Source organism: Leptodactylus fuscus, chromosome 5, assembly GCF_031893055.1.
Source record: "Leptodactylus fuscus isolate aLepFus1 chromosome 5, aLepFus1.hap2, whole genome shotgun sequence".
Taxonomy (NCBI): Eukaryota; Metazoa; Chordata; class Amphibia; order Anura; family Leptodactylidae; genus Leptodactylus; species Leptodactylus fuscus.
The window spans coordinates 20,433,956-20,686,715 of record NC_134269.1 but is presented as its reverse complement, the minus strand read 5'-3'; the positions used below and the strand labels follow the sequence as shown (position 1 = coordinate 20,686,715).

At 43.0% G+C, this 252,760-nt stretch overlaps 5 protein-coding genes across 8 annotated transcripts; all 5 read right to left on the bottom strand.

The window, feature by feature from the left end:
• Positions 1–662: 662 nt before the first annotated feature.
• LOC142204753 (beta-1,3-galactosyltransferase 2-like) lies at positions 663–1,682 on the bottom strand. Its single transcript, XM_075276072.1, has one exon. The coding sequence runs from the start codon at positions 1,680–1,682 to the stop codon at positions 663–665; it is 1,020 nt and encodes a 339-aa protein (XP_075132173.1).
• Positions 1,683–15,450: 13,768 nt separating this feature from the next.
• LOC142204752 (beta-1,3-galactosyltransferase 1-like) lies at positions 15,451–16,470 on the bottom strand. Its single transcript, XM_075276071.1, has one exon. It carries the CDS (start codon positions 16,468–16,470, stop codon positions 15,451–15,453), a length of 1,020 nt encoding a protein of 339 aa, XP_075132172.1.
• A 43,058-nt stretch (positions 16,471–59,528) lies between these two features.
• LOC142204751 (beta-1,3-galactosyltransferase 2-like) lies at positions 59,529–60,545 on the bottom strand. Its single transcript, XM_075276070.1, has one exon. It carries the CDS (start codon positions 60,543–60,545, stop codon positions 59,529–59,531), a length of 1,017 nt encoding a protein of 338 aa, XP_075132171.1.
• A 26,058-nt stretch (positions 60,546–86,603) lies between these two features.
• Positions 86,604–219,444, bottom strand: LOC142202474 (potassium channel subfamily T member 2-like). Of its 4 annotated transcripts, XM_075272604.1 has the most exons (31): positions 219,348–219,444; positions 210,912–211,061; positions 162,148–162,227; positions 161,175–161,277; positions 159,385–159,432; positions 158,668–158,716; positions 156,853–156,912; positions 153,917–153,991; positions 149,689–149,772; positions 142,740–142,834; positions 138,819–138,999; positions 134,361–134,525; positions 133,337–133,473; positions 132,069–132,132; positions 122,496–122,604; positions 120,842–120,950; positions 119,083–119,139; positions 118,660–118,809; positions 112,965–113,200; positions 112,666–112,882; positions 109,776–109,881; positions 105,754–105,926; positions 103,054–103,125; positions 101,802–101,936; positions 100,873–100,984; positions 100,655–100,756; positions 97,629–97,712; positions 95,974–96,102; positions 92,691–93,000; positions 91,079–91,163; positions 86,604–87,477 (listed from the first exon to the last, which is right to left on the bottom strand). In XM_075272604.1, the coding sequence occupies exons 2-31, from the start codon at positions 210,998–211,000 to the stop codon at positions 87,366–87,368; spliced, it is 3,528 nt and encodes a 1,175-aa protein (XP_075128705.1). In that variant the 5' UTR covers positions 211,001–211,061; positions 219,348–219,444; the 3' UTR covers positions 86,604–87,365. The 4 variants fall into 4 exon arrangements, 3 of the variants coding, with proteins under 3 accessions (XP_075128705.1, XP_075128704.1, XP_075128706.1); XM_075272603.1 differs by lacking the exon at positions 219,348–219,444 and having other exon boundaries at positions 210,912–211,181; XM_075272605.1 differs by lacking the exons at positions 210,912–211,061; positions 219,348–219,444 and adding an exon at positions 182,509–182,559.
• Positions 218,996–234,911, bottom strand: QTRT1 (queuine tRNA-ribosyltransferase catalytic subunit 1). The gene is made up of 10 exons (XM_075272606.1): positions 234,687–234,911; positions 232,667–232,735; positions 230,802–230,940; positions 228,641–228,719; positions 228,434–228,549; positions 225,812–225,950; positions 223,176–223,251; positions 220,943–221,052; positions 220,734–220,818; positions 218,996–219,655 (listed from the first exon to the last, which is right to left on the bottom strand). The coding sequence occupies exons 1-10, from the start codon at positions 234,909–234,911 to the stop codon at positions 219,503–219,505; spliced, it is 1,191 nt and encodes a 396-aa protein (XP_075128707.1). The 3' UTR covers positions 218,996–219,502.
• Positions 234,912–252,760: the final 17,849 nt, after the last annotated feature.

Below are 252,760 nucleotides of genomic sequence, written 5' to 3'. Positions count from 1 at the left end.
GTCGAAATAACCATGCATAGAATGGACCATGGTGGGACCCTATTTGGTTTTTCCAAAACAGTATATGTTAGCCCCAAAATCTACCTATAAATTAAATAAATATAAAAATATAAATTTTTCATCGTCCTTAAGAACTAAGTTAAGTGTGTAGTTAATATAGTAGGACCTCAATCAGGAGAATCTCTTCATCAGCTTCGTACACCCTAAGGGTAAATTCACACGGGTTTTTTTGGACTGAAGGCCGCCTCAGGTTCCGGTCCAAAATACGGGTAGCCGCAACTGGATGCCGGTGATGTGCACTGGCATCCAGTCACGCACTCCGCTCCGGATTAGGCCCAAATGAATGGGCCTAGTCGGGAGGGAGTGTCTTCAGACGGATGTCGCAAGGTCAAAAAGAACTGACCGGCTCCCATTGATTTCAATGGGAGCCGTCTTTTTGGTCAGGATTTTGAGGCGGATACGGCCTCAAAATCCTGACCAAAAAACTCTGGGTGAACTTACCCTAAAAGGTAAAAGGAATAAAAGTTCTCAAAAGCAGACTGCCCCTTATGGGCGATTGTTGCATCATGTTCCTTAAAAAAGTTTCTTCTTCATCTTGGCTTTTCAATCCTTCTTCATGTAAATTCGAAATTTGTTTTACTTCTTCTGTCCATTTTAGGTTCTTAGCACTTCTGGGATTTCTTAGCCCAAAAATCTGCCCAAACATTTCGTAACTCTTGTCCAGAATAATGGTGCACGGTGGCAAGCTTCTTAAATCTGCAAACGTCATAGTTAATCCTGAAGCCGTTAAATATACCTCCGAGGGGTTTAGTAGGTGCGAGATGAAGCTCATACAGGCAAATGCCCATAAAAGCATCTTCCATGGGGATGACCCTAATTTCTTGAGCCACATCATAGATTTTTTTTGCCATGTCGACCGAAAGGACATATCCAGGACCGGCACAGTAGGGTGGGTAGGTCTTGTTTGGATAGATTTCCTCAGGCACGTACCACTTATAAGCCTTGCTCCTCAGTGGTCCAGTGTTGGCAACTATCACTCCTGTGAAGTAATTTTCACGTACCGGTAAGTCTGGTTGAAGAAACTGATGGACCAAGTAGTCTACATTAAGAAACATGTCATTGTCTATTTTTATGACGTAGCTGGCTGAAGAACAGAATTTGACCACCCATTCCATACCCATCAAGGTTTTCAAAGTCAAGTTGTAATAGGTGTCCATGAAGTCTTGTTGGATGATGTCCCCGAAAGCCTCACTTTCTTCCTTCAACAACAACTGGGTTCGGTCAGGGGCAACCCGAGGTAGACCCACCAGAAATATCCTGACCACATCCACATCATAAATACTTTCGTTACCCCATGTGTCCCGAATCGTATTTCTAGACTCTATATCATGACACTCTCCGAGCACCATTATAACAAGGAAAGGCTTCCGGTTCTTGCATTTGTCTGGTTGGTTAATGAGGAACTTGTATGGATATGGGTACGGAGGAGCCAGGGGGTGCCGGAAAGCCGGGTAAGTCTTATTATTTACAGGCTTTTCTCTCTCCTGTATTTTTAAAGAATCTTGAATCCAATTGTTGATACGTTCTAATTGTTCATGTTGGTAGAATATGTACCCAGAAAAAAACATGAAGGTCGTCAGAAGTAAAGCAAACAATTTTGCTGAGCAAATTCTGCAGCCCATGTTGTCCTCGAAAGACCAGGTCCTTGCCAAGATTCCTGTAAAGGCTATGAGAGAGAGAGTGGTTAGAAGAGAAAAAATCAAGAAAAAACTTTTCATCCTGACATGTCTACAGTAAGATCCACCAATCTACATTATATCAAGTCTTAACATAGGCATAGTAATTAGAGATGAGCGAATAGCGTCCTATCGAGTAGATATTCGATTGAATATTACAGTATTCGACATATTCGATTCCAATCAAATACCACGCGGTAAACGCAGTAAAAATTTGTATCCCCTCCCACCTTACCTGGCACTTGCATCGTACTGTCACCTGTACACATCTGACAATGCGTCAGGGTAGCATAAAGGGACGGGGACGTGGAAATCCAGATGGGAATCCAGGCTACAGTCGAGCTACTGTGGATCCAATGGCTACTGGAGAGGGGCAGCCAGCAGTGCCCTTCGTCATTAGCACAAAGGGACAGGGACGTGGAAATCCAGCTGGGGATCCAGGCTGCAGTAGCTCGACTGCGGATCCAATTAGCTACTGGAGAGGAGCAGCCAGCAGTGCCACAACGTCAAGCAGGGGGCAAGGTACCCCGCTGACGAGGCCCGAGCACCAGGAACCAATGTTACAGTGGATAGCAGATATTGTGGACCCGCAACCAGCATGTCCCGTCAACAGTAAATGTAAAGCACCATGGAATTAATGGTGCTATATAAATAAATAATAATAATAACAGTACTGACGAGACACAGTTCCATGTGTCTGTGCCAGCACACAAGTTCCTCGTCCTCCTCCTCGTCCTCCACCACCACCACCACCATCACTGTTAAAAAATAAGTAAAATAACCCCATTAATATTTTAGGGCAAATAATATTTTAGGACTCATCCCAAGGGACTGAAAATTAATGTTTTAGGGCTCACCCCAAGGGCCAAAAACTAAAACTCTGCTGGTTAAAGGCTCAACTCACCCCAAGGGCCAAAAACTAAAACACTGCTGGTGTAAGGCTCAACTCACCCCAAGGGCTAAAAACATTGCTGGCACAAGGCTCAACTCACCCCAAGGGCCAAAAACTAAAACACTGCTGGTACAAGGCTCAACTCACCCTAAGGGCCAAAAACTGAAACACTGCTGGTGCAAGGCTCAACTCACCCCAAGGGCTAAAAACATTGCTGGCACAAGGCTCAACTCACCCCAAGGGCCAAAAACTAAAACATTGCTGGTACAAGGCTCAACTCACCCCAAGGGCCAAAAACATTGCTGGCACAAGGCTCAACTCACCCCAAGGGCCAAAAACTAAAACACTGCTGGTGCAAGGCTCAACTCACCCCAAGGGCCAAAAACATTGCTGGTACAAGGCTCAACTCACCCCAAGGGCCAAAAACTAAAACGCTGCTGGTACAAGGCTCATTTCACCCAAAGGACCAAAATCTAAAACTCTGTTTCTACAAGGCTCAATTCACCCAAAGGGTCAAAAACACTGCTGGTGCAAGGCTCTACTCACTCTAAGGGCCAAAATCTAAAACTCTGCTGCTACAAGGCTCAACTCACCTCAAGGGCCTAAAACTCTGCTACTACAAGGCTCAACTCACATCAAGGGCTTAATACTCTGCTGCTACAAGGCTCAACTCACTTCAAGGGCCTAAAACTCTGCTACTACAAGGCTCAACTCACATCAAGGGCTTAATACTCTGCTGCTACAAGGCTCAACTCACTTCAAGGGCCTAAAACTCTGCTGCTACAAGGCTCAACTCACATCAAGGGCTTAATACTCTGCTGCTACAAGGCTCAACTCACATCAAGGGCTTAATACTCTGCTACTACAAGGCTCAACTCACATCAAGGGCTTAATACTCTGCTGCTACAAGGCTCAACTCACTTCAAGGGCCTAAAACTCTGCTACTACAAGGCTCAACTCATCTCAAGGGCCTAAAACTCTGCTACTACAAGGCTCAACTCACTTCAAGGGCCTAATACTCTGCTGCTACAAGGCTCAACTCACATCAAGGGCTTAATACTCTGCTGGTACAAGGCTCAACTCACTTCAAGGGCCTAAAACTCTGCTGCTACAAGGCTCAACTCACCTCAAAGGCCTAATTCTCTGCTGGTGCAAGGTTCAACTGACTTCAAGGGCCTAACACTGTGCTTGTACAAGGCTCAACTCACCCCAAGGGCCTGAAGATAAGTTTGGGAGGGCTCACCCCAAGGGCCTGAGAAAGTAAAATTTTGTATGCCTCAGCTTAAGGGCCTCTAACTTAATTTGGAATGGCTCACGTGAAGGGCCAGAAAAGTAATTTTTGGAGGTCTCACCACATCACACACATCCACAATGACAGTTAAGGGTGGGTACTGTTGGATTTCCCATTGCCTATGCCATCTGTGGTTGTCATGGGCAACCTGATTTAAAGGGGTTCATGCTAATGTTTCTTTAGTTTAAAATTTGTGTTTCTGTCCATACTAATGTAGAGGAAAGAAGGTTTCCAAGTATTTTTCCACTTTCCATATTGAGTTTGGAGTGTGTAGTTGATAGGCTGTGATAGTGGGGTAATCCTGGGACTTGGGCGTGTTAGATGCCCCCAGACATAGAGGTGTTGGCATAATTTCCTGGGGTGTCATTGTGGACTTGGTGACCCTCCTTAGTCGAATTGTGGTTTCCCCTGAAACAAACATTTTTTCCCCATAGACTATAATGGGGTTCGACATTCGGTTGAATAGTCGAATATTGAGGGGCTACTCAAAACGAATATTGAATATTTCACTACTCGCTCATCTCTAATAACAATGAGTAGTAGCCAGAGGCGTACCTTGAAGTTCCTGAGCCCTAATGCAAAATCTGTAATAGGGCTCCAAACTATGACATGTCAGGTATAGCAGTGGTCTACTCTAGTGGCAGAGGGACCCGGGTCATCTGCTGCTATCACAATATCTAGAGTATTCTGCAACCTCACTCTTGGACTTGCCTCGATATCTTTCTTTCTTTCTAACAGTACATATCCTATACAACTAGTAACATAGGAATACCCACTGTTGAGTGGTGGTGGGCCTCTATGGTCACAGATCAGTAAATCTGACACTGATGATGAGTAAATTTACTGAACACAATAAGCTAAAAACTAGACAATGGTTGGTTTCTTTGGGCACCTTTATGTCAAACACTTGATAAATGAGATCAATTATGTTTCTATTGTCAATTTCTAGAGTCATTAAAATGTTCTCTTCTTTAGGCCATCCCTTTTCGTTAGAGAAGTTAGCAGAGTACTCAATGATAAGAAGATCCTGCGGCTGGGACCTCCAAAATCAATAATCTGTGAAGGAATACAGAAGTGTTAAGTTTTTGCATAGCACGCCATATAGGTGAAAGCATTACATATATTTTTCATTGAAATAATTTGCTGTCCATGAATTATATTGACATGCAGGTCACAACTAAAGATGGGCGAACCTCTCAAGATTTGTTTCATGTTCTGGTTCTATAAAACATAGTGTAGAACACTGTCAGGACTCCTAGGAACCTATCTATAAAACATAATGTAGAATACTGTCAGGACTCCTAGGAACCTATCTATAAAACATAGTGTAGAACACTGTCAGGACTCCTAGGAACCTATCTATAAAACATAGTGTAGAACACTGTCAGGGCTCCTAGGAACCTATCTATAAAACATAGTGTAGAACACTGTCAAGACTACTAGGAACCTATCTATAAAACATAGTATATAACACTGTCAGGACTCCTAGGAACCTATCTATAACACATAGTGTAGAACACTGTCAGTGCTCCTAGGAACCTATCTATAAAACATAGTATATAACACTGTCAGGACTCCTAGGAACCTATCTATAAAACATAGTGTAGAACACTAGCAGGGCTCCTAGGAACCTATCTATAAAACATAGTGTAGAACACTGGCAGGGCTCCTAGGAGACTATCTATAAAACATAGTGTAGAATACTGTCAGGGCTCCTAGGAACCTATCTATAAAACATAGTGTAGAACACTGTCAGGGCTACTAGGAACCTATGTATAAAACATAGTGTATAACACTGTCAGGGCTCTTAGGAACCTATCTATATAACATAGTGTAGAACACTGTCAGGGCTCCTAGGAACCTATCTATAAAACATAGTGTAGAACACTGTCAGGGCTCCTAGGAACCTATCTATAAAACATAGTGTAGAACACTGGCAGAGCTACTAGGAACTTATCTATAAAACATAGTATATAACACTGTCAGGACTCCTAGGAACCTATCTATAAAACATAGTATATAACACTGTCAGTGCTCCTAGGAACCTATCTATAAAACATAGTGTAGAATACTGTCAGGGCTCCTAGGAGACTATCTATAAAACATAGTGTAGAATACTGTCAGGGCTCTTAGGAACTTATCTATAAAACATAGTGTAGAACACTGTCAGGGCTCCTAGGAGTCTATCTATAAAACATAGTGTAGAATACTGTCAGGGCTCCTAGGAACCTATCTATAAAACATAGTGTAGAACACTGTCAGGGCTACTAGGAACCTATGTATAAAACATAGTGTATAACACTGTCAGGGCTCTTAGGAACCTATCTATAAAACATAGTGTAGAACACTGTCAGGACTCCTAGGAACCTATCTATAAAACATAGTGTATAACACTGACAGGGCTCCTAGGAACCTATCTATAAAACATAGTGTAGAATACTGTCAGGGCTCTTAGGAACCTATCTATAAAACATAGTGTATAACACTGTCAGGGCTCCTAGGAACCTATCTATAAAACATAGTATATAACACTGTCAGGACTCCTAGGAACAAATCTATAAAACATTGTGTATAACACTGTCAGTGCTCCTAGGAACCTATCTATAATACATAGTGTATAACACTGTCAGTGCTCCTAGGAACCTATCTATAAAACATAGTGTAGAATACTGTCAGGGCTCCTAGGAGACTATCTATAAAACATAGTGTAGAATACTGTCAGGGCTCTTAAGAATACTGTCAGGGCCCCATAAGAATTGTCCAATTTTGCACTGATGTATTTTGTATGCTGTTTCTGTGTATGTCCATAAGCGTCATGTGATTATGTGTATCTCATTTTGAATGTCAGTGAAAAACCTGTGATCAGTTGTTATGGATACCTGGAGTAAAGCTGTATCTAATCCTTCCCCGTGTAGTACTGTGTTTAGATGCAAGTATCCAATCCTTGTTGGTGTGGTACTTTGTGCAGATGCACATATCTAATCCTCCCCGTGTGGTATTGTGTGAAGAGGCGCGTCTCTAATCCTCCAGTAAGTGAAATTGTGTGCAGATGCGCGTATCTAATGACTCTGGCGTGTGGTACTGTGTGCAGATGCGCGTATCTAATACTCTGGCGTGTGGTACTGTGTGCAGATGCACGTATCTAATCCTCCCCCATGTGGAACTGTGTGCTGAGACGCATATCTAATTCTCTGGAATGTGGTACTGTGTGCAGAGGCCTGTATCTAATCCTCCAAAGTGTGGTACTGTGTGCACACACACATATCTAATCCTCCCCTGTGTGGTATTGTGTGAAGAGGCACGTATCTAATCCTACAGCATGTGGTACTGTATGCAGACGTGTGTATCTAATCCTATGGCATGTACAACTGTGTGAAGATGCGTGTATTTATTCCTCTGGCGTGTGGATCTGTAAGCAGACTCACGTATCTAATCCTACGGCATGTGGTACTGTGTGCAGACGCATGTATCCAATCGCCTGGCGTATGGTACTGTGTGCAGATGCGCGTATCTAATGCTCCGGCATGTGAAACTGTGTGCAGACGCACGTATCTAATACTACGGCATGTGGTACAGTGTGCAGACGTGCGTTTCTAATCCTCCGGCATGGAACTGTGTGCAGATGTGCATATCCAATCCTCTGGCGTGTGGTACTGTGTGCAGATGCGCATATCTAATCCTTCCCAGTGTGATATTGTGTGTAGAAATGCGTATCTAATCCTCTGGCGGTGGTACTATGTGAAGACATGCGTATCTAATCCTCCAGCGTGTTGAACTGTGCGCAGATGTGCGTATCTAATCCTCCCCCGTGTGGTACTTAGAGCAGACACACGTATCTAATCCTTCAGCATGTGTAACTGTGTGCAGACATGCACATCTAACCCTCGGTCGTGTGGTACTGTGTGCAGATGCACATATCTAATCCTCCCCTGTGTGGTATTGTGTGAAGAGGCGCCTATCTAATCCTACGGCATGTGGAACTGTGTGTAGACGTGGGTATCGAATCCTACGGCATGTGGTACTGTGTACAGACGCGCGTATCTAATCCTACGGAATTTGGTACTGTGTGCAGACGCGCTTATCTAATACTCTGGCTTGTGATACTGTGTGCAGACGCACGTATTTAATCCTCCCCTGTGTGGTATTGTGTGAAGAGGCACGTATCTAATCCTACGGTGTGTGGAACTGTGTGTAGACGCACGTATCTAATCCTACGGCATGTGGTACTGTGTGCAGACTTGCGTATCTAATCCTACGGCATGTGGTACTGTGTGTAGACGCACGTATCTAATCCTACGGCATGTGGTACTGTGTGCAGACGCGTGTATCTAATCCTATGGCGTGTACAACTGTGTGAAGACACGTGTATCTAATCCTCCCCTGTGTGGTATTGTGTGAAAAGGCGCGTATTCAATCCCCCGGCATGTGGTACTGTGTGTAGACGCACGTATCTAATCCTACGGCATGTGGTACTGTGTGCAGACTTGCGTATCTAATCCTATGGCATGTGGTACTGTGTGTAGACGCGCGTATCTAATCCTCCCCATGTGGTACTGTGTGCAGACGCGCGTATCTAATCCTCCCCCGTGTGATACTGTGTGTGGAGACGCGTATCTAATTCTCTGGCTTGTGGTACTGTGTGCAGAGGCATGTATCTAATCCTCCAAAGTGTAGTACTGTGTGCACACACACGTATCTAATCCTCCCCTGTGTGGAATTGTGTGAAGAGGCGCGTATCTAATCCTTCGGCGTGTGGAACTATGTGTAGACGCGCATATCTAATCCTACTGCATGTGGTACTGTGTGCAGACACGTGTATCTAATTTTATGGCGTGTACAACTGTGTGCAGACGCGCGTATCTAATCCTCTGGAGTGTGGAACTGTGTGTAGACGCGTGTATCTAATCCTAAGGCATGTGCAGACGCGTGTATCTAATCCTATGGCGTGTACAAATGTGTGCAGACGCGCGTATCTAATCCTCTGGAGTGTGGAACTGTGTGTAGACGCCTGTATCTAATCCTTCGGCATATGGAACCGTGTGCAGACGCACGTATCAAATCCTTCAGTGTGTGGAACTGTGTGCAGAAGTGCGTATTTAATCCTCTGGTGTGTGGGACTGTGTGCAGACCCGTGTATCTAATTCTACGGCATGTGGTACTGTGTGTAGACGCGCGTATCTAATCCTACAGCATGTGGTACTGTGTGTTGACGCGAATATCTAATCCTATGGCGTGTACAACTGTGTGAAGACACATGTATCTAATCCTCCCCTGTGTGGTATTGTGTGAAGAGACGCGTATCTAATCCTACGGCGTGTGGAACTGTGTGTAGACGCGTGTATCCAATCCCCCGGCATGTGGTACTGTGTGCAGACGCGCGTATCTAATCCTATGTCATGTGGTAATGTGTGTAGACGTGCGTATCTAATCCTCCCCCGTGTGGTACTGTGTGCAGACGCGCGTATCTAATCCTCCCCGTGTGATACTGTGTGCTGAGACGCGTATCTAATTCTCTGGCTTGTGGTACTGTGTGCAGAGGCATGTATCTAATCCTCCAAAGTGTGGTACTGTGTGCACACACACGTATCTAATCCTCCCCTGTGTGATATTGTGTGAAGAGGCGCGTATCTAATCCTTTAGCGTGTGGAACTATGTGTAGATGCGCGTATCTAATCCTACTGCATGTGGTACTGTGTGCAGACATGTGTATCTAATCCTATGGCGTGTACAACTGTGTGCAGACACGCGTATCTAATCCTCTGGAGTGTGGAACTGTGTGTAGATGCATGTATCTAATCCTAAGGCATGTGGTACTCTGTGCAGATGCGTGTATCTAATCCTATGGCGTGTACAAATGTGTGCAGACGCGCGTATCTAATCCTCTGGAGTGTGGAACTGTGTGTAGATGCCTGTATCTAATCCTTCGGCATGTGGAACCGTGTGCAGACGCACGTATCAAATCCTTCAGTGTGTGGAACTGTGTGCAGAAGTACGTATTTAATCCTCTGGTGTGTGGGACTGTGTGCAAACCCGTGTATCTAATCCTGTGGCGTGTGATACTGTGTGCTGATCTGTGTATCTAATCCTCTGATGCGTGTATCTCAGTTTGGATATCAGTGTTGTATTGTGCATGTGGAGTGACCGTGTGTATTGCAGTTGGAATATGAGTGAAAGTCTTGCAGGTTTGTATAGGCTAAGGGAGGGGGCACTGTGTTTGGAATGCTGTATCTCAGCAACGGTACGTCCGAGTGAGATGGAGTCTCGTCTTAAACCTTCCCGGATATCTGAAGTATCTCTGTACCAAATTTGGTGAAGATCGGTCCAGTCATTTGGTTCGCATTAGAGAACAGACAGACAGACACAGACAGACAAGAATTCATTTTTATAATATAGAGAGTGTAGAACACTGTCAGGGCTCCTAGGAACCGATCTATAAAACATAGTGTAAAACACTGTCAGGGCTCCTAGGAACCTATCTATAAAACATAGTGTAGAACACTGTCAGCGCTCCTAGGAACCTATCTATAAAACATAGTGTAGAACACTGTCAGGGCTCCTAGGAACCGATCTATAAAACATAGTGTAGAACACTGTCAGGGCTCCTAGGAACCTATCTATAAAACATAGTGTATAACACTGGCAGGGCTCCTAGGAACCTATCTATAAAACATAGTGTATAACACTGGCAGGGCTCCTAGGAACCTATCTATAAAACATAGTGTATAACACTGACAGGGCTCCTAGGAACCTATCTATAAAACATAGTGTATAACACTGGCAGGGCTCCTAGGAACCTATCTATAAAACATAGTGAAGAACACTGTCAGGGCTCCTAGGAACCTATCTATAATACATAGTGTAGAACACTGTCAGGGCTCATAGAAACCTATCTATAAAACATAGTGTATAATACTGTCAGGGCTCCTAGGAACCTATCTATAAAACATAGTGTAGAATACTGTCAGGGCTCCTAGGAACCTATCTATAATACATAGTGTAGAACACTGTCAGGGCTCCTAGGAACCTATCTATAAAACATAGTGTAGAACACTGTCAGGGCCCCTAGGAACCTATCTATAATACATAGTGTAGAACACTGTCAGGGCTCCTAGGAACCTATCTATAAAACATAGTGTAGAACACTGTCAGCGCTCCTAGGAACCTATCTATAAAACAGTGTAGAATACTGTCAGGGCTCCTAGGAACCTATCTATAAAACATAGTGTAGAATACTGTCAGGGCTCCTAGGAACCTATCTATAAAACATAGTGTAGAATACTGTCAGGGCTCCTAGGAACCTATCTATAAAACATAGTGTAGAACACTGTCAGGGCTCCTAGGAACCTATCTATAAAACATAGTGTAGAACACTGTCAGGGCTCCTAGGAACCTATCTATAAAACATAGTGTATAACACTGGCAGGGCTCCTAGGAACCTATCTATAAAACATAGTGTATAACACTGGCAGGGCTCCTAGGAACCTATCTATAATACATAGTGTAGAACACTGTCAGGGCTCATAGAAACCTATCTATAAAACATAGTGTATAATACTGTCAGGGCTCCTAGGAACCTATCTATAATACATAGTGTAGAACACTGTCAGAGCTCCTAGGGACCCATCTATAAAACATAGTGTAGAACACTGTCAGGGCTCCTAGGAACCTATCTATAAAACATAGTGTAGAACACTGTCAGGGCTCCTAGGAACCTATCTATAATACATGGTGTAGAACACTGTCAGGGCTCCTAGGAACCTATCTATAAAACATAGTGTAGAACACTGTCAGGGCTCCTAGGAACCTATCTATAAAACATAGTGTAGAACACTGTCAGGACTCCTAGGAACTTATCTTTTTTTTTTTTTAATGTAGATGGTGAGCCCCACATAGAGTTCACAATGTACATTTTTTCCCTATCAGTATGTCTTTGGAATATGGGTTGCAAATCCATGCAAACACGGGGAGAACATACAAACTCCTTGCAGATGGTTTTTTGCCCTTGACAGGATATGAACACCAGGACTCCAGTACTGCAAGGCTGCAGTGCTAACCACTGAGCCACCGTGTGGCCCCTGCCTAGGAACTTATGTATAAAACATAGTGTAGAACACTGTTACGACTTGAAGAAACCTGCTCTGAGGAACCTATCTATACAATTTCTAGCTCTCTAAGGCAAACACAGATGAGGTTATGTCAAAGTGAAAAATGACATTATTATGCTCTGGGGGTCTCTTCAGACTTCACAGTTTATGATAGACAGAGTGAAGACAAAAAAACAAAAAACATTCATACTTTCCTTCCCTTACTTCTCTTGGGCCTCCTTACAGTGTCTAGCACTTTCCTTGTGACATCCAGCACTCTTCTGTGATATCATTGACCCAGGGGTCACGACTGAGATCTGTGATTGGGCTACTAGTGATCACATGGGCAAGCCGAGCATAGAGACGTTCGATGTGCCCAATCACAGGCCTTAGTGCTGAGCCCAGGCCAATGAAAAGCACATGACGCCACATGTAGGCCTAAAAGAGGTAACAAATAGTGAATGAGTATTTTTTTATTTTTTTCACCTCTTCTGGGTCTCCACTTTTTATACTTTGGAGTGTGAAGAGACCCCAGAGGAAAATAAAGTGGTCATTTTAGCTTGCCCAAGACGAATTTCCATTTATTCGGTTTCTAAAAAAAAAAAAAAAAAAAAACTATTTGGAATATTTGGGATGAACCCAGCTTATTGACATCTGTTTTCCCCTTCTATAGTCACAACCAATATTTCCTTCCCAGGTCCCAAACAGTCGGGTATGTGACCCATAAGTATTTGTCAGTCCAAAAGCTGTTAGACGTTTCCCAAAACGGTATATCTAAATCTACATATACCTACATATACCTATGTAGATTTACATATACCTATAGATATATCTACAGTGTATCTATATCTACACGTGGCCCAGCAAAATAGATGGCCTATGCATCTACGTACACAGAAATATAAGAAAGGTACGGGTGTCAGAATACAGAGATTTTAAGAAAAAACTTTTTTTGCAAAATTTTGGATTTTTCTTAAGGGGTTAAAATGCAAATAAAATGATATAACTTTGGTATCCCTGGAATCTAACTGAAACATAGAATACAGGTGATAGCTCACTTTGGATGCACAGTGAACGCTGTAAAAATGAAGCCTATAAGAAAGTCACACTGTTGTTCTTTTTATCCAATTCCACCCAGTTCTGAATTTTTTTCCAGCTTCCCAATACATTCTACAGAATAATAAACAGTGCCATTATGAAAAGCAGGCATTCAATACAATGCGTAGGAAATGTATAGAATGCCTGGCGTTTTTAGGCAATGTATGAAATGGGAGAACCGTTACGTACTTTGCCTATACATTCTATAGAATGCCAAATGCTATTTAGGCAAAGTATGAAAAAGCCAGACGAGCTCCGTGAAGACGTAAAAGAAATAACTTGGAGTCCGTGACGTAATTGTAACATCTCTGCCTGTTCGGGTCTCTGCGCCACCCTCTGCTTGCATGCTGTGGTGCAGGAGGCGGGTGCAGTTTGATAATTTGCTTAGAGTTTTTAGTTGCACTGTGTGAACACGGCTCTAGTTCTGTAATTGAATTTGCACCACACCCGTCTTCTGCCCTTGTTGCCTCTGTCCATTCAGTGGTTTGATTTTGTCTTGCCTGTGATTGACAGCCTGCCTTCCTGTCTGGTCCAGGGCGGGTTCATCTCCCCTAATTAGTCTTGGCTCACATTCACACTGGTGCCTGTTATTGCCTCGTGCTTGCTGGCTTCTCTTGCTGTTATAACTTGTACTCTTATCCTTGACCTCTGGTTTCCCTACTGACTATTCTTTTGGACTTCGATTTGGCACTGCCTTGCTCGACTGTTACCGAACCCTGGCTAGCTGACCTCCCTTTGTTGTTGTTCATCTTGTCTGCGTTTTGTGTATCACCTATATAGGAAGGGATCGTCTTTGAGTTGCCGCCTATTACGTAGGATAGGGCCTGGCAATAGGAAGGGACAGTGGGGGGCTTCAGCTTAGGCCTCACTGTCCCTTGTGCCCCTTCCTCCAGGGTTCTCCAGCAGCTTCTGGGGAATTGTCATCTAGCAATTCCCTAACAGTAATACTAGATAGTATGACGCCTTCTTTAACAGGATAAATGAGTTTACTTTTGATTCCTACAATCATCACATCGTAGCGATTCAGTAACTAATAGTCCCTGGGTTCCTTCTTAGTAGTCCTTTTGGCTTTTTGGACATCATTGATTAACTTTTGGTAAGTAGTTTGGCTTAAGCAAATATTGTTTTTGGCAGCGTTCCCTCGAATTTCGGACAGTTCCTCGTGGAATCGTTGTTTCATGTCCTTCTCCCACACTCCAGCTTGCTCCTCCTCGTCCCCTCCTCACATTTTCATGGACATTCATTCACGAACAAAACCGAACTAAGTCTAATTTCAAACGCCTGAGGCAACAGCAGAGCAGAGAAGATCGTCAGGTTCCTGCTAGAAGCGAAGCGCGCGATCAGAGATGCTGAACTAAGTGCAAGCCTGAAGCAACGGCAGAGACCGTCGTATCGCGAATGCGCAGCAGTGGCATCATGCTAGAACCAAAGCGCGTGATCGTAGATGATGATGCTGATGCTGCTGCTAGTGCCTTGCCGAGGAGCCGAAGCGAAGCGAAAATAATAATATTTCATGCTAGAAGTGAAGCGCGCATGCGCGATCGGAAATGCTGCAGCTACTAGTGCCGAGCCAAAGAAGCGAAGTGAGAAGGTCACCTATTATTTCATACTTTGACGATTTTTCAAAAATTCCTGTTGCTCTGTCCCTTATATTCCATGTTCACATGTTTAACTATGACTGTGATCCAAGGCTGAGATTATAACTTTACCGTCCCCGATCAGCGCCCATGTAGTCAATATACTGTAATAGTTGTCAGTTGATCGTCTCAGCACTCCAGCCCTCTATGCAGGTCATCAACTGGTTAATGTCTTTTTACGATAAAAAGCGTTAAAGAAAAATTGAAGTAATTACTGTAATTTAAAAAACACACAATGTTATATTGTAAAAATTTTTAATAAATTTGGTTTAATAAATAAATATAATCTTACAAAAAAATTTAAAGCAATTTTTTGATTACAAAAACAAACAATTCTTTGATGTCATAAAACTGAATTTTATAATATTGTCATATAAATTAAATAAATAATTAATATACAAAATTTCGTAAAAATACATAACACAAGGTTGTTGTTTTGTTTTTTTTAGTTTAGACAACCAACCAACTTTAATCATATAGTGGGTGCCTTGTACTCTGTTGATCTGTTGATCATAGTCGGTCGTGATTTGAGCAAATTCAAGGGACTGAAAAATTTGATTTGCTGTAACTAATCAATAAGGCATTGGAAACCGATTGTGAATGTTGTAGAAAAAGTCTCCGAGGTCTTCATATAAGCCTCATTGTCTCTTGTCACAGTTTCTATAAAATAGTCTTTTACAGTACATTGATGATCTACTGAATTTGTCTTAAGTCAACAGTGAGATTTCTTAGCCCAAAAGTCTTTCCAAACAGTTCTCAGCTCCCTCTTGGAATAATGGTGAGCTGTGACAAGTTCCCTAAAAACACAAGGGTCATAATCAATTTTTTGGATATTAAACAAACCTTCAGGGGACCTAGTGAGATTGATATGGAGCTCATACAGGCAAATTCCCATAAAGGCATCTTCCATGGGGATGACCCTAATTTCTTGAGCCACGTCATAGATTTGTTTTGCCAGATCAGCTGAGAAGACATATCCAGGACCTGTGCAGTAGGGTGGGTAGGTGTCATTTGGATAGATCTCCTTAGGAACGTACCACTTATAATAAGCCTTATCCCTCATCGGTCCAGTATTGTTCTTTATGTCTCCTGTGAAATAATTTTTGCGCACTGGTAAGTCTGGATGAAGTAGCCGATGGACCAAGTAGTCTACATTATTAAAGATGTCTATGTCGGCCTTCATGACATAGCTGGCAGAAGAACAGAATTTGGTCACCCATTCCATACCCATCAAGGTTTTCAGTGTCAAGTTGTAATAGGTGTCCATGAAGTCTTGTTGGATGATGTCCCCAAAGACCACACTTTCCTCCTCCAACAAAGTTTGAATTAGTTTAGGAGCAAGCTGTGGTAGACCCACCAAAAATATGGTGACCACATCGACATCATAAATACTTTCGTTACCCCAGGTTTCCCGGATCGTATGTCTAGACTCCACGTCATGACTCTCTACAAGTACCATTAGAACAAGGAAAGGCTTCCGGTTCTTACACTTGTCTGGTTGGTTAATGAGGAACTTGTATGGATATGGGTACGGAGGAGCCAGGGGGTGCCGGAAAGCCGGGTAAGTCTTATGATTTACAGGTTTTTTTCTTCCTGGCAGTTTGACAGACTCGAGAATCCACTTGTTGATAAGTTGAGTGCTTCTCTCATTGTACAGTAAATATACAGAAAAAAACATAAGAATAAGCAAAGGTAAGATGGAATATTTCCCCAAGCAGATTCGGCCACTCATGTTTCCTTCAGGAAATGAAGATCCAAGATTCCTGCAGAGAGATCAAAGGTTATGTGAAAGAAAATAGTTAGGAATGATAGGAAAAGCTTGAGCCGACCTCGATAAATGAGAGGGGGTATTTTAAGGGGTTCAGAGTGCTAGGAGCCTTAGGGCAACTATAAGGTGTCTCTTCCCTATAAGACGAGACCAGTACTTTACATTATAGTTGAGGGGCCTGGTAAAGATTTAGCATTTGGGCACAGGAGCTTCATCTTACACATCTGAACAGAGAGTGGGATTGTATTTTGTCTTAATTTTACATAATCTATGTATAATTTTGACTCGAAGAACAAATCTGTGAAAAGTATGATTAGTAGAAACCTTTGTCCTCAGCTCTAATGTTCTTTAATGTTGGCCCATAAACCAACTCTTCGGACAGTTTCTAATGCATTGCTTCGCATGGTCGAACAGGACACTCACCGAACCACTATACACATTGCTCAGTCTTGTCTGGAGTATTGGAAGAAAATCCCAATTGGACTCTGTGGTCCTCTGGAAGAATGAACCACACTTGACTATCCTACGGTCTAGTAGAGTAAGCAAAGTTTGATAGATACCAACCAAAAATCATGGTGGCTGACAAATATTTTTCTATGAACTTTCAACATTCAAAAGCAGTTTCAAGATGGCAGTTCCTAAGCAAGCAAGGCCCATATAAATGATTGACCATATCTAAAAGAGTTCAAGTGCCTGCAGAGAACCATGATCTCTCTTAATCTCTTTGAAGTAGCCAACAATTTTCAAAGACAAGTTCAATTGTGAAAGTATGAAGACATGGCAGACGTGGGAAACATCGTGGGATTTCCAAAACAAAGTACATCTACAGAGCTTCAGTTCTGTGGTTCCCAAACGGAAGAAGTATTGGTTAAAGTGGATGAAGCCAACTCAAAAATGGTGATAAAAGTCAACACCTCAAACATTGTATTGCAGTAGGAGACCATGCTAAGCTCCTCTTCTATCAGCTAAGTACATGAAATTAGGACCACAACTCAAAACCGAATAACTAGGGACTAGAAGAAATTTTCAGGTCCGATGAATCTTGATTTCTTTTGGTTCATGCAATTGGCAGAAACAGAATTTGATGTAAATGCAAAAATCAATGGATCCTTCCCGCCATGTGTTACAATTGCTTTGTTGCATCCATGTTCTTCCTTTTATGGCCATAGTCTTCAATTCACCATGAGCTTCCAAGTTTCAACAACAACACACACCCTTATTTCAAGTGTTCTTCATGCACATTACATGAAAGACTTTTGACGGCACCATCAGATGTCACTTAGTCCTTCCGAGGAATCCACACTGGATGTCTTTGGTAAGCTGGCCGCCACATATGTCTATTAAGTCTGTGCTTTTGCATATGTGGTGATGTTGGTGAATAGATAGATGGTCAAAGACGCAGATACATCTTTAAAGAGTCACAGTAAAGTTAGCTGATGCTTGAACAGTTGTAGTTTTATTACGACTTTGAGTATAGAACTTCTCCAGAAGACCAGACGAAGTGACCACAAAGTACCTCTGAGCATCAGAATATGGAATCCAGGTTTCTCACTGATCTTACATTGCTTTTTGGTATCTCCATCTGGCGTACTGAATGCTAAATTGGCCGCATGAGTCATGAACTTGGTAAAAACACGTAGCCGTGCGTACCGTCCCTTTACATGTGACCACTCATATGTTCTGCCCATCATACTTAGGGAAGTTATCCTTGGCTGGTCCCAAATGCATAACTATAGATGTTGAGGGCTTGAGGTTAGTAGGCACTTCTAGTTGGGGTATCATTCAGTCATGACCTTGAGATGGTGTTCTGTGATCTTTCCAACTATGCCAAGTATAAGAGGAGTTCCCCAAGAGGACAATCATAGATTTATTTGTAGACTTGTAATTCAAGCAGTCCACCATTTGAGGTCAGGTATCTCAATCTTCACAGAAGCTCCCAAGTCGGTCTGCCAGTGACTGCCAGGTTGCTATTGGTCCCTGAGAAGCTACTATCTCTCACGGTATACCTCATCAACGTGCCTGCCATGAGGAAGATCAGTTTGTGACTCGGTGGGTCTCGATGGCTACTACCACATTACTTTTCACAGGCCTCAATTTCCCTCAGCAGTAAGCACGCATGTTGTATAATTCACTGCGCAATGCAAGGAAATGCCCAAGCAAAATAGTGGTGAATATAGTCCACTCCAAATCCTACAATACAATAGAACTGGAGCAACAATGGGTTCCAAATAGAAGGTTGCTTGACATGATTAGATGTCCAAATGCTCCACACATGAGAAGAGGGAATGGTTCTGGGAGTTGACTCCATTGCCTCACCAGCCCTCAGGAGAATATACCTTATTGTCTATTCCTTCCAGGACAGATCCTCTACCTGTCCCCACATCATGCTCCCAAAACTCTCTTGACACTGGATATCAGCACACAGCAGATCCCATTGTATGTTGTATGGTCTCTGTTGCACACAGTCCTCTTCTTATTTACCAGTGCAATGGACCATCAGAACACTGTTGCAAAAAAATATGTTAGGGTTGATACATTTTTGGAATCGCATGAGGAATCTCTGGATATTAGTGTTGAGCTGATCTTGAGATTTCAGGATCGATTTTAACATCCGATTTCCGATCATTTTCCAGCCAATCGTGATCATGAAATTTGCTCGATCGCCGATCGGGATCCGATCTTTCCCGATCCCGATCGCTCAACCCTAATTGTATATTATATATACAGTAGGATTGAGCCGATCTTGAGATTTCAAAATCCGATTTTCGATCATTTTCCAGCCGATCACGATCATGAAATTTGCTCCATCACCGATCGGGATCCGATCTTTCCCAATCCTGATCACTCAACCCTAATTGTATATTATATGTACAGTAGGATTGAGCCGATCTTTAGATTTCAAAATCCGATTTTCGATTATTTTCCAGCCGATCGTGATCGTGACATTTGCTCGATCGCCGATCAGGATCCAATCTTTCCCGATCCCGATCGCTCAACCCCAATTGTATATTATATATACAGTAGGATTGAGCCAATCTTGAGATTTCAAAATCCGATTTCCGATCATTTTCCAGCCAATCGCGATCATGAAATTTGCTCGATCGCCGATTGGGATCCGATCTTTCCCGATCCCGATCGCTCAACTCTAATTGTATATTATATATACAGTGGAATTGAGCCGATCTTGAGATTTCAAAATCCGATTTTCGATCATTTTCCAGCCGATCACGATCGTGATATTTGCTCGATCGCCGATCGGGATCCGATCTTTTCCGATCGCTCAACCCTATTGGATATGTTTTATTTCTCAGGCATAGAGAAAATATGCAAAGCAATATGTGGATGAGATTGGTGGTAGTGTGTCTTGAATCGTGAGGACCTTTGTAAATCCAGATATTTACATGACATGAATTATAGGAGCGATCTATTGGTCTTTATGGTTTTTGCAATTGTGTAACAGGTGTATCTGTGTTACGTTGCGACCAGGAGCCATAAGCACTGAAACTTCTAAGTGTGTAGATATATGTAGTTGTGGACCTGGTATGGAATGTTTTACTGTATAAAGGAAGAAACCACATGTTCTTTGATCAATTTTGTATTGTTTTCCTCTTTTTGACTTTCTCTTAAAGAGGTTTCCCAAGTCCTTTTTATAAAAGTTCACAGGTGCTGCAAATGGTGCCTCCCCGGTCCTCCATTTCCAGTGATGGCTGCCCCATAAAGGTCCCATTTGTGTGATGTGACCTCTGTAGCCAATCATAGGTCTTAGAGATCACTTTGCAAATGGAAGATGACTGCTGAGACCAGTCAGTCATGTGCCATTTGGGAGGAGACCACCCAGATAATTTTAGACAAGGGCAAAAACTATACAGGAGCCGCTGGAAACATAGGACCGGGGAGAAGTGAATATTAGAGATAAGCGAACACTGTTCAGATCAGCCGATCCAAACAGCACACTCCCATAGAAATGAATGGAAGCTCCTGTGACGCCGGCCGTCCGCCGGCAAAGTCAGCGTCACAGGAGCTTCCATTCATTTCTATGGGAGCGTGCTGTTCGGATCGGCTGATCTGAACAGTGTTCGCTCATCTCTAGTGAATATATTTTACTGGCCCCATTTGCAGCACCAATAAACTTCAAGAAAGGACATGGACAACACCTTTATATGACCCTCCCTCATTCCTTCCATTGACATCTCTTTTGTGCACCAGCTGGCAACACAATGATGTTTGGAGATCAATGTTTTGTTCTGCATGGGTGGACTCCTCAGTCTGGACTTGTGTGGTGGGTTGGCTTCATAAGAAGAACCATCTCCAATGTTCCTATAAGCATGATGGCATCTGATGATGTGATCTGTTTGTATTCATGTGCTACATACAATGGAACTTCATGGTTTATATACTTATACCCCATGGGGAGTGCAGTGTGGAGTGGAAGGATTTATGTCAACATGGCAGCCTTTGTCTAGGGTCACTCTTCTAAGATATTGTAATGGTCTGGTCCTCGTGATGGTTGTGTCTTTCCCAACAAGCCTCCAATATGTCCTGTTGTGGTGCAGTGATGTGGTATGTACTGGTGTAGATGATGATGGTGATGATGTCTCTGGTGACAGAATCTGGGCTGGTGGTTAGTGTTAGATGTTGGGTGCCCTTGATGTTGTGTGCATATAAATAACTTCCACGAGGTCTCTTGGTTGACCAGGTAGTCTTTACTCTTTACAAAGCAATAATGGTCACACATGGATGTTCAATGTCTTTGGTTACAGAATCACTTACATGGTGTGGGTTCAGGAGAGACATTTTCTTCTCACTTTCGTGGTCCTTCCCGGTGGCTGAACTGAAGTAGACCACCAGGCTGGTATCCCGAGCAGCAAGCATGACCTCAGCTCTCTCGTTGAGGGCACCATAGCCGTTGATAGAAGTCTTGGCTGTCAGCAGTGGAGGTCAAAGGACAAATTCTGGAAGATTCTTGAAGCCCAATGGTGTGGGGCAGCCTGTCTCACTCCTGTCTGCTTTTACTGACACAAACTTATGAGGATGACATCAAGATGTTTATCATTCAAGTGGAAGAAAAGTGTAAAATGATTTCCCCTTGTTAAAGCGTCAGGAAACCAACCTGCCTCCCGGTATCCGGCTTTCATCTCACCCCAATATCAAACACAGTTATTTTAATGTGGTCACACCCACCTCGGCAGCAAAAGTCTATATACAGCGGTATCTCCTCATATCTACCAGTCTATATACAGCGGTATCTCCTCATATCTACCAGTCTATATACAGCGGTATCTAATCATGTCTATAGTCTATCATATCTATCAGTCTATATACAGCAGTATCTCGTCATATCTATCAGTCTATATACAGCAGTATCTCATCATGTCTATCAGTCTATATACAGCAGTATCTCATCATATCTATCAGTCTATATACAGCAGTATCTCATCATGTCTATAGTCTATATACAGCAGTATCTCATCATGTCTATAGTCTATATACAGCAGTATCTCGTCATATCTATCAGTCTATATACAGCAGTATCTCATCATATCTATCAGTCTATATACAGCAGTATCTCGTCATATCTATCAGTCTATATACAGCAGTATCTCGTCATATCTATCAGTCTATATACAGCAGTATCTCGTCATATCTATCAGTCTATATACAGCAATATCTCATCATGTCTATAGTCTATATACAGCGGTATCTCATCATATCAGTCTATATACAGCAGTATCTCATCATATCTATCAGTCTATATACAGCAATATCTCATCGTGTCTGTCAGTCTATATACAGCAGTATCTCATCATGTCTATCAGTCTATATACAGCAGTATCTCATCATGTCTATCAGTCTATATACAGCAGTATCTCGTCATATCTATAGTCTATATACAGCAGTATCTCGTCATATCTATCAGTCTATATACAGCAGTATCTCATCATGTCTATCAGTCTATATACAGCAGTATCTCATCATATCTATCAGTCTATATACAGCAGTATCTCATCATGTCTATAGTCTATATACAGCAGTATCTCATCATGTCTATAGTCTATATACAGCAGTATCTCGTCATATCTATCAGTCTATATACAGCAGTATCTCATCATATCTATCAGTCTATATACAGCAGTATCTTGTCATATCTATCAGTCTATATACAGCAGTATCTCATCATATCTATCAGTCTATATACAGCAGTATCTCATCATGTCTATCAGTCTATATACAGCAGTATCTCGTCATATCTATAGTCTATATACAGCAGTATCTCGTCATATCTATCAGTCTATATACAGCAGTATCTCATCATGTCTATCAGTCTATATACAGCAGTATCTCATCATATCTATCAGTCTATATACAGCAGTATCTCATCATGTCTATAGTCTATATACAGCAGTATCTCATCATGTCTATAGTCTATATACAGCAGTATCTCGTCATATCTATCAGTCTATATACAGCAGTATCTCATCATATCTATCAGTCTATATACAGCAGTATCTTGTCATATCTATCAGTCTATATACAGCAGTATCTCGTCATATCTATCAGTCTATATACAGCAATATCTCATCATGTCTATAGTCTATATACAGCGGTATCTCATCATATCAGTCTATATACAGCAGTATCTCATCATATCTATCAGTCTATATACAGCAATATCTCATCGTGTCTGTCAGTCTATATACAGCAGTATCTCGTCATATCTATCAGTCTATATACAGCAGTATCTCATCATGTCTATCAGTCTATATACAGCAGTATCTCATCATATCTATCAGTCTATATACAGCAGTATCTCGTCATATCTATCAGTCTATATACAGCAATAGTTCATCATGTCTATCAGTCTATATATAGCAGTATCTCATCATATCTATCAGTCTATATACAGCAATATCTCATATCTATCAGTCTATATACAGCAGTATCTCATCATGTCTATCAGTCTATATACAGCAGTATCTCATCATGTCTATCAGTCTATATATAGCAGTATCTCATCATATCTATCAGTCTATATACAGCAATAGTTCATCATGTCTATCAGTCTATATATAGCAGTATCTCATCATATCTATCAGTCTATATACAGCAGTATCTCATCATGTCTATCAGTTTATATACAGCAGTATCTCATCATGTCTATCAGTCTATATACAGCAGTATCTCATCATATCTATCAGTCTATATACAGCAGTATCTCATCATGTCTATCAGTCTATATACAGCAGTATCTCATCATATCTATCAGTCTATATACAGCAGTATCTCATCATGTCTATCAGTCTATATACAGCAGTATCTCATCATATCTATCAGTCTATATACAGCAGTATCTCATCATATCTATCAGTCTATATACAGCAGTATCTCATCATGTCTATCAGTCTATATACAGCAGTATCTCATCATATCTATCAGTCTATATACAGCAGTATCTCATCATGTCTATCAGTCTATATACAGCAGTATCTCATCATATCTATCAGTCTATATACAGCAGTATCTCATCATGTCTATAGTCTATATACAGCAGTATCTCATCATATCTATCAGTCTATATACAGCAATATCTCATCATGTATATCAGTCTATATACAGCAGTATCTCATCATGTCTATCAGTCTATATACAGCAATATCTCATCATGTCTATCAGTCTATATACAGCAGTATCTCATCATGTCTATCAGTCTATATACAGCAGTATCTCATCATGTCTATCAGTCTATATATAGCAGTATCTCATCATATCTATCAGTCTATATACAGCAGTATCTCATCATGTCTATCAGTTTATATACAGCAGTATCTCATCATGTCTATCAGTCTATATACAGCAGTATCTCATCATATCTATCAGTCTATATACAGCAGTATCTCATCATGTCTATAGTCTATATACAGCAGTATCTCATCATGTCTATAGTCTATATACAGCAGTATCTCATCATATCTATCAGTCTATATACAGCAGTATCTCATCATGTATATCAGTCTATATACAGCAATATCTCATCGTATCTGTCAGTCTACAGTCCTATGAAAAAGTTTGGGCACCCCTATTAATCTTAATCATTTTTAGTTCTAAATATTTTGGTGTTTGCAGCAGCCATTTCAGTTTGATATATCTAATAACTGATGGACACAGTAATATTTCAGGATTGAAATGAGGTTTATTGTACTAACAGAAAATGCGCAATATGCATTAAACCAAAATTTGACCAGTGCAAAAGTATGGGCACCTCAACAGAAAAGTGACATTAATATTTAGTACATCCTCCTTTTGCAGAGATAACAGCCTCTAGTCGCTTCCTGTAGCTTTTAATCAGTTCCTGGATCCTGGATGAAGGTATTTTGGACCATTTCTTTCTACAAAACAATTCAAGTTCAGTTAAGTTTGATGGTCGCCGAACATGGACAGCCCGCTCTCAAATGATCTGAAAACAAAGATTGTTCAACATAGTTGTTCAGGGGAAGGATACAAAACGTTGTCTCAGAGATTTAACCTGTCAGTTTCCACTGTGAGGAACATAGTAAGGAAATGGAAGACCACAGGGACAGTTCTTGTTAAGCCCAGAAGTGGCAGGCCAAGAAAAATATCAGAAAGGCAGAGAAGAAGAATGGTGAGAACAGTCAAGGACAATCCACAGACCACCTCCAAAGAGCTGCAGCATCATCTTGCTGCAGATGGTGTCACTGTGCATCGGTCAACTATACAGCGCACTTTGCACAAATAGAAGCTGTATGGGAGAGTGATGAGAAAGAAGCCGTTTCTGCACGTACGCCACAAATAGAGTTGCCTGAGGTATGAAAAAGCACATTTGGACAAGGCAGCTTCATTTTGGAAACAAAAATTGAGTTGTTTGGTTATAAAAAAAGGCGTTATGCATGGCGTCCAAAAAGAAACAGCATTCCAAGAAAAACACATGCTACCCACTGTAATATTTGGTGGAGGTTCCATCATGCTTTGGGGCTGTGTGGCCAATGCCGGCACCGGGAATCTTGTTAAAGTTGAGGGTCGCATGGATTCCACTCAGTATCAGCAGATTCTTGAGAATAATGTTCAAGAATCAGTGACGAAGTTGAAGTTACGCCGGGGATGGATATTTCAGCAAGACAATGATCCAAAACACCGCTCCAAATCCTCAGGCATTCATGCAGAGGAACAATTACAATGTTCTGGAATGGCCATCCCAGTCCCCAGACCTGAATATCATTGAACATCTGTGGGATGATTTGAAGTGGGCTGTCCATGCTCGGCGACCATCTAACTTAACTGAACTTGAATTGTTTGTCCAAAATACCTTCATCCAGGATCCAGGAACTGATTAAAAGCTACAGGAAGCGACTAGAGGCTGTTATCTTTGCAAAAGGAGGATCTACTAAATATTAATGTCACTTTTCTGTTGAGGTGCCCATATTTTTGCACCGGTGAAATTTTGGTTTAATGCATATTGCGCATTTTCTGTTAGTACAATAAACCTCATTTCAATCCTGAAATATTACTGTGTCCATCAGTTATTAGATATATCAAACTGAAATGGCTGTTGCAAATACCAAAATATTTAGAACTAAAAATGATTAAGATTAATAGGGGTGCCCAAACTTTTTCATAGGACTGTATATACAGCAGTATCTAATCATGTCTATCAGTCTATATACAGCAATATCTCATCATATCTGTCAGTCTATATACAGCAGTATCTTGTCATATCTATCAGTCTATATATAGCAGTATCTCATCATATCTATCAGTCTATATTAGAGATGAGCGAACACTAAAATGTTCGAGGTTCGAAATTCGATTCGAACAGCCGCTCACTGTTCGAGTGTTCGAATGGGTTTCGAACCCCATTATAGTCTATGGGGAACATAAACTCGTTAAGGGGGAAACCCAAATTCGTGTCTGGAGGGTCACCAAGTCCACTATGACACCCCAGGAAATGATACCAACACCCTGGAATGACACTGGGACAGCAGGGGAAGCATGTCTGGGGGCATAAAAGTCACTTTATTTCATGGAAATCCCTGTCAGTTTGCGATTTTCGCAAGCTAACTTTTCCCCATAGAAATGCATTGGCCAGTGCTGATTGGCCAGAGTACGGAACTCGACCAATCAGCGCTGGCTCTGCTGGAGGAGGCGGAGTCTAAGATCGCTCCACACCAGTCTCCATTCAGGTCCGACCTTAGACTCCGCCTCCTCCCGCAGAGCCAGCGCTGATTGGCCGAAGGCTGGCCTATGCATTCCTATGCGAATGCAGAGACTTAGCAGTGCTGAGTCAGTTTTGCTCAACTACACATCTGATGCACACTCGGCACTGCTACATCAGATGTAGCAATCTGATGTAGCAGAGCCGAGGGTGCACTAGAACCCCTGTGCAAACTCAGTTCACGCTAATAGAATGCATTGGCCAGCGCTGATTGGCCAATGCATTCTATTAGCCCGATGAAGTAGAGCTGAATGTGTGTGCTAAGCACACACATTCAGCACTGCTTCATCACGCCAATACAATGCATTAGCCAGTGCTGATTGGCCAGAGTACGGAATTCGGCCAATCAGCGCTGGCTCTGCTGGAGGAGGCGGAGTCTAAGGTCGGACCTGAATGGAGACTGGTGTGGAGCGATCTTAGACTCCGCCTCCTCCAGCAGAGCCAGCGCTGATTGGCCGAATTCCGTACTCTGGCCAATCAGCGCTGGCCAATGCATTCTATTAGCCCGATGAAGTAGAGCTGAATGTGTGTGCTTAGCACACACATTCAGCTCTACTTCATCGGGCTAATAGAATGCATTGGCCAATCAGCGCTGGCCAATGCACTCTATTAGCTTGATGAAGCAGAGTGTGCACAAGGGTTCAAGCGCACCCTCGGCTCTGATGTAGCAGAGCCGAGGGTGCACAAGGGTTCAAGTGCACCCTCGGCTCTCCTACATCAGAGCCGAGGGTGCGCTTGAACCCTTGTGCAGCCTCGGCTCTGCTACATCAGAGCCGAGGGTGCGCTTGAACCCTTGTGCACACTCTGCTTCATCAAGCTAATAGAGTGCATTGGCCAGCGCTGATTGGCCAGAGTACGGAATTCGGCCAATCAGCGCTGGCCAATGCATCCCTATGGGAAAAAGTTTATCTCACAAAAATCACAATTACACACCCGATAGAGCCCCAAAAAGTTATTTTTAATAACATTCCCCCCTAAATAAAGGTTATCCCTAGCTATCCCTGCCTGTACAGCTATCCCTGTCTCATAGTCACAAAGTTCACATTCTCATATGACCCGGATTTGAAATCCACTATTCGTCTAAAATGGAGGTCACCTGATTTCGGCAGCCAATGACTTTTTCCAATTTTTTTCAATGCCCCCGGTGTCGTAGTTCCTGTCCCACCTCCCCTGCGCTGTTATTGGTGCAAAAAAGGCGCCAGGGAAGGTGGGAGGGGAATCGAATTTTGGCGCACTTTACCACGCGGTGTTCGATTTGATTCGAACATAGCGAACACCCTGATATCCGATCGAACATGTGTTCGATAGAACACTGTTCGCTCATCTCTAGTCTATATACAGCAGTATCTCATCATGTCTGTCAGCAGTATACAGCAGTATCTCAACATACCTATAGTCCATATACAGCAGTATTTCATCATCTCAGTCTATATACAGCAGTATCTCATCATATCTATCAGTCTATATACAGCAGTATCTCATCATGTCTATAGTCTATATACAGCAGTATCTCAACTTGCCTATAGTCCATATACAGCAGTATCTCATCATATCTGCCAGTCTATATGCAGCAGAATGGCATCATTTCTATCAGTCTATATACAGCAGTATCTAATCAGGTCTATTGTCTATATACAGCAGTATCTCATCATATCTATCAGTCTATATACAGCAATATCTCATCGTATCTGTCAGTCTATATACAGCAGTATCTAATCATGTCTATCAGTCTATATATAGCAGTATCTCATCATATCTATCAGTCTATATACAGCAATAGTTCATCATGTCTATCAGTCTATATATAGCAGTATCTCATCATATCTATCAGTCTATATACAGCAATATCTCATCATATCTATCAGTCTATATACAGCAGTATCTCATCATGTCTATCAGTTTATATACAGCAGTATCTCATCATGTCTATCAGTCTATATACAGCAGTATCTCATCATATCTATCAGTCTATATACAGCAGTATCTCATCATGTCTATCAGTCTATATACAGCAGTATCTCATCATATCTATCAGTCTATATACAGCAGTATCTCATCATGTCTATCAGTCTATATACAGCAGTATCTCATCATATCTATCAGTCTATATACAGCAATATCTCATCGTATCTGTCAGTCTATATACAGCAGTATCTTGTCATATCTATCAGTCTATATATAGCAGTATCTCATCATGTCTATAGACTATATACAGCAGTATGTCATCATGTCTATAGTCTATATACAGCAGTATCTCATCATATCTATCAGTCTATATACAGCAGTATCTCATCATGTCTGTCAGCAGTATACAGCAGTATCTCAACATACCTATAGTCCATATACAGCAGTATTTCATTATCTCAGTCTATATACAGCAGTATCTCATCATGTCTATAGTCTATATACAGCAGTATCTCAACTTGCCTATAGTCCATATACAGGAGTATCTCATCATATCAGTCTATATGCAGCAGAATGGCATCATATCTATCAGTCTATATACAGCAGTATCTAATCAGGTCTATTGTCTATATACAGCAGTATCTCATCATATCTATCAGTCTATATATAGCAGTATCTCATCATATCTATCAGTCTATATATAGCAATATCTAATTATGTCTATAATCAATATACAGCAGTATCTCATCATGTCTGTAAGTCTGTCATGGTTGGGGTCTCAGAGCTATTAGACATTCGCTATTGTGACATATCACTATGATGTACCAGAAACGTTCCCATTTTTTAGGTTCACTTTAACTGTGAACAAAAGACAATGAAACCTGCCCGGGAGATATAGAAGTGCCCAAGAGTTAACCGGAGATGTCACCGAACCATGACCGCGGCGCAGCTTCTTCTATAAACCGCACAGTAAGTGTAAAAAAAGACTAAGGCGGGGTTCACACTACCAATGGATTCCGTTATAAAGGTGTCCGCTTTAAGAAAGCAAAAAACGGACACTTATCATAAGGCACACAAACAGACAGTATCTGATGGCTCTCAGTTACTGTCCATTATAAGTCCGTTGCCCATAGACTTCAATGTTAAAAAAAATAGAAGAATAGAATAGAAGAATGATCAGAATACACATTAGATCTCATCTATGTCAGTAGGAAAGAAATGAACTGGTAGATACTTTAGTATTAACCCCTTTCCCAGGCAGCCATTTTTTATTTTTGTTTTTTTACTTCCCTCCTTCCAAAAGCAATAACTTTTTGTTTTTCTGTTCATAGCTCCCTATGAGGGCTTAGTTTTTAAGGAACACATTGTACATTGTAATGGTACCATTTATTAATCCACAGAATTTACTGAGAAGCTGAAATAAAATTCAGAATGGGGTGGAATTAAAAAAAAACTGCAGATGTGCCCCTTTCTAATGGGCTTTGTTTTTACTGCGTTTGCGGTGATGCTAAAGTGACACGTCACCTGTATTCTGCTGGTTGGTACAATTTTGAGGATACCACATTTAGATAGTTTTTGTTATCTTGTAACCACTTTAGAAGAAATTCAAAATTTTGAAAAAAAAATTAATTTCTTGGAGTCGCCATAGTCTGACACTAGGAACTTTTTAATGCTTCCGTATAGAGGGCTTCACAAGGTGTGTTTTTGGAGGGGCCAGAACAATGGGCAGGGGCTATTATGGGAAATTATGTCACAGAACAAAGTATAGAGTGGGAAAAACCACACTAGGGCGGTAGAGGATGCTTATCTAATGGCAAATGATGATGTTGGTAAAGGCATAATGGGGGCAAAAAAAAGGCAATTTTATCCCCTTCCCGACATCTGCCATACTATTACGAAGGATGTTTGATATTAGGCCCCGTTCCCACGGAGTAACACGCCGCTCATTCTGACACGTAAACACGTATCAGAGTGAGCGCTTCAAAACAGAATCCCATTGACTTCAATGGGTTCTGTCTTACACGCGCTACACTTTGAAATCAATGGGAGGCTTTTTAACCCATTGATTTCAATGTGTTACGAGCGTTAAACGGATCCCATTGACGTCAATGGGATTCTGTTTTGAAGCGCTCGCTCAGACACGTGTTTACATGTCAGAATGAGTGGTGCGTTACTCCGTGGGAACGGGATCTTATACATCTAACCCAGAGCTAATGCCTATGATCTGTGCCTGTACTGATCATGGGCATTAAGGCCATAGGTACCTAGGTGAAAGCTGACCGAGGCACCATTTCAAGGAATGTCATTTTGGGGAGGATCGTTAGCACCTGTAATGAGAACTATAGCCAGTGATCCATTACCATGACCTGATGAAGGCTCCCTGACCTTTTTGATATACGCTTCTATTACAGGCTGTTCTATTCAGCCTGTAATAGAAGTGCTGGTATTTTCCAATGCATTGCATTAGTGAAAAGAACCCCTAGGGTGTGTAATAAATATAATGTAAAAAGGAAAAAAATAAATAAAAAGAATTAGAAATTTAAATCACCCCATGTTAAAATTTAAAGTGCAAATTAGCAGTTTTTTCACTATTTCTCAAAAAAAAAATTGAATAAAAAGTGATCAAAGCAATAGAAATTTCCCAAAATAATATAGCTAAATAGTCAAACTGGCCCTGAAAGAAGACACCCTATGTATCCCTTTACACGAAAATATAAAAAAAAGTGCCAGAATATGGCAATTTTTAAGAAAAAAAAATTATCTGTAAAGTTTTGTAAAAATTTTTTTAAGGGGTTAAGATATAAATAAAACTATATATAGATTTTGTGTCCCCAGAATCGTACTGAAACATAAGATACAGGTGACATGTCAATTTTGGCTACAGAGTGAACGTCATAAAAACAAAGCCCTAAAAATATCACACGAATGCAGTTTTTCTCCAATTCCACCCCATTCTGATTTTTTTTTCCAGCTTCCCAGTACATTGTACAGAATAATAAATGGTACCAGTATGAAGAACAATCTGTCATATGGCTCTATGAACGGAAAAAATAATAAAAAGTTATGGGGCTTGGTAGACAGGGAGTGAAAAACGAAAATCGAAAATTTCAGGAAGGAAGGGGTTAAATAAGTACTGAGAGTTCTGAACCTTTTGCTACATGGGGCCCTGAAATTCATGTTGGTAGCCATGATGCTCTTTGTATGCCAATAATTGCTATAAAGCCCCTTGAATTCTAATTAAGTCAGTAAACCCTGACAATCCTCAGGTGCTAGTTCCCGTATTGACCACCAACATCTGCAGGAAAATTCAACGCACCATCTTTTTCTGTTCTGGAGAAATAAAAGGGAGCGGACGTAATGTGGTCAGCACCCAAATGGTTAAACGCAGAGCCGTTGCTAGGTTTTCCATCACCCAGTGCAAAGGTTCAGATTACTGCTCTTAATTTGCATGCAAACCCAATAAAGTGGCTCCTAAGCTCCCTGGTTCTCGGGAAATCCAACACTCAGGGCACACGGGAAAGCCAGAACTCAGGGCACACGGGAAAGCCAGCACTCAGGGCACATGGAAAAGCCAGCACTCAGGGCACACGGGAAAGCCAGCACTCAGGGCAGATGGGAAAGCCAGCACTCAGGGCAGATGGGAAAGCCAGCACTCAGGGCACACGGGAAAGCCAGCACTCAGGGCACACAGGAAAGCCAGCACTCAGGGCACACGGGAAAGTCTGCACTCAGGGCACACGGGAAAGTCAGCACTCAGGGCACACGGGAAAGCCAGTACTCAGAACACACGGGAAAGCCAGCACTCAGGGCACATGGGAAAGTCAGCACTCAGGGCACACAGGAAAGCCAGCATTCAGGGCACACGGGAAAACCAGCACTCAGGACACACGGGAAAGCCAGCACTAAGGACACACGGAAAAGCCAGCACTCAGGGCACACGGGAAAGTCAGCATTCAGGGCACACGGGAAAGCCAGCACTCAGGGCACATGGGAAAGTCGGCACTCAGGGCACACAGGAAAGCCAGCACTCAGGACACACGGGAAAACCAGCACTCAGGACACACGGAAAAGCCAGCATTCAGGGCACACAGGAAAGCCAGCACTCAGGGCACACGGGAAAGCCAGCATTCAGGACACATGGGAAAGCCAGCACTCAGGACACACGGAAAAGCCAGCACTCAGGGCACACGGGAAAGTCAGCACTCAGGGCACACGGGAAAGCCAGCACTCAGGGCACACGGGAAAGCCAGCACTCAGGGCACATGGGAAAGTCAGCACTCAGGGCACACAGGAAAGCCAGCACTCAGGACACACGGGAAAGCCAGCACTCAGGACACACGGAAAAGCCAGCACTCAGAGCACACGGGAAAGTCAGCACTCAAGGCACACGGGAAAGCCAGCACTCAGGGCACATGGTAAAGTCAGCACTCAGGGCACACAGGAAAGCCAGAACTCAGGACACACGGATTGACCACCAACATCTGCAGGAAAATTCAACGCACCATCTTTTTCTGTTCTGGAGAAATAAAAGGGAGCGGACGTAATGTGGTCAGCACCCAAATGGTTAAACGCAGAGCAGTTGCTAGGTTTTCCATCACCCAGTGCAAAGGTTCAGATTACTGCTCTTAATTTGCATGCAAATCCAATAAAGTGGCTCCTAAGCTCCCTGGTTCTTGGGAAATCCAACACTCAGGGCACACGGGAAAGCCAGAACTCAGGGCACACGGGAAAGCCAGCACTCAGGGCACACGGAAAAGCCAGCACTCAGGGGACACGAGAAAGTCAGCACTCAGGGCACACGGGAAAGCCAGCACTCAGAACACACGGGAAAGCCAGCACTCAGGGCACATGGGAAAGTCAGCACTCAGGGCACACAGGAAAGCCAGCACTCAGGGCACATGGGAAAGTCAGCACTCAGGGCACACAGGAAAGCCAGCACTCAGGACACACGGGAAAGCCAGCACTCAGGGCACACGGGAAACTCTGCACTCAGGGCACACGGGAAAGTCAGCACTCAGGACACACGGGAAAGCCAGCACTCAGGACACACGGGAAAGCCAGCACTCAGGGCACATGGGAAAGTCAGCACTCAGGGCACACAGGAAAGCCAGCACTCAGGACACACGGAAAAGTCAGCACTCAGGGCACACAGGAAAGCCAGCATTCAGGGCACACGGATAAGCCAGCATTCAGGGCACACGGGAAATCCAGGACTCAGGGCACACGGGAAAGTCAGCACTCAGGGCACATGGGAAAGCCAGCACTCAGGGCACACGGGAAAGCCAGCACTCAGAACACACGGGAAAGCCTGCACTCAGGGCACACGGGAAAGCCTGCACTCAGGGCACACGGGAAAGCCAGCACTCAGGGCACACGGGAAAGCCAGCACTCAGGGCACACGGGAAAGCCAGCACTCAGGGCACACGGGAAAGCCAGCACTCAGGGCACACGTCCCATTTTTCCAAACTATGACAGCTGGTTAGAAAGCTTGTAAAGGTTCTTTCACACTTACAAACAGCAATAAAATGATTGCATCAGATAAAACCCTTTCTGGAATCAGCCGAACATTGCCTAACTGAAGGTTTACTTTTAGTCCGGATTCTTCCAGGATATCACCTCTGACACCACAGAAACCAGACGATAAGGCTGAATAAATCGCACCCAATTCAATGCATTCATGTGTTAAATTACATCTCGGAGGCCTGCTTAATTCTGGGATCACTGAATCTGAATTGTTAACTTTGTAGAGAAAGTTTTCACAACAGGATCCTTACTTTGTATGCGAGATGATAAGCCACGCCTATAGCCCTGTCTAACATGGTGCACCCACAAAGTATTTGTGCCCTTTTACTTACAACATGCAGTAATTCAACCAAAAGTGCCCCTCCGCATGTTCATAGTACCTTCTTTGTGTGACATGTTACGTTTGCCCATATAGTGATGATGCCTTCATAGTGCTCCTGCACATTAATGATCCCCCTGAACCTCCCAAACTGTGTCATGCCCCTATAGTGCCTACACCAGTATGATACACCCTTACTGCGTCCCATACAACATGATATCCTTTTAATGCCCCAGCCTAGTATAATGAGTCTTAGTCCACTCACACATATAATGCCTCCTTAATGCGGTGTCTATCAAGGCATAAGTGGCGAGGATTACTTGGGGAATAATGGTGCAGGGAGTTGAGTCCCTTTTCTACAATGCAGATACAGTTGATGTGCTACTTCTCTTCAGTTCTCAAACCGCTATCTATTCTAAAAATTGGCCTAAAAGAAGTGTGGAGAAGTGTCTGGATACCACTCCTCCTTGGGGATCAGAAGGAAGAGGTTCTTTAAGGTTGATTTAATATCTGGATCCTGGAGAAGGGTGACATTTGTAATGTATCTATTTGGAATCCTTTAAAACTTTTTATCCTGTCCATGTCCTTGTGCTAGACAAGTCGTTCTCCTGCTGTATACACCTTTCACATCTAATTCTAGATGGACTATTACACTAAATCCTTCAGCACTATTTAAAGCCATCAGGTTTCCCAATTATATTTGTCCTGAATTTTTATCACTGTCACTAGACAGATATATAATTTTATCGATTAAGATAATCGGTTTAGAACTGTGCACTCTTTACGTCAAAGGTTTGTAGGCAAATATATCAGGAGGTTACATAATGGGTTAACAATAAAGAAGAAGACCGGTGATATTTCTGGTAACGCTGCTTCGATTGTACTGGGTAAATCATCTTACATACAACTACGAGGTACCGCAATGGGGTCATCTCTGACCCCTAGTTTTGTAAACTGCCATAGAATCCTTCAGAATAGTAAGATTTGGTATTTGGATGATATCTGTATACCATGGTGAGGTTCTGAATGTTATTTAAAGGAAATTTAGATAAAAGGATCCGCCACATTGCAGGTACACAATGTATAGAACTGTGTAGCTGTAATGTAAGTGGTATGAATAAAAGCTTATTTCCCTACCACCTATTTAGTTGGGGAGGGAGGTGGTGAACGATTCTAATATCCTTTTAACTCTCTAGGTACACCGGCAATTTGGAAGTAAGTATCAGAAATTTGCAACTTCTATTAATATGTTATAAAATTACTACACACAGAATATAGAACATTTTTTGATGAACAATAGCAAAAATATAGATTCTCTTAAAAAAAAAGTGGAAATGAGGGTCGATAGAAAAAGAAATCAATATTATTAATATTAATTTAAGAGATAAATCGAGTGGAGGACACATTGTAGTAGGAGGTAACAACGGTGCAGACCTTCAGTAATGAATGATGAGTTATAATACCTGTAGCAGCAGCCGCAGCAGATGTGACTCTACAGAAGAGAGCAGCTACACCTGATGAAGCACGGCCGACGGGGAGTGTTATAAAGGGGCGGACGCAGAGACATCCTATACCTCACTCACCTTTTGTAATCATTATACACATTCAGGACCTGACAGACGTAGATCAAAGAAGGATTGTGTTCAGAGACTTAGCCATAAATCCCATAATCTTCAACCAACTTTCACTCAGATCCAAGAAGCCAAATATTAGCAGGAGTCTAACATAATAATAAAGCAATAAAGCAGCTAGATGAGAGGTGTAAATAAACTATGCCTATAACATACTGAAGATGACAACAAGGTCTTAATATTCAGCAGAAGTAGGGGAACTTGTATGAGGTGCTTCTCCTTAAAAAACGGTCGCAGATAGAGATGAGTAGAGATGAGCGAACAGTAAAATGTTCGAGATTCGATATTAGTTTCGAGTAGCCCCTCAATATTCGACTACTCGAATCGAATATTGAACCCTATTATAGTCTATGGGGGGGAAATACTCGTTTCAGGGGTAGGCAACATTTGATCAAATTATACTTACCAAGTCCACGAGTGAGGGTCAGGCTGGATCCTCCGAGAAGTCTTCTCCGTGCAGCTTCCCCGCGGCGTCTTCCGGCTCTGAATTCACTCTGCCAGGCATCGGGCCTGGGTAGAGCCGACTGCGCATGCCCGCACTACAAGCACTAAAAGCGGACATGCGCAGTCGGCTCTGCCCAGGCCCGATGCCTGGCAGAGTGAATTCAGAGCCGGAAGACGCTGCGGGGAAGCTGCACGGAGAAGACTTCAAAAGGTAGGAGAAGAACCAGCGTTGATTGGCCAGCTGTATAGCATTCGGCCAATCAACGCTGGTTCTGCATCAAACTTTTACATTCGAATAGCGAGTGGTACTCGATCGAGTACGAGTATTTCGAATACCGTAATATTCGATCGAATACCTACTCAATCGAATACTACTCGCCCATCTCTAGAGATGAGCAAATCGGTCCACAATAAGCCAAGATTTTCTGGATTTGCCATCCACAAATCGTTGTTAGACACAGGGTCTTCTTTAGATCGTAGCGCAGGAGTATTCAACTACTTTTAGTAAGGGTCTGTTGTCCGAGATCCGCCATCAAGTGCAAGTCGGAGGTGACCAGCAGCTGAACCTGTCCAGTATTTATGGTATTTGACTATAAGACGAACAAAAAAAATTAGGAAAAAATATTTCCTAATGTGGCATTATACTGTGGGGAGGGCTCTAAGGGGCATTGTACTGTGCGGGAAGCACTAAAGGCCATTTTACTGTGGGTAGGGGCACTAATGATAATAGCACTTCCGGTTTGGACAGTACAGTGGACTTGGTTACAGAACAATCGAGGTCAAGAACTTCACATCTTCCACTAATCCACAGAAGGTTGAGTCACAATGGCGTACCAGTTGACATTCAGCCATACTACTGTACATTGCCACGGTATGTTCTCAGGTATGATTCTTCTATCATCAATTTACCACCATTCCATATTGTTCTGCTCAGCATGTCTAGAAGTTCTTCTGACCCCAAAGTCAGAACCTACCATAAAATCACCCCCAACCTCCTTCGATAGTAAGTGTGCAAGCAAGTACCTCACCCATTCTCAGATCACAATGTGGTCACACCAGCATGTTAGTATAACGGTATCAGCATTTCACACATTTGTCTCTTCACAAAGGTCAATATTGACCGACCACTCCATCTTGTTGAAGGTTAACCTTACCTTGATCATTTAGCACACCTGTCGTATTCTCACGGCGCACATAAGGAGGGGTTCTTTTCCTAATATGTCTGCAGCATAGGTTGATGGTGTCTTCCTTCACATGGCTTCTCTTTGCAAATACAGTCCAATGGCACAAGAGGAACAATAACGTTGGTGGTCTCACTACACATTAGGTGATGACGTATCTTTAACAAAGAAAACAAATGAATTCTAGAACTTAGAACAGTAGAACATAAAAAGTATAGTTCTCAGGTCTGTGTTCATCTCACATATAGTATGCTTAGACCATATTACGCCACACTATGCTCTTTTTGTGCCGAGAGATGAGCACCTTTACTAGGTTTCTTCTGGTTACAGTTCCCTGTGTCTCAAGGGTTCCATTCAGTCTATTAGTCTCATATAAGTCCCTATACTGTAGTTTGGTGTTCCACGTCTATCTCAACAGTCTACTTCCAGTCAGCAGTCTCACTACAGGACAGTAAGACCTTACATCAGATCCACTTCGCACTCTTCACTTAGTAGAGTTGCTGTCACAACAGGGCTCTGGCTTCCACATAGGCTCCCATTAACCCACTTCAAATCAAATCAAATCAAACAGGCTTTATTGGCACATCTGAATAGATAATTGGCATTGCCAAAGCTAGTAAAGTGGGGTGGGGGGAGTCGGGGGTATGGGGGGTGGGGTGGGTGGTTTGGGGTATAACAGTTTGTGGAGTCTCGTCTTTCTCTTAGTTGGTGACCGCTATATGGGGAGGTGGGGCGGGTGTATTGGGATAAATATTACAGTCCGTGGAGTCTCATCTTCCTCTTGTTTGGTGACAGCTGGACACGTATTGGGCAGCGATCTCCACAGTGGCCTCTTCTTCTCCCAGTAGGATGTAGAGTTTCCTCTTCTCGTCTGCAGATATGAAGTCTGGGATGTGGGCAGAGAGTCTTTGGTAGTAGACGACCCTCACAGCTGAGTATTTGCTGCAGTGTAGCTGGAAGTGGGTCTCGTCTTCTAGGGTCCCCTGGTCACAGTGCTGGCACAGTCTGTTCTCCCGTGGCTTGTACGTCTGCCTGTGTCGCCCCGTCTCCATCTCCAGGTTGTGGGCGCTCAGTCTGTACCTGCTCAGGGTCTGTCTGTGTTTGGGGTGGCGTATTCTCTCCAGGTAGGTGGCCATGGTGTAGTCTCTTTGCAATGACTGGTACATGGTGAGTTTCTTGGAGTTACTTCTTCCCCTGTCTACTCTACACAGTCCAGTCTAGTCTCGGAGTGTCACAACAGGTCACATCTCAGGCCGGAAGAACACCTTGGTAAATGTCCCATCAGCCCACTTGACAGTCATCCTTCCGCATCCCACATCCAGACCAAACTGGATTAAGCAGAGTACTGCTTGTTGCAAACACTGGCGCCAGCACCCAGCTGACTTTTCCCAGAGCCTTAGCAGACCTCCATGAGATATTCAAATGAGCTGACCATATGCCGTAACCATTGCCATCTAAGCAGTAATGGGGATAATATCACTCCTTAAGGAGAGAGCACCTTCACAGGTGTACGGAGTCTTACAAAGCCATTTTTGCCCCGCTGGGGGATTATGGGAAAAGTATGCAAATCTGTTTTCCAAGATGTAAATAGGAAAACAGTGCCTCTGTTTGCTGCCCTCTAGGGGTAGCCCTCTTAAATATCATGCATGACTTTTTTCAACAAGTCTATTGCTATGATGCGAGGATATACTGTACCTAACCAATTTATTCTATTCCAAAAGCAACAGAATCCCAGCTATGGACAGCACTGTTTTGATCTGGTTGGATTTCTTCAGCACAGCATAGGGAAAACTGGGCACGATGATGTGTTACGAGCTGCATTCAATCTAAATATTTAAAATTGTTGGGTTTTTAACGAATCTGAAACCTACAGAACTTGTCTCAGACGAACTAATATGGCCGCCGCAACATGCTTTGCACAGTAAAAATAAAGAGGAATCATGTCTATGACGTTGGCTGTGTTTCTAGCATCACCTGATAAATAGTTGCAAGTTAAATTTAGGTATAAGATAGCCAAGATGATCATCTATAAAATGATGGTAGTCTCATGTTCCAAGCTGTAGTGGATGGTGAAATATAGAGCCTGAAATTCACATTGATAACCTTTTGGTCAGCAGTGTATATTTAGTACCAATCACTGTAATGAAGCAGTGTAGGCAAAAGGAGAATCTGGAGAAAACACTTGTGCACATACTAACAAGAAGAATGTGGGTGGCAGCAGCAACACTACTTCTGGTTTTGGTGGCAAAACGTATAACTGTAGGATTGTTGTACTTCCTGAGAACAAAGATGAAGTGTTTGATTAGTTAGCTCGCTCATCTCAGTAACAAGGGGATACTGTATCCCAGAGTGATGTGATCTTGAGTCAGGCTTATGTCTGTTCCTCCTCTTTCTCTAATGTTGTAACACATAATTTACTGCTTGGCTTTTCTAGACTGTCAATCTCCTTCATCTTCTTCACTGACACTGACCCCTAGTAGTGCTGTGGCACCTGCTGAGAAAGCTACTGGTACAGTCACTGCCATACCACTTAGTATATTCCACTGCATTTTGTCAACTAATTGAATACGTTCAACCTTAATGGATGATACCTAGCCATGATTATCTAGCAAAGCTGTTCCATTTTTATATCACCTTGTGTCAGAGAATGTCGGCCTATCCTTGGATATGTCAATGTGGGGAAAGGTACATGCCACCATTGATACATGGAGCAGCAATGATGGACAAGTACAATAAATGGACTTCAAGGTCTACTAGGTCAATATGTTGCGCAGCAGTGGCCACAGTCCAGAAATGCATCAAGGCCAGGTGAACCTGATATAGTTCATAGTGGGTTTCACCTCGGCCTGCACATGAGGCCTCAGTGAGTGAGTTTGGAGAGTTTCAGGGAATCTATAGTTAGGAAGCTAGGTTGTAGGAAACCATCTTCAACTTTCCAGGTTAGTTAGTGGTAGTTAGGGCTGCAACAGGCATCCTATGTCACTGGATCCTATGCTCGCAAAGCCCTCTTGTAGCTACTTCTAAGAAAACATCTCCACTGTTGAGCCGATGAGGAAACTTTGTTGTTCATGGTCAATATGTGCCTTGTTTTTCCCCAAAGGTGGTTAGGCATAACTCATCCAGCTGTTACTTACAGAAGTACTCCGATGACTCTGCTATAGTAGGTCTTATCACTGATGGCGACAATAGGGAATACAGAGACTTAAACCGGGATTTTGTTGAATGGTGCCAGCAGAACCAGCTCAGGATTAATGCTGGGAAGACCAAGGAGATGGTGGTGGACTTTAGTAAACGGAGAGGTGCTCCGACCCCAGTGGAGATCCAAGGGACATGCATTGAGATAGTCAGGACCTATAAGTACCTGGGCGTGATGCTCAATAATAAACTAGACTGGGCTGATCACCTGGAGGCGCTGCACAGAAAGGGCCACAGCAGACTCTACCTGCTCAGGAGGGTGAGGACCTTTGGAGTCCAGGGGACACTTCTTAGGGCCTTCTTCAACTCGGTGGTTGCCTCAGCCATCTTTTTCAGTGTGGCCTGCTGGGGGAGCAGTATATCAACCAGGGACAGAAATAGACTTGACAGGCTGATCAGGAGGGCCAGCTCTGTCCTGGGGAGCCCCCTGGACCCAGTACAGGTGGTGGGTGACAGAAGGATACTGTCTGTGGTGACCTCCATGCGGGAGAACAAATCCCACCCCATGTATGGGACCCTGATGGGACTTGGCAGCACTGTAAGTGACCGTCTGCTTCACGCCAAGTGTGAGAAGGAGCTATCGCAAGTCCTTCCTTCCAACCGCAACCAGGCTGTATAATCTACATCAGACTAAGCGAAGACACTCTGCACAGAGAACTAATGATTATGACGATGACCATGAAGTCTTCCTTCTTTCTCTTCCGTTCCTTAGCTGCTATGCACTCCTAGTATATCTTCTCTTCTCAGCATATGTGTGTCTATGTCTGTAATATATTACTGTGTATTATCCTGTACCTGTATTACTAGGCTGCTGTAACATGCTGAAATTTCCCCAATGTGGGACTATTAAAGGATTATCTTATCTTATCTAGAAAGAAGAAATTGGTCCTAGGGATCTCCCCAGATTGCCACACCGGAAAGTCAGGAAGAGGTGAAAAGATATAGCCACTCATATACATGTATGTAACCTACCAAGCATGTGGAACCTACTGCTGTAAATGAATTGTGCCTCCATGTTACTTTATGACTGGAAGAACCTACCAAGTACGCTACGCTTCGAGCATCGCCTGTTATACTGCCTGTTATATCTCCTATATTTCATTCTCTCCCACAATCAAGGGCATCCTGAAACACCACCACAATGGCGACCTACAGCACAGAGTGCTCTTGGGGCCATTTAACATTACCTGAGTGTGTCCCCTGCAACCCTAGCGCCTATAGGAAAATTTGGCACCATAATCCATCATGACCAGAGTAGTTGCCATTGTAGGCCTCCACAAACTGTTGATCTCCTCACTGCTAGCATCCTGGGCATTGAAAATTTACCCCTAGCCAGTGGCATAGCTATAGCGGGTAGCAGTTGCATATGGGCCCATGCCACATAGTTATATAGTTACATAGTAGATGAGGTTGGTTGAAGACATCAGTCCATCAAGTCCAACCTATAACCCTACAGTCCCTACAGTGTCGATCCAGAAGAAGGCAAAAAACCCCATGAGGCTCATGCCAATTGCCCCATTTCAGGGGAAAAAATTCCTTCCCAACTCCAATCTGGCAGTCAATATAAAACCCTTGATCAACGTGTCCTTAAAATCTACAGTCCATAACCGGTTATATTTTTATTTTCAAGATAGGCATCCAGGCATAAGATGACACCAATGCCAGATATTGCATTTTGCTCCAAGGTATGCTGCTGATCTGCATAGGTAGTTTGCTACCCTAGCCAAGGTAAATACTATGGCCATTCCCTTGGAATGCAGTACCATGTTTTCATTGTCAATAATATGCGAATTATAAAGCAGGCCAGACATAAACATGTATAGGGACACTCCACCAACTGGAGCAGGATCTATTAAAAAGTTAGCGTCTGTAGGGTAGTCAGATCCTCAAACCATGTTAGGTCTATAGGTTGGACTAGCTGGACTTTTGTCTTTCTCCAACCTTGCCTAGTTTCTCTCGAAAGTTTTAGGTTTGTCTTTCGGGGACTCCTAGAAGTATAGGCTTTTCTCCTAGTGTAAGGGGACGTGCTATCAATGTTGGACCAACCATGGTTGATGTCTACGATTAAACGTTGGCTGGTTTTATTACACGTTGCATGGGCTGGGATCTGAAGGTCATTACACTGCGTAAAGAGGACCTTCCACCAACTAAAACTCATACATCCTTCAATAGGTGCATAATCCTACTCTCTATTGTCAAATGGATGGTCCTGGGTCTTAGGTTAAAAAAAAATGGACTCACAGAAATGATAGCTCAGGAGCGGTGAGGGCTAGAGATAAAATAAGAACTGCGGCAAAATTAGTAGAGCGTTGCCTATGGAAGGTTACAGAGTTGGAACTGGTGTAGGTGGTGAAAAGAATAAACTGAATTTATCCTCTTCTACTGTATACGTCCACCCATAAGACACACTGATACTAAGAGAACAAAGTAGAAACCATTGATAGAGGAGGAGAGGCTGGAGAGATATCTCATTGACTTATAAACCAGTCTATCCACCAGCCCTGCACTCGCCCCTATGTCTTATAAACCACATATGTGTGGTGATTCACGAGGGCCATGGAATCTATAATAGTCACGTTAGATTAATATTTTGACATCTTTGTTCTTTATCAGAAATATGCATCAAGAAGATTCCTAATGGAAGGTGCAACGTATACCATTGTATGGAGAAACAGGGGACATGACTGCCAAGTATTGCCCCACATTGGACATATTGGCTTTGGATCTACCATTTCCTGCCCTTGACAAACGGGGTCAGGGCTACCCCAGATGTTAAAGAGGTTATCCAGGTTCTAATATTGATGGTCTATCCTGATACTGACAGCCGAGACCCCCTCCGATCTTGTGTTCGAGACAACACGACATAATGTTTACATGCCCAGAAACGCGCTTCTCACTCGCTGTACAATTTGCAGGGTTTTGGTACTGCAGAGATGTCCCATTGAAGTCTACGGGTCAGTGCCGCAATATGAAACCTGCCGCTTTAGTTTGTATAGCGAGTGAGCAGTGTGATCTAAATAATACCGTCCCCGAACACAAGTTCTGTGGGGTCTCAGCTGTCAAAATCTCAAGATCTAACATTGATGGCCTGTCCTAAAGATATTAGACCCGGATACCTCTTTTAATGGGTCGCAAGCTTGGCATGGCCTGACATCGGCCCAATTTCGCCAAATCTTGCCAACACTTTCAGAATGTCCAAGTGATTCTCTGAAAAAGGGGGATATTGGTAATTTTATATTATGCATGACAGGCTTAGATACATCAGTCCAGTAGACAGTATCACACATGATATGCTTAGATACATGAGTTTAACAATGTAACATCTGAGCAAATTTCCTCCTGATCTAAGAAGTTCAGTAAACCGTCATAAATGAAATCACACCAGGCTGCGCAAATATCCTGAAGATATGGAGCAGTATCCGAGCAGGTCCAGCTGTCCGGGGCCCACGTCATGTCTAGTAAATGTAGCATTGAGGAAATTGTAATGTCTAAAAGCAAATAGGGAAAGTCTGCTACGTGGGCAAAGATTCAGGATCTAGGTAAAATACAGAAAAGGATTGAGGTTAAGTCAACACTGAGTAACTTCACACACCTGCTGGCAGTGCTCGATGAAGATCTGAGCGAAGGAATTGCACAATACATCTACTTACTATTATCAGCTTAGGTCAGGTCAGTCGTAAGCGTGAATGAGGAGATGAAGGCAAACTCTCCCGTATCCTGGTCCTTTACACAATGCTAAAGTACATAAGAATAAGAGCAAGTCTAAGTTACAATGTCTTATGTATGCATTCTAGAAGACCTCTTACTACCGTATCCTTAAGGTGCCAATGTCTGGCTTGGACAGGAGAAGTAGAAGTGGAATCCAGAAACCATAATTACTAAAATCCAATTTTATTTAATCCACATGAAGATAAAACATGAACATTATCTGTTAGATGGCAATGATATTCCCCAGTGAATAGGAAAAGCGTTCTGGCTGACGCGTTTCGGAAGTAGTGTTCTTTAGTCGTAGCCTGTTAACTGAGACACGAGCCCTTTTATAGACCCACTGTAACATCTCTGCCTGTTCGGGTCACTGCACCACCCTCTGCTCGCATGCTGCGGCGCAGGAGGCGGGTGCAGTTTGGTTCTTGGCTTAAAGTTTTTAGTTGCACTGTGTGAACTCGGCTCTAGTTCTGTGATTGCATTTGCACCACACCCGTCTTCTGCCCTTGTTGCCTCTGTCCATTAAGTGGTTAATTTTGTCTTGCCCTGTGATTGACAGCCTGCCTTCCTGTCAACTCCAGGGGCGGGGTCTTCCTCCCCTATTTTATCTTGGCTCCCATGCACACCAGTGCTTGCTATTGCCTTGTGCGTACCTGCTCCTTACTGTCACTATTTTTGCTTGCATTCTTATCCTTGACCTTTGGCTTTCCTCACTGACTATTCTTTGGACTCCGATTTGGCACTGCATCGCTCAACTGTTACTGACCCTTGGCTAGCTGACCTCCCTTTGTTGTTGTCCGTCTTGTCTGCGTTTTGTCTCACATATACAGGAAGGGAACGTCTTCGTGGGTTGCCGCCTATTACGTAGGATAGGGTCTGGCAATAGGAAGGGGCAGTTGGGGGCTTCAGCTTAGGGCTCACTGTCTCTTGTGTCCCGTCCCAGGGTTCAACAGCTACCGGGGAATTGCTGTCCTAGCAATTCCCTAACACCCACTCATTACATTGCCACAGCTGAAACCCAGCGTGAGACTAAACATTAACCCTATACATCCGTGGTAACATAAAAATACATACATGAAACCGTGATATTTTAAAAACTCATGAAACACAAGTTCACAATAACGTATATAGTACAAATAGTATCATGTAAAGTTTTAGATGTAGAGAAGATCTATACGCAATTAAATCTTGCAACCTGGAGAAAAGAAAAGAAAAATAATGAAAACGTGATGTCAAGACTTATTGTTTCATGATTTAAACATGATACCTACATGCGTGTTCACTGACACAATACAACTCATATTTCCATTGTAGAACCACAAAGCATGAAAAATCACCACACTAAAGGGAGTGTCCTCTACAATAGTGACACCTTCTATCTATTACAGACACAGGTTCTGTTTTAAGTTTTATCTGCGTGGAATTAAATTATATTCAAATAAGTCACACTCCCCACTAAATGCATAAATCCAATGACTTACCTCATCTGATCGGCGCAGTTACCCTGAGCATTTTGTTATTTTTTAAATCTGTTCAGCTATTCCAAAGATATAAGCCCTTCTAGTTTTCATGCAAATTACGGTCTATTAGCCAAGTGGGCAATAACACCACAAGATATAAATCTCAAAGTGATCCCACTCCCTAGAGAAACCAGAGTGTTCCCGCCTATTTGGCTAATAGACCCTAATCTGCATCAACACTAACAGGGCTTATATCTGTGGAATGGCGGAATAGAATTTGATGCCGGAACCTACTCACCGATCTATTCTCCATTGTGCGGCTCTACAATCACTTTTAGTAGGGATTACAGATTTTTCAGCAGTTTAGGGGATGATCTATGGCCTATAATATTACAGTAACTTTTTATAAAATTTTACGTACAGTGAACGCTCTAAGAGTGATGTGGCCACCTGCCATAGTTATATTGATGGCGTTTCTTGTCTCATAGCCAACTACTGACACCATAAATACTTGTAATATAATTCTTCTTCTCCCTTCATTTTATGCTCTTTTGAGTTTTGTAGGTCAAAGATTACATCAAAGAGAAGTCTGTACAGCTGATACCATATATATTCATATGTGACCTGTATATATCACAGCACTTGACAATAACACATTGTAAAGATATTAGTGTTGGCACCAGAACTACATAAATCCCTCCTGATCTCACAATGCACCTGTATAGAAGGATTACATGGATTCTTGGGTGTATGCAGACTTTACAATATTATTGTTTATATATATATATATATATATATATATATATATAGCACCATTACTTCCATGGTGCTATACATTATTATATTACTTCCATGGTGCTGTACATTGGGTGGTTTACATACAGTAGACAAAATATACAAACAGATATAATACTCACAATGACCGACTGGCACAGTGGGGTAGAGGGCCCTGCCCACAAGAGCTTACAATCTATGAGCAAAGAGGGATAGAGACAGAAGGTGGGGGGAGATGCTGCACAGATGGTGATGTGGTGACAGTAGTTTTATTGGGGGTTGTAGGCCTCCCTAAATAGGTGAGTCTTCAGGGCCTTCTTGAATCCTGTGATTGTGGGGGTCAGTCTTATGTGTCTTGGTAAGGAGTTCCAGAGTATGGGGGATGCACATGTGGGCAGGTAGCGGGAGATTAGGTCGGAGATACAGTGTTGGCCAAGAGTATTGGCACCCCTGCAATTCTGTATTGGCACTGTTTGAAAAATCATGTGATGCTTCTCTAATTTGTGTAATTAACTGCACCTGTTACTTACTTGACGCACCTAACAGGTGGTGGCAATAACTAAATCACACTTGCAGCCAGTTGAAAAGATGTGGACGGAAAAGAAAAATTGACGAGAGATTTCAATGCAAGATCGTGCAGATGTTGGATAAAGAACCTCGACTAACATCCAAACAAGTTCAAGCTGCCCTGCAGTCCGAGGGTACAACAGTGTCACCCCGTACTATCCGGCGTCAGCGTCTGAATGAGAAGGGACTGTATGGTAGGAGACCCAGGAAGACCCCACTTCTTACCCAGAGACATAAAAAAGCCAGGCTGGAGTTTGCCAAAACTTACCTGAGAAAGCCAAAACCGTTCTGGAAGAATGTTCTCTGGTCAGATGAGACAAAAGTAGGAAAAGGCCTCAACATAGAGTTTACAGGAAAAAAAGAGGCCTTCAAAGAAAAGAACACGGTCCCTACAGTCAGACATGGCGGAGGTTCCCTGATGTTTTGGGGTTGCTTTGCTGCCTCTGGCACTGGACTGCTTGACCGTGTGCATGGCATTATGAAGTCTGAAGACGACCAACACATTGTGCAGCATCATGTAGGGCCCAGTGTGAGAAAGCTGGGTCTCCCTCAGAGGTCATGGGTCTTCCAGCAGGACAATGACCCAAAACACACTTCAGATCAGCACTAGAAAATGGTGGTGAGAGAAAGCACTGGAGACTTGTAAAGTGGCAGCAATGAGTCCAGCCCTGAATCCCATAGAACACCTGTGGGGGAGGGGGAGAGATCTCTTGGTGGCAGTTTGGAGAAGGCCCCCTTCACATCTCAGGGGGGACCGCGAGCAGTTTGCCAAAGAAGAATGGTCTAAGATTCCAGCAGAGCCTTGTAAGAAACTCATTGCTGGTTACCGGAAGCGGTTGTGCGCAGTTATTGTGTCTAAAGGTTGTGCTACCAAGTATTAGGCTGAGGGCGCCAATACTTCTGTCCGGACCAGTTTTGGCGTTTTGTGTAAAATGATCAATGATTTGACTTTTTTTTTCATTCTCTTTTGTGTTTTTTCATTGTAAGCAAAATAAATGAAGATATTACCAAAGAGTTTGTGCTTGGAATCATTTTCTGGAAGACAACGAGTATTATCTGACAGAATTGCAGGGGGGGGGGGGCAATACTTTTGGCCAACACAGTATATGGAGACAGGTTGTGGATGGCTTTGTATGTTAGCGTTAGTAACTTGAACTCAATTCGCTGGGCTATGGGTAACCAGTGGAGGGACTGGCAGAGGGGAGCAGCCGATGAAGAACGGGGGGGGGGGGGGATTAAGAGAGCAGCGCAGTTTAAGCTGGACTGGAGAGGGGCGAGACGGGTATCACAATAGTCTAAACGGGAGATTATGAGGGCATGGACTAGCGTCTTTATGGTTTCAGGAGTGAGGAAGGAGCGGATTTGATGAATGTTCTTGAGCTGGAGGCGGCAGGAGTGTTGAGGGTTTGGATGTGTGACTTGAAGGAAAGGTCGGAGTCCAGGGTTACTCCAAGAAAAAGGACCTGTGAGACAGGGGTAAGTGTGTTTTAATTAACTCTGATAGATGGGTCAGGTAGAGGAGCCGTACGAGGTGAGACGAAGATGATGAACTCTGTTTTCCTCATGCTGAGATTGAGGAATCGGGAGGAGAGGAAGGAGGCTACGGTCGCTAGACAATCTGGAATTCTGGCCAGCAGGGAGGTGATATCTGGTCCAGAGAGATATATTTGGGTGTCATCATCATAGCAATGGTAATGAAAACCATGAGATTCTATGAGTTGGCCCAGGCCAAGGGTCTAGATGGAGAACAGGAGAGGTCCTAGGACGGAGCCCTGGGGGACACCTACAGAGAGAGGGCGTGGTGAGGAGGTGGTGTGCAAGTGGGAGACGCTGAATGTGCGGTCGGTGAGGTATGAGGAGATCCAGGAGAGGACCAGGTTCAGAAGCTTCCCTACTCAAATCCTCAGCACTCACCTTGGAAATATCCAGAAAAACAGAAGGATATATATACCGAGAACTAGGACAGGACAGACAGGTGAACATGTCGCCATATAGTTATGAGGGATGAGCAATTCGATTTGGATGAAACTGGATTTTATGTTATGAGGGATCAGTGTATATCTTCTCAACCTTTGCTACTATATACACTGACAGCTGGGACTGCTTGAGGCTTCACGTTACTACATGTGTACACCGGATATTGGGCAATTCTATTAAATAAGTGTATAAATACTGTATAAACAGTCGTCATAATAAATGTGATTGCAGATACTGAAAAAAGCCTAGCTGATTTTGTCACTGATTTTTCAGCGTCGCTTTTTTTGGACACTGTTTTTTGCATTGGACACTGTTTTTGACACTGTTTTTGACGCTTTTTCAGTCACTGTTTTTTTGAAGCTTTTTTTTTTGCATTACAAAAAATACATGATAAAAAAAACCGCTAGCGGTTTCAGTCGCTGTTTTTGACAAAACAGCTGCAAAAATAAGCGACCAAAAACCGCTAGCGGTTTTTTCAGTGCCCCATAGACTCCTATTCATTTTTTCAGGCGTTAAACGCCTGAAGAAAGGTCATGTTGCTTCTTTTTCTGCTAGCAAAAAAAGCTAGCAATAAAAAAAGCTAGCAGAAAAAAAAAAGCTAGCAATTCACATAGGGCTACATTTTATGGAGGCTGATTTGGCCGCGAAATCAGCTGTCAAAATCAGCGTCCATGTCCCCGTGTGAACTAGCCCTAAAGATTATGACGGAAGCAATTACAAATTTATTTCTGCCTCCCCCTAGTGGTCACTGCGAGAAACCAACACGGAACCTCAAATGCTATAAAATTTAAGAATGAAAGAGGTCATAATATGGGACCCAAAGACCCCAAATATACAGAGCAGAAAACACCTTGACTAGGGCAGTATATAGACACATAGAGGAAGCAGATAATTCTGTCACTAGTGAGTGAGAATATTCTACTCATAGCTAATATACTAACATGGAGGATCTAGGACTAACAAATCCACCAATAATTGTCAGCAAATCATCCAGCAACTTCTTTCCATGCAATCAAGTAGACAATATCATTACATCCTGTATTATACTCCAGAGCTGAGCTCACTATTCTGCTGGTGCAGTCAGGGCTGCCATCAGGAATTTTGCCCCCCCCCCCCCCCCCCGCTGCCGCCATTTTAAAACTACTTTATTTTGCGACATACCAATTCTGTATTACATTTACCTTTATTTAGCAGCTTTACAAGGCTTAATCAGGCCCCAGTTCCCTCTCCGCAGTGCCGCACACCCGATGCCCCAACAATCCCCCTTCCCCCCCCCCCCCGTCCACCTTCTAACATCTTTCCACTGCCCCCTGTACCCATACCTCCCAACTTTTGAAGAACCAAAAGAGGGACAAAATGTGAGGCGCGCTTTGCGCGCCGCGGCAAATTTAGCCCCACCCACCGTTATGTTGACTCCACCCATTCTCATTAATTTTTCATGTGCCCGCACACAGTATAATCCTCCTACAGTCACCCATACATTATATGTCCCCCCTCTATCTCTCCCCCAGCTTCATATACACCCTTCATCTGCCCCCAGTTTCATGTCTCCCACCCAATCTCTGCCCCCAGATTCATGTCTGCCCATCCATTTCTGCCCCCAGTTTCATGTTCCCCCCCTCCATCTCTGCCCCAGTTTCATGTCCCCTCCATCTCTACCCCCAGATTCATGCCCTCCATCTCTGCCCCCATATTCATGTCCCCTCCATCTCTGCCCCCATATTCATGTCCCCTCCATCTCTGCCCCCATATTCATGTCCCCTCCATCTCTGCCCCTGTATTCATGTCCCCTCCATCTCTGCCCCCATATTCATGTCCCCTCCATCTCTGCCCCCATATTCATGTCCCCTCCATCTCTGCCCCCATATTCATGTCCCTCCATCTCTGCCCCCATTGTCATACCGTCCTCCCCATCTCTGCCCCCATATTCATGTCCCCTCCATCTCTGCCCCCATTGTCATGCCGTCCTCTCCATCTCTGCCCCCATATTCATGTCCCCTCCATCTCTGCCCCATATTCATGTCCCTCCATCTCTGCCCCATTGTCATGCCGTCCTCTCCATCTCTGCCCCCATATTCATGTCCCTCCATCTCTGCCCCATTGTCATGCCGTCCTCTCCATCTCTGCCCCCATATTCATGTCCCTCCATCTCTGCCCCCAGTGTCATGCCGTCCTCTCTCTGCCCCCAGTTTCACGTTCCACATTACACTGACTGACTTACCTTCTCCTTCGTTCCCTCGCAGCTCTCTGTGCACCTCTCTCTCACTGGCGCACAGTTATAGACGCGATGTGACATCATCACATCGCGTCTACAAGCCAGTAGCGGAGGCGGCGAAGCGAGGAGCTGACACAGGTCAGCTCCTTCCTTCAGCCGCATATGTGACAGCGAGAGAGGCGCGCAGCGGCGAAGCAAGGAGCTGACCTATGTCAGCTCCTCGCTTCGCCGCCGGATACTGGCTTGTAGACGCGATGGATGAAGCGAGGAGCTGACCTGTGCTTCAGCCGCGTATGTCTTCAACTCAGATCTGCATCCTCTGGATGCAGATCTGAGTTGAAATAGGACATACAATGACTGCTACGGGCGCCAGGGGGCCGGCACACGGTGGCGGGCCAAAACCGGGCCCCCCCCATTTTTCAATTTGGCCGGGCCCCTGACGCCAGTACCAGTAGTACTGGCCTATCGGCGGCCCTGGGTGCAGTCACTGTGTATATCCATTACATTACTTATCCTGTATTATACTCCAGAGCAGCGCTCACTATTCTGCTGGTGCAGTCACTGTGTACATACAATACATTACTTATCCTGTATTATACTCCAGAGCTGCACTCACTATTCTACTGGTGCAGTCACTGTGTACATACATTACATTACTTATCCTGTATTATACTCCAGAGCAGCACTCACTATTCTGCTGGTGCAGTCACTGTGTACATACATTACATTACTTATCCTGTATTATACTCCAGAGCTGCACTCACTATTCTACTGGTGCAGTCACTGTGTACATACATTACATTACTTATCCTGTATTATACTCCAGAGCTGCGCTCACTATTCTGCTGGTGCTGTCACTGTGTACATACATTACATTACTTATCCTGTATTATACTCCAGAGCTGCGCTCACTATTCTGCTGGTGCTGTCACTGTGTACATACATTACATTACTTATCCTGTATTATACTCCAGAGCTGCGCTCACTATTCTGCTGGTACAGTCACTGTGTACATACATTACATTACTTATCCTGTATTATACTCCGAAGCTGTGCTCACTATTCTGCTGGTGCAGTCACTGTGTACATACATTACATTACTTATCCTGTATTATACTCCAGAGCTGCGCTCACTCTTCTGCTGGTGCAGTCACTGTGTACATACATTACATTACTTATCCTGTATTATACTCCAGAGCTGCACTCACTATTCTGCTGGTGCAGTCACTGTGCACATACATTACATTACTTATCCTGTATTATATTCCAGAGCTGCGCTCACTATTCTGCTGGTGCAGTCACTGTGTACATACATTACATTACTTATCCTGTATTATATTCCAGAGCTGCGCTCACTATTCTGCTGGTGCAGTCACTGTGTACATACATTACATTACTTATCCTGTATTATATTCCAGAGCTGCGCTCACTATTCTGGTGGTGCAGTCACTGTGTACATACATTACATTACTTATCCTGTATTATATTCCAGAGCTGCGCTCACTATTCTGCTGGTACAGTCACTGTGTACATACATTACATTACTTATCCTGTATTATACTCCAGAGCTGTGCTCACTATTCTGGTGGTGCAGTCACTGTGTACATACATTACATTACTTATCCTGTATTATACTCCAGAGCTGCGCTCACTATTCTGCTGGTGCAGTCACTGTGCACATACATTACATTACTTATCCTGTATTATATTCCAGAGCTGCGCTCACTATTCTGCTGGTGCAGTCACTGTGTACATACATTACATTACTTATCCTGTATTATACTCCAGAGCTGCGCTCACTATTCTGCTGGTACAGTCACTGTGTACATACATACATTACTTATCCTGTATTATACTCCAGAGCTGCGCTCACTATTCTGCTGGTGCAGTCACTGTGTACATACATTACATTACTTATCCTGTATTATACTCCAGAGCTGCACTCACTATTCTGCTGGTGCAGTCACTGTGTACATACATACATTACTTATCCTGTATTATACTCCAGAGCTGCGCTCACTATTCTGCTGGTGCAGTCACTGTGTACATACATTACATTACTTATCCTGTATTATACTCCAGAGCTGCACTCACTATTCTGCTGGTGCAGTCACTGTGCACATACATTACATTACTTATCCTGTATTATATTCCAGAGCTGCGCTCACTATTCTGCTGCTGCAGTCACTGTGTACATACATTACATTACTTATCCTGTGTTATACTCCAGAGCTGCGCTCACTATTCTGCTGGTACAGTCACTGTGTACATACATTACATTACTTATCCTGTATTATACTCCAGAGCTGCGCTCACTATTCTGCTGGTGCAGTCACTGTGTACATACATTACATTACTTATCCTGTATTATACTCCAGAGCTGCGCTCACTATTCTGCTGGTGCAGTCACTGTGTACATACATACATTACTTATCCTGTATTATACTCCAGAGCTGCACTCACTATTCTGCTGGTGCAGTCACTGTGTACATACATTACATTACTTATCCTGTATTATACTCCAGAGCTGCACTCACTATTCTGCTGGTGCAGTCACTGTGTTGTGTCACAAACTATGAAATTAATTTTTTGTTGGCCACTTCATTAATAAATACCAAGATCCAATCAGTGGGATTCACCATCTCGCCCCCTCTCTTTGATGTAAGAGTCAAACTCTTCATTAAGTCCCTGCTGTCCTGCCCGTGGGAAATCACTATCTATAGGTCTAATCCCTTCCGCGTTCTCAGTAGATTGGTAAATAGATGACGTTTTCCTTATCTAGACTGGAGATGACACCAAGTAGACATTTCTTACATTCCTGAAAAACACGTGCCCTGAGAGAAAATTTACCTTGACCTACTCCAAGTTATCTCTACAGATCTCGGATGGGAAGATGTAAGTAGTGGCTTATAAGCTCATTACTGCCCTCTAGAGGCACAAGACAATATTGTAGGTATCATCATGTTGAAATCTTAGAGCGAGAGAAATTTTTAGGGACTAGAATATGGTAGGTGAACAGACATGAGAGGGGTATAACAAGGGAACAAATATTGGTCCTATACTGTTTCATACTATGTCAGGACCTGTACCACCGTTCAAGCACTTTTCATAAGACCACAGCAGTCTACCATGGTGTATTGGAAAGAGAAGACTAATACAGATAATTGGTAGAAGCAGGTATTAGGTGAGGAATAAGACCAACATACTGTTATGATAGTAAATGTGGAGCAACAATCAGAAATTGCACAAACTGGCTGAGAACAGAGAGCAGCTTAGATCTTACACAGCACAGAGAGATCCTAGGCACCCAAATGTCCCAATTCGGGGTCCATCACCATAGAACCTGCTATAAGAAATAAATTCTCCAAACTTAAGTCTAACCAGAACCCACAATAAACTTACAAAGCAGATCAAACCCCGGAGGATGAATCTGGAGAGTGAACATGTCCGAGAGGTAAAGTCAAAGCCAAAATCAGGAAAGAAGCAGATTTCCAGTAACAAGTCAAAGATCAATATAGAACAATCCAGAATAATCAGATATGGAAGGCACACGCGGTACAACCAAATAGAAGGCACCTGGCTGAGGAAGAAGAGGGATTAACCCCTTCCCACCAGACAGTTGGCGTTACACTCCTGCTTGTTACCTGTAGAGTTCTCTCGGGATATGTAATGTGAAGGGCGGTGACATTCACGATTGGAGAAGCGAAATCTCCCTCAATTGTTCTTATAGATATTTTTCTTGTCCCCCCCCCATTGTTTACAGGGATGGTTGTGACTTTGCTGTAGAGAACACATTTTAGGGTCACCTCCATGGGGTTTGTTTTTTTAATCGTCAGTTACATTTAGTGTTATTGCATTAAGCAGCTGCTAACAGCTTTTATTCTGCTGCCTCCTCTAGGCGGTGTACATTTAGGGCTCGTTCACACAGGGGCAAAGGGGCGGATTTTGACAGCGGATTTCGCTTCAAAATCCGCCCCTTACAATGGTGGCCTATGCAGACCGCCAGGCTTCTTTTTTCCGCTAGCGGCGGGCTGCTGCTAGCGGAAAAAAGAAGCGACCTGCCCTATCTTCAGGCGGCTTCCGCCCCCGGCAGCACTCTCCTATGTCGGCTCATTCATTTGAGCCGACAGCGGAGGGTAAGCCGCGACTGCGATGGTCGCGACAGGCGGGTTTTGACCAGAGAGAGTCGCGACTCGCTGCGTCTCTCTTGGTGTCAAAACCTGTGCGGGCAGTTCACGTGTGAACTAGCCCTTACGTCACAAGGCTGAAGAACGCAAGGATGTTACGTACAATGTCCCGGCGTTCTTCAGCATCGGCTACAGCACAACCTGGAGGCGGCAATAAGGAGTAAACCGAAGACGGACATTAGTAACGGCAGTGTGAACTGCTCCTTAAAGGGATTCTACCATTAAAACCCTTTTTTTGTGGATAAGACGTCAGAATAGCCTTTAGAAAGTCCAAGACCGCAATTGCGCGCATGCGCAGTTGGCTCTACTAGTGTCTCACTGGCAGAGCCAACTGCGCAGGCGTCGGAGGTGACGCCGAAGAAAGACGAGGAAAGAAGGGGAGGATCCAGCAGAAGATAGAGGCGTCGCAGGATCGTGTTCTCGAGCAGCAGTGGGGACGCCCCCATCGCATTTCCAGTGCTGGGGCCCGCCCCCATCGCTGCAAGAGAACCAATTTGCATACCGGTAGAAACCGGTATTTCTAAGGAACGGCGCGGCAGAGATCACATCTAAGGGTAAGAGACGAATAGCCTTTCTAAAGGCTATTCCAACGTCTTATCTACAATAAAAAGGGGTTTAATGGTAGAATCCCTTTAAATCTGATTTTACTTTGTTTCTTGGCCCGTTCTTGCTTGTTCCTTACTGACATTGCTGGCTGGATATCCCACCTGATCAGATACAATAAAAAATGTATAAAATGACATAAAAAATATTAGATAATGGCAATGTGTTTCGGCAAGGAACCGTCGCCTTTCTCAAGCCTAAGTATACTGCAAAAGTGAAGGCTATTTAAGGTGAGACTATAGAAATTACGAGAGTGGCTGCAAGCCCCATATGCAGTAACTCACCCCAGTATTATAATCCTTTACAGAGCAGCGCAGTGTATTGTAAACTTACACAACACCAACAAATACGTAAAAGATTGTTAGCAAATGAGTCTATTTAGTGGGATGGAACCGTTGCTGGGAGGAAAGATCCACCCGGAAGAGGATAGAACAATCAGGGACCAGCCAGGGAAACGGACAGGACTAGGACCTAAAGATGCACAGTAGACATATTACTTGTATGGTGTTACAATCCACGCCATAGTATAGTAATAGCACACCCACTTTGTGCCGAACAAGCTCAGCCCATAACTAAACAGGCGGAGGATCCCACAAATGTTTACGGAAACAAATCTTATGAGGTTCCTTCATATCTAATAAGTTTCCACATTCATTCAACTGCACTGACCTGCACATCAGCCCTGAGCGACTCCGACCTCTACTGGAGGGAAATGGGAACAACCATGAGCAGTAATAGTAAGTGAAAATACTAAGCAAATGTCACCCCCACAACAAGGAGAAACCTATATAATTAATTATATAATTTTCTTCTCTAAATTACCCCTGCTCCACTGATTCCAGCACAGTTGGAATTTTTTTATCTAGCCCCCACCATTCCTGAGCAATCATTAGTTTCAGCATCCAATATGGTAACTAGACTCTCAAATGTCAGGTGGGTGGTCCCAGACTGTTTACTCCAGCTCAGGACTGCCCACCTGACAGAATAGATCCTAATTAGCATATTGGGTGCTGAAACTAATAGCACTGATTGCTCAGGCATGGCTGGGGCTAGAGAAAAAATTCTAGCTATGCCATAATCAGTGGAGCGGGGTCTACAGAACAGTGTAAAGAGCTGGAATTTGTGAAGGTGGTGAAAGGTTCTCTTTAAGAGCATGTGGATTACTGTAATCTGATATACTGTATGTCTTGTAGGAATACGTAGTGGATGTAATACACTCCACCAAATAGATAACAACCTTTGTATTACACTTATTTTATTTTTGGCCTATCCTTAGGACCTAAGGTTTCATTCTGGGGGAGGGATAGATAGCTTGTGTGTGTAATGGGAGGCAAATCCAGAGGAAATTTTGAGCTGATTTTGAGGCAGAACCTGCCTTCTGAGTGATGTACTCACATCTCCCCGCCCGGCGCTCTGCAGGCATGTGAATTATAGAGAAGAGGAGCGAGAACAACAGGGAGCGGCAGCAATTCTGCGCAGGTAAGTAGGGGGGAATAAGTAGCCGGGGGATTTTTTAATCACTACACAGCATGGGGTCCAAAAATTGAAGCGTTCAATTTTTGGACTCCATCTCTTCGATCATTAAAAAATCCCATTGACTTGCATTAGGATCGGAAATGGGATCAGGATCGGGTTCAGATGGAAAATGATCGGAAATCGGATTTTAAAAACGATCCTGAAATCTCAAGATCGGCTCAACCCTAGTGATGGTTCTTATTTGACATCTGTTTTGTCACATTGTTCTGATTATTGTGTGGGTTTTTTGGTTCTTGTTATTTTGTAAAAACTTATAAAATTCAATAAGAGCATACAGGTAGGGAGCTTACAGAGTGTTTAAACATACATTTTATTGATAAAAAAGAAATCTTAAAAATGAAAAATCTTATGTTAGGGTATTTTGTCATTAAATATATACAAATTGATGTTTTAACAGAAAAGTGCTGATTCTGTCTGCGCAAATCTAAAAAAAATCCTTTGGTTAAGTTTTTTGTTGTTGTTGACCCTTTATTGCTTTGCTATTTTTCTTGAAAAAGGTGTCTTTATTTTTTGGAAACAATTAAAAATAAACAGTGTCTGAATTGTTGCCAATTACTATCATAATTAAGCAATGTACAGTAAAATTACTAGAAAAAAACAGGGCAGAGGACAAGAGAAAAGGGGAAAGGAGAAAACACTTGTAAAAGTAATACTACTAACGATAAGAATGTGGATGTCAGCAGCAACACTACCTCTAGTCTTCACAGCACCGACCAGTAGTTGTAGTGTTGTTGTACTTCCTGAGAATAAAAATGGTTTAGAAAACAGTGAACCCCAAATATTGAATCAAGGTTCTCTGTTTCCTTCCTCACCATGCTGTCTTTCTGTACTGTAAACCATGTCTTCTTCACTGACACATACAGTATCTTAGAGAAAGAGATTCCTCATAGTCCTAGACTTCCTCTTCTTCCTCCTTTTGATGAGTTGAATGAGAACTACCAGTGTTTTTTTGGAGATAGAGGAGGTAGAGGCTAAAGACATGAGTTATGGGTGGAGGTATTAGTAGCAGGGAGCGTACTACTGGTAGTCTTGGTAGGGGCAAAATCTGTTTTTTGGAATTGTGAGACAATAGAGGAATCTGATTGCCTTGATGGGTCTCAAAAAAGTAGAAGATAATGATATTATGGAATCCGATGATGATTCTATTACTGATATTATTATTACTATTATTCATTATCATCTCTATCTACTTCTTCTCCTCTTCTTCTATGCCAATGTCAGTTATCTTCCATAAAGTATCTGCAATCGGCCCTGAGTCATCCAGCTGGTCTGAAAGTTTGACTCCAACCTGGCCAAGTTACTGGTGGTGTAGTCATTGCTGTCACTGACATGCCCCTTAGTGGAATTCACTGCTTGTTGCCAGCTGATCATGGGGGTCAAGATGCTGAACGTCTTTTGATTTCAATGAATTTGAAGGCCCAAAAAACTTGTTGATTTACTGTAGCTAAATAATAGAGCATTGGAAACCAATTGTCCAACCCCAGGTGATTGTTCTAGAAAAAGTCCTCATTTTAGCTTCCTTAAATAAAGTCTCTCATTACCGTTTCCATAAAATAGTCTTTTACATTAACGATGTCAACAGTGAGATTTCTTAGCCAAAAAGTCTTTCCAAATAGTCCGCAGCTCATTCATAGAATAATGGTGAGCTGTGATAAGTTCCCTAAAAACACAAGGGTCATAATCGATTTTTTCAATATGAAATAAACCTCCAGGGGACCTAGTGAGATTGATATGGAGCTCATACAGGCAAATTCCCATAAAAGCATCTTCCATGGGGATGACCCTAATTTCTTGGGCCACATCATAGATTTTTTTTGCCATATCCCCTGAAAAGACATATCCAGGACCCGTGCAATAGGGTGGGTAGGTTTTATTTGGATAGATCTCCTTAGGCATGTACCACTTATAAGCCTTGTTCCTCAGAGCTCCAGTCTTGGCCTTTATGTCTCCTGTGAAGTAATTGTTACGCACCGGTAAATCTGGATGAAGTAGCTGATGGACCAAGTAGTCTACATTCAAAAATATGTCTACGTCTGCCTTCACGACATAGCTGGCAGAAGAACAGAATTTGGTCACCCATTCCATACCCATCAAGGTTTTCAATGTCAAGTTGTAATAGGTGTCCATGAAGTCTTGTTGGATGATGTCCCCAAAGGCCTCACTTTCCAACTCCAGAACAGCTTGGATTCGATCAGGAATAAGCAAAGGTAGACCCATCAAAAAAATCCTGACCACATCCACATCATAAATACTTTCGTTACCCCATGTTTCCCGGATCGTATGTCTAGTCTCCACATCATGGCTCTGTACAAGCACCATTATAACAAGGAAAGGCTTCCGGTTCTTGCATTTGTCTGGTTGGTTGATGAGGAACTTGTATGGATATGGGTACGGAGGAGCCAGGGGGTGTCGGAAAGCCGGGTAAGTGTTGTTGTTCACAGGTTTTTTCCTTTCTTGCAATTTCACAGAATTGTGACTACATTTGTTAATAAGTTCTATGCGTCTTTCATTGTTCAGTAAGTATCCAAAAAAAAACATAAGAACCATCAGAGGTAAGATGGAAAATTTCCTCAAGCTGGTACGGCCACTCATGTTGCCCTTAGAAAGTGAAGATCCAAGATACCTGCAGAGAGATCAAAATTCACGTCAAAGAAAATGCTAAGGAATGATAAGAAAAGCTTTACCCGACCTTGATAACTGACCCCCTTTATGGATCCTATTGAGAGACAACACTTTACATGAAGGTGAGTTGACATTTACCTTAATTTTACATAATCCATATATAATTTTGACAAGCACAAAAGGTTTCTAGAAACTGAGGGGTTTGATGTGTAGAAACATTATACCTTAGCTCAAATGCTCTTCAATGGTGGCCCATGGACTGTTTCTTAGGCATGTAATAGTCACATATTACATGCCTTGGACCATCATACACATTGTTCAGTCTTGTCTGAAGTGTTGGAAAGAACATCCCCGTTGGTTTGGTGGTCTTCTAGAATAATGGACCACACTTGACCATCCTACAGTCTGGTAGAGTAAAGACTGTGGTGGTAGACGAATCATTGACCATGAGTTTCCAACTTTTGACAGCAGTTTTGAACTGGGGTACCTTGCTGGATGGATAAGATAAAACTGACCATGTCTGAAAGAGTTGACAGTCTGCACAGAACCATGATCTCTCTTAACATCTTTCAAGTAGACATCAACTTTTAAGGACAAGTCCAGTCGTGAAAGCATGACATTGGAAGTCTGTCCCTTTCACCTTCATGCTTTCACGACTGAACTTGTCCTTGAAAGTTGAGGTCTACTTGAAAGATGTTAAAAAAGTTCATGGTTCTATGTGGGTTGTCAAGCTCTTTCAGACATGGTCAATCCTCTCATATGGACCTTGCTTAGCCATGCCGGATTTATGCTTGCAAACCCAAAGACCCAAGGATACTTCTTGCCTTGTATTCAAACTGGGGGTGATGATATTGTCTCAAAAAATGCAGAAACTGACAGAGAACAGACAGCAGTAGACCAAACGACCGCTACCTAAATGTCACACTGCTCAGGCAAAATAGAGTCTAAGACTACCCAGGAATCTTCACCAAAGCCTACTGTGAGGCTGATTTGTCTTGGCCAGACCTTGCCGCAGATTATATCAGACAGTAGCTAGTGTAATAACATAGGTGCAACTACAGATTAGAATCAAACCAGAAAAATACAGAAGAAACCCATAAGGTAGGTCAAACCAGGACAACAGAGTGTCATCCAAATCAGAACCAAAGGAATAAACATGTCTGAGCTGAGGTCAAGTCCAAGAGTTAACAGTCAAAGCCAAATCACCAAGCAAGCGAATACACCAGTAAACAAGCCAAGGTCAGGTGTACAGCAAACCAACAGAGCACAGGAACCTAGGTAGTAGCAATGAATTAATAGGAGATGTATGGGAAGCTCTGAACAGACTTTAGATATCCCTCCTCAGCTGCTGATTGTTCCAGTATCTAAGAGCTCTGATTAGCTGGAGAGAGAGTGAAAGCTTCACTTGTTGGCAGCCATAAAGCAACAGTAGTGAGAAGTGGTAAAGTAGTAAGAATACATCCTGAGAATCCTGATAGAAGGCAATATTTTCAGACTTTGGTCCCTTAAACACCAACTAAATTTTGTTTTGTCCCTGTTCATCTTTTCATGGTCACAGTCTTCCTGTCTGCAGATGACTATCACAGCGAAGATATCTTCATAGCACATATCCTTATTACAAGTATTACATGAAAGACTCCATTGGCTGCAACACCATGGTACCTACTTCTGTGTTATCAGGTATCCTCACTGGATAGATATCGCTATGAATGATACTGTCAAAGTAGAGTTTTATTCCAGCTTTTAGTCTAGACTTGTTCACAATCTGTACGGCTTGGCTGCCACGGAATCTAGGGTTTCTTTCTAGTTGTCCGAGAGCACCGACACTGCTTTTTGATCTCCCTATAGGATATTGAATGCTAAATTCCTGACAATGAAATTCCTGGTATGATCCGCCCTTCCCTGCAGGCACCAGGTTGTGCAAGAAATGGGGCACAAATACGCAGAGAACAATAAAGTATCCAAGCGGCCATCTGAAGATTTCCCAATCACTATGCTGGAAGTTTATTCCAAATCTCAACTACTCTTTCTGTGAAATAATATTTCCTGACGTTCCTTCCGATCTTTACTATAGGCCAAAGAGTATAAGGAAAATGTTTGTTCTCGTACCGTGTTAGCCAGTGTGTAGGAAATATAAAAAAACAAAAAACTTGATAGTCTTCAGTAGTTGATACCTTTATAATGGCTAACTAATAATGATGACAGATTACAACGTTTCGGAACTCTAGGTTCCTTTCTCAAGTAAATTTAAAACCATTTATGAAGGAGCATATTTATATACAGAGAGGGCACATAGGGATAGAATTCTAGGAGGAAGGGGGGGTAGAGGGTTATTAGTAATTGGTAGAAACAATGCAAACAATTCCAGGTTCTTATCAGTTCTCAGGTCAGTGATTTCTGTAAAATGCCATAAAACCATGTGACAGATTAACCCCTTTTCCAGTGTTTGAAGCAGGGTCATAAATTTACTCATAAATCCGTCATTCTTTCTTTGATTTGAAATTCCCTCTTATAACCAAAATTTTCATGTCATTGGTGATATTATGATCTTCCTGGCAGAAATGTTTTGATACGGGAAGGTCCATTCTTCGTTCTCCAATTGTATGGCGATGTGAATTCATACGCATTCTAAGCTGCTGTCCGGTCTCTCCAACATACAGATTTTCAGGGGACATTTGGTGCACATTATCAAATACACTACATTAGGTGTGTTACAGGTGAACGGACCTGGTATTTGATATTTTCTGTAGAGTTTGGTATCTCTATCCTGTCAGTGGTCAGTATGTGAGGGCAGGTTTTGCACCTTTTCTGTCCGCATGGAAATGTTCCTGTGTTAGTTGGAGGTGACAGTGAGCTGCTAACAACCATATTCCTGAGGTTTGGTGGCTGTCTGTAGCACAGGAGAGGGGGGTCTGGAAGTATGGATTTTAGACGGTGGTCTTTTTGCAGTAGTGGATGTAATTTGCGTGTGATTCCTCTCAGCGTCTCCAGGTGGGGGTTATAGGCCAAACATTCATAGCAAAAGGTTCAAAAGTCACAAGTATCAGAAGCACAAGCATAGCAGAAGTCATATCTGACCACAAAGCCACAGAGAGGCAAACATGGCAGAAGGACATACGCATTCACACATCAATATGTGGCAGAAGGACATAGGCATCCACACAATATCATACATACAGTATATAGTAGAAAGACATACATGTCCATACAGCAATACCAAGCAGACTGTAGTCAGGCAGACAGAAGGACAGCAAGCATCCTAACAGCAGATCACGAAACATACAACTGAGGGATTGACAGAAGGAAGTTTGCAGGTGAGCCCTCTGGTTCTTCAAGAAACTCACACTCACTGAAATAACCAACAGGCTTGGGCTGCTGGAAATGGTAGTACTAAGAATCCCACAAGGGCAGAGTAAGCACAACCTATTACACCCACTCTCTGGCATTAACACCCATCCCCAGCCACTATTCAGTAAAAAAAATATACCAAAAACAATAAACCAAAAAACTAAATTAAACTCTTCAAAATAAATTAGCAGGTGGGGGGGTCATAGCAAAAGAATGCAAATATATATACCCTGACTTACCTTCTCCATGTACTACAAATAACCACACACTTCTGTCGTACTGCACACCACCATAAAGCAAAGGCATGGAAGTAAACCCTGCAGAGGTAGCGCCTTCCTTAAATGCAGGTAAAGCCAGGTATAGCTTATTTAGGCAAATGAACTAGTGCACGCTCTATTCTTATGTTAACGGAAACCCATCCTCTTATGTCCACACCAGGCCTGGATGTAGCACCCACGCCCTGCCCAATCACCAACTATTCAGCAACAATACCAATGACTATGACAATAGAATATACAACCTGACGCTAGGTTCACACCTGCGTTCTGGTCTCCGTTCTGTGCTTTCCGTCTTCCCTTACAAGTATGGACAATCAAATGAAAGAGTTACGATGTTGATGTACCCCATGTAACCAGTGAGAACCGATCACAGGTCTCTGTCGTCACTCCAGTCCATGTGATGTCACCCAGATGGCTGGAAGAAGACCCAAGGGAGCGCCAGACAGAGCGAGGATGCCCAGGACAGGTGAGGGAAGGTAAGTATAACTGTGTATTATGTTTCCGCACCTCTAGAGATGAGCGAGTAGGTATTTGAAATACTCGTACTTGATCGAGTACCACTCGCTATTCGAATGTAAAAGTTCGATGCAGAACCAGCATTGATTGGCAGAATGCTATACAGTTGAACGCAAAACAGAAAGAAAAAATGCAGCCCACTTACTTATTGAATCTTCATCTAGCGTTCTTAGGGTGCATTCACACTGAGTAAACGCTAGCTTATTCTGAACGTAAAACACGTTCAGAATAAGCGGCGTCTAAAGCAGCTCCATTCATTTCTATGGGAGCGGGGATACGAGCGCTCCCCATAGAAATGAATGGGCTGCTTCTTTCACTCCGTGCAGTCCCATTGAAGTGAATGGGGAGTGCCGGCGTATACGGTAAGCTCTGCTCATGCCGGAGCGTACACGCCGGCACTCCCCATTCACTTCAATGGGACTGCACGGAGTGAAAGAAGCAGCCCATTCATTTCTATGGGGAGCGCTCGTATCCCCGCTCCCATAGAAATGAATGGAGCTGCTTTAGACGCCGCTTATTCTGAACGTGTTTTACGTTCAGAATAAGCTAGCGTTTACTCAGTGTGAATGCACCCTTACTGGGAGTTCTGTGTAGTCTCATAGACTTAAGGACGGAGGAAGCCCGGAATTCAACCCCACTGGCTATGGGTCACGTAGCAAAAGAATCCAATGGAAATAAAAGATTCCAGCTTACATCCACGGTCCTTATAAAACGTAGCGTTTATTCCAAAGTTAAAAAACACACATGTTCATGCGCAGTCGGCTCTGCCCAGGCCTGATGCCTGGCAGAGTGAATTCAGAGCCGGAAGACGCCGCGGGGACACTGCGCAGAGAAGACTTCTCGGAGGATCCAGCCCAACCCTCACTCGTGGACTTGGTAAGTATAATTTGATAGAACGTTGCCTACCCCTGAAACGAGCATTTTCCCCCATAGAGTACAATAGGATTCGATATTCGATTAGAATATTGAGGGGCTACTCGAAACGAATATCGAATCTCGAACATTTTACTGTTCGTTCATCTCTACGCACCTCCACTTATGACCATCTATATTCCAAGACCCCCGAGTGTAATAAACGCCCTAATTTGTGACAAACAAGTTTCGCTCAAAACAAATCTGTGGACCAAACCTGAAACAAAACAAATCTTCACCCGTGTCTAGCTTTCACCCAAACATCTCATGGTTTTGGAGGTGCTACTTTCTCCGACTTTCCTCAGCCTCTTCCTAGAGAAGGTACTTAGGGGTTGCATCAGCTTGTCCGTATTCTGCCAACCCCATTTTGAGGTTCTTGTGACCCAAATGTTACTATCTACCGTCAAATTTCCCCCAACCATTCTCAGGAGAGAGCGTGCAAGTGTGCCCATCAACCAGTCTCAGACGCTATGTGGCCAAAGCAGAATATTCATACAACTATATTATTGCTTCACACACAACAGTTTGCAAAGGTTAATATTAGCAGACGGCTCCGACTTGTCCCGGGTTGACCTCATCTTGTAACCTGCTCACCTTGTAGTTTGCTGTATACTCCTTGTGCACATAAGGAGGATTTCTGTTCCTAAACCATTTAACCCTTATATGGTCCTTTTACGTAAGAAGACAGTCACAGACCACAACAAATTTAACAGCTGAACTTTACTAATTATAAATACAATGGCATAGAGACCAAACAAGGTGGCACATTTATTTAACATTGAATACAATGTTGTACAGTATCAGATAATCTCGCATACACCATGCCAAGACTATGTCACCATGCCCTAAGTCTCACACTGAGCTCTCACCCCCCGCCATGTATCTGGCATCAATGTCTCTCCTTCATATAAACCCTGCTATCGAGAGCTCTGTCTTCTGGTCACCATGCCCCAGTTTCTGCCCAGTCTATCACAATTCTCTGAGTCCCAGTTGCCCGGTCTCGCAGACATTCTGCAACGGTCTATATCCAGTCAGCAGTCTTATAATACTTCACTGTCACGGCAGCGATCACACCAGGACACCAGGGCCCTGACTTCCTCATAGATTCCTATTAGACCAGCCATGTTAGTGTTTACTCCACACAGTCCAGTTTAATCCTGCACAAGGCCACCAGGTATCTAAGCCTAGCATCATCGTGGCCTATCAGAGCATGTTGCCCCCGGGCTAGGTTGCCGTTCTAACAGTCCCTGTATAACTCAAGTGTCACTCTCAGTAAGTTGGCGTGGTAATGGTACCAGTAAAGCCAGGAGAATATCTTGGTACACGATCCCCTCCCAGGTGGTGAGATGCTCCAGTTGTTGTCACAACTTCTTTACCCCCCAAGAATAGAGCCTCTTGCTGCTCATGCATGGGGAACTAGCTTGCCACTGTAGTGATCTGAGGGTCTCATGCCTGCTGAGCATACGTCCTTACTGGTCTTCACCATGTGTGGACCTTCCCCCAGCACTGCTTCCCAAATCGGAGCATGCCTCTTCCATAAGGAGGCCTACATAAGGTTTGTGCTCCCATCACTCTACTCTGTTATCGTCCATTGGACCACAAGATTATGGTAGCATTGTTAAACCCTTCTCAGTACTGTGACCTGGAAGAAAGCTTGCTAAGCCAAACCATCCAATGCTGCTCGAGGACCCCCAATTTATCCATATCTAGGTAAACAAATGGGTTATTGTTGGTTATCAGTTGGTCATTGTTGGTCATCTGGGTTATTCTTGCTGTCACATAGAGACTGACTGTCTTACGTGATCACCCTTTATCCTGTATTTGGGTCGGCATTGTCCACAGTCCATCTAGACTTCCATCCATGTGCAGGATGAAGGATATTGTGAATTCTTTATAGGCCAAGATGGGGGCAGCAGCCTCTTCAGATCACCGAAAGTTCAGTCTGATCCACAGTGAGCAAGTTTTTTTTGACCTCCTTGGGGAAGCCCCAGACAGGAGGGCCTACAAAGGAGCATCCACCTTGGCAAAGTCCTTAGTCTCCAGTAATAATCCACCTGCCCCAAGAAGGACTTCAACTAGCTACTGTTCACAGCTGGACCACCTGAATCTTCCAATCCATGGGTTGGACTTCTTCGTTGGTCATCACATATCCCAAGTACGCAAGATTCTCATGGTAACATTTGCAGGGCTTTCAGGATTTGGTTGAGTCACTCTAGGTGTTCATCAAACATGGACGAAAAGATGATGTCAATTAGGTAAATGGGCAAGCTTTTGTGAGCCAGCTCCATCAGATATAACTCCTTGATCCTCTGAAAGGTGGCCAGGGTGTTGTCAGGCCCAGAGTTGATCTGCAAAAACTCAAGTCTTCAGTGCAGGCAACAGTAGTTCACATAAAATTACAGAGAGCGGTCCTACTTCTTCACTAGCATGATAGGAGCAACCCAAAGACTTTCAGTACTGGATTACCTAGTTGTCCTGGTTCTTAGCAGTGTCTTGACCTCTTGGTACCAATTCCCAATTGGAATTTTATGTTCCAATGTTTGTGTCAGCCCTAAAAAAGTCTTGTGCCCTGAGAAGGTGCGGTGGTGTGCTGCTAGGACTTAGATTAGCTGGTCTAACTGGTACACAACATGGCCCCATCTATGCCAACCTTCTACAAGGTGACCCACCAGGAGGTCCGCATACGTCCCCTGCTTCCTCTGCACCATAGCCAGAACCTGTAATCTGTCGGGGAACTGGGCCAAAGTTTCTTGTTCCCTTTGGTCGCGGTCAATCAATTTTAGCACATCTTCTGTTGACAAGTCACCATAAACTTTTTCCACCAAGGCCAGGATCTGGTCTCGTGTGGCTTACTATACAACACACCTCAGCAGACAATATCACACATGATAGATTGAGATCTGGGGAGATTTCTTCATGACCTATGAAGTCGATGAAACTCATTATTAGAAAATTATATCAGACATAGGGATCAGCAAATATTTGGAAAATTCTGTACAATTGAAGGAACAGTCAGAACTCTGCGGTTTCCACGTCACTGCCATTAGCGTAGCATTGAGAAAATTATGATGTCTATTTATCTACTAAAATAGAAGCAAATAGAGAAGTCGTCTACCTAGGCAAAGATTCAGGATCTATGTAAAATAAAAAAACCACAAGGATCGAGCCAAGGTTTGAGGTTAAGTCAACACTGACTGAATTCACACACCTGCTCGATAACATGACCTAAAGAATTGCACAATTGTCCTGTTTACTATGGCCTGTTCTTTTGTCACTGAAGGACGTTCGGTCATAAGAGGACATGAATGAATGAGGTCAAACTCTCCCCATATCCTGGTCCGAAGACCAAAGTCTCACATATGGACTCTATGTTCTAGGCTTGACCAGGTGTTCTGGAGCCCTCTTAAGACTCTATGGATAAAGCAGCAAATTGTAACTTAAAGACAGCACATACTTTATTAATAAGATCAACATATTGTGAGACTGGTCTGAATGCATCCTGGAACAATCCAGAGCTGAGTGCAGACAAGTTGGTTCAGATCCAATCCTGAGCTGAGGCGGGGTATTTAACCTTAGCATGGAGACTTATCCCCTGCTAGACTTATCGAAGGATTATGTAGATAATCTTGTTTCCCTTAGTCCTAACAGCGGCACAATGTGGGGTATTTCGTGCCCCTGTGTGCTGGTAGGACAGGCGGAATTTTAATTAGCCATGTACTAATTTCACATGGCTTGTTCCCTTTAAGAGGGCACAGATACCTCCCCCCTGTGCGTAAATAACAAGTAATAATACATACATTCCAAAATAAACAACAATAGGGGGGGGATCCTTGTGCCGCTGTTAGGACTAAGGGAAACAAGATTATCTACATAATCCTTCGTTCCCTGTCGTCCTTACCAGCGGCACAATGTGGGGAAATAGCAAGTAATCCCCATAAGGGTGGGAGATTAAACACAAGCCGAATGTAATACAGTGCGCCCGAAGGCAGTAGCTTCTGAGCCATACCGATCAAGTCGGTAGTGCTTCACAAAGGTCAACTCTGAAGATCAGGATGCTGCCGCACAAATTTGGTCCAAGGTGAGAGCCTTGACTTCTGCCCAAGAGGTCGAGACTGCCCGCGTCGAGTGGGCCTTTAGGACGGTCGGCGGAGGTAAGTTCTGACTCACAAACGCCAACTTGATTGCTTCCTTTACCCAGCGAGAGATGGTGGCCTTAGAAGCCTTGCGGCCTCTATGGCCACCTACATAATTTATTAACAAGTTCTCAGATCTCCTGAAAGCGCATGTGCGCTGAAGATAAATCTGCAGGTTCCGGACTAAATCTAGGGTATGCCACTTCTCCTCCTCAGGGGAAGTGGGCATGGGAAAAAAGGTTGGCAAGCAAATGAGCTGACTCACGTTCGCCCTAGAAGAAACTTTCGGCCTGAATGCTGGCAGAAATCTCAACTGAACACGGTCTTCAAAGAAGGCAATGTAAGGAGCTTCAGATGAGAGTGCTTGAAGCTCCCCTACTCTTTTTGCCGAGGTGATAGCGAGGAGAAAAGATACCTTATAGGTCAGCCACTTTAGATCCACCTCCTCCAGAGGTTCGAATGGAGCAACACAAAGTGCCGTTAGGACCTTGTTGAGGTCCCATTGGTGGACAGGAGCAGAAACTGCTGGTCTCAGCCTAGTTGCCCCTTTGATAAAGGTGCTCACTAAAGGATCCTGAGACAACCGCCTCCCCAGATAGGCGGACAAAGCGGCTACATGTACCTTCAGGGTAGAAGCTGCAAGCCCTCTGTCTACGCCATCCTGAAGGAAATCCAGGATCGCCCTCACAGGGGGATCGGAGGAGTCCACTTCGTGATCCGTGCACCAGGCCTGGAAAATATTACCGATTCTACGGTAATTCTTATTGGTCGAGGTGGCTCTGGCGCTGGCTAAAGTCCTTAGGACGCCTTGAGACAGTCCTCTATTCCTTAATAGGGACTGGTCAACCTCCAGGCTGTCAGATTGAATCTCCTCAGATCGTGGTGTCTCAGCTCTCCTTGTGTCACCAGATCTGGGAGGGGGGGAAGCCTCCAATACCTGCCTTGACTCATCCACATGAGCTGGGCAAACCAAGTCCTTTTCGGCCAGAACGGGATTATGGCAATTCCCGAGACTTGGTCCTGTCTGATTTTCATCAATACCTTGGGTATGATGGAAACTGGAGGGAAGATGTATATCAGCCTGAACCTCCATGGGATGGACAGGGCATCCACTGCCAAGGCATTGTCCTCCTGGTACAGAGAGCAGAAGGTTTCCACCTTGGCGTTGAGTCGGGTTGCCATGAGGTCGACATCCGGAAGGCCCCATGTTTGGACAATCTGATGGAATAAGTCTTGATTGAGAGACCATTCTCCTGATACAGGGATACCCCGACTCAACTGATCCGCTACTATGTTCAGGGAGCCCTTGATGTGAACAGCGGATAGGTGGGTCAGATTCTTCTCTGCCCACGTAAAGATCAAGTTCGCCTCTCTCAGTAGGGCTGGGACCCTGGTGCCGCCTTGTTTGTTCAAGTATATTACCGTCGTCATATTGTCTGACCGGACCTTGACTGCCTTCCCTTCGAGAAAAGGGGCGAAGTACTTCAGTGCCAGATAAACTGCTTTTAGCTCCTTCAGGTTGGAGGTTCCTACCTCTGGATTCCTCCACAGACCCTGGACAGTCCTGCCGTCCAGGTGGGCTCCCCATCCCGAATGGGACGCATCTGTTGTCAACAGGGTCCAACGAGGTTGAACCGAGGACCTTCCGTCTTTCAGGTGTCTCCACCATCTGAGGGAAAGACGGGTACCGGGAGAAAGGCAGATCTTCCTGTGCAGTCCCCGTGGAGATCCGTTCCAGGCTCTCAACACTTCCATCTGAAGGGGACGCAAGTGCCATAAAGCCCAAGGGACCGCCTTGGCTGAAGAAGACATCAGGCCTAGGACCCGTATGGCGGTGCGAATGGTGATCCATCGGGACCTGAGAAGGCCCCGAACCGAAGCTTCTATTTTTGCTCGCCTTGGATGAGATAGGAAAATCTGCATGCTCTGGGAATCCAGAACAAACCCTAGGAATTTCTTCCGGGTGGATGGCACTATTTCTGACTTCTCCCAATTGATCAGCCAACCTAACTCCTGGAGGAAGGTGATGGCTATCTGGAGGTGGTGATGGAGAATTGAAGTAGACTGAGCTTTTATAAGCCAGACGTCGAGGTAGGGAACCACGAAGAGGCCTTGAAGTCTGAGAGCGGCGGCAACTGGTGCGACCATCTTGGTGAATACATACGGAGCTGACGATATGCCGAATGGCAGAGCAGTGAACTGTAGGTGCTCTCTGTGACCAGCCATAAGAACGGCTATACGTAGATATTTCCTGTGTGGCGGGAAGATGGGGATATGTAAGTAGGCATCCTTCAGGTCCAGGGTGACCATGACCTCGTCGCGCAATAGGAAACTGGTTACTGAGTCTATGGACTCCATCCTGAAAGGTTTTTTCTTTATGAAGAGGTTGAGGAACCGAAGATCTATAATCATCCGCCACCCTCCTGTGGACTTTGGAACCAAGAACACGGGTGAATAAACTCCTTGTCCCACTTCTGAAGGAGGGACCCTTTCCAGGGCCCCCTTTGAGAGATATTCTGCGACGGAAGCCTCCAGGCAGTCTTGTTGTAGGGCTGGTAAAACCCGCGTAGTGATGAAACGATCCACAGGAGGATGGGAGAACTCTATTGCGTATCCTCGCTGAACAACTTGAAGGACCCATGGGTCCAGAATGTGAAGATGCCATGCCACAAGGAAATTTGAAAGGCGCCCTCCTACGGGAGAGCTGGTCACAGAGAGCGGCGTCTCCTCAAAACCCCTTCTTCTTAGGGTCCTCCTTGGGGATCCCCCGACCCGCCCCCTTCGGACGGTATCTGGGGCGTCTCTGGTTACCCTGTTGAGGCCTGTATTGAGACGTGGAGCCTCGACCCCTAGAAGGGGGAGGCCTTCTACCTCTGGTCGCTTGTGGTAGTGATCTGCCTCTACCATCAGCCAGTCCCTCCATCAGGTCGTCCAGCCCCTGGCCGAAAACCTTCCCAGGTTGAAAGGGGAGGGAACACAAAGAAAACTTGGAGGCGACATCAGCCCGCCAAGGTTTGAGCCACAAGGGCCTCCTGGCGGCGGTATTCAGGGCCATGGCCTTGGAAGCCAGCTTCACCTGCTGTCTTGCTGACTCTCTCAGGAAATCCGTAGCGAGACGGATCTCCCCCATGGATGCCAGGATGTCATCCCTGTTGACCCCGGAGTCGATATCCCGTTCCAGGCGGTCCAGCCGGGCTTGAAGCTTATCAGCTACTTCCGTTGAGGCGATGCCCACCGTCACCTGGGCTGAAGCAGACGAATACGCCTTCTTGAGCGTTGAATCCACTCTTCTATCAAGCAAATCCTGAAGGTTTGACCCGTCATCGATGGGCACGACAGTGCGACGGGAAAGCTTAGAGATGGCTAAATCCACCTTGGGCGGAGGACCCCAGCGATCCAGCTGGGAGGGATCAATCGGATACACTGCTTTGAAAGCTCTGGTGGTGACGTAAGCCTTCTCCGGCTGCTTCCACTCTTGTTCCATTAGGCTGGCCATGGAGGCATCCACTTGGAAAACCCTCCGCTTTCCAGAGGTGGACGCAGAGGCTTCCCCCTCGCCAACCTGGTCCCACGACCGGATGGCCTTCAGCAGCCTATTAGTCTTCTCCCGATGGAAAATTGGTCTGCTGGTACAGGAGGACTGATCGTCCGATGATATGGACATATCCTCCACCTGGAGGCGCTCCAGGGAGGGCAGTGAAGCAGAACGCCTCTCCACGCGCTGCTTCTTGGTGAGCTGAGCCAGTGAAGTACGGATATCCTTTAAAGAATCATCCTGCAAAAACACAAGGATACTTAGAAGCCGGAGGGGACCCTTCCCCTCTTTGCGGCAACCGTACTCACCATGTACTCCTTGACCCATGCTACCATATCACTGGTAACGGGTTCCTCCCGCAGAGGTCCCCTGCATTGCTGGCAGCGTGACCAGTCATAGCCTAAAGGCAAAACAATGACATTCAGGATACTCCCACCATTGGGAGAATTAGCAGACGAAAAAGACCGCACCTACTATCAGGTAGTAGAACGTCACATTCAATACAAGCCAGATGTCTCCTTTTAGAAGACTTCTTCCGTCTCACTTGATCCCCGGGAGGGGTAGAAGAGGAAGACATGACAAATAGAAACTAGCTTTCAGCGATACCTAAGCATAGGATACGGAACATAAAGGAGTACATTCAAGGAACCATATAAGGAGACTCACCCAGCTTCTGCAGACCACTTACCAAACTTCAGCAGAGTTTGCAGTAGAATAAATGCAATTGAAGCGGTAACCACAAGCCACAGCGCAGAACCAGCTAGGGATTAAACTAGCAGGCAATGAGGGAAGCAACCTGCCCCCTTTTACAGCCCATACCCGGAAGGGGCGTGGCCTTAGTCAAAAAAACGAGCTCCATTCCTTTTGCCCTAATAACACTCTTAGCCCTTTCAAGGCACGCTCCCCCCCTGAGCCAACTACTTTTGGCACCTACCTTAAGGTTCCTGAGGACCTCTAGTGTCCAACGCTGCTGTTCGCGTGGTCCCGGAGCGGCGAATGCCGAAAACCGGAAGTTGCCTGTGTCACACTACTGAACGACCGGCCGGAACCCTCCTACAGCAGAGGAAAGGTTCCGCGAAACCGGAAGTTCCCCTCATGGAGCCGCGCGTACACGCCGGCTGGCTGCGCGCGGCTCCCGAAGCCCAGCAGGACTGGATGCCGGGGAACAGGAGGTAGGATTGCGGGAGGGACGTGGGTAAATAGGTAACCTTAATCTTACCCATTCTCTTTGCAGGACCGACGCAGAGGCTTCCCCCTCACCGAAGTCCAAAGGGGCAGAGTGCATCATTGAAGACACTTGAACAGGTAAGTACCTGAAACTTCTTCCTTTCTCTTTCTCTTTAGGAGGACACAGAGTCCTCCCCACCTGTCCGATCCTTTACACAGGACAGAAAAAAAACGCACAGGGGGGAGGTATCTGTGCCCTCTTAAAGGGAACAAGCCATGTGAAATTAATACATGGCTAATTAAAATTCCGCCTGTCCTACCAGCACACAGGGGCACGAAATACCCCACATTGTGCCGCTGGTAAGGACGACAGGGAACTTCTGTTATCAGAACTTATCCTGTTTTCTGCTGGTTCCATGTGTACTGATTTTGGATTACCCTCCTGGTTATCTGATCTCTTGCTGATTTGGCTTTATCCCTGACCTTCTGGACTTGACCCTGACTTGGATTCCTCTGTTGTCGTTTTGGATATTCCCACAAGAAACAAAGATTTACTGGCAGGAATAGCAACCTTAAAGCAACAGCCATGTGGGAAATACTGTACAAAATCTTCTGTAATGACAGCTGGGTGGAGAAATAGGGGCTTGGAAATTTAGATTCCTGACAGGAGATGACAGTGTATGCATGATCAGAAAATTGGGTGCCTATATGGATACACATCTTACATTTCCTACACCCAAATAGTCTGAATTAAACATAATAATCCACATTTATGTCTCAAATGTACATTACATATGAACCTTATCCTAGGTGATTTAATTTCTTTTTACATTTACTATATTACTTTATTTCCCATAAATATGCAATATAGCTTCTAACTAGAGATGTATTATAGATAGGTTCCTAGGAGCCCTGACAGTGTTATACACTATGTTTTATAGATAGGTTCCTAGGAGCCCTGACAGTGTTATACACTATGTTTTATAGATACAGTCCTATGAAAAAGTTTGGGCACCCCTATTAATCTTGATCATTTTTAGTTCTAAATATTTTGGTGTTTGCAGCAGCCATTTCAGTTTGATATATCTAATAACTGATGGACACAGTAATATTTCAGGATTGAAATGAGGTTTATTGTACTAGCAGAAAATGCGCAATATGCATTAAACCAAAATTTGACCGGTGCAAAAATATGGGCACCTCAACAGAAAAGTGACATTAATATTTAGTACATCCTCCTTTTGCAGAGATAACAGCCTCTAGTCGCTTCCTGTAGCTTTTAATCAGTTCCTGGATCCTGGATGAAGGTATTTTGGACCATTTCTTTCTACAAAACAATTCAAGTTCAGTTAAGTTTGATGGTCGCCGAGCATGGACAGCCCGCCCTCAAATGATCTGAAAACAAAGATTGTTCAACATAGTTGTTCAGGGGAAGGATACAAAAAGTTGTCTCAGAGATTCAACCTGTCAGTTTCCACTGTGAGGAACATAGTAAGGAAATGGAAGACCACAGGGACAGTTCTTGTTAAGCCCAGAAGTGGCAGGCCAAGAAAAATATCAGAAAGGCAGAGAAGAAGAATGGTGAGAACAGTCAAGGACAATCCACAGACCACCTCCAAAGAGCTGCAGCATCATCTTGCTGCAGATGGTGTCACTGTGCATCAGTCAGCAATACAGCGCACTTTGCACAAGGAGAAGCTGTATGGGAGAGTGATGAGAAAGAAGCCGTTTCTGCACGTACGCCACAAATAGAGTTGCCTGAGGTATGCAAAAGCACATTTGGAGAAGCCAGCTTCATTTTGGAAACAAAGATTGAGTTGTTTGGTTATAAAAAAAGGCGTTATGCATGGCGTCCAAAAAGAAACAGCATTCCAAGAAAAACACATGCTACCCACTGTAAAATTTGGTGGAGGTTCCATCATGCTTTGGGGCTGTGTGGACAATGCCGGCACCGGGAATCTTGTTAAAGTTGAGGGTCGCATGGATTCCACTCAGTATCAGCAGATTCTTGAGAATAATGTTCAAGAATCAGTGACGAAGTTGAAGTTACGCCGGGGATGGATATTTCAGCAAGACAATGATCCAAAACACCGCTCCAAATCCTCAGGCATTCATGCAGAGGAACAATTACAATGTTCTGGAATGGCCATCCCAGTCCCCAGACCTGAATATCATTGAACATCTGTGGGATGATTTGAAGCGGGCTGTCCATGCTCGGCGACCATCTAACTTAACTGAACTTGAATTGTTTGTCCAATTGTTTATCCAGGATCCAGGAACTGATTAAAAGCTACAGGAAGCGACTAGAGGCTGTTATCTTTGCAAAAGGAGGATCTACTAAATATTAATGTCACTTTTCTGTTAAGGTGCCCATACTTTTGCACCGGTCAAATTTTGGTTTAATGCATATTGCACATTTTCTGTTAGTACAATAAACCTCATTTCAATCCTGAAATATTACTGTGTCCATCAGTTATTAGATATATCAAACTGAAATGGCTGTTATAAACACCAAAATATTTAGAACTAAAAATGATTAAGATTAATAGGGGTGCCCAAACTTTTTCATAGGACTGTAGTTTCCTAGGAGCCCTGACAGTGTTCTACACTATGTTTATAGATAGGTTCCTAGGAGCCCTGACAGTGTTCTACACTATGTTTTATAGATAGGTTCCTAGGAGCCCTCACAGCGTTCTACACTATGTTATATAGATAGGTTCCTAGGAGCCCTGACAGTATTCTACACTATGTTTTATAGATAGGTACCTAGGAGCCCTGACAGTGTTATACACTATGTTTTATAGATAGGTTCCTAGGAGTCCTGACAGTGTGATACACTATGTTTTATAGATAGGTTCCTAGGAGCCCTGACAGTGTTATATACTATGTTTTATAGATGGGTTCCTAGGAGCCCTGACAGTGTTCTACACTATGTTATATAGATAGGTTCCTAGGAGCCCTGACAGTGTTCTACACTATGTTTTATAGATAGGTTCCTAGGAGCCCTGACAGTGTTCTACACTATGTTTTATAGATAGTTTCCTAGGAGTCCTGACAATGTTCTACACTATGTTTTATAGATAGGTTCCTAGGAGCCCTCACAGCGTTCTACACTATGTTATATAGATAGGTTCCTAGGAGCCCTGACAGTATTCTACACTATGTTTTATAGATAGGTACCTAGGAGCCCTGACAGTGTTATACACTATGTTTTATAGATAGGTTCCTAGGAGTCCTGACAGTGTGATACACTATGTTTTATAGATAGGTTCCTAGGAGCCCTGACAGTGTTATATACTATGTTTTATAGATGGGTTCCTAGGAGCCCTGACAGTGTTCTACACTATGTTATATAGATAGGTTCCTAGGAGCCCTGACAGTGTTCTACACTATGTTTTATAGATAGGTTCCTAGGAGCCCTGACAGTGTTCTACACTATGTTTTATAGATAGTTTCCTAGGAGTCCTGACAATGTTCTACACTATGTTTTATAGATAGGTTCCTAGGAGCCCTGACAGTGTTCTACACTATGTTTTATAGATAGTTTCCTAGGAGCCCTGACAGTGTTCTACACTATGTTTTATAGATAGGTTCCTAGGAGCCCTGACAGTGTTCTACACTATGTTATATAGATAGGTTCCTAGGAGCCCTGACAGTGTTCTACACTATGTTTTATAGATAGGTTCCTAGGAGCCCTGACAGTGTCATACACTATGTTTTATAGATAGGTTCCTAGGAGCCCTGACAGTGTTCTACACCATTGGTCCCCAACCTTTTTTCCGCCAGGGACCAGTTTCAGCAAGACAATTTTTCTATGGCTTGGTGGGGGTGGGAAGGGGTGTGGCTGTGGGCAGGGTTAAGCATGGTATGTAGATTAGAATCATGTACATATGAAAACACAAGAGATAGTGCAAACTGACAGACACGGCAGGTTATAAAGATGGCTACTGATGACAGATATCACTCCTAATGCTGCTATTAACCTCACTATTAATGTTATGGCTGATCAGTGTATATTTTCTTAAATTACCTTTGCTATATACAGTGCCAGCTGGGACGTTTTGAGGCTTCTCATTACTAAACATTCACATTCTGTATTGGGTAATACTATTAAATAAGTGTATAAATAGTGTGAGAAAGTAACAGGCAGAGTGCTGGAGTCCAGATATATCAGCCCCAGGTCTCTGACACGTGTGGTTCAGGGTGGATCTGGAGTAGGCCTCAGCCCAGGTGTAGATCCTGGGCCAGAAAAAGCTGCAGCTCCTGAATTCCAGTGCAGATCCATGAGGTGAGAGGAGGTGTATGGGTCTGTTCTGTAACCCTTAGTCCAGTGAAACAATATTGCACCTGTTTTGTTCGTGTTGCTGGAAGTAAGCCACACGTATAGTTAGGTTATCAGTTCTGTTTAGTTAGTTGCTCGGACAAGCAGGTATTTTATTTTGTTTTTGCCTGAAGTTAAGGGTGTATTTTGTTCTGTTATTTTGTGCCTAAAGTGAAGGTTTATTTATTTTCTGGGTTTTTTTTCTAAATAAACCAGTTTGCTGCATTTTGTATCCCTGTCTTGACTGTTTGGGTCCGCACCACTGCTGCTACCGAGCTTCCACACACACCCCCCCCCAATAGTCATTATAATTGTCATAATAAATGTGATTGGAAATACTATCTCAGAGAGCAGGTATTGACTGTGTATTGGTTGTGTCAATAAAGGTTAAGACTAAGTCAAATTCCAAATTTATTTCTGCGTCGTTGGTAAATAAATCTTCCCCTTGTGGTCACTGCGGGAAACCAATATGGAATCTCAAATGTTATTAAATATAATAAGGAATGAATGAGATCATAATGTGAGACCTAAAGACAACATAGACATTACAGGTGCAAGTTCCATACAACATGTTATCTCTGGGCTGGGCCAAATATAGACAGTAGAAAGCAAGGTAGCAAAAACTATATATATACACACACACGGACAAAATTGTTGGTCCCCCTCGTTTAATGAAAGAAAAACCCACAATGGTCGCAAAAATAACTTGAATCTCACAAAAGTAATAATAAGTAAAAATTGTTGCCAAGCCAGAAAGCTTCTGGGAGAATGTTCTCTGGACAGATGAAACAAAAATCAAACTTTTTGGCGAGGCACATCCGCTCTATGTTCACGGACGGAAAAATGAAGTCTATCTTGAAATGAACTCTGCCCCTACTATGAGACATGGTGGAGGCTCTGTTATGTTCTGGGGCTGCTTTGCTGCATCTGGCACAGGGTGTCTTGAATCTGTGCAGGGTACAAGGAAATCTCAAGACTATGAAGGGATTCTACAGAGAAATGTGGTGCCCAGTGTCAGAAAGCTTGGTGTCAGTCGCAGGTCAGTGGTCTTGCAATAGGATAATGACCCAAAACACACAGGTAAAGACACCCAAGAATGGCTAAGAGGAGAACATTGGACTATTCTGAAGTGGCCTTCTATGAGCCCTGACCTAAATCCTATTGAGCATCTTCAGAAGGAGCTGAAACCCGTTGTCTGGTATAGACACCATTCAAACCCGAGACAACTAGAGCAGTTTGCTCATGAGGAGGCCAAAATCCCTGCTGAGAGGGGCAGAAGTCTCATTGACAGGTACAGGAATCGTCTGATCGCAGACACTGCCTCAAAAGGTTGTGCAACAAAATATTAAGTTACGGGAATACAAACTTACCTAGTACATCGCCTGGATAGGACGACTCCGGTGTGTGAGCCGCAACAATTACAATAGAATGATTTATAGATAAGATCAATCCCGGACCGGAAATAATTTTAATATTAGAAATTTTAACCCATCCGTTGCGATTTATTACAGTGTCATTGTGGATTGTTGAACGTACACGTGATGACACCGGATCGCTACATACACATGGAGTTGACGTGACGCTCTCGGGATTCTCTCGGGATATGTAATGTGAAGGGGGGTTAAATTCACAATGGCGTAAACGAAATCTCCCACAATTGTTCTTATCCGTAATTTTCTCGGTTTTGTTCCCGTTGTTCCCAGGGATGGTTACGTCTTGAGAACACATTGTAGGGTCACATCAATGGCGTCCATTAACGTCGGTTCTATATTTTTCTTGTTTATCTAGTTTTTCCTTTTCTCTATAGGGTGGGTCATGAAACAGCGTTGACAAGCCGCCCTCGCATTTGCCGCAACGTTCACTTTTCGTTTGGTTTTTCATCTTAAATGTCTCTTAAATCGATGCATCTCCTCAGCAGACGTGAGGAAAACATCCAGATCAAGGTGAGGAAAATGTCACCAGAAATGTCATTGTTTTGTCTTCTAGTCTTTCATATCGATAAGTTGGTAATTTACATAACAATTGAATGTTTCCACTTAAAATAAAATCCCAGGAACTAAACGTCCTCGAGTTCTATCTAGATCTATCTATGATGGCTGCCATATGTCCAGGATATGTCATACGTGTTACATAGATGCAGTCCTGACTCAGATGAGGTGGCCATCTTCCATGAAGTTTGGGAAGAGAATCAAAGAAGAGCTGGCTTGTAGTCTTGCCAATGAATTCTTCTTCTCCTGGATGAGGGTGTAAAGTCCCCCATCCTCAATATAGGCCAAGGTCCCACATCTATCAGGTATTTATGGAATGTCCTGCAGAATATATCTTCCATGTCCTACACAAACCCTTTAAGAAGGGGTTATCCAACCATAAACACCATTTTAGTATAGATATCCTATTAATATTCTAAATGTGAAATGTTTGTGGGTTTGTGACTTTGGATGTTCGGATGTTTGGCGGTCAATCACGCAAAACCCGCTCCACCGATTTGGCTGAAATTTTCCACAAACATAGTTAATACACAGGATTGCACAATAGGCTACTTTTCAACACAATAATCCACATACGTTTTCCACACGAACCCCACAAAAAACAAACTGACATCACCTTCTCTGCATTCTCACACACTTTGGACCATAGCAAGCCCCTAAACTTCACATTACCCCCTACAGCCTCGCCCCTAACCCCACACACTCATATTTACATATACTTTCCCACTTTCACCCTCACCTTCACCATCCTGCAGGAAGCTACCTCTGTCACTCTCCAGACCAGCCATCTTTGCCGACCCCCACCGCTGGGAGGATACGCGGCACCGCCCACCACACTACTCCACTAGCTTCACAGGAGCATGCGCACTTTGCACACATAAACAACGTGTTACTAGCACACCACCATTTAGCGCCTCAACCTTAGGCCGCAGCACACGAAATCCTGCCTCCAACCTGCAACAGTACCCGACGCCGCTATCACCTCCCTGCTGTTTCCTCTGCACGATCCATCCACCAGCTCGACACTGGTAAGTTCACGTACGCCATAGCCCTTCCCTTACACAATCGCGCATACACTGCGCTACCCCCGTTATGTCTCCGGTTCCTGCCAACTTTGCGTCCTCCGCCAACTTCTCTTACCTGTTCCGCGGCTCCCGTCTGTCCCTCGCTGCGCGGAGGCATCCTCCTGCTCATCTCCGCCGCCTACACTGGGCTAGGCTGCTACCACGAAGGTTCCTATAGCAGCCACTAGCTCTCCCACGCCACTCACACAGCTCAGTGTGTCCAGGCTGCTGCAGGCTATGCTACGTAGCCTGCAATAGCACTGGCACGATTATGCAATACATAGCAATACATTACGATTGCAATGCATTGCATTGTTCAGGATACCCCCTGCTGGTGTACAACGGTATTGTTTTGCAAACTGCTGGATGCAGCCTGCAAACCTCATTAGCATTAAAATAAAAATAAAAAAAATAAACAATACTGTGAAACACACACATTACCTATTCCCGCCTCCTAACTGAACTAAACATTACGCCTGCATACACTCACACTATTAGGCAATGCATTGCATTATTCAGCGCACCCCCTGCTCTCCTTCACACCCACTAAGTGCCCATGTATTTGCTACAAATACACGTGTAAGGGTCCATTCACACGGCGTAACACGACGCTCATTTGGTGCTTATTTTTACGCCAAGCGCCGCGTTATGGGAGCGTTTGCGCTGCGCTATTTACAGTGCGCGTTAACGCTGCGTAAACCCGATCGTAAAATTTCACCCGCAACTCGATTTACACACTTCTACAATCACCACAGACGAAGTCGCGGGTAGCAGCTAGTAATCTACATAAAGCGAGAGTAGTCTTAGTACAACCCCTTGTCTACCACCCACCATCTACCATGGTACTTGTTGAACAACCCACCATCTAACTACCTTGCCACTCCATTTCTGATGCTCCTGAGGTGGCCACTGCTCTTCACTTCTTGCTACCTGCTGACTGGAGATACCTACGTAGACAATCACTGGACACAGCAACTACCATCACAGTCAGTCATTGGCTAAGCGGACATCTTTAGTGTCTATTGAGTACCATAATATAAATACGTTTGCTTTCAAGAACCTTCTTAAACACCATTTTAACAGGATCCTGTAACTTTTGGGACAATTGACCACCCACGGGTCCTTTCAGATCAGTAGTTTAGTGTCCCCCTATCCTGAGACTTTCTGTGGTTTCATTAAAAGAAAAATAGCCCTTATACTTACTTAGAGATGCGTACGATGAATGTCTCACTGAAGTCGGAGAAGTAGACCTCAGCTCATCGCGCATGCGCCTAAGGTCTGTTACACGTGTGGTAAATTCAGGGTGTTTCACTCCCACTTCTGTAAAAAGCAGGATTCAGATGAATGTAGACTTGTTTAATTGTGGCCACCAACATCGTTAGGATCGGGATATTTAGGACACTAAAACACTACTGTGGGTGGTTTAGGGTCCCAAATATCTGTGACAAGTTTCCTTTAGGCTGAGACGACACAGATTTTGGCCAAGACATCCGTCACATGACCCAAATATCGCTGTGTCACCTGTCAGTAATATGTAGTGTAAGGCAACGGCAACAGTCTCTATATAGGTAATGACTATGTTGTGTGCGCATGCGCAGTGATGTGATTGACAATGTCACAGTATTGTCCAGACACATGAATATAAAGGCACGTCATATAGAGGTTTTATATCCTCTACACCACTCACACTTGTCTGTGTTATATATAGATACAGTATACTTAGATGAGCTCCTCATCACGTGACCACTGATAATGAATTGACAAATCTCTCCATCAATGGGGAAGCGGCTCCAATGTCCCTAATATATTTTTGGAATAAGTGTGCCATGATGGGGAATTGGAATTTTCAATGGCACTAGTTCAAACATGGCAGAGACAAGAATACCTTACTCCTTCTCAGAACCTTTGGAATGGGAGTTAGCGGAACAACCATCTGCTATTCTGTTTCGACTACTCCTGGCCACTCCTAATTCTTTGGACATAGCACGAATCGACTGTTCCCGTAAGTGCTGCTGTAAGGGGTTGGGTCTCGGGAGTCTTAGGAGCAGTTATTCCCATGATGGCAGAGATTTGCCTCCTCTGGGGATTTTTAGATACGGTATCTAGGGAGTTTAGGTAGGTTCCAACCTTGGAATATGTGATTGGAACAATCATCTGGCCTCCATATTGTCCAATCAGGATTGGGCTCCTCTCTCCAAGGGCCCCATGCCATGTGAACTATTATCAATACACCCTTGAACACCAATGAGCATCCATCATAGGAATAGAAACAGTAGCTTTAATGGGTTCTTGACCAAGACAGTAAACTCATCCACCGCCATCGACACGAAGGTGAATGTGACGAATGAAGAGGAGACCCCGCAGCTTGTTTCCATTATTCTTTATTGTACAGTCCTTTGTCACAGTGTTGTAGACGGGGATATTAATCCCATTACATTTATTAAACACTAGATTTCCAGCCATGTCTAGGACTGTGCAGACCAGTGATCCCCAACCAGCAGCTAATGGTACACCTTCTACGTCCAAGATAACCGGCCTCCTTACGCTATGTGTTGAGTATCGTCATCTTATTATTGTGCCCCTTTGGATAAATGTTTAGGTGCGCTAATAACAATGTACTACTGAGTGACACTTTGCTTACCAAGCAGTCACCTTATATCCAATGCTTACAATGGGTATAGCTTTACTGGGTATGAGTGCCCTCAACTGGTGGCGCACATTGGGGAAATGTTGACTCATAGCATAGAAGGAAGTTGGTTTCCCATTTTGGTACTGGGTTATGCCACCCAAGACAGCGGCTCCTTCAGGTTCTTGCCAAGTAACAGCAAAGATGGAGGAACCAAGGCTCTTCTTTTCATCCATCTGGTGGTAGAGAGTGGCCACATAGGCGGCAAAACAATGGAAAGTTTCACCTTGAACAAAAGGGGCTGGTCTTTGTTTCATCCTCTCAACCCTTTCCATTATCCTTTGGCCAATTCTACTCCCAACTCTCATGATAAAAATTTGGTTCCTCTAGAGATAGATCTGGAACCAGAACCTACAGGTTCTTGCCAAGGGTATGGGGTCACACTTGGCATCTTTTCTAAAGAGGGGCATGATGGGAGCCATGTCCTTCCTCTTAGCTGCTTACTAAACAGAGGGTAGACAAATGGGTGACAAACAATGCCAACGAAGGCAGAACAGTCTGTCGTTTCCCGTTCAACACCATTTCCGGGGCAATTGGGCCGATTCCACACCCCCTTGCTTGCTAACAATGACTCAAGAAAGGTTCTTGCCATATATGAGCCAAGGGCACGAGGCCACCATGGTGTTTCACTATATTTAAATTAGAAGACCTCTTTCTATGAAGCTGGTGATGATACAGCCCTTTAGGACCCCATATTGGCTCTTTAGTGGGGCTTCCTGAAGACAAGACAATATTGTTTTGACTGGAAATGTTGTTTTACCCCTTTGAGTAAGACTCACTCCTAACATCTGACCTACCTTAGAGGGAAAATTATTCATCATGAAGGACCAATCTGGTCCAGAAGTGAAGAGGCCACAAGACCTACCCTCCACCTATTGGCTCAGAAGAAGAACTACAGCAGTTTACTTATCACTTGAACGTAAATAATGTCTTGGTGACCATAAAAGGTTGGGGACCTCTGATCTCTGTTTTGAGAAGACCTAGTTTCTCTACATTGGAAATATGGCATGATACCTCTAGGGCTTTACGAGAAACAAAGTAGACATTCAGAGTCATCACATGGTACCTCGATGACAGAAGGTGCAGATAGACTGGCAACACTTCAACTTGACACAGGGCACCAAGACAAGTGACACAGTCCAGTAGATGTACACGTGGACAAAGAGACAAGTCAACAATTGGCACCGCTAAAGCTGAACACAGACAAACAATTATTTTTCTTCTTTATTCCCCCCCCCTCCCGAATGCTCAGACAAGGACTATCATGTGAACAACTTACGAGTTCATTCTGTGTAAAAACGGGGACAACGAGTTCACCCAGGGTCAGACTGGCCCTTCATGCTTGAAGAAGATCCTCTTGTTGGCCAAGCTCTGACACAACATTGGGCCACAGCAGAAGACAACCCCAGTTGGAGCTATGGGGCCAGTCTGGGGCCTTATGGGTTGATTCACGCACTACAATGTTTACAATGCACACATTCTGTATCGATAGAGGGTGACCCTCAGAATCATGGCCTCTGGTGGGCCCAAGGAACTCAAGGTCTAACACCTGAACCCTCTGCTCCTTAAAGATTCCTAACCACAATCCCATACACCCCATTGAAATATTAGACTATTTTATTGCAGAAGTAATGCAAAAATATATCTATTTATATATCGCTCTGTGTAATAGACAGACTCTCCCTACAAACATAACGAAATTTGCAAATCATATTCTGCTATCTTAGGCCAATAGACAGAAAATGGCTTCTTTTTGTAAATTCCCTTGCAGAACCCTGTCAACCACGTCAGACTCGGGGTCAGGGTACAGAGTCATTGCCATCTCCAACCTCAATATGTGATAGCGGACGTATCCTCTAATTTATGGGATGTTATGGGGCCTACCAAGGGCTGTACAGTATTAGAGCTGCAATACCACACACAACCAGTGCACAAGTATGGCGCTGTTTCTGGTTTTACAAATCCTGTATAACCCCTCTTTGATATCTGGCCCAGCAAGGCTGCCCTAATAGACAATCTAGACCCTTGGAAAAATTTTGTCGTACCGGATATCTAATTTTTTTTCCAGTCTTCGTTCTCAGATACAATGCACACAGGATGATTCACTTGAAATAGCGTTGTCACAGATCTCTAGGCAATAAGTCCATCAGAGCAGGGAGTGTGAGAATTGTAGCTTCTTCTCTGTTTAGTCAGCACAGGAAGTTCTACCTGCTATACAATACACTGCCCCTCTTTAATTCCCAGACATGTTGTTTTAAGCCCCTCCCACTTCAGAAACAGGAAGTATGAGACTACTGCACAGGAAGTGATGTGGCCTCATGATATAAAACAATAATAACAGAGGAGGGGGAATTTACAGGAACTAAATATAGGGATGGGGAGTGGTTTTTCCGTTGGGAAAATGAGGGGAGGGGGCAATTTTTAGCAAATGGAGATCACCTTTAATAGCTCCTGGTGACACCTAAGATTAAAACCCCCAAATCCCTTTGGTTGGGCAACTTTCCACCTGAGCATACAGAATAAATTACTTGGCTTGTCTAAAACCTGACTAGTCAAAATGTACAGCATTGTAACTCCTTCCGCTCCATACTACTCCATCCTTCTCTGCAATACTTGTCCTCCTCAAAGTACCCGAGGTGTAAAGGAAAGGTGTACAGGAGCTGAAGCAAGCCACAGGATATGAGAAGCAAGAGGCCTTGTGCACTAGTTCCCGTGATTTGGCGGTACGTAGCGATGTAGTCAAGGTGGACATGAAGTCTTCAGTTTCCTTGAAGTGTCTCTAATACATATTATCTTCTGATCTCACACTCAGGGTCTCCTCAGCAGTCAATGTGAAGATGTTTCATAGATGAGTGCTGTCCTTTGTATCAAATATCGTACCTTCAGATCGTGTCACGCTGGCTTTCCGAGCATTATTAGGAGCAAGAGTGAGCGGATCGGGACGTATGAGGTAACTGAAAAATATATAATACAGTGTTATTACAGAGGATGAGGAACAAATGTCCTCCCCAGGGGGCCTTATTATACTACCGATTATCTTGTACATAGGAGGTAGTATTATAGTAGTTATATTCTTGTACATAGGAGTAGTATTATAGTAGTTATATTCTTGTACATAGGAGGTAGTATTATAGTAGTTATATTCTTGTATATAGGAGCAGTATTATAGTAGTTATATTCTTGTACATAGGAGTAGTATTATAGTAGTTATATTCTTGTACATGGGAGCAGTATTATAGTAGTTATATTCTTGTACATAGGAGGCAGTATTATAGTAGTTATATTCTTGTACATAGGAGCAGTATTATAGTAGTTATATTCTTGTACATAGGAGTAGTATTATAGTAGTTATATTCTTGTACATAGGAGTAGTATTATAGTAGTTATATTCTTGTACATAGGAGGCAGTATTATAGTAGTTATATTCTTGTACATAGGAGTAGTATTATAGTAGTTATATTCTTGTACATAGGAGCAGTATTATAGTAGTTATATTCTTGTATATAGGAGCAGTATTATAGTAGTTATATTCTTGTACATAGGAGTAGTATTATAGTAGTTATATTCTTGTACATAGGAGCAGTATTATAGTAGTTATATTCTTGTACATAGGGGGCAGTATTATAGTAGTTATATTCTTGTACATAGGGGTAGTATTATAGTAGTTATATTCTTGTACATAGGAGCAGTATTATAGTAGTTATATTCTTGTACATAGGGGGCAGTATTATAGCAGTTATATTCTTGTACATAGGAGTAGTATTATAGTAGTTATATTCTTGTACATAGGAGCAGTATTATAGTAGTTATATTCTTGTACATAGGGGGCAGTATTATAGCAGTTATATTCTTGTACATAGGAGTAGTATTATAGTAGTTATATTCTTGTACATAGCAGTATTATAGTAGTTATATTCTTGTACATAGGAGCAGTATTATAGTAGTTATATTCTTGTACATAGGAGTAGTATTATAGTAGTTATATTCTTGTACATAGGAGCAGTATTATAGTAGTTATATTCTTGTACATAGGGGTAGTATTATAGTAGTTATATTCTTGTACATAGGAGTAGTATTATAGTAGTTATATTCTTGTACATAGCAGTATTATAGTAGTTATATTCTTGTACATAGGAGTAGTATTATAGTAGTTATATTCTTGTACATAGCAGCAGTATTATAGTAGTTATATTCTTGTACATAGGAGCAGTATTATAGTAGTTATATTCTTGTACATAGGAGTAGTATTATAGTAGTTATATTCTTGTACATGGGAGCAGTATTATAGTAGTTATATTCTTGTACATAGGAGCAGTATTATAGTAGTTATATTCTTGTACATAGGAGTAGTATTATAGTAGTTATATTCTTGTACATGGGAGCAGTATTATAGTAGTTATATTCTTGTACATAGGAGCAGTATTATAGTAGTTATATTCTTGTACATAGGAGTAGTATTATAGTAGTTATATTCTTGTACATAGGAGCAGTATTATAGTAGTTATATTCTTGTACATAGGAGTAGTATTATAGTAGTTATATTCTTGTACATGGGAGCAGTATTATAGTAGTTATATTCTTGTACATAGGAGCAGTATTATAGTAGTTATATTCTTGTACATAGGAGTAGTATTATAGTAGTTATATTCTTGTACATAGGAGTAGTATTATAGTAGTTATATTCTTGTACATGGGAGCAGTATTATAGTAGTTATATTCTTGTACATAGGAGCAGTATTATAGTAGTTATATTCTTGTACATGGGAGGCAGCATTGTAGTAATACTCCTATGTTGGATGACAGCTGATATAAGCTGCATTATGCTGCAAGCAATGACAATGAACATAAAAGAAAACTCCATGCAGGGTACAGACAATGCCTCTCTTATAGCACTAATGGGAGTCATATTCAGAATACAGCGCTGTCTCCGTCATATCTCTGAGAGGAGAATAATTCGCCGGAGATGGTAATGTCAGCTGTGAGATTTGCTCTTTAACCACATTCAGTCTTTTCTCTGGTCCTCGGTTCAAGGTAAAGACCTTAAGTGTCAAACCAAGGAAGAAAAAACAGAATAGAGAGAACAAGAATGAGACAGTGACAAGCAGACAATGAAGTCACAGGACAGGGAGACCTTAAGAAGAGTCAGCCTGACACCTGAACATTAGCGAGATGACGGCTCCCCGGAAGATTAAATGAGATGCTGGTAAACCACATGGAGCAGAAGACACAACGTCAGCGCTGAGACAAGAGGGAATATGTAATACAAGAATACAAGAAGAGAAGGTACAGAGCATCAATGGGGAATTATGAATAGCAGGAAGATCTGTGAGCAGCACATCATGTAATGAGACAGGGGAGGGAGATCTGCTGATGGCTGAGCCACACAATACGAGACCATGGGGAGTAACAAGATGAAATCCGGACCCATCAGACCACCACCAGCCCTGAAGATGACAGCTACTGTACATAACTTATCAATTATTGAAACTTCTGAGACACAAATGTCTGTTTTCTAAAGATAGATTGCCACTACCAGTAATGGAAACCCCTTTAAAGAGGATCTCTCTCCACCTCCACCAACTCTAACTCTTTGACCCCTTCAGTAGGCGCCTCTCCACTGATTCCTGCGCTGTTGGAATTTTTTCTCTAGACCTCACCATTCCTGAGCAATTGATGCTGTTAGTTTCACCACTATTATGGTAGCCCTTAAAGCATGTAGCGAAAAGGGCAGAGACTATGGGGGGTATCTTGCTGCTCCTGCTACAATAAATGTGTGAACAGACACCTTTCTTGGTCTCTTTTGCTTATAATGGTACACCTCACCTCCCCATCCCCCTCCCTTGTCGCTTTCCCGCGTCTTTTTCGCGCCTTTTGGGCGCTAAGGGGAGGGGGAGGGGAGGCAGAGTCTGTGGGCGGTGCTAGCATGAGCAGAAATTATTTATGCGGGGTACGTGGGCGGAGCTACACCTTCTGCCCACAGCGTTAGGTGAGAGGAACCCCCTCCCACCCTACCCTTGCGGTTGTCTTAGATGCTTGGTTTTTTGTTCTTTCTTTCTGGCTGTTTCCGGTTTCTTTTCTTGCAGTTGTCACAGCGTGGCGGGAGGCCATGCCCCACGGAAGGGAGGAGTTGCCCACAAGTCTGCTGTTCACCAGTGGGCAACCTCTGGAGGAGTCTTGAAGAAGAAGGCGGGGCATGAGGAGGTTTCCATTTTTGTAAATGTTGTTAATAATTTGTTAATTTATAATTAAACAAGCTGTGGCCAATCCCAGTTTAAACCACACCACGGCCTCTGTGTGTTTTTTTCTATTGTTAGGAGGTGTCTGAAGGGGTAAAGAGGTATCATTTAATTTCATCCCAATAGTCTGCTCTCTGCTGTCAAATGGGCGGTCCCTGACTTTTTGTTCCAGCCCACCTGACAGTAGAGAGCATGAATGTGCTGAAACTAACTGGGATGATTGCTCAGGAATGGTGGGGGCTAGAAAAAAGGTTCCAACTGAACCAGAATTGGAGTTGGTGGAGGTGGTGGAGGGTTCTCTGTCAGGAGATATACTTACACCACATCGTTGAGTTCCAGCTTGGTGTCTGGAGGGGGATTTATAAGGATGTATGATAAGGAGTTATCTGTGTCCATAATGTCCACTGAAGAGAGAAAGAGAGGCAAAGATTATACTGGCAGGACGGGCAGACTGTATAGTATGTAGCTCCTCCCTCCTGCCTATATTACCATGTGGTGGCAGGGGCAATCTTCATGTAACATAGCCCCTCCCTCCTGGCAGTCTCATCCTGTGGTGGGAGGAGCAGAATCTATGACACAGAGCTCCTCCTTCTTGTTTGTGCCTCTCTGTGATGGGAAGGATTGGCAGTCTCCTCTGCATGTCAACTTATGGTGGGAGGAGCAGTCTCCATATCACATAGCTCCTCCCTCCTCTGTATGTCACCCTATGGTGGGAGGGACAGTATTCATGTCACATAGCTCCTTCCTTCTCTACTAGTTACCCTATGGTGGGAGGAGCATCTCCATGTCAAATAGCTCCTCCCTCCTCTGTATGTTACCCTATGGTGGGAGGAGCAGTCTGCATGTCACATAGCTCCTCCTTTCTCTGTATGTTACCCTATGGGAGGGGCAGTCTCCATGTGGCATAGCTCCTCCCTCCTCTGTATGTTACCCTATAGTGGGAGGGGCAGTCTCCATGTCACATAGCTCCTCCCTCCTCTGTATGTTACCCTATAGTGGGAGGGGCAGTCTCCATGTCACATAGCTCCTCCCTCCTCTGTATGTTACCCTATGGTAGGAGGAGCATCTCCATGTGACATAGCTCCTCCCTCCTCTGTACATTACCCTACACTGGGAGGGGCAGTCTCCATGTCACATAGCTCCTCCCTCCTCTGTATGTTACCCTATGGTAGGAGGAGCATCTCCATGTCACATAGCTCCTCCCTCCTCTGTATGTTACCCTAAAGTGGGAGGGGCAGTCTCCATGTGGCATAGCTCCTCCCTCCTCTGTATGTTACCCTATAGTGGGAGGGGCAGTCTCCATGTCACATAGCTCCTCCCTCCTCTGTATGTTACCCTATGGTAGGAGGAGCATCTCCATGTGACATAGCTCCTCCCTCCTCTGTATGTTACCCTATAGTGGGAGGGGCAGTCTCCATATCACATAGCTCCTCCCTCCTCTGTATGTTACCCTATGGTGGGAGGGGCAGTCTCCATGTCACATAGCTCCTCCCTCCTCTGTATGTTACCCTAAAGTGGGAGGGGCAGTCTCCATATCACATAGCTCCTCCCTCCTCTGTATGTTACCCTATGGTAGGAGGAGCATCTCCATGTCACATAGCTCCTCCCTCCTCTGTATGTTACCCTAAAGTGGGAGGGGCAGTCTCCATATCACATAGCTCCTCCCTCCTCTGTATGTTACCCTATAGTGGGAGGGGCAGTCTCCATGTCACAAAGCTCTTCCCTTCTCTGTATGTTACCCTATAGTGGGAGGGGCAGTCTCCATGTCACATAGCTCCTCCCCTCTCTGTATGTTACCCTATAGTGGGAGTGGCAGTCTCTATGTCACATAGCTCCTCCCTCCTTTGTATGTTACCCTATAGTGGGAGGGGCAGTCCCTTTGACCTATAGCCCACTCCTTCCATGAGCCATAGATACTTCAGCTCACGTACTGTACTCTGCAGTGGAGAGGCCTAGGTGTTTCATTCTGGTCTTCACTAAGGCGTTGAGCTCCTGCCGTTCCGAGCGCCTGTACAGACTCATCCTCTGCTGGCTGATCCTTTCAGACGCTGACTTCCCAGGCTGCCTTGCTCCTTTACGAGACAGTCTACGAGCCCACTGCATGCTCTTCCTGCGCAGTAATGGATGCTCGGATTGGTCGCTGGATGTAGAGTTACGATGTGGGCCGCGGCTTTGGATGGTGTCTCCCCAACGGCTCTCTCTTGTGTCTTCATAGTCCTCCACGCTGATAGAGACCTGGGACTAGAAGGACAAGATCATCATTGCATAGAGCGCCACCCTGTTTTATCATTACATCCTCCATCAGCTTCACCAGATTTATCAACCATTTTGATAAACAAGTCACACCATCCGGCAGCGATGAGGTTATGAACCGTGGCATAGCCAGGGCCCCCGACCGTAGGGGGGGCCCGGGGGGCCATGCTGCTTTTATTTCAATAGGCCGTTGCCTGCTTCAGGACCGCAGCAGCTAATGGGCCCTATTTATTTACTGACCCCAATTCCTGCTCACGGCCACCGCCACTTCCCCTTCTGCCCCCAGGGGGCCCTGTGGCCCTGTATCCCAAGCTGACAGAGACTTGATATCAGGCGCACGGGCCCCCTGGTGGGAAGAAGGGGAAGTGGAGGCAGCAATGAGCATGAGTAGGGATCAGATAGTGAAAAAATAGCAAATAGTAATAATAAACATTTGCTCTAGGGTCCAGTATGTGTTAGTTACCCCCCTGGCAGTAATAACACCTTCCGCCATTGATAAATCCTCCGCCATGTACTTTCTTAGCACTGTCTGCCATTATTTATCCACCTCCTTCCCCATTGCCGGTATGATTTCATCTTCAGTTTGGACTCCCCACTATCTAATCTCCGTTACATATTTTTTCCAGTGCAGTTTTCCAGGGGTCTTGGATTGCAAATTCCCGTCATCTGTATTACAGGCGGCATAAAGCCTTAATAGGCTCCCAGCTGTCATGGCAACAGATCACCGGCCCCGGGTCTCATTTTGACCGAGGCATTTTAGAGGTTAATGCCAGTGATGCGTGCGGGCACTGGATACGGGCTGGATCTCCCCTGTATAATATATATACCTGACATCCGCCATACTATTAGGGCAGATGTGGAGAATGAGTTAAGCACTATACGGCACTATTAATTGCTAAACAATGTGGCACTATTTATCTGAGCACTATGTGGCACTATTTATATGGTGGTGATAACGTCCATCCTTAGGGAGAGACCACCTTCTCAGGTGTGTGGAGTCTTATACAGCCATAGTTGCTCCACTGCAAGGGAACATGGGAAGAATATGCAAATCTGTCTCCCAAGATGTAAATAGGGAGACAGTGCCTCTGTTATGCTGCCCTCTATAGCAAGCACCCTGAACAACATGCCCGACTTCCCAGAAGCCTTTGCTGCATGATGCGAGGTTATAACCAAATCAATTTCTCAGCTACGGACGGCACCGTTTCTGTCTCTTTGGACGTCATCAGCGCAGCCTAGAGAGAACTGATTTGGTTTAAGTGAGAGGCTGAAAGACCAGATTGTGGAGATAACGTCTATCCTTAGGGAGAGACCACCTTTTTATATGAGCACTATACTGTATACTATATGGCACTATTTATCGGAGCACTATATACTATATGGCACTATTTATATGAGCACTATATACTATATGGCACTATTTATATGAGCACTATATACTATATGGCACTATTTATATGAGCACTATATACTATATGGCACTATTTATTGGAGCTCTGTATGGTAATATTCAACTGCACATTCTATGGCACTATTTACCTGAGCACTATATGGCACTATTTACTTCAGCACTGTATGGCACTATTTACTTCAGCACTGTATGGCACTATTCATCTGCGCACTGTACGGCACTATTCTTATGCGCACTATACGGCACTACTTACCTGAGCACTATATGGAACTATTCATCTGAGCACTGTACGGCACTATTTATCTGAGCACTATATGGCACTATTTATCTGAGCACTGTATGGCACTATTCATCTGCGCACTGTACGGCACTATTCTTATGCACACTATACGTCACTATTTACCTGAGCACTATATGGCACTATTCATCTGAGCACTGTACAACACTATTTATCTGAGCACTGTATGGTACTATTTATCTGAGCACTATATGGCACTATTTATCTGAGCACTATATGGCACTATTTATCTGAGCACTATATGGCACTATTTAGCTGAGCACTGTACGGCACTATTTATCTGAGCACTGTAATGGCACTATTTATCTGAGCACTATATGGCACTATTTATCTGAGCACTGTAATGGCACTATTTATCTGAGCACTATATGGCACTATTTATCTGAGCACTGTAATGGCACTATTTATCTGAGCACTATATGGCACTATTTATCTGAGCACTATATGGCACTATTTATCTGAGCACTATATGGCACTATTTATCTGAGCACTATATGGCACTATTTATCTGAGCACTATATGGCACTATTTACCTGAGCACTATGGCACTATTCATCTGAGCACTGTACGGCACTATTTATCTGAGCACTGTAATGGCACTATTTATCTGAGCACTATATGGCACTATTTATCTGAGCACTATATGGCACTATTTATCTGAGCACTATATGGCACTATTTATCTGAGCACTGTATGGCACTATTTACCTGAGCACTATGGCACTATTCATCTGAGCACTGTACGGCACTATTTATCTGAGCACTGTAATGGCACTATTTATCTGAGCACTATATGGCACTATTTATCTGAGCACTATATGGCACTATTTATCTGAGCACTATATAGCACTATTTATCTGAGCACTATATAGCACTATTTATCTGAGCACTATGGCACTATTCATCTGAGCACTATATGGCACTATTTATCTGAGCACTATATGGCACTATTTAGCACTATTTATCTGAGCTCTGTACGGCACTATTCTTATGTGCACTATATGGCACTATTTATCTGAGCACTGTATAGCACTATTTATCTGAGCACTGTACGGCACTATTTATCTGAGCACTATACAGCACTATTTATCTGAGCACTATATGGCACTATTTATCTGAGCACTGTATGGCACTATTCGTATGCGCACTGTATGCTACTAATAACTATATGGCCTGTTATATATTTGTTTCCACATTTCTGACCAACAATCAAACAAATACAGACAACCAAAGAGCCATGAGGCGCAGGGTACCTCGGAAGTGGGCAACACGTGCGTCTCTGTGCGGAAGATTCCGATAGGAATGTCCCCGGTAGTGGAGCACAGCTTCTGGTACAGGCGCCCATAGCAGCGGATCCAGAGGTCTTCTTCTGTAACCTGTAGCTGTGGAGGATACAGTAGGTTTTATACCATTGCTCTGTGTAACCACAAGGGGGCACAGTAACACTACATGTGTATAGATACATAGAAGAGAAAGGATCACACAGCAAACTATGTATTAATATTATAGTGATATATTATATGATATTGTACTGTATTATCATATCATTATCTTATTACACTGACATATTGTATTGTTATATTATTACATTGATATTATATTAATAGTATTCTTATTACATTGTCATATTAATGTGAATTATATATTCATATTGTAATGACATTATATTGTATTATATATTATACTATATTATATTCATGTTATATTTCATTGCCATTACATGTTATTATATGTTCTATTATGATACACTATAGAAATATTATGTTATGTTATTATATATTATGAATGACACAATGTATATATATATTTACTACATTCGTATTTTCTGTGACTTGTGATGATAAAGCTCATTTTAATATCTGAGTCGTGATGGCTCGGGGGCGGGGGTGGGGGTTGGGGGGGATCTGAAGAACATGATTCGCCCAGGGCATCGATGATGATGATGAAGTATAAGAAGGATGAAAGAGACCAGAAGGCGGCGGCTGCACAACATCAGCTTATCTTATATCGGGGGGGCCCTGGACCCCAAAATCCTGCCTGATACATGTGTTACAGCGCTTTGTGGTAGTATGTATACAGTATAGGGATACTTTATGACTACACGTACAGAAGGGGCACCTAGGGACAACATCTGGCCCTCAAAGCTCTTCTGATCTAGGACAGCAGTCATGTTGTCTTCTCGCTGCACGGGTCTAGAGTGCCCCCTGCTGGATGTTCATGTTAGTAAGTAGAAGAGTGGCATATAGCGCCATGCAGAGGGTATTACTATGGGGGTAATGTGTGATGGCCACTGTTATAGGCTATAGGCAGGACCCTATAGTGTTATGGCATGTGCAGGCCTCAGATGGGCTGGTGTATGACTGACATTAACCATTTTGTGCACATACAATCTCTGCGCCATACCCTCCCCCTTAGGTCTTTAACTGTGTTGGGGCACTATAGGGGCAATATACTGTATAGAAGCCATAAAGGTGCATTATAGTGTGTGGGTCCACTGTAAAGGCATTATACTGTGTGTAGGGGGCGCTATACTGTATGGAGAGACTACTGTGAGAATTAATACCCTGTAGGGGGCATTATACTGTGTCGGAGCCATAAGAGGAATAATACTCTGTGACCTCATCGCTGTAGGTTACTCCTACAAGGTCACTATTACTGTTTGGGGGCACAATGGGATTAGGCAGGTTTAAGTAAGGGCAATGGGGGCATGGGCGGGACTGGCCGTGGTTAGGGGTGTGGCTTGATTTATGTAAATTCATCTCTTTATGTAGAAGATGGAGAATATTTGCTGATCACTTAATTTAAGATAAAACTAACTACTAAAGTATTCATGGCCTGAACCCTGGTAACATCCAGAGCTGCAAGTAATATGGCAGGGGAGCAGACTGCGGAGAACTAGAGAACTTACTGCACATAAGAATCCAGAGCCGGGCATAGAATCCAGACCAAGTAATAGACGTGTGATAGAGATCATGTAATCCTTCACAAAGGACTGTATACAAGAGAGGAGAGGGGAGACGTTACTGCTATATACAGGTAAGCTACGTATGGGGGAGGATGTATAGAGCAATAGGAGGAGATATAGGGAGGATATATGGAGTAATAGGAGGAGATATAGGGGAGGATATATGGAGTAATAGGAGGAGATATAGGGAGGGGATATATAGTAATAGGAGGAGATATAGGGAGGGGATATATGGAGTAATAGAAGGAGATATAGGGAGAGGATATATGGAGTAATAGGAGGAGATATAGGGAGGGGATATATGGAGTAATAGGAGGAGATATAGGGAGGGGATATATGGAGTAATAGGAGGAGATATAGGAGAGGATATATGGAGTAATAGGAGGAGATATAGGAGAGGATATATGGAGTAATAGGAGGAGATATAGGGAAAGGATATATGGAGTAATAGGAGGAGATATAGGAGAGGATATATGGAGTAATATGAGGATATATAGGAGAGGATATATGGAGTAATAGGAGGAGATATAGGAGAGGATATATGGAGTAATAGGAGGAGATATAGGGGAGGATATATGGAGTAATAGGAGGAGATATAGGAGAGGATATATGGAGTAATAGGAGGAGATATAGAGGAGGATATATGGAGTAATAGGAGGAGATATAGGGGAGGATATATGGAGTAATAGGAGGGGATATAGGGGAGGATATATGGAGTAATAGGAGGAGATATAGGGGAGGATATATGGAGTAATGGGAGGAGATATAGGGGAGGATATACGGAGTAATAGGAGGAGATATAGGAGGATATATGGAGTAATTAGAGGAGATATCGGGAGGATATATATGGAGTAATAGGAGGAGATATAGGGGAGGATATATGGAGTAATAGGAGGAGATATAGGGGAGGATATATGGAGTAATGGGAGGAGATATAGGAGAGGATATATGGAGCAATAGCGGGAGATATAGGGGAGGATATATGGAGTAATAGCGGGAGATATAGGGGAGGATACATGGAGTAATAGGAGGAGATATAGGGGAGGATATACGGAGTAATAGGAGGAGATATCGGGAGGATATATATGGACTAATAGGAGGAGATATAGGGGAGGATATATGGAGTAATAGGAGGAGATATAGGGAAAGGATATATGGAGTAATAGGAGGAGATATACAGAGAGGATATATGGAGTAATAGGAGGAGATATAGGAGAGGATATATGGAGTAATAGGAGGAGATATAGGAGAGGATATATGGAGTAATAGGAGGAGATATAGGAGAGGATATATGGAGTAATAGGAGGAGATATAGGAGAGGATATATGGAGTAATAGGAGGAGATATAGGGAAAGGATATATGGAGTAATAGGAGGAGATACAGGGGGGATATATGGAGTAATAGGAGGAGATATAGGAGAGGATATATGGAGTAATAGGAGGAGATATAGGGAAAGGATATATGGAGTAATAGGAGGAGATATACAGAGAGGATATATGGAGTAATAGGAGGAGATATAGGAGAGGATATATGGAGTAATAGGAGGATATATAGGAGAGGATATATGGAGTAATAGGAGGAGATATAGGAGAGGATATATGGAGTAATAGGAGGAGATATAGGAGAGGATATATGGAGTAATAGGAGGAGATATAGGGGAGGATATATGGAGTAATAGGAGGAGATATAGGGGAGGATATATGGAGTAATAGGAGGAGATATAGAGGAGGATATATGGAGTAATAGGAGGAGATATAGGGGAGGATATATGGAGTAATAGGAGGGGATATAGGGGAGGATATATGGAGTAATAGGAGGAGATATAGGGGAGGATATATGGAGTAATGGGAGGAGATATAGGGAAGGATATACGGAGTAATAGGAGGAGATATAGGAGGATATATGGAGTAATAGGAGGAGATATCGGGAGGATATATATGGAGTAATAGGAGGAGATATAGGGGAGGATATACGGAGTAATAGGAGGAGATATAGGAGGATATATGGAGTAATTAGAGGAGATATCGGGAGGATATATATGGAGTAATAGGAGGAGATATAGGGGAGGATATATGGAGTAATAGGAGGAGATATAGGGGAGGATATATGGAGTAATAGGAGGAGATATAGGGGAGGATATATGGAGTAATAGGAGGAGATATAGGGGAGGATATATGGAGTAATGGGAGGAGATATAGGAGAGGATATATGGAGCAATAGCGGGAGATATAGGGGAGGATATATGGAGTAATAGCGGGAGATATAGGGGAGGATACATGGAGTAATAGGAGGAGATATAGGGGAGGATATACGGAGTAATAGGAGGAGATATAGGAGGATATATGGAGTAATTAGAGGAGATATCGGGAGGATATATATGGACTAATAGGAGGAGATATAGGGGAGGATATATGGAGCAATAGCGGGAGATATAGGGGAGGATATATGGAGTAATGGGAGGAGATATAGGGGAGGATATATGGAGCAATAGCGGGAGATATAGGGGAGGATATATGGAGTAATAGCGGGAGATATAGGGGAGGATATATGGAGTAATAGGAGGAGATATAGGGGAGGATATATGGAGTAATAAGAGATATAGGGGAGGATATATGGAGTAATAGGAGGAGATATAGGGGAGGATATATGGAGTAATAAGAGATATAGGGGAGGATATATGGAGTAATAGGAGGAGATATAGAGAGGGGATATATGGAGTAATAGGAGGAGATATAGGGGAGGATATATGGAGTAATAGGAGGAGATATAGGGGAGGATATATGGAGTAATAGGAGGAGATATAGGGGAGGATATATGGAGTAATAGGAGGAGATATAGGGGAGGATATATGGAGTAATAGGAGGAGATATAGGGGAGGATATATGGAGTAATAGGAGGAGATATAGGAGAGGCTATATGGAGTAATAGGAGGAGAGTATATGGACATACCCGGCTTTATCTCCAGTACCTGGTATAGTAGAGTATCTAACATGCTGACACTGAAGACCTTCCCAGCAGCAAATGGCAGTCTGAACATGAAGACCAGGTTAGAGCCCCGTTCACGTTCCCTCTGTGAGAGGACAGAGCTTTGAGGGAGGGATTAGGAGAAGGAGAAGAAGACATAGGAAGATGACAGACATTAGAGAGACAGTCAGACAGGTATCTGACGAGTGTTACGGCCTTTACCTTCTCCAGCTTAGACAGCACCACTGAGTACTTGTCCTTGGCTTTGAACTGCATGAACCTCATGTTTGCTGGATGTGTTAGTTCTGTGATAATATTGAGCCCTGGAAACAGTCTGTAGAGCGAGGCAGAGGAAACAGTCATCAATATCCTTCTATATAAGCCATACACACATAAGGCCGTGTTCAGACACAGATTGTGTAGCAGATTGCACACTTTATATCAATCTGTTCTCATTTCTTCCTCATTACCAGCAGAGGTCAGTATAAGTCTTCAAGTGGAAATATGAGGTGTATAGCGCCCCTGTGGTGAGGCAACTAATGGCACCATGTGAGCGCTATATGACAATATAATTCTTGGATGGTAGTAAGAGAAGGCAGTTCCAGTAATTTCTAGGTACACTATGAATAGGGTTGAGCCCATCTTGAGATTTCGGGATCGATTTTAAAATCCGATTTCCGATCATTTTCCAGCCGATCTCGATCGTGAAATTTGCTCGATCGCTGATCGGAATCCGATCTTTCCCAATCCCAAACACTCAACCCTATCAATGATACATACATGAATAAGGTTGAGCCGATCTTGAGATAACCTTCGACCTCGATCCCGCCGGAAAAGATCGGGATCGGAATTCCGATCGCGATCGTGAAATTGACTCGATCGCCGATCGGAATCCGATCTTTTCCAATCCCGATTGCTCAACCCTAACTATGAACTATAAGTACCATATGGTCAAAGTTGGTACACTACATGATATAATACCGCACTATTGTACACCTATGTAGGCACTATATGGTACGAACTGGGCGCCCTACATACTACTATCAGGGTAATATACAATAAAGGAGAGCTAGACAGTGCCTGGGAGATTATGGCACCCCAAAGTTTTAGCAGCATCATAGGAACATCAAAGCCTCAAGAGATCGTCTTACCTAAAAAGTGTTTGTACATTGACGATGGTCCGAGCATCGGCCATATAATCCTCTTCAGCAATCATGGAGCTTTCCTCGCCAACCACGACCATGTGAGCCGCGTAACTCACACCGCAACGCAGCAGGTCATCCAGACTGCAGAGACAGAAGCCAGAATAATGATGTGGCATACTACAGGGGAAATTATGGCCACAAGGGGAGCGGGACCCCAAAACATATTACACAGGGGTCATCATTTTTGCTACTGCATATAATATTGCTGACCTAGGCATCGATATTACTTACATCTACATAACAGCTGAGGGTTTGTCACAATTCCATTAAGTCTAGATAATCGTCTTAAAGGGAATGTGCCACGCCCAAGCTCACAGACAGAGTGTCACCAGAAACCAGCATAAGGCCCAAGCTCGCAGATAGATAGGTTAGTGTCACCAGAACCCGGCATATAGCCCAAGTGCACAGATAGATAGGTTAGTGTCACCAGAACCTGGCATATGGCCCAAGCTCACAGATAGATAGGTTAGTGTCACCAGAACCCGGCATATAGCCCAAGCTCACAGATAGATAGGTTAGTGTCACCAGAACCCGGCATATGGCCCAAGTGCACAGATAGATAGGTTAGTGTCACCAGAACCCGGCATATGGCCCAAGCTCACAGATAGATAGGTTAGTGTCACCAGAACCCGGCATATGGCCCAAGCTCACAGATAGATAGGTTAGTGTCACCAGAACCCGGCATATGGCCCAAGTGCACAGATAGATAGGTTAGTGTCACCAGAACCCGGCATATAGCCCAAGTGCACAGATAGATAGGCTAGTGTAACCAGAACCCAGCATAAGGCCCAAGTTTGTAGATAGATAGGTTAGTGTAACCAGAACCAGAATATGGCCGAAGCTCACAGATAGATAGGTTAGTGTCACCAGAACCAGAATATGGCCCATGCTCACAGTTAGATAGGTTAGGTTCTCCTGAATCACACAGTGTTTTCCCCTTGTGAATGGCGGCATCCATGGCCAAAATATCACTGTTTTTGTCAACATGCAAATGAGCTTTTTGGACCAACGCAGACATTGCCACCAGCCTCTTTGGAGCCACAGCCACCCCCTTGTTTCTCCAAAAGGCTCATTTAACTTATTGACAAAAATCAGTTTTGTAATATTGTACAACGCCCTATAATACCACAGATAAGGGGAGGGGGTGCAGTGGTCCCAGACAATACATCACATCAGTCTCATTCTCTTTAGCACTCACTTGTCTATGGAGCCCACCATGTAGTAGACAAGAGGAAACCAGCAGATCGCTTCAAGGAACTGTGGGTCCGGCCTGCAAGAAAACAATGAGGGGATTGTAGAAGTCACAAGGCTCCTTCACTGAGACAGAAACATTGAGATATACACTGAATGGCCGCTTTATTGGAGACCCCTGCCCCATATACACATTTATAGATTCACATATACACTGAATGGCCGCTTTATTGGAGACCCCTGCCCCATATACACATTTATAGATTCACATATACACTGAATGGCCACTTTATTGGAGACCCCTGGCCATATACACATTTATAGATTCACATATACACTGAGTGGCCGCTTTATTAGAGACCCCTGCCCCATATACACATTTATAGATTCACATATACACTGAGTGGCCACTTTATTAGAGACCCCTGCCCATATACATATGTGTAGTATTACCTAGGAATGGCATGACAAGGCTGAGCTTACTTTAGCCATTGATACTCAGGTTTTACTATGTATTGGGGGATCCATCAAATCCCTTATGCCACAAAAATGGCGCAAAGTAGTAAAAATCTGAGATTTTTGTGAATATTTAATGTCACTTGCAACTAAAATAGCTGTACGTTGAGTTTTTGGCACCGGCATTCTGTTATTGAGCAGGACAGGCCGGGGCGTGGGTGGGGATAGCACCGAATTCATGCCACAAATATGGTGTAAATGCATAAACTAAGACACCCCAGTGCAGGTCATCTCATTGTTTTCCAAAGTTCCTACAGGCCAAGCAATGGTTCTTATGAAGAGGAACGGAGTTGCACTTGAGAGTTTAATGGCAGGAGAGGTTGTGAGTTGCTCTCCCACTGCACCGCCCGCTGACATTGGGAGTTGCCCAAGATACCCATTGTAGCCATAATGAGTATTGCCTCGCTGGGCCCTGTGGCCGGCCTGCAGTGTGCAAACCTTATGTAAATTACAAAGGGGACCCCAATCTTTTTAACGTTTCATACTATGTATTTTCTCACTAGGTCTGTCTGGGTCTCGAACCCAGGGCCTTGCACTGTGTAAGCAACCACAAGAAAATGGCCACTTACAACAGGCGGGCATGCGCAGTCGGCTCTGCCCAAGGCCTGATGGCAGCGCCCACTTGCGTATGTGTAAAAGTTTCAAGCCAAGGCCGGAAGAAGACACGTGAAGAGGCCGTTCCAGAAGAAGATGGAGGCGTCGCTGGAGATTTCTATCACAGCATTGGGGACGCCCCCAGTGCTGTTTGAGCACTGGGGACCGCCCCCAGTGCTGCAAGATAACTCATTTGAATAGCGAAGAAAACCGGGATTTCTACGGGACGGCGGCCTGGAGAAGACATCTAAAGGTAGGAGAAGAGTAGACTTTTGTTAGTCACAAAAAAATTGCAGTTTAATGATAGAATCCCTTTAATATTCACAGCACGGAGCTGACCTCACAGTGCATTGAAAACTAAGAAAGTGACCGGTCAAGTGAAATTCAAAATTGATCGAGTTGGGGGGGGGGTCTGAAAACTGGGAGACTCCTGGAAAAAACGGGTGAATTGACACGCAACGATGTCCAGCTAACGTGTCCGAACATATAAGTAGTGGTATCACCATTAGTGTTAAAGGCCGGGTTCACATCTGCCCCCGAGTCTCTGTTGCAGAGTCCACCGAAAATTGGTAGAGGACGTCCTGAAAGTCTGACTTTTCCTCCACCAATTTCAGTTCAAAAAACGATGGACACTCAACAAACCTCATTATAGTCAATGGGGTCCACCGAAATCCATGTGTAACTGCGGTTTTAACGGTCCACGTTGTTTGGGTCTTTCAACGGAGACGGAGACACACTCATACAGAAGAAGTCCGAGGCACAAACCTCTCGGCCGATTCATCGAAGTCAAATCAATGAGTGAAAGCCAGAGGGGCGGAAAGTGAAAAAGATTTTCAAGTGGAAGTCTACCTCAAATTCCTATTTCATTTCTTCCAAGGGAACAGCCCTTTATTGAAATAGAAAAACAAGATTCCAGGGGCAACAGGGCAAAAATTGTATCTCTGAGCAATGGAGGAACATGTCCTGGTCAGACCAATCCAGATTTCTGTGGTGCCATATTGATGGGGGGGAGGAGAAGAATTTGGTGCAAGTATCATGAATCCTCACGGTCAGGTGTGAACAGTTCAGGCTGGCGGAGGTGGAGGAATGGTTTGGGAAGGTTTTCTTGTTGTACCCTGTATCCTCTACCTGTGGATGCCACCATGAACTCCTGAAGGCCCAATGAGGTTTAATGTGCTATAAGATGGGTGTCTCTAATAAAATGGCCACTCTTGAGGCAGAAGCATTGACTGTCTAGGTTACACCGTTACTTTCACTGGTACAAGGTAGATGGATTGGGGAACTGTAGAAGGTGCTGGGACATGGACATTGTGTTTGGTACTGGTTGGAGGATACTATGAATGGCACTGTCTGGGAAGGACACTGTAAAGAGCACCATTTGGTGGGCATCGTCACTTGCAGCATTGTGTAAGGTTGTGTTATAGCGGGGGGGACTATGGATTGTACTGTATGATGGTACACAAAGCATTGTCTAAAATAACTTTGTATCAGAAAGATAAAGTATTAGAGAGAATGCTAAAAAAAAATAACAAAAACAATCCCAATCTGCCCCGTGCCCCTCCATAAATCCCTCTAGACATCATGTGTTGGTCCTCACGGGTTCTCCAGGAGAAGGATGATGGGGCTCAGCTCCTTCTTGGCCCGGTAATACGCTCTCAGAGGGACTATGAAGTTATACAGCCCATTGCCTGCTCGCTCCGCAGACACAATCACCAGGGCGCTCCTGAAGCCGTACGCCCTCGCATCCTCAAATGGGAAATGGTGGCAGCTCTGTGAAGGTTGAGAAGATATAGGTCATATGAGAATAAAGAAAGCAAGGAAGGCAAGGAGGATTACAGAGAGATATCAGAGACAGCAATTCCTATTGAAAATCCAGCAATACCAAGATAGAATTTCCATTGAGCAGTGTAAGAAATCTGAGTGACTGCCTCGGTGTGACACATCAACTGTGTAGTAAAGAAAACATATGAATAGATGCGAGGCTTTTACTGCTTATACTATGCATTGGGCCACTGGGGAACATTATACCGTGTGTTGGGCCACTTAGGTACATTACACAATGTGGGGGGCACTTGTGAGAATTTTACTATGCGGAGGGCACTGGGGAACATTATATTGTGTGTAGGTCCACTTAGGAGCATTATACTATGTGGGGGGGGCTGGGGAACATTATACTGTGTGTTGGGCCACTGGGGAGCATTATACTATGTGGAGGACACTGCGGAACATTATACTGTGTGTTGGGCCACTGGCGAGCATTATACTATGTGGTAGGGACATTAGGATGCATTATACTATGTGGGGGCACTGGGGAACATTATACTGTGTGTTGGGCCACTGGGAAGCATTATACTATGTGGTGGGCACTAGGAAGCATTATACTATGGCGGGCACTGGGGGACATTATGCTGGGTGTTGGGCCACTTGGGAGAATTATACTATGTGGAGGACACTGGGGAACAATATAATGTGCACTGGGCCACTGGCGAGCATTATACTATGTGCTAGGGACATTAGGATGCATTATACTATGTTGGGGTACTGGGGAACATTATACTGTGTGTTGGAACACTGGGGAGCATTATACTATGTGCTAGGGACATTAGAATGCATTATACTGTGGGGGTACTGGGGAACATTATACTGTGTGTTGGAACACTGGGGAGCATTATACTATGTGGTGGGCACTAGGAAGCATTATACTATGGGGGGCACTGGGGAACATTATACTGTGTGTTGGGCCACTTGGGAGAATTATACTATGCGGAGGACACTGGGGAACATTATAATGTGTGTTGGGCCACTGGCGAGCATTATACTATGTGGTAGGGACATTAGGATGCATTATACTATGTGGGGGTACTGGGAAACATTATACTGTGTGTTGGAACACTGGGGAGCATTATACTATGTGCTAGGGACAGAAAACTGTAAAATATCCCTGGGAAGGAGGGGTGCAAATCACCTGTAGGAACCCATCTCCTGATGACAGCCCTGGCAATATGTGGCGGTGTTATGTGTACACTATATGGTAGTATTATTTGGATATTGTCTATTGGCATTATCAGGCCCCTGTGATGTATGATATAGCATTACCTGGCCATAGTCACATATACAGTTATATATGAAGTGTTCCTCTGAGCCCCACCATCTACAAACAGTCTCTGGGACTTATTAGGAGGCGATCTATTGTACTGCTGGAGACTAGACAGGCCGGATTAAGCCACTGATAATCCCAGACCAGGGGCTACCCCTTTAAGACAAGAAGCGTATACCCTGCAAGGTTTGCTGATAAAAATACATTGCAGTGGATGGTACGGACACCAGGCTTTATACATTCCCTGTGCTCATAATGGGATCAGAGCTGGATATGAAAGGCCTATGAGCGGTCCCCGGAGACACATCAGAGGACGCAATATCTTGCCTGAGTAGACAATTTCTCTTTCCGAAACCTGAGAGAGCGACCACACAGCAGCTATCAGAGAAGAAAACGTCTTGAACCTTTCACAAAACGTACCTGGTGCTACTTTACCCCTATACAAATAGTCATGATAAGGTGAACTACAGTAAATACGACTTAAAGACTTAAGAGGGATTACAATGTCACATTAAGAAAATCATGATTCTTTAACTATACATTACACCCGTATTTCTCTCCACCGCTCTCTTGAAGGGAGTCTGTGACCAAAACCCAGCATATCCACCCAGCCTTGCAGATAGATACAGTACAGACCAAACGTTTGGACGCACCTTCTCATTCAAAGAGTTTTCTGTATTTTCATGACTATGACAATTGTAGATTCACACTGAAGGCATCAAAACTATGAATTATCACATGTGGAATTATAGACTTACCAAAAAAGTGTGAGACAACTGAGAATCTGTCTTATATTCTCGGTTCTTCAAAGAAGCCACCTTTTGCTTTGATTCCTGCTTTGCACAATCTTGGCATTCTCTTGATGAGCTTCAAGAGGTAGTCACCTGAAATGGTCTACCAACTGTCTTGAAGGAGTTCCCAGAGATGCTTAGCACTTGTTGGCCCTTTTGCCTTCACTTTGTGGTCCAGCTCACTCCAAACCATCTCGATTGGGTTCGGGTCTGGTGATTGTGGTGGCCAGGTCATCTGGCGTAGCACCCCATCACTCTCCTTCTTGGTCAAATAGCCCTTATAAAGCCTGGAGGTGTTTGGGGTCATTGTCCTGTTGAAAAATGAATGATGGTCCAACTAAATGCAAACTGGATGGAATAGCATGCCACTGCAAGATGCTGTGGTAGCCATGCTGCTCCAGTATGCCTTCAATTTTCAAAAAATCCCCAACAGTGTCACCGGCTTGGCCCCCCACACCATCACACCTCCTCCTCCATGCTTCACAGTGGGAACCAAGCATGTAGAGTCCATCCGTTCACCTTTTCTGCGTCGCACAAAGTCACAGTTATTGGAACCAAAGATCTCAAATTTGGACTCATCAGACCAAAGCACAGATTTCCACTGGTCTAATGCCCATTCCTTGTGTCTCTTCTGCTTGTTGCCTGTCCTTAGCAGTGGTTTTCTAGCAGCTATTTTACCATGAAGGCCGGCTGCTGCACAATGTCTCCTCTTAGCAGTTGTTGTAGAGATGTGTCTGCTGCTAGAACTCTGTGTGGCATTGACCTGCTCTCTGATCTGAGCTGCTGTTATCTGAGACAGATGAACTTATCCTCTGCAGCAGAGGTGACTCTTGGTCTTCCTTTCCTGGGGCGGTCCTCATGTCAGCCAGTTTCTTTGTAGCACTTGATGGTTTTTGCAACAGCAGTTGGTGACACTTTCAAAGTTTTCCCAATTTTTCCGACTGACAGACCTTCATTTCTTAAAGTAATGATGGCCACTCGTTCTTCTTGACTTAGCTGCTTTTTTCTTGCCATAAAACAAATTCTAACAGTCTATTCAGTAGGACTATCAGCTGTGTATCCACCTGACTTCTGCACAACACAACTGATGGTCCCAACCCCATTTATAAGGCAAGAAATCCCACTTATTAAACCTGACAGGGCACACCTGTGAAGTGAAAACCATTTCCAGTGAAGTGAAAACCATTTCAGGTGACTACCTCTTGAAGCTCATCAAGAGAATGCCAAGAGTGTGCAAAGCAGTAATCAAAGCAAAAGGTGGCGACTTTGAAGAACCGAGAATAGAAGACAGATTTTCAGTTGTTTCACACTTTTTTGTTAAGTATATAATTCCACATGTGATAATTCATAATTTTGATGCCTTCAGTGTGAATCTACAATTGTCATAGTCATGAAAATACAGAAAACTCTTTGAATGAGAAGGTGTGTCCAAAGTTTTGGTCCGTACTGTAGGTTATGGTCATCTGAATCCAATAGTATTGTAACCAACTTTCCATAATTATAATGAGGGAGTCAATGGGGAGCATTATAGTGTGTGGGGGGGAAACTGGGGAGCATAATATTGTTTGTGCACAATATTTGTCAAAATTTGTCAATGCACAATATTTTACTATGTAAGATGACTTCACTGACATGTGATATTTAGTCCTAAAGTGGCAGCCATTGTTGTAGTAGCCCACAGCTTTGATAAAGAAAAACATCATGTTATCTGTCTTGTGGAAAGCCTCATACCTTATCAAGCCGCAAGCAGCAATATGGACTTTTCTGCTGGAGGAGATGGCACAGGGTGGGCGAGCTGCCAATGTAGGGAGTGTTGGATGGATAACCCTTCACCCAGCTGAGGAGAGACAGTAGACAATGGCTGAAATATTGTATAAATAAGATGCATTACATAAACTAAGACAACTCAAATACACTGGTCAGAGCTTTATAGTTCCCAGTACAGAGCTCTAAATCCCCTATTAGCCATACATGATAATGTTCAGCATGGAGGTTGTAGCCACTGAGGAGAGTCCAGGATATTACTGAAGACACATTTATCATTGGGTTCAAAATAAAATGTATAACATATTCAGCAAGTAGCCCTATACTACTGCTCCTATGTACAAGAATATAACTACTATAATACTACTGCTATATACAAGAATATAACTACTATAATACTGCTCCTATGTACAAGAATATAACTACTATAATACTACCTCCTATGTACAAGAATATAACTACTATAATACTACTCCTATGTACAAGAATATAACTACTATAATACTACTGCTATATACAAGAATATAACTACTATAATACTACCTCCTATGTACAAGAATATAACTACTATAATACTACCTCCTATGTACAAGAATATAACTACTATAATACTACTCTTATGTACAAGAATATAACTACTATAATACTACTGCTATATACAAGAATATAACTACTATAATACTACTCCTATGTACAAGAATATAACTACTATAATACTGCTCCTATGTACAGGAATATAACTACTATAATACTACTCCTATGTACAAGAATATAACTACTATAATACTGCTCCTATGTACAGGAATATAACTACTATAATACTACTCCTATGTACAAGAATATAACTACTATAATACTGCTCCTATGTACAGGAATATAACTACTATAATACTACTCCTATGTACAAGAATATAACTACTATAATACTGCTCCTATGTACAAGAATATAACTACTATAATACTGCTCCTATGTACAAGAATATAACTACTATAATACTACTGCTATATACAAGAATATAACTACTATAATACTACTCCTATGTACAAGAATATAACTACTATAATACTACCTCCTATGTACAAGAATATAACTACTATAATACTACCTCCTATGTACAAGAATATAACTACTATAATACTACCTCCTATGTACAAGAATATAACTACTATAATACTACTCCTATGTACAAGAATATAACTACTATAATACTACTGCTATATACAAGAATATAACTACTATAATACTACTCCTATGTACAAGAATATAACTACTATAATACTGCTCCTATGTACAGGAATATAACTACTATAATACTACTCCTATGTACAAGAATATAACTACTATAATACTGCTCCTATGTACAGGAATATAACTACTATAATACTACTCCTATGTACAAGAATATAACTACTATAATACTGCTCCTATGTACAGGAATATAACTACTATAATACTACTCCTATGTACAAGAATATAACTACTATAATACTGCTCCTATGTACAAGAATATAACTACTATAATACTGCTCCTATGTACAAGAATATAACTACTATAATACTACTGCTATATACAAGAATATAACTACTATAATACTACTCCTATGTACAAGAATATAACTACTATAATACTACCTCCTATGTACAAGAATATAACTACTATAATACTACTCCTATGTACAAGAATATAACTACTATAATACTACTGCTATATACAAGAATATAACTACTATAATACTGCTCCTATGTACAGGAATATAACTACTATAATACTGCTCCTATGTACAAGAATATAACTACTATAATACTGCTCCTATGTACAAGAATATAACTACTATAATACTACTCCTATGTACAAGAATATAACTACTATAATACTGCTCCTATGTACAAGAATATAACTACTATAATACTACTCCTATGTACAAGAATATAACTACTATAATACTACTCCTATGTACAAGAATATAACTACTATAATACTGCTCCTATGTACAAGAATATAACTACTATAATACTGCTCCTATGTACAAGAATATAACTACTATAATACTACTCCTATGTACAAGAATATAACTACTATAATACTGCTCCTATGTACAAGAATATAACTACTATAATACTGCTCCTATGTACAAGAATATAACTACTATAATACTGCCCCTATGTACAAGAATATAACTACTATAATACTGCTCCTATGTACAAGAATATAACTACTATAATACTGCCCCTATGTACAAGAATATAACTACTATAATACTGCCCCCTATGTACAAGAATATAACTACTATAATACTGCCCCCTATGTACAAGAATATAACTACTATAATACTGCCCCTATGTACAAGAATATAACTACTATAATACTGCCCCCTATGTACAAGAATATACCTACTATAATACTACTCCTATGTACAAGAATATAACTACTATAATACTGCCCCCTATGTACAAGAATATAGTTACTATAATACCGACCTTATGTACAAGAATATAACTACTATAATACTACTCCTATGTACAAGAATATAACTACTATAATACTACCTCCTATGTACAAGGATATAACTACTATAATACTGCTGCTATGTACAAGAATATAACTACTATAATACTGCTCCTGTGTACAAGAATATAACTACTATAATACTGCTCCTATGTACAAGAATATAACTACTATAATACTACCTCCTATGTACAAGAATATAACTACTATAATACTACTCCTATGTACAAGAATATAACTACTATAATACTACTCCTATGTACAAGTATATAACTACTATAATACTACCTCCTGAGTTGATACAGTATATAACATCATCATATCACACAGTAGTCATTTGCATGGCATACTCATTATATGAGCCCAGTTCATCATCTGACTGACTGGTCTCATCCTCGGACTGGTCACTCAGGAGGTCAAAGGTTGTGTTTGTGTCACCATCAATGAGATCAGGCACGGGGTCAATGCTGTGCTTCCTTCTTTGGGTGGGGTCAGCGGGAGGGCTTAGCATATTACTGTCTGTAATCTCTGGACTTCTTGACCCTTGTAGATCAATTGCCACTGTACCTGCACAGAGAAATGTCCAAACATTGGAAACAAGCGGTGCCGCTATCTCTATATCTCCCACCCCACACCTGCACACACTTACCCATGCTGGCTATAATGCTGTGCACTGGGAGTCTGGTCAGGCCATGGTAGGCAGACTTAGGCACCCCAGATCTCTGCATGTTTTCATGTTCCTTAAAATTGAAGGCTGAGTTTTCCTCCTTGGAGATGTTGATGTAGAAACAAGTATCGGATGAAGTCATTATATGGCTGGGTCCAGGATTCAGGAGAATATTGGCCTTATCTTCCCGACAGACTCCGATCAAGCAAACACCATACCTAAAAAATATCAATAAACAGTAAGTCTATATCCCATAGAGCACATTGGCTGGCATCCCATGTCTTAAAGTTCCAAGGTCATGGTACAGTTGGTTCACAACCAAGGCAACAATCTTTCTACATGGGCTCTCTATGTTACGGCCCATTGACCAAAGACATAAAAGGTTAATAGTCAAGGTTGGGCTGTTTCTGGTAGGCCCAATCTCTAACCCTATAAATGGTCCAGCAGAAGACATCCAAATCTCAAGGGTACTGTCGTCTATTTCCTAGGGGTTGTTGAAGTTTGGTGCTCCAAAATCATTTTATCTGGTGGTCTCCAACAAGGTCCAAACAGGTAAAACTTTACTCCATTGTTACAAATTCCACTCCACAGTGAATATTGTGAAGTAACACAGTTAAGTAACCAGAGCCAAGCAGCTGATCGGTCTGGGGACCGGCTGAGGATGGTCCAATAAAGGAGTATTCCCATCTCAAAGATCCTATCTATTCTGGTAGCATATGTAAATTGAAGACTTTTCTGAAATATATTGCTTTAGAAATGCTGCTTTGTTTTCCTGCTATGTGAACTTATTCTTCCCATTGTTTACACACAGCGTTTCCATAGAGCTGGACCTGTGTGATTGGACAAGTGATGTCACTCACTGCACTCTCTGTTATCTACAGCTCTGCAATTGGCTGATAAAGCCCATGTAAATACACAGATAACACTGAGTCCGTTCTCTACAAGCATGTGCATATTATCGGATCTGCATAAGTATTGTGATACTTCATAGTGTCCTGTTCAACAAGAGGGAGGGGAGGGGAGAGAAATACAGGAAGAGAGAAGAAGAGACAGCAGGCAAACTGCGGAAACAGTTAGATGAGAAAACCCCTTTAATAGCTTAGGCCTGGACAACCCCTTTAAGAGTTCTGGGAAACAGCAGGAGGCTGCGTTCCTCTGTAAGTGACCTTCTTTACCAATTTCAGAACCAAAAATACTCATTAGAAGCGACTTTATCATTGTATGAAAATACATCGACTGCCACCTATCGGTGACTACCGTACAAGTCAATGCCCAACCCCTGAAATTCTCTATACACCTTCATAATAACAATTTTAATTGTCGTTGAATAATTCAAAAAGAAAAAAATGAAGCAACTTCGCAATTAGTCTTTATTAAATACTTCCTACCATTGTATGTCTACAGCCATTATGCAGACCTATGCATCTCCATGGTATGGTAACAGACAACAAACTATGTAGTCTGATCCTGCGAGAATTTGCCCTTTTACCTGTCCCCTACTTCCTGCTAAGATACAAAACACCAGCGGCGCAACTAACCTGGTAGCAGTGGTAGCGGCTGAGACAGGGCCCGAGACATTAGGGGGCCCGAGACAGCTGCTACAACTGTGTTTTTTTTTTTGTTTAGGCCATAACCGGCTGAAATAACTTACCGATCCTTGTTCCTGCCTACGGCCGCCTGCGCCTCTCCTTCTGCGGAGGTCACTGTGAGCAGAAATGGGTGGGGATCAGTGAGTAAGGTTGCAGGCCCCACAAACACTATTATTATACTCAGGAGTCTTTTTAAACCCCCAAGTATAGTTATTGGAGGCCCAGGGGAGGTAAGGGAACATAAAAACAGTGTTACTCACCTCTCCGAGCAGGCTTCAGGTCTACTTGAGTGACTTCCCTGATGTCACATGGCCAGGGCCTGCATCCTTGTGCGTCGTGACGCAGGCCCAGGTCACGTGACTTCCTGTACGTCATTGAAGATGGCTGACACCAGCAGGGACTGCAGCGGAGCCAGGGAGAGGTAAATAGCATGTTTTTTATGTTTGTTTCCTCCCCTGGGTCTCCGATCATTGTACTCTGGGGTCTGAAAATACCTCAGAGTATAATAATTGTACATGGGTCTCCACAATGGGGCATAATACTGTGTGCAGGGGCCACTATGGGGTATAATACTGTGTGCAGGGGCCACTATGGGGCATAATACTGTGTGCAGGGGCCACTATGGGGTATAATACTGTGTGCAAGGGCCACTATGGGGCATAATACTGTGTGCAGGGGCCACTATGGGGGATAATACTGTGTGTAGCGGCCACTATGGGGGATAATATTGTGTGCAGGGGCCACTATGGGGCATAATACTGTGTGCAGGGGCCACTATGGGGTGTAATACTGTGTGTAGGGGCCGCTATGGGGTGTAACACTGTGTGTGGGGGCCAGTATGGGGTGTAACAATGTGTGAGTAGGGGCCACTAGAGGAAATAATACTGTGTACAGGACCACAATGGAGCAATAATACTGTATGCAGGGGCCACTATGGGGCATAATAGTCTGTACAGGAATGTGGGGCGGGATCGGAGACCCATGTCAAAAGTTTGCGACGGGGCCCACCATTCCTAATTACGCCACTGCCACACACCTATGAGAAAGAAGCAGGTGTACTGTATTTCAAGGATGCTTAAAGGGAGTGAAAAGAAACCCTATACAGAAGGGAAGTGCCCTCAATAGAACGACTGGGATCAAAATAAGTTCTGTGATTTCCCTGGTACAGTTAAAGTCAGTGAAGAACGTGGACTACATGGAGACGAATTGGACTTGGGTAATGTTTGGTTTTCGCTTTGCGGCACACTGAGGATTTCTCCTACGACTCTATTCTTCTGAACATTATAAAGATCCCCGCCGGCTGGAAATCATAATTAAAACAAAAAGCGGCGGGTGAATAAGTGCACTTTATTTGCATCTTAAAATAAGCAGGAGAAGAAAATGTACCGGGTATTGTATTGTGAAATTATGAGAAGGCCCCCGTAAGGATAGCGCTCGTTTCCGGTGAGTAGGTGGCCCTGCTTTTCATACACTATTATGGCACCTGGTGTCCAACCCTCACTGAGCTTTTGTGGTTACAAAGGAACGACTGCTCGAGTCATTACATATATAAAGACCGAGTTTGTCTCACGTCACCGAAAAACTGCACATTTATATATAGAAACACAAATCTAAGAAAGTGAATGATTTCACGTCTATATAAAGGCGGCGTCTGCCCTGTTTGCTTTTAGAAGGCCCCCAGTATAAAAGGTAATTACAGGTTCTCCCACTGCAGGGACCAGCAGCAGTGAGCTATAATCTGCACAGCGGGTGTTCAGTTTATCTACAGCACTCCCGCAGGGGAAATGGAGTATTACAAGTATCATAATTCGCAAATGAGTTGCGTCCTGATAAGAAGCTTTGCGTAGCAGCTTCCACTCGGCTAAAAGTAAAGGGTGGTCCCAAATTAGGATAGGAGACCACCATTTAACCTCCATTGGTATCAATGTCTTTGTCCTGTGTACATAAAGTGTAATCTTTGCGCGGCGATTTTTTAATATACTTTGTGCCTTGATTTATGTTTGTAATAGATATCACAGAAGGTTTAGATGTGCCCCCGACCCCGAGAAAAGGACAAGAATCTCAAAAAAAAAGGAAGAAATGGAGACATTATACTCGAGTGATTGTCAGCTTAATTTACTTACATCTTGTAAATGTCTTCACGAAATTGTGATAAATTACATGGTGTTACCCCCGACCGTTCTCGCTCGTCTTTGATTAGGATCTGCCAACAGTCTCTTATGTCAAATGTAAATTTTCTGGTTTTTTTTTTTTTATATATATTTTTGTTTAAAAAGTTCAAGTCTTTATAATTTTGCTCGTTTTTTCTAAGAGTACTTTGTTGCCGTGCAATGTCAGGATACGTCGATTCAGAGGCGTAACCTGAAGATACTGGGCCTCATTGTTCTCATGTGCAACAACAGTGACGTCAAGCTATTCTTCTCCTACCTTTCGTTGTCTGCTCCGCACCGCCATTCCGTAGGAATCCCGGTTCTTGTCGGTATGAAAATGAGTTCTCTCGCAGCACTGGGGCAGGTCCCAGTGCTCAAACAGCACCGGGGGCGTCCCCAATGCTGCCAAAGAACTGTCCAGTGCCACCTCCATCTTCGTTAGCAGCGTCCTCTTCATCCTCATCTTCTGGCACAGGTTTCCGACTTCTAGGCCTTGGGCAGAGCAGACTGCGCATGCCCACAGGCCATGAGAAAATGGCCGCTTGCACAGTATTGTAAGTCTGATCACTTGGGGTCAATTGGTGATCAGGTGAAAGAGGTATCTGTAGCTTCCCCTAAGGCCTCCTTGTGAGTTGGTGGTTGTGCCCATGCTGTTATTGGGGTTGCCAAAGAGCATGTTCACTACAGCTCCATTCACATTGAGCACTCAGGGTCCCAGTAATCGGACATATATTCGCTATTTTGTCAGTAGGGGTTAAGTGTCTAAAGTAGGACAACTACATGAAATGGTCACTAACTTTTCAGACTTAGTGTTATTTAATATAGCATATGATTCTGAACTAAAATGTAATGCACTAAATTAATACATGTTGTTGCCACTAGGTGTTTCCCTCCTTCCTAATTTCCAGTTCATTCCCTGTTACTAAGGCAAGTCTGTCTTTAGTAACCAACAAGCTCAAGACGGGAACAGAGTAATTGGAGGAGGGGGGGCAGTTCTTTTTTTCACCGCTTATTCATGTTTCCACACTGCTTTCCTAGCTAGTAAATAGAACAGAGAAGACTTTGTATCTTCTCACAGTTCACAGTGAGATTTCTTCCCACAAACATGTGCATTGTCTGAGTGTTAGCTATGTTTTTCACAGCTAGCACACTGGGCCATTATATTCTAGTACCCCAATACTCACTACTATGTATTATTATACCTGGGGTTTAACTTAGGACAGGTCCTACTCCTGTTCATTTTGTGGCCCGGGCTCACTTAAGAAAGCGCTTGGATCCATGAAGGCACACATCATCTATGTGCCATTCGTGCCATTCAACCATGGGTGTGGCACATGTGCATGGTCGTATGCATGTAGCCTGATTGTAAGGAAAGGCTACCTACTTCTGATTAGCTGCTTGTGTTATTGTTAATGGGGTGTTAGTCACAAACAGTAAGCAGCTTTCCTTACTGTGCTCAGATTTCAATCTTTCTGTATCTGAGTCTTTTTAGCTGCAACATTACCTGGGTTTGCAGTTCAGTGTCCCAGGTTCTCCTATATTATGGGCACTTGGGCTTTTCTCAGTTATTTGTTTGCTATTTTACAGTTAGTCCTGGCAGAATTACATGAAAAAAACAGTAGTAGTAATAATGGATAGGGGAGGGGGCAGGCTGATCTATTTTACACACCTCCAGTCTTCAGGAGCAAAATGTGCTGCAGTCAGAATGGGACTATTAATAGCAGAAAAATTGATAGGACACTTTGTAACACAGCTTATACAGCCAGAGAAGACATCCTCCTCCAATATTACAACTTTTCACAAAAATTCAGGTACCCTTTACATACATATACCACAGGTTAACAGCATAGGCCCTAGACCTTCCAAAAAAGGACATCCCAAGATGGCACCTCACCCTCAAAAACTCACTGAACGAGCCGTGACACAAAACATACTTACTTTTTATGAGCGTGGAAGGAAGAATACGTGAAGCTCTTGCCCTCATATTCTCCAAAAAATTTGCTCTCACTTAGTCGTATGTGGTAGATCTCATTGGCAGAACATCGGCTGTAGTTTCTTTGCCACTGGTCGGGTGAGGTGGGATTATCTCTAGTGGTGAAAAGGAAAAGCTCTTACATCTCTGCTGAAGATCCATGACCTCTTCAGTCAGCCAAGAGTTGGACCCCACCAATCTGATATGAATGGCCTATCCTAAGGCCTGTATTAGTTGTAAGCTCATGGACATACATTAGTGATGCCCCCTTCAGGATGTTTGTCTTTTAAGGACACAGTGAGGCTTGTACTCAGATGAAGGGGGAGATGTCTTTAGAGCCCAATAATGGATCAGAAAATTAGTAATAAAGAAGAGCTCCAACATAGTACCTGGAGATGGCTTGCCAAGGACTTTGACGCTGCAGGAAAGAATCCGTGGTAGTTGCCCTGAAAAACAACGTAAGATAAAATTCAATTGAATGTATAGATTTACCAAGACCTTGCCCCATAGGATGACTCAAACTGGTATAAGAAGTAACCTTAAAGGCAGTCTGTCACCAGAACCCAGCATATCAACCCAGCCCAGCAGATAGATAGGTTAACCTAACCTATCTAACCCTAACCTGAATCAAACAATGTTTTCCCCTTATGAATTGCTGCCTACTAGGGTTGAGTGATTGTGTTCAGAAAAGATTGGATTCCGATTGGCGATTGAGAAAATTTCATGATCGCGATCGGAATTCCGAACACGATCTTTTTAGGTGGGATCGAGATCGGTGATTATTTCCCACAATGCTTTGCTACTGGCCAAGCATTGTGGGAAAAGCTAACAATGTTAGCCTTCACACTGAGTATACGCTCTGCTCATTCTCAGCGGAGTGTATACTCAGTGTGAAGGCACAGCTGTGGTTCCATAGGAATGAATGGAAGCAGCCGGCACACATCCTTAACCCCCTGCGCGCCGGCTGCGTCCATTCATTCTAATGGGAGACTAGCTAACATCTCTAGTAGCTACTTACCTGCAGAGATGGTGGGCCGGTGCCCGATGTTCTCGTTCTTCTTCGCCTCGCTGCCCACGCCTCCCAGGTTAGTGTTTAAAGAGCTAGGAAGAAGGCAGGGCTTATGGCTTAGGAGGGTGTGGGCGGGTACAGGGCGGGGAGACGTGACGTCTCCCCTCCCAATACCCGCTCACACTCTCCTAACCTGGGAGGCAGGAGGCAGCGAGGCAAAGAAGAACGAGAACACCGGGCACCGGAGCAGCCATCTCTGCAGGTAAGTGGACATCAGTGGGGACTAAATAGCCAGAGGATTAAAAAAAATCACTACACAGCATGGATTCTAACAACTAAAGCGTTCAATTGTTAGATTCCATGCTGTGTAGTGAATAAGATTGTTTTTAAAATCCGATCTCCGATTAGTAAAAAAAAATCCCATTGACTTGCATTGGGGTCGGAATTGGGATCGAGATCGAGTTTGAATGAGAAATGATTGGAAATCGGATTTCAAAATTGATCCTGAAAAGTCAAGATCGGCTCAACCCTACTGCCTACCTTGCTGAGACATCCCTGTTTTTGTAAATATGCAAATTATCTTTTTGAAGCAACAAGGACACCACAATGAGGACACCTTATTGCTCCAATTAGCTCATTTGCATATTCACAAAAACAACATATATCGGTGCCTCCATTGCTGAGATATCAAGGGGAAAACACCATTTGATTCAGGTGATCCCAAACTATCTATCTATCTATCTATCTATCTATCTATTTATCTATCTCCTATCTATCTATCTGTCTATCTATTTATCTATCTCCTATCTATCTATCTATCGATGTGGTTAATATCCTGGTTCTGGTGACAGACTCCCTTTAATCCAACCCCTGGCCACATAGTTTGTAATATAACTTGTCAGGATTCAAGCAAGAGCTCTCAAATCTGTCTTTAAGGAACCCAACAGTTCCAATGCATGTGTTAAAAACAATAAGATCTTGTGGCCGGCTTTAGCCTTGTTTGGTCTCCTTTGCAGGCATTACACGGGGGAGGTTTCTGCTGCAGCAAGCTTCCTCTTCAGCAGAAACCAAGTAACATAAGACTCACCACCAAGAATGAATAGAAGGGGAGAGAGAAGGCCGATGTTTACTTTACTTACTGCCCCCTAGAGGTATGGATCAGTAATGTGATGAGGGTGGAGGTTGCTGGGCAAACACAGTTGAGCGCCAACATGGCATACTTAAATTCTTCTTCACAGACCACATGATCTGTTGAGACAAAATATCAAGAACCAAACATAAGTTGATCACAGGGTGTTACTACTCAGAATCACGGTGATCGCCTGCACTATATTGAGGAATCCTGCAGCAAGTTATCAGGTTCCCTGCAGTGCCATCACAGGAGAAAATAAGAATTACACTGATCAAAATTATGTATGCATTATACAAGAATAAAGGGAGTTGAATGGAATATCACAACTTCTGGCTCAGCGATTCCCAACCAGTGGGCTAAGGAGACCACCCAGGGGGCTGCGACAATCCGTTGGGAAAATGGCCGTATGTCTCCTTTTAACTACATTGGCATCCTTGTCGGCATCCTTGTCTGGGGTCCAATGAGGGGACATTATTACTTGTCTGGGGGTCACTGGGAGACATTATGGCTCGTCGGGGGTCACTGGAGAACATTATTATTTGATTGGGGGCCACTGAGGGGACGTTATTATTTGTCTGGGGGTCACTGGGGGACATTATTACTTGTCTGGGGGTCACTGGGGGGCCATTATTACTTGCCTGGGGATTACTGGGGGACATTATTACTTGTCTGGGGGCCACTGAGGGGACATTTTACCTATGTGGAGGACAATATTACTTGTCTTGGGTCACTGGGGGACATTATTATTTGATTGGGGGCCACTGAAGGAACGTTATTATTTGTCTGGTGGTCACTGGGGGGACATTATTACTTGTCTGGGGGTTACTGGGGGACATTATTACCTATGTGGAGGACATTATTACTTGTCTGGGGTCACTGGGGGGACATTATTACTTGTCTGGGGGTTACTGGGGGAACATTATTACCTATGTGGAGGACATTATTACTTGTCTGGGGGTCACTGGCGGGACATTATTACTTGACTGGGGGCCAATGAGGGGACATTATTGCTAGTCTGGGGGTCACTGGAGGACATTATTATTAGTTGTCTGGGGGCCTGTGGGGAGCATTATTAGATTCTGAGGGGTCACTGGGGAGCCTTATTAGTTGTCTGGGGGGCAGTGGGGAGCATTATTAGGTTCTGGGGGGGTCACTGGGGAGCATTATTATGTGTCTGGGGGCTACTAGGGAGCATGTACTGCATAGTGGGCCACAATACTATGTGGGTCCACTAGGGAAGCTTGGTGATAGTAAAAGGTGAATTTTTGTATGCACTGGGAGGACAGTATAGGATGGTGAAGCTTTGAGGGCGCATTCACATGGTGCAGTTCAAAAACTGTGCCAACAATAAGAAAAAAAAACAAACATCAAAACTGTAATTTTTGTCTTTTAGTAAAAAAATATTTGGTAAGGGCGCCCCAAGAAAAATGTCTCTGAGTCTGAGGAGGTTGGGAATCTCTGTTCTGGCTGTTGTTTATCTAGATGAAGAGCTTTTTTAATAACCTTATATTTCCAGTGGAATTAAAGCCTAATATTCAGTGTGACAGATAATGTGCGTATTCCGTATTATCTAATAAACAATATCTCCTATTGTTGCTCATAAAATCATTGAGTGACTACAGCCGAGCCGCGATAATAAAAATCTTCAAATGATCCATTACCTGCAAATTTGATATGAAACTTGTTTTCCGGCTTCAATATCTGGACATAAAGAGGACAATTAGGAGCAAAATCTTTTACAGCCCAGGCCCGGAGAATGGTCTGGTGATCCTAGTGAGCAGAAGAGAACATTACATCCTGTTACTATTACAAATTAACCTCTCCCCAGATCCTAATGAAGAACCATCTATTATTACTAATGATACATTATTATAGTAAAAATACTTGCCCTTACCATCGTGTCTCAGAAAATAGCACAGATCTCATATTCTATCTAATTGTGGAGGTATTTTACCCTAAACTCATTATCGCCCCCTGCTGAGTAATGCACTTTAAATGCAATTACTTTCAGTACTTCACTGATTCTTCAAACTAATTCCAATGGAATAAAAATTGTATCATCAAAAACTATGTAATGCTGCTCCATATGGATAAGAATATAACTACTATAATACTGCCCCCTGTGTACATGAGTATAACTACTATAATACTGCTCCTATGTACAAGAATATAACTACTATAATACTGCTCCTATGTACAAGAATATAACTACTATAATACTGCTCCTATGTACAAGAATATAACTACTATAATACTACCTCCTATGTACAAGAATATAACTACTATAATACTACCTCCTATGTACAAGAGTATAACTACTATAATACTGCTCCTATGTACAAGAATATAACTACTATAATACTACCTCCTATGTACAAGAATATAACTACTATAATACTGCCTCCTATGTACAAGAATATAACTACTATAATACTGCTCCTATGTACAAGAATATAACTACTATAATACTGCTCCTATGTACAAGAATATAACTACTATAATACTACTCCTATGTACAAGAATATAACCACTATAATACTGCTCCTATGTACAAGAATATAACTACTATAATACTACATCCTATGTACAAGAATATAACTACTATAATACTACTCCTATGTACAAGAATATAACTACTATAATACTGCCCCTATGTACAAGAATATAACTACTATAATACTGCCCCTATGTACAAGAATATAACTACTATAATACTGCCCCCTATGTACAAGAATATAACTACTATAATACTGCCCCCTATGTACAAGAATATAATTACTATAATACTACTCCTATGTACGAGAATATAACTACTATAATACTGCTCCTGTGTACAAGAATATAACTACTATAATACTACTCCTATGTACAAGAATATAACTACTATAATACTGCCCCTATGTACAAGAATATAACTACTATAATACTGCCCCTATACACAAGAATATAACTACTATAATACTGCTCCTATGTACAAGAATACAACTACTATACTACTCCTATGTACAAGAATATAACTACTATAATACTGCTCCTGTGTACAAGAATATAACTACTATAATACTGCTCCTGTGTACAAGAATATAACTACTATAATACTGCCCCCTATGTACAAGAATATAACTACTATAATACTGCCCCCTATGTACAATAATATAACTACTATAATACTGCTCCTATGTACAAGAATATAACTACTATAATACTGCTCCTATGTACAAGAATATAACTACTATAATACTACCTCCTATGTACAAGAATATAACTACTATAATACTGCCCCCTATGTACAAGAATATAACTACTATAATACTGCCCCCTATGTACAAGAATATAACTACTATAATACTACCTCCTATGTAAAAGAATATAACTTCTATAATACTACTCCTATGTATAAGAATATAATTACTATAACACTACTCCTATGTACAAGAATATAACTACTATAATACTGCTCCTGTGTACAAGAATATAACTACTGTAATACTGCCCCTATGTACAAGAATTTAACTACTATAATACTGCTCCTGTGTACAAGAATATAACTACTATAATACTGCTCCTATGTGCAAGAATATAACTACTATAATACTGCTCCTGTGTACAAGAATATAACTACTATAATACTGCCCCTATGTACAAGAATATAACTACTATAATACTACCTCCTATGTACAAGAATATAACTACTATAATACTACTCCTATGTACAAGAATATAATTACTATAATACTACTCCTATGTACAAGAATATAACTACTATAATACTACCTCCTATGTACAAGAATATAACTACTATAATACTACTCCTATGTACAAGAATATAATTACTATAATACTACTCCTATGTACAAGAATATAACTACTATAATACTGCCCCTATGTACAAGAATATAACTACTATAATACTGCTCCTATGTACAAGAATATAACTACTATACTACTGCTCCTATGTACAAGAATATAACTACAATAATACTGCTCCTATGTACAAGAATATAACTACTATAATACTACTCCTATGTACAAGAATATAACTACTATAATACGGCTCCTGTGTACAAGAATATAACTACTATAATACTGCCCCTATGTACAAGAATATAACTACTATAATACTACCTCCTATCTACAAGAATATAACTACTATAATACTGCTCCTGTGTACAAGATTATAACTACTATAATACTGCCCCTTGTGTACAAGAATATAACTACTATAATACTGCTCCTGTGTACAAGAATATAACTACTATAATACTGCTTCCTATGTACAAGAATATAACTACTATAATACTACTCCTATGTACAAGAATATAACTACTATAATACTGCTCCTGTGTACAAGAATATAACTACTATAATACTGCTCCTGTGTACAAGAATATAACTACTATAATACTGCTCCTATGTACAAGAATATAACTACTATAATACTACTCCTATGTACAAGAATATAACCTGCTATAATACTACCTCCTATGTACAAGAATATAACTACTATAATACTACCTCCTATGTACAAGAATATAACTACTATAATACTACCTCCTATGTACAAGAATATAACTACTATAATACTGCTCCTGTGTACAAGAATATAACTACTATAATACTACTCCTATGTACAAGAATATAACTACTATAATACTACCTCCTATGTACAAGAATATAACTACTATAATACTACTCCTATGTACAAGAATATAATTACTATAATACTACTCCTATGTACAAGAATATAACTACTATAATACTGCCCCTATGTACAAGAATATAACTACTATAATACTGCTCCTATGTACAAGAATATAACTACTATACTACTGCTCCTATGTACAAGAATATAACTACAATAATACTGCTCCTATGTACAAGAATATAACTACTATAATACTACTCCTATGTACAAGAATATAACTACTATAATACTGCTCCTGTGTACAAGAATATAACTACTATAATACTGCCCCATGTACAAGAATATAACTACTATAATACTACCTCCTATCTACAAGAATATAACTACTATAATACTGCTCCTGTGTACAAGAATATAACTACTATAATACTGCCCCTATGTACAAGAATTTAACTACTATAATACTGCTCCTGTGTACAAGAATATAACTACTATAATACTGCTCCTATGTACAAGAATATAACTACTATAATACTGCTCCTGTGTACAAGAATATAACTACTATAATACTGCCCCTATGTACAAGAATATAACTACTATAATACTACCTCCTATGTACAAGAATATAACTACTATAATACTACTCCTATGTACAAGAATATAATTACTATAATACTACTCCTATGTACAAGAATATAACTACTATAATACTACCTCCTATGTACAAGAATATAACTACTATAATACTACTCCTATGTACAAGAATATAATTACTATAATACTACTCCTATGTACAAGAATATAACTACTATAATACTGCCCCTATGTACAAGAATATAACTACTATAATACTGCTCCTACGTACAAGAATATAACTACTATACTACTGCTCCTATGTACAAGAATATAACTACAATAATACTGCTCCTATGTACAAGAATATAACTACTATAATACTACTCCTATGTACAAGAATATAACTACTATAATACTGCTCCTGTGTACAAGAATATAACTACTATAATACTGCCCCTATGTACAAGAATATAACTACTATAATACTGCTCCTGTGTACAAGAATATAACTACTATAATACTGCCCCTTGTGTACAAGAATATAACTACTATAATACTGCTCCTGTGTACAAGAATATAACTACTATAATACTGCTTCCTATGTACAAGAATATAACTACTATAATACTACTCCTATGTACAAGAATATAACTACTATAATACTGCTCCTGTGTACAAGAATATAACTACTATAATACTGCTCCTGTGTACAAGAATATAACTACTATAATACTGCTCCTATGTACAAGAATATAACTACTATAATACTACTCCTATGTACAAGAATATAACTACTATAATACTACCTCCTATGTACAAGAATATAACTACTATAATACTACTCCTATGTACAAGAATATAACTACTATAATACTACCTCCTATGTAAAAGAATATAACTTCTATAATACTACTCCTATGTATAAGAATATAATTACTATAACACTACTCCTATGTACAAGAATATAACTACTATAATACTGCTCCTGTGTACAAGAATATAACTACTATAATACTGCCCCTATGTACAAGAATTTAACTACTATAATACTGCTCCTGTGTACAAGAATATAACTACTATAATACTGCTCCTATGTGCAAGAATATAACTACTATAATACTGCTCCTGTGTACAAGAATATAACTACTATAATACTGCCCCTATGTACAAGAATATAACTACTATAATACTACCTCCTATGTACAAGAATATAACTACTATAATACTACTCCTATGTACAAGAATATAATTACTATAATACTACTCCTATGTACAAGAATATAACTACTATAATACTGCCCCTATGTACAAGAATATAACTACTATAATACTGCTCCTATGTACAAGAATATAACTACTATACTACTGCTCCTATGTACAAGAATATAACTACAATAATACTGCTCCTATGTACAAGAATATAACTACCATAATACTACTCCTATGTACAAGAATATAACTACTATAATACTGCTCCTGTGTACAAGAATATAACTACTATAATACTGCCCCTATGTACAAGAATATAACTACTATAATACTACCTCCTATCTACAAGAATATAACTACTATAATACTGCTCCTGTGTACAAGATTATAACTACTATAATACTGCCCCTTGTGTACAAGAATATAACTACTATAATACTGCTCCTATGTACAAGAATATAACTACTATAATACTGCTTCCTATGTACAAGAATATAACTACTATAATACTGCTCCTGTGTACAAGAATATAACTACTATAATACTGCTCCTGTGTACAAGAATATAACTACTATAATACTGCTCCTGTGTACAAGAATATAACTACTATAATACTGCTCCTATGTACAAGAATATAACTACTATAATACTACTCCTATGTACAAGAATATAACCTGCTATAATACTACCTCCTATGTACAAGAATATAACTACTATAATACTACCTCCTATGTACAAGAATATAACTACTATAATACTACCTCCTATGTACAAGAATATAACTACTATAATACTGCTCCTGTGTACAAGAATATAACTACTATAATACTACTCCTATGTACAAGAATATAACTACTATAATACTACCTCCTATGTACAAGAATATAACTACTATAATACTACTCCTATGTACAAGAATATAATTACTATAATACTACTCCTATGTACAAGAATATAACTACTATAATACTGCCCCTATGTACAAGAATATAACTACTATAATACTGCTCCTATGTACAAGAATATAACTACTATACTACTGCTCCTATGTACAAGAATATAACTACAATAATACTGCTCCTATGTACAAGAATATAACTACTATAATACTACTCCTATGTACAAGAATATAACTACTATAATACTGCTCCTGTGTACAAGAATATAACTACTATAATACTGCCCCATGTACAAGAATATAACTACTATAATACTACCTCCTATCTACAAGAATATAACTACTATAATACTGCTCCTGTGTACAAGAATATAACTACTATAATACTGCCCCTATGTACAAGAATTTAACTACTATAATACTGCTCCTGTGTACAAGAATATAACTACTATAATACTGCTCCTATGTACAAGAATATAACTACTATAATACTGCTCCTGTGTACAAGAATATAACTACTATAATACTGCCCCTATGTACAAGAATATAACTACTATAATACTACCTCCTATGTACAAGAATATAACTACTATAATACTACTCCTATGTACAAGAATATAACTACTATAATACTACTCCTATGTACAAGAATATAACTACTATAATACTGCTCCTGTGTACAAGAATATAACTACTATAATACTGCCCCATGTACAAGAATATAACTACTATAATACTACCTCCTATCTACAAGAATATAACTACTATAATACTGCTCCTGTGTACAAGAATATAACTACTATAATACTGCCCCTTGTGTACAAGAATATAACTACTATAATACTGCTCCTGTGTACAAGAATATAACTACTATAATACTGCTTCCTATGTACAAGAATATAACTACTATAATACTACTCCTATGTACAAGAATATAACTACTATAATACTGCTCCTATGTACAAGAATATAACTACTATAATACTACTCCTATGTACAAGAATATAACTACTATAATACTACCTCCTATGTACAAGAATATAACTACTATAATACTACCTCCTATGTACAAGAATATAACTACTATAATACTACTCCTATGTACAAGAATATAACTACTATAATACTGCTCCTGTGTACAAGAATATAACTACTATAATACTGCCCCTATGTACAAGAATATAACTACTATAATACTGCTCCTGTGTACAAGAATATAACTACTATAATACTGCTCCTGTGTACAAGAATATAACTACTATAATACTGCTTCCTATGTACAAGAATATAACTACTATAATACTACTCCTATGTACAAGAATATAACTACTATAATACTGCTCCTGTGTACAAGAATATAACTACTATAATACTGCTCCTGTGTACAAGAATATAACTACTATAATACTGCTCCTATGTACAAGAATATAACTACTATAATACTACTCCTATGTACAAGAATATAACTACTATAATACTACCTCCTATGTACAAGAATATAACTACTATAATACTACCTCCTATGTACAAGAATATAACTACTATAATACTGCTCCTATGTACAAGAATATAACTACTATAATACTGCTCCTGTGTACAAGAATATAACTACTATAATACTACCTCCTATGTACAAGAATATAACTACTATAATACTACTCCTATGTACAAGAATATAATTACTATAATACTACTCCTATGTACAAGAATATAACTACTATAATACTGCCCCTATGTACAAGAATATAACTACTATAATACTGCTCCTATGTACAAGAATATAACTACTATACTACTGCTCCTATGTACAAGAATATAACTACAATAATACTGCTCCTATGTACAAGAATATAACTACTATAATACTACTCCTATGTACAAGAATATAACTACTATAATACTGCTCCTGTGTACAAGAATATAACTACTATAATACTGCCCCATGTACAAGAATATAACTACTATAATACTACCTCCTATCTACAAGAATATAACTACTATAATACTGCTACTGTGTACAAGAATATAACTACTATAATACTGCCCCTTGTGTACAAGAATATAACTACTATAATACTGCTCCTGTGTACAAGAATATAACTACTATAATACTACCTCCTATGTACAAGAATATAACTACTATAATACTACTCCTATGTACAAGAATATAACTACTATAATACTGCTCCTATGTACAAGAATATAACTACTATAATACTACTCCTATGTACAAGAATATAACTACTATAATACTACCTCCTATGTACAAGAATATAACTACTATAATACTACTCCTATGTACAAGAATATAACTACTATAATACTGCTCCTATGTACAAGAATATAACTATTATAATACTACTCCTATGTACAAGAATATAACTACTATAATACTGCTCCTATGTACAAGAATATAACTACTATAATACTGCTCCTATGTACAAGAATATAACTACTATAATACTCCTCCTATGTACAAGAATATAACTACTATAATACTGCTCCTATGCACAAGAATATAACTACTATAATATTGCTCCTATGTACAAGAATATAACTACTATAATACTCCTCCTATGTACAAGAATATAACTACTATAATACTACCTCCTATCTACAAGAATATAACTACTATAATACTGCTCCTGTGTACAAGAATATAACTACTATAATACTGCCCCATGTACAAGAATATAACTACTATAATACTACCTCCTATCTACAAGAATATAACTACTATAATACTGCTCCTGTGTACAAGAATATAACTACTATAATACTGCTCCTGTGTACAAGAATATAACTACTATAATACTGCTCCTATGTACAAGAATATAACTACTATAGTACTGCTCCTATGTACAAGAATATAACTACTATAATACTACCTCCTATGTACAAGAATATAACTACTATAATACTGCTCCTATGTACAAGAATATAACTACTATAATACTGCTCCTATGTACAAGAATATAACTACTATAATACTGCTCCTGTGTACAAGAATATAACTACTATAATACTACCTCCTATGTACAAGAATATAACTACTATAATACTGCTCCTGTGTACAAGAATATAACTACTATAATACTGCCCCTATGTACAAGAATATAACTACTATAATACTACCTCCTATGTACAAGAATATAACTACTATAATACTACTCCTATGTACAAGAATATAACTACTATAATACTGCTCCTATGTACAAGAATATAACTATTATAATACTACTCCTATGTACAAGAATATAACTACTATAATACTGCTCCTATGTACAAGAATATAACTACTATAATACTGCTCCTATGTACAAGAATATAACTACTATAATACTCCTCCTATGTACAAGAATATAACTACTATAATACTGCTCCTATGCACAAGAATATAACTACTATAATACTGCTCCTATGTACAAGAATATAACTACTATAATACTCCTCCTATGTACAAGAATATAACTACTATAATACTGCCCCATGTACAAGAATATAACTACTATAATACTCCTCCTATGTACAAGAATATAACTACTATAATACTACCTCCTATGTACAAGAATATAACTACTATAATACTGCCCCATATGTACAAAAATATAATTACTATACTACCTTCTATGTACAAAAAACTAACTACTATAATACTGCTCCCTATGTATAAAAAATATAACTATTCTACTACTGCCCCCTGTGGACAATAATATCAGTGCACCAAAATTCAGTGCAATTATATGCATGCTCCTTATTAGACCCTTTATTTCCTTATAATAGGCACATTACAACTTCCCCGCTCGCAGCGTCTTCTGTGTCACTGGGATGAGTAATAGCGCTATACCCCTATATTATCCACATAGCAGTAATCATCCCCTCCACCCCAGACCCCTTCAGACGTACAGCTGCAATGCGGTCGGTTTCAAAGCGATTGCTGAGAATGAAGCAGGCTTCTGCGTCATCAATTCTATAGAAGTCCGACAGGTAGAGAAAGTAATGGCGGAGACAATAAGAGGAGAAGATGTTAGTAAATTGCTTCTAGGTCACATTGGTTATAAGTACTCAGATCTAGTAAAAAGAGATGGAAAATGGTTAGTCTCTTATCATTACCAGAATGATGAGTCCTGACAAGGGGGGACAGGACTGTACTCAGCCTATACACACTCGCTGACAAAAATAATACCGTACTCAGATACAAATGTCAGATTGCTGTAAAACTGAACATACAGGTCTGTCTTAGGCAGATATGTAACTAGTAACAGGTGTGGTCTGAATAGATCTTGCTACAGGAGGGCATATAGGTCTTCCTCAGTTGCCCTATACCTCCATGTCCTGCTGTATCTCATCTTGTATCCAGGCTAGAGGTGCCCAACAGGGTCCTCGAGCCTCCACCCAACTGTCCAGTTTTCCCCAATAACTTTCTCCTTTGTCATCACTTCCATAGATCATCATGACATCACACTGAGGAAACTTCAGTCCAGGACAACGAGTTCTCGTTGCGGGAGTTTTTTTGTCAATGAGTTCCCTTACATATTCCCTGAATAGGTACAGAGATCACTGCTACCTATAGTCACCAGTAGGAGGAGCCTCTAGGGCTTACTGCAATTTATACATTGAACTTAAAGGGAGTCTACCGGGTCCAAACTGCCCCCTAAACCAATAATTGTGCAGTGTAGGGGCCTTTAATTGGGCCAAAAACATGTCAGATCACAAACAGATTAAGCAATGCAGATGTAATAAGCAAATCAGCCTGCAAGTACAGCGGGGCGGAGCCTGATTTACCTAAGGACAGCCCCTGAGCTCCCTCTAATAGTAACTATAAGCTATTTATCATTTCATTTGATTTCTATGGAGAGGATGTGGAGCTCTAAAGAAGACAAACGGAAAAATGATCTTCACTTATAATTTTTTTCAATGACTTTTAATTTTTTTAATTAAATTAAATATAAAAAAAACATAAATAAATAAAAAATTATATTAAAAAATCAAAATAAATTAGCAGAAAAATTATCCCTATCTTTCAGTGTTCTTGCTATGAGAAATGTGAGCGCCTCCTGCTGGGTATGGAATATTAATTTCCAGAAGTGTTAATGAGGTAACATTGCCAGACGCTTAGGAGTCCTAACAAGGGGGCGACGTGTTCCTTACAGGGGTTTGCTAGCGCAACGTACTTGGCTCTCATGAGATCCTGATCCTTCAGCGCCGAGCCCTGCAGGTAGATGACTCGTTGCGACCACAGGGGGATTTGTAAAACTCTTCTCACCGGCAGATCCATTTCAGTGGGACACAAGAGGACGACATAATGATCCTGTGCAGAGAGAACATTGTGCTATGGAGGATTCATGGATAATCCAGATTATCAGTTACCAACATTCAGAAAGATCCGTCTTAGTATCTGAGTCGTCCAAATGGAATTTTAAAGAGGGTTTCCAGAATTTTAATATTCATGGCGTAAAGAGGAACTGTCACCATGAACAGCGCCCCTCCTGTCCACAGGTTGTTTGTAGTATTGCAGCTCAGCTTCATTCACTTCAGTTGTGTTAAGCTGCAATACCAGATACAACCAATGAACAGGTGTGGCACTGCGCCCATGTCTTAAACCCACAGCAACAACGTAAAGCACCTTCAGGGCCCCTGAGTGGGCAGCAATGCTTCATAACTTATTTAGGCACAATGGACTGTCCCATGTTTCTAAGCTGCAGTACCAGGCACAGCCACAACCATTGGTATGGTGCTATGACTGTGTAAACAGAGAAGGGGCTGTGATGTTCCAAGGGGTGTGCTAGGTGATAATTGGTAGAAGAGGGTTCTATGGTCAGGATAGGCTAAAGGTTTGCCAAAACTGGTCATCAGACCCCTCCTTAGGTCATCAATATAGGATGGCAGCGGCCACCCCTAGCTGATCAGTTGCTTAAAGGGGCCATGATGCTTAGTAAGTAAATGGGACTGAGCTGCAGAAAGACCATGCCAATGGTGGGCCTGACATGACTCAGCCATGGGACTAATTGGTGGGTCGTCAGAAATCAGACCCCACCCAACTGCTATGATGATCACCAAGGATAGACATCAGTATCAAGTCTTGGGAGGATTTGTGTTGGGTCCTAGTAAACTTTGGACCATTGGGTCTTAGATCCAGTCACCCGGTGGATTTGTAGTCCCGCCCTCGCCCTGGCCACAAGATTCCTCATTCCTCACCTGGAGTCGGGGGTGTGCGTAGAATTCATTAAGGAAATCCATGAGCAGATCTATTTTTAGGGAGCTGACACACAACACCACATGTTTCTCCGTCTGTGCGCGGTATCGGCTGTAATTGCCTCCAGTCTTCTGTCTTTCCATCCAGAGGAACACAAGCTGCTCAAACTAAAACACATCAACAGCCATACACAGGACATCAGTGTCAATGGCCAAATGTCATTACGCTTCACTGCCACGAGCTGCATGCTGGTTGTAAACAGGAGACCATATTGCTTCACTGCCCAGACTGAACTTACAGTGTTTGTCTACAGTACCTGTGAAATAGAAGGATTTACCCCCTCCCAGCCCTCTCTCCTGGGGTGGAAACAACTCTGCAAAATCACAGAAAAGCCCATATACTCTGAGACTGGAAAAGGGAATGACAACGGCCTATATCTGCCTAGAACAGGCTACCATAATTATGAGGAAGGCCCTCGGTGGGTCCTAGAGTTGCACTAGGTAGGTACTAGAAGGGTACTAGAGGTGCACTAGGAAGGTACTAGAAGGGTGCTAGAGGTGCACTAGGAAAGTATTAGAAGGGTGCTAGAGGTGCACTAGGAAGGCCCTAGGAGTGTCCTAGAGGTGAACAAGGAAAGTCATAGGAGGGTGCTAGAGGTGCACTAGGAAGGTACTAGAAAGGTACTAGAGGTGCACTAGGAAGGTACTAGAAGGGTGCTAGTGGTGCAGTAGGAGGGCACTAGGAGGGTGCTAGAGGTGCACTAGGAAGGCCCTAGGAGGGTGCTAGAGGTGCACTAACAACGCCCTAGGAGGGTGCTAGAAGTGCACTAGGAAGGCTCTAGAAGGGTGCTAGAGGTGCACTAGGAAGGTACTAGAAGTGAAGCAAGAAGTAAGTAAAGTGAAGTAAAGTACAAGGGCAAGGCTCCAGGATGACAGTAGGGATGCACTAGGAGGGCACTAGACGTGCACTAGAAAGGCAGAAGGAACGCACTAGGAGCGTACTAGAGGTGCAAAATAAAAGCACTAGAATAGACAATAGAAGTTAAGCAAGAGGCACTAGGAGGACACTAGGACGGCATGAGAAGTACACTAGGAAGGCACTAGGAGGGCACTATGAAAACACTAGAAGTGCACAAGTAGGGTGCTAAAAGTGCAGTAGTAAGGCGCTAGAAGTGCACTAAGAAGGCACCTGGATGATACAAGTACACTAGGACAGCACTGGGAGGGCGCTATAAGTGCACTAAGAAGAAGGCACCACAAGAGCACTATAAAAACCAGGAAGGCACTAGGAGGGCACAAGTGAGGAAGCCAACAAAGAGAACTGACAATTCTATATACAGCACAAAGGAAGCAAAGTACATATTAAACCATAGTCAGGAGAATTGAGGGGGTAAATACTTTCTAACTCTATCTATACTTATTTTGTACTAGTCTTGATTGAAATCTTACTCCACACACATCCAGAGCTGCATAAAATCTGCAGACTGCTAGCTGGCACACTGTACATCCTCAGCATTGTTGGAGATGTAGTGTATATCTACCTATCATAAAGTGCCTGGTGTGAACACTGCACAATACTCTGCAGCCTGGCCATGATCTCTGCAGACCGTGACACATCAGAGGACTGCAGGGGCATATGCAAAATTATGAATGCAGCTTTAGGTGTTACTGGAGTATAATAAATATTGAAATTAAAGCAAATTATCAATGCGATGTTGGATATAAATTGTACAAAGCGGAGGGTCTCTTTAATCCTGTTTCCAGGGAGATGCTGCTGCAGAGCGATGCAGCCCTCACGTTGGTTTACAGCAGATGTTGGGTACTATAGTTCTCATCATCACAATAACACAATGGCCTCCTGAATTACAGCGTGAACGCCACGTAAATAGCCGCGAGCCTCAGGGACAAGTACAAAGGACAATTGTGAAGACTGGGAAGAATAGTTGTGTTTATTAATTTCTGCTTTTTTTTTGTGTGTGCTTAGAATAAGTCCTACGTGTACGAGACAATGTGACTGTCCACCAAGGAACGTCATGCTGTCCACAATAATGGGCAGAACATAGAAGGAAAATTGTGCCTGCCTACAGCCACCACTAGGGGGAGCTTACTGTATACAGTGATACATTAATAACAATAATGCACTGTGTAGTGAGCTCCCTCTAGTGGTGGGTGCAGAAAGACAGAATCTCATCACTTAAAGGGGAATTCTCATCTTAGATGTTCTATATATATCATAAATACTGGACAGATTCACCGATCTCCAAAATTGTGATTCCCCCAATCACCACCCTGAAAATGAATATAGAGGGCACCTCTCCCCTCCTTCTCTTCCTGGATACACCTCACCAGGCAGGAGAATTCTGCCAGGCTTGGAAGATTTACCAGTTCCTTTGGGACCCTGGGAGGTTACCACTTATTTCGGGAGAGTTGTAGAGTATGACCAAACTTGGTTCTATTCCGATTGCATTTCGTTGGTAAGAAAATACTGGCTAGCTCTCCCGTAATGTCTGGAAGTCTCCCAAAAAAGGAGTGACTTCTTGGACTGCCATAAGATTGGGTAAATCTTCTGAGCCCAGCGGAATGCTCCTGTGTAGGGTTGAGCGATCGTGTTTGGAAAAGATCAGATTCCGATCAGCGATCGAGAAAATTTCACGATTGCCATCGGAATTCCGAACACGATCTTTTTATGTGGGATCGAGATCGGTGATTTTTCCCACAATGCATTGCTTAGCCTTCACACTGAGTATACAATGTATATTCAGTGTGAAGGCTCTGCTGCAGTTCCATAGGAATGAATGGAAGCAGCCGGCACACAGCCTTAACCCCCTGCGCGCCGGCTGCCTTCATTCATTCGAATGGAAGGCTAAAGTAAATCTCTAGCAGCTACTTACCTCTAGAGATGGCTGGTCCAGTGCCCTCCTTCTTCTTGCCTGGCTGCCCGCCTCCCAGGTTAGTGTTTAAAGCGCTAGGTAGGCGGGGCTTGTGGCTTAGTGTGGGCGGGTACAGGGTGGGGAGATGTGACGTCTCCCCTCCCAGTACCCGCCCACACTCTCCTAACCCGCCCACACTCTCCTAACCTGGCAGGGAGGGGGCAGCGAAGAGAGAATAGCAGCGTGGAGCAGCAGCGAGGCGAAAAATGAAGGCACAGGGCACAGGACCAGCCATCTCTGGAGGTAAGTGGACACCAGGGGGTAGGATTGCTTTTAAAATCCGATCTCCGATTAATAAAAAAATCCCATTGACTTACATTGGGATCGGAATTGGGATCGAGATCGGGTTCAAATGAAAAATGATCGGAAATTGGATTTTAAAATCGATCCTGAAAAGTCAAGATCGGCTCAACCCCACTCCTGTGTCCTTTGGGCTGCCATCAGAGGCGTAACTTGAAGCTCCTGGGCCCAACTGAATAATCTGAGGCCACCTCATACTATGCTATCTATAATACTGGGCTCTTTTTAGGTTATAGAAAGGTGTTTGGGCCCCCCTGAGGCTCCAGGGCCCAGTGTCAATTGTTACCTCTGCACCCGGTACAGCTACGTACCTGGTTCTGTGCAGGTCACATCCAAAAACGAGGAGTAGCCAACATATTTTGCGCCGTTACAAGAAAGAAGGTATGGTGATGTCCAACGGGGGGGGTGGGGTGATGTCCAAAAGGATCATAGGGGTGTGGCCTCACCTGAAAATATCCTCCTGGATATTAATACTCAAATGTTGGCAAGTATGGATAAGAACCAGTGGTGGGCTCTGCCCTCCAACACTGGCTTCGAAAGGCAAGGGTAAGAGTGCGGTTGGAAGAGCGATGCTCTAAGTACTTCTGTTCCAAGTCCTAGATCTTTATTAGGGTCTAGGCCAGAAGAACCATGGAAGGAATTGTTGACCTTGGTGCCCAACCAATGAAGGGGATATATGCTAAGATTCATGCTACATTAGAAGGTTGTACAATATGTAGCTCAATGAACCTAGGCCTGTCTATCCATGGATATACCATACATGGATACTGCGTGTGCCCGCTCTCTATTACACTCCCATAATGCACCATGGAAAGAGTTTAGATTTGAGATGAAAGGGTTCTTATCCTGGTATTGTTACATGGCAGATTACACACTTCATAAAAAAATCCCCCTCGAAACCAGTTAAAGAATTGGTCCCACTGCAGAACAAAGTGACCCAGTGACAATCACAGCAGTTAAAGGGTCGGACGCATCAGGCAGAGCGCTCGACAGTAATTACAGCTCTTCTATGACGCTGACGGGGTTAATTTATGAAAGCGCTGGTGGCGCTCCCTGCCATTCTTACCCGGCACCCACATCTGTCATCTCATCTAATGACAACTGTCATCCTAGGCGGATCAGCCCATCTCTCTGAAGCTCCGAGCGCTCCCCATAGAGAGATGGTGGGAGGGAAAGCGAGAAACATCGGGAACAAAAGCAGAACTGTAGGAAAAGATTATAGATAGGTTACCTGTATCGGGAGCACGATGAGAGCAACGCAGATCATGATAACCACCAGAAGCTGAGACGGCCAGATCTTGGGAGTCACGTCCCCAAAGCCAACCGTGGAGAATGTGACAATACAGAAGTATAAAGAGTCAAAAAGGGTCAGATTATTGCCGGCTCTTTCCAGGTGCTGAATGCCACAAATACTATAAAGAGAAAGAATAAGTCAGTAGATAAGTGTCAACGCAAACATAGTCCAAACGTGGTCCATCGGACACAGGTTAGATGTTTTCGAACCATCTGTCTGAAATTGAGACTGTGTGTAGTGTAATGACTACAGCTTTATTGTGAAGTTATGTGCTCCCCTCTGGAGCGCTGACCTCCTTTCTATGGCTCTGAGGCACACAGTCTGGTATCAAACTATCAAACTCACAATGCAGGTGTACGAAGGTTAGAACCGAGGCTTTAACAGATTTGTATGGTGAGTCTGACCCCCAGTTCATTGGGAAAATAGTGGCCCGGATTTACTAATAGTTAGTGCAAACTTAGGCAGTCAGTAAATCTGCCATATTACTCACAGTGCCTAATACATTCCCCGTGTTTGCCCCAGTTTCTACTCTTAACCAGTAGATATGGGCCACTGTATGCATTAAATGAGTATATAGGATGATAGCGCTCCAGAAGAAAGCACATAACATATAATATGGATTATAATGTACAGGAGGTGTTGAGAGAACAGGAATTTTTGCCCCCACCATACCTGAGTAATTATTGCAGTTAGATTTGGCACCAGATATACTGTTTAGCTCTCTACTGTCAAGTAAACAAGGGGACAGGACTCACTGTCCAATCTGAAGGAAACACACCGCTTGCCTGTTCCAGTCAGAGACAACCCCTAATAGCACCAAACTTAGTGTATTGATTGCTCAGGAATGACGGGGACTAGAGATACAATTGCAGCTGCAGCGATGCCGATTAATTGATGCTAAGAGGTGGTTAAAGCAAGACAAAATCCTGAAATCATTTAACACCATATGCATTACAATAATATAGCTGCAGCATATCACCCACAGTACATTACTAAGCGCCTCGATGACATCGCCTCACTCTCTATGATATGACAGATGACACCTTGACGGTAATTGGCATTATCAATAAATATTGCAGGTGCAAAGCGGCAGATAAATCTCTCCACAAAAATAATGATAGCGTGCAGATGACAATCCAATTATTACTTCTGTTGGTTTTCCATCATCTCTCTTTCGTAAAAGGTTCATTTGTGAGTCTGCACAGATTAGATAGATTAGTGAGCACAGATCTATCTAACAACATGAAAGCCATCAGCAAGCGTCAAGCCCTATTAGATATTCTAAGCATGCATCACATCAGAACCACCCTACTGGTTAATGACCACAGATATGCTAGAATGTCTAAACAGCAGTTGTCCTTCTGAATTACTTTCTAACATGGAGGGTTAAATGAGAATTTATGCATAATATTACTGACTATAGTACTGCTCCTATGTACAAGAATATAATAACTACTATAATACTGCTCCTATGAACAAGAATATAACTACTATAATACTACTCCTATGTACAAGAATATAACTACTATAATACTACTCCTATGTACAAGAATATAACTACCATAATACTGCTCCTATGTACAAGAATATAACTACTATAATACTACTCCTATGTACAAGAATATAACTACCATAATACTATTCCTATGTACAAGAATATAACTACTATAATACTACTCCTATGTACAAGAATATAACTACTATAATACTACCCTCTATGTACAAGAATATAACTACTATAATACTACTCCTATGTACAAGAATATAACTACCATAATACTACTCCTATGTACAAGAATATAACTACTATAATACTACTCCTATGTACAAGAATATAACTACTATAATACTACTCCTATGTACAAGAATATAACTACTATAATACTACCCTCTATGTACAAGAATATAACTACTATAATACTACTCCTATGTACAAGAATATAACTACTATAATACTACTCCTATGTACAAGAATATAACTACTATAATACAGCTCCTATGTACAGGAATATAACTACTATAATACTACCCCTATGTACAAGAATATAACTACTATAATACTGCTCCTATGTACAAGAATATAACTACTATAATACTACTCCTATGTACAAGAATATAACTACTATAATACAGCTCCTATGTACAGGAATATAACTACTATAATACTACCCCTATGTACAAAAATATATCTACAATAATACTGCCCTCTATGCAAAAGAATATAACTACTATAATACTACTCCTATGTACAAGAATATAACTACTATAATACTACCTCCTATGTACAAGAATATAACTACTATAATACTGCTCCTATGTACAAGAATATAACTACTATAATACTACCTCCTATGTACACGAATATAACTACTATAATACTGCTCCTATGTACAAGAATATAACTACTATAATACTACTCCTATGTACAAGAATATAACTACTATAATACTACTCCTATGTACAAGAATATAACTACTATAATACTACCCTCTATGTACAAGAATATAACTACTATAATACTACTCCTATGTACAAGAATATAACTACTATAATACTACTCCTATGTACAAGAATATAACTACTATAATACTACTCCTATGTACAAGAATATAACTACTATAATACTACTCCTATGTACAAGAATATAACTACTATAATACAGCTCCTATGTACAGGAATATAACTACTATAATACTACCCCTATGTACAAGAATATAACTACTATAATACTGCTCCTATGTACAAGAATATAACTACTATAATACTACTCCTATGTACAAGAATATAACTACTATAATACAGCTCCTATGTACAGGAATATAACTACTATAATACTACCCCTATGTACAAAAATATATCTACAATAATACTGCCCTCTATGCAAAAGAATATAACTACTATAATACTACTCCTATGTACAAGAATATAACTACTATAATACTACCTCCTATGTACAAGAATATAACTACTATAATACTGCTCCTATGTACAAGAATATAACTACTATAATACTACCTCCTATGTACACGAATATAACTACTATAATACTGCTCCTATGTACAAGAATATAACTACTATAATACAGCTCCTATGTACAACAATATAACTACTATAATACTGCTCCTATGTACAAGAGTTTAACTACTATAATACTGCTCCTATGTACAAGAATATAACTACTATAATACTACTCCTATATACAAGAATATAACTACTATAATACTGCTCCTATGTACAAGAATATAATTACTATAATACTGCCCCTATGTACAAGAATATAACTACTATAATACTACCTCCTATGTACAAGAATATAACTACTATAATACTACTTCCTATGTACAAGAATATAACTACTATAATACTGCCCCTATGTACAAGAATATAACTACTATAATACTACTTCCTATGTACAAGAATATAACTACTATAATACTGCCCCTATGTACAAGAATATAACTACTATAATACTGCTTCTATGTACAAGAATATAACTACTATAATACTACTCCTATATACAAGAATATAACTACTATAATACTGCCACCTATGTACAAGAATATAACTACTATAATACTACTCCTATGTACAAGAATATAACTACTATAATACTACTCCTATGTACAAGAATATAACTACTATAATACTGCTTCTATGTACAAGAATATAACTACTATAATACTACTCCTATATACAAGAATATAACTACTATAATACTGCCACCTATGTACAAGAATATAACTACTATAATACTATTCCTATGTACAAGAATATAACTACTATAATACTGTCCTCTACGGACAATAACATAGACCAGAAGTGTAATGGAGATTTTTACATAACTTCCGGTGTACATACCAGGTGAACATGAGGCAGACCAGTGTACAAATCAGGATGAAGACTTGATTGAACATGGCGGAGTGCGTCCTCTGTATAGCTCGGTGCAGGTCATTCTGAGAAAAGAAAATGTGTGCAATAATTTATTTGCTGAAAATGGAACACCCCTTTAAATGGAGAGACCTTATAACTATTCATCTTGTTCACAGTCCCACAGTTCCTCTAGGCCTCACCCTCTTTGGCGCTCATCTGCGATTCTCACCCGGTTAGCTATTAGCATACGTGATAAATATAGACAGTGCGGAGTTACAGTACAATTATATATATATATATATATATATATATATATATATATATATATATATATATATGGTACCGCGGACGCTCGCAGTTATTACTCCGCACTGGGAGTATGAGTTCTCCCCGAAGCTGATTTAGATTCATAGATAGAAGCAGGCACTGGTGGAGCGCCAGGCGGGGGCCGGGGTGAAATTCACAGCTTCTGAGGTGATATCCAGCAGCCGCTCATTATTTTGTACGTACATAGCTGGAAGCACAGCAGAGATTTCTGCAGCTCTCATTCATGGATCTTTTCTTTCTTGTGTTGTTGGAGCGGGCCTCCTGAGCTTTATAGACAAGGACGATTTCAGACCCGATAAAACAATAAGCACCATTGTATGATTTTCTGAATTTGTATTTTCATCTTCATGCAAGAGGTTATCAATACGTCCTATTGATTACTGATTTTTTTCTCTCTCTTGTTCTGGAAATATTACATGACCCTACATATTCCCCGCCATAACTACTTACTACCCTATATGAAGATACCTTACATACCTGGGTGCATTCTCATTACGTATATGGACACATATATTCACATGGATGGACATATAAGCAAATGCACTACATGCTCACTAGCTACTATAATACTGCTCCTATGTACAAGAATATAACTACTATAATACTGCTCCTATGTACAAGAATATAACTACTATAATACTGCCCCTATGTACAAGAATATAACTACTGTAATACTACTCCTATGTACAAGAATATAACTACTATAATACTGCTCCTATGTACAAGAATATAACTACTATAATACTACCTCCTATGTACAAGAATATAACTACTATAATACTGCACCCTATGTACAAGAATATAACTACTATAATACTACTCTTATGTACAAGAATATAACTACTATAATACTGCCCCCTATGTACAAGAATATAACTACTATAATACTACTCCTATGTACAAGAATATAACTACTATAATACTGCTCCTATGTACAAGAATATAACTACTATAATACTACTCCTATGTACAAGAATATAACTACTATAATACTGCCCCTATGTACAAGAATATAACTACTATAATACTGCTCCTATGTACAAGAATATAACTACAATAATACTGCTCCTATGTACAAGAATATAACTACTATAATACTACTCCTATGTACAAGAATATAACTACTATAATACTACTCTTATGTACAAGAATATAACTACTATAATACTGCCCCCTATGTACAAGAATATAACTACTATAATACTGCCCCCTATGTACAAGAATATAACTACTATAATACTACTCCTATGTACAAGAATATAACTACTATAATACTGCTCCTATGTACAAGAATATAACTACTATAATACTGCTCCTATGTACAAGAATATAACTACTATAATACTACCTCCTATGTACAAGAATATAACTACTATAATACTGCTCCTATGTACAAGAATATAACTACTATAATACTACTCCTATGTACAAGAATATAACTACTATAATACTGCTCCTATGTACAAGAATATAACTACTATAATACTGCTCCTATGTACAAGAATATAACTACTATAATACTACTCCTATGTACAAGAATATAACTACTATAATACTGCTCCTAAAGTACAAGAATATAACTACTATAATACTGCTCCTATGTACAAGAATATAACTACTATAATACTGCTCCTATGTACAAGAATATAACTACTATAATACTACTCTTATGTACAAGAATATAACTACTATAATACTACCTCCTATGTACAAGAATATAACTACTATAATACTGCTCCTATGTACAAGAATATAACTACTATCAAATCAAATCAAATCAAAAAATGCTTTATTGGCACGTCCGAATAGGTATTTGGCATTGCCAAAGCTAGTAAAGTGGGTGGGGGGGGAGTTGGGTTGGGTGGGTGGTGGGTATGGGGGGGGGGGTTTGGGTTATAACAGTCCATGGAGTCTCATCTTCCTCTTCGTTGGTGACTGCTATATGGGGGGGGTTGGAGGTGGGGTGGGGCAGGGTTGTTGGTTTGGGGTATAACAGTCCGTGGAGTCTCATCTTCCTCTTCGTTGGTGGCTGCTATATGGGGAGGGGGAGGTGGGGGTGGGTGGGGCGGGTGTTTTGGGATAAATATAACAGTCCATGGAGTCTCATCTTCCTCTTGTTTGGTGACAGCTGGACACGTATTGGGCAGCGATCTCCACAGTGGCCTCTTCCTCTACTATAATACTGCTCCTATGTACAGTAATATAACTACTATAATACTGCTCCTATGTACAAGAATATAACTACTATAATACTGCCCCTATGTACAAGAATATAACTACTATAATACTGCTCCTATGTACAAGAATATAACTACTATAATACTACTCCTATGTACAAGAATATAACTACTATAATACTGCTCCTATGTACAAGAATATAACTACTATAATACTGCTCCTATGTACAAGAATATAACTACTATAATACTACCTCCTATGTACAAGAATATAACTACTATAATACTGCTCCTATGTACAAGAATATAACTACTATAATACTGCTCCTATGTACAAGAATATAACTACTATAATACTGCTCCTATGTACAGTAATATAACTACTATAATACTGCTCCTATGTACAAGAATATAATTACTATAATACTGCTCCTATGTACAAGAATATAACTACTATAATACTACTCCTATGTACAAGAATATAACTACTATAATACTGCTCCTATGTACAAGAATATAACTACTATAATACTGCTCCTATGTACAAGAATATAACTACTATAATACTGCTCCTATGTACAGTAATATAACTACTATAATACTGCTCCTATGTACAAGAATATAACTACTATAATACTACTCCTATGTACAAGAATATAACTACTACAATACTGCCCCTATGTACAAGAATATAACTACTATAATACTACCTCCTATGTACAAGAATATAACTACTATAATACTGCTCCTATGTACAAGAATATAACTACTATCAAATCAAATCAAATCAAATCAAAAAATGCTTTATTGGCACGTCCGAATAGGTATTTGGCATTGCCAAAGCTAGTAAAGTGGGTGGGGGGGGAGTTGGGTTGGGTGGGTGGTGGTTATGGGGGGGGGGGGTTTGGGTTATAACAGTCCATGGAGTCTCATCTTCCTCTTCGTTGGTGACTGCTATATGGGGGGGGTTGGAGGTGGGGTGGGGCAGGGTTGTTGGTTTGGGGTATAACAGTCCGTGGAGTCTCATCTTCCTCTTCGTTGGTGGCTGCTATATGGGGAGGGGGAGGTGGGGGTGGGTGGGGCGGGTGTTTTGGGATAAATATAACAGTCCATGGAGTCTCATCTTCCTCTTGTTTGGTGACAGCTGGACACGTATTGGGCAGCGATCTCCACAGTGGCCTCTTCCTCTACTATAATACTGCTCCTATGTACAGTAATATAACTACTATAATACTGCTCCTATGTACAAGAATATAACTACTATAATACTGCTCCTATGTACAGTAATATAACTACTATAATACTGCTCCTATGTACAAGAATATAACTACTATAATACTCCTCCTATGTACAAGAATATAACTACTATAATACTGCACCCTATGTACAAGAATATAACTACTATAATACTACTCTTATGTACAAGAATATAACTACTATAATACTGCCCCCTATGTACAAGAATATAACTACTATAATACTACTCCTATGTACAAGAATATAACTACTATAATACTGCTCCTATGTACAAGAATATAACTACTATAATACTACTCCTATGTACAAGAATATAACTACTATAATACTGCCCCTATGTACAAGAATATAACTACTATAATACTGCTCCTATGTACAAGAATATAACTACTATAATACTGCTCCTATGTACAAGAATATAACTACTATAATACTACTCCTATGTACAAGAATATAACTACTATAATACTACTCTTATGTACAAGAATATAACTACTATAATACTGCCCCCTATGTACAAGAATATAACTACTATAATACTACTCCTATGTACAAGAATATAACTACTATAATACTGCTCCTATGTACAAGAATATAACTACTATAATACTGCTCCTATGTACAAGAATATAACTACTATAATACTACCTCCTATGTACAAGAATATAACTACTATAATACTGCTCCTATGTACAAGAATATAACTACTATAATACTACTCCTATGTACAAGAATATAACTACTATAATACTGCTCCTATGTACAAGAATATAACTACTATAATACTGCTCCTATGTACAAGAATATAACTACTATAATACTACTCCTATGTACAAGAATATAACTACTATAATACTGCTCCTAAAGTACAAGAATATAACTACTATAATACTGCTCCTATGTACAAGAATATAACTACTATAATACTGCTCCTATGTACAAGAATATAACTACTATAATACTACTCTTATGTACAAGAATATAACTACTATAATACTACCTCCTATGTACAAGAATATAACTACTATAATACTGCTCCTATGTACAAGAATATAACTACTATCAAATCAAATCAAATCAAAAAATGCTTTATTGGCACGTCCGAATAGGTATTTGGCATTGCCAAAGCTAGTAAAGTGGGTGGGGGGGGAGTTGGGTTGGGTGGGTGGTGGGTATGGGGGGGGGGTTTGGGTTATAACAGTCCATGGAGTCTCATCTTCCTCTTCGTTGGTGACTGCTATATGGGGGGGGTTGGAGGTGGGGTGGGGCAGGGTTGTTGGTTTGGGGTATAACAGTCCGTGGAGTCTCATCTTCCTCTTCGTTGGTGGCTGCTATATGGGGAGGGGGAGGTGGGGGTGGGTGGGGCGGGTGTTTTGGGATAAATATAACAGTCCATGGAGTCTCATCTTCCTCTTGTTTGGTGACAGCTGGACACGTATTGGGCAGCGATCTCCACAGTGGCCTCTTCCTCTACTATAATACTGCTCCTATGTACAGTAATATAACTACTATAATACTACTCTTATGTACAAGAATATAACTACTATAATACTACCTCCTATGTACAAGAATATAACTACTATAATACTGCTCCTATGTACAAGAATATAACTACTATCAAATCAAATCAAATCAAAAAATGCTTTATTGGCACGTCCGAATAGGTATTTGGCATTGCCAAAGCTAGTAAAGTGGGTGGGGGGGGAGTTGGGTTGGGTGGGTGGTGGGTATGGGGGGGGGGTTTGGGTTATAACAGTCCATGGAGTCTCATCTTCCTCTTCGTTGGTGACTGCTATATGGGGGGGGTTGGAGGTGGGGTGGGGCAGGGTTGTTGGTTTGGGGTATAACAGTCCGTGGAGTCTCATCTTCCTCTTCGTTGGTGGCTGCTATATGGGGAGGGGGAGGTGGGGGTGGGTGGGGCGGGTGTTTTGGGATAAATATAACAGTCCATGGAGTCTCATCTTCCTCTTGTTTGGTGACAGCTGGACACGTATTGGGCAGCGATCTCCACAGTGGCCTCTTCCTCTACTATAATACTGCTCCTATGTACAGTAATATAACTACTATAATACTGCTCCTATGTACAAGAATATAACTACTATAATACTACCCCTATGTACAAGAATATAACTACTATAATACTGCTCCTATGTACAAGAATATAACTACTATAATACTGCTCCTATGTACAAGAATATAACTACTATAATACTGCTCCTATGTACAAGAATATAACTACTATAATACTGCTCCTATGTACATGAATATAACTACTATAATACTACTCCTATGTACAAGAATATAACTACTATAATACTGCTCCTATGTACAAGAATATAACTATTATAATACTGCTCTCTTGTTTATGGAGGAGGACTTGCATAGGATCAGAGTAATGGTCTCTTACCTGAGGCAGTGGTTGGGGGCCAGTTACCAAGGCCCCTACTAAAAGGGGAACTTTTTCCTTCACCGCCAACGCCAGTGCTTTGTATCCTTTAACAGTTGGCGTTCACCTGATTCTTATGTAGTTGGAATTTTTTCTCTAGCCTCCACCATTCTTAAGCAATCGATGCTGTTAGTTTAATCACTCAGGCTTTCTACTGTCAGGTGGGCAGTCTCAGACTATCTGCTTCTTCTTTGGACCGCCCATCTGACAGTATAGAGCCTAATTAACGTATTGGGTGCTGAAACGAAGAGCACCAATAACTCAGGAACGGTGGGGAGTAGAGAAAAAATTCCAACTGTGATGGAATCAGTGGAGAAAGCCCTATTGAAGAATGCTGGAGGAGGCGAAGGGTACACTTTAAAGGGGTATTCTCACTTTAGACATTCATGGCATGTCCATAGGATATTGTGTCACTAGCCCCGCTGGCATCTGCACAGTTGACAAATCAAGTTGTAGGTGCCATGTGCTACTAGCCCAATCTCCACAATATCCCGTGGGTATGACCTGAATGTCTAAGATGGCAATACCCTTTTAAGACTCTGTACACACTCTGTGTCACACTGCACAGATAATGTATACCTTTGTAAAAGTACATTATGCCACCCTGACAAAATTTTGATAACCTGCCAGAACCCTGCCTAAGAAAAATCCTTGCCACCCCCCTCCCACACCACCCCCACACTACTACAGAGTGCAAGAAACAATTTGACATTGACTAGTCGCGTCTTACAATCATGTTCTCTAGAGCGTGCTTCGCCAGCCAGCAGTTCAGGAAGACGGGGATGTAAAGATTTCTCAAAGGCGGACAAAAAACCTGAAAAACACACATCAAAATATCAGCCGTCAAGAGCTGAAGACGGTAGAAGGGTTGTACTCTAGTCACTGCCAAAGCTGCATCCAAAATTCTGCTGCTTGTTATGTTATTTGGCCTGCGTTTCTGGTTTAGTCGTACGCTCCTCCCTGACAGTGCCATGCAACACTTATACAGTGGCTGGCAATATTCTGAGTGCAGCTTTAGCTGTGACTAGAGAACAACACGCAACAATTAAAGGAAATTATACATTTTCTTATTTTATTTATTGATTAAAACCAGGTATTGAAATATGTTTTTATTTTCTGCTTTCAGATTTTCATTCTATGTACAGAAGTACAAGATTATGGTGGCGGCCATTTTCTCCTGTGCTCTGTGAACAGCATTTAGTGATCTGCTTTACAGCATAGTCATAGGCAGCAATAGTCTGGAGCCGACTCATTGAGGTCTATGGGAGATTTCTAGACATGCTCAGTAGAGGTAGGGGGAGGAGTATAATCTGTGACATCATCTATGGTCAGTAGCGGATGTAATGATGGGTCAGTGGTGTTATCTATAGACGTCTTATCTTGTCTATGATGTAAAATGAGTTGATTGCTGCAATTCCAGAATTTACGATGGTCTATTATTAGGCTTAGTGGTCAGAGTGAAAATTGCAGGATATAGTAGTTGTCATTTTAAAAAAAAAATTAAAAATGATAGCAAAAAATTCATTAAAAAAAAAAAAAAAAAAAAAAAAAGTGGTGTAAAGAGAGGCCATTTTCTGGGGGCACTTTGCCTTTAATCGGTGAAAGGCTTCGATATTTTGAGCGTCAGTAGCGTGGCCCCCGGCTCCTAAGTGCATTTGGTGTTTACCATCCATCTACCGGGCGGTAATAACAGCCTTCACCTGATTGCACAGGCCGAGGTGTGCAGAGATCAGAGGAAGGGCAGGACTCATACTCATCAGCCTGATGGATGTGGGATGTGAGTGGCAGCTGTACCCGGGCCCAGCGTCGTTCCGCACACCCCCAGTGGGCAGCAAGAGAATGGGCAAATGACATTACCCGACAGGTGCTACTTAACAGAGGCCAAGAAAAGCAGAGGAGGAGGCAAATGTGCCATAGGGACATATAATCTAATAGCAACTGTATACAAAGGCTATTATATAGATTACATAGGCCGGGGCGCTCCGACCTGTGCGCAACTACAACTCCCAGCAGGCAGCCTTGCCAATCAGTCATTATAGAAGGAAACGTTCTGCAACTTTCTAATATACTTCAAGGGGAATTTATTAAGACTGGCCCTTCCTACACTAGATGTGATAGAAGAGGCTCTGAACTCTTAAAGGGGATGTCCAGGATCTGAAGCTAAGTAATACTGAGGACCTAACCGTAGGAAAGGTCATCGGTATCAGACTGGTCAGGGTCAGACACCTGGACCCTGCACCGATCAGCTGATGTGGTCACCGTAGGTCATATATAAGTTATACCGCCAGAAGCAATGGTGCTCCTATTCAAGTGATTGGGAGCGAGGCTGCAGTTTCAGGCATCACCACTACAATGTACAGAGCTCTGTACACTGTATACAGTATCTGGTCTATATACCCATCCTGTGGATAGGTCATCAGTAGCAGATCAGATTGGGAGCGAGGCTGAATTTCCAAACATCACCGCTATAGTGTACAGAGCTCTGTACATTGTATACAGTATGTGATCCATAAACCTATCCTGTGGAGGGTTCATCAGTATCAGATCAGATTGGGAGCGAGGCTGCATTTCCAGACATCACCGCTATAGTGTACAGAGCTCTGTACACTGTATACAGTATCTGGTCCATACACCCATCCTGTGGAGAGGTCATCAGTATCAGATCAGATTGGGAGCGAGGCTGCATTTCTAGACATCGCCACTATAGTATACAGAGCTCTGTACACTGTATACAGTATCTGATCCTTACACCTATCCTGTGGAGAAGTCCCTGTCACCCTGTCAGTCCTATCACCCCTGACTTACCTGTTTGCCCCATAGACAGTGAATGGAGCACCAGGACACATCTGACCACCGCTCCATTCACCCTCCACCTGACAGTGGTCGTGCAGGGGCTCGGGACCCTGTTCTAGCGATCGGTAGGGGTCACGGCCATCAGACATTTCTTATAATTGAGGCTCCCTTGAGGATTAGGGGCATACTTCGGGCACAGTAGTCTAACTACAGTTACAATAGCCCCATTGTATCTCATTAGTCATAGACAATACAGAGCCCGAGTTGTGTACTCTGCAGTCCGGGCATGGCATGTGCTAGATGCTTCTTCTCCTAATATCAGATAACACATCTATGTCGCTGTTCTCACTTGACAGCTGGTTCTATTATGTTAATATAAAATACATGGGGGGGGGGCATAAACTATTAGAGCGAGGGTTAAAGGAACCAAACAACAACATGAAGGATGATGACATAATATTGGGTGTGAAAAGAGAACATTGAGCGACTATATTGGTTAAAAATTCCCTACCGTATTATGTACACAGCTCCTACGTAAACCTATGTGCCTATGTGTAACATACTGAATACATACGAATCTGATATAAAAATAGTGGCCTGCTCGGACGCCAGATTAGTTATTTCTCTTACTTGTATATCGCCATCATATTCCGCAGCGCTTTACAGACATTGTCATTGTCCCATATAGGACTCACAATCTACATTCCCTATCAGAATGTGTTTGGAGTGTGAGAGGAAACCGGAGTATCCGAAAGAAACCCACGCAAACATGGAGAGAACATACATGTTGTCCTTAGTCGGATTTGAACCCCAGGTATAAGCACTGCATCCAGGTTAAAATATTTCTGTAATGCGATGCAATACTGTGCACCATGTGGCAGCACACAGGGCTTCACAGAACCATGGAGACTTCAAGGGGTTGCGATTTTCAGTACCAACATCATAATACACTGCAACAATAATATGTTGTATGGGGCCGTAACTACAGAGTGCTGAAATAATATTGCCATACAGTGACCAAATAACCGTGCCCCATACTGCAATCTAATAATTATGCTACATAACGTATACATAATACTGCCATACACTGACTATATAACAGCGCCATACAAATTAATCTCATAAATGCTATATACAATGTATAAATATTACCAACATCATACTGAGAACTAATATTAGATATTAATCTGATAACCATGCTATACAATGTATAAATAATACTGCCATATTGTGACCAAATAACAGTGCCATACACATAATCTGATAACTGTGCTATACAATGTATAAATAACACCGCCATCTTGTGACCAAATAACAGTGCCATACACTTTAACCTGATAATCATTCTATACAATACGTATATAAATAATACCGTTATATTGTGACCAAATAACAGTGTCATACACATTAATCTGATAACTGTGCGATACAATGTATAAATAATACCACCATATTGTGACCAAATAACAGTGCCATACACTTTAACTTGATAAACATTCTATACAATATATAAATAATACCGCCATTTTATGACCAAATAACAGTGCCATACACATTCATCCGATAACTGTGTGATATAATGTATAAATGATACCGACATATTGTGACCAAATAAGTGTCATACACTTTAACTCGATAACCATTCTATACAATGTATAAATAATACCGACATACAATTCATAGTAACATCACATGTTTCAGGTTCCAGACCAACAGCGGTAAGTCTCGCCCTTATTGCTTGTCACCCAACTTTTCTGGAACAGATATAATAGTTCAGTACATTTTTAATGACTCCCGTCCGGTTCTCCCTGCGCAGTTTGTTCATTTTGGGTCGGCCATTTTTGCTTGTTTACCCGTCTTTGGCCGGGCGCCTGCAGAATAACCTGTGAGTATAAAAATACGTCGATTCCGCGGCCCGAGAAGGAACAAACAGCATTAAAAGCGCTAAAAATAATGGACTTTCTACAACCCCGCACCTACATTCCCATATAAAAAGCTCTTATTCTGCATGAATGGCTGCCAGGAAAGGTGTATGGCGGATCACTGCGCACAACCTGCCTGCACACTAATAGGGAGAACATGGGGCCTGCGGTCATAGGGGATGTATGGGTCACCGACTACGAGGAACAGGATGAGAAGGCGGGGGGGAGGGGACTGATACTCACAGTGATAAAGAACGGCAGCGTATTGAACATCTCAAGAATAAACGGGAACCTCAGGAGCTGCTCCCAGATGTTACCCTAAAATAGGAAATAAAATATACCGTAGTATATATGGAGAGTGTAACAACACCATACACATAGTCATATACACTCATAGACAAAAAAAATACCGCACCCACAAATGTGTCTCAAGCAGATATGTCAATATGGGGTCTGATTAGATACTGGGTCTAGCCACAAGAGGGCGCAAAAGGCTTCCTATATAAAGGATCTCAGAGGCTACTTTTGGGTAGTGTACCTCTTGGTGAGGGATTGTTGACTATTCCAGACTTTTTGCCTAGTCGAAGCTCTGAATCCCGCCCCCTGCCTGACCCCGCCCTTCTGAGAGACTAAATAGCACATCAGGCACCAAAACTAACTGTGCCTATTGCTTGAAATGGGGAGGGGCTAGAGAGAAAATTCCAACTGTGCTGAAATCAGTGGAGTGGCGCCTGGATTGGTGGAAGCGATGAAAGGGGCTTTTTAAATAAAATAAAAAAAATCCCTTGCCCATTAAAGGGGCTACCCAGCTTCTAGAAATCGATGACCTATCAGGGGTCTTACATCTGTTCCTTAAAATATCCCATTGATATATAAAGGCTGGCCGACCCCTTTAAGTTCACAGTTCGCTGTGTGATCCGGGCCCTAAAACCATATTTGCTTTAGCAGCTGTTGCCTGACATTGAGTGATGCAGATTAGTTTACTCATCTTAACCAGCACTAAAAATAGCTAAATGGGTTGCAAAAAAGTCAATTTCCCATTAAGGTCAGCCTTTGTCATACCTAGCCCTTTGATCCAGATTAATCCAATACATCCTGAATTCATGTTTGCTTTAGCAGCTGCTGCCTGACATTGAGTGTTGGTTTACATACAGCCAGCACTAAAATGTAGTTATATAGTCCGGTCGCAAAAGTACATTTATCTGTTGGGTTCACCCTTTTCCCACCTAGGTGTGTGACCCAAATAATGTAAACTGACAAACTGTTCTCCATAATAGCGCCATTTATTATTCTGTACAATGTACTGGGAAGCTGGAAAAACATTCAAAATGGGGTGGAATTGGAGAAAAACTGCATTTGTCCAACTTTCTTCTGGGCTTCGTTTTTGCAGCGCTCACTGTGCAGCCAAAATGATAGGTCGCCTGTATTCTATGTATTCTATATTCTACCAAATTTATATAGTTTTTCGGAAAGTCACCATATTCTGGCAACAGTAACGTTTTTCTATTTCCATTGTCTTACTTAAAGAGGACCTCTCACCACCTCCACCTTTTTGCATCCCATAATAGGCGCCGTTCCACTGATTCCGACATAGTTGGAATTTTTTCTCTAGACCCTACCATTCCAGAGCAATCATCTCTACTGCTAATTAGACTCTCTACTGTGCAGGTGGGCGGTCCCAGACTACCTGCTCCAGCTGAGGACCGCCCAACTGAGAGTGATGAGCCTAATGAACAGATTGGGTGCTGAAACTTTCTGCATTCATTGCTCTGGAATGGTGGGGACTAGAGAAAAAATGCCAACTACAATGGAATCAGCGGATCAGCGCCTATTGAAAGATACAAAGAGTAGGACTTGATGGAGATCTCCTTTAAAGGGGTTGTCTCATGAACAGGTGAAATATAGTATTACATTGAAAGTACCATTTAAATGGAGTGAATCCCCAAAATATTTGGACGAGCTGTTATTGCATTTAGAGGGTGGTCTCCAGAGGGGGTATATACACTTTTGGGGAAACATGTATCCTTTAATCTCTTTTAGTAGCTGTCAACTTGAAGAAAGTTGAGTACATAGAAAGTTACCTGCTGTACATTTGACAGGCAGGTAAGACGTCTTCTCCCCGTGCATCAATAGTAATTAGAAGAGACTGAACAGCGGGGACAATAAGCCTAAAATGGAATTACCTGTCCCTCATTGTCAAAATCAATGGTGCCGAGTACAGGAGAATGTCTAATCCAAGCTGACAGCGCGTTATCCGCCTGGTGTAAATAAATTGCTGTATATAACATTATCCAACCGCGCAAATGGCCAAATCTCTTCACTGCCCAATCTGCTGTCACTGCCGTCAATATGTACTGTATGGAGAAGACGCTACCCTACTATTACCTGATGAACCCCTCTATCTACTGACACATTGTAACGGAACTAAAGAGGTGACGTGTTCAAAGATATCATTATTAACTCAATAATTTTCCCGTGGCCTGTGCGCCTGCGCAGTCTGCTCTGCTAGAAGTTACGAGCCTGTACCAGAAGAAGACTTTGAACATGACGTGGTGGACGAAGAAGGAGGCGGCACTTGGAGACCCTTCTCTGGCAGCGGTGGGGACGCCCTCATCGCTGTTTGAGTGCTGGGGCCCGCCCCCATCTCTGCGAGAGAACTCATTTGCATACCGGTAAAAACCGGTATTTCTGAGAAACGGCGCGGCTGAGACCACGTCTAAAGGTAAGAGACGAATAGCCTTTCTAAAGGCTATTCCGACGTCTTATCCACACAAAAAAAAATTTAATGGTAGAATCCCTTTAAGGAAAGTAATGGGATGGGTTTAGTTAAAGGGGTATTCCAGGATAAATCACTGATGATCATCAATAGAAGATTATTGAACTCCGACACCCCGGCCCCCAGCCGATCTGCTATTCAGTAAGGCCGCAGCATCAGGTGGGCAGCAGTCTCTTCACTACTTACAAAACACAGCACCGTACATTGTATAGTGGTTGTGCTTGGTATTGCAGCTCAGCCCATTCACTTGATGGTCATCACAGGTGATCAGTGGTGGTCCATGGTGTTGGACCTCTTATGACCTATTCTTAGGATAGGTCATCAGTTAATAAGTCCTGGAAAACCCCTTTAAAGGACGAGTGCAAAGGCTAACATGTACAGGAAGGTGAGGCGGGAGACATACCTTATATCCAAGGTAGGTAAGAAGCATGGTTTCCAAAAAGCTTATTAACGCAACTAGAACCTGATGGAAGAAACAAAATAAGTACAGTTATTATAGGAGGACAAGAAACTGTGGGGGCAACTGGGGGCACAAGAAACTGTGGGGGCAACTGGAGGGGGAATAGAAAATGGTGGCAATTGGGGGCACAACGATGGGGGCAATTGGAGGGGGACAACATATACCGAGAGGGACAAGAAACTGGGGATAACTGGAGAGGGATAAAACACCGGGGGCATCTGGAGGAGGACAAGAAACTGTGGGACAACTAGAGGGGAACAATATGTACTGTCGCGGCAACTGGAGGGGGACAATACATACTGTGGAGGCAACTGGAGGGGATAATACGTGAAACTGTGGGGGCAATCAGAGGGAGATATATAATCATATAAAATATCTGGGAGGGCACATGGGGGAACATGTTAATGTCTGAGGGACCACGGAGGGGACAAGTTAATGTCTAGCTACTAAGGAGGCATTATATTATGTGGGGGTCTCTGAGGGGGCATTATAATGTAGTCAGGTCAGGCATGTCTAAGTGGTGGTGATCGGGGGGCCCACTTATGAAACCTTTGCACTGGGAGTACCAATGGGTTAAAACCGCCCTGGTTGTGCGTGTAGGGTAGCAGCAGTGGCGTAACTAGGAATGGCGGGGCCCCATGGAGAACTTTTGACCCCTTTTGCCCCCCCCCCTTCCTGACCGACACCGAAGACCTCGACCGACCCCCCGCCGCATTCCTGCGCGCTCTATTATGCCCCATAGTGGCCCCTGCACACAGTATTATCCCCCATAGTGGCCCCTGCACACAGTATTATCCCCCATAGTGGCCCCTGCACACAGTATTATGCCCCATAGTGGCCCCTGCACACAGTATTATCCCCCATAGTGGCCCCTGCACACAGTATTATTCCCCATAGTGGCCCCTGCACACAGTATTATGCCCCATAGTGGCCCCTGCACACAGTATTATGCCCCATAGTGGCCCCTGCACACAGTATTATGCCCCATAGTGGCCCCTGCACACAGTATTATGCCCCATAGTGGCCCCTGCACACAGTATTATCCCCCATAGTGGCCCCTGCACACAGTATTATCCCCCATAGTGGCCCCTGCGCACAGTATTATGTCCCATAGTGGCCCCTGCACACAGTATTATGCCCCATAGTGGCCCCTGCACACAGTATTATCCCCCATAGTGGCCCCTGCGCACAGTATTATGTCCCATAGTGGCCCCTGCACACAGTATTATTCCCCATAGTGGCCCCTGCACACAGTATTATGCCCCATAGTGGCCCCTGCACACAGTATTATGCCCCATAGTGGTCCCTGCACACAGTATTATGCCCCATAGTGGCCCCTGCACACAGTATTATGCCCCATAGTGGCCCCTGCACACAGTATTATGCCCCATAGTGGTCCCTGCACACAGTATTATGCCCCATAGTGGCCCCTGCACACAGTATTATGCCCCATAGTGGCCCCTGCACACAGTATTATGTCCCATAGTGACCCCTGCACACAGTATTATTCACCATAGTGGCCCCTGCACAAAGTATTATCCCCCATAGTGACCCCTGCACACAGTATTATGTCCCATAGTGGCCCCTACACACAGTACTATGCCCTTGAGCAATTATTATACTCTGGGGTCTTTTCCCACTTATTAACCCTATTGTCAGCAAAAGTGGGACTTGAGATTCTTTTCGGAGAACAAGTTCAAAATGAGTAATGAGTCATAAGACTACTTAAGTAGTGATTAAAGTTACAGACAAACTTACCTGAAGACCCCACAATGGAAGGGGTCTGTTTACCCAAATAATGGGGGTCCTGGAAAAGAAGTAATGACTGGATTAGTGATGGTCCACACATTTCCAACATCAAAAACATTCTTTGCTGTCAGTACCCCGTGATTCAGGCTGCACGGGACAATCCATTACTCTTAAAGGAGGTTTTTGGCTTTTTTTTGTCTGCAGATCACAGGGTATCTCCTTGGAGGTCAGCTGCGATTGATGAAGGAGGGAACCCAGCAGCAACTGAGCAACTTCCCTGCAGCACTACCGCAGGTGAACGAAGGTATTACACAACGCCTACTGAAATCAAAGGGATTCCATATACATTATTTAGCCCATTCTTCCATTGTATTCACAGGGACATATATTCAGTTCCCCACTGACCACTAGTTGCATCCAGAATGTGAATGGAGATAGCCCAAAAGAGCTGTGACCCCCAAATATTTAATGCCAAGGGGAGTGAAAAAATGAGAGGTTGTTGCTTCCCTTCTACCCTACAACAGTAAGGGGGTGAGGGCCGCACATAGGGATAAGTGCCCTTTAAATTTCTATGCCATAGAGACTAGACGACCTGATTTAAAGGGTTACCCTCCATTATATCTTTTGGCAATATGAAGGAAAAAGATTTATTCCAATAGCCCCCGCCATGTGTTCTGCCATATACCACCATGTCCTATATGTCTCCCGCCATGCCATGAGTCTTACCAATCGAATCTATGTTGAGAAGAGTAGTTCTGTTTGGGACAGTCCAAGCTGTAATGAAAAATATACTAGGATGAGTACCGCCACACCGTAGGCGGAGAAGAGGTGACGCTAAAAATAGGGGGATCAGAGGCTACAGCATAGAGGAACAGCAGGAAGCACCGGGCTGATAGAGCAGTGTTACAGGAGGTGAGAGATTTCGGGGCAGAGCGAAGCAGCTTAAAAAGAGAATCCAAAAATAGTGCGGAAAGACAGTGGCTATAAAATAATGAGCCCGACACTATACGGGTTACACAGGCAGTCTGATACCATATATTATATACCGTACAGGGAGTCTGTCACTGTAACCAGCACATCAACCCAAACCTGCAGATAGATTGATTCAGGTAACCCTAACTTAACGGGGGTATTTTTGTAAATCGTGGCCTCTGTTGCCCAGATATCGCAGTTTTTGTCAATATGCAGATGACTTCTTTGGAGCAATGAGGACATTTCTGTTGCTCCAAATACCTCATTTGCATATTGACAAAAATAGTGATTCTCAGCAATGGAGGCCCCAATTCTCAAGGGCTAAGCTTTGTTTGATTCACGTGACCCTAACCTATATATCGGCAGGGCTTAACCCAGCCCTGCCGATAGATAGGTTAGGGTCATGCGCCGGATTCGGGTAACCCTAACCTATATCGGCGGGGCTGGGTTCTGCTGACCCTAACCTATCTATCTGTGGGATTGGGTTGATGTACTGGGTTCTGGTGACCCTAACCTATCTATCTCTGGGTTAGGTTGATGTGCCAGATTTTGGTGACCCTAACCTATCTATCTGCAGGGCTGGGTTGATGTGCCAGGTTCTGGTGACCCTAACCTATCTATCTGCTGGGTTAGGTTGATGTGCCAGGTTTTGGTGACCCTAACCTATCTATCTGTGGGGCTGGGTTGATGTGCCAGGTTTTGGTGACCCTAACCTATCTATCTGCTGGGTTAGGTTGATGTGCTGGGTTTTGGTGACCCTAACCTATCTATTTGTGGGGTTGGGTTGATGTGCCGGGTTCTGGTGACAGACTCCCTTTAAAGGGGTTGATCAGAATTATGCAAATCATCCTTTATTACTTAGTTTTACAAATTTCAGGATCTCTCCTTCCTGTCATTGAATGGTGAAATTTTTGTTTGTATTTAGAGGTTGAAAATTTTCTTGACCTAGTCCTACTCATAGAGGTTACCACACTAAAGCTGGTCATACAGTTATAGAAAAGTTGTCGGCCCACTGTCTAATTGGACAAATCACTACAAAAAATGTTGCCCTCCATGACTATAATATTGATGACCTGTCTACTCTTGGCTTTGCCAGAAAATCGGCATCAAACAGGGACATAAACTCCAAGTCTCCCAACATCTACTCCACCCAACCTCATGCAGACTGGTCTAGGTCTAGTACATATCTTCTTAATACAGAGGATATAGGCCTCTGTAAGACATCTTTGGCTGGAATTTATCTACTGTGGGGAAAAACCGATTGGGCATATTGACATCTAATATGCCCAATCCTTCAATGTCTTAATATTTGCCAGCAGGGAAGAATGGGTAGACCACCATACACGTTAGATGGTTGGCCAGTCCTGAAATTATTGGGTTTGGCCAAAAGTTTATCAGATGTAGAAGATGATATATTAATGATTTTCTGCCTCCTCAGTCATGTCCCCAAGATCCCGTGACAGCGACTGAAAGCTTGGGACACTGAAACTCCCCTTTAAGTGATGACAGTCCAGAGCAGTGGTAAGAAGGCTTGGTATACTCACCAGTTTGCTTTGCCTTCTCTTGGATCATCCAGTAATACTCGTATAATGTACAGAAGACAACTCAACAACTTCAGAGAGAAGTTAAACAATCTGACCCTTAAACCTGGAAAATACAAAGGCAAAGTGGACAAAACTGGCACAAGAGCTCCCCCTAGCTGCTGTTGTGATCCACAATAGTTCACATATAGAAAGATAGTCTCCATTTCATGGACCCCCTCCCTCCTGTCTAAATCACCCAGTAGTGGGAAGGGCATACACTTTATTTAACACAGCTCCTCCCACCTTTCTGTGTCACCCAGTTGTGGGAGGAGCAGATGCCATGTGACATAGCTCCTCCCTTATGTCCGTGTCACATAGCTCCTCCTATATGCCTGTGTCACATAGCTCCTTCCTTCTGCCTATGTCACCTAGTAGTGGGAAGGACATACACTTCATTTAACATAGCTCCTCCCTCCTGTCTGTGTCACCCAGTTGTGGGAGGAGCAGACTCCATATCCCCTAGATCCTCCCTTCTGTCTGTGTCACATAGCTCCTCCCTCCTGTCTGTGTTACCCAGTTGTGGGAAGAGCAGACTCCATATCCCCTATATCCCCTAGATCCTCCCTTCTGTCTGTGTCACCCAGATGTGGGAGGAGCAGACTCCATATCACATAGCTCCACCCTCCTGTCTGTGTCACCCAGTTGTGGGAGGAGCAGACACTATATCACATAGCTCCTCCCTCCTGTCTGTGTCACCCAGTTGTGGGAGGAGCAGACTCCATATCCCCTAGATCCTCCCTTCTGTCTGTGTCACCCAGAATTGGGAGGAGCAGACTCCATATCACATAGCTCCTCCCTCCTGTCTGAGTCACCCAAATGTGGGAGGAGCAGACTCCATATCACATAGAACCTCCCTTCTGTCTGTGTCATATAGCTCCTCCCATGCATCTGTGTTACATAGCTCATCCTTCCCATCTGTTTACTATATACTTACTTGATCTCTGATTTTTTATAAAGAACAGTTTCAGACGTTCCTTGAAGGAGTTCTCATTCACATAAAATTCTACTTGGACCCTAAAAACAGAATAAAATAGAGAATGTCACCCATGTAATGTTAGAAAATCATATAAAATGCTATTAAAACGTCACTAGGAGATAAAGGACAAAGTAGTCACAACCTTGAAACTAGGTGGAATGGGAGCCCAAGGAAATGTTTGGCACAGGGGCCCTTATCATCAGTAATCCAAGCTAAGCACAAGCCCTTATGATCCCTATTGCGGTAGTAAAGGGTATCAATTGACCCTTTTGCAGTGTCCTCTACAAAACTGCAATTAGGGGTCAGATGCGGTCTACAACATATAGTGATGTGCAAAAGTTTTAGGCAGCTGTGTAAAGGAGGAATGCATTCAGAAATAGAAGACTCTAAATCCCATCAATATTTAGTGTGACCTTTGCCTTTTGGAGGATTAGTCCTGGAAGCGATGCTATGGCCCCCATGATCTCAACATCATCCAGTCTGAAGAGACAGATGGATTGGAGCAAGCCTACATCCACAGAAGATCTGGGCTTAATTCTCCAAGATGGCGAGAACAACCTCCCTGCTGAGTTCCTTCAAAAACTGGCTCCAAGTACCGATAAGAACTGATGGAAGGCAAAAGACAAAGGTCACACCAAATATTGATGGGATTTATAGTTCTCCTTTCTATTAACCCTTCTATTTCTGAAAACATTCTTACATTGCAGTATTTCCCATACCTGCCTAAAACCTGGGAGGTTCCAACCAAATAATTTGCCCAATGTCCTGCACCAATCTTAATCCTTTCACACAACCCTTCGGCGATCCGTGATAATAGAGGGTGTTGGTTACCCCCATTGCGGTCCCCAAGTTTACTTTCCCACACTTCTAATTAAAAGAGTCCCAAAAGTTCCCAAAGCTTCAGGATCTCAGACATGCTGAAGGCAACTCGGGAGATTCAAGAGCCTACAGATAAGATGTCTAGAGCTCCGAGGGCCGAATCTATCATGAGCTGAAGTACAAGAAAGCATTACAATTGGCAAAATCAGTTCTGTGACACCCAAATGGGTACAGCTGGGAAAGTAACAAGCAAGACGTGCGGCTGAATTCGACTCCTTCTTCTACAAGCTCCATTTTCCCAGCCTTTGTTCCCACTTTCTTCCGTGCTCAATTTTTTCCAGCTCCTCTCAGCAGAAATCATCTCTCCCGGCCTTTTAAGCCTTGTTATTCGGCAGGCATTGATTGCCGCCAGCTCGGTGGCATCATCTCTACATCCTTCATCTCCTCTAAATAGCCCTACTTCACAATAAATCTCCCTGAATTATGGCTGCATATTGTGCTTGCATAATCCCGTCTTGCTACAATTCTCTGTAGCCCATTCGAATAGAAAAATAAATCCTCGAAAAGAAGCCAATACTGATCCCCCGGCTGCTAAATCCATTACCGTCATCAGTCTTTGCTATGACTTCTGGATCGATCGATGCCCTCCATGCTGTTGGCCGTCCTCGGTGACCCTTCTTAGGCTAACCTGACATACTCTGGTTAAGTAGACTTCTCGATTGGTAATGTAGACTGTCTGGGTCTCGACAAGGTTGGCACCAGCTACCCCCTGGTCTTCACCCTCCCAGCGAGTCTACATTGGCAGAGACACTTTGCCTAGTGTAATATAGAATACAATTATAAGCGATTCCCTGATATAGGCCTATTACTGGGAACCGAGGGAAGCAGCGGGAAGCAGTAAATCTAATTCTTCGCAACTGTCAGCAGAATACAGACGGTGTAAATGGAACCCTTATTTTATAAAGCAACCGATGTTCATAGGTGAGTGTTGCCCGTCATCCATGGAGAAGTAGAGTTTTTTGATGGAACAGAAAAATGAGTCCATTTTCATGGACCTGACTCTCCTATTGAAAGTCTGTGGGTCCAAATCGGCACAAGGGTACCCTATCGGAAGTGACAAAATAATGTCCATAAATCAGCATGATCATGTAAATATAGGGCAAATCGGAACCTCATGTGGCTAGTTCTTTGTAAATCTGGGGCAAAACCTATTTGGTCCCCTAGCCCTACATTTAATTACCCTAGCCAAGACAGGATGACTTGTTGGCACCATGGCACTCAGAACCTTGGCCAAATGTTCCTCCACCCCTTCCTAATAGATATGACCTTGGTCCCTAAGGACCCGTTCGCACGGGGCTAGGGACTGCGTATTTTGTTCCTGATTTTGACTGGGGAAGCCGCATCAGAATAGGACCAAAATGCGCCTGTCATGGCTTCCGACTATCGCGGCTTCCCACTCCGGAGTAGGCCCAAATGAATGGGCCTAGTCAAGAGGGTGCTGTCGCGAGGTGGACACCACGGCTGAATCAGTCGCGGAATCTGCCTGAAGAAAGGGCAACTCACGGAAAAAAGGACAAAGCGGTCGACATTGTGAGGGGGCGGATTTTGAGGTGGATTCGGCGTCAAAATCCACCCCCTCTTGCCCCGTGTGAATGAGCCCTTATAGTACAGATAGAACCAACACATTATTTCTATTACCCACATGGCTATCATTTGAGGGAGATTTCGGTGACTAGTGCATTTCCCCAATATACATTGATATAGAAAAAATAATAATGCACCCAAACAGAAATGTCAAATTGCTGCAAAACTTGGCATTACAGGTGTGGTCTTGTCACAAAATAACATAAAAGTACTTCCCTCTGCCCTTTAAAAGACTCTCAGAGGTTACTTTTGGGTAGTGTACCTCTCGTTGACAGATTGTTGACTACTAGACATGCCTCTATGAAGACAGTTTGCTCAGTTGACAGACTCTGAGAGGGGGCAGATTATTGGACATTATCTGACCTAGCTGTAATTAGTTGTTGGGTAGTGGTTACACAAGGGCGCACACACATGGCGAAAAGGCTCTGGACAGCCCCGACAAGACAGACCACCAAAAGAGAGGTACATTGTGATCCGCTAAAAAGCACAAACAGCTCCCACAGTTTCTATGTCCACCACCCAGACACAGTAGGTGCCTTCATTCAGGGCCGCCGATAGGCCAGTACTACTGCTACTGGCGTCAGGGGCCCGGCCAAATTTAAAAATGGGGGGGGCCCGGGCCCCCTGGCGCCGGCAGCAGTCATTGTATGTCCTGCTTGTTTCAACTCAGATCTGCGTCCAGAGGACGCAGATCTGAGTTGAACACATACGCGGCTGAAGCGAAAAGCTGACACAGGTCAGCTCCTCGCTTCGCCGCTGCGGCCTCTCTCGCTGACACATATGCGGCTGGCTCAGCGAGACACATATGCGGCTCACATATGTGTCAGCGAGAGAGGCGGCAGCGGCGAAGCGAGGAGCTGACACAGGTCAGCTCCTCGCTTCAGCCGCATATGTGTCAGCGTCAGCGAGAGGGGCGGCAGCGGCGAAGCGAGGAGCTGACACAGGTCAGCTCGCTTCAGCCGCTGAAGCGAGGAGCTGACCTGTGTCAGCTCCTCACTTCGCCGCTGCCGCCGGCTACCCGGCAGTGTGGACACGATGTGATGACGTCACATCGCGTCTACAACTGTGCGCCAGTAAGAGAGAGAGGTGCGCAGAGAGCAGCGGGGGAACGAGGAAAAGGTAAGTGTAATGTGGATTATGTGGAATGTGAAACTGGGGGCAGATGAAGGAGAGGACGGCATGACACTGGGGGCAGAGATGGAGGGACATGAATCTGGGGGCAGAGATGGAGAGGACATGAATCTGGGGGCAGAGATGGAGGGACATGAATCTGGGGGCAGAGATGGAGGGGACATGAATCTGGGGGCAGAGATGGAGGGACATGAATCTGGGGGCAGAGATGGAGAGGACATGAATCTGGGGGCAGAGATGGAGGGGACATGAATCTGGGGGCAGAGATGTGGGGACATGAATCTGGGGGCAGAGATGGAGGGGACATGAATCTGGGGGCAGAGATGGAGGGGACATGAATCTGGGGGCAGAGATGGAGGGACATGAATCTGGGGGCAGAGATGGAGGGGACATGAATCTGGGGGCAGAGATGGAGGGGACATGAATCTGGGGGCAGAGATGTGGGGACATGAATCTGGGGGCAGAGATGGAGGGACATGAATCTGGGGGCAGAGATGGAGGGACATGAATCTGTGGGCAGAAATGGAGGGGACATGAATCTGGGGGCAGAGATGGGGGGACATGAATCTGGGGGCAGAAATGGAGGGGACATGAATCTGGGGGCAGAAATGGAGGAGACATGAATCTGGGGGCAGAGATGGGGGGACATGAATCTGGGGGCAGAGATGGAGGGGACATGAATCTGGGGGCAGATGAAGGGTGTATATGAAGCTGGGGGAGAGACGGAGGGGGGACATATAATTTACGGGCGACTGTAGGAGGATTATACAGTGTGCGGGCACATGAAAAATTAATGAGTGGGCGGAGTCAACATAACAGTGGGTGGGGCTAAATTTCCCGCGGCGCGCAAAGGGCGCCACACATTTTGTCCCTATTTTGGTTCTTCAAAAGTTGGGAGGTATGGGTACAGGGGGCAATGGAAAGATGTTAGAGGGTGGACGGGGGGGGGGATTGTTGGGACATCGGGTGTGCGACACTGCGGAGAGGGAACTGGTGAATAATATATAATATATAAGTTTTTAGCTGGAGAATAATAATGATGTAGGCTGCTATACTACTAGCATAGCAGCCTGTTTGGGGGTGGGACTTTCACTTTAAAGGAGTATTCACGTTGCGTTTTTGGCCTCCCTTGCCGGGATACGTTGGTAACCAGTCACAATCAGCTCCCCACTTATCCCTGCACGGAGAACTGCAGGCCCCCCTTTTTTTAATGCCCAGTTCTTCGTGCAGGGATAAGTTGACAGCTGATTCTGACTGGTTACCAACGTATCCCGGCAAGGGAAGCCAAAAACGCAATGTGAATAAGCCCTGAGGATTTATTAGGAGGGCTCTTATAGATGGTGTTGGCTCGCTATAGGTGCTGTCACACGTAGCAGATTTTACCTGCAAATAGAATCTGATTAAGCCTTGTAATGCTGCTAAATAAAGGGGAATGTAATACAGAATTGGTGTGTCGCAAAATAAGGTCGTTTTAAAATGGCGGGGGGGGGGGGGGCAGACACTTAGGCTGTATGGGGCCCCAAAATTCCTGATGGCGGCCCTGCCTTCATCACACACCCCATCAATGTCTGGAACACTTCCAGATGCTTAGGAGAAAAAATTTGGTGTTACCGCACCCACTTGCCCTTCCATTGACAGCCAGCCACCATCACCTTTGTATGCAGTGGTGTCGTGAGACTGTATTGTAGAACCATATTGTCTTTACCAACAAATCCAGGAGTGTATGAATTCACCCGGTCCTAAAGTTGATGTTGCCCTAAATTTAAGGCCCGGCATTGTCCACTTCACATACAGAATGAGTAGTCTAATAAAGGAAGATGGAACAGTCTGCCTGGGATCGGTGAGCTTACAACTGGTCCAAGACATGGAGAAGACATGGGTGGGCCAATAAGACACCTTATCTACATTTCTCCCGGAGATCTACATTGACCGTTTCTTTTACGTCCCTTTTTGTTGGAAATATAATGAGCCATTTTTGGAATTTGAATGTATCTCTAGGGTAATGATATCAAAGTCTCCATGTTTTATACATGATCATTTATGTGAACCGTCGAGAGTACAAGCTGTTCCCTTGCCAGTCTCCGGTGTTAATATCTTCCTTCAATTTGTAAGTCAGCGTGTTTTAGAAAAAACATCTCGTGTTCCTTCCTCCTACTAACAAGCCCAGACCTGATCTCGCAGTCTTTCAATCAATCCCCAGCCTGGCTACACTTTTTGTGATATCATCCTCTGTCTCGCTGTCATCTTCACGTTCAGTCCCATGTTACAAACTATAAAAGAAAAAAATCTATATTTCCCCTGTCTATCCTTCTCCGGCACTCCTACATGCAACTTAGAAGAAGAGAACTATGTAAGGTTTTTTTCTGGCTAGGAGGCAGCTTGCTGCAAAAGAAAGCTTCTCCCATGTGTCTGAGGAACCTCTTGTAACCACTGAATATGATTCCCAGATGGGATTGTCAGATAATCAGCTGATACCAGGTGAAAAGAATTGTCCTTTAGCAGAACCTCTCATGGTGCCCCCATAACATCGTGCACCATCTTTTACCGTCATCTGATGTCACAGACGAAAAAAATAAGATGATTGATTTTTACTATCTCAATCCAAAGCAATGTAGGTTTCCTTTGTAAAGCTTTGTCTCTATAAGCAAGTGTCCCTGAGAAGAACCTTTCATAGTGCCCCCATATCAGTGTGCACCAACCTCATCCAACATCTGATGTCATAGGTGGAAAAAATTATAAGGTCGATTTTTACGATCCCAATCCTAAACAGTGTAGGATTGCTTCATTTTTGCAACGCCTTGTAAAGCTTCTCTGTAAAACCAGGTGTCCCATACTAGAACCTTTCATAGTGCCCCCATAGCAGTGTGTGCCACCTTCACCTAATCTATGAAGCACTCTGTACGCCGCCCTCTAGAGGGCAGTATCCTTAACATCATGCATGACTCAGTTAAAAAGTCTAATATCATTATGCGGATTTAACCTCCAAATTAGTATTTCTATTCCAAAAGGAACAGATTGCAAGCTATGGACAGCGCTGTTTCCCTAGCGGAGCAGGTATGACTTGTAAGTCTCTGTACTGCCTATGTCCCTATCTCTCTGATGTGTATGGTTATCCCCTGACCCTGGTCTATAGTCTCTCACTCTGCCAAATCAGTATCCCTGCGCTATGCTGAGGAGGCCCAAAAGACCGAAACAGCGCTGTCCATAGCTGGGAATCTGTTCCTTTTGGAATAGAAATACTAATTTGGCAATTAAATCCGCATCATGATATTAAACTTTTTAACTGAGTCATGCATGATGCTAAGGATGCTGCCCTCTAGAGGGCGGCGTACAGAGTGCACTGTTCTCCTAATTACATCCTGGAGAATAGATTTGCATATATTTTTTACCCAGAATCCCTAGCGGAGCAGGAATGACTTGTAAGTCTGCGTACTGCCTATGTAGGCACACGCTCTCCCTAATGTGTACGATTATCCCCTGACCCTAATCTATGATGTCATAGGTGAAAAAATGATCAGACAAGATTGATTTTTTCCGAAACCACTCCAAGACACTGTATGACTTCTCCATTTTTTGCAAGTCCTTGTAAAGCTTCTCTGTAAAAGAAGGTGTCCCTTAGCAGAACCTTTCATAGTGCCCCCATAATGGTATGTACCACCTTAATCTATGATGTCATAACTGAAAAAAATGATCAGGGAAGATTTAATTTTTCCTATACCGCTTCAAGACAGTGTATGCCTTCTTCATTTTCAAAGGTCCTTGTAAAGCTTCTCGGTAAAACTAGGAATCCCGTAGCAGAACCTTTCATAGTGCCCCCATAATGGTATGAACCACCTTAATATATGATGTCATAGGTGAAAGAAATGAATCAGATAGGTTCAATGTTTCTTCAGTTTTGTAGGTTTTCGAACGATTACCAATTTCTAGATCTTCTCTCTGTGACCCCCAAAGCCCCCCATTCCTGTAGGATCTAGAGATGGCCGTCAGATTAGATAGTCTCCCTCTCAGAGAGTCTTTTTGAAAAGGTCAACCAAAGTACGGAGATGTTATTTCACACGTTCCTACCCATCTCACCCTTCTGCTATCTCCTCAATTACCGCCATCCCTCATGTTCACGGATTATCGGCGGGCAGGCTATTTGTCATGTCTCGGCCAATCAGATGTCCCCGTTCCACATTCCACTTGTTAAACCGTCAAATGGATTGAACGCAGTTAATTGTTGATTGTTTGCTCTGGATTACCTACAGTCATAGCGCCAACAAGCAATTTCCCAGAAAGCGATGCTCAATGTAATTCTCACACCTTCCTGCCCTTTGCGAAATTGCAAAATCGAATGTACTGAACATTTCATTGCTCTAACTGAACGCAACGTTTGTGAGGTGTCAATAGTTTTAATACGGCTGAACGCAGATGGGGAAATTTGTCCCCCAATACGACCACTACTGGCGCCATTTACGTGGTTTAGGGCTACACACATGTGCATGTACGGGATAAAGTGGTATGATATCCATGTACCATCTATATCCTTCACAGACCCATTCATTTCATTCAAGAGAGCCGGATGCAAAACAGATCGGAACATGATCTGTCCTGAGTTTTACCCCGGGCCCCTGTGATAATATACGGCGTGTGTATGGGGCCCCTGGATGTTCTGAGATCTAGAAAAACTGATTCTGCCCTAGTGTAGGGTCTGAGAAAGGGGTGACTGTCTCCAGTGCCCCGTGAACCCCTGCGTCTTGCCCCTTGCATGTTACCGGTATGGAGGTATCAGGACCCTATTGTAACATCTGCCCCATCATCTGGCGAACCAGTAGACGGGCGCCTGACAGGCTCGCTGTAATTGGCGCTGTCACTTGGCTTGTTACACGGCTTTCGGTTGTGACCTGTGGCATGAGAACACGCTGCCCAATGTTCCTCTCAGCAGGAAGCCACCTTTCCTGGTCTCAATTACATAAGCCGCCAGCTGCTGCCCTGCCATGGCGGAGGAAGTGTTGTTCTGGTGCCGCAGTTTTTACCTCAACTCTAATTTCGCCCAGCTGCAGGCGCATTGTCTGCATTAACCCCTGAACTGCCAGGAGAGCTGGTAAGACAGCAAAGCGCTCTGTAGAAGCAGAAGGAGATGCAGTCATCTAGCGTGACCATATTAGACGGAGAATTAAGACAACGACTCTCCATAACATCGCGTAACGGTACTGTAAAAAGTGGTAGCATCTAGGCCATATCATGATCACATCCCAGACTTCATATCTGCAGACGAGAAGAGGAAACTCTACATCCTACTGGGAGAAGAAGAAGCCACTGTGGAGATCGCTGCCCAATACGTGTCCAGCTGTCACCAACTAAGAGGAAGATGAGACTCCACGGACTGTTATACCCCAAACCACCTGCCCCACCCCCCCATATAGCGGTCACCAACTAAGAGGAAGATGAGACTCCACAGACTGTTATACCCCAAATCACCCACCCCACCTGCCCATATAGCGGTCACCAACTAAGAGGAAGATGAGACTCCACAGACTGTTATACCCCAAACCACCAACCCCACCCCACCTTCCCATATAGCGGTCACCAACTAAGAGGAAGATGAGACTCCACGGACTGTTATACCCCAAACCACCCACCCCACCTCCCCATATAGCGGTCACCAACTAAGAGGAAGATGAGACTCCCCATACCCACCACTCCCCCCCCCTCCCCGACTCCAAACCCCCCCCCAACTCCAACTCCCCCCCACACTTTACAAGCTTTGGCAATGCCAAATACAGTCCTATGAAAAAGTTTGGGCACCCCTATTAATCTTAATCATTTTTAGTTCTAAATATTTTGGTGTTTATAACAGCCATTTCAGTTTGATATATCTAATAACTGATGGACACAGTAATATTTCAGGATTGAAATGAGGTTTATTGTACTAACAGAAAATGTGCAATATGCATTAAACCAAAATTTGACCGGTGCAAAAGTATGGGCACCTCAACAGAAAAGTGACATTAATATTTAGTAGATCCTCCTTTTGCAAAGATAACAGCCTCTAGTCGCTTCCTGTAGCTTTTAATCAGTTCCTGGATCCTGGATAAAGGTATTTTGGACAAACAATTCAAGTTCAGTTAAGTTAGATGGTCGCCGAGCATGGACAGCCCGCTTCAAATCATCCCACAGATGTTCAATGATATTCAGGTCTGGGGACTGGGATGGCCATTCCAGAACATTGTAATTGTTCCTCTGCATGAATGCCTGAGTCGATTTGGAGCAGTGTTTTGGATCATTGTCTTGCTGAAATATCCATCCCCGGCGTAACTTCAACTTCGTCACTGATTCTTGAACATTATTCTCAAGAATCTGCTGATACTGAGTGGAATCCATGCGACCCTCAACTTTAACAAGATTCCCGATGCCGGCATTGGCCACACAGCCCCAAAGCATGATGGAACCTCCACCAAATTTTACAGTGGGTAGCATGTGTTTTTCTTGGAATGCTGTTTCTTTTTGGACGCCATGCATAACGCCTTTTTTTATATCCAAACAACTCAATTTTTGTTTCCAAAATGAAGCTGCCTTGTCCAAATGTGCTTTTTCATACCTCAGGCAACTCTATTTGTGGCGTACGTGCAGAAACGGCTTCTTTCTCATCACTCTCCCATACAGCTTCTCCTTGTGCAAAGTGCGCTGTATTGCTGACTGATGCACAGTGACACCATCTGCAGCAAGATGATGCTGCAGCTCTTTGGAGGTGTCTGTGGATTGTGCTTGACTGTTCTCACCATTCTTCTTCTCTGCCTTTCTGATATTTTTCTTGGCCTGCCACTTCTGGGCTTAACAAGAACTGTCCCTGTGGTCTTCCATTTCCTTACTATGTTCCTCACAGTGGAAACTGACAGGTTAAATCTCTGAGACAACGTTTTGTATCCTTCCCCTGAACAACTATGTTGAACAATCTTTGTTTTCAGATCATTTGAGAGTTGTTTTGAGTAGCCCATGATGCCACTCTTCAGAGGAGATTCAAATAGGAGATCAACTTGCAATTGGCCACCTTAAATACCTTTTCTTATGATTGGATACATCTGGCTATGAAGTTCAAAGCTCACTGAGGTTACAAAACCAATTTTGTGCTTCAGTAAGTCAGTAAAAAGTAGTTAGGGGAATTCAAATCAATAAAATGATAAGGGTGCCCATACTTTTGCACCGGTCAAATTTTGGTTTAATGCATATTGCACATTTTCTGTTAGTACAATAAACCTCATTTCAATCCTGAAATATTACTGTGTCCATCAGTTATTAGATATATCAAACTGAAATGGCTGTTGCAAACACCAAAATATTTAGAACAAAAAATGATTAAGATTAATAGGGGTGCCCAAACTTTTTCATAGGACTGTATCTATTCAGACGTGCCAATAAAGCCTGATTGATTTGATTTGATAGTGTTCAAGTGATTTTATTTCTGGGATGATATGCCATCACTGCCATGTCACCCAGGGGCCATAGTGTCACCCAGGGGTGTAGCTATAGGAGGTGCAGAGGTAGCGGTCACTACCAGGCCCTAGACGCAGAGGGGGTCATAAAGGTCCCTCTGCTACATAAAATATACCACTATTCTAAATGTTACAAGCCCCATTGTAGGCTTTGCATTGGGGCTTCAAGTTACGCCTATAGTGCCATCGTCAGTATAAGACCCACTTACCCCCTCGGTGACAGCTCTTGTGTCCACTTCAAGACCAGCCCAAATGCCCCCATGAGTAGCAGTCACCGTATACCCATCGTGGCCAATCAAAATGCCCTATATATACTTGCCACAGATCCCACTTGCCTAGTTCTTCCAGCTCCAGTTACCCCATGCAGATGGGTAACTTAGAGCTCCTAGGCCCTAGTGTAAAATTTTTAACAAGGCTTCTGATATTTATAATACTGGTGTCCACTTGCATGGCAGAAGGACCTTTGGGCCCCCCTTAGTCTAGACACCGGGGCCTCTAGCTACACACCTGACTCCATAAGTAGCAGCTTTAGGACCCCAACAGTTTCGCCAGTGTCCATAAGTCCCAAAGAAAAAAAGGTATGAATTCAGCATTCAGTCCAGTGTAATATTTAAAAACTGTAGTACTTTAATTAGGCCATCTTAAAAAATTTTTTGAACATATACAGAAACCAGTGAAAAAATAGAAAAACTGACACAGCACTTACATGACAATGGTTACACGAAAAAACAAAAGCCGCGGCTTTTGTTTTTTCGTGTAACCATTGTCATGTAAGTGCTGTGTCAGTTTTTCTATTTTTTCACTGGTTTCTGTATATGTTCAAAAAAAAAATTTTTTAAGATGGCCTAATTAAAGTACTACAGTTTTTAAATATTACACTGGACTGAATGCTGAATTCATACCTTTTTTTTTTCTTTGGGACTGTTGGATAAATACCTGCACCGGCAGGGTTTTAGGTTGTTCGTGCAACAGTGCCAGTATATGGAATAATTTTTCCTGCTTACACATTGGGTCCACGTAAAACAAACACCTAGGGCTGTGAAGCATTTTTCTAGTAGCTAGTGTCCATAAGTAACCACCTTGGTGCCCCACGAGTGCCAATCACAGTGTCCCCCTGGGAAATTTGGGATAACTATGGGTCTGAAAAAAGTCAGGGTCACCTTTCTACAGTATGACATCCATATGCTCAAATAGATGACCAATAGGGTATCCGTATTTTGGGGTCAATAAAAACAAGGTTGTTGAGATTTGTTTTGTGGGGTGCAATGGGGTAGAGAGGTGAGCTACCCCACAGACTTGATGGGATCATTCGATGGGACCGCTCATTTTTGGACAGGGATTTCTAAACAATGGCTAATTTCCGGTCCAGAAAACACCAAATTTCCAGAGAGTTGGCAACTATAGGTTCATAGAAAGTTGGTGTCCTTTTAATAGGCCCTTAGGGGGGCAGACTTTGCCCTACTCTTGAGAAGTAAGACCATCCAATCTTGGGCAGGATTTTCTAAGTCACACTTCTTTTTAGGTCAAGAGGTACCCGAATTGGCCTAAATTCGGGACTGTCCCAGAAAATTTGGGGCAGTTGTCAACTATGGCTTCATGAGAAGTTGGCACCATCTATGACGTTCCCAAATTTCCCAGGACAGTGCAGAATTTTTGTAAACCATTCTGGCCTATGCCGTAATACGTGACGTGCTTAGAGGGACAGTCTGCGGCCTACTTTTGGGAATTTCGGGGGTCAATAAAAAAGGGTTTTTACAGATTGGTTTTACAAGGTGCAAAGTGGAGGTAGAATGATGAAGCTAATCTGGTTTTCGAGGTGTTAAAGGGTACGCCATCACAGTATTGAAAGCTAACCAGGACTAAGGGCCTTGTCTTGCCTGAGCAGTCACCATACAGAGGGCCAAGTGTTTTTGAGCGCGGGTCTGACAATGCTTTCTACAATCTGTTCGCTCTGGCAGGTTACGCGGCGATTTCATGCTTGACAGGAATATGAAAACACAGTTTATCAGCCCAAAGAGCGGGACGGCGGCGAAGATTAAATGCGTGAGGGGGAAGCCGGCGCGGTAGAAAGGAAAATGGAAGTTTATCTATCCAGAAATAGTGAGAGGGAGGAAGGGGGGAAAGAGCCGGGAAATACATTTACATGGATGACAGTAAAATGAGTGTCCTGTGAAGCGTGCGGCGAGGAGGATGATGATGATGCAGGCTGCGGAGTTGTCATGGAAACGGGAGAACAACATGGAAGGGATGTAACATGAAAAGCAGGTTATATGTCTGCGAGGGGACAACACGGAGCGACGCTCCCCAGTAAAGCCTTCAGTTCTTGCTGTTTTATTGAGTTGTTCTTCTAGGAAACTGGTTCATCATTAAAATGGCCACCCAGGGGTGGATTAAAGGCACCATGGGCCCCGGGCTGCTCAGAAACCATGTGAGCCCCAGTTCACGCCAAAGATCCCTGAGACAGGAAAGTGTCTCACAGCCGCCCCTCCAGACAGTATAATGTTCTATAATGGATCCTCAAGACAGTATAATATCCCTATAGTGGCCCCTGCACACAGTATTATCCCCCATAGTGGCCCCTCCACACAGTATTATGCCCCATAGTGGCCCCTCCACACAGTATTATGCCCCATAGTGGCCCCTGCACACAGTATTATCCCCCATAGTGGCCCCTGCACACAGTATTATCCCCCATAGTGGCCCCTGCACACAGTATTATCCCCCATAGTGGCCCCTGCACACAGTATTATCCCCCATAGTGGCCCCTGCACACAGTATTATCCCCCATAGTGGCCCCTGCACACAGTATTATGTCCCATAGTGGCCCCTGCACACAGTATTATTTCCCATAGTGGCCCCTGCACACAGTATTATCCCCCATAGTGGCCCCTGCACACAGTATTATACCCCATAGTGGGCCCTCCACACAGTATTATGCCCCATAGTGGCCCCTGCACACAGTATTATCCCCCATAGTGGCCCCTGCACACAGTATTATCCCCCATAGTGGCCCCTGCACACAGTATTATCCCCCATAGTGGCCCCTGCACACAGTATTATGCCCCATAGTGGCCCCTGCACACAGTATTATCCCCCATAGTGGCCCCTGCACACAGTATTATCCCCCATAGTGACCCCTGCACACAGTATTATGTCCCATAGTGGCCTCTTCACACAGTATTATCCCCCATAGTGGCCCCTGCACACAGTATTATGTCCCATAGTGGCCCCTGCACACAGTATTATGTCCCATAGTGGCCTCTTCACACAGTATTATCCCCCATAGTGGCACCTGCACACAGTATTATGCTCCATAGCAGCTCCTGCACACAGTATTATGCCCCATAGTGTCCCTTGCACACAGTATTATCTCCTATAGTGGCCCCTGCACACAGTATTATGCCCCACAGTGGCCCCTGCACACAGTATTATGCCCCATAGTGGCCCCTGCACACAGTATTATCCCCCATAGTGGCCCCTCCACACAGTATTATGTCCCATAGTGGCCCCTGCACACAGTATTATGCCCCATAGTGGCCCCTGCACACAGTATTATGTCCCATAGTGGCCCCTGCACACAGTATTATGCCCCATAGTGGCCCCTGCACACAGTATAATTTCCCATAGTGGTCACTGCACACAGTATTATGCCCCATAGTGGCCCCTGCACACAGTATTATGCCCCATAGTGGCCCCTGCACACAGTATTATGTCCCATAGTGGCCCCTGCACACAGTATTATGTCCCATATGTGCCTTCATCATTATAATGTTCCATACTGACTGTCCACACAGTATAATGTGCCACAGGGGCCACCATTCAGTATAATGTCCCATAGCGGCATAATCATGACACTGAATGACCCACTTGACCTCTGAGGCCCAATCACAGGTCTATGGAAGTTATATTGGAGGCCAGAAGAGGATGGACACCTGCGCCAGAGCCTAGGGGAGGTGAGTAACACTGATTGTTATGCTTACCTCCATCTCCTGGACTTCTGCTTATTATATTCTGAGGGTCTGAAGGGATTATAATGGGCAATTGCAACTTATACAACTTCCTTAAAGGATTCCTCATTCTTTGGACTGGTGGAGTTCCTACAAATCTAACCCACAACAATCACTGCTTGGAAGTTGGGTGATCACCAAAATGACCCTCTGTATAGCTTCCATAAAGAAGGACTCCTCATACCCTGCACATGGGACACCCGTTTTCACTCATACATTTAAGTATATTGAGGGATGTGTGAAAAGGGGGAAAAATGGGACATGGGGCCATTTTTTCACAGTCAAACTATACCATCAAAAACTGAGTCATGTCTATAGCCCTCATTCACATACATGTAATATAAATACTTAAACATGGCCGATTGTCACTTACCAGATGCCCATTAGAAAAACTTGCACACTTAAATGGTCACTAACTTTTCACAAATGAATAGTATTGTCCTTGTAAGAAGCGCTGTAATGTATCCTTTAGAGAAAAATGCTTCTTTCTCCTCTTACCAGGCTATTTCACCACTTTCTCTTCTTCTGGTAAACTGACTCTCACTCTGTTACTGAAAATCCGGTTACATCCGTCCCCAGGCAGACTGCAGGTTACATTACTCAGATTACACATATCTATAGAAGTCTATGGAGATGGGGGGGGGGGTAAGTGAGCAGCAGGTGAGGGAGATTGAAGATGAAACACAAACTCAGTATGATGCTGGAGTGCTTAATTCACACCAGGATCAGTCAGTACTTCTCTATATATGTTCTGAATGATCTTGGAGTTGCGTCTAGTCTCCTCACAACAGCTCAGAGAGAACTGCAAACTACTGATACAGCCTGCAGAGAGGAGAGCTGCAAAAATTGCAGAATCCAAACCACATAATGGCCCGAAACTGTACTAGAGATATAGGCAAGGTCTGTTTTCAGGTTAGGTGCACTTTATTACACATGTGTGACGAACGTATGGGTTTGTCAATCCAGGGGCCTAAAGCGGATATGGCCACAAAACCCTGACCAAAAAGACGGCTCCCATTGAAATCAAACCAGAAGAAACGGCTCCCGGAAAAAAGAAGCGAGATGCTCATTTTTCAGGCTAAGTCGCCTCGCGATTCGGCCTGAAGACACTCCCTCCTCCGGACTAGGCCTATTCATTGGGCCTAATCCGGAGCAGAATGCGTGGCTGGATGCTGGTGCAGTGCACCAGCTTTCAGTCGCGGATACCCGGTTTTTGGATCGGAACCTGAGGCAGAAGAGCTAAAAAAAAACCGTGTGAACTTACCCTAATATTTGCTCACACATTCCTGCCCTTGCCCACAGCAGCATCCGCCTTGGCCTCCGGGGATCGCTGTGCACCGAGTCCAGGCATTGAACAATATTATTCAGCATCTGGACGGGGGGGTGCGAAGTTCCCTGTCAGTTGAAGTGGAGCAGGCCTGAACAAGAGCCGGGATGGGTGAGTAAAATAATCCAATAAGTAATAGCAGGTTTTTAAAAAAATCCATAAGGCAACCCTTAATTTCTGAGCCCAGTGCAATTGTGTGGGTTGTATTATGGCCAAACCCACCCCTAGGTACAATTGCACCCTTACACTTCCTCAGGCTATTCCCAGGGGTGAACCTGCCCCTTTCGCCGCCCAAGGCGAACGACAGAAAGCCGCCAACCCCCCCACCCCGGGGGAGGGGGGTTGCGGAGGGGGCGGGGCTAAGCGGAGGGGCGGGGCTTAACGGTGTTCGCCGGCAGAGAGCAGGCTCGGAGAGGACCTGCTCTCTGCCTGAGCGTGAGGGGAGGCTGCTGGGGCAGCGCTGCGTCCACGGGGCCTCCCCAATCCACCGCTCGGTGCTAAGCCAGTCCAGGACAGCTTGTCCTAGACTGGCTTAGGTAAGCAAAAATGCCGCCCTCCCTAGGGCCCTGGCATAGTGCCGCCTGAAGTGGTCGCTTCAGGTTGCCTCATGGGAGGTGCGGCGCTGGCTATGCCCCATTATTAGAATATTGAGATTTGGTCTGGAGTCTGAATATTCGGTTTGGCATTCTGGGGTCCACATTATAAGGTTTGGTCTGGGGTCTAGAATCATTAAAGGGTCTGCTCTGGGTTAGTAGGTATACTCTGGAGTCCAAAAACTGCAAATGGCACCGAAGGTCAACATTGCAGGCAATCCTCTCCCTCTAGACCAAGGGTCTCAAACTCGCGGCCCGGCGAACAATTTTGTGCGGCCCACAGACTAATCCACGCCAAGCCTAGTATGTTCCATTTAGTGTTGACCGCCGCTACGCTACATAAAAATGGCCGGCTGTAGCGCAGCGGCGGGAGAATGTCCCGGACCCTGGGCCCGCCCCCTGTAGCCTAGTAACGGATTGGCCAATCCAGCCGCAGCTCTTTTCCTCATGCGTCATTGATGTCCTGACACTGAGCGCGGCGGCTGGATTTTAGCAGCGGAGGCCAGACCTGCAGTGACAAGGTAAGTGCCAGTTTTACAAACCCCAAAAAACTGCTTTTATTGTCCCCTATTTTGCCCCCAAATCTTTCAATTACTACAACTCCCAGCAGCTCCAGGGCATCTGGAGCTGCTGGGAGTTGTAGTGCACCCACCCTATATAGATAATGTCCCACACTATTGTTATGCTGGTGCCCTTTTCTAGAGCTCCAGCAATTGTTTGTAGACCTAGTGCGGCCCACCGACTAGCTGGGATCTTGCTCTGCGGCCCACATGCTGAGTTGAGTTTGAGACCCCTGCTCTAGACTGTCCTCGGTGCAAGGTCCTTATAAGCAGGACAAATTGTAGAATTTAGCAAACCCCACCCTATGCCTATCTGCAGCCCAACAAATCCTATCCCACAATAAGGCACACCCTAATAAACCACACACAGATTTGTAACGTGGCCATAAACATGAGCCTCGCGGACACCCGGGTGACCTCAAAGATCTCTGCCAACATTAATACCTACAACCTACAGCTGTATGAGCAGGACTATCCATGTCACTGAGGTCTCACATAGAAATCCAGACGCTTTCCCTGATGTGAAATATGTGAGTTCCCCTTTAAATGCAGCCGACAGCTGAAATGACAGAGATTATCCTCGCTGGTGCTCATGACAGCGATTTACCCCAAATACTATAAAATCAATGATGTCTGACATTTGGCCTGCGCACAGCATATTCATTCCTGTCAAGTATCTATAACCGTGTCATTTATCTCCAGGAACAGCAGTCGGTCATGAGAATAAATCCAACAAATCTCTATCCTGGAAAATCATCAGATCAGGAGATGAACGGACTGATAGCGGGTACCTGCACTGACACACTGTAACAAAACGTCAGCATGGGAAATACATTCATACTAATGATATACTGACCGACTACTACAAGTATATCACTATGCTGAGAGTGTATTGTCAGGGCCCCCCAGCAAACATGGGGCCCTGAGAGAGTCTCCAGATTGCCAAGTCTTAACACTTTATCCGGCTCCAATTTTGTCCTGCTCTCTTAGCTGGACCACATTATGGCATGGGAAAATGGGGCAATGTCATCTAACAGGGAGCCCCCGCAGGAGTAACCTGAAGCTCCTGAGTCCAAGACCCATATTTTGACATTTATTATACTGTGTCTTGGAGGGCGAAGGGGGCCCAGATCTCTCGACTGCCCCATGATTTTGAAGGACCGTCTTGCAAAACTACAATACTGACCCCAAGTAGTGAAGGTTTAGTTGGTGTTGTTGAGTGCACCGGATTTGGGACTTAAAGGGGTCCACCAGGCTCAGAAAGGATTCAGATGGGAGTTAGGTTGGGCCACTAGGGCCCCCCTCAGGCACCAGGGCCTGTGTGCAACTGCAACCTCTGCACTGGGGCTTCCACCATCTTTATTCCGCCATGGCCTAAATGCACACCATATACATATTTTTGGATTGTCGACCATTTAGATTTTCCATCCCAAGACCATTGGCATGTGACTTGCTTTGGCAAATTATTGCATGACAACGTCCCTTTTGCTAAAGACCCGCCCTGTTTGTAACATGCCACACGCCTCTTTTTGGTAGGGACATGAAATATGCCAGTCACGTCCCCTATTTTGTGATGTGGCCAAATCATGGGCGTAGCTTGAGGCTCCTGGGCCCAGGGGTGAACCATGGGTTTCTGCCGCCTGAGGCGGACGTCAGAAAGCCGCCCCCCCCCCAGGAGGGGGTGGAGCAGAGGGGCGGGGCCGCATGGAGGGGGTGGGGCCGAGCAGAGCAAGCATCTTTAGCAGGCAGAGAGCAGGCAGGGAGAGGACCTGCTCTCTGCTTGAGCGTGAGGGGTGGCCGCTGGAGCAGCGCTGCTCCAGCGGCCTCCCCAATCCACCGCTCATTGACAGTGACCCTAAGCCAGTCCAGGACAGCTTGTCAGCAAAAATGTCGCCCTCCCCGGGGCCCTGGCATAGCGCCGCCTGAAGCGGTCGCTTCAGGTCGCCTCATGGGAGGTGCGGTGCTGCCTGGGCCTGAATGCAATATCTGTAATGGGGTCCTTACGTACCTTTTGCGATTTAGACTAGTGGTACATATTATGTAGCAGAGGAGCCTGTGGGGCCCCCTCATTGTCGAGGGCCCGATAACGACTGCTTCCTCTGCACCGCCTATAGCTACCCCCCTCAATATGATGATAAGCCCTAGGCTTGGGACATTTTTCCACTTTTCTAGGATGCCAGGAGGTCATCCCTTTTTGCTAGAGGCTCATGGACGTTTCGATAGGGTTGGTAAGCATGGCCATACATCACTTTTGTGGGTCCAGTGTGGCATAATTATGTATGCACTATATGGAAGCATTATATATATATATAATAACATTCTAACCACCACTGTGATATTATCAAGGTATACAGCACCTAAATATATTCGCCCAGTGGCCGTAGCTCTTAATCCTTCCCCGATCCTACTCCTAGAGTACATAACTTACTACCACCCTTTTCACGCTCCCAAAAAATTGTCCGTCACGTGACTCGTCGGGCATCAAAGAAAATAATTCACCGGCGTCTTCGCAGACCATATAAGCTCCACTCTTTAAAACTTCAATCCCAATTTACTAAAAAATGGCGGCATCAGACTACCCAAAAAACCAGCGTGAGGTCCCCTTTAAATAGAAAACGCAAAACACATCCTCGAATGAGGCATCTCCAATCTGCGTCTCTCCAGTCGGAGTGAAACGACAACTCCCATCACGCCCTGCTGAGAGTTATAGTCTCACAGAAGTTGAAGAGCACGAACACGGATACAACACAAGTATATGTCACTTACCCAGAGTCCATTGTGCCTCCTGCCCCATTGTATCTGCCGAAAAACTTTAGATCGGCCATTTAAGCTCCGCCCACAACCTTATTTTAGAAACCGGTGATGTCGCCCGCTCCCGTTTCCTCCCCCCATCTACGGCGAACTACACCGCAATAAACTCCGCCGGTAAAATGAGAAAATAAAAGTACTGTGCTAAAAAAAAAAAAAACTCAAGGAATAGGCCGAAAAAAGCGAAAGGGAAAAATTATCAGCTTGTTGGCAAATTGTCTGCGGTCTAAGCCCTCCCCCATTGTGTAATAGGTTTATATCGCCTCGGCTCCGTTTTTTTTTTTTTTTTTTTTCTCCTCCTAACGATGTCACCTCGTTAGAATGACTGAGAGCGTAGCAGGGACACTTAGGATGGAGGGGGGGGGTTGCCATGGCAATAAGGGCCTGCTGGTGCGCGGGAGGCCTGCCCTGTTACTTTTCTAAATTAAATATAGGGAGAGTGGAAAATCACGTTATAAGACAATAGGCGGCCGAGCGCAGGCGGCGAGATCGCGTCTCTGCAGTCAACAAGTTGTGCAACATCTGAACTCCGCCAAAATGGAGCCTGGAAATTGTGACAGTGATGGAGCGACGCTGCCGCCGTGTCATCTTCAATACACGTGTCTATATGTCATCGTAGGAGGACGCATACAAGTATACAGCGTCTTCAATGGATGAATTGTGTACAGTCATTTCTTAGTGATATCTGTTTCCGGGAAAGCTGGATAATATGGCAATGGCGACTAGAGCCGTCACAGGGTTTGTTACATGACTTATTCCAAGTGACACTGGTGGCCATATTGGTTAACACACAGCTTTCCCCAATTTATTTTTAGTAGAATATTTATCTGTATCTCTCTTAGACTAAGACTTGGATGAACATTCCTGAATACGGTTATATTAGATGTCACCCAGCTTTGCTAGAAACTGATGTAGATAATAGAGAACTGAATACAAGTCTGTTAATGGGATAGTGGGATGACATGCAAAATGGCCGACACATCAGGTTACTACATACACATATTCGGCGGGACAGTCCCGGATTGGGGGTCCTGTTCCACGGTCCTGGTTGGTAGGAGGTATGTCCCGGATCCAACTCATCTGACATTACACTGGAAACAGATGAAAGGGGACATGAAACCGGGGCTGATGTAGGGGGACATGAAACTGGTGTAAGAGATGGAGGGGGAATATTAAAGTGGGGGCAAATGAAGGGGGTACATGAAACTGGGGGCAGATGAAGGGTGACATGAAACGGGGGACAGATGAAGGGGGACATCAAACTGGGGGCAGTTGAGGGGGGGCATGAAACTGGTGGAAGAGATGGAGGGGGAACATTAAAGTGGGGCAAATGAAGTGGGTACATGAAACTGGGGGCAGATGAAGGGGGACATGAAACTGGGGGCAGATGAAGGGGAACATGAAACTGGGGGCAGATGAAGGGGGACATGAAACTGGGGGCAGATGAAGGGGGACATGAAACGGGCGACAGATGAACAGGGGACATCAAACTGGTGGAAGAGATGGAGGGGGAATATTAAAGTGGGGGCAAATGAAGGGGGTACATGAAACTGGGGGCAGATGAAGGGGGACATCAAACAGTGGACAGATGAAGGGGGACATCAAACTGGTGGCAGATGGAGAGGGGACATTAAACAATGGGGGACACTGTACGGAGACATTAAGCTGTGCGCAAATGGAAAGGGACATTAAACTAGGGGCAACATATCCGCCTCTAGTTGCCCCCAGGTTAATGTCCCTCTCCAGCTACCCCTACTGTTTAATGTTCACCCTGTTTGCCCCCCGTTTAAACGGTAGCACAAGGAGAGTGACTTATATCATTGAAAAATTAGATACATCTGCCATTCAGGACTCTAGGAAAGCTGACTCACAATCTCAGTATAAATTATATGCTGTGTAGTTGCCAAGAACCCAGTTGTCACAAGTTTTTAGCAGCGATCCTGACAAATTGGGCCAGGTAGGACAGAAAGGGGTGGGGGTTGTGTAAATCCCAACCCATCTGGGTGACCCTTGTCCAGGAAATGGGGCAAGGCTTAAATTCCTCAATTAGTAAGATGTCGGCCATATTAGATGTCACCATAGCATAAAATAAATTTGATCCACTGTTTCTTAGTTATATCTGTTTCTGGGAAAGCTGGGTGACAACTACCAATATGGCTCCCACAAAGATTGCCTCGGTCACATATTCCTCTCTCTCTCCTGTTTCATAGAACAATAAGGTAGACTTACCATTCAGAACTCCGGAAAAGCTGAATGACCTCTTGTGTGAATCGTAATGTTGGCCATTGTGGATATCACCCAGCTTTCCCAGAAACAGAAATAAATAACAAAATAGAGAATTTGTTTCTGTTTCCATAATATGAAATACCGGCACCACACGTCTCATGCAAAGGCCGCCACTCAGCTTTCCATACATCCTAAATGCCAAGTCTGGATACTGTATGACAATCATTGGGGAGTCGTAATGTCATCAGTATTGGTCACCCAGCTTTCCCAGATACAGATATAGCTAAAAGATAAGAATAGAATTTAAATTGGTTTCTGGGAAAGAGGGATGGCTGAGTTCCCACAAGGGGTTAATTCCATTTTTCTAAGGTATGGATAGAACAGACAGGGGGCGATATCACTGTGACACAACCTTTGTAGGCGGACATATTGGTTGTTACTCAGCTTTCCCAGAAATGTATAGAGACCGTGAATGCATCAGTTTCCTGGAAAGATGAGTACGACCAGCATTACAGGTTACACAAGGCGGTGATCCAGCTTTCCTAGAGTTCAGCATGGCTGCCTGCCCTCACGGTGTTTTTCTGGCTGCCGTGAGAACATACATGTGACAGATGAAGCCCCGACGTGTCTACACAAAGCTGTTTCCCCCAACGCGGTCTGCGGATAATGGTAGATAAGACGTTTATGTAAATACAGCGCAGATGCCTGACACGCCGACAAGCGCGCCTGGTAAACAAACAGCAGATTTAATAGAAGCCAAAGCACACATCCTGCACGGCCAATTCTGATGTCTTATGATCGGCGCCACGTGGAACAGCCGCCCGGCAGCCTGCCATCCGCTAACTTCACGTATAAACTTAACACATGCATGACCAGCTAACATGTCATCACCCAAATGGTCACGCGGGGATTTATATTAGAAGTATAAACTAAAGGGGTTGGGCAAGGGTATAGTGCTGTGCAAAAGTTTTAGCCAGGTGTGGAGCGAATGCTGCAAAGAAAGGCCCGGTTCACATCTGTGTTTGGGTTTCCGTTCAGGGAGTCCGCTTACCTGGGAAACCCACGGACCCCATAGATTATAATGGGGTCCGTGTGGTTTCCGCACGAAACATGCGGAGAGAAAAGTCCTGATTGCTTTTTGGAAGAGGAGGAGTCCTGGAAGTGATGACACCACAAAGTCCTGATCTCAACATCGTCCAGTCTGTCTGGGATGACATGAAGAGACAGAAGGATTGGAGCAAGCCTACATCCACAGAAGACCTGGGCTTAGTTCTTCAAGATGGTGGGAACACTTCTTTGTAAGAACGGTCTGCAAGTACAGAGAAGAAGTGTATTGAATGTCTTGATGTTGACCAGGGGGAAGCTCCAAAGTTCGCTATTTGGGGGCAAGGACCTTCAAATTGGATCAAAACAGTAGGATGAAAACATCACGAGAAGGGGCTAATCCTTACTAAAAGATGAAAGTTCCTGTTTCCTATAGATGAATAACCGTTTTGGGAGTGGGACCCTCCTCCAAAAGTTGATATGGATATTGCCAAATTGTCCAGGCATACTAGAGTACCTGCTGAGGATACAGACAAGTCTTCAAGATCCTACAGAACTGCGTACGAAGTGTTCACCTAGAAGAGCCCAGGAGCAGCCACTTCTGAGCTCTCCTAAAGCTCTAAGAACGTGAAGCCATTAGATTCGGGAAGGCGTAGACACGCTTAGCCTATATTAGACTGACTTCTGACAATCTGTGCTAGCTCCCGACAGAAGGTACTCATACAAATTAGATGAAAATTATCATAATCTGACAATTTTGGCAAGCCAGCCAACTATCTGATGCTTCTCCCCCGTGACCAGTCATGTCGAAGGTTAGAAAGATTGAGCGTGCTCAACCAAATTTTATCAGGCAGCAGCTTATTCCCCTCTCGCCAATAGGAAGACACCTGCGTGGATGAAATGAGCAGGCATATGTTTGGAGAGGTTAGGAACAATAATTGTCAGCCAAATGAGAATTGGGCCAGAAAGCTATTGAAGGTTTATGGCCACCTGTACCCTGGGCCATTTCTAAGTACAACTTCTGAACGAGTATGAGTCAGGTAGACTCTGACTTTCAGCTGGAAAAAAACCGTTGAGAGCATATACATCAGGAAAGGGAGTCCTTTTGGGGTAGAAGTAGACCCTTCAGACACGGAACATCTCCTCAAAAGTCCTGAATATCTAGAAGTCAATATAGATACAGATAGATTAGAGAGTTGGAAGGTCTCCAAACTCCATATAATTATAGAAGTCCAAATTCTGACCCGCACCTCTTCCAGTATATCTTCAACTTTATCCTATCCTATCCTACTAATATCATAAATGTGAAAGTTTGGATGTTTGTTCCTCAATCACACAAAAACGGCTGAACGGAGATAGATTGTAACCTCAATTAATACATCGGCTACTTTTTATCCCGGTAAATGACTTGGCTTCATGGCCGTTATGAATTTATGTTCACATACTATATTACACTGCTCTTATCTCAAGTTCTGACAAAGCCAGGTCTGTTATCTCTCTGTGTAAACACACGCTAACACTCAGTGGATTGTGTACATGCATTTGCATATTATCTGATCTGCTCCAGGCAATGCAGACAAATTGACATGGGCAAACACCTTTACTCCAAATTGGCAGTTTGCCAATTTTAAACATGCCTGGAAAAAGGGAATCTAATTTGTCGCAAACAACGAGAGCTATGAAGGTAGCCAGAAGTCACAGAGTTCACCTCAAGCGGAGCTGAGGGAGATCATCGATGCCAACAACAAGGTCATTATATGGCGTCCCAGCGAGCTGCTGAGATGCCGGAACAATCACAGGCACGGTGCGAAGAACAACTTCAGTGCCAGGCCAACTTGAGAGCTCCCGAAACGCCGGAGCAGGCGGATCATCAATGCCAACATCACACTCATTATATGGCATCCTAGTGAGCTGCTGAAATGTTGCAACAAGCACGGGCACAGCGCAAGGAACGAGTTAAGCGACAGGCCAGCTTGACAGCTGTCAAAATGCCGGAGCAGGCGGATCATCAACACCAACAACACACTCATTATATGGCATCCCAGCGAGCTGCTGAGATGCCCGAACAATCACAGGCATGGCATGAGGAACAAGTTCAGCAGCAGGACAGCTTAAGGCCCATTCATCTGGGTCTAATCAGGAGCGGGATGCCGCAATGCACTGCTGATGCACTGCATCGGTATCCTGTCTCGGCTAGACCACGAAGAAAATGCCGGCGGTGGAAAATAAAGAACTCCTCTTCATTTTCCGCCGTGTGAACAGACCCTGAGAGTCCTGCTTTTCACAGAACATCCAGTCTGAGCACTTCGTAGATTTTGTTTTGTGTCCTTTCTGAAGATTTCTGGGTGCTTCTGGTTCCCATCTTGTTTCCATCTGGAAGACTTCATTTTAGATTTTGTAGAAATGAAGGTTCCTAGAAGAACGACACAACTCTATTCTATATTTCTAAGATCCTTCATTTCAGCTAAGTGTAAAATGAAGTCTTCTGGATGGAAGCAAGGTGGTAGACCTCATTGTACATTTTGTGGAAATGAAGGTTCCTAGAAGAACGACACGACTTTATTCTATATTTCTAGGATCCTTCGTTTCAGCTAAATGTAAAATGAAGTCTTCCGGTTGGAAGCAAGGTGGTAGACCTCATTGTACATTTTGTGGAAATGAAGGTTCCTAGAAGAGCGACATGACTTTATTCTCCTATATTTGTAGTTCCAAAGGTTTTGGGAAAATGGAGTCCAATTATTGACCTCAGATTCCTCAACTGCTTCTTCAGGAAGCATAAATTCCGAATGGAGACAACCAGATCCGCGATTTCCATTTCACAATAGAACTTGAGGGATTCTTACTCTTCTCATTTTCCTGACTTGCAAAAAATATCTAAGAATAGATGTGCCGATAAAACGGAGTGTCAAGCACCTGCAATTCACAGCTTCTCTGTTCGGGATCTCTTTGGCTCTTCTAACCTTTTCAAAGATGCTATCTGCTTCAGTTGCCTCTTCAGGAACAGAGGTTATATTTGCAGTTACATACCTGCATAATTGGCTTACAAAAGCCTCTTCAGATGTCCAGTTACTCCAATGTTGGGGTTGGATGCTAAATTGGGAAAAGTCACATATCTTTCTATGAAGTACAAAGACGTTCTTAGGCTTTGTCAGAAATTCCCAATAGATATTTCTCTCCCTTACGCTTGACAGGAAACAATCTTGGCAGCAAGAGTTTAGTCTTGCCAGTGTCACCTCTAATGAGTAGCAAAACTCTCAAGTCTCATGTCAACAGTTGTAGAAGAAGTTCCTTGGGCCTGTAGAGTCACATCATGGAGAAAACAGGAGATACACTCTGAGATTTCAGACTGATCAGTCCCTTAAATGGTAGAAACATCTCAGAGATGGGCAATGATGGACTGGCCCAGCAGATTTCCAGAGGATCCTCTGGTAGACCCAAGTTCTATCACAATAATGGTCCAGCAGAAGGCACCCAGATTTCAGTAGTATGGTCTATTTCACGTTGGAGGGTGGGCCCAAGGAACCTGAATACGATACTGGAGATGGGAGGTAATTGATCCACACTTAACGGATCCAGTTGACTACAGAGACATCTCAGCTAGGTTGTGGAGCAGACCAGGAGGAGAATACTTTTTGGAGATAATGGGGTCTTATCGAGAGGCCTATACCAAGGAACCTTCCAGAGATATGACATGCGCTTTTTCATTTTGATCTGCAGATCCAGGGAAAAGCCATCCTGGTAGAACTGGACAACATAACATCAGTGGTCAATATCAACGAGCAGGAAATATATTGACAAGGGCAGAATCCGGCCTAATTGTGTGTCCACCTCAATATTGTTGTCTCTCAGGTTTAACACACTGTGGAATTGGTCTCTATCCAGAGACCTTTATGCAGATGCACAGGATGTGTAGCATGCCAGAGATAAATCTCACGGTGACCAGGTTTAATGCCAAGATGGATAATCCCTCAGTAGTGCATGCGCAGCCCATCTCGTGGAGGTTCAGGATGACCTACAGAACTTTTTCTATCTGGTTGCCTTGATACCCAGGGAAATGATGAACAGCAAACAAAACCAGGACACAATAACAACACCCAAATAATTTTTGTTGAAGAATTTATGGTCTTCCAAACTCATTCAGATGATCTTGACATCCTAGTGCACTCATCTATGCCGAGACCTGAAGACACTTAACCTGTTAGCACATAGGCTGATCAGTCCTAGTGTAATACTCAAGGAGTATTGTATCGGGAAGGATATCAAAATTTCCATCAAACGTAAAGGGAAAAATTTCGTCTATGGTAGGTCCTTGTCATAAGAACCTTTGGGTAAAAGGTTCCTGAAAAGGTGTCTTAGAATGAGACATACAGTTAGGGCCAGAAATATTTGGACAGTGACACAATTTTCGCGAGTTGGGCTCTGCATGCCACCACATTGGTTTTGAAATGAAACCTCTACAACAGAATTCAAGTGCAGATTGTAACGTTTAATTTGAAGGGTTGAACAAAAATATCTGATAGAAAATGTAGGAATTGTACACATTTCTTTACAAACACTCCACATTTTAGGAGCTCAAAAGTAATTGGACAAATAAACATAACCCAAACAAAATATTTTTATTTTCAATATTTTGTTGCGAATCCTTTGGAGGCAATCACTGCCTTAAGTCTGGAACCCATGGACATCATCAAACGCTGGGTTTCCTCCTTCTTAATGCTTTGCCAGGCCTTTACAGCCGCAGCCTTCAGGTCTTGCTTGTTTGTGGCTCTTTCCGTCTTAAGTCTGGATTTGAGCAAGTGAAATGCATGCTCAATTGGGTTAAGATCTGGTGATTGACTTGGCCATTGCAGAATGTTCCACTTTTTTGCACTCATGAACTCCTGGGTAGCTTTGGCTGTATGCTTGGGGTCATTGTCCATCTGTACTATGAAGCGCCGTGTGATCAACTTGGCAGCATTTGGCTGAATCTGGGCTGAAAGTATATCCCGGTACACTTCAGAATTCATCCGGCTACTCTTGTCTGCTGTTATGTCATCAATAAACACAAGTGACCCAGTGCCATTGAAAGCCATGCATGCCCATGCCATCACGTTGCCTCCACCATGTTTTACAGAGGATGTGGTGTGCCTTGGATCATGTGCCGTTCCCTTTCTTCTCCAAACTTTTTTCTTCCCATCATTCTGGTACAGGTTGATCTTTGTCTCATCTGTCCATAGAATACTTTTCCAGAACTGAGCTGGCTTCTTGAGGTGTTTTTCAGCAAATGTAACTCTGGCCTGTCTATTTTTGGAATTGATGAATGGTTTGCATCTAGATGTGAACCCTTTGTATTTACTTTCATGGAGTCTTCTCTTTACTGTTGACTTAGAGACAGATACACCTACTTCACTGAGAGTGTTCTGGACTTCAGTTGATGTTGTGAACGGGTTCTTCTTGACCAAAGAAAGTATGCGGCGATCATCCACCACTGTTGTCATCCGTGGACGCCCAGGCCTTTTTGAGTTCCCAAGCTCACCAGTCAATTCCTTTTTTCTTAGAATGTACCCGACTGTTGATTTTGCTACTCCAAGCATGTCTGCTATCTCTCTTATGGATTTTTTCTTTTTTTTCAGCCTCAGGATGTTCTGCTTCACCTCAATTGAGAGTTCCTTTGACCGCATGTTGTCTGGTCACAGCAACAGCTTCCAAATGCAAAACCACACACCTGTAATCAACCCCAGACCTTTTAACTACTTCATTGATTACAGGTTTACGAGGGAGACGCCTTCAGAGTTAATTGCAGCCCTTAGAGTCCATTGTCCAATTACTTTTGGTCCCTTGAAAAAGAGGAGGCTATGCATTACAGAGCTATGATTCCGAAACCCTTTCTCCGATTTGGATGTGGAAACTCTCATATTGCAGCTGGGAGTGTGCACTTTCAGCCCATATTATATATATAATTGTATTTCTGAACATGTTTTAGTAAACAGCTAAAATAACAAAACTTGTGTCACTGTCCAAATATTTCTGGCCCTAACTGTAGTTCAGGCAAAAAGGGACTTTATATACTCACTTCCTGTAATGGACAATGGGTTGTGGACTCCAATATAAAACTTAAAAATATGACTTTTGGTCAATCCCAAAAATATTCTCTAAGTCGTCTCCCCAATGTTCACACTTTAAATTCTGTACGGGGATCTAGACTTCGTTGCGGGAATACAAACAGGTCGCCCTCTCTTGGAGTGGTCCTGGTGTGGAGTTGTTATACCTTGCCATGAGCCATAGAGATGTCGGTGAGAAGCACCAGGGATCAGACTAGAGAGTGCTCGAGTATGGGACAAGGTAACAGACTGGCAGAATTTGTTCAGAGTCATAAACAGAAAGAAGGTTAGGGTGACCCAGGGTTCACACTAGCACCAGGCTCTGAGTTGTTTGGGTCCATCAGGGGATGGAAACCTGCACCGCTACAACAGTTACACACGAAGCCTGGAAGACCCCAATGAAGATAACAATGGCAGAACATACTTGTAAGAACTAGCAGGCTTGGAATCTATATTGCACATATCAGGCGGTATGAAATATGCCCTGGGCCTCAGGAACTGACTGGGGAATGGTTGGGATATGCGTGGCGTTCCTCTGAGAACAACAAGGTGGTGCACGCACCCTAAAGGAGACAGAGGCAGCCCAGGTAGGGGAAGGAGGAAGAGCACTACATTGAGGACATTGCCCCTTGCATTAGGGGGTAACGGAGATATAATGGTGTCCGTGCTCACCAGGAGAGACAGTATTCTGATAGTCATAGATTTCTATCTTCATAGCTGGAATTGTGGCTGCAAAAAGTAACTTGGTGATGACAGCCGGTGATAAAAGTAACACCCATTACCAGAGTTACACCTCCCTTTAAATCTATGGGGGCGATACCATGCAAGTATCTAGCCATATAAGTTACTTTCCTCCTGGCCATAATATCTGCGAGAAGAATAATGAAGAACCAATCCTTTGATAAATATAATGTCCATATTATAGTAATACATTCTTCAATATAGGGGGAAGTGTAACACTAGTTCTGTTCTTGTATATATGAACAGTATATTATTTTATAGTCTTGTACATAGGAGCAGTATTATAGTAGTTATATTCTTGTACATAGGAGGTAGTATTATAGTAGTTATATTCTTGTACATAGGAGCAGTATTATAGTAGTTATATTCTTGTACATAGGGGGCAGTATTATAGTAGTTATATTCTTGTACATAGGGGGCAGTATTATAGTAGTTATATTCTTGTACATAGGAGGTAGTATTATAGTAGTTATATTCTTGTACATAGGAGGTAGTATTATAGTAGTTATATTCTTGTACATAGGGGCAGTATTATAGTAGTTATATTCTTGTACATAGGAGCAGTATTATAGTAGTTATATTCTTGTACATAGGAGGTAGTATTATAGTAGTTATATTCTTGTACATAGGAGCAGTATTATAGTAGTTATATTCTTGTACATAGGAGCAGTATTATAGTAGTTATATTCTTGTACATAGGAGTAGTATTACAGTAGTTATATTCTTATACATAGGAGCAGTATTATAGTAGTTATATTCTTGTACATAGGAGCAGTATTATAGTAGTTATATTCTTGTACATAGGAGGTAGTATTATAGTAGTTATATTCTTGTACATAGGAGCAGTATTATAGTAGTTATATTCTTGTATATAGGAGCAGTATTATAGTAGTTATATTCTTGTACATAGGAGTAGTATTATAGTAGTTATATTCTTGTACATAGGAGCAGTATTATAGTAGTTATATTCTTGTACATAGGAGGTAGTATTATAGTAGTTATATTCTTGTACATAGGAGGTAGTATTATAGTAGTTATATTCTTGTACATAGGGGCAGTATTATAGTAGTTATATTCTTGTACATAGGAGCAGTATTATAGTAGTTATATTCTTGTACATAGGAGGTAGTATTATAGTAGTTATATTCTTGTACATAGGAGTAGTATTACAGTAGTTATATTCTTGTACATAGGAGCAGTATTATAGTAGTTATATTCTTGTACATAGGAGTAGTATTATAGTAGTTATATTCTTGTACATAGGAGCAGTATTATAGTAGTTATATTCTTGTACATAGGAGCAGTATTATAGTAGTTATATTCTTGTACATAGGAGCAGTATTATAGTAGTTATATTCTTGTACATAGGGGGTAGTATTATAGTAGTTATATTCTTGTACATAGTAGTATTATAGTAGTTATATTCTTGTACATAGGAGTAGTATTATAGTAGTTATATTCTTGTACATAGGAGGTAGTATTATAGTAGTTATATTCTTGTACATAGGAGTAGTATTATAGTAGTTATATTCTTGTACATAGGAGTAGTATTATAGTAGTTATATTCTTGTACATAGGAGTAGTATTATAGTAGTTATATTCTTGTACATAGGAGTAGTATTATAGTAGTTATATTCTTGTACATAGGAGGTAGTATTATAGTAGTTATATTCTTGTACATAGGAGCAGTATTATAGTAGTTATATTCTTGTACATAGGAGGTAGTATTATAGTAGTTATAGTCTCGTATATTCTTCTACATAGGAGCAGTATTATATTAGTTAGATACAGTATATAGTGAAGATACAGAGAATAGAAAAGTGAAAAGATAAGATCTGAAATCTCTTCCATTAAATGGTAATGAAATATTTCAGCGCTCCTATAAAACATTATGTTCTAATGTAGAATTAATTTAGCAGGTTAGGCTTCTGAATGGCTCACTCTACATTTTTATCTGATCAAGTAAAAGTAGATATAAAGCAGAATGATGAAAAACAGACCTAAGTGCATGGCTTAGCTTCTGAAAAATCTATGACAATGGGCGCCATTTCCTCTTCTCAGACCAGTGACATCATGTCCATACAGCCATGTCTCAGTAATATTAATAGGGTTCAGTTGTAATACCAAGCACAGCCACTATGCAACGTACAGCGCTGTTCTTGGCAAGTAGTTAATAGGCCGCAGTAATCAGTATCATAGTCCCAGACAACCCCTTTAAACCTTCTCTAGATATTGATTCACCGATACGTGTGACATTATATTCTACTACTCTGGTTATGGTCTCGGATTGCCACTACCCAGCTCAAACTGCAGGCTGTTGCCCTGTCCCCCATGCTTTACACTGCAGCTGTCTCAGCTCAATCACCCAAGGTAATTAGCTTTACAACAGAAACCTATTAAGGAGATATTAATTACCCCATAACAAGAGCGGACATGAGTCTCAGCGGTTACTTAATGCATTGAATCGCCCCCAGACTCTATTGGGACAACTTCCTAATGAGCTGCAGTGGTTGCAATTGACCCCGGCGTCTCCGGCAGCAGATTTATTAGGCTCCGAGCGGTGCATACCTTAGTAAGTCTTTTCCAAGCTGTCTGTGTCACTCAGGCTGGCAGTAAAAATGAGAATTACATTGATATCAGGGTCTCTCTGGGATGCTAAGCCCGGCATTTCCATGGAAACCTTCTTGGCTGCTCTCCCCGGTCCTGAATTTATTACCTCGCTGGCAGCCGCCGTTAATATTGATTTCCGCTCTGTATGTTGATAAGAGATAATCACAGGGACAACCAGGTAGAGTGGGCAGTGCTCACTGACACCTGAACAGCCCGTGACCTGCCATCCTCACCGCCTCTGCTCGCAACCTGCCTAGGATTAGAAAGATGCAACGACGTTCACGTATCAAGGCATAGCGCCACATCTGTCAACGGGATGGATCCGGTATTGCAGCTTAGATTACAGTGTTGTGACTAGGGCTGGACTGTAATACCACATCCGGCCTGAGGGCAACGTGGCACTGTTTGTGGAAGACAGTAGACATACTTTCCTAAGCTTTTGTAAAGTTCATCTGGTTCGGAAAACCTATGTAATAAAGGGTTGGCGTGATCAGGATATCCCTCTATTAGTCAGAGGGGAAAGCATATGGGCATTTTATGGGCAGTGCCCATTAGGACGGGGGTAGAGTGGCAGGAGATAGGCCGCAAAGATGGCCATTCTAGTCTCGGGCTCGTCTCGGTCTACGGACCCAGGATGGATGATGGTTATTGTTCCCCTGGGGCACACCCTTATAGCGGTCACCTGGCCGAGGTGTGATGTTGGGTGTGGTGTCCTTCATATTAACTACAAATATATGAGGCAGTAGACCCTGTGACAGATAACAGACATAGCTCGTAGTGGTAGATACACAGCCCGTCACAACATGGAGGCCCAATTGGTTAAAGAGTCCACTTACATGGTATATGGGTGCAGGAGTGGCATTTGGGCCTAACCCTGGAAAAATTCAATATCATACGCCACTCCTTCAACCCCACCAAAGCTCTCTTTGATCCCTTGACTTCCATCCAGGTCCCTTTGTGCCTCCATGCAGAATAGTACCGCTTTAGTGGCCCCTACACAATATAATGTCCTCCATATTGATGCACTTCAGTATTGTGTCCCCTCTTTGTGGCCCACACACTATAACATCTCCCTCATAATATCCTCATACAGTATAATGTTCCCCAAAGTACAATGTGCTCTCTTTGTGTCCCCCCACACTATAATGGCACCCACAATGCCCCCTCATTCTTGCTCCACTTTATAATGCCCCCCTGCCTGTGGTCACACACTATAATACAGAGACTTAAACCGGGATTTTGTTGAATGGTGCCAGCAGAACCAGATCAGGATTAATGCTGGAAAGACCAAGGAGATGGTGGTGGACTTTAGTAAACGGAGAGGTGCTCCGACCCGGTGGAGATCCAAGGGACATGTATTGAGATAGTCAGGACTTATAAGTACCTGGGTGTCCTCCTCAATAATAAACTAGACTGGGCTGATCACCTGGAGGCGCTGCACAGAAAGGGCCACAGCAGGCTCTACCTGCTCAGGAGGCTGAGGGCCTTCGGAGTCCAGGGGACACTTCTTAGGGCCTTTTTCAACTCGGTGGTTGTTTCAGCTATCTTTTTCGGTGTGGCCTGCTGGGGGAGCAGTATATCAACCAGGGACAGAAACAGACTTGACAGGCTGATCAGGAGGGCCAGCTCTGTCCTGGGGAGCCCCCTGGACCCAGTACAGGTGGTGGGTGACAGAAGGACACTGTCTGTGGTGACCTCCATGTGGGAGAACAAATCCCACCCCATGTATGAGACCTTAATGGAACTTGGCAGCACTGTAAGTGACCGTCTGCTCCACCCCAAGTGTGAGAAGGAGCTATCGCAGGTCCTTCCTCCCAACCACGACCAGGCTGTATAATCTACATCAGACCAAGTGAAGATCACTCCGCACAGAGAACTAATGATTATGACTATGAAGTCTTCCTCTTTCTTCTTCTGTTCCTTAGCTGCTATGGACTCCTAGTATATCTTCTCCTCTCAGCTTATGTGTGTCTATGTCTGTAATATATTACTGTGTATTATCCTGTATCTGTATTACTATGCTGCTGTAACATACTGAAATTTCCCCACTGTGGGACTATTAAAGGATTATCTTATCTTATTATCTTATATAATCCCCCCCAAAGTGGATTGTCCCTTTACTTTGACTTCCATAATACAATGTTTGTTCTTTGTGACCAACTCACAAAAACATCCTTTCATCTCGCGTCCCCAAATTAAAATGTCCCCCTCTACACTATAATGGCCCTCTCATTGTGCCCCCTTCCCCAATATAATATCCTGCTCATAGTGACCCCCACAGTGTAAATAATGCCAACCCGCCTAAAAAAAACAACAGCCGTCCCCAGGTTCAGAATTGCCCCGATGTACTCCTTCTTGCCATTTTTATTCCTGCTCTGGTATAAAGGGCTCCTGAAGGTGTTAATATTATAGAAGACAAGTGTCTGGGCATACCGCCATCATGAAGGACGTTTTGCCCTCTCGACAGGAGAAACACCTGTCTTGCATTCAGGCCAAGCATGGCACGTCTCTCCCTCCAAATCAGTATTACTCCTACATCCTGGTCTTCCATCTACTCTACTAATAAAATAAAGCCGCCATAGTGTGACAAGAGAAGGTAGGACACAAGACCTCGGTCAACGGCAGGGTCCATCATGCGCCATGTCAGTCTGGTTTTAATATTAAGATGCTGCCTTCCAACTAGAGAAGGGTAAACCTTCCAAGATTCATTTCGGGCATCTTAGGTATTGACTCATTTAAGGTCGAACACGTTCAGATACAACCATAAGTGAACTTATTAAACTCACCTTCCCTCATCTCTTTTGGGTCTCCTCGCGGTGTCCAGCGCTCTTTTGTCTCCTTGATGACGTCACGCACCCGGGGTCACTGCTGAAGCCTGTGATTGGCCCTTAGTGGTCACATAGGCAGGCCAACGTGCCCATGTGATCAATATGGCCCAATCACAGACCTCAATGGTGACCCTGCGAGTATGACGTCACAAGGAGAGCAACGGAAGCATCGAGGAGGCCTAAACGAGGTGAGGGAAGGTGAGTATTAATGTTTTTGATTTTATTTTCACCTCTCCTGGGCCTCCACATGGGGTCTGAAGAGCATGCATGTTGCCGCCCCCATTTTAGTTTAGTTTAGTTCTTCATTTAACTGAAGAACTTGGAGTATTCAGGTTGAACCCGGTTTGGAACTATGCAGTTCGTCCATCTTTACTTCCAACCACTTTTTTAGTCTTCTCTAGTGTTGGACTAGCCCACCACAGTACCAGAGGATCTTCTGGTGGGCCCAGGCCCTAACACAATAATGGTCAAACAGAAGACACCTAAACTTCAAGGGTACTATGGTTTCTGTCCTAGGCTTTGTTGGAGGGTTACCCCCATAACCATTTTATCTGGTGGACCCAAGGAACCTCAGTACAACACTGGTCTTCTCTACGTTCATCTGGCCACACCAATAGCTTTTTTGCTCATACACCTCTGTCACTTTGTCGTCTTCTTTGATGTCTGAAACAAGTCAGTGTAAAAGGGAAGGGCGGTGTACTATATAGCACTCCTTGTAGGGATCCAGGTCATGAGTCCCTTACCAATGTACACATGGAATGGGTTAACATATTAGAGGAGCATGCGCACTATATCCCATAGTCAGAATAGAGTGGCAGTACGCATGCGCACAATATCCCATAGACAGAATAGAGTGGCAGTACGCATGCGCACAATATCCCATAGACAGAATACAGTGGCAGTACGCATGCGCACAATATCCCATAGACAGAATAGAGTGGTAGTACGCATGCGCACCCTGTCGCTCTATTCGATTAAGGGCATCGGACCCCTTTCCCATGATCAGTGGGGGTCCCAGTAGTTGGACCCCACTGATTAGCATGTTATAACATTAACACTTGTGCCGACCCCTTCCTCTTGTGGTTTCAGGCAGCAGGAATGCTATAATTTAACTCTTTTAGGGCTGCATCAGAAAACAGGGGGCCACAACCCCTGCATTAATAAACCAGGCCTACAAACTACCCACTGCTTAAAGGTGAACATTCACAAGATGGCCGCCTGATGCCTGTAACCTATGGTCCTTCGGGCAGCATGCTAATTTAACCCTCTAAATATTTATAGATAACATTTACTTTATTGTTCCCCTTAAAGGACATGGCATGACTATAGATCTCTCAGGAACCACTGACCTTCTGCCGGCAGATGACATTTCTCCATATTCTATGAAAAGCTTTTGCACATTGCATCTCAACTCAGAAGGCTACGGCCTTGTCAGCCCCACTCTCAACCCCTTAATGGCCCTGAACGACCAGACCCTTTTTTTTAGAATTTTTTTTTTTTTAAATGCATTACCCCTCATGACTACAAGGTGGATGGAGCCATTTGCTTCTGGCTACGTCCACTAGCGATGGCCGGTGTCAACCCCCAGAGATCTGATACCTGGAGCTATTCCAAGGCTAGAATGTATATCGTGCACTTTTTTTTTATCCAACGCCACTGTAAAAATCATGGCATTTTACAGTACTTGCAAAGTGGATGGGATCCGTGCGAATCCCTTGCCCACTATGTAGGAAAAAAATTGCAACGTGGACACGCTGCGATTTCCAAAACCGTTGCGGTTTTGAAAACCGCAGCATGTCAATTATATCTACGGAAACACCGGCGGCTTCCCCATAGATATAATGGCAACAGAAAGTCCGCGGAGGAAGTCTCTGTGAACTTTCTACTCAAAGTGTTGTGGGAAGAACTGCAATGCGTTCACGCCGCGGTTGTTTCCGAGGCGCTTTAGCGTGGCGGTTCTTAGCCTAAAACAGATTTCCAGGGTAAGGGGATGTTCACATCCCCTTTAAGAATTAAAAAATCTGCTTCAGGTTTTTGAAGATGATTTTGAGGATTCTTCTCAAGCAGTTTTTTTCTTCTGAAAAGCTTCATGTCGTATCACAGAAGACAACAAAAAGCAAGGACTTCATATGTTTTGTGTTGTCTTCTGTGATAAGATCTCTTGCTGCAGTAGTTTAACCAATTGCTGAAGTTTGGGTTTTCTCTGCCACATCTGTACGTACAGTAGGTACCAGTTATACAGCGTTATTTGTGTTACGTAGATGGCTGGACCACTGGAGAAGGACCTTTACGTCTTGTGTCCCCTCCGTTCTCCTCATACGTTACAAGCTCTTGCCAGTGTCCGATTTTGCCTGTATAGGATATATCGGCTCTATAGGTTCTGTTCAGACAGGGACAGTTCAGTTGGTATTGCTTCTTCTTTCTTCCTGTATACCGCACATCTGCTATACACTCCATTGCTGATCATCTTGCCCTTCAACAACCCTCAGCGTTCAGCTCTTCTCATCCAGCGGTGAGTTGAAGTGTTTTGTTGTCTGCCAGTATTGTGGCGTGCTTCATGACTGTGGTTTCCCTACTGTCTGACTGTTGTACGATTCAACCTTACTACTGGGCGTATCTGAGAGCCATAGGAGGGACAGGTGAAGTCCAGCTTTCCAGGCTTGAAACCGATATGGTTACCATATCCTTAAAACCAGTAGTGTAACTACCGCCATAGCAGCTGCCACAGGGTCCGGGACATTAGGGGGCCCGGTGACAGCCGCTACCGCTGCATTTTTGATTTTTTTTTTTTTTTTAATAGGCCGTTATGGGCCCAATTTACTTACCGATCCTGGCTGGGCCGGGATCGGTAAGTGACACCGCGGACCCCACAAAGACTATTATTATACTCGGAGGTCTTTGCAGACCCCTGATGTATAATGATCGGCGGACCGGGAGAGGTAATAAACATAAAAAACACTGTTACTTACCTCTCCACGATCCTGCCAGGCCTCCTTCCTAGTTGTCTGACGTCTCTGACGTCACATGAACCCGGCCTGCGTCCCGGGTCAAGTGACGTCCGACGTCATTGAAGAAGGACAGCAGCAGAGGCTGACAGCATAGGAGCCGGGGGACAGGTAAGAAACAGTAGTTTTTTATGTTTTTATTCCCCCGGGTCTCCGATTATTATACTCTGGGGTGTGAAAAGACCCCAGAGTATAATAATTGTTTATGGGTGTCCACAGTGGGACATAATACTGTGTGCAGGGGCCACTATGGGGGATAATACTGTGTGCAGGGGCCACTATGGGACATAACACTGTGTGCAGGGGTCACTATGGGGTATAATACTGTGTGAAGGGACCACTATGGGACATAATACTGTGTGCAGGGCTTACTAAGGGACATAATACTGTGTGCAGGGGTCACTATGGGGTATAATACTGTGTGAAGGGGCCACTATGGGACATAATACTGTGTGCAGGGGCCACTATGGGGCATAATACTGTGTGCAGGGGTCACTATGGGGTATAATACTGTGTGCAGGGGCCACTATGGGACATAATACTGTGTGCAGGGGCCACTATTGGGGATAATACTGTGTGCAGGGGCCACTATGGGGCATAATACTGTGTGCAGGGGCCACTATGGGGCATAATACTGTGTGCAGGGGTCACTATGGGGGATAATACTGTGTGCAGGGGCCACTATTGGGTATAATACTGTGTGCAGGGGCCACTATTGGGGATAATACTGTGTGCAGGGGCCACTATGGGGGATAATACTGTGCAGGGGCCACTACGGGACATAATACTGTGTGCAGGGGCCACTAAAGGACATAATAGTGTGTACTGGGGCAACTAAGGGACATACTGGAGCGCGCAGGAATGAGGAGGAGGGGGTCAGTCGAGGTTGTCGGCGTCGGTTGGGGGGGGGGCCCATGTCAAAAGTTCGCTACGGGGCCCTGCCATTCCTAGTAACGCCACTGCTTAAAACATTAGGGGTCTGTTCACACGGAGGAAAATGAAAATGAAATTCCTCTTCAGTTTCCACCGCCAGCATTTTCATGTGGGCTAGACGCAACGGGATGCTGATGTAGTGCATATGGGATCCACGGGGTTCCCAGGTGATGGATTCCCACTGATCTCCAATGGATGACCTTTGCTAATGGTAAGTTATCAATTATATCAACAAGGTCATCAACCAGACACCCCACTGGCTCTTCCTAGATCATTGCTACCATCAAAAGACAGTGGGGTGGCTGTTAGAGGGTTAAGGGGGCCTGTATATGACACTTAACATAACATAATAGAATGTATATTGAATGTTTGATGCCAATATTTGGAGTGACCTTTGCCTCCCATCAGATCTTCTTGGTGCTTGCAGAGAGGTTGTTGCCACCACCATCTTAGGCTGCATTCACACAGAGTAACGTTGGCGGTTTTTGTGCTTATTTTGGCACATAGCGCCGCGTTAACGCCGTGTTTGCGCCGCGCTATTTTGTGGTCGCGTTGAACGGTGCAAACGCGGCGTTAACGCGGCGCTATGTGCCAAAATAAGCACAAAAAACGCCAACGTTACTCTGTGTGAATGCAGCCTTAGAGAACCAAACACAGATCTTGTGTGGGTGTAGGCTTACTCCAATCCTTCTCTCCCTCTCCCAGACAGACTGGATGATGACGAGATCCGGGCTATATCTGCGGGGGCCATATCATCATGTTGAGGACAAATCCTCCAAAGGGCAAAGGTCACACCAAGTATCGATGAGATTTAGATTTCTCTTTTCGTTATTCAATTCATATTTGTAATGGACAAAAACAATCTATTAACCCTTCTGTCTCTGAAAGCTTTCTTAGTTTGCAGTATTTTTCCACAGCTGCCTAAAACCTTTGCACAGTACTATAAATATCACATCTCGGCCTTGAGCCGGCCGCTTGTTTGTGGTTAGAGACACCACCATTTAGAGCAATTCTCAATCCAAGGTTATCAGATGCTCCTAATGCCTGTAGAATCAGGGACATAACAGCGCAGCTACTTGCTTTGGCCTCTGCGCTAGTGGCGGTGGGGGGAGACTGCGGGAGACATAGTGGCAGCATGCAGGCAACAGGAACACAACATGTCCATACACTAATAGCAAAAGGGCTGAACTGCATTGTATATAGTCGTAGGCAAATCATTGACTAAAAAGTTCTGTGACTTTCTAATCATTTCTGCATGTTTTCATTTCTCTCCATCTCTGCTTGTTGTCAGTGAAAGAAAACATTCTTCTTTACATCTATGGATGTTTGTTATGGTGAATCAGCCCCCCTCATCCTGGAGCCTATCAAAGCAGGCACATATACGGTATCTACAATGATGAATCTGTGACCAGGAGCAGGTTAGGACTTTTCAGCCCCTGAATATAGTCAAGCATGTTTCCAGGTGCAGAAGTACTATTTGTGACCATACCAATAACTGAGAGAGACAGGGAGGTAGTACTATCTGTGACCATACCAATAACTGAGAGAGACAGGGAGGTAGTACTATCTGTGACTATACCAATAACTGAGAGAGACAGGGAGGTAGTACTATCTGTGACCATACCAATAACTGATGGAGATAGGGATGTAGTACTATTTGTGACCATACCAATAACAGAGAGACGGGGAGGTAGTTCTATTTGTGACCATACCAATAACTGAGAGAGACAGGGAGGTAGTACTATCTGTGACTATACCAATAACTGAGAGAGACGGGGAGGTAGTACTATTTGTGACCATACCAATAACTGAGAGAGATAGGGATGTAGTACTATTTGTGACCATACCAATAACAGAGAGACAGTGAGGTAGTACTATCTGTGACTATACCAATAACTGAGAGAGACAGGGAGGTAATACTATCTGTGACCATTCCAATAACAGAGAGACAGGCAGGTAGTACTATCTGTGACTATACCAATAACTGAGAGAGACAGGGAGGTAGTACTATCTGTGACCATACCAATAACTGATGGAGATAGGGATGTAGTACTATTTGTGACCATACCAATAACAGAGAGACGGGGAGGTAGTACTATTTGTGACTATACCAATAACTGAGAGATACAGGGAGGTAATACTATCTGTGACCATTCCAATAACTGAGAGAGACAGGCAGGTAGTACTATCTGTGACCATACCAATAACTGAGAGAGACAGGGAGGTATACAAGATACGAGTAATTGCAAGGTGGGCCGCGCTAATAGAAGTTTGACAAACAGTTCCTTAAAGTGTCCTTTAACGACTTTATAGACTGCACATAAACTTGCTTTTTTTGCCCCTTTTTTTTTGGGGGGGGGGGGCGTAGAGACAGAGAGACAGGGAGGTAGTACTGTCTGTGACCATACCAAGTTCCCCTTGAAATGATATGAAATGTACCCAAGTAGCTCCCTGCTCTGCTGGAAATGTGGTCTAGCAGAGGCAGCTCTCCGCCACATCTTTTGGACCTATCCTGGACTTTGGGGATGCACAACACTGAGTACTTACAAGATCCCCAGACCTTTTTCTTGCTTCACCTTTCTGATCTTACAAGTGTGTTAGAAGTCAATTTAACATTTTGTAGATGCGACCAGATCTCGTATCCCTGCTTCACCTCACTCAGATTAATCCACTGGATTCATAGGGTGGAGGATAGACAACGGATGGAGGACCTCACCAGGCCCCCCAGGAATACTCACAAATCTTTAGTCACCTCCTGGAGCTTGTGGATAATATTTCATGGCTCACAGGAACACGAGGAGCTCATCAGGTCCCGAGGAGCCTGCCCTAACCTCCTACCGGGCCCTTGTGGGTCAACCTGCCCTCTCCACCTTCATTCTATGGTCTTTATGGAGCTCACCTTTAACCCCTTCCCGCACAGCCCTCCTACCCTTGCCTCCCCCTAGCCCTTCTCCCCTTTATTTTTACTCTTCTCTTTTTCTGTTTTTCTCTCCCCATTTCCCTCTTGGTTTTTTCGGCTGTGTTTGCTTACTTTATGATTATTTGGTAGGCCAATATGGCTGACTTGCTGGACTCTTTTTACAATTGCTGAAGCTCAGCCCCCCTTTACTTTGGCTGCCTATTTATTGTAACCCATTCCTAAATGTCCAGCAATATTTTTGTCGCTGGTTATTGTGCCCCTCTCCGGTGTCTATTTATTTGTTAGACTTTTTTTTTTTTACTGGAAAATCTATAAATAAAGAATGTATTGAAAAAAAGTGTGTGAATTGTGGTTGTGTGAATACATCATTAACTGAAAGAAACAAGGAGACAGAACTATCTGTGCCTACGTGATAAGGATACAGAGGACAGTACTATCTGTGCTTATATCAACATCTTACAGATAACGGGTAGTACTATCTGTGACTATGTTATTAACTGAAAGAAACAAGGAGGCAGAACTATCTGTGCCTACATGATTAAATCAGAGATACAGAGGATAGTACTATCTGTGCTTATATCAATAACTTACAGATAACAAAGGGCAGTACTATCCGGTGACCACATCATTAACTGAGAGAAACAAGGAGGCAGAACTATCTGTGCCTATGTGATAACTCATAGATACAGAGGACAGTACTATCTGTGCTTATATCCATAACTTACAGATAATAGGTAGTACTATCTGTGACTATGTTATTAACTGAACAAAACAAGGAGGCAGAACTATCTGAGCCTACATGATTAAATCAGAGATACAGAGGAAAGTACTATCTGTGCTTATATCAATAACTTACAGATAACGGGTAGTACTATCTGTGACTATATCATTAACTGAAAGGAACAAGGAGGCAGAACTATCTGTGCCTACATGATTAACACAGATATACAGAGGACAGTACTATCTGTGCTTATATCATCAGTTTACAGATAACACTGGGTGATACTATTAGTGACCACCTCAGTAACTGACAAAGTCAGGAAGGCAGCATGATCTGTGTCTATAACATTAAAGAGAACTTGTAAGGTCTACTTGGGATATTTATGGACTAGCAGCATAAGTGTCTCAAATACACCAACTTTTCCTGTGCTGCTGTGGGGGAAAAACCCATAATACTTACCAGTCCCCTGAACTCCCAGCACCTTCACAGTTGTTCAGTTAAGCCAGGTAAGTAGACTTTGGCTTCACTCGGGCACATGCGCACTGTAAATGAGGTGTACTGTTCCAGCTTCAGTAAACCATTGCACAGTCGTCAGGAGCACAGAAGTTGGGTAAGTAAGGACATGTCTACAATATTACTATTTGGGACACTAAACCACTGAGCCATAAGGACTGAGAGATACAGAGAGGCAGTACTATTTGTGACCACAGCATTAACTGAAACATACAGGAAGGCAGTACTATCTGTGCCTACATGTTTAGGTAAGAAGTATAGCGCATAGTGCTATCTGAGAGACACAGTCATACTCTAACATCTGGGTAAGTATTTGGTATTTTATCTAATTTATTCCAAAACTTTAGGTCTAAAACTGCAAGGCCTCATGTACACGGCCAAGTGTATAGGCTGAGAAAGTTCCAATTTTTTTGACGGAAGGCACTCGAATGACACTTGGTTATCCAAGTGTCATCCTAGTGCCTCCTGTTCGCCATTAACTTCAATGGGGGGGGGGGGGTTACGTTCCAATTTCACGGAGCAAGATAGCAGCCGCTCTATAATTAACAGCGTCAGAACTTCCCCCGGAAGAGCCTCAGGCTGCACACTCGGTGGTGTGCATGAGGCCTTAGGGGCTTGACAAACCCTTTCAGATCTAGACAATCAGGATAAACCTCAAAGTGAAGCATGTAACCCTTCACTGCCCTAGACTACCAGACACTTAACTATGAGATTTAAGCACTGTACGGCGGTATTATTTGGATATTAAATGGAGATTTGAGCACTGTATGGCGGTATTATTTGGATATTAAATGGAGATTTGAGCACTGTATGGCGGTATTATTTGGATATTAAATGGAGATTTAAGCACTATATGGCGGTATTATTTGGATATTAAATGGAGATTTGAGCACTGTATGGCGGTATTATTTAGATATTAAATGGAGATTTGAGCACTGTATGGCGGTATTATTTGGATATTAAATGGAGATTTAAGCACTATATGGCGGTATTATTTGGATATTAAATGGAGATTTGAGCACTGTATGGCAGTATTCAAATACACAAAGATATAAAGTTTTTTGTCAGCAGGAGGTAAGACGGCGACTCTCCGCTACTATTAATGAGCTGCACAGTCAGTGATTTGTTCCCTGAGCTTTGATTTAGGATTACACTCAGGAACACAATGGCTGTTATCCTATTATAATCCGCTCCAAATCTCCGGATCTGTGCAGCGGGCGAGGGATGTGCACCCACAGATCAGAGCCAGACAGCAAAGAACTAATGAGGAAGTCAGGATACATGCACCAGACGTAGGGTGTCACCTTATCTAATGGAAAACATGGGTCACCCTATTAAAATCTCTCATCTCTGATTATTAAAATTGACCTGAGCCCATCATGGTGTAGTGATCATGTAATCCCAGCTCCATAGTATAGACAGCTCTGACAGGCCAGAGTACTATCTGTGTATTATACAGTTCCTCTATACTACATTATATACAGTGTAGATACCTCTGGAGGGATCCTAGTAATATCTGTGTATTATACAGCTCCTCTATATTACATTATATACAGTGCAGCCACCTCTGGAGGGATCCTAGTAATATCTGTGTATTATACAGCTCTTCTATAGTACATTATATACAGTGCAGACACCTCTGGAGGGATCCTAGTACTATCTGTGTATTATACAGCTCCTCTATATTACATTATATACAGTGCAGGCACCTCTGGAGGGATCCTGGTAATATCTGTGTATTATACAGCTCCTCTATATTACATTATATATAGTGCAGCCACCTCTGGAGGGATACTAGTAATATCTGTGCATTATACAGCTCCTCTATACTACATTATATACAGTGCAGGCACCTCTGGAGGGATCCTAGTAATATCTGTGCATTATACAGCTCTTCTATAGTACATTATAGACAGTGCAAGCACCTCTGGAGGGATCCTAGTAATATCTGTGCATTATACAGCTCTTCTACAGTACATTATATATAGTGCAGCCACCTCTGGAGGGATCCTAGTAATAGCTGTGCATTATACAGCTCCTCTATACTACATTATATACAGTGCAGACACCTCTGGGGGGATCCTAGTAATATCTGTGTATTATACAGCTCCTCTATATTACATTATATACAGTGCAGACACCTCTGGAGGGGTCCTAGTAATATCTGTGCATTATACAGCTCCTCTATATTACATTATATACAGTGCAGACACCTCTGGAGGGGTCCTAGTAATATCTGTGCATTATACAGCTCCTCTATATTACATTATATACAGTGCAGGCACCTCTGGAGGGATCCTAGTAATATCTGTGCATTATAAAGCTTCTCTATATTACATTATATACAGTGCAGACATCTCTGGGGGGATCCTAGTAATATCTGTGCATTATACAGCTCCTCTACAGTACATTATATACAGTGCAGGCACCTCTGGGGGGGGGGGTGTCCTAGTAATATCTGTGCATTATACAGCTCCTCTACAGTACATTATATACAGTGCAGGCACCTCTGGGGGGGGGTCCTAGTAATATCTGTGCATTATACAGCTCCTCTATATTACATTATATACAGTGCAGACACCTCTGGGGGGATCCTAGTAATATCTGTGTATTATACAGCTCCTCTATATTACATTATATACAGTGCAGACACCTCTGGAGGGGTCCTAGTAATATCTGTGCATTATACAGCTCCTCTATATTACATTATATACAGTGCAGACACCTCTGGAGGGGTCCTAGTAATATCTGTGCATTATACAGCTCCTCTATATTACATTATATACAGTGCAGGCACCTCTGGAGGGATCCTAGTAATATCTGTGCATTATAAAGCTTCTCTATATTACATTATATACAGTGCAGACATCTCTGGGGGGATCCTAGTAATATCTGTGCATTATACAGCTCCTCTACAGTACATTATATACAGTGCAGGCACCTCTGGGGGGGGGGGGGGGGGTGTCCTAGTAATATCTGTGCATTATACAGCTCCTCTACAGTACATTATATACAGTGCAGGCACCTCTGGGGGGGGGGTCCTAGTAATATCTGTGCATTATACAGAACATTATATACAGTACAGAAACCTCCTTGGGGATTCTAGTAATATCTGTGCATTATACAACTCCTCTATACTACATTATATACAGTGCAGACACCTCTGGAGGGATCCTAGTAATATCTGTGCATTATACAACTCCTCTACAGTGCATTATATACAGTGCAGGCACCTCTGGGGGGATCCTAGTAATATCTGTGCATTATACAGCTCCTCTATATTACATTATATACAGTGCAGACATCTCTGGGGGGGGGGTCCTAGTAATATCTGTGCATTATATAACTCCTTCGCAGTGCATTATATACAGTGCAGACACCTCTGGAGGGGTCCTAGTAATATCTGTGCATTATACAGCTCCTCTATATTACATTATATACAGTGCAGGCACCTCTGGAGGGATCCTAGTAATATCTGTGCATTATAAAGCTTCTCTATATTACATTATATACAGTGCAGACATCTCTGGGGGGATCCTAGTAATATCTGTGCATTATGCAGCTCCTCTACAGTACATTATATACAGTGCAGGCACCTCTGGGGGGGGGGGTCCTAGTAATATCTGTGCATTATACAGAACATTATATACAGTACAGAAACCTCCTTGGGGATTCTAGTAATATCTGTGCATTATACAACTCCTCTATACTACATTATATACAGTGCAGACACCTCTGGAGGGATCCTAGTAATATCTGTGCATTATACAACTCCTCTACAGTGCATTATATACAGTGCAGGCACCTCTGGGGGGATCCTAGTAATATCTGTGCATTATACAGCTCCTCTATATTACATTATATACAGTGCAGACATCTCTGGGGGGGGGTCCTAGTAATATCTGTGCATTATATAACTCCTTCGCAGTGCATTATATACAGTGCAGACACCTCTGGAGGGGTCCTAGTAATATCTGTGCATTATACAGCTCCTCTATATTACATTATATACAGTGCAGGCACCTCTGGAGGGATCCTAGTAATATCTGTGCATTATAAAGCTTCTCTATATTACATTATATACAGTGCAGACATCTCTGGGGGGATCCTAGTAATATCTGTGCATTATGCAGCTCCTCTACAGTACATTATATACAGTGCAGGCACCTCTGGGGGGGGGGGTCCTAGTAATATCTGTGCATTATACAGAACATTATATACAGTACAGAAACCTCCTTGGGGATTCTAGTAATATCTGTGCATTATACAACTCCTCTATACTACATTATATACAGTGCAGACACCTCTGGAGGGATCCTAGTAATATCTGTGCATTATACAACTCCTCTACAGTGCATTATATACAGTGCAGGCACCTCTGGGGGGATCCTAGTAATATCTGTGCATTATACAGCTCCTCTATATTACATTATATACAGTGCAGACATCTCTGGGGGGTCCTAGTACTATCTGTGCCTTATACAGCCCTTCTACAGTACATTATATACAGTGCAGGCACCTCTGGGGGGGGGGGGGGGGTCCTAGTAATATCTGTGCATTATACAGCCCTTCTACAGTACATTATACACAGAGCAGGCACTTGTTGAATGTTATATGGGGAGACACTCCTAAGTTTATATATGGCAGCGACCCAGCATTAGAAGTCCCATTTTAATTTCTTCCAGGAACATTACTTAACTCTTTCAGTGCCAGACCTCCCCCCCATGCCCATCACGTTACCTTTCATCCTGCTGCCAGTCACCCATCAGCAGGTCTCGGAACCTGTAGCGTGGTGGTAAGGGCTGTACGTCTTTTTCCAGTTCCATCATGCCACCTGGTTAGTGCCACTATCCTCAAGGGAACTTCAGTTTCCGACACCTGTCATTGGATCTGTGGAGCCGAGAGGAGTACATCCAAATATTAAAGGGCTATCATAACACCTATGGTCCCGTATTGGTGGTTCTGATAATTTCCTAGGCATGCACTGCCAATCCCGAAGGATGGGGTCACCAGACTTGGAGTCTAAGATAATAGAATCAGTTGGCGTTGGGGTGACATCTCCAGCCGACTGCAGGGATGATGAGAAATCCCAAAGAAAAAGCAGCCCAAAACTTCTCTGCTGCCAATCCCCCCACCACATATAGCACTGGAGACTATGGAGCCTATAGGGGATACAGCTTCTTACTTGGGCAGGCAGAGCAGTGCCCTGTGGGTGAAGATTGCAGGGCACAGGTAGGCACTACACCTATATATCTATATAATGCACCGTTCCCTGCTGTATTTCTCAATAAGGGAGGGCGGAGGAGGAGCACACGGAGAAATGCTCTTTATTCACAGACAGTGGAGTGGAAAGGACTCGGAGATGGGGGGTGGGATGGGAAGAGAATGCAACAGGAGGAAAGGGGGGGGGAGTGGGAATCGTTCACATTGGGGGGGCGGTGTAACCAGAAAGGTAGAGAAGGGGTGATGTGGGAAGGGGAAGTGTGAGAGCAGCGCACATGAAGATTGTTATACTGGGGGGCAGGGGACAGGGAAAGTGAGAACAGGCAATAGATTAGTATTCTAGAGAGAGAGGAGAGCGCAGAGAGCGGAGAGAGGGGTCTACTGGTGCATGAGGGACCTTAGACATCCCTATGGGGAGGCGAGAGACAGGGGACTGCTTAGAGAAGCGAGACTGCTAATGAATGACTGACACTGTCTATGGGTGCAGGAGACTACTCAGAGACTGAAGAGACAGGTGGCTGCTTGGAGAGAGAGAGACTACTGATAAAGAACTGTGACTGCTCAACGAGAGAAGAGACAGACTGATTCCAGATACGGGTGAGAGACTGATGAGAAAGGAGAGAAACTGCCTAGGGGTGCAAGTGACAAAAATTAGAGAGGCTGATTGTGACTGCTTAGAGAGAGGGGAGACTGCTGTCAGAGGTGTAAGACTGTGGGTGCAGGTGACTGCTCAGAGACTGTCTGTAGGCGCAAGTGACTGCTCAAGTAGAGAAGAGACCGACCGACACAGGTGACTGATAAGACAGATGAGAGACTGCAGTTAAAAGAGAGAGACTGTACGTACAGGTGACTTCTCAGAGAGAAAGAGATGTCAGACATTGCCTATAGGTATAAGTGACTGCTCAGAGGGAACGAGGAGACTGACTGTTGATAAAAGTGACAGCAGGACAGAGACTGACTGAAGGTGTATAGTCTCAAGTGACCGCTCAGAAACGGGGGAGAGAGATTTCACTCCATAGACAGGTGACTGCACAGAAAGAGAGGGTAACGATTACCTATAAGTGCAAGTGACTGCACAGAGACTGACTGTAGACATAAGTGACTGCTTGGGAAAAGAGAAGGGGATGGATACTTGTAGATACAATGTATTTATTAGAGAGAAGGGAATGAGACCGCTCAAGATACAAGAGACTGTACAGAGTAGAAAGATACTAACAGTGGATAAAAGTGACTGCTTGGAGGGTAGGAAGAATGTCTCTAGCGAGAGAGACTGGCTCTAGCAACAAGTGACTGCTTACAGAGAAGGGGAGAGAATGCAGATAAAGAAAAGAGACTGTAGAGTCAAATGACTGCTAAGAGAAAGGAGAAAGAGACTCCAGCTCCAGGTGACTTCTTAGAAAGCATAGACAGAGATGGACTAGATTGACTGTTGATACAAGCGAATGCTTAGAGGATAGAGATAGAGGGCTGCAAATGAGACAGTTTAGAGACCGCCTATGCCTGATGTAAGTGACAGCAGGAAAAGAGAGATAACCCATGAAAAAAATGACAGTTTTCTCAGAGTAGAAATACAGACTTCAGATAAGACTGATGCAAAAAAAAAAAAGAGACTCCAATGTTATGGGAGAGATGACATATAGGAGACAGCTGGATAGACAGACTATATAGAGGCTATTGCTGAATAAGACAGCCTGTACAGAAGTGACAGTATAAAAGTGACTGCTGAATGATAAAGAGAATATAAAAGTGACAGCAACATGAGAGGAATCGCTATAGTCGTGACTGCGGCATGAGAGACACCTCGTAGAGAAGTGTCAGTCACAAGAGGTTTTAGTAGTGACAGCTGCATAAGACTGTCAGTATAGAAGTGACGGCCACATGAGACTCTGTATATAGAAGTGATGGCCACATGAGACTCTGTATATAGAAGGGACGGCCACATGAGACTCTGTATATAGAAGGGACGGCCACATGAGACTCTGTATATAGAAGTGACGGCCACATGAGACTCTCAATATAGAAGTGACGGCCACACGAGACTCTCTATATAGAAGTGATGGCCACATGAGACTCTCTATATAGAAGTGACAGCCACATGAGACTCTCTATATAGAAGTGACAGTCACATGAGGCTCTCCATATAGAAGTGACGGCCACATGAGACTCTCTACATAGAAGCGACAGCCACTTGAGACTCTCCATATAGAAGTATGGCCACATGAGAGTTTCTTTGTACAGGTGACAGCCATATGAGACTCTCTATATAGAAGAAGTGACAGCCACATGAAACTCTATATAGAAGTGACGGCCACATGAAACTCTATATAGAAGTGACGGCCACATGAGACTCTCTATATAGAAGAAGTGACAGTCACATGAAACTCTATATAGAAGTGACAGTCACATGAGACTCTGTATATAGAAGTGATGGCCACATGAAAGTCTATATAGAAGTGACGGCCACATGAGACTCTCTGTATATAGAAGTGACAGTCACATGAGACTCTATATAGAAGTGACGGCCACATGAGACTCTCTATATAGAAGTGACGGCCACATGAGACTCTCTATATAGAAGTGACGGCCACATGAGACTCTCTATATAGAAGAAGTGACAGCCACATGAGACTCTGTCTATAGAAGTGACGGCCACATGAGACTCTCAATATAGAAGTGACGGCCACATGAGACTCTCTATATAGAAGTGACGGCCACATGAGACTCTCTATATAGAAGTGACGGCCACATGAGACTCTCTATATAGAAGTGACGGCCACGAGACTCTCTATATAGAAGAAGTGACAGCCACATGAAACTCTATACAGAAGTGACGGCCACATGAGACTCTCTGTATATAGAAGTGACAGTCACATGAGACTCTATATAGAAGTGACGGCCACATGAGACTCTCTGTATATAGAAGTGACAGTCACATGAGACTCTATATAGAAGTGACGGCCACATGAGACTCTCTATATAGAAGTGACGGCCACATGAGACTCTCTATATAGAAGTGACGGCCACATGAGACTCTCTATATAGAAGTGACGGCCACATGAGACTCTCTATATAGAAGTGACGGCCACGAGACTCTCTATATAGAAGTGACGGCCACATGAGACTCTCTATATAGAAGAAGTGACGGCCACATGAGACTCTCTATATAGAAGAAGTGATGGCCACATGAAACTCTATACAGAAGTGACGGCCACATGAGACTCTATACAAAAGTGATGGCCACATGAGACTCTATATAGAAGTGACGGCCACATGAGACTCTATATAGAAGTGACAGCCACATGAGACTCTATATAGAAGTGACATCCATATGAGACTATATAAGTGACTGCTGCACAAAGCACTAATAGGGCAGATGCATAAAAACTGTCTCCATTACCCATAGCGACCAATCACAATGCAGCTTTCATTTCATAAAGTGCTTTTGAAAATTGAAAGCTGTGCTGTGATTGGTTGCTATGGGTAACAAAGACTTTATATAAAAGTGACTGCTACCTGATAGCACTCTATACGGAAAAGATTGTTGCAAGACAGAGGACTCTGTACAAAAGTGACTGCTGCGAGAGAGTGGACTCTACACAGAAGTGATTGCTGCAGAAGAAAGGACTCTCATATAGAAGTGACAGTCACAGGAGACTCTCTATATGGAAGTGACAGTCACACGAGACTCTATATAGAAGTGACGGCCACATGAGACTGTATATATAGAAGTGACAGCCACATGAGACTCTCTATATAGTAGTGACAGTCACAGGAGACTCTCTATATGGAAGTGACAGTCACACGAGACTCTGTATAGAAGTGACGGCCACATGAGAGTTTCTTTGTACAGGTGACTGCCATATGAGACTCTCTATATAGAAGAAGTGACGGTCACATGGACTCTATATAGAAGTGACGGCCACATGAGACTCTCTGTATATAGAAGTGACAGTCACATGAGACTCTATATAGAAGTGACGGCCACATGAGACTCTCTATATAGAAGTGACGGCCACATGAGACTCTCTATATAGAAGTGACATCCATATGAGACTATATAAGTGACTGCTGCACAAAGCACTAATAGGGCAGATGCATAAAAACTGTCTCCATTACCCATAGCGACCAATCATAATGCAGCTTTCATTTCATAAAGTGCTTTTGAAAATTGAAAGCTGTGCTGTGATTGGTTGGGTAACAAAGACTTTATATAAAAGTGACTGCTACCTGATAGCACTCTATACGGAAAAGATTGTTGCAAGACAGAGGACTCTGTACAAAAGTGACTGCTGCGAGAGAGTGGACTCTACACAGAAGTGATTGCTGCAGAAGAAAGGACTCTCATATAGAAGTGACAGTCACATGAGACTCTCTGTACAGAAGTGACAGTCATAGGAGACTCTCTTTATGGAAGTGACAGTCACACGAGACTCTGTATAGTAGTGACAGTCACACGAGACTCTCTGTATAGAAGTGACAGTCACATGAGACTTTCTGTATAGAAGTGACAGCCACATGAGACTTTCTGTATAGAAGTGACAGCCACATGAGACTCTCTATATAGAAGTGACAGCCACATGAGACTCTCTATATAGAAGTGACGGCCACATGAGACTCTGTATATAGAAGTGACGGCCACATGAGACTCTCTATATAGAAGTGACAGCCACATGAGACTCTCTATATAGAAGTGACGGCCACATGAGACTCTGTATAGAAGTGACAGTCACATGAGACTCTGTATATAGAAGTGACGGCCACATGAGACTCTCCATATAGAGGTGACAGCCACTTGAGACTCTCCATATAGAAGTATGGCCACATGAGAGTTTCTTTGTACAGGTGACAGCCATATGAGACTCTCTATATAGAAGAAGTGACAGCCACATGAAACTCTATATAGAAGTGACGGCCACATGAGACTCTCTATATAGAAGTGACGGCCACATGAGACTCTCTATATAGAAGAAGTGACAGTCACATGAGACTCTCTATATAGAAGAAGTGACAGCCACATGAAACTCTATATAGAAGTGACAGTCACATGAGACTCTGTATATAGAAGTGACGGCCACATGAAAGTCTATATAGAAGTGACGGCCACATGAGACTCTATATAGAAGTGACGGCCACATGAGACTCTCTATATAGAAGTGACGGCCACATGAGACTCTCTATATAGAAGTGACGGTCACATGAGACTCTCTATATAGAAGAAGTGACAGCCACATGAGACTCTGTCTATAGAAGTGACGGCCACATGAGACTCTCTATATAGAAGTGACAGTCACATGAGACTTTCTGTATAGAAGTGACAGCCACATGAGACTCTCTATATAGAAGTGACAGCCACATGAGACTCTCTATATAGAAGTGACGGCCACATGAGACTCTGTATAGAAGTGACAGTCACATGAGACTCTGTATATAGAAGTGACGGCCACATGAGACTCTCTATATAGAAGTGACGGCCACATGAGACTGTATATATAGAAGTGACGCCCACATGAGACTCTCTATATAGAAGTGACAGTCACATGAGACTCTCTGTATAGAAGTGACAGTCACATGAGACTCTCTATATAGAAGTAACAGTCATATGAGACTCGATAGAAGTGACTGCTGCATGAGAGAAGTCTATATAGAAGTGACAACAACATGAGGCTTTGTAGGAGTGACTGCTGCCGGAGAGAGAGGACTCTGTATAGAAGTGACTGCTGACATAGATGAGGAGACAGCCAGCCTAGAAATGTAATTCTCTGCTCTCACGCAGGTTCTGCAGCCACAGAGTAATGGGGTGAGAGAAAACGGGGTGAGCCGCCCTCACAGTATATTGGGGGGGGGGGGGTACTTTGACTGACAGGATCCCGGAAAATGCAGATATACAGAGCGCAGGGAACTGGGAATTTACTAGTGAGCAACAAGTAGAGGCTGGAGTGGTCTTATATCCCAATATCTATGAAGTGCCCCCCCTATAGTATTATACGGGCACCCACCTCACCCCTGTATTCCCTCCTGCCCCAGCACCACCATAAATACTCCTACTTGGGGTAAATAATATGTATAGGCGCTCTGCAGCAAAAATTGGGTATTTTCCAATAGCGCACTGGCGCCCTCTAGTTACGACACGATCTCATTACACCTCCTTCATTACTCGAGGCCTCGGTTCATGGATCTAACATAAAAAGATCAGAGGCCCAAACAGGCGCTTCATCCATCTAATGTTATAAATAGTCAGGCGAGGTGACGAGAATAGTGTGCAGTGTGTTCGGAGGACCTGTGGATCTGGAGCTATTAATAAGCCCCGGCCCCCCGCCCGTCCTGATTGCCGGTGGCAGGACGTATCGGTAATTGTAGGCTGCCTGAACCTTGTACATTAAATAAATACATTTATATCGCACCAACTGCGTATAAACAATGTCAGCCAGGCACGGCAGGACCGAGAAACGCTAAAAGCATAGGAGGGAGGCGGCGGTACATGTAGGCCGAAAGAGCGGAAACGGAAAAGTGGTGCTTAACAGAAACACGGACAATGTTACTGGGCAGGAAATAGTTAATCTTATTTCCAATCAGAAATCGATAGTGATGCTACAGTAATCCCGTACGAGACTGTCAGGTTCCCTAGTGATGGCGGTGCCAAAAAAATATGTAGCATTTAGTCAAGGAGTCAACCAGGCTGCTTAGAAATGCATAGCCCCTGCTCGCTCCTCCTACTAACTGATCCTCCCTATAGCAGGCAGGATCATCTGTCTATCCGGTACATCGCTTCTTCCGGTCTGGGGACCACAAAGTATTTAAATAAATCTCCTCCGCCTTGACCTTTGAACCACCTTTGACACAGTTGACCACTCCCTCTTGTTACAAATACTCTCATTCCCCCTTGGCATCACAGACTTGGCCCTCTCCTGGATCTCCTAATACCTCACCAACCATCATACACCCTTAGGGGAGGGGGGGTGGGCTACAACAGGTGGTGCGTAATGGGCGGGGTGGTTTGGGGGAGGTGGTGGGGGTTAGGGAGGGGGCCTGGTGGGGGGGAAATGGGACCACAGGGCCGAAGGTGAGTAGAGGGGGGGCCCGGATTGCACATGTGGAAGGGAGGGGGGGGAGGGTTAGGGTCACGGGTGGCTGGTGCTGGGGGGAAGGGGGAGATGTAGGAGGTCACTGTAATCTCTAAATGGGAGCTGGGGGAGCGGGTGGTGAGTAAGGGCCAGGGGTAGCGGGAAAGGGGGGGGGGGCGAGGCGCAGCAGCGAGGCCGTGGCCTCCCGACCCACCATCCTGTTTGAGGGGCCTGTGGCGGCCGCAAGGAAAGGGACGTGGGGGTCACAGCCCACGCTGCAGGTGCTTCACGCCAGGGTCAGGGGGGCTGCGGACGAAATCGCGGGTACAGCTAGTAATTAATATAATAATGCGCACACAATTTGGTGCGATCTACGATGATTCATAACACAGAAGACATGTGTCCAGCCCTGTTCCCCCTCCCCCAGGTACCCAATGGAGTGAACTGGCGCAGGCAGATGTCACGTTTTATTGTAAAAACATTAAAATCATAAAGAAAAACTAAAAGATAATAGGACTAAAATTTAGAAACAACGCCCGCCCAGCCTGAGCACAGCGGGTGCCTACCAGAGCGCCCAGTACTTCTACAAGTGCGAACACTATGACCTTTAAGAGTGTAAGAATGTCCTTGAGGTTGTCCTAGTTTAATACAGTAATATCTGCGCCTGGGAGAGCTGGGTGACATCCAATATGGCCACCACTACAGTTTAGTTTGAAAACCTCACCTTTTAGGACTACTAGTTATATAGTAGGAAATAGACGACTTCATCAGCAAGCACTTAGGACACTTAAGTGTTTTAGAAAGCTGGGTGACTACCCCTGTGAGAGCCAATATGGCAGCCATATTGACTGTAATCCGGATTTCCTTCTATAGAGTATTGTATTGGAGTGACCTGGCTGTGCAGGCGCGGCTGCCATCGCTGGGGTATTGGGCAGGTCGATAAGTAATGTAGGCAGGCGATACTCCAGGTAAGACATGGCCATGTCTTGTGTGAGAAGGTGAAGGCTCCAGAAGAAGGAGTGTAGGTCTTATCTATCCACCATAGGGTCACTCCAGGGTGATATTGACAGTCTGTAAGGCATCTACAGCCCACTGAGGGTACTTGTCCTTAGTGCCATACATGGTTCTCATGAAATCCTGCACAAACTGTGGGAAACGGCCATCCAAAATGCTATCCCGCACCGAGAGCATCAGGGTCAGCTGGAGGAACAAAGGAGAAAGAGGGTTATAGCTTTTCCATCATGTCACCCTGTGCTGGGAGGAGTAGCCCATATACCATAGCTCCTCCCTCATGTCACCCTGTGCTGGGAGTAGTAGCCCATATACCATAGCTCCTCCCTCATGTCACCCTGTGCTGGGAGGGGTAGCCCATATACCATAGCTCCTCCCTCATGTCACCCTGTGCTGGGAGTAGTAGCCCATATACCATAGCTCCTCCCTCATGTCACCCTGTGCTGGGAGGAGTAGCCTATATACCATAGCTCCTCCCTCATGTCACCCTGTGCTGGGAGGGGTAGCCCATATACCATAGCTCCTCCCTCATGTCACCCTGTGCTGGGAGGAGTAGCCCATATACCATAGCTCCTCCCTCATGTCACCCTGTGCTGGGAGTAGTAGCCCATATACCATAGCTCCTCCCTCATGTCACCCTGTGCTGGGAGGGGTAGCCCATATACCATAGCTCCTCCCTCATGTCACCCTGTGCTGGGAGGGGTAGCCCATATACCATAGCTCCTCCCTCATGTCACCCTGTGCTGGGAGTAGTAGCCCATATACCATAGCTCCTCCCTCATGTCACCCTGTGCTGGGAGGAGTAGCCCATATACCATAGCTCCTCCCTCATGTCACCCTGTGCTGGGAGTAGTAGCCCATATACCATAGCTCCTCCCTCATGTCACCCTGTGCTGGGAGGGGTAGCCCATATACCATAGCTCCTCCCTCATGTCACCCTGTGCTGTTAGGGGTAGCCCATATACCATAGCTCCTCCCTCATGTCACCCTGTGCAGGGAGGGGTAGCCCATATACCATAGCTCCTCCCTCATGTCACCCTGTGCTGGGAGGGGTAGCCCATATACCATAGCTCCTCCCTCATGTCACCCTGTGCTGGGAGGAGTAGCCCATATACCATAGCTCCTCCCTCATGTCACCCTGTGCTGGGAGGAGTAGCCCATATACCACATAGCTCCTCCCCTTTGTCTGTGTCACTGTGGTGGGAGGAGCAGACTGTCCATTGGCCCTGTATATATATGGTATAGTCAGTGTGATGTCTCCACGTACCTGGTAGGCAATGTTATGGATTGTTATATGATGCATGGCTGCTGTATCACTCTTAAAAAGAGCATGGATGTAAGCGCGGGAATATCTAGGAAGAAAAATCAGGAGATTGACTGTACGGGTATATTGATCTCTGTGATATGACTTATACATACTATATATATATACACATACACACACACACATACACAGGACAGTATAGAAGCGGTTACCTCTGACACGTGGGGCATTTACAGTCCTTGTCTATGGGGTTGAAGTCTTTGGCGAACTGTTTGCTCTTTATCTGCAGAGACCCCCAGGGGACCAGCGCCGAGCCGAACCTCTAAGGACGAAAAAAACATCTGTATTTATATATAAGATAAGATTCTCTATTATCTCTAAGAAGATTCCAAAGAGCTCTAGAATAGTATAAGGCCACAGGTGGAATATAGGTGTCTGCAGCTGACTCAGAACCTCTTTTTTTCAATAGTAAATGTGAACTTCTGATTTCAAAATGCACTTTTGTTTCATAGAAAAAAATTTCAGAAGCTGAAATGTGTATTAAGAGGTTCTGCAGCAGTCAAGAGGTGTATGATGAGGTTCTGCAGCAGCTAACATGTATTATGAGGTTCTGCAGCCGCCCACGGTATGATGAGGTTCTGCAGCAGCTGACTATTATTATGTTTTGTAGGATTGGAGATGTGTACCTTCTGGATCTTCAGCAGCTGAGGTGTGTATTATGAGGTTCTGCAGCAGCTGAGGTGTGTATTACGAGGTTCTGCAGCAGCTGAGGTGTGTATTACGAGGTTCTGCAGCAGCTGAGGTAAGTATCATGTTGTAAGTGCTGTGCTGTATAACCAGGTAAACTATAGCTGAACTTGGCACATAAAGTTACACAACAATCTCCATCAGCTTCATGAATTCTCCAGGGTACTCGGCTTAATCACTTCTAGAAATTAGGAAAGTGACTGCAGGAGATGGCGGTTTTGTAGAGCGAAGCAATAACAATGGGAACAGAACCTCTTACGTCTTACAATTCCACTGGGGGTTATACAGGAGATTATTCACTGGGAGGGCTGAGCCCATAAACAAGCTGCAGACATCCCTCACTACACAGACCTATAGCCCACATGGCCTCTACGAGTCACGAGTGTAGCGCCCCCTAACGTGTAATAATACTGAACACCAATGAACTACTAATTCTGGACTAAATCAATTCACTGACAGACTGAGTAGATACTAGAAGCTGCAACTATCTCTTGTTTACGATCACAAAGACTTCTTAAAGAGGATCTTTCATTACCTGCAGTAACTCTTTGCATCCTGAAATAGACTCCTCTCCCCCAATTTTAGCACAGTTGGATTTGTTTCTCTAGCCCCCACCGTTCCAGAGCAATCACTGCTGTTGGTTTTGGTGCCTAATCTGTTCACTGGTGTTCAGAACTCTTACAAACTCACAGAATTCCTGGCATGATCCTGTCCAAATGATTAGGACGTCATCTATGAACCTCAGCCATAATCGTATATCCTGACTCCATAGATCCATGTGTTCCGCAAAAAAATGTGTCGCCCCCTCCCCCCCCGCCCCAAAAATAGGTTGGCATAACTGAGGGCTGCAATGGACGCACCATATATTATTATGGCTGAGGTTCATAGATGACATCCTAATCATTTGCACAGGATCGTGCCAGGAATTCTGGGAGTTAATCTGTTAACTAGACTCCCTAATGTCAAGTGGGTGACGTCATGCAAGAGCAGGAAAGGGGCGTGGCTCAGGGCTCCAATCAGAGATGGACAGTGAATTCACACCCCCTTGCCATTAGGGAGCCTAGTTAGTATATCAGGCACTAAAATTAACTGCACTATTTGCTCAGGATTGGTGTGGGGAGGTTAGAAAAAAAAAAATTCCAACTGTAATCACCTATTAAAGGGTGAAAGAACTTGGGGTGGTGAAAGTTGCTTTTTAAGATTACCTCTGACCAAAAAAAACTGAAGGTGAATCCTTACGTGTAATCTTATTTTTTTTTATAGCTTCCGTCTTGTAACAGGAAGTAGCTAGCTTCCAGGCATAATAAGCCATATTAGGTCTCTTTGAGTTGTCACCTGGTCACACAGTCATGTCACTTTCCCCTAGTAGTAAAAATCCTTTGGTATACCCCTCTCGTTGTGTAGAGATATGCTTGACTGAGTCGTGTCCCACCATATAGTTATGTAAGGGATATAATGGAGAGCGAGGAAGTAGCTAACTTATCCTCCTACTTGCATTTCCATAGCAAGCAATATTACCATCCATGTAAGACATAACTGTGTGACAAAAAGGTCATGAGGGTTTCCCCTCTTGATGTGCCGCAGTTTCCCACGACCCGTCTTGGTTTCCCATGTGCCATTGTAACACCGGTGCCAAGACAGAGCCCAGCCTTGGCATGACGGGTACATGTCATACACACATCCTCACAAGATACTTACAGCGGTCCTGGTGGGGAACACACAATCAAACATGTCACACCCCAGGGCGACGCAGACTACCAGATCTGTGGCGTACCTGCAGGAGGGGGAAAAAAATAATAAATCATCAACTGGGATAATGGGGAAAACCATAAATGGCAGACACAGTTTAGAAGATATCAGTAGGGATCTGATCCCACCGATCACTAGACTGTAGAGTCCCTCCCAGGTAATGTCAAGGATGACCTTTACTTAAAGGGGTTGTGCCGTTATGTGTCCCCAGACATCAAGAGAATAGGGGACCAAAAATTTGCCTAAAACCTCCTTGTGAAAGGAGTGCCAAGGCGTTTGCACGTTCAGCACTTTATTCAGTGCTATATCCGGCAGCACCCTCAGCCTACACCTGGCACCCCTTTCACCAGGAGGCTTTAGGGAGACTTTTGGGCACTTATCCCCTGTTCTGTGATTAGGTATATCTCTGTAATGCCAGAGGCCCTTTAATTCATCATTCCAAAAATCCCTTTAAGAAATCAGGATATATATATAAAAAAAAAAAAAAAAAAAAAAAGAACTTGCTAGTCTTCAGTAGTTGATCCCTTTTTAATGGCTAACTCATAATGATGACAGATTACAAAGTTTCAGAACTCTCGGCTCCTTTCTCAACTAAATTTAAAACCATTTCTGAAGGAGCAGATTTATGTACAAAAGGACACATAGGGATAGAATTCCAGGAGGAAGGGGGGGGGGGGGGGAGAGGGTTATTAGTAATTTGTACAAACATTGTAAACAATTCCAGGTTTTTGTACCAATTACTAATAACCCTCTACCCCCCCCCCCCTTCCTCCTAGAATTCTATCCCTATGTGTTCTTTTGTACATAAATATACATCCTTCAGAAATGGTTTTAATGGTTTTACTTGAGAAAGGAGCCGAGAGTTCCGAAACGTTGTAATCTGTCATCATTATTAGTTAGCCATTAAAAAGGACCTTTCATCAGATTGGGAACAGGCAGTTCTATATACTGCTGGAAAGCTGACAGTGCTCTGAATTCAGCGCACTGTCGGCTTTCCCGATCTGTGCCCTGGGTAAAGCGCTATCGGTCCCGGTACCGTAGCGCTTTACAGTCAGAAGGGCGTTTCTGACAGTTAGCCAGGTACGCCCTTCTGCCCAGTAGCGCCTATCGCGCTGTGCTGTGGAGCGGGGAGCAACGCCCCCTCCCTCTGCTCACAGCGCTCGTCCATAGACGAGTATTATCAGGAGGGGAGGGGGTGTTCCTCCCCGCTCACACTGTACAGCACGATAGGCGCTACTGGGCAGAAGGGCGTACCTGGCTAACTGTCAGAAACGCCCTTCTGACTGTAAAGCGCTACGGTACCGGGACCGATAGCACTTTACCCAGGGCACAGATCGGGAAAGCCGACAGTGCGCTGAATTCAGAGCATTGTCAGCTTTCCAGCAGTATATAACACTGCATGTGCCCAATCTGATGAAAGGTCCTCTTTAACCACTTCAGTACCGGGCCAATTTGTGGTCCAGGACCAGACACATTTTAGGTTTATTTTGTATGTGCAGTTTTGAGGTCTGTAAAATTTTTCTCGTATGTCTCAGTCAACTAATTTTTGCGTCTTTTTTCGGGGACACATAGGGCTTTATTTTTATGTTATTTTTATTTTCAAATGTGTTTAAAAAAAATTTATATCCAGGAAAATATAAACATAATATGAGGGAAATTGTGTCTGGTTTTCAATTTATTATTATTTTTTTATTTAATAACACAAAGTGTCACTGAAAAACTTTATAATATAGTTTTTCCTCTCCGTTACGGTAATTTTTATTTTGTATGGTGTCGTGGGGGGTGGGGCTATAACCTTTAATAACGGCGTTTTATTAGCGTATTATTTTTTTATTTTGTATTATTATTTTATTTACTTTTTTTTTTTTTTTTTTTACTTTTTATTATATTTTTATTTTATTGTTTTTCCAGATTGTGTCCCCATAAGGTGATAAGAGACCTTTGGGGATATCTGATCACTTATTTTTTTGTACTTGAGGTTGATTTCTCCTATAACTGGGGCTGCTACATTTAACCCCAGTTGCAGGAGAAATACAGCCTCCTGCACACTGTATATACAGCTTACTGAGCTGATCTGGGGTCCTGTAGGACCCAGCAGCTCTTGTAAGACTCGGCTCCCAGCGGATCACGAATCACAGTGTCCACCGGGTCAGAGGGCAGCTGATTTATGGCTGCGTCCATAGCCGTGTATACAGCGCTCATTGAGCGCTGTATACACAGTGATCGAGATAGCAGGGGAGGTAATAAATCTTCCCTGCCATCTCTCTGGGAGCTCCGGCTGAAGTTACAGCCGACTCCTAGTGAAAGTAGCTGCACGATCTCCGTGCAGCTGCTGTGTTCTGACTGGACGTACAGGTACGTCTTGTCAGAACAAGGCAACCACTTCCCGGACGTTTATAGTCTATGGGCGGTCCGAAAGTGGTTAAAAAGGTATCAACTACCGAAGACTATCAAGTTTTTTTTTTTTTATATATTTCCTACCTACTGGCTAACATGGTACAAGAACAAACATTTTCCTTACACGAAATCAGGATATGCATAAATCAGCTAAAGGCCAATGGCCCTGCTTGTATGTAGAACCTTACCCAACTCCCATCAGGTAGCGAGGTTTGTTCTTAGGCAAGTAGTCAGTGCTGAGAGTCACCATCCGCCAAAAGTGGTCCTTCTCCTCGCCTCCACTCAGGCCACCAATGGCGAAGCCAGGAACATCTCGCTTGGTCATCTCTAGAAGAACAATTCAATAAAGAGATTAAGTTACAAGAAAGTAAGGAAACGTCTAGACCACAAAGTCTGTTGTCATCCACCGGATTTGAAAAGTAAAGGTGTGTTAACATGGAGGAATTTGCCATGGATTTGGGGGCCGATTTCGGGTTACTAGAGGGTAGATTGGTTACAAAGAGCCTCTCTCTCTATGGAGGACCTGACCTGTCCTGTATTACAAAGGCAGCCCATTAATGGGAATGGACTCTGTGTAATACTTCATTTGTCCTCTGGTGGCGCTACAGGGAAACTGAAGACTTACAGCCAGGATTCCTACATATTCCCCAACAGGGGAAGACTTTATCAGCTTACCATCTTCCTCACTGCGGTTAATCCATAAGAAGTCAATGACCGATGTATTGGAATGTGCGGGTGTTTGCTGATGGGGCTGCAGCGGTCACCAACTGTCCCCTGTCACATCATCACTGTCACCCCATCAATAAGCAGTGGTAACCGAGCCCAGGGGCAGTAAGGGATTCAGGAGTAACACATGGTTTGGTTTTGACTCTTCCCTGCTAGCTTTTTTGTGAAAAATAGGAAATCCCTTCAAGATCTATTGAGACTAACCCAAACAGAGAATATTGTCTCAAGTGGACCGCAGGGAAATGTGCTGCAGACTAATGAGAATGGCTCCACCGCAGGAGTAAACACGGCCATTTACAACCAATTAGAAGAGCAGATGTCCATCTAATGGATTCCTCAATATGTCAGAGGATCAGGCCGACAGATGGCAAATGGAAAGTGAAATGACTGAGCCTCATCATCAGTGGTGACTATACCGAACGTGCTTAAAATCCCCACAGAAATTGTTCCAGATAAATAGAGATTTTTGCCATAAACACTTGTCACTGTGTACATACATTACATTACTTATCCTGTATTATACTCCAGAGCTGCGCTCACTATTCTGCTGATGCAGTCACTGTGTACATACATTACATTACTTATCCTGTATTATACTCCAGAGCTGCACTCACTATTCTGCTGGTACAGTCACTGTGTACATACATTACATTACTTATCCTGTATTATACTCCAGAGCTGCGCTCACTATTCTGCTGGTGCAGTCACTGTGTACATACATTACATTACTTATCCTGTATTATACCCCAGAGCTGCGCTCACTATTCTGCTGGTGCAGTCACTGTGTACATACATTACATTACTTATCCTGTATTATACTCCAGAGCTGCTCTCACTATTCTGCTGGTACAATCACTGTGTATATACATTACATTACTTATCCTGTATTATACTCCAGAGCTGCGCTCACTATTCTGCTGGTGTAGTCACTGTGTACATACATTACATTACTTATCCTGTATTATACCCCAGAGCTGCGCTCACTATTCTGCTGGTGCAGTCACTGTGTACATACATTACATTACTTATCCTGTATTATACCCCAGAGCTGCGCTCACTATTCTGCTGGTGCAGTCACTGTGTACATACATTACATTACTTATCCTGTATTATACTCCAGAGCTGCACTCACTATTCTGCTGGTACAGTCACTGTGTACATACATTACATTACTTACCCTGTATTATACTCCAGAGCTGCACTCACTATTCTGCTGGTACAGTCACTGTGTACATACATTACATTACTTATCCTGTATTATACTCCAGAGCTGCGCTCACTATTCTGTTGGTGCAGTCACTGTGTACATACATTACATTACTTATCCTGTATTATACTCCAGAGCTGCACTCACTATTCTGCTGGTGCAGTCACTCTGTACATACATTACATTACTTATCCTGTATTATACTCCAGAGCTGCACTCACTATTCTGCTGGTGCAGTCACTCTGTACATACATTACATTACTTATCCTGTATTATACTCCAGAGCTGCGCTCACTATTCTGCTGGTACAGTCACTGTGTACATACATTACATTACTTATCCTGTATTATACTCCAGAGCTGCACTCACTATTCTGCTGGCGCAGTCACTGTGTACATACATTACATTACTTATCCTGTATTATACTCCAGAGCTGCACTCACTATTCTGCTGGTGCAGTCACTCTGTACATACATTACTTACCTTGTATTATACTCCAGAGCTGCACTCACTATTCTGCTGGTACAGTCACTGTGTACATACATTACATTACTTACCCTGTATTATACTCCAGAGCTGCGCTCACTATTCTGCTGGTACAGTCACTGTGTACATACATTACTTATCCTGTTCTGATCCTGAGTTACATCCTCTAGAGCTAAACTCACTATTCTGCTCCTTTGTAAAAGATGTGAAACTATATTTTCCCACATCAGATGAGATTCTGATGTAAAATTCTCAGAATGTCAATCACCAGATAATACCTTAAAGTCAGAGACTATTTGAAGACGTAAGCCAGCAGAATTGGGAATGCAGCTCTGAAATATCACATAGTCTGTAATAACACGCCCCCTATATGCGTTGATAGTGAACATACCCTCCAAACACTTCTTGCGCAGCTCAGCGTTCAGTCCTCCCTGAATAATGGCGAACAGATTCTGTTTCTCGGGGTTGTGGTTGGCGGTGATGCAGCGATCTAACCAGCGGATGGATCTGACGACATAAAATATTGCACAGTAAACATGATACACCACGTAATAACAGATATGAAGAAATGCAAATGTGTGCGTCGCCTCCGGCTGACCTGTACATGGCTTCTTCTACACGAGGACCTGTGATGGTGCTGCTCACTACATCATCCAGCTGCATCATGATGTCAGAACCTGAGAGAGGAGACAAAGGGTGTGAGGAAAAGACAATGTCACCTACAGAAATAACAGGTGGTGGCTTCTTATATCTAGTCTGAGAAGACCAATAATGTACAGATGTGCCCCCTGACATGGACAGGTTCCAATTCCACCACGTTGACGGCTCATCTTCGAAACCCGTTTTCTCTAACATATCTGCTTGAAGAGCTGTGAGATCAGAACTCAGTGGGTGCTCCGCGCATGTAGATATGTGGTTTCAAAGCTCAGTGACTGTTCCCTGACTGTGCAGCTTCAGTTTCACAGCTCAGTGGGCATTGCCTCCTTGTGGAGATGCAGGTTCACAAGTTCAGTGGGTGTTGTCTCTGATTGTGAAGCCATAGGTTCACTGCTCTTCAGGTGCTCCCTGTCCATGTGGCCACATTTTCATGAACTCAGTGGGTGTTCCTTGCTTGTGAGCTGCAGGTTCTGAGCTCAGTGGGTGTTCCCTGCTTGTGGAGATGCAGGTTCTGAGCTCAGTGGGTGTTCCCTGCTTGTGGAGATGCAGGTTCTGAGCTCAGTGGGTGTTCCCTGCTTGTGTAGATGCAGGTTCTGAGCTCAGTGGGTGTTCCCTGCTTGTGGACCTGCAGGTTCAGAGCTCAGTGGGTGTTCCCTGCTTGTAGACCTGCAGGGTCTGAGCTCAGTGGGTGTTCCCTGCTTGTGGAGTTGCAGGTTCTGAGTTCAGTGGGTGTTCCCTGCTTGTGGAGCTGCAGGTTCTGAGCTCAGTGGGTGTTCCCTACTTGTGGAGCTGCAGGTTCTGAGTTCAGTGGGTGTTCCCTGCTTGTGGAGCTGCTGGTTCTGAGCTCAGTGGGTGTTCCCTGCTTGTGGAGCTGCAGGTTCTGAGTTCAGTGGGTGTTCCCTGCTTGTGGAGATGCAGGTTCACAGCTCAGTGGGTGTTCCCTACTTGTGGAGCTGCAGGTTCTGAGTTCAGTGGGTGTTCCCTACTTGTGGAGCTGCAGGTTCTGAGTTCAGTGGGTGTTCCCTGCTTGTGGAGCTGCTGGTTCTGAGCTCAGTGGGTGTTCCCTGCTTGTGGAGCTGCAGGTTCTGAGTTCAGTGGGTGTTCCCTGCTTGTGGAGCTGCAGGTTCTGAGCTCAGTGGGTGTTCCCTGCTTGTGGAGATGCAGGTTCTGAGCTCAGTGGGTGTTCCCTGCTTGTGGAGCTGCAGGTTCTGAGTTCAGTGGGTGTTCCCTGCTTGTGGAGCTGCAGGTTCTGAGCTCAGTGGGTGTTCCATGCTTGTGGAGCTGCAAGGTCATGAGCTCAGTGGGTGTTCCCTGCTTGTGGAGATGCAGGTTCAGAGCTCAGTGGGTGTTCCCTGCTTGTGGAGATGCAGGTTCAGAGCTCAGTGGGTGTTCCCTGCTTGTGGAGATGCAGGTTCAGAGCTCAGTGGGTGTTCCCTGCTTGTGGAGATGCAGGTTCAGAGCTCAATGCATGTTCCCTTACTGTGAAGCAATAGGTTCACAGCTCTTCGGGTGCTCCCTGTCCACATGGCTGCAGGTTCAGAGCTCAGTGAATATAGATCCCTGTATGTAGACATCTGCTCTGCTCCAAGTCTCATGCCAACAAGGCTGTGCATGCAGAAATTTCTGGCATCTCAGAAGTCACCTCAAGGATACATAACTTGTTTTAGAATAAGACTGACCTCTCCTGCCTGCAGAGGGCACTACAATGCTAATGTAAAATGGAGTTATACATAACAGCAGAATTAAAGTACACCCAGGGCTTGCTTGTAGCCTGTTACCAAGAAGACACAGGTCTGCAAAGGAGCTGTATACACCAAACAGAATATGGTGCATGACATATATGTTCAAAGGACACCAAATGGAATCCTTATGTTATGTCCCGAGCATAAAGCCGTGTGCCAATATCGCCTGGAGTGTCCCATTAACTGGCCCCCATTCCCCACAATATACCAGACATTTAACCCCTTACATGCTGTGGTCAATGTTGACCGCAGCACCTAAGTCATTTTACAGGAAAAAGTAAAAATATAGACTTTTATCCCTTTGATAGTGAAAAAGAATTAAAAAAAAACCAACAACACAAGATTGGTAATGTCACTTACCCAGGGCATTCTGGATCTCAATAGACTTCTCTGGGGTAAGGAGGATCTCTTTCCCATCGTATGGAGACGTGAAGTGCACACCTTCTTCTGTCACCTTGGACAGCTCCACCAGTGAGACCATCTGAAATCCACCGCTGTCCTGTCACCGGATGACAAAGATTATTATGTGACAATGACATCTGTATGGAGACTTACCAGTGTACCCTAACAGCTCAGTATCATACATAAGGTGAGACAAGTCACTGATTTATATCACAGTAGTGCACAAGGTGGCGCTGTGGAGCTACTGATAGTGAAGGCGCCATGGATATTCAGTACTATACACCATACATCTGCCTTGCAGTAAGCTCAGTGACCTCTTTGGTGACAGCCATCTTGGCAGCTCCGTATAGCAGTGGACAGAAATCGCAACTTTTCTTGGACCAGCAGATGTAACTTGCAGCCAATAAAGGGATTCTACCATTGAAATGAATTTTTTGGGCGATCACACGTCAGAATAGCCTTTAGAAAGTCTATTTGTCTCTTACCTTTAGACGTGATCTCTGCTGCGCCGTTCCTTAGAAATACTGTTTTTTACCGGTATGCAAATTAGTTATCTCACAGCGATGGGGGACGTTCCCACTGCTGCTCCAGAACACGCTCCAGCGACGCCTCTATCTTCAGCTGGATCCTCCCCTTCTTTCGTTGTCTTCCTTCTGCATCAGCTCAGACGCCTGCACAGTTGGCTCTGCCAGTGAGACACCAGCAGAGCCAACGGCTCATGCTGGCTGGCGGCCATTTTTGGGAGGCCGCAGTTGCTCTTGTAGTTCAATACAGAAGCGGCCTCCCAAAAATGGCCGCCGGCCAGCATGCATACTCGGCTCTGCTGGCGTCTCACTGACAGAGCCAACTGCGCAGGCGTCTGAGCTGATGCAGAAGGAAGACAACGAAAGAAGGGGAGGATCCAGCTGAAGATAGAGGCGTCGCTGGAGCGTGTTCTCGAGCAGCAGTGGGCCCGTCCCCCATCGCATTTTCAGTGCTGGGGACCACCCCCATCGTTGCCAGAGGACTAATTTACATACTGGTAAAAACCATTATTTCTAAGGAACAGCGCAGCAGAGACCACGTCTAAAGGTAAGAGATGAATAGCCTTTCTAAAGGCTATTCCGACATGTGATCGCCAAAAAAATTCATTTCAATGGTAGAATCCCTTTAACCTTTCATTGTCCCATTGCGTGGAGAGGGGGAAGCTCCGGCAGCTCTGCTACATCCTGTGTAGACTTTCACAGGACTATTTATCATGAGGCTATAAGAAGACATCGTGTAGCAGAGATTCCCAATTTTACCAAGTGACAGCTGCAGTCCATAGAAGCGGTGTAGTGTACGGCCTGCAGCTGACCACACACCTCAGCTGTCCCCCCTCCTCAAATCTTCCCGTGAACATGCATGGTTGGACGAGTCACACGTTACGTGTGCTGATATAGGAAGAGGGAGATAAGCAGCTGTCAAATATCTCTGATGCCACTTATCTTCCAGGGATCAAAGGATTAGGACAGTCAGAACCCAACATACCTGATCCCCTCTTCCCATGTACCCTAGGGATGCCTCCCACTTACTAAGGCTATGGAATATGGAATGATTCCACCTCAAAATCAACTCCATACTCCAACCAGAATCTGACGCTACTTTTTATTCAGGACATAGATACAGCTCGTTCTTACCACAGCGCGCGGCTCAGTCTTAATAGCCACATTATGTCTGGGGCTAATCAGAAAACAAAGAGGCAGCTTTGGGGTTCATGAGGAGCAGAACTTGGAGAGGAAATGCCCATGAGTTGGGTATCACTGGCAGAGACAACACTTACTCCCTGGTGTCTCCGCACTCACCGTCAGAAGGTTTCGGTCCCAGTTCATGAAGCCGTGCAGGCCGTTCACCTTCTTCATTATTTCTGGACCCTGACAGAAAAACAACAAGAACGGGTTACATGAAATCATAAAACATGGAGGGTGAATTATGTGACCCCATAGACAGAAGGGTAACCTAAATATCCAGGTACCGCTAAACTATTCTACATACCGGGATGGCAGTCATAAGACAGTACTGGTGAACAGAGATGATGGAGATTACCGAAGGGGAGATGGAGTGTTACACAATAAATGAAGGACCGACCATGTCATAGATATACCGAAGAGTCCACTAGACAGCCCTTCATGTCCTCGGAGATGTGCGGTATTATATACTACTGCTATTATACACCACTAGAAAGTGGACAGTCATTGAATTCAGGGCACCATCAGCTTTACCGGTATATAATAGTATATAATCTCTGAGGACATGAAAGGTCGTCTTTAAAGGACTGATACAGTGACAGGGGAGACGGCGGTCACACCCACGCTGCACGACACAGGTGATATATAGGTATATATTATATGCCACCATGTCTGGGGTGCAGTAATGCCTTTATAAGGAATCTATTTAAGGACAAGTACACGTAGGAGATCCTCATCCTGGATTAAATCCACTCGCTGACTGAGAATAGATTATGGGGATGATGTCACTCCTTAAGGAGAGACCACCTATTAGGTGTGTGGAGACTTATACAGCCATAGTCGCTCCACTGCAAGGGAACATGGGAGGAATATGCAAATCTGTCTCCTAAGATGTAAATAGGGAGACAGTGCCTCTGTTATGCTGCCCTCTATAGGAAGCACCCTGAACATCATGCCCGACTTTCCCAGAAGCCTTTACTGCATAACGTGGGATTTTTACCAAGTCAGTTTCTCAGCTACGGACGGCCGTTTTGGTCTCTTTGGACCTCGTCAGCGCAGCCTAGAGAGAACTGACTTGATAGAAGACTCAGAATAGTCATTATTATATGCAAAATAAAACATCTTCAAAGTAATTGGCTGAGACACCACATAGTTGTAGTATCCTATTCTGCAGTAATGTCACATTATCCTTTAACCACAGGATAGGGTATAACTGTGTGATCGCCGGGGGTCTGCCTGCTCACAAGAATGGGATATAACCGAATAACCGAGCATGCACGCTCCTGATCCGTTCATCTCTATGGGACTGTCAGTGATAGGAGAAAGCCAGTCTCATACAAATGAAGGGATCGGCAATGCATGTAGGCAACCACTCATACAGGGAGTGAGAGCCCTGCCCACAGGTCATGTCTGGTTTTGCAGCTCAGCGTCAGTGGACAGGTTGACGTCAAAGGGATCGCTGATGATGGGTGTTCTGGTGTTGTCACAACCCCCGGGTCATGTGATCCAATGCAGACTTTGCCCCTTCCCCCTGCAATCTCACAGGTGATGAGTTACCTGTACTATGGGGACTGGCTTTACTATAGTGAGCCCCCCAAATACATGTAATTATTACCTGTGAGATCAGGAAGGAGGGGGCGCAGAGTGACCTGGGGTTTGTGACATCACTGGTACCCGGGGGTCTATCATCATCAATAACAGGGGGCAGGTAAGTAAACTACAGTACTACACCCCTGACTCAATAAGGACCACACTGCAATACCAGACACAACCTGCGGACAACTGGGGCAGTGTTTAAGGAAGAAAACAGTCCAGTTTTTATAACTTCTAACAAACAGTCTTCTTTATTCTCACCTACTGCCTAAAGTTTATCCTAATATCCTAATACAACTGCAACAAACCCTCAGCTGTGAACAGTATCAGGTTTGTAAAAGTTTTAACTTCCACTCACTGACAGCAAGCAGGACAGAAGGAAGTTGTGAGAGTTTTCTTACACGTTACTCGATAATACCGCAAACCCCTCCAATATAAGGGGGTTTACATGGATTTGACGTTCCTTTGCAGAAATAACATCAGGCAGGGACTGGTTTAGCCAATAGTAACATAAAGCACAATTCAGACACGATGCGTTTCTTACCGGCCGCATCCCCAGGTGGTAAGTGTTCCCCAGGCAGATCTCACAGCCCAGGTCCCGCAGCTGATCGGCTGTCACCCCCTTCATCGTGCCCTGAGTCCCCACCGGCATAAACACCGGAGTCTTCACCGGCCCGTGCGGTAATATCAATTCGCAGGCCCGAGCTTTCGTTACCGGACATTCTGCTAACACCCGGTGCAGTAACGCGTGTCCCTTGGGCGCCGCCATGTTCCCATTGACACTAGGAAGTGACGTTTGCGTTCCAGCGCCCTAGCAACTGCGAGCGGAAGATGATTTTTTTTTTTTTAACTTTATTGAAAATGTTGCTTTGTTTCATGGTTCTTGTACAGTAATTGTGCGTGCAAGAGTAACTACTTGAACAAGAACAACTTTATTGATAATGTTCAATCATTGATTATGTAGGGTATGACATGGTAATTACAACCTGTGTATGTTGGCACACCTATAGGTAGGGCATCCAAATCAAATCAAAAATGCTTTATTGGCACGTCCGAATAGGTATTTGGCATTGCCAAAGCTAGTAAAGTGGGGGGGGGGGGGAGTTGGGTGGGTGGTGGGTATGGGGGGAGGTTTGGGTTATAACAGTCCATGGAGTCTCATCTTCCTCTTCGTTGGTGACCGCTATATGGGGGGTGGGGTTGAAGGTGTGTGGGGGGGGGTGTATTGGGATAAATATAACAGTCCATGGAGTCTCATCTTCCTCTTCGTTGGTGGCTGCTATATGGGGGGGGGGGGGGTGTATTGGGATAAATATAACAGTCCATGGAGTCTCATCTTCCTCTTTGTTGGTGGCTGCTATATGGGGGGGGGGGGGGGGCGGGTGTATTGGGATAAATATAATAGTCCGTGGAGTCTTATCTTCCTCTTGTTTGCGTCTTCCTATAGTGTCATCAGTTAGGAAAGCAAACAGGAAAATGTCACATCAGCCCCCTATTCTGAGTTTATCACCATGTCCGATAATAACCCCCAGAATGGCGTCCACTGGCAGCGCATAACGTCCATATCAGGACGAGTTGATGTTGGGGCAGAGCGACAACAAATGCAGGACTGTCCCAAGGGGGTCCCGCTACCAGAGGGTCCGGTGCAACTTTGCATTGTTTACGTTGGCCCTATGGTTAACCACTTCCGTACCGGGCCAATTTGTGCTCCAGGACCAGACACATTTTCGGGTTTTGAGGGCTGTAACATTTTTCCCGTATGTCTCAGTCAACTAATTTTTGCGTCTTTTTTCGGGACACATACGGCTTTATTTTTATGTTGTTTTTATTTTCGAATGTGTTTTAATTTTTTTTATATCCGGGAAAATATAAACATAATAGGAGGGAAATTGTGTCTGGTTTTCACTTTATTATTTTTTTTATTTAATAACACAAAGTGTCAATAAAAAACTTTATAAAATAGTTTTTCCTCTCTGTTACAGTAATTTTTATTTTGTATGGTGTTGTCGGGGGTGGGGCTATAACCTTTAATAACGGCGTTTTATTAGCGTATTATTATTTTTTATTATTATTTTATTTACTTTTTTTAAACTTTTTATTTTTTTATTTTTTTTTCAGATTGTGTCCTCATAAGGTGATAAGAGACCTTTGGGGACATCTGATCACTTTTTTTTGTTAGGGAGGCTGATTTCCGCTGTAACTGGGGCTGGTACATTTAGCCTCAGTTGCAGGAGGTATACAGCGTCCTGCATGCTGTATACGCAGTATACAGAGCTGATCTAGGTCCTGTAGGACTCACCCAGCTCTTGCAAGACGCTGCTCCCGACGGACCACGTGACCGAAGGGTCAGAGGGCGGCCGCATCATGGCGGCGCCCATAGCCGTGTATATAGCGCACATTGAGTGCTGTATACACAGTGATCGAGATGGCAGGGAAGGGAATAAACCTCCCCTGTCTTCTCTCTGGGAGCTCTGGCTGAAGTTACAGCCGGCTCCCAGTATCAGCAGCTGCACGATCTCCGTGCAGCTACTGTGTTCTGACTGGACATACCGGTACGTCCTGTCAGAACTAGGCAACCACTTGCCGGACGTTTATAGTCTATGGGCGGTCTGGAAGTGGTTAAAGGGATCCTATCATTAGAACACAATTTTTTCAGACTAACACGTAGGAATAGCCTTAAGAAAAGCTTTTCTTCTCCTACCTTTAGATGTCTTCTTGGTGCTGCCGTTCCATAGAAATCCCAGTTTTCGTCGGTATGCAAATTAGTTCTCTCGAGGCACTGGGGGCGGGCCCCAGCACTCAAACAGCACTGGGGGCGGGCCCCAGCACTCAAACAGCACTGGGGGCGGGCCCCAGCACTCAAACAGCACTGTGGGCATTCCTAATGCTGCTAGAGAACTCTTCAGCGCAGCCTCCATCTTCTTCAGGAATGGGGTCTTCACGCGTCTTCTTCGTGGGGTTGGCTTCAAACTATTAGGCCTCGGTCCTAGGGCAAAGCCGACTGCGCATGCTCGCCGGCCACAAGAAAATGGGATTTCAAGCGGCCCAGAGGTAGGAGAAGAATAGCCTTTCTTAAGGCTATTCCTACGTGTCAACCAGAAAAAAAAAATGTTTAAATGATAGCCCTGCCCAGGGTCATCTCCCAGGGTGCGCTGTCCAGAAGGGGACTGACATACTCCCCTGTAATGTAGTGAAGCAAAAGGATGGAACAGCACTCCCAAGATTATTCTGCCAAACGTCTTTATTATGTGTCACATTCACATCCAATCTCAAGTGGATTAACACAATTCACTGCCAGGTTATAGATATGTGATATATATACAGAAAGATCCACCACACAAAAATTTGGATATTACCTAGTGTCAGACTAGCAGTTTACAGGTCCTGTAATCTGACACTAGAGTGGGACCATGTATCTCAGAGGTGTGTTTCTGGTGGGACACTTATTGTAGTGCACCTCAGATAGCAAGAAGAAGGGAGGTCCTACTCTCCAGATTGATGCATGTCCCTTATGATTACAGATAAAGTGAATAAAGAATATAAACCCCCCAACCACACCAGTGTTAGTTCATTAGGTGTGCAACAGATATAAACATGCAATAGTTCAGGTATTTTAAAGAGGTTTTCTGGGGAGTTAAAGGGGTTATCCAGCTTCCAAAAATAATCTGCAAATACATTCACAGCACTGTTAAATCCTTACTTCTCCCTTGCGCAGCCTTTGCTTGGCTTTACTTTACTTGCTGTTCCTTGTATCGCTGTTATTTACGTGCAGTGAATCTGTGGACAAACAAACCATGATTCATCTGTCTGCATTCACTCTCTGTTTTCCCCTTCCCTTCTCCACTCTCCCCTGCGACAAACCATTCCCACATCCGAGGTCACATGCTGCTGTGATGTTTCTTTGCTGGCTGCACTGATCACTGAGGGGTAGTGAGTTTGCAAACAAAACATCACAGCTGAGGTAATTGAGCTGAAAATAAATAAGATAAACTGTGCTGAATTTAAACAGAATATAGATTAGGAAGTGTTATGTATCTGTAGACGGCCATATTTTTTTTATAAAAACTGGATAACCCCTTTAAGATTACCTTAACTGATCCAGCGAACACTGGAAGTTGGACCCTGGAGTTCCGGCTTGGTTCTCATAATAACATCTATGGTGCCCTCATAATAACCCACTGGGTTCTCATCATTCCACCTCAAAATCAGCACCAAATTCCTACATGTGAACATACGCTTATGACTCACAGGCCCACAGAAACACATCAGCATCCCTATGTGCCCGGCTCACATACACCCTGTTACTCCAGACTATCCCTGACGCTGACTACACTACCAAAGACAGTCACTCCATACAGATGGGTAACCACATTGGTCACCAAAATCCCAGACTAGACTCCCAAAAGTTTCAGGAAAATCACTATTATAGGAAGCTTTTCCCACCCCAGTGTGAAATGAAGTATCAGGACGCAGTGTGTGTAGGCCGTACTGTGGGAAGTGTATAACACAGTACTGGGCGCAGCAGAGCTCTGTCTGTGCGGGAATCACCCCATCGCCTCCCGCCAGGAAAGTTTGAGAACAAGAAGTGGCGTGATGACCCCAGCAATCATGAGCCATCTATCGAACATCTCTGCATCCTGCCATTGACCTATAACATCCTCCAGAATCTAACCCTTTCACTCCAAGACTTTTCTTGTGCTGCACCAGTTCTCTGGAATGCACTACCATGGACAATCAGGTTCCCAGCATCCATACATACATTTATTAGGCAGGCCTATGCTTTTATCAACATTATTCCCTTCATTCAAGAACACCCCCACCCTTACACATTGATACACTTGGCATGTGGGCATGCACAGATACAAGCCGGTGACTAGCTCATGCACCTTATACTGAGAGATTATTATTATAGTAATTCTCAATGACCTTCTGGAATGGCCCAGTAGCGTCCGGAGACCATGTCTTATTCTGCTGGATGTGTGTGTTTCCAAGTGGTGAGCGCATGTACATATGTACTTAGTAAATGTGTGTGCTCAGTATTGTGTATATACTGTAGTTTGTTTGCTACTGATACATATATGTATTGAGCATGTATATTATAGCTATTGTGTATATGCAGGTGCCGAGGTCACCCCCCTGCAAATCCAGACAGGTGCTGGGGTCCTGAGCCCTGGAGGGTCCCACTGAAGGTCTATAAAAATAGAAGCAGTCATTGCATTGATCTGGGACGCATGATATCAACCAGAGGCCAGAAGAGGCCTGAGCAGTGGCGTAACTACCGACATAGCAGCAGAGGCAGCTGCCACAGGGCCCGGGACATTAGGGGCCCGGTGACAGCCGCTACCGCTACTATCATTATACTTGGGGGTCTTTTCGGACCCCCGAGTATAATGATTGGCGGCCCGGGAGAGGTAAGAAACATAAAAAACACTGTTACTTACCTCTCCACGATCCGTACAGACTTCGGCCTAGTCGTCTAACGTCTCATGACCCCAGCCTGCGTCCCGGGCCATGTGACGTCTGACGTCATTGAAGATCAACTACTTCGGAGGCCGACCGCGTAGGAGTCGGGAGATAGGTGAGTAACAGAGGGGTTTTTATGTTTTTCTCCCCCTGGGTCTCCAATTATTATACTCTGGGGTCTGAAAAGTCTTCAGGCCTCTTTGGCGACCAGGGGTGGATCCAGGGCCAGGCGAGCCGGGAAACCGCCCGGGGCCCCACGCCCAGCGGGGCCCCTCGGCGCGGATGAACCTAACAAAACGGTCCCAGTCGGCGGGAGGTATATCCCGATTTCAACTGAATACATAGGCGTTTAAAGCAGGAGCTATAACAGCTCAGCTCCTGCTTTAACGCTGCGCTACAGCATTTGTAGCCGCGATGTGATGACGTCACATCGCGCCTACAACTATGTGTATGAGTGAAAGAGCGAAGAGAGCGGCGGGGGAGCGTTGGAAGGTGAGTGTGTTTTTTTTTGTGTTAAACATTAAGGTGGAACATAATGTAAACTGGGGGCAGATGAAGGGAGTGGAGAACGGCATGAAACTGGAGCAGATGATGGGGGGAGAATGGCATGACACTGGGGCAGATGAAGGAGGAGACGGCATGACACTGGGGCAGATGATGGGGGGGAGAACGGCATTACACTGGGGCAGATGATGGGGGAGAAGGGCATTACACTGGGGCAGATGATGGGGGGAGAAGGGCATGACACTGGTGCAGATGAAGGGGGGAAGAACGGCATGAAAATGGGCAAAAACGGGGGGACATGAAACTGGGGACAGAGATGGAGGGGGGACATGAAACTATGGGCAGATGAAGGGTGTATATGAAACTGGGGAGAAATGGAGGGGGGACATATAACTTACGGGTGACTGTAGGAGGATTATACTGTGTGGGAGCACATGAAAAATGAATGAGATGGGTGGAGTCAACATAAAAGTGGGCGGAGTCAAATTGTTGCGGCACGCTGCGCACGCCGCACATTTTCTCCCTCTTTCTAATCTTCAAAAGTTGTGAGGTACGGGTTAAAAGCACAAGGCCCTTAAAGGGGTATTCCCATGTCCCTTACTTACCAGTCTTTGCTGCTGTAAACTCTTCTTTCTTCCTGGTTTTCTTGCGTCAATTGTTGGGCGGGGTTTCATATGCAAAGCCAGCAGCGAGATGACATCGCTTCTATGCCGCTGGCCTTGCGTGCACGCTCCCAATGCAGCTAATAGTACACAAATAAGGTCAGTTTTATAAGTTGGTCAAACACAGCTAACTAGTTAAAAAAAACGCTTCAAAAACGCATTTTTAGGGCTAATTTTTTCAAAAAATCCCCCCCGTCATTATGCGGCGCAACACCAGCCTGACTCAAATGATGTCTGTACCAACATTGAAGATGGCCGAAAGCAGTGCGCCAGAACCAGGGAGAGGTAAGTAGCCAGGGAGAGGTAAACAGTGTTTTTTATGATTGTATCCTTCCTTGGGTCTCCGATCATTATACTCTGAGCCTGAAAAGACCCCAGATTATAATAATTGTTCATGGGTGGTCCACAATGGGGCATAATACTGTGTGCAGGGGACACTATGGGGGATAATACTGTGTGCAGGGGCCACTATGGGGCACAATACTGTGTGCAGGGGCCACTATGGGGGATAATACTGTGTGCAGGGGCCACTATGGGGCACAATACTGTGTGCAGGGGCCACTATGGGGGATAATACTGTGTGCAGGGGCCACTATGGGGCATAATACTGTGTGCAGGGGCCACTATGGGGGATAATACTGTGTGCAGGGGCCAAATGGGACATAATACTGTGTGCAGGGGCCAAATGGGACATAATACTGTGTGCAGGGGCCACTATGGGACATAATACTGTGTGCAGGGGCCACTATGGGGGATAATACTGTGTGCAGGGGCCACTATGGGGCATAATACTGTGTGCAGGGGCCACTATGGGGGATAATACTGTGTGCAGGGGCCACATGGGACATAATACTGTGTGCAGGGGCCACTATGGGACATAATACTGTGTGCAGGGGCCACTATGGGACATAATACTGTGTGCAGGGGCCACATGGGTACCATATAATGTTCCTTAGTGCCCCACCCTCAGTAGATTATTATTAATATTAGTTCATAATTTTTCTTCTGCATCTTATAGTCATACGCATCTTATGGTGGGATAAATACAGTACATACTGGACATGTTCAGCTGCTGTTCACCTTGGATCTTCACATGATGGCGGACCTGGACTCCGCAGTCATGTGACCCTCTCCACTCCTGGCGCAGAGAGATTGAGCAGAAGAGGGAAAGGGGGTTAGGAGCGTACCACAGAGCACCAAGGATTGGTATGTATTTTTTGGTTCTATGCCCACCTCGGCCACCCCTTAGTTTATCCTAAATCCCGGAGACCCCGTTCTTGTGCGTACAATCTGTCAGGTATAACCGTCCCTCTCTCCATTTCTCACAAGTCCATTCATCTTTGTGTCCCGGCTCTTTCCTACATAAGTGTCATGATTTAGGATTGTGTGCACAACCACCGCACAATGGAACAGCGCCTGGCGAGGATCAATATTTGTGTGGAGAGGAGTGAAGGAAGATTTCACGCCTTTCACTACATCACAATTCACACAAGAAAAGGAAGGAAAAACACAGGTGACGGCTCACACTCCTGCGTGCAGAGAGCGCAATCCCTCCGTTCTGGGTGGATTGGGGTGAGCTGTGGCTAAATAGGACTAATGCTGAGGTAAATACCACACCGTACATAGCGCTCTGACATGATGTATACCAGAAGCACCGCCACTCAGGTATACGGATGTAATACTACTAACCCCAGTGTGGAAATACTGACGTGTATTAACCACTTCCTTACACAGTGTGTATGTGGAAAGTTCTTATATACATGACATACTAGAAAGTCTATCTATCTCCTATCTATCTCTCTATCTATCTATCTATCTCCTATCTATCTATCTATCTATCTATCTATCTCCTATCTCTCTATCTATCTCCTATCTATCTATCTATCTATCTATCTATCTATCTATCATCTATCTATCTCCTATCTATCTCTCTATCTATCTATCTATCTATCTATCTATCTATCATCTATCTATCATCTATCTATCTATCTATCTATCTATCTATCTATCTATCATCTATCTATCTATCATCTATCTATCTATCTATCTATCATCTATCTATCTATCTATCTATCTATCTATCTATCATCTATCTATCTCTCTATCTATCTCTCTATCTATCTCCTATCTATCTATCTATCTATCTATCTATCTATCTATCTCCTATCTATCTATCTATCTATCTATCTATCTATCTATCATCTATCTATCTATCTCCTATCTATCTATCTATCTATCTATCTATCTATCTATCTATCTATATATCATCTATCTATCTCCTATCTATCTATCTATCTATCTATCTATCTATCTATCTATCTAGCTATCATCTATCTAGCTATCATCTATCTATCTATCTATCTATCTATCTATCATCTATCCATCTATCTCTCTATCCATCTCCTATCTATCTATCTATCTATCTATCTATCTATCTATCTCTCTCATATCTATCTATCTATCTATCTATCTCCTATCTATCTACCTATCTATCTATCTATCTATCTATCTATCTATCTATCTATCTCCTATCTATCTATCTATCTATCTATCTATCTATCTCATATCTATCTATCTCCTATCTATCTATCTATCTATCTATCTCCTATCTATCTATCTATCTATCTATCTATCTATCTATCTATCTCCTATCTATCTATCTATCTATCTATCTCCTATCTATCTATCTATCTATCTATCTATCTATCTCCTATCTATCTATCTATCTATCTATCTATCTATCTATCTGTCTATCATCATCTTATATCTTTAGCTGTTTAATATCCATCTATCTATTTATTACCGCCCAACCCGTGCTCTCTGCTCACTCAATGACCTAACACTTACATCCTCTATTATCAGAACCTCCCACGCTCGTATACAAGACTTCTCCCGAGCTGCACCACTTCTCTGGAATGCTCTACCCCGGACAATCAGATTAACTCCCAATTTCCACAGCTTCAAGCGCAAACTAAAGACGCATCTTATCAGACAGGCCTATCCCAGTTTCCTAAAACAAACTCTCCTTTGTTCACGCTCCCACTTTACCCCACAAGATATGATACCGTATTGGACTGTAACTTTATATGTCCAGGCACCATGGTGACTGGTGACGGCTCATCCAGTTTATATGTAATGACAGTCACCTCTATCACAGAAATGTCTGGACCACTCTATAAGCAATGTTACCTCTTGTGTCACCCCCTCTACCTCATAGATTGTAAGCTCCTGCGAGCAGGGCCCTCAGTCCCATTGTGTGAATTGGCTATTACTCTGTAATATATATTTTTGTCTGCGGAATATGTTGGTGCTATATAAATAAAATGTATTATTATTAATTATTTAATATCTACCTATGTCATATTTATCACGTCTATCTATCCATCTATCTATCTATCTATCTATCTATCTATCTATCTATCCCTCTATCTATCTATCTATCTATCTATCTATCCCTCTATCTATCTCCTATCTATCTATCTATCCCTCTATCTATCTATCTATCTATCTATCTATCTATCCATCCATCCATCCATCATCTATCTATCTATCTATCTATCTATCTATCTATCTATCTATCCCTCTATCTATCTATCTATCTATCTATCTATCTATCTATCTATCTATCTATCCCTCTATCTATCCCTCTATCTATCTATCCCTCTATCTATCTCCTATCTATCTATCTATCTATCTATCTATCTATCATCTATCTAATATCTATCTCCTATCTATCTATCTATCTATCTATCTATCTATCTATCTATCTATCTATCTATCTAATATCTATCTCCTATCTATCTATCCCTCTATCTATCTCCTATCTATCTATCTATCTATCTATCTATCTATCTCCTATCTATCTATCTCCTATCTATCTATCTATCTATCTATCTATCTATCTCCTATCTATCTTCTATCTACCTCAAAAACATCTCCAGAATACACCCTTTCCTTACCAGAGATACACTAAAGACACTTATTGTCTCTCTGATTCATTCTCGCCTTGACTACTGTAACTCCTTACTAATCGGTCTTCCCCTCACTAAACTCTCCCCTCTACAATCTATTCTGAATGCAGCGGCCAGGCTCATCTATCAGGCTAGACGCTACAGCGATGCCTCGGGTCTGTGCCAGTCGTTACATTGGCTGCCTATTCATCATAGAATAAAATATAAAGTTATCCCCCTCCCCCACAAGGCTCTCCATAATGCTGCACCTCCATACATTTCCTCCCTCATCTCTGTCTACCGCCCAACCCGTGCTCTCCGCTCACTCAATGACCTAACACTTACATCCTCTATTATCAGAACCTCCCACGCTCGTATACAAGACTTCTCCCGAGCTGCACCACTTCTCTGGAATGCTCTACCCCGGACAATAAGATTAACTCCCAATTTCTACAGTTTCAAACGCAAACTAAAGATGCATCTTATCAGACAAGCCTATCACAATCTCTAACGTAAACCCTTCTGTACTATAATTAGAATCCCCAAAATGTAACCCTCCTCTGTCCCCGCTCCCATATTACCCCACATGATATGATGTCATCTCAGGATAACTTTATAGGTCCAAGCTCCATCCACATGTTACAGGACACGACTGGTGACGGCTCATAAAGTTTTATGTTTGTGTAATGACCGTCACCTCTATTACAAAAGTGTCTGACCTCTGTATAAGCAATGCCGCCCCTGCTACCTCTTGTGTCACCCCCTCTACCTCATAGATTGTAAGCTCTTGCGAGCAGGGCCCTCAGTCCCATTGTGTGAAATGATTCTCTTTGTAATGTATCTGTCTGTATTTTAACCCTACAAATTGTACAGCGCTGCGGAATATGTTGGCGCTATATAAATAAAATGTATTATTATTATTATCTATCTATCTCCTATCTATCTATCTATCTATCTATCTATCTATCTATCTATCTATCTCCTATCTATCTATCTATCTCCTATCTATCTATCTATCTATCTATCTATCTATCTATCTATCTATCTCCTATCTATCTATCTATCTATCTATCTATCTATCTCCTATCTATCTATCTATCTATCTATCTATCTATCTCCTATCTATTATTATTATTATTATTATTATTATTATTATTATTATTATTATTTATTTATTTATTTATTTATATAGCACCATTAATTCCATGGTGCTTTATCTATCTATCTATCTATCTATCTATCTATCTATCTATCCCTCTATTTATCTTCAGTACTGTGGGGTGCAGTCACAGTTGTGCTGTCTCCTGCTGTTATAATAGAGACATTACATATGGCTTCATTGTGGCTGTAGGAATGAGGCTATACTAGGGATCTCTGCTTAGGACAATCCCTACTTATTAGAAAGGCCTTTTGACAACACTCTGAGCACACTGTGTCCCCCTGCTGGTAGTGAAATCAGGTTTTACAGTATTTAATCCCCCTGCAGCGCCTCCACTGGAAACATTGGGCATTACACATCACCTATTCACATCATTGAGTTGTCTGTGTAATACAGGACAGGTCGGGTCCTCCAAGATGAGAGACGCTCTTTATAGTCAAGTCAAGAGATGGGAATCCTGAAAGGACAAGTCCCCACCATTAACCCCCCGAATGTGTTTCCATCATTTCTATTCTATCATTTTATTCTCAGAATCGCTTCTCAGTACTTGCCCTATATATTGTGCAATAAAGCTAAACATACGGCACTGTGTGTGCACTATACACAACATACCCGCTCAAAACCGGGTCAGTCCCGCCCACTGTAGCCCCAGGGTGGTGTGTATTGATGGTACTTTACAGAGATGGCTGCTCTTCACTGCACAGACCTTATCGTCTCTGTGATGTGTAAACTTTTCTCAGTTTAACCTAAACTGCAACATTTCCGAAAAATAAACGGACCGACTACCCAAATGTGTTACCGATTAGTCAAGACCTCAGCACAAAGCCTGAGCGCCCCCTAGGGTCAGGCGCAGTTATTTTGGTTTTCTTAATTTACGTTCTAATCTAGGGTACTACTATGTGACATATTGTTGTCATGGCCATGTCACCGCTCCGTTAAGTAATAGCTCATGCTCCTTCTCAGGCCTCACTAGACTCAGGCCTAAGAGGAATTGTGAAAATGGATTACCCCCGAAATAAAAACTCTGAGCAAACAACCCTGTCATGTGAATGAGCACTAACCCCAAGAAGTGATAGTGGTGAGTAACAATGTGAGATCTGATCTCTGGTATCATATATAATGGATGAAACGTGTAATAAAACACCTGACCCTCCTAAATAATGTACACTGCATACTGCATGAATGGCTAACATAGGCATACCCTCTGATCCTAACAACTAGCCACAGACAAAAATAGACTGACCCGAACACCATACTGTCTATTCATACAAGGAGCAGTATTATAGTAGTTATATTCTTGTACATAGGAGTAGTATTATAGTACTTATATTCTTGTACATAGCAGCAGTATTATAGTAGTTATATTCTTGTACATAGGAGGTAGTATTATAGTAGTTATATTCTTGTACATAGGAGCAGTATTATAGTAGTTATATTCTTGTACATAGGAGCAGTATTATAGTAGTTATATTCTTGTACATAGGAGGTAGTATTATAGTAGTTATATTCTTGTACATAGGAGCAGTATTATAGTAGTTATATTCTTGTACATAGGAGCAGTATTATAGTAGTTATATTCTTGTACATAGGGGCAGTATTATAGTAGTTATATTCTTGTACATAGGAGCAGTATTATAGTAGTTATATTCTTGTACATAGGAGCAGTATTATAGTAGTTATATTCTTGTACATAGGAGCAGTATTATAGTAGTTATATTCTTGTACATAGGAGCAGTATTATAGTAGTTATATTCTTGTACATAGGAGCAGTATTATAGTAGTTATATTCTTGTACATAGGAGCAGTATTATAGTAGTTATATTCTTGTACATAGGAGCAGTATTATAGTAGTTATATTCTTGTACATAGGAGGTAGTATTATAGTAGTTATATTCTTGTACATAGGAGGTAGTATTATAGTAGTTATATTCTTGTACATAGGAGTAGTATTATAGTAGTTATATTCTTGTACATAGGAGTAGCATTATAGTAGTTATACTCTTGTACATAGGAGTAGTATTATAGTAGTTATATTCTTGTACATAGGAGCAGTATTATAGTAGTTATATTCTTGTACATAGGAGGTAGTATTATAGTTGTTATATTCTTGTACATAGGAGCAGTATTATAGTAGTTATAGTCTTGTACATAGGAGTAGTATTATAGTAGTTATATTCTTGTACATAGGAGGTAGTATTATAGTAGTTATATTCTTGTACATAGGGGCAGTATTATAGTAGTTATATTCTTGTACATAGGAGTAGTATTATAGTAGTTATATTCTTGTACATAGGAGTAGCATTATAGTAGTTATACTCTTGTACATAGGAGTAGTATTATAGTAGTTATATTCTTGTACATAGGAGTAGTATTATAGTAGTTATATTCTTGTACATAGGAGCAGTATTATAGTAGTTATATTCTTGTACATAGGAGCAGTATTATAGTAGTTATATTCTTGTACATAGGAGGTAGTATTATAGTAGTTATATTCTTGTACATAGGAGGTAGTATTATAGTAGTTATATTCTTGTACATAGGGGCAGTATTATAGTAGTTATATTCTTGTACATAGGGGCAGTATTATAGTAGTTATATTCTTGTACATAGGAGCAGTATTATAGTAGTTATATTCTTGTACATAGGAGCAGTATTATAGTAGTTATATTCTTGTACATAGGAGGTAGTATTATAGTAGTTATATTCTTGTACATAGGAGCAGTATTATAGTAGTTATATTCTTGTACATAGGAGCAGTATTATAGTAGTTATATTCTTGTACATAGGAGCAGTATTATAGTAGTTATATTGTTGTACATAGCAGCAGTATTATAGTAGTTATATTCTTGTACATAGGAGCAGTATTATAGTAGTTATATTCTTGCACATAGGAGCAGTATTATAGTAGTTATATTCTTGTACATAGGATGTAGTATTATAGTAGTTATATTCTTGTACATATAAGGCAGTATAATAGTAGTTATATTCTTGTACATGGGAGTAGTATTATAGTAGTTATATTCTTGTACATAGGAGAAGTATTATAGTAGTTATATTCTTATCCATAGGAGTAGTATTATAGTAGTTATATTCTTGTACATAGGGGCAGTATTATAGTAGTTATATTCTTGTACATAGGAGCAGTATTATAGTAGTTATATTCTTATCCATAGGAGTAGTATTATAGTAGTTATATTCTTGTACATAGGAGCAGTATTATAGTAGTTATATTCTTGTACATAGGAGTAGTATTATAGTAGTTATATTCTTGTACATAGGGGCAGTATTATAGTAGTTATATTCTTGTACATAGGAGCAGCATTATAGTAGTTATATTCTTGTACATAGGAGGTAGTATTATAGTAGTTATATTCTTGTACATAGGAGCAGTATTATAGTAGTTATATTCTTGTACATATGAGCAGTATTATAGTAGTTATATTCTTGTACATAGGAGCAGTATTATAGTAGTTATATTCTTGTACATAGGAGAAGTATTATAGTAGTTATATTCTTATCCATAGGAGTAGTATTATAGTAGTTATATTCTTGTACATAGGGGCAGTATTATAGTAGTTATATTCTTGTACATAGGAGCAGTATTATAGTAGTTATATTCTTGTACATAGGAGCAGTATTATAGTAGTTATATTCTTGTACATAGGAGTAGTATTATAGTAGTTATATTCTTGTACATAGGAGCAGTATTATAGTAGTTATATTCTTGTACATAGGAGTAGTATTATAGTAGTTATATTCTTGTACATAGGAGCAGTATTATAGTAGTTATATTCTTGTACATAGGAGTAGTATTATAGCAGTTATATTCTTGAACATAGGAGCAGTATTATAGTAGTTATATTCTTGTACATAGGGGCAGTATTATAGTAGTTATATTCTTGTACATAGGAGCAGTATTATAGTAGTTATATTCTTGTACATAGGAGGTAGTATTATAGTAGTTATATTCTTGTACATAGGAGCAGTATTATAGTAGTTATATTCTTGTACATATGAGCAGTATTATAGTAGTTATATTCTTGTACATAGGAGCAGTATTATAGTAGTTATATTCTTGTACACAGGAGCAGTATTATAGTAGTTATAGTCCTGTACATAGGAGCAGTATTATAGTAGTTATATTCTTGTACATAGGAGTAGTATTATAGTAGTTATATTCTTGTACATAGGGGGCAGTATTATAGTAGTTATATTCTTGTACATAGGGGGCAGTATTATAGTAGTTATAGTCCTGTACATAGGAGCAGTATTATAGTAGTTATATTCTTGTACATAGGAGCAGTATTATAGTAGTTATAGTCCTGTACATAGGAGCAGTATTATAGTAGTTATATTCTTGTACATAGGAGCAGTATTATAGTAGTTATAGTCCTGTACGTAGGAGCAGTATTATAGTAGTTATATTCTTGTACATAGGAGCAGTATTATAGTAGTTATATTCTTGTACATAGGAGTAGTATTATAGTAGTTATATTCTTGTACATAGGGGCAGTATTATAGTAGTTATATTCTTGTACATAGGAGCAGTATTATAGTAGTTATATTCTTGTACATAGGAGTAGTATTATAGTAGTTATATTCTTGTACATAGGAGCAGTATTATAGTAGTTATATTCTTGTACATAGGAGTAGTATTATAGTAGTTATATTCTTGTACATAGGAGTAGTATTATAGTAGTTATATTCTTGTACATAGGAGTAGTATTATAGTAGTTATATTCTTATCTATAGGAGCAGTATTATAGTAGTTATATTCTTGTACTTAGGGGGCACTATTATAGTAGTTATATTCTAGTACATAGGAGCAGTATTATAGTAGTTATATTCTTGTACATAGGGGCAGTATTATAGTAGTTAGTTATATTCTTGTACTTAGGGGGCAGTATTATAGTAGTTATATTCTTGTACTTAGGGGACAGTATTATAGTAGTTATATTCTTGTACTTAGGGGACAGTATTATAGTAGTTATATTATAGTAGTTATATTCTTGTACATAGGAGCAGTATTATAGTAGTTATATTCTTGTACATAGGAGCAGTATTATAGTAGTTATATTCTTGTACATAGGGGCAGTATTATAGTAGTTAGTTATATTCTTGTACTTAGGGGACAGTATTATAGTAGTTATATTCTTGTACTTAGGGGACAGTATTATAGTAGTTATATTATAGTAGTTATATTCTTGTACTTAGGGGGCAGTATTATAGTAGTTATATTCTTGTACATAGGAGCAGTATTATAGTAGTTATATTCTTGTACATAGGAGCAGTATTATAGTAGTTATATTCTTGTACATAGGGGCAGTATTATAGTAGTTAGTTATATTCTTGTACTTAGGGGACAGTATTATAGTAGTTATATTATAGTAGTTATATTCTTGTACATAGGAGCAGTATTATAGTAGTTATATTCTTGTACATAGGAGCAGTATTATAGTAGTTATATTCTTGTACATAGGGGCAGTATTATAGTAGTTAGTTATATTCTTGTACTTAGGGGACAGTATTATAGTAGTTATATTCTTGTACTTAGGGGACAGTATTATAGTAGTTATATTATAGTAGTTATATTCTTGTACTTAGGGGGCAGTATTATAGTAGTTATATTCTTGTACATAGGAGCAGTATTATAGTAGTTATATTCTTGTACATAGGAGCAGTATTATAGTAGTTATATTCTTGTACATAGGGGCAGTATTATAGTAGTTAGTTATATTCTTGTACTTAGGGGACAGTATTATAGTAGTTATATTCTTGTACTTAGGGGACAGTATTATAGTAGTTATATTATAGTAGTTATATTCTTGTACTTAGGGGGCAGTATTATAGTAGTTATATTCTTGTACATAGGAGCAGTATTATAGTAGTTATATTCTTGTACATAGGAGTAGTATTATAGTAGTTATATTCTTGTACATAGGAGCAGTATTATAGTAGTTATATTCTTGTACTTAGGGGACAGTATTATAGTAGTTATATTCTTGTACATAGGAGCAGTATTATAGTACTTATATTCTTGTACATAGGGGCAGTATTATAGTAGTTATATTCTTGTACATAGGAGAAGTATTATAGTAGTTATATTCTTATCCATAGGAGTAGTATTATAGTAGTTATATTCTTGTACATAGGGGCAGTATTATAGTAGTTATATTCTTGTACATAGGAGCAGTATTATAGTAGTTATATTCTTGTACATAGGAGCAGTATTATAGTAGTTATATTCTTGTACATAGGAGTAGTATTATAGTAGTTATATTCTTGTACATAGGAGCAGTATTATAGTAGTTATATTCTTGTACATAGGAGTAGTATTATAGTAGTTATATTCTTGTACATAGGAGCAGTATTATAGTAGTTATATTCTTGTACATAGGAGTAGTATTATAGCAGTTATATTCTTGAACATAGGAGCAGTATTATAGTAGTTATATTCTTGTACATAGGGGCAGTATTATAGTAGTTATATTCTTGTACATAGGAGCAGTATTATAGTAGTTATATTCTTGTACATAGGAGGTAGTATTATAGTAGTTATATTCTTGTACATAGGAGCAGTATTATAGTAGTTATATTCTTGTACATATGAGCAGTATTATAGTAGTTATATTCTTGTACATAGGAGCAGTATTATAGTAGTTATATTCTTGTACACAGGAGCAGTATTATAGTAGTTATAGTCCTGTACATAGGAGCAGTATTATAGTAGTTATATTCTTGTACATAGGAGTAGTATTATAGTAGTTATATTCTTGTACATAGGGGGCAGTATTATAGTAGTTATATTCTTGTACATAGGGGGCAGTATTATAGTAGTTATAGTCCTGTACATAGGAGCAGTATTATAGTAGTTATATTC

Bases quoted from the DNA above. Each gene is read 5' to 3' on its own strand.
- QTRT1 (XM_075272606.1), bottom strand. From the start codon at position 234,911: ATGGCGGCGCCCAAGGGACACGCGTTACTGCACCGGGTGTTAGCAGAA. The intron at 230,941-232,666 runs GTGAGTGCGGAG...ATCCGGTGACAG, and splicing joins GGGACCGAAACCTTCTGACG to GACAGCGGTGGATTTCAGAT. The intron at 228,720-230,801 runs GTAAGTGACATT...CTCCTCTCTCAG, and splicing joins TGAGATCCAGAATGCCCTGG to GTTCTGACATCATGATGCAG.
- LOC142204751 (XM_075276070.1), bottom strand. From the start codon at position 60,545: ATGAGTGGCCGTACCAGCTTGAGGAAATTTTCCATCTTACCTCTGATG.
- LOC142204752 (XM_075276071.1), bottom strand. From the start codon at position 16,470: ATGAGTGGCCGAATCTGCTTGGGGAAATATTCCATCTTACCTTTGCTT.
- LOC142202474 (XM_075272604.1), bottom strand. From the start codon at position 211,000: ATGATGGAACTGGAAAAAGACGTACAGCCCTTACCACCACGCTACAGG. The intron at 134,526-138,818 runs GTAACCTATCTA...GATGTGTTTTAG, and splicing joins TCATCGTGCTCCCGATACAG to TTTGAGCAGCTTGTGTTCCT. The intron at 91,164-92,690 runs GTACGTGAGCTG...TTCTCTCTTCAG, and splicing joins CCTCTCCACTGCAGAGTACA to TGGACATTATGGACACAGAT.
- LOC142204753 (XM_075276072.1), bottom strand. From the start codon at position 1,682: ATGGGCTGCAGAATTTGCTCAGCAAAATTGTTTGCTTTACTTCTGACG.